Here is a 237,272-nt window from a genome sequence, read left to right on the forward strand (position 1 = left end):
TCATGTTTTTTAAAAAAGAAGATGTAGAAATGGTCTGCCAGCATGCTGGATTTTATTGGGGTGTGTGTGGGGGAGCTGCTCATGCAATGTCCTGCCCTGTGCTTTTTATTCCTCAAACATGTTTGTCGCACGGCCAGGGTTTCGTTTCTGTTGCTAGTTAACTAATGCCAAGTTTGACATAAAACTGAGTGAACTAAAGCAAAAAAATCTTGAAAAATGCTTCATTATGCTTGGAAGGAAAGAATCCTTTCTAAGGACGCTTGCTCACGTTTCCTGAGACCCCGTAAACTCTGTTTTACTCTGTTCACTGTTTTACTTCCATCGAACTCGCAGGCTTCTTTCCCCTCGCCTCTTCATCAAGTATCTCCACAAGGAGAAAAAAAAAAAAAAGGCTTACCCAAGGTAAATAGATGCTAACAAGGCTTGGGCGTAAATAATAGTAAAAATAAACACTTCATAAAGTAGTACAAGTTATTACAAAATAGGCCTATCAAAGTGGAATCCAGACCTGCAAACTACTTGGAGACACCAGGCGAAAGCACAAAAATTCATAAGCCTGGTTTGCCTTTAATACACAGTACCCAGAGCTGCTTAGCTGCTCCTCAAAACGATATATGGGGATGACTGAAGAAATGGCACCTTCCCCAGAGGCCGCGGCAAACTCCCAGCCTCAAGTTTATTGGGCCAGCTTTACAAACAGCATTAATCTTGGGTGTACAAGTTGAACGTCCAAAAGCCAAGTGAAAATGTAAGTTTTCAATCACACTCATCCTACTTGCTTGAATTAGAGTAAATGCATCTGTTTACTAAGTCCTAGGAATGCCTTGGGCACAGAAAATTTTAAACTATTGAATGTTGATATGTTGAGAAAAGGGAAACTAAACTGAAGTGCCCCGGGCCTTCTGAGGCTGGATGGCCAAAGGCTGAGCCGGGACACACGGCCCAGCGGCAGAGCAGGAAGTCGCCGGCTGCATTCCCATTAGGCAGATCTTGGGAGAAATCAGGAAAAAATAACTGTATGAGGCTGATACTATAAACATCCTGGTATAGCGAGAGCCTTCGTGTGACTTATTTTTCAAACATCTGACCTCAAGCTCCATGTGGCCCACAGGCACAGACCAAGTCTTTCTCCAGGAAACATATCCATCACAGCGCTCAGCAAAGTACATTTTCCCGGTTTCCATTTTAATAATCTGAGCACACCTTTTTATATCATTTACTTTGAATAATATGATCGCGAATTAGGAAAAGACTTTTAAAAAACCAACCTGAATAACATCCAATGGCATTACCTGAGTGCTATTATTTTCCTTGAATAAAGCAGAATTTGATTTCTGAATTTGCAACCAAATTATATGTAAATCCCTGCCAAGTCGAGAGGGGATTTTGAAAAAAAAGAGTATGTGTTCTCAACTATTGCTCTGACTCACCCAATTTCTTGTTTTACCAAATAAAAATTGGGAGGAGGAAAAGGGCATTAAATTAACTTATGACTGTGTGTGAGAGCAAGAAAAAAAAATCAGCTAATAAAAAGGTTAGCAAACGGTATGATTATACAATGATTTCAGGTGAAAATTAGAAAGCTAATATCCTGGCACTTAGTCGTAGACTTCAGTAATGATACAGTTGTCAAATTTGTATTTGTACCAATGGAACAAAAGTTGTAAGTAGCATAATGGGAGGTAATCTCTTTTGCTTTGTGGCTTTTTAAATTCAATGTTTTAATCCACCCATTTAATCACAAAACATATATCACGAGTTATAATATTTCTAGTGTTGAGGAAAGTGATTATACATAGATTACAGTGTGGTTGTTGGATGCAGAATGTGTGTGTGAGAACATGATCGCTAAGGGATGCAGCATCTCTAGTCTGCACTTGGAAACGGTTTTATGTGAGAATAGGAACCATATATTTATTGTCAAACTCTCCGTTCGGTCATTACCCAGCTTGCTCATTATTTTGGAAAAACAAGATTTGCTATTAAAAGGGCCAGGTACCTACAATGTTTAGATCTCTGCATTCAGCCCAGTCTCTAAAGCATTTTCGTTGTTCAGAAGTCCTCAAAGTTGCTAAACCACAAAATATCTTTAATCTATTTTTTAAAGTAGTTGAACCATACAGTCAAGTTAGGGGACAGGGGGACTTTATAACGGCAGTTAGTGGCTGGGTTCTTCCTTGGTATGGCTGGAGCAGGAGCGGGTGATAGAGGGATATGTGGCTTTCGGATCGCTCTGACATACTCATCTCACAGGAATGTGTTCTTACTCCACGCGTCCTAATCGGGGCCAGGGAACGGAATAGTGAAGAAAATGATAAAGAACTGGGCTAGACAAGAGAGACTGTCTTTCCCCACTGTTGTGAGTAGAACGTAGATATGGCATTCTCAAGTCTCAGGCTGCTGAGAGCCGTCCTTTTCTGAGGAAGGATCACAGAATTCCTGGGCTGTCAGCTCTGGACCCCTAGTCCTTGAAGCTGAGAGAGCCACCCTGGACCTTCCTCAGGGAGAGGGAAACCCAGCTCATTGCAAAATTAACCCTGCTTGGGGTGTCTCTACTGTTTGTCAGGAGCTATGCAAAGTGAAAGTTGGTGGGGATTTCAAGAGATTAACTCGAAAACATTTCTATTTCATTTTCTAAAGCTGAATTTTCTTAGGAAAAAAATGATATCCCTAGAAAGAAGAAGCTACAGTGAGATTCTAACACCCAGGGAAGCAATTTTGGAAGATTTCTTAATATAGCCTGGGTTTTTTCTCTCCCTCCGCCCAAAACTGTGTATATCATAGAGTGGTAGCACTGGTGTGTGTGTGTCCAACACAATTCAAGGCCAAGGTCACGAGGGTCTAGGCAGCAGATGCCCTGGCAGAGCTGCTCCAGCTGCCCCAGCCCAGCTTTGCCCCATGTGGCCAGCCCCCCATTCCTGGGCAGCCCAATCAATGTGGAATGGAGTTTCCTGGGAAGCAGGGCACACGAGGAACTTTTGAATTTACCAATGGCATAAAAAGTATATATATTTTTATGACAACGGGCAAATTTCAATTGGTTGACAGAAATGGCGAGATATGACGTCAAGGGACACTGGTTAGAATGCCAAGGCCAGCTGGGGGGGTGGGGGGAGACAGGCACAGAGAGACATTGGGATGGGGCCCAGGAGGCCTCCTTTCACTCGGGCACCCGTCGCGGGCGTCTGGGGACACCAGGCCCATCTGGTTGTGAGCGAGGGCATGCCCCAGCAGGGCGATGGGGTCTGGGCATAGTGACCCCGTGTCAGTGTCCTCTACAGCCAGAGGCCCAGGCAGGCTCCTCTGCGGGGAAACCACTCAGGCGCCCCTGCGGAGCCGGCAGGAAAAGCTGCTGCAGCCTCCTTGGCATTCTAACCGGTGTCCGGACCCTGGAGCCTGGCCTATTGCGACCCCCGGGTTGGGTGCGGAAAGGAACCGCGGGGCCCCGGGGACAGCAGTGTAGTCGTCAGGCTCCGAGATGGCAAAGCTGCGGCCTAGACCGTCTCCCCGCAGCGCCTGTGCCCTGGGCCCAGAGAGCAGGAAGTTGTTTCTGCGGGGAAGGAAGAGAGCGAGCTCAGAACTGGGCAGCGGCTCTGGGCACTGTACTCCCGCCCATCCCACGCCTCCCAGGGCACCGGGAGGACCCCCTCCACAAAGCACCTTGCACACTCTATCTCTGGGCACAGTGCGCTGCCCCTCCACTTCACCGGATCCCATGCACCCCGCCCCCTACCCCACGGGGCACTGCGCCCTTTGCTCCGCCCGGCCCGCGGTGTCCGGGAAGCCGCCGCGGGGTCGCCTTGGCACGCACTCTGCCCCTGGGGAACCTCCCTGCCACCGACGACCCCCAAGCTCTGTGCCGGAGCCTTGTCTACAGCTCCACAGCGCGCACTGGCCCCCCACAGGGACGAGCCCGGCGACCCTGACCGCCGTCCGCGGCGCACCCGAGGCTACGGTCAGGCCAAAGACCGTCGATCTGCCCGGAGTCCCCAAGCCCGGGCCGAGCGTGCGCGCGCGCGCCCCGCTGCCCGCAATCATGGCAGCCGGAGCCTTGGAGCGCAGCCGCCGAACACGCTCCGGCAGCAGCCCCGGTGCCAGGGCGGCCGGAGTGGGCCGGGCTGGGGCTCGTGCCTGCCGCCCCCCTCAAGCGCGCGGGTCCCAGGGCGCGAAGCAAAAAGCTACTGGGTACCCGCAGCGCCGTGCCCCTGCCCGGCGCGGGTAGGCGGGCGAGGCCGCGGGGCGGGGGCGCGCGGACGGGGAGCGCCCGGGGCGGCGTGCCTGCGGGGGCGCGCACGCGGGGCTGCGGGGCGAGGCGCGGGGCCCGGGCGGCGAATCCGCTGCTCGCGCCGCCCGCCCCGCCCGCGCGCGCCGGCCCCGGGAGGAGGGTGCGCGGCGAATGGGGGAGTCGGGGAGGGGCCGCGCCCTGTCCTCGCCCACTGCGGGCACGGCCGGGGGCCCTGGGAGGCCTCGTTGGTATTCCGGGCACAGCCGAAACCCTGCCCTCCCCGCGGAACAGAGGCGCCCGGCACGCGGGCACGACCGTCACCCCCGGGCGGTCTCGCTGGACTGCGGGGCCCGTAGGGGCCTTGCTTCCCCCATCATCCGTCCCCTCCTCTCCGGGTCCCCCGTACCCCCTCCCCCGCCCCGATCCGGCGGCGAAGGGGTGGGCAGGGAAACGCGCTCTCTGGGACAGGTGCCAACTCCGAGACAAAAGACATAAAATAGGCGGCAACGGGGGAAGCGCGGCCGGCGCGCTCGGGCGGGGACGGAGGAGCCGCGGGGGCAGCATCCTCGGTGCCGACCGGCGAAAGTTTGGGAAGTCGCCGCAGCGCCTTCGCAGCGGCGGGGGACGCGCAGGCCGGGCCGCCCTCCGCGCCGCGCTCACCCTCTCCGCGCCGCTGCTGAATAATTCATGGCGCGGCCGCCGGCCATTAGCATGCACCGGGCGCGCGGCGCGTCTGTGCCAAGCCGCCGCTGCCGCCGCATTCGGCGCCCGGGCCGCGCCAGACGAGCGGCAGCGCGGAGGCCGAGCCCGCGCTGTCCCCGTGCCGGCCCGTTGGCTCCCATTGTGCCCCGGGCCGCGCCACCGAGCCGCCCCCACCCTGTTCGCAACCCATAGCGCGCCCGACGGCCGGGCGCTGCAAGTTCGGGCCCGTGGCACTCGCCCAACCGCCCCGGGATGCACGTGAACTTGGAGAAAGTCGTGGGCGCGCCGGCCGGGACCTCCGCGGCAGGGCGTGGGCGCCCCCGGCCCGGCGCACTTTCGTTTTCGTCCAGGACAAAGGTCCCTCGCGTCGCTGGTCGCGGACGCGCCGACCTGGTCCTGCGGGCCACTCTTCGGCGAGGTCCAGTGGCTCACTACAGGGAAGCCGGAGCCGGGAGAAGAGGAGCGGCGCGGTCCGCGGCGCGGTGCGGGACCGGGGAAGTGGGGCCTGGCCGTGCACTTCGTCTGTATCGTCCCGGAGCCGAGCCGCCCTGAGAAGAGTTGCGGGAGAAGGCACCAATTTGCTCTCTGCCGTTTCGGCGCATAGGGAGGGAACCGTTTGGAGTCCAGGACTCAGACCGATGGCCAAGGGCCTGGGCGGCCGCAGGCACGATATCGCAGCGTTGGCTGCGTCCCGGCGCGTTCCTCTGGCAAGGGCACGGCCGCCGACCTGCGCGCCACGGGTCACCATCGGGTTAAAGGCGACTCCTGAGTACGGTAAGTGCATTTCTCACTTTCACTACTTAGTGAATATTTAAATATTAATGAAGAGATCTCTCAGAAGAGCCCTTCTGTAGGGCAGGCCTTCCACAGTCGAGGGGCGAGAAGGAGATTGCTCTTGAACATGAAGCCGCACCAGCATGCAACAACTCCACGGCCGTCATTAACATTCTGGAACTTGGAATTTGTGAAATACAGCTTCTAATCTCAGGTGTGCCGGCCTTTTGCCAGAGAGAATTTTGCTGAACACATAAAATAACGTTAGCAGGCATCTTAAACAGAAGGGAAAGAGAAAATGTGTTTTCAGGTTAGATGTGTTTGGAAAGGTTATTTGGGAGCTACAGTCCTTTCTTGAAAAATTGAAATCTTTTATTCACGTCCTAAACCAGCACTGCTTATTTTTTTCTGTTGGTCCAGCATTTATGGAGAGTTGATTTAGGGGGCCCTCGTCAAGCATTGGCAGCCATGGGGCTGGTTGAGTGAAAGGCCCTTGTGTGGAAGCTGTTGTTTATGGTGGCATAAAACGAAAAACAACTCATAACTTTGCGTAATAAATCCCCCTTTATAGGTGGCTCACACACAGGCCCAGCCGAGGCCCTGGGCAGTTTGTGGGGAGCAAGAAAGGGGTGAAGGAATGCGCGATTGCCGTAATTACAGGGTTTTAAGGTAATGCTGAAATTAATTTCTTTAAAGTTGGGTTTCAGAAGCCAAGGCAGTCTCTGCAGGCCAGCGCTATTTTCACTTTATTTTAGTTCATTGATTCTAGCTATTTGGGGTTTTAAAATGCGTGTTTGTACTTGTGTGTACTTATCCTGATAAAATGAAACCCATACCTGTGGGGGATTAAGCCCGCTTTTTAATATGGTCCCATCACAGGTGTGATTTCCCCTCCACTCTCCCCCACCTTATGATGTGGTTTGGATAACCTTGCTGGGTGCTTTGACCACAATATACTGGGGCGGGAGGGCCTGTTTCCATAACACCCCGGAGTTGTGAGCTGGCACTTGGTGGCCGTGTTTCCGGGAACGTGGACAGAGGCCTGAGTAGCCCAAACCGGCCTCACGCCTCCCTCTTCCCCAGGCCGCCTCGTTCCCCAGATCCCAGGGAAGAACCCGGAGGAAAAAGAAGAGCATTTCAGTAAGGTCTGGTCCACGCTGGCCTGGAGGCTGAAAGTTTGCTTGGGGATTGCAGACTAACCTGGCCAGCTGTTTTGCTAGGCCATTACACCCCTCTCCCATACCCCACCCCTCGTTTTGAATTTTTATTTATGACTTTATCAGAGGTGCTTAGCAGATGTGAAACCTGGGGTGGGATGCTCAGGACTGATCTCTGAAATGGGGGCACAGCTGCTGAAGGCGTACCGCTCCAGCCGGGAGCTGTGTTTGGCATGGCGTTGGCGGTGACGAGGTTAGTAATTATAAGAAGCTCAAGTTCCATCGGGGCCTCGCCTGCAAAATGTGGAAAATGTTTTCTCCGAGTCCACAGATGACCTATAATGTATTGTTAGATGGGTGGGAATGGTATAGCATTCTGCTGAGGCTGTTGGGCATCCCCCAGGCTTAAGACACCAAAACGTGGGGCAATCTGTTGCTCCTTCTCCGTGGGCCAGACGTGGGGAGCAGGGAAAGGCCTGAGCATCCAAGGATGCACCCCCAGGGCCACTTAGCAGGGGGTTGTTATTCGCCAAACCTCCAGAAGCCCATCTCCTGCCCCAAAGTGTGCTTCTGGCACACGGAATGTGATGGGGTAGAGAGCCTTTAGCAAATGGAGGGGCCGCCCACGACCCAAGGCCCTGCCTCGGCACTAGTGCTATCCTGCCCTGCCTTTGTCCTTGTTCCTTAGAGCCAGCCCAGTTGCAGTGGATGCTCAGGTCCTACCAGGGGCTTCTTACCGGGTTGGGACATCCCATCCAGGCAAAATTTATTTATGACGACACACACACAAAAGACGAGGTTCTGAAAATGAAACTGGTGCCTGTCTTTTTCTTTTTCTTTTTTTTTTTTTTTATTACTTCTGGATTTGATAGAAAGACTGTGCCAAGCAGGGACAGGGTCTCATGGACTGTAGTGGGCTGGTGGGAGGATGGCCCTGGCATTCTTGTTTTTGTTTTAAACCACGTCGGCCCCTTGCCTCCACTGGGACCTTGCTATGCCCAGCCTCTAGCCACCTGAGGCCCCAGATCCTGGGTGAGGGGTCTCCGGGGTGCTGGCTCTGCTCACTGGCAGTGTGTGGTGATGAGGTGTCCACCGTGGCCGGGTGTCAAGCATGCCTTGTGAACAGGTGCAGACAGCATTTGCTTTGCTCAGCGGGAACAGTGGGGAGCTTTGCAGCGGGCTTACTTTTGGGTCCGTGTTGTTTGCACCTGACCGGGTCCGACTCTGTGAACCCGTCTCAATTGCACCTCAGAAGGGCTCTGGGGCCTGTTGCATCCTGGCCTGGACTAGGCCTGATTCAAAGGTAGCCTGTGGGGCCAAGGGAGGGGCCACAGGGCTTTAGCCACCCTGGCGGGCTCCCTGCCTGCACAAGGCATTCCACAGTGTCCAGGGAAATCTCATGCAAGGCAGCGATGTTTTCCCAGTAAGGAACAGAATTCGGGAAGGGAGGGAAGCCCTTCAAAACCAGGTGGGAAAACATCTGAAAATCACTATGTTCGGTTGTTACTGGGCTTGGCGGGTATGTTATCACACTTGGGGTGAAGGGAGAATACTCTTGCAGAAATCCCTTTAGATGGGGGTGTCCTAGTTCACATCCAGGCAGCTCCAATCTGGCCCATACCCTGGCTCATTGTGTGACCCTGGACAAGTCCCAGCACCTCCCTGGGCCTGTACCCTGAGGTTTGGAGCAGGAATAATAATATTGACCTCAGAGGGGGTCCTTCAGAGGGTTCAGACGAGACATTTTCCCACAAAACACAGTTCTTGGCACGTGGCAGGGACGCCATAAATGGCTGCTGCTCTTGTAATTGTTATTGTAAATGGCAGTTTCCAATTTTATTGCTAGTTATTATATTTTTTGAGTTTCTAAGAAACAGAGCACAGTTTTGGTTTCACTAGAAAGGACACCTACGAGTGCCCTCCCCCTACCCCACCAGTGGTCATGAACCTTAAGGATCTTTTTAAGGCACACTGTCATAGCTTGCAAAGCCCAGGCTTTCCTGGTCACGGGGACGTAGCCTAGAGGCACTGAGTACACTAGAGGGGACCACGTCTCCTTGGGGTCCCAGGATGTGCTTGCAGGACAGGTACTATTTCCTTGGAGGACTCACCGGGGTGCTGGCCCCAGGGCCTGATATGTGCCCCTCCACCTCTTTGGGGTACGGGGAAAGAAAAAGGTACAGGGTGGCCACACCGGCCACCAACGTCCTTGCTGGCAAGGCGGGTGGCAGTCTGGTGGGAGGGTTTCACCACTCGGACGAGCTCATTGTTCTTTGGCCCGATCCGAGCGAACGCTCACCAAAGTGCTTGCTTCGGGAGGATTTTACCTCTTAGCTGATCGTTCAGGAAGACCCAGCGAGATTGCCCTTCCTCAGACCATCTTGTGGGAACAAGAGAGAACCCTGAAAGGCCTCGGCCATGCTTTCTGATGTTATGGAGCCAGGGAAAGAAAAAGAAACAATTGTCTCCGAGGGAAGACAATGGACCTTTTATATGAAATATTTATTTTCGGGGCGACCAGTGTCCCGTTGGCTGGGACAGTGGAGGAGGAGCTGTAGTGTCTGGGTATCACAGGCCTTGAGAACTCAGTCAGGGACGGAGATTTATAGAAAAGGAAGAAAAAAGGTCCCCGACCCGTGGTCCTTGGGAAGTTTCAGTGGGAATGTCTGGCTTTCTTTGTTGAGTGGAGTTTAAACTTTCACAAGTTTATTTTGTTTTCTTCTGCGGTTTCTTTTCTTCTGAAAGGCTGCAGGGGCACGTTCGTGAGCACTGGAAAGGTAGCCATGTTTCGGATCGTGGGCTAGATGGGGCCTCCCTCCACCCAGGCCCGGGTCGGCCTTTGTCTGCTGGGGGTGGGTTGCAGAATGGAAGTGAGAGACACAGGGACTGGAAGAGGAATGGTCCATCCTTGGGGGGGTGGGGGGGCATTGGGAGGAGACCATTGAGAAAGATTTTGGACAATATTTGTGATTCTCTGGTCTCCTTTATTTCTCCCCAAACCTGATAAACGTGGGAGCGGCCTGCAGGTTACCAGAGAGTCTGGCCTGGCCTGACTAGGTGAAGCCACACACAGGCCCAGCTGGGGAGGGTGTGCTTGTAACCCCTGACACACCCGGCCCGGAGTTAGCTCTGGATGGAAGTTTTCTAAGTGAGTAGAATGGGCAGAAGCCCCTCTGAGGCCTACCTCCTCTTCCTTTCTCGCCTGCTGGGGATGGTGCCGGGGCAGCTCTACCCGGTTCCTGCTAAATTTACAGCCTCAGCCCAGCCAGGAAGGCGCCCTGGGAAAGGAGGCTGGGACCCCAGGCTCACGTTAGGGACTCTGGGACTCTGGCAGGAATTGATCCTGATGGGGCTTGTAATGAGAGCATGTTCGGGGGAGTGGGGAGCTGGGGCGGGGGTTCTTGTTAGGAAGGCTGCAGGGGATACCGGGCCCTGAACCCTCGCCAGCTTAGGAGGTCCTCAGCCTGGAGGCCCCTGTGAGGTGGGCAGAGAGGACGGAAGGTGGAGTGGCCCCGAGACGATGGGGGATGAGACTCCCTGCCCTGCCAACCTTCCCTTTCACCCAAAAGACTTTGCTGGCAAATGATATTTGGCTTCAAAAACGAGGTTTTGATTTTTTTAAAACTGCTGGTGCATTTTTTATTTTTATTTTTTTAATCCTGGAATCTCTTAGCTGTGGTTTGTTTCACCTTCTGCATTGACCTGCCCCCCTCCCTTCCCCATACTATGAAGACAACTCTCTTTTGGGAGTGGCCAAAACAGCCTCTGAGACCAGGGGTAGAATTGGTAAAATTGAAATGGAAAAGACTGAAATCTCGTGACACGGGGCAGAAAAACCCTACAACACAAGCTTTTGTTCACTTTTTGGGGGGGGGGATTCAAAAGTAAAATGCTGTATAGTCGTCTTGAGAAATTTTGGATGGGAAACTTGCCTTGCCTTTCAAAACTGTCAGCTCAGAGACCCGCATGGATGGATGATGAATCGAGCAGCAGACTGCGGGCCCGCTGTTGAGTGGCTCAGAGGTTTTCTGAGCAGAGATGTGACCCGCAGAGGCAATGGTTATGATTGTCAAATGAGACTGGTAGTTGCGGCTAAAAAATGTGTGCATGGCAGGGACAAAGTAAAAAGGCCAATTTTTTTTTTTTTTTTTAAAGGAGTAATAGATTTTCCGTTAAGATTAAAAAAAGAATGTTCCTGATGCCGTTGGCTTCCAGTGCTGGGGCTGGGTTTCTCTGTGAACCGCCCTTCCTTATTTATTCCTGGGATTTCAGATGGCAGGAAGAGCATTTAGCTGACATATTTACCTGCTGATTTGGGGCTCTTAAATCTATGTGTTTAAGGCCGATATTTACATTTAAATCAGCCTTTTATAATTACATTTTAAATTATAATAAACTGATGGTGCCTGGGTTTCAGTCTTCAGTTTTAACAGTGAGAGAAGCTGCCGTAAATCGCATGTGAGTTGCTCATCACATCACCCAGACCTGCCTGGGCTGCGAGCCGGCACCGGACCTGCAGGTTCTGGCCTGCAGGTAAATGTGTGTCCCGAGCATGTCAGCGTCCATGCATGTCACCTGTGGAGCCCTCCCTGCCCTGCCAGGAGAAGGGCTTGTTGGTGGGGATTCTGGCCCCGGCACTGGAGTGCTGCTGCCAAAGCTCTCGGCTTGCAGTCTCATCTGAGAAGGACCTGATTTGGACCTGGCGGCTGTGTTGGGTTCTGAGCCCCACGCTGGCCTGTAGGCCTTGGGGCGGAGGCCATTATCTCCCAGGCAGCGACTTCTGGCTGTGGTGATGTGTGTGTGTCAGGGTGGGAGTGCCCACCTCCTCCTACAGCCGGAATCCAGGCTCTGCCTCCTCTCCCTGCTGGGCTGGCCCCAAAATGGCCACCTGGTTTTCAGTGGCTTCCCCATGGAGCATGGGAGAGACCCTCTCCTCCCGGGTCCAGGATGTTGGCAGCTGTGCCAAGCCGTTGCTGGAATGGAATTCCCAGCGTTCCTGGTTGGGCGTGTGGCATTGGAATCCTACCTGCTTTGTCTCTGGCATCAGCTGGCAAGCTGGTCACGTGGCCGTGTGCGTGACACCAGAGCGAGGACCAGAGGGCTCCTCCTGGGCACTTCCTCCTGGCTCACTCGCTTCCCCCACTTTCACGTTGGGCACGACTGGCTCTGAGCAGCCATAAAGCTGTATTAAAACATCCTGCTGGCAGGCTGAGGTGTCCCGGCCACCCCTACCTCCCTCCAGTCGTCCTGACAGGAAGGCCCGTGGGCCGGCGAGTCAGGCCCAGCCATGGTCACTCCACACTGTCCCCTCCACCGAGGCAAGAGTTGGCCCTGCCTGCCCCAGGAGCACCGTCCTTCACTGGCAGCCAGTGGCTCACCCTGCACAGGGCCAGCCGGCAGTCATCACCTCAACTCCTGGCCACATAAGGAGCACAGGAGAGACCTGGGCAAGCAGGTTGGCCACGCGGACGCGGCCCAGATGCCTGCAACAAAGGGCAGGGAAGTCTGATAAAAATAAGAGTGCCCATGTTAGAACTCAAGTTCACTGACGCGGGTCTGAGGGCCGGAGCACAGCACGGTCACCTTTCCCCTGAGGCGGCGGGGATTCGCTTTGGTGAAACAGGGATTTGCGATGGTCTGAGAGGCTGTGGTGACATGCGTGGACCCCGGACTCTGCCTGGCCACCTTGCGGCCCCGCTGGGCATGGCAACCGTCTGCTGAGTGCCAGTGGGGTGCCAGGCTCTGTGCTCAGCACTCGGCGTTTATTTTTCATTCTGTCATCACAGCAGCCCTCGCGGTCGGAGCCATTCTCCCTGGTCTTTGTACAGATGGGGAAACTGAGGCTGAGAGAGGTGGCATGGCTTGCCCAGGATTAGGCGGCCGGTCACTCACAAGGCCAGATTCAAACCTGTGGTCAGAGCTCTCCGCAGCGACGGCACAGCCTTTGGGGTATCGGTTAGGATGGGCTCCCTCAGAGGGCCCGGGGCTGTTGGGGTGGGGCTCTGGGCTTCACCCCCATGGAGCACAACTGGGGTGCTGGCCACTGCCAGCTCCTCTGCGGGGCCAAGCATGGGAACAATGTGGCCTCTATCCCCGAGCAGCCGGCGCCTGGACTCCCAGAGCAGCCCGGCCCAACCGGCTGCCCCAACATGGCGCCCGGGCCGCGCCGCCTGGCCACGGGGAGGGCTGGCGCCTGGCCGGGCCTGGGCCAGGCCGGGCTCCCGGCGTCCTCCTCGGCCGGCCGCTGAGTGGCCAGACGCTCCTGTCTCCTCCTCCTGCTCCCCCTCAGCCAGCCCCACCCCCGTCTGGTAGTGGGTTTGGGGGTCCAGCCCACCCGCCTCTGCCACGTCTGCCATCCTGCCGGCACCCATGAGCATCTTTCAAAAATTCCCGGTGGGCGGGGCTGAGCCGCAGCGGCCGCCTCTGGCCCCCCCTCCCCGGGCAGCCAGTGCCAGATGAGAGCAGGAGACAAAAGTAGCATTTTCCTCGTCCTCCTGGGCTGGCAGCCGGGCCTCCCCCAGCGCCACTTGGCTCCTGGCAGCCCTGCCTCCGGGTGCTGGGGTGGCCGAGGCCCAGGCTACGCTGGCCCGGACCAAGGGACCGATGGATGACGGTAGCTAGAGACGGGCTGGCACCTGGGGATGGCCTGCTGGCCAGCAGGACCTGCTCTCCACCGCCTGCCACTGTGACCAGCCCGGCAAGGGGACACCATTTCACCTCCTTGCTTTTGAGAAAGCTCCTCGACCTCCCGCACCTTGGGTAAGTCACCTTTTCCCTTCTCTTTTGCTGGAGACAAGCCGAGGGCTCTGCCATCTTGTGCTCGGTGCCTGTTACGTTTCCTTCCTCTAATTGGTTATCCGAAATTCAAAATTCTATTCCAAACCGACCCCCCCACCCCCCGCCCATGCGCGCGCGCGCGAACACACACACACACACACACACACACACACACACAGAGACACACACACACACACACACATATCTTCAGTGAAGTCAGCCCTTGCAAAAACTGCAGGGAAAATGCAGAAGCCAAGCCCATTTATTTTTAAGATCCAAAGCTACAGGCTTTAGAAATCACAGTAAAAATGAATGTTTGTTATTTCACAGTAGCTACATGTTCAATTATTTGAACGAATGTTTCAGGAGGTATTAATAGGCATGGCCTACTCTTTCGTGTCCGTTTGTTGTGGGGTCTCATTATTATTACTATTACTATCAATTATTAGCAGCGCCAGGAGTAGCTAAGGGAAAAATCAGAATCGTCCACACTACTTCCAGCAAAGTCTTCGGCAGGCAGAGCCAGGCTGGCACACGGAGGGTGGACTCTGCATCAAGGAACAGAGGCCCTTTTATTTTGTCCGGCATCTTCAATCCTGCCATGTCCACAGTTTAAGGATCTAGTTCTTTTTCCCCTTTCGTTTTATTTTTTGAAAAACAAGAAAGAGAGCTGTTTTTGACTCTCAGCTCAGTGTGGGGGAAATCTGTTAGGTTGTTTTGGGCTTTGTTTTCTAAGCTTTTTAAGTGCTAATGGTGCTATGCCCAACTCATAACCTCCCTGCCCACAAACGGCTCGTGGGGTGCACATGGGCCGGTCCACTGGACAGACCCTGGGGGGCCGTGAGCGGTCCCGGGCCTGTTGGGGCCTGCCTGGGCCTGCCTGTGGCCCGATCCCATCCTAGTTTCCCTCTGCAGAGCCGTGGGCCGAGAAACCCGGCTGCCCAGGGTCTGAATTTTGGCCACTGGGCGTGGGAGTTCCTTACAGACCTTTGTGTCCCCAGGCCACGCTGCGGGCATCCAGGAGCTGGACTCCGGGGCTCCCTGAGTTTTCTCTGTTAGTGCCTGACCCTTCAGAACTGCTGAACCTTTTCACTTAAAAAAGTGGGCTTTACAGAGTTCAGCTCCAAGATCACCTCCACCCTCTCTCTGGCAGGCTGACAAAAGCGCGGCCTGCAGACGCCGCCTGGCTTCCCCATGTTTCAGGGTAGCCAGAGTCTTGATTTATGGAAAATGGAAAATCAGGCCCAGAAAGTTGTATGTTGCAACTAAAAGGAAAAGTCCCATGTAAATACATCTTTGTTTTCCTAATTCAGAGGTGTTTGGGCCCTGTTGGTGCAGATCTGAGCAGCCGGCCCGAGCCGATACCACCAAATATTAAAACAGCTCAGCCCACACGAGGAATATCGGCAGCTTTTGTTCTGAGATTAGACAGCAGTTGATACTGGAGGACGTGGGGCTGCAGAGACAGGTGTATATAGCAGAGATAATTAAAACATTTCCATGATTATGACAGCCACATTCTGCTGCTGCAAGCTGCAGGATCTTTCCACCCAAATATTTAACAAGCACCAAATAAAACACTGGTGAGAAAATAAAAAGGACTAGAAAAAAACAGAGTGTAATAAATTTTAAAGGTAAAAGAGCCAAGAGTATAGAGATAAGCATCGGGGTGGGTGGGGTGGCTAATCATTTTATTTAAAGAATTTATACTTTTAATAGTTGTCTGCTCCTCATATTTTATTTTATTGTATTTTATTTTTTGGTATAATTAATGTAAGTGAAGTAGCCTTTTAATCTTAAATCCTGGAATGATAGATAGTCAGATATCCTGAGCATTAATTCGTCTTCTTTTTGGACAAGGTAGGGGCAAGTAGCATAAAATCAATTAAGTTCCATAAATGAGCTTCTCATTCTAAATTAATATTTTCCACTGAGATTATGTTCCTCTAAAGGTTTTAATGTATATGGATAACACATTTTCCAGTGTACGCCTTGCATAGCTGGATGCTTATATGGGATCAATTATCATCTTAGTTTTTTAGCTCGGATAATGACACTACCTTTTCCCCAAATCAGTAAAATTCCATAGAATCTTTTTAAAAAAAAAAAAAAAATCAAGCAAAATATCAGCATTCTCCATGGCACCCAGTACTTTTCAGCAGGGTTTTTTTTTTTTTAAGAAGTACCACGCATAGCAGTTTTCACATCATCGCTTCTATATAAATTCCACTATAGGCTGAAATTATACATTCTCGCAGCACAGATGGGCTGGTCTGTCATTACGACTGCCGGGCCCTTGTTGGAACACACAGCATATTTCAATTGTGGAGTCGACAATTTCAAAGAACTGAGGTCAAAATAAACAAGTGGCATTTTTGTATCAAAACAGTCTTATTAGATGATCTCATTCCCTGAAAAATTTGGTAGAGGAACACCCATCATCTTCATTAAATTTTAGTTTAAATTTTGGTCTCTATCTTTGCCTTTTAAGACTCCAAATGCCCCAGGTCAAAGGACCTTAAATGTATTAATTAATTACCAATTTTTACCTTGTTTTGCAGCACCAACCACATAACACTAGATTTAAATCCAAAATTGTGGTGTTTGGGATGTTTGATTTTAATATCTTCATAATCTCTGTAGGACAAACATTAAATCTCTAGGTGTTGTATGTAAAATTATCTTGAGACTTTTATGAAAAATTAGATGATAAATATTTTGCGTGGTCTAAAAGGTACATTTAAATCCAAACTTAAAAAAAAAAATAGTTCAACAGGTAAACTACAAAGAGTAGCCATAAACTTTAAAAAAAAATTATCTTACCAAGATAACAAAGTGCACAATTTATTGTTTCCTATCACCACCACCCGGGAGGGCAGAGCACTTTTACAGCCACAATAATTTGCAAATGAGGATAACTGTTTATTTTGTGAATTTGCTCACATGATGATGTAATAATCGGTCTGAGGGTTGTTTTCTCCCCCCTCCTTATTTTTAAGTGTTTTCTTCTGCATTTCTAAATTCTGGATTCGGAATTTGTCGAGCTGAGTAAGGGGAGGGCGCTTGTCTCTGCCGTACCCTGCAAGCTGCTGCCGCCCTGGCCAGTGGTTAACGCAAGTGTCTGGCTGTGGCTTGTTTATTTTAAGGAACGTACCTGTTGGCAGAGATGTTGGGGAATAATTGGGAAAGTGAAAAGTTGATGAAATTTGCCAGAGCCGTTTGGGAGCTGATTTCACAAGCGGCTCTGCTTTCAGATTTTTTAACCATTTCAGCCTCTCCAATTTTGGTCTTTTCGCCTGTTGACTCCCGTCTCAGCATCTGAAATGAATTTACTGTCAGTGCCACGAAGGTGGCCCTGGTCTGGGGGCCAAAGGTAGCAGCCCAGCATCTCTGAATCGGTCTCAGAGTGATGGCGGTCATCGCAGTGATGGTGGCGATCATACAGATAACCGCACTGTCCCGGGAGTCCTCACCACGCCCGGCGCCTTTCACATTTGGGAAAGCAGAGTGGAGGAGAGTACTGAGGCCAGGGTTCACGTGGAGTCATTTCTGTTTCCTGGCCATGCTGATCAGGGTGTTTTTACCTCTTTGTGCCTGTTTCCTCGTCTATACAGTGGGGACGTAAGTGTCCCTGCCTTGTGGTAACACATGTCAAGCGAGCTCTTAGCATACGCTTAGTTTATAGAACACACCACACAAATGCTGTTACTCCCTGATTTACTGCTGAGTCTCAGAAATGTCAGGACGAGGGGCTGTCCTCATGGACACCCCGCCAGGGGAGGCACTGAGCTCAGAGGCCGAGTGACCTCCCCATCTTCTGCCAGCTGATGAGGGTTGGGATGGGATTTGAACCTGGGTCTGCCGTCTTCCAAAGCCCAGCATTCATTATGTGTTAAACTGAGTGCAGACATGCGTGTCCACGCGGCAGCTGGATGTGAGTGGCGTGCCTGTGCACTGAATACATACACAGGTGCCCTGTACTCCCCTGGTGCATCGGTGGCTTCCAGAGGTGGACTGGTGTTTGGAGGTGACATGTCTGCCAGGGGCTGGCCCCCTTCATTGTTTCCCAGTGGGCCCTGCAGCCTGAGGGCCACCTTGGGGACTCCTAGACTGGGCACTCCACTGCCCCAATGTGATGCGTCGTTCTCCCCAGCCCAGGGCCACCAAAGCAGGCAATGGTGCCAGGCTCCTGGTAGGGGAAGGAAGGCTCCTTGTCCGGCTGGCTGCACTCTGGGCCCTGGCCAGGCATGGCCCTGTCTCCTCAGGGGACCGGCAGTTCCAGGCGCCGGCCATTTGCAGACTGAGAGGAATAGAAGTGAGCCTCCAGGCCCAGGAGAGGAAATGGCGGCTTGGGCAGGCCCAGAGCAGGATCCGGGCAGGCGGGCCGGAGGAAGGAGCGGCCGGAAGGCCCCGGGGTGGGCTGGCCAGCGTGCTGGCGGCCCTCCTCCAAGAAGCGGCCGGCAGGGCTGGCCTCCCGGGTAGGTCTGCGTGTGTGCACATGTGTACCTGCGTGCTGGGGCTCGGGCCACGGGGAGGGTAAGCAGTCCCCGTTTCCCATCAGGCACGTGGCAGAGCTGGGGGGGGAGTTGATGAGATGGCGTGAACACTCAGTACACCTTTGGAAAAAAGGCCTTGATAAGAATGATTCTCACTACAAGGCCTCCGTTCTCTTGAATTAAAATGGGGGTGACAGAATTGGCTTCGGGAAAGGGTCAGATGTGTGAAGTGAGAGCCTATCTGGGAAGCCCGTGGTTGGTTGGTTTTTCCCTCACTGTGGCCTCCTAGGAAGAGACCAGAGGCCTAGGCTCTCAGGTGAGCTACCTGTCCATCCCAGCCTCAATTCCCCACCTGTAAAGGGAGGGATAAATCTTCCCACAGGTTTCTCGTGGAATTAAATGTGGTGATAGTGCCTGGCACTCAGCCAGGAGCTCGGGTGGCCCTTGATGGGACAGTGGTGGGTGGGCCCTGGAGAAGGGTCCCAGCCTCTGGTCCCTGGGACTCGGGCCTCTCAGTGTGGGGTCTGGATGCGGGGGGAGGCCGGGCCTGCAAATCTCCAGGAGGCTTGCAGGGTGGGGGGAGTCAGGGCTGGCTGCAGCCTGTGATCAGGAACCTCTGGCCCAGTTTCCTGGGAGCCCAGCCCTGCCCCAGGATTCCTGCAGTGGGTGTGCCCACACTTCCGGCCCAGGCGTGGGTGGAGGGCTCCTGGAGGCAGGAGAGAAGTTCCCGCCCTCCCCACCCACGGGGGCCTCCAGCCTGTGCTGCTCCATTCAACTCTATGGGACGAGGAGTCCTACCTGAGCCCCATGCGAGGTCCAGGCGAGCGGCCCCTGCCCACTGGCTGGGCACAGGCACACGTGATGTGGCAGTGGAGGCCTCAACGGTGCGGAGAGCTGCCCTCCAGCTTGAGCCTGTTGTTCACAAATAGTAAGTTGTCCGATGCCAACACCGGTGGAGGCTCCCAGGCCCTGACGGGTGGGCCGCAAGGGTCTCAGGCCTCAGTCCTGGGTGCTCCCGCACCAAAGGTGAGTTCTGCCCCTGAGATGGAGTCATGCGCAAATGGCTAATCTGTGGGTCCCCCGGCTTGTGGGACCAACGCTGGAGGGTGTCCCGCGGAGGCAGCCTCCAGCTGGGCACTCCTGGGCCAGGCAGCATGGCAGACCGCCATGGCCCACACCGTGGGGGAAAGGTGTGGCCGTCACAGTCAGAGTCCAGCTTCCAGGGGAGCGGTGAGTGAGACTGGCTGGGGCAGGACCAGTGGGGGACCCAGAGAGGCAGAAATCCCCTGCCTTGGCCCAGAGTTGGGGCCACCTTGGCTTCCCCAAGGGATGGCCAGTACATGCCATATGTTGCAAACAGGACTCAGCTCCTTTGGGTTGAGGGGAAGCTGACCTTTGTTGACCTACTATGTGCCAGGGCCAGATATTTTAATCCATTTTTTTAAACATCCATTTTTTAATTTAATCTGCCAATTCCATTTTATTTCAATATCCAATCAGGGCCAGCATGTCCCAGTCTGTTTTGGTGCTGGATGAGGGTGCAAACAGGATGGCTGCAGGAGCCCTGCCGGGGTGAGGGCGCCAGGCTTTGTGGCTCTGAGTGCTGGCTGGGCCATGGAGAGCATGCAGTGTGAAGCAGGCCATGGGAAGGAGAGAGCCCGAGGGTCGTCCTTGCGCTCAGTGTTCCCATGGCCAAAGCGGGAACTATCTGAGGTGGCAGGCCCAAGTGATCTCAGAGCTCTGGGGACAGTTTGTCATTCACACACACTCGGAATAAAAACCTTTGGGAGATGCTGTAAAAACCAACCCGAAACAGGCAAGATGATTTTGCAATCCTTAGTGTTCTCAAGGCGGCCCTTCTGCGCTGGGCCAAATCCAGACCCTCCCATTGGGCTGGGAGCCTGCGGTGTGGACGAGGAGCCTGGGCTTTTGCAGGGTCTTCACGTCTTTGCTCATTGCAGACACCATTCAGCATCTGATGGACACTGACCCCTGTCCCGTGGAGACACTTATCTCAGGGACCTGTGGATGGGCCGGGAGCCGGGGTCCTCAATGCCTGCGGACAGCTGCTCCAAGGCGGGGGCCTCGGTGAGGGAGCTCCCTCAGATCAGGGCAAAACGGAGGTGCCGTGTCCGGCCAGGATAAGCTCATGTGAAACCAGCTCTCCTCAGGGTCGTGTCGGTCACCCGTGAGACCTCACTGGCACTCACATCCCTGATCCCACAGGTTCCGTTGTGTCAGGTCCATTCAGTGCTCACTAGATTCTCCAGGGCTCCTGTTGGAGAGATTGGGAGCCTGCACTCGGCAGGCCCTGGCTGGGGCACAGGAGGAGACTGGCTGCTCTGTCCAGTGACCTTGTCCAAGCAGACCTCCTTGAGGCTGGGTCTTCAGCTGGAGGGCCAGAGCTGTTACTGCTGGGTCTGTCCCGTGCTCACAGGCCGGGGGCCTCACTCAGCAAACACAGGCGCCCTCAAGGAGGCCCAGATCCGGCTGAGATCCTGCTGGGCCTGGGGCTGGGCCCAGCTGGATGGAGGGCAAAATGGTAGCCTGGTGCACCCAGTGCTAGCCCTAGGGCCCTGGGAATCCAGGGAACTTCCTGGAGGTGGTGGACCCCCCGAGCCACAGGCTTGTTCCAGCCTCAGGCCTGCCACGTCCCAGGCAGGGCCCCGCTGCCAGGCGCACCGCCGTCCCCCTCGCCAGCCCTGCACAGGCCACATCTGCTGCTGCAGCCACGCCATAGCACCGCCTCCCAGCTCCGTCCCCATGGAAACCATGGGGGGGGGGTCCCTCCTGCTGCATTTGGCCGCTGACTGGTTTCCATTAGAGCCAGCCTGCTTTCCTTGAGCCCATTCCCTGGAGTGTAAGGTTCCCCCAGGGGTTTCTTCCCGAGTTTACTGAGCACCAGCCTTCTATGCCAGGGGATCCAGTGGTCTGGGCCCTCCCACCCTTGGGCCCTCCCACCCTGGTTGACATTCCTTAGTGAAAGTGCCTGAGGGGCTTGCAGTCCCCTGCTCAGGTCCCCCAGGCCTGTGACTACTCTGGGCCTTGGCGGGCCACAGGCTCAGACCCCGTCCTTTCCCACACAGGACCAGCAGCTGCTGAGGATGGAACGCTGGACCCGAGTCAGGGGCCCCGGTTTGCTGTACTGGCTGGGCCTTAGAGTCACGGCGGGCACTGAGTAAGCCCCTTCCTCTCTCTGGGCCTCAGTTTATCCATCTGTAAAATGAGACGATTGAACTGTTTCTCCACTTCCTTGCAATGACAGAAAGAGAAAGACAGGGAAAATGAAGCTGCAGCGACGCCAGCTCTTCTGGATTCTCAGTTTTGGGATTTTTCCTCATTTTCAAAGAGGATTTTTTTTTGTTGGTTTTTTTTGTTTTGTTTTGGCTTGGGTTTTTTTGGTAAGGGAAAGAGTCATGGAATTTGACCGGAGATGGTTGTTTGTGAGGCCGAGAACCAGTTGGAGTCCACAGACCCACCCGGCATGGGAAGGGCCGGCTCGGCTTTGGGCAGCCAGAAGCCTGGGCAGCTGTGCCTGCCAGGCTCCGCTTGGCATCTGTTAGGTGCCCAGTGACCTGGCTGTGAATGTGGTGAGCAGAGGCATGAAACGTGCCCGTGAAGGAATCCAGAGGGCTCTGGAAAACTACCCGAGAGGTTTCCGGAGGTCAGACATGTGGGCAGAAAATGAGATCTAGCTTTTAAAAAACCCAGCTGGCGCATCCCCCGGGGAGACGGGGGCTGGTGAGAGGCCTGGGAGAGCAGCGCTGCCCTGCTAACTTTGAAAAGCTCACACAGGGCTGGTCCGTGGCAGCAAGGCAGCCCCCAGACCCTGCCTGACGTCCTGGGGAGGTGTCAGCTCTCCTTCCTCCTCTTGGGAGGTGGTGAGCAAGCTTCACAGGAGTGATGGGTGACAACGCTGGTCCTTGGGGACTTTTTGCCCAACCTGCCAAATGGATGGTTTGACTCCTCCCATGAAAACTCAGCTCCCACTTGCTTATTGTGAAATGTCACAGATATCATGATGCTGGCCTCTCCTGGGCTCCTGCCAGTGTACGGGGGACACTTCAGCTTACAGACAAAGAGCACAATGTCGGAGGTAGCCGGCGTTCACAGCAGCTGGGGGTGGCTCACATGGTGGTTTGTGCAGGTACCTTTCCTTCTGGGGACTCAGTAGCCTCATCTAAAAAGTGGGCTTAGTAACTGAAATGAGTGTGGGAACTAGATGAGAGGTGGGGGCAGGGCTGGATAAGTGGTAGGTGGTGGCATCAGAGCTGCGCCGACCCCACTTCCCTCATCATGAATGGAGCAAGCTGCACCCCCAAGATTGCCAAAGACCCACGGTGGGGCTGACACTCATCCCAGCAGACCCCAGGGGAATTGGGGGTAGCTTGACGTTTCTCAAGGTTACCTGGAACTGCTGCTGGAAGGCCCTGGGTAGCCAGCACGGTGGTTCCCCTTTTCCTTGGCGGTGTTCCTTCTTCATTGTCTGGGCCAAGGGACCAAGTCCATCCCCCACTCAATGTTGAGCCTGCCACCCTGCTCCAGGCCCCCTGGGTTTGCTGACAGATCCCAGGGGCTAAAGAAGCAGCTGAACAATCTGGGGACAGCGTCACTGCATTTCAAAGGATGGGTGAGATGGCATTTTCAGTTTTGCGTCCTGGGCAGGAGTGAAACTTGGGTTTGAACAATCACATCCTGGTAGCCACCTCCTCCCCACACCCCAGCCCGCCCTCCCCAGTGAAGTCAGCGGAGGGAGTTAGCTCTGAGGAGCGGGCAGCAGCAGCAGAGGTTGATTTAGACACGCGGGGAGACTGGGATAATGTAGGAAATGAAGGAAATTTCCCCAGGGAAAGGGGGAAGAGAAGAAAGAGGAGCTTAAGTGCCCAGATAATTATACAGCCTGGCGCGGTGATTTATGGCAGGCAGGCGGGCTCCTCTGGCCAGCTCCACTGCCCCTCCCGTCCCAGTCCCCTGCACCCTGGAGACCCGCTGGTAGGGGAAGGCAGGGAGGCTGGCCACACCCAGACCGTCCCCATGTCCTGCCCGCTCTGCTGCCTGTTAGCACGTCCCAACATCTCTGCCCTCTGCCCTGCCCTGGCTCATTCCCACCCAGGGATGTGTGGCTGCAATGCAAGCCCCTGCCCCGTCTCCCAACCTGCAGGAGCTATCCAGCTCCGGCTAAAGTCGTCTCCCCTTCCTGGGACTCGCAAGGCCCCCGACAACCTGTCCTGCCCCCTCCACGCACCGTCCCCCAGCTCTTCAGGCTATGGAGCAGCTTCACCTCCTCCTGGAAGCCCTCCCTACTCTTCACCCAACCCGTGTCCTGCAGGCCTGCAGCCCCTGAGCTGTGGCAATGAGTTCACGCAGGTATCTGGCCCGGGAGACTGAGCGCCTCAGGCAGAACAGGCCAAAGTCGCCAGCCTGGCACAGGGCAGGCTCTTGGGGAACGTTTCATGAATGAACGAAACAGAATCCAGCAACTGAAACAGGAGACGATAAGGCTGAGAAGGGCCTCCCTGCGCTCAGTGCGGTGGCAGAAGCCGCCAAAGTCGCCACATCACCGTGAATCAAGACACTCCGGGAAACAAGCGGACAGTTTATTTTCCCGCCTCCACCAAATACAGTCCCTGTTAGAACTAATCTGAGTGGCTGTGAGAGCACACTTCATCACATACGGTGTGATGGCGCCCAGTGGACGACCCGAGCCCTGACCACCTGCGGCCATGGAGGGAGGACATCCATCGGCAGCGGGGTAACGCCGGGCTTGGGAAAGCCACACTGGGATTTCAGTCAGGAAGACCAGCTGTTAGAGGTGACCGTCGAAGGCTGTGGGGCCTTTTCTTCTCAGGTCGCTGGGTGTGAAAGGAAGGCATGGGGACCCACTGGCCCATCCTGTTAATTTAGGTCAGGTATTTCCAATTCACAAATTTCCCATACATCGTGGCTTGTGGGAGTCCGCCCCGACTGCAGGGCCCTCGTCCCCTTCCCTGGCAGTGGTCTTCGCCTGCCCAGCCCCTCCTTGGGACTCATTACACCCCTCGTCTGCCCATCGTCCACCTTCGCGGGTCTGTGATGAACAAGGTCGGCGGTGCGCAGCACCCTTCTGAGGGCCTGACATATTTGTCCTGCTGAGCTGGGTCTGGGCAGCTTCCATTAGGCCTTTGAAACAGTGTGTCTTGGGGAGGTCACCCCTGACGAGCGGGCAGGGGCCCCACTCTGTCATCGGCCTGCTGCGAGATCTAGGGCCAGCCTCTGTCCTGCTCTGAGCCTCAGTTTCCCCACCTGTCCCATAATCTCTTTGACCTCCACCGCTGACATGTGGTGGGTCTCTGGAAAGTTCTGAGGGGCAGGCTTGGAGTGGCCTCCTCACGATGTGAAGGCACTCCTGGGACCCCATTCTGGGGGTCTTGTGGGGGAAAGATTCGTGTATAAATAAAGATAGAGATGTTTATCCTAATGACGCCTGTTACAAACATGACGAACTGGGAGCAGCCAACCCTTCTGGGGCCAAGCAGTTGTGACAGTTACCCCTTGGGGTGACACAGGTTTATGACCGCACGGGCAGCTTGCAGGACAGACTGAGGTGGTGCCTGGGAGGGCAGTCGGCTGCATGCTGGCTCAGCTCAGGAGATTAAAAGTGAGTGCCGCCTTTCTCCTTTTCTCTGTTTTCCAAAACCTTGTTTAATGAGGATCTGTTCCTTTTGCAACGGGGGGAAAATTGTTTAAATCACAAAACCAACCGTGTGGCCAGAGGGAAACTGACTCACCCAAATTATCACTGTGTGTTCTCCCCCTAAACACAGACGTTTACGAGGGGTGCAGGAGGTCATGGTGGGGCGGGGCCGTACCATCAACAGGGTACATTTTGGTTATTTAAAAGGAGCATGGGTAACCTTCAGGGAGGCGGGGGACACTCTGGCATTGAATCGCAGGGAGAGGCTGGCACAGCCCGTGATGGTGGCAGCATGGCTTTGGGGCAGAGCCCTTCCTGAAGCCTCCATGCACGTTAAGTCTGATGTCTGGTAATGACACCTGTAAAGAAAACAGGACTCAGTTTTGTTGTCGCGGTAGAACCAGGACCCGTTGTTTTGCTGACATTGTTTGTGACAAACCCGACTTAGCTGAGCCCAAGGTGGGTGTGCAGACAGACGTGCGTCTGGCAGTGGCTTGCTTTTCTGGAACCGCCTCGGTAATTAGTGTGGGGCTGGCGGCTGCCTTGTGTGAACCTACTGTGTGTTCTGGCCAAGCCGCTGGGAATCTCACGTTCGTTCATTATCTCCGACGTCAGCTTTGTACAGTGGGTGTAAATGGCTCCTTTTAAAGATACAAAACGGGCTCCTAGAGACCAGGTTCCTGAAGGCCACGCAGGCTGGCGGAGTCTATGTGACCTGCTTGGCTCTGGAACCCAGGCTCCTCCCTGGGTCTGGAAGCTCTGCCACTAGATACCATGTCCTTGGGGACTTGAGCTCACCTGCACCTGACCACACCGACCCCCGTGGCAGCTGTCGCTTCCCCAAGTCCCTCCTGGAGCCATTTTGGCCCAAGTGAAGTGGCAGAGATGGGGACACACCCCTGGTTTGTGTGTCTGGCAAACTCAGGCCAGAGGATGTGGCCGCCCACACGCCCACCAGCGGACTCCTGAGCCCTCCTGACCTTGGGTGTCCGGCCTGGCACGACCCAGGGCCAGGTCTCAGTCCTTCCCACGCCATTTCCCCACACGACTCGGGGGTGTACTCGGTGCACGGCTCATCAGCACTGGCTCCTGCTGGGAGGATGTTTCTCCTACAGATGACCTTGGAAAGGGGCCACGTCTGATGCTGAAGACAAGTGTGGCCAAGGCGGGGCTGAGCCTTCTGGGGTCTGTGTGTCCTGCAGCTTGGTCCACATCCGGGTTCCTGCGGGGGCTCAGAGTCTCCTGCCCCGCAGCCTGCTCTCAGCTGTGTCCACCCAGGCCCCAGGCCCGGGCGAGTTGGTCAGTTGTAAGACGAGAGGCTGGGACGGAGTTCCTCCACGTATCAGGGCCCAGAGTACGTTCTCACATGTCCTCAGAGTGCTCTGGGGGTGTCTGTGGTGGGTGCTGCCGTCCACTGAGCCCCACAGGCACGGGTGTGCATCGTCCTAATCTTCATGTAAATCTGAGGAGGTGGCATCACTGTTTCTATGTCACAGGTGTGGAGACTGAGGCCCAGACAGGTGAGGGGGCTTGTCAGTGGTCACAGGGGCAGAGCTGACATGGGAACCCAGCAGCCCTGGGCCACCGTGCAGGTGGACACAGCAATGTCCTAGAATGCAGGGATACTTGTGGGCAGGAGCGAGGCGGTCTGGCAGCCCCCTCCCCCAAACCTGCCTTGTGGCTTCTGGAACTTGGGGGTGCTAGTGCCCCTGAGGGACGCCAGTTTGGAGTTCACTAGTGACCCTGAGACCCCAGGGGCCCTGGCCACCCCCCCCCCACGCCGTTCAGGAAGGAGGACAGCTTCAGGAGGCTCCGGCAGCCTGGAGGGGTCCCCAGGGCAAGTGACACAATGTTTGTCGCACTCAGAACACCGACGGGAATGAGGCAGTGAGGACGGCAGGCCGCGGGAGCTGGGGTTGCCTGGACGCCTCTGTGCGCTACGTCCCAGTCAGGGCCTCCCCTGCGAGACCCCGCAGTCACTTGACCTTGTTTCTCCGTGGGCATCACTGGGAGAGTAGGTGAAAGGATGTGGGAGCAACTGAGTGTCCTGAAGGGAGGACATTCTGCACACGCTGCTGTGAAGTTGGAGGGGTGCCTGGCCCCAGAACGGCTGTCCTAGTGAGTTTTCCAGCTGTGGCCACGTGTGTCTCCCGTGTCTCTTGGGGATTGAGCCAAGGCCCCAGAGCCACGCCTGCCCCTGCAGCTGGAGCTCCAGTCACCTGTCAGGATAGAAATTCCACATCCCTTGTGTGTCCAGAACGGGCGTGGGATGGCCTGCGGAGCTGCTCGGTGTCTCCTGTTTTTTCACTGCTGACACGTGCGTGGCCATGTCCTGTCCCAGCTCCCCCAGCTCCCGTAGCCTGGAAGCCCGTACTGTCACACTAACATCAGCGAGAGTTACATTGAATTGGGCCATTCGCAGAAAGCTTAGCTACTGAGCCGGTGGGCACGGTGATGTGCTGCCCATGGCAGTGCCCTCTGTGCCTGAGCCGAGCCGTGCTTGTGGTCCACAGGGAAGACTGGGTGTGTGCTCCGTTGGCTCCCCATGCTGTTTCCGGGTGCCCCAGTCTGTGGTCCTTTCTTGGGTCAACCCCAGGTGAGGGCATTGGAGAATCTCAGCCCAGGTGTGGCTGGTGAGGGTGTAGCAAGCAGGCGGGATTTCCTAACCAGGCCACAGGGTGGGGGCATCTTGTGGCCTTTAGGCAGGTGGGCCCAGGCGTGTTCATCTAGCACCAGTGCACCCCTGGGCCCCAAGGAGGAAGTATTTGGACAATCTCACAGGTAGGAGAGGCGGGGAGGGTGTCCTGGCAGTCCAGGCGAGAGCTGTGCGGCTCAGGGCAGTCCCTCCTTGGGGTGCTCCCTTCTAATAAACAGGACAGTGACATGCTCAAGGCCCTGTACAACAACTGGGGAAACAGAGGCTTCGAGAGCTGCCCGGCAGCGAGTGAGCGGAGAGGTAGGAATAGAGCCCAGAGCTGCACGACGAGGGGTCCTGAGCCCACGCTGCGTGCAGACAGGGCACCTTGGGCTCCCAGGTTCCCGGCTCCATCTTCAAGGGGATTGCTGCAGGCTCGACCTGCACATCCTTGGGGAGCCACCGGCAGGCCCCCTCCGGCCTCTGGGCCATACGAGTCCCAGGAAGCTCAGTATCAGGGTCGGAGACAGTGAGGAGAGGAGTTGTGGGCTAATGTGGTGACTGGGTGACTCCGTGCTCTGGTGGGTGGCGCTAACAGGTCTCGGCCTGTCCATCTAAGGGGAGCATGACCCTTGGTCCTAGGTGACAGGGACTAGGGATGGTTGCACTTCTGAGAGGACGGGGACAGCTGAGCTCTTGCTTCGGAGGGTCTGTGGGAGACATACGCCTTTATCTGGGCATGCTTGGGAATGTGGGTGGGCACGTAGGGCGTGGGTAGGAGGGCATGGAAGGGACCAGGACCTGGGCACATGGTGCCCGGCGCCTGCCTCCCTCCTGGTCACCCTACTCACTCAGCCTGGGCAGAGGTTCGATTAAGGACTGGGCCTGGATTCCACATCCCACCTGAGATTCTGGCCACAGCCCAGCAGAATTCCTAGCTGTGGTGAGTTGGACCTTGGTTGGGACTTGCAGCGTGTTGTCACAATGAAGCGTTACTGCTCTGGGCGTCTGTACAACCTGGGGGCCAGCCTGAGCCCGAACTCAGCGGTAGTGGGGAAGCCTAGCCTAGGAGTTACCCTGGGCCGAATGCTGGCTCCTGAGCCTTTGCTCAGTTGGTCCTGGGGTATCTCCTCTCTGGCTTATTTGGGGAAGACCCAAAGTCATGTCTGCGCCTTCTACATCCCAGATAGTGGCTTTGTTCCAAGAGTGAGTAGGGGGGCACTTCCTGTTATCCTGGATGCCGGGTACCCTGCCAGGCTGAGGGACACATAGTTACATAAGAGATGGCCCCTGCCACAGAGCTGCCAGCCTTGGGGGCCATGGGCAGTGCAGTCATCTGTGAGCTGATTTCAAGGGACCCCCGCCCCTGCCAGCCTGCTGCTAAAGCTGGGGAGATCCCTGACCCAGGAGGCCTCCCTGAAGGAGGTAACCTAAAAGATGGGCCCGAAATAGGCCTTTGGTGGCAGGAGAACATTTCAGTCCGGGTGCCAAGGCAGGTCTGAGCGAAAGGTATAGGGGCACTGTGAAGGGGTAACCTCACTCTGCCAGGAGCAGGCGCCATGAGCCCTGTCAGCCCCCTTCCTCTGCGGACACTAGAGCTGTGCACAGCTGGAGTATGAGGGAGCCAGCAGTTGGGGTTTGTTTGGGGGTGTGAGAGTCTAGCACCAGGCGTGGGAGTGGGGCAGTCAGACGAGGCTTTCCTGACCCCTTCACCTCCACGTAAAGTTCTTAACCTCTGGGCACTTCGGTGCCTCCAGGCAGCGGTGGGCTGGGCCCACATATAGGTGGTTGTCGGGTAAATGAGAGGCTGGGGGAGGGACCCCATTGAGCCCCTTCACCATTCCTGGGGCTGTGTGCCACCAGGCCTGCTCAGCTGACTTCGTGGTCACCTTGTGTTTTGCAGAATGCGGCTCCTCCCATAGCACCCCTGAGAAAATGGGACCCACCGTGTCCTTTGGAAGAGGCTCCAGGACTGCACGGACCAGGTATGATGGTCTTTGGCCTGGGCCGAGGCACAGAGGCAGCCTGGGAGTTGGGTGGCCGGGCCGGGAGGGGAATGTGGAGACCCCAGCACCAGCCCCACTCTCTCGAGCCCCAGTCTGCCCAGAGTCCCCAGGGACCCAGCCTGACCCCTGGCAGTGGCAGAGACCCCACTCCAGGACTATGAGCCAGGACAAAGAGCGGAGGATGCCCTGGCCTGCTGTGTGCCCCCTCCCGTTCCTCCCGGGTCCCCCTGCCCGTTCTATGGCCCGATTATGCTCACTTGCCTCCTGGAAGCACGGAGGGTCGGGATGGCTGGGTCGTTGGCTTGGAGACCCTCCTGAGCAAGCTCTGAGCCATTGCCACCTGCAGCCATGCCAGGCGATGGGCACGCACAGCCCCCAGCCCACCTTCTATGAGCCATCCCACTCAACGAGCTCCTTTGGTACCCTGAGCCTCAGTTTACCTGTCCATAGGATTAGAGTGGGAATTCCTCCCCATGGAGTTTTGGGGAAGCACAGTGAACCCCAGAATGCCTGTGGCTTCAGTGAGAGGGCCCAGTGGGCAGGACACAGTAGGCACCCAAGAAGGGGCAGAGGTTTATAATTCACCAGAAGATAGAAAACTGGCCTGGTGTGTGTCCCACTCTGGCATTCTCCTGGCTTCCTCTCGCTTGGCTGGAGCTCAGCAGGTCCAGTTCCGTCTGTCCGTATGTGTGCTGGGTGCTGAGCGAGACGAGATGGTGGGTGGAGACAGAGCTGGTCCTGCCCATGCAGCTTGGGGGCTTGTGGGCAGCCTCAGCTCCGAGCGGCCAGGCCGTTTGTTGGCGGCGTCTCTGAAGCAGCCAGGAGGGTCTCAGTGCCCCAGGAGCCTAGGCCTGCTTTGGCCATGTGGCTTCAGATCAACCTCACGGCCTTGGTGGTGTTGATGGCAGGGCAGGGGGGGACATGGCCTGGCCAGCAAGGACAGTGCTGGAGGCGGCCGAGAGGCGAGAGGTGATATCTGAGGCCTCCAGGTCTGAGCAGCTCCCCACGGTGGTCCTGGGTCTGTTTGCACATCAATGGGACAGGGGGCTCACCTGCCCACGGTAGGTGCTGTGTGGGGCCTGCCAGAGGCCTGGCCTGGCATATTCTAGAAGCTTGAGGTTGTCTTCCTCTGGCACAGAGCCTTGATACCCAGGCTCGGCCTGGGGGCCGCCACTGCCAGCCCTGAGGGCTCATGGCAGTGGCCACACCACAGCACATGGATCGAACCCCGGCTCCCAGCTCCGGGCTCCTCGGGCCATCACTCTGTAGCCTTGGGGAAGCCACAGCCCCTCCCTGGGATTCTGTTTTCTCATTTGCAAAAGGGGCATCTGAACCTCCTCCTGCCTCCCTCCCAAGCACCAATAGGAGTAGAAGAGGGAGCCTAAACTGGCCAAGAAGTGGGGGCCTGGCCTGGGATCGGTCACCCACCCCTTGCAAAGTTGAAGTCTGTATACATGGCTTTCACTGATCACGGGGCAGAAGGGGAACCTGGGTGTTATGTATTGTTTGTTTATGTCCTGCCACGTTAAGAAAAACACATGTTAAGAAAAACACATGTACGTGTATATACATATGTATGTATGTATATATGTATCCATATGTATATATGTAGCAGTTTAGAGCAATATGGGTGATGCAGAAGGAGAAAAATAAGCAGCTGAAAAAATTGGGGCATAGGGAAAATCCAAGGGAGGCCTAGAAAAAGCAGTGTCATGTAGAAGCCTCCCAGTTGCTGATGGGGACTTGTAAATTCAGCTCTGAGCTTCCTAGCAGCCAAAGCAAAGAGGGAAAGACTATCCCTTACAGGAAGTGATGTTTAGGGAGTCCTGCCTTCAGCACTGATGCTGAGAGAGCTGCCTGACACGCCAGGATGTGTCAAAGCCCCTGATGAGGCCAGGGAGAAGGAGACGGAGGGAGCTCCCTCAGCACAGCTGCGTTCCTCTTATCATCCTGAACAACTCACACATTGTTTCATTTGGTGCTCCCAACCCTAAAAACCTAGGCTGAGAAAGGGGCAGTGAGGACCCCCAGGCAACCATCAGGCCTTGCTGAGCCTGATTCTGAACTTGCATCCCACTGACCCCCAAATCCACATCCTTGCAGCCACACCTGCTGCCAGCTGCTGCCCCTTTGAGAGGGGTGACCCCAGAAAATAGGGCTGTTTCAGCCCCAGTGTTTTGGGCACACAGTCGCATAGACCCAGTGGCTTTCTGGCCCCTGGGGTCTCCTGAGAGTCCCTGGGTGGCCCCTGAGCTGTGCCCAGCCTCACAGGCAGGGTGGGCCAGAGCTGACAATACACCTGTGGGATGTGCACCCCACACACACCCGGGGCTCCTTCCGAAGACTTAACCAGCATCTGTCTTTCCTTTCAGGTGTCAACCCTTCTTCCCAGCCACCTCGTTCCACAGGTGAAGCCTGAAGTTTAGGTGACTATGCCACCCTCAGGTCAGTGCAGTGTTTTGAATGTTGAAAGTCGGGATTTCCCACCCCCTCCCTCCAGCTACCACCCCGGGCTGGGCACGGCTGAAATGGGGTATGTACACATGGGTAACACTCACTGTGCACACACATGCACATACCCCCACGGCCTCTGGAGGACCGAGGAGCAGGCAGGCCCTTCTCGCACATTTGCATGGGCTCAGCAGGTCCACTCTGGCCTCCTGCCCACCTCTTTCTGTAGCCCAGGGACCAGGGTCCGCATGCAGTCAGGGGCTTGGCCAGGTCTCACCCCAGGAAGCTAGAATCTTTCCGGCTCCTTTCTGCACGTAAGTTGAGTGAAGCTCCCTTTGCAAGGAGCCAGCCACCGCGGCATGTCCGTCGGGGGAGGGCCTGGGCCAAGTGCTGATGTGGGTAAGCTCTGGCCCTTCACGGCGTCTGTGGACTTGAGCAGAAAGGAGCGGCTCAGCAGGTGAGAAGGTCCTGGCCTGCCAGTCCCTGTCATGGCTGCCTTGCGGTTCTCAGAGCCCCCTCCCCACACCTCGCTGTCTGCCCCTGCCAGGAGCCAGCCCCCCAAGCAGGCTGTCGGGCCCACTTGACTGATTCAAGCCTCCTGGGGAGTCTGGGGCCAGACAGACGTCAGCCCCATCGCCCGTGTTGCCATGGCCAGGGGCAGGCCTGCCTCCCAGGTCTGTGGACAGGCCCCCAGGCTGCTGCGTCTGGGCCCAGGATCCCTCTGCCATCTGGGCCTGGCGTGTTCAGAGGTCCAGCTTGTGGGCCAGACTCGGCAAACACTGCCATGGGGCTTTTGTGTCTGACACAGGGCCTGCACCAGCCGGTGCCTGAGGGTGGGGTGGGACCCCGGTGGGGAGGAGAGGCCACTGGGGACATCAGGGCCGGGGAAATGGGGATGTTGAAGGGGGCAGCGATAATGGAGAAAGGGGAAGAGCAGAGTGGAGGCTGAGCAAAAGTGAGGCGGGGCCCCGGGGAGAGAGTCCAGCAGGGCCACCAGGAAACTGCCTGGGCTGTGGCTGAGGAGACAGAGCCTGCGCGTGCCGCTGTCCCAGGCGTCCCACGGGGCCTGCTGGGCTCTGCCCAAGGCCAGCTAGTCCAGCTGCTTTCCTGGACACCCACTGAAATCCCCCCATTATAGCAAGGGCAGCCTCCAAGGTCCAAATGAAACCCAGGCCCTGAAAGATGTGTCCCTCACACAGGCTGTCACCAGAATGTATACGTGAGTCCTGATCTGCAAACCCTGACAGACATGCCGGAGGCCACCAAGGCGTGTCCCCAGGCGGAGGAGGACCCAGGGGAGGCAGGCTCCCTGGCCACAGTGATGGGGGCCATGCACAGTGGCTGAGGATGGGCAGGATTTGCAGGGAGGGCCACCCCTTCTTCGTGTGTCACAGCCTCATGCAGCCCCAGGACCACCAGCAAGGTGGGGCTGTCATCTCACTCTGTTCATCCAGAAATGGAGGCTGGAGCGGGAGTAGCCCAGTTCCAGCCTCGCGTCTGGCCCGGGAGGGTCATTGCGTCAGTTGGAGGCTCTTCAGGGTGCCAGCTTGGTCTGGGGGCACGTCGAAGGTTTAGGGGGCACAGTGACTTGATCGGTGGGGTTTGTTTTTGATTGAAATTGCTTTCCTTGAAGTCTGTGCTGTCTTCAGACTCGGCCCAGGATGGTGGAGGTCTCGCCCTGGGCGGCTCCATCAGCTGGCCTCCTCCCAGTCCCTGGGGCCTCAGCCTTACTCGGGGCAGACAGGAACCCCATGGCCCCTCTCAAGACCCAGTGCCAGCTGGTCTCTAGGGGCATCATCCCGTCCTCCCCGGCACCTTGGGTTCCTGTGTGGAGCGGCAGCCCCATTCCGCAGGAGTTGGCACAGATGTGGGGTCACAGGAAACCGAGGCTTGGGGCATTGGGACTGGCACCCCACAGCTGAGCCACATTGAGAAGCCACGTCTGCCAGCTCCAAAGCTGACCCGTATCTGGTGCCCACAGCCAAGGAGGGGCAGAAATTTGTTCTAATACCAAATATCCAGATACCCTCTGTTTACCCAGACAGAAAAAAAGTTAAGGCCTTAAAACTACTTTGTTTTGGATCTTTTGGTCCCAGTAAAAATATTGACAAACTACAGAACCACGGGTTTCATCCAGCGCTTAGCTGTTGGCTCTGAGTAGCGCCGTGGCGGGGAGAGATTAACTCTGAAACGTGAAAAGGGATGTGACAAGCAGATCCTTTGAGGACAGGGTGCGAGGATGGCCTACCCTGCAAGCGTCACCCGGAGGAAGTGACTTTTCCGTTCAGTTCACTCTTGTTAAGCACTTCCTGTTACTGTGCCAGGCCCTGAGCTGGATGCCATTGTTCTTCATGGCAGCCCTGCTGGGTGGGTGTCTTTCAGTGCTGCACCCCTACAGGGGCTGAGGCTCAGAGAGGCCAAGGGGCCAGCCTCAGGCCACCAAGCTGGCCAGCAGTAGAGCAGGGGCCTGGCCCCAACCTGCCCAGAAGTAGAAACACCTCGGTTCCAGGAGCATATGGTCTCCCCGAGGTGCCAGGATCTCCACAAGAAGACTTCCTGGGAGGCAGGTGGGAGCGGGGTCTGTGAAGGGGTGGGGACAGGGCCTGCAGCTCAGGCCTTCTTTAGAATTGTGTCCAGGGTGGGCTGGAGGGTTGGTAAGGAGTCTTCCTGCTGGACTAAAGCCAAGAGGCCCCCAGACCCAGTGTCTCTGGGGTGCCTGGGGCTTCTGCCTCTGCTGCCAAGGGTTCCCTGCCTTGGGCTCAGCCGGACACTTGGCCTCTGACATTTCCCCAGTTGGAGGTCTTATTTCCCAGATATTACTGAGCTGAAAGCTCAGCCATGTCCAGCTCTGGGCAGAGAGAGAGCGGCTCCCGCTCTGCCCAGTGGCCTGACGTCCCTGCTCCAGCAGGCTCAGGTCTGAGCTGCCCTGCTCCAAGAACACTGTGCCCACCCAGCCTGGCCAGCCCTGGGGAATTGGGGAGACAGAAGGCCCTTGCTGCTCACTGGGAAGGGAAAGAGAGTATCTCAGGTGTGGGGTTTGCTGAGGTCTCCCAGTACAGAGGGGTCTGGCCCTTCCTAGTGGCTGTGTGACCTCACGGATAAACCAAGACATCTCTCAGTTTCTGTACCCTCATCCCCCAAACACTAGGGAGAATGAGGATGCCTACCCTAGCTGTGTGACTGTAGGGAAGTAACTTAGCCTGTCTGTGCTTGCTCCTTCCCTCTAGATCAGGTTGTAATAGGGACCGACTGAGCCACCTGGTGAGATGGGCTCAGGTCAGGGCCTGGCAGATCACAGGCGCAGGGTGTCTGCACATGCCATTTCTGATGGGAATCGCGTGCCCAGGGTGTGGTACGCATGCTCACAGCACTATTGAGTAAACGGGGATTCGAACCCAGGGCCCTGCAGCTGGGAGGCTTGCTCTTCTCCAGTGAGCCCCCTATGGGAGGCTCCCAAGGAGAAGCTGCTTCTAGGAGGGGTCCTTGGTGAGGACTGTTTGTTCACGCCTGGGGAGTTGTCAGGACAACTGTGGTGACACAAGTGACGGAGACAGTGGCACCTGCTTTCCATGCCATGCTGTCACCATGGCAGCCCCCACCTGCCGAAAAAGCATGAGGCTTCCCTCCTATTTCCACTCTTGGTTCTTGACACAGGCCCTGGATGGACTTGTCCCTGTCAGAGCACAAGGCCCAGGTGGTACCCCAGGTGACCCAGTGCCACAACCAGGGCTGGTGCACGGTGACCCCTGGGCCTCAGCCTACCTGTCTGTAAAGTGGGTTTGGGCTCGGCACCAGTTAGGACGGGTGGCTGGCGGTGACCCACAGCCCCCAGAGCAGTCCTGCTCGTCCCGGCCTTACATTACTTTGTCAATAAGATTTGTTAGACGTGTGGAGATGGCAGGCAGGGCACAGTCAGGAAGACCCAGGCTCTCACTGTATGCCCTCTGTCTGCCAGGCTCCGCTCCGCAGAGGCTTCCGGTCCAGTGGGTGTTTTCTGGGGCAGCAGGGGCTGTGCCTCTTGTCCAAAGGAGGTGGGAGAGGGCTCCCCAGAGGGAACACGAGCAAAGGGTGGATGGTCACCAAATAGGATAGGAGCCACGAGTTTCAAGAAATGGCTGGTGCTGGTGTGGCCAGCCTGTGGGGCTGGAGCCACAGGAGGTCAAGAGGGTGTGGCTGAGCATCCTGCAGTGGGTCCTCGTATCCCCTTGGCAGCCACCCCGTGCCCGCTGGCATCGGGCAGGAAGGAGCTACCTGGTCCCGACCAACTTGGACCACGGCGGTAGCCTGTGCTGGGCCATATCTGGAATGAAGGTCAGCCTCTCAGGCCACCTGGCTGGAGGCTGCCCCAACCTCAGGCCAATGAGGGCCGCCTTCTGTGGGTCTGGGGCAGAGCGGGACTTGCATCCAGAAGGAACCGAGGCTCCCCCGCCCCCCACCGCAGTCAATGCCCAGAGTTGGGCCACCGCCCACGTGAGGTGGGAAAGCGTCGGTGCCACTGCCCTGGGCAGAGAAGGTGCCAGTACCACCCAGAGCCCCTCGAAGGGGGTGACGGGGGCCTTTGGCACCCAGGGCACTGGGAGCTTGGGCCGGAGGAAGGTTCCAGAAAACGCCCTGCTGGCCCCCGCTCTCCGGCCAGCGCCTCCCAGAATTCAGCGCAGGGCAGGAGCCCGCGCTTCCCCAGGGCAGTTCCGTGCTGCCGCTTTGGGACGCATCCCCGCTCCGCCTGCCGCCTGCCTTTGTCCACCATCTGCCTTTGTCCACGAGGGCTGCACAAAATGGCCGCCACAGCCCTCCGCCATTTTGTGCCGGAGGCGGGCGGGGGCCGTGGGGGAGGGAGGCCGGCGGGGACCCCTGCGCCCGCCTGCCCGGCGTGGCCTGGCCGGAGCCCAGCGCCGCCCCGCCCGCGCCCGGCCTTGGCACCAGCCGACATCCTGGCAGGGCGGCCGGCCCCTCGCCCAGCCCCGCCCGGCTCCCGCGCCAGGCGGCCGGGGACGCTGCAGACCAGAGCCCAGAGGAGCGGTAATTAAAGCCATGCTCCTTGGCAGCCTCGGGCCAGCGCGGACAGTGCTAGAAAAGACGCTAGCCCGACCGGGGGTGGGCTGCTGGACTCCGTGCACAGGGCCAGGTCGGTCTCGGGCCGCCCCGGGCACAAGGCAGCAGCCTCCGCCCTCCACTCGGCCCCTCAGCTGCCCTGGACCTGCCCGAGGAGCTCCCGGCTCCTGGTGTGGGCGCGGGTACCACGTGTCTTCAGGAAGCAGGGGCAGGGGGCTTCCTGGAGGAGGTGGGCTGCCCCGGGGCCAGCTGAGGTCCTGCTCCTGCTCGGCTTCCGGGGCAGCCTCCGCAGCCAGGGTCGGCCTTGTGGAGAGGCAGTGGCCATGCTAGAAGCAGGCTGCACCTGGACGTCCCTGATGTCTTGGCAGCTGGGGCCTGGAAAGCGTGCTCAGGGGACACAGTGGTGTTCACTGCAGGACAGTGACCTCTGCCAGCCTCAGCTGGGTAGACGGGTGTGGCGTGCCTGCCGGCAGCACCCTGCTGGAAGGTCCTCAAAGGGCAGCTTCTGGAAGAAGTTCACAGCAACCTCCACATGAAGAAGTAGGGACTGGCGCTGGAGAAAAGTGGGTGCATTTGAAAGGAATGACACCATGTCCCTGGCAGTGTGGGTTGGCGCCAGGCTGACGGGAGCAGCTGCACCCTGCTCTCTGTGTGCCTGGGAGAGGCCATGGGTAGAAAGCTCACATGTGGCAGGGCGCACAGTAGGGCTGCGGGAGCCGGGCTGCCTTCCCCAGACACCTGTGGCCCAGCCAAGCCCTCCAGACTGGGAAGGTTGCTGGTTGTGGCCCCAGCCCCCTCCATCTTGTGGTTCCTGGAGAGAACATTCCGTGGCTATGAAGTGAGGTTTGCTCAGGCTCTCCTCTCCCTCTAAAGACCATGGAATGTACAGACCAGTGCCTGGTGTCCCACATGCCAGGCCAAGCCCAGAGCCTCCTGGGGGCAAGGAGCACCCGGCTTTCAGGGCAGAAAGTCCGTCCCCAGAGGGAGCTGTGCCTGGGTGGAGCTGTGGGACGGGGTTTCACGCAGCACTTTTAATGATAATGTCCCCTTCCCCCCTTGCCTTGTGACCGAGACTGCAGCTTGAATTGAGAATATTTTCGGCTAAATACACGCCTTTGAGGTTAAAACTATTGCCTAACGGGTAAAGGCCAGCCGGAGACGCCCACAGGATCAGAAAGGGCTCTGCATTCTTGCTTTTTCCTCTGGACTCCAAGCAAACCGTGAACTTAGCCCTGGGGTGTGAAGAAGCGCTCCCCCGGCCGATGCTCCTCCCTGGGCACAGACGGCACTTCTCACGTCCTCCCTGACAGCCCTGGCCCGACTTTGCAGAGCAGGCAGCTGAGGCCAAGGGGCTGAATAACTTGCCCAAGGCCCATTATTGCTGGTTGGCCAGAGCAGGGATCAGAAGCATGGCCTGGCAGCCCCCAGAGCCAGTACCCCCCTTTCGCTCCCCTCCCATGTCCATGTTCCCCACGGATGAAGTTGTGTCTTCAGAGCAGGGCGGATCTCACAGCCATGGACTGCCAGGGCCCGCAGCTTCTCTCAGATGCTACTCTTGGGAGCGTCCAGAGTCTCGCCCCTGAGGGCAGTGATGCCAGCTTCCGCTGGGTACCTGGCCCTGCTCTGGCGGAGCGGCATCTGGCCGAAGCACGACAGGCCAGGCCTCTCCCGTGGGGAGCAGACATTCCCCACTCCTGCCACCTTCCACCCAAGAGCTTGGAGGTCTCTGAGAATGGGAAAGCAGGGAGCCAGGATGAGGCACAGACTCCCAACAACGGGAGACCCCAACTTGGAGTACGTGGGCGTCCGTCTCGGGGAAGCTACACAGGCAGGTGCCAACCAGAGATCACCTTGGGGCCCTGAGAAGGAAGGAGGGCCTGGGTCTGTTCCTGACCCACAGGGTTGGGCCCTGGGAAGGGGCTGGGGGCTCCTGTCTGGAGGCTCTAACTATAATACTTCCTCACCTTTGTGGCCTGGAGGTGTGCAGGGCCCTGCGAAGAACCTGGGGTCAGAGAAATCCAGATTCTAGTTCTGGCTTTGCTCCTGTGTTCCTAAGTTGTGGTCTTGGGGGGCGGTGAGGCCGCTGGGTCCTGCTCTCCGCCGACTGTTGGAGCTGAAAAGAAAAATCAGGAGCCCTGATCCATCCTGTCTTGAAGTTTGATGTTTTTATATCAGGAACCTTTCACGTTGGTTTATTTTCTTAATCTCACACACTAAAAGACCTGTCTTGATGCTGAGTTTTGGCACCCCATAAATTGAGTGCCTGTCTGGCCTCCCTGCATACTGGCCCTGCCCTGCGCTCAGTGGGAGCACAGCCCTGTCCTGACCCATGGGTCGCACACTGCCCAGTGTGCACATCTTGTTAACTTCATAGCTGTGTTTGTGGGGAGACCCGCCCCCCCGGATGCCACCCCCACGTCTTTTTCCCAGACTCCATTGTTGGCACGGCTTGCTGAGCAGAAACACTGGCTGCTTTATGGGGAGAAACCTAATCGGAGCGATGGGGGGGCAGCTGTGGGGGGGACCCAGCTCCCGGTGGCCCCAAGCCAAGCCTGAGGTGACTTCGGGGTGACACCGTCTGTCTGCCTTGTTCGCTCCAGACATCCGCCTGGCTCTGAAAGGGCCTCCTGCCCACTAAGGCCTCCCACACACCTGTCCCCTTGGGACTGGCTCCTCCTACCCTGGCCTGCCCAGTGTCCTGCCCACGGGCAGACACTGTAGGACTGGGGCAGGACCGGCAGTGGCAGCTGGCAGATGGCAGGGCGACTGCTGACTGCTCACTCCTGGCAGCACTGCTGGGAGCCCCCTTCATGCTGCATGCCCGATCTTGCCACCAGCTCGCCTCCAGGCTGGCAGGGATTGGGGGGGGGGGTCCCTTTTATCTGTCTCAGGACCCCTGCCATTCTTCCAGAAGAGGGGAGGTCTTTGCTGGCCCTCCCAAGGCCTGAGGCCCTTGGTCACTCCTAGGACTATAGGGCAGGTGGGCCCAGCAGATAATCCACCCCGACAGAATTGGGGCCCTTTCTCCCATGAATTGGTCACAGACACAGAAATGTCAATCCTACCCCCCCAACCCCCAAATCCCAGGTTGTTGGCTAAAGAGAGCACCAGGTTCTATGCGAGCCCTCCCTTGGTGGGAGCAAAGTCCGAGTAGGGACCCTGCTGGGGGGTCACGATGTCTGTTCCTGGTCACCTGGAGAGACCGGAAGTGGGCTGTGAGTGTGTGGTGGAGAGAGGAATGCTGCCACTGTCGTGGGCACCGCTCAGACCAGCCACACCGCTTGCTGCAGGCCTGGGAGTTCCAGACATGAGGCCTGGTCCCCAGGAGGGCAAGGCTGGTCCCCAAGCCGGGCAAGTGTTCACCTTGGGGCCCCCCAATGGACAGCAGAGAGGTGCACCTGCGGGGATGCAGGGCCCTCGTGGGTAAGGAGCCAGAACCAGTGGGCAGGTGCCCCTGACAGGACAGGCAGGACAGAGGCCTGGTGGCAGGGAGGGCTGGCACACCTGGCGAGGCGCCGGAAAGTCAGGGAGGCCTGTCTGGGGTGTTTTTCTGCTCTGGGAGGCTGGAGCGGGGAGCCAGGGCCAGTGGGGGCACAGGGGTTGGCACAAGGCAGGGCTGGACAGACCTGAGTGGTCTGGCTCCAAGTCGTAACATCTGGGGCTTAGCCTCAGTGGCCCTCCAGCTGGTCAGCAGTCCGGCTGTGTCCTTGGCTTACACCTGCATCCCTTCCCTTGGGGACTGGCCCTGCTGGCTTTCCCTCATGTCATCCCAGGAGGAATGGGCCAGAGCTGATGGGATTGCAGTCGATGGAGCCAGCCTGACCGAGGCCTTGGCCAGTCCCGGAGTGAGCCCCTTCCTGCGTTTCTGTCCTTGGGAGGACACAGGCCTCAGTCACGACGGTCCCAGGCTCCCTCTGGAGCCCCCTCTGTGAAGTGGGTCTTCAGCGCCGCCCTCCAGGTCATGCTAACTGCCAGGTGCACAGGAGGGCAGCACCTGTCCCTCCTCCCCTGGATTCTCCAGGCCCCAGAGCATTGGTACGAACCTGACACGGTGCTGGCACCAGCATGGACATGCCAGGGGCCCTGCGCATTCAAGGGCAAGGCCTGGGTCTTGGTCACCTCTGACCTGGCATCTCCAGCACAGGGTGGCCACAGAGGCCATTCCTTCCAGGCCCTTGGATGGGGTGTGTCCCCAGGCACAAGGCCTTGATAAGAGGCTGGGCTGAAATGCAGGATCCGTGGCAGGTGGCAGGGTGGGTACAGGGAGGGGGCACAGAGCAGAGAGCTCAGGCGTGGCTGCTTTCTTCCAAACCTGATGTTTGTTACTTTTTTCTGAAACCCAAACAGATCAGGAAGCTGCGCTGAGATGGGAGGTCCTGTCTGAAGTAGCCTTCCTCACGGTGAGCTGGGCGTCAGGGCGGGCCCCTGGGCTGAGGCAGTCCCCTCCCTGCAGGAGTCCGTGCCCTCGGTCACTCTGCAGAAGACAGGCTGGCCAGTCCCCTGCCTCTGGTCTCTGTGGGTGCACACCCACTCCCACTGAATGCCCAGGTGACTCACAGGATGGCACGTGTGACGTCTGGCACCACTGCACACCCCTCCCACCAGCCTTGCTCTGGGAAGTAGGGAGCCACGGAAGATCTTATGATGGGGAGGGGTGTGGTCAGAGCTGTGTCCCGCCAGCTCCAGGCCCTGCCGTCAGGCATGGAAGTCCATCGATGGGACCTAACAGTCCCACGGCCAAACCTTTGCCCAAGCTGCGTCCTCCAGATAAAGCTGTCTTTCCTCGTCCTCCCGCCACTCTTTAGCACCTGACCCCAGCTGACACACCTCATCTACCCATGATGCACTGGTGATTTTGTAATCTTTGACCTGCTGGTCTCTGAAGGTTCTCTGTGGCCTCCCCCATCAGACTGGACGTGGCTTGAAGGAGTCCTGGTTCCTTACAGAGTGGATGGAAGAGGAGCACACAGCCCCCCCCCGCCACCCCAGAGCTCAGCCAGGTGCGCCTGAGGTTGTCCCCTCTCTCCACCCAGCCATGAGCCAGACCTCGAGTGCCACCATGATACACCCAGGCTGCTTGCCACCAACCTGAGTGAGATGCCACACGGGTGAGTCTGGCCTGGAACAAGAAGAAAAGCCAAATGAGAGAAACTGTGTCGCATCTGTTTCTCCTGAGCTGGTCTGGGAGCCTGGGGAGGGGGCTTGTGGAGGTGGCCAGGGTGGACCAGCGGGGTGTGTCTCTGTCTCCCCCTTTCGCTTCACCCTATGGAGCCCAGCCCAGGGAGTGGCCTGTTGTGCAGTCAGTGGCTCCCAGCTGGGGCCTGGGCCCTCCTGGGGTTGAAGCAGGGCCCAGGGGAGGGCTGGTGGTGCAGGCCGGGGGAGGGGGGGTTGTTGGAGTCCGCGGGGTGGCCTGACCGCTGCTCCGATCCCCTGGGGGGGCTGCATCCACCCCACATCTCAGTGAAGAAATCAAGGCCCGTGAGGAAATGAGATTGGCCCAGAGAAGCACAGTGAGGAGAGAGCTGGTGTCACAGCCAGCTCCACCTGCTGGCTGGCCTGTCCCATGCCACTCAGCCTGCTGGGGCCAGCGTTCAGACCAGGTGCTCCGTGCAGTGTGAGGGCCTTGGGATCTCGGGAGCTAAGTCAGGAGCCCAGAGGGTGCATTCACGGTGGCCCCCTGGAGTCCCTGAGACACTCAGGTGAGCCCCGGGCGGCTCCTTGGCCTCAGTTTCTAACAGTAGCCAGTCACCCCCAGGGCCGCTGGGCAGTGCTGGACGCCCCTCAACAAACGAGCCAGAATCTTCCTGCCTGGACCGCTCACACCATTGTGGGGGGTCAAAGGAAGAGCCCTGGCCACTCTCCCTTCCGCCCCCACCCTGGATGCTGGCAGGCTTTGCCTGGAGAGTCCCGTTGGCCAGCCAAGGAGTCCAGGTGGAGGGAGGCAGACAGGAACCCCAGGACCCTCTCGTGCAGATTTCCTTCTGAGGCCTGGAGGTGACATGGAGTGCCCTTGAGCACAGGCCAGGCAGATCCTGGGCAGGGGGCTGGGCTGCTTTGGGGCATTCCTCCCCCCACCCCAGGTGACTCAGAGCACCTGAGTTTACTGCTCTGAGCTGACAGTGCAGGCGGGGGCCCTGATGCTGTCATTGCTGCCTGAGGGTTCCAGGACTTACTTTGTCCTCTCAAGGGAAGGAGGGCACAGCGCCTGGCACCCAGGGGTCATTCAGGGAGCAGCAGCGGCCCTGCTTATTGGGACTGGGCACGAGACCTCTCTCTGCGGCAGTGGGCAAGGCCAATCCTGGGGGAGCCCAAGAGTCACTCCTGCCCCCATCCCTACATGAGACCAGGGACCCCACCTATCTGAGCCTGTTTTCTCACTGCAAAATGGGATCAGTGATCGGAGCTTCATCGGGCTTGTAAGGATTAAATGACAGTCAAGCCTGGTGCCTGCCTGGAGGAGGTGGCCTGCTAGGAAGGGATATGGAAGAGGCTTGGGGTTTCAGAGAGCTCAGAGCTCGCATCATTTCACTAGGAAGAAAGCGGAATGTTCTAGTCTCTGCTCGGCCACCCATCAGCTGTGTGCCCTCGTGAAGGTTGTGTTACCCTGGGCCTTAGTTTTCTTATCTTTAAGGTAGTTTGCAGTAGCACTTGCCTCCCCAGCTTTTCTCAGGGTTCCCCAGGAAGGTAGTGGCCATGGTGGTGACCGTGCACTCAGGCGCTGAGTGCAGGGCCCTCGGAGGTGTGAGACTGCCCCAAGGACAGGCACTGGGCCCTGTGTCCCTCGAGGGTCTATAGTTCTGGCCCAGCTGCCCTCCCCTGGGGAGCCAGGTTCCCTTTGGGCAGCAAAACAACATCCTGTGGCCCCTCCCAAAGTGGGGACAGCTCAGGTCACCATGGATGGCAGGCGCAGACCAACCAGAGCTCTTGGGGAAGGAGGCCGCCTGTCCTGTGGGTGGAGGGAGCAGGCCTGAGTTCACAGGAGCATCTCGTCTTGGGGCAGCAGGGAGCCAGGCGGCCAGGCGCACACTCAGTATGTCGTCTTTCTGACATACTGGCCTCCAACGAGTGACAGCCTTCCTCCCAGTGTCACCAGTGCAGAAGGGGACATTATGGCCACTCCTGTCCAGAGGGGGGTGATCCAGTCACCTGAATCAGTTTCCCAGAAGCCACACTGCACGCCCCCGTCCTCCTCCCCTTCCCTCCGCCCTCCTTTCTTTCTCCCTCTGGTTGGTGGTTTTCTCCTGGGGTCTCCTTTACTGTGGGGCCACTCTGGGGGGCTGACCCACCTGCCAGAATCCTGGTGCCCTCAGCACCCGTGGGCCTTCCCCCGCCCCCGTGCCCCTGCAGCTCTCCTCCTCCCCCTCCAGGAGGTACCTCCCGAGGCTACGAGTGCATCTTGGTGCCAAGACTGACGGCCCTTTGGGGTGAGGTAGTAGGTTGTATAGTTTGGGGCTCTGCCCTGCTATGGGATAACTATACAATCTACTGTCTTTCCTGAAGTGGCTGTAATAGCGACGGTGGACAGCGTCCAGGACCCTGGCCCAGAAGGGGCGCGGGGAGCAGCCTTGGTGGGGTGGGGCACAGTGGCTGCCATGTAATAAGTCTGAAAGGCCTAGGTTCCACTTGCTGTGTGATCCCTGGACCTCTCTGGGCTTCAGTTTCCTCACCTGTAAAATGGGGCCAAATGAGGATTGGAGATACTGGGGGAAGTGTCCAGAGCAGGCTAAGGCTCAGAGTTGACCTTCCCTCTCCCCACACTGCAGTGAGAGCCAATGGACCGTGGGACAGTTTGTGCAGCCTGCCCCCCCTCCGTGCCCCCTGTGTCAGGCCCAGGGAGGGGCTGGCCCCAAGTCTAGTACGCCCTCAGCTGCATCGCTGTGGCTGGCACTGGGCACCAGGAGGAGGAGCCGTGGGCCTGAGGAGGACAGGGGCAGCTGAGACTTGGCTGGGGTTGCAGGGCGCACCCCAGGGAGACCCACGGGGCCTGCATCGGTCAGCACAACCCCCAACATCTGCCCCGCATGCCCAGCCCAGCATCAGGCGTCTGGTCAGCGGCAGTACCTCTGCCCACCTCGGAGGGAGGGAAGCCAAGGCTTCATTCCTGGTTGCTGGCCTTTCCCAAACAGGACGACAGGGGCATCCTCTGAGCACAGCCTGGCTCCTCGGGCACAAGCTCGCACCCCCCCCCCCATCAACTGCAGGTAGATGATGGTGTGGGCTGCACTGTACATGGAGAAACTGAGGTTCTGCCTGCATGTCCGTCCTGCCCTGCGCCTGCCCAGCCCTCCAGCTCGGCTCTGGTGGCCACGGGCTACTGGGCAGAGGCCAGGGCTGGCGTGGGGCAGTGGCGTGGACGGCAGGCCCTTCCATACCCAGGGTGCCGACGGGGTGAGGTAGTAGGTTGTGTGGTTTCAGGGCAGTGATGTTGCCCCCTCAGAAGATAACTATACAACCTACTGCCTTCCCTGAGGAGCCCAGCGACACGTCCCCACGGAGGGCCCGCCCCACGCTCGGCAGGTGGGAGGCTGCAGTGTGCACCCCTTGACTTCAATAAAAGCTGTTCTGACGTAAATCTGGAATTGGCCCTGTTCATTCTAGAAGCCCAGGGGCTGGGGTGGAGGGCTTGCACTTGTTCTCAGTGCTTGGGGCACATCTGCTGTGGGGGAGCATGTGTGTGGCCTGACCAGGGAGCTGTGTCAGGCTCTTGGGGTCACCGAGCTTGCCTGTCTCTGCTCCTGGCCCACCCACCCCAGCAGCCTCCAAGACCTTCAGGGGGTTCAGTCTTGGACCCCAGCCTATCGTCTACCCCACTCACGCCCCCTTTGAGCACAGGGCTGGCGGCCCCAGGTCCCAGAGGCATCCCTCAGCCCCCAGCCTAGTGGAGAGGCCCCCACAGGGCAGCCCCCTAGCAGGTGACGTGGGCCCCAGTCAGCAGCAGCGAGCACCATCCGGGGCCTGGCCCCTGAGGCCACCTCAGCCCTGAGGCCATCCCGGAGACCAGCAGTCGCCGTCTTCTCGTGCCTTGTCCCCTTAGTTTCGGGTAGCCCTTATTTGGGCTGTCCATCCTTGGGCTGACTGCCATCCAGATGTTCACCCACGTTTCTCCTGGAGGCCTTGGGCGCTCATGCTGGTGACTGCGGCAGGCCTGGCCCCATGACCTTAGCCTGGTGTTAACCCATCCATGCCTGAGCCTGTACCCAGGAGCACCCCTCGCGTCCATCCCCTGCCCCGGTGCCTGTGGGGCCTTGCACAGACCCTGATAAGGCACCACCTTCTCCAGCGGGGCCATCCCCTGTGAAAGACTACTGGAGGCTGGCTCTTGACACACTCATGGGCACACAGAACTGGACACCACCACAGTCCCCAAGTGCTCCCAGCCTGACAGGAGAACAGGAGACACGGACAGCCCTCTGACGGATCTGGGACAGGACACCAAAGGACAGCCTTCACCCAGCGAGGGGTCTGGAGGGGCCCCATGAGGCGGGGCCCGCTGAGCTGGGCACCTCGGCCACGTGCACAGGAGCCTGAGGCCTTGGCTGAGCCCTCCTCCCATTGCCCTGGCCCCTCCCACCGTGGTGAATGTCCCCAAGCCCCATCCCGAGCCTCCTGGCCTCACGCCCACAGCTCCCTACACATCCGTACCTGTTCTCAGCACTGGCCTTCCTGCCTTTGGGGTGCAGCTACTACGCTGGTGCTCAAGGGTTGTGGGAGCCCAGAACAGGGCCCCAAGAGGCAGGAACGGCTTCCCTATCAAGGGCCATCTGAGCTGGATCTTGATGGCTGTACAGGAGTTTGCAGCTGGAGACACAGAGGAAAGGCCTTCCCAGTGGAGCACCCATCGTCACCTCACCCATTGTCCTCTGGGGCTAGGGTGGGGACAAGCTTGGGCCCTAGCCACCTCCCCTTCCTCACCCTGTGGTCAGTGGCAGTCTGTCCACTTCTGTCTCCTGTACACTTCATTCCGTTCCCTCTCTCCATCCCAGCTCCCACCACCAGGCCTCAGGGCCTCTCGGAGTAGCCCCTCTGCCCTGCTGGGCACTCGGCCCCCCTGTACAGGCAGCCCTGCCATCACACCAGTGCACACCCTCACCTGGACCCCTCCCTGCCCCTTCCCACTTGTCATGGCTCTGACACACAGCCCCGTCCTCTGAATGCCCACAGCCAACTGTGACCTGAGGAGTTGGTCCAGCCTTTCCTCCTGGCACCTCCGCTGTGCCCGGCCTTGCAGTCAGAGCAGGCCCTGAGCTGCAGAGCTCATGGCCGGGTGGAGAGCAGCCGGAGACACACAGCAGCCACCTGTGTGGTTAGCACCATGGCATGGACAGCCCAGGGGCTGGGAGAGCCTTTGAAGAGCCCTGGGCCCAGCCCTGCAGTCAGGGGCAGCTTCCGGGAGGAGGTGACATCTGGTCAACCCTGTGTCTCACTACCTTCCAGCCAATCAACTTCCAGCCTCTCCTCTGCCGACTGGCCACCTCTAGAGATGGGGGTGTTGAAATCCACTCAAGAGGTGGGCCTGAGAGGTGTGGGGTGGGGCAGGGGCCACCCACTGTCTGGTCATCAGCAACCTGTGGAAGCAGTTGAGTCCTAAAAGAAACTGGACGGAGATGTCAATATAGGCAAAGCAGCTAGTTTGTTTTTGCCCCTCACTCAGCGCTGGGAGGCCCCGGAGGGTAGTGGGAAGGACCCCAGCTTCTAGGGCAAAAACCTCAATTTCCCTGTTTGGTAGGGTGCCCGTGAGGCTGTCAGGAGATGGTAGAGAGCTTAGCTCAGGGTGGGGCGCAGGATGGAAACCTGAGAATGGCTGGACAGCCGGTGGGCCGGACCTGAGCCCTGATCCACAGCTGGGCGCCTGGCGCCACCTGCTGCCGGGTACGGGGACTGGCTCCTGGCGCGGGCTGGGGAGGCTGGGAGGAGCGCAGGCTGGGCCCCACCCCCAGGAGTCAGCTCCTCCAGACCGAGCTCCCTCGCAGGAGACTACTGTCAGAGATGCGGGTGAGTAACACCTCAGCTCACCTCCGTGAGGGAGAGCCAGGGAGGGACCAGGACCATGGAGGTGGCCCCTGTGTCCCCAGGCATGCAGGATCCGGGCCTTCAAGGACACCTCCCAGCCAACGTGCACTATCTGCGGGAGAGAGGCCTACATGTCCCTGTCTCTCCTGGGAGGTGACTCATTAGAAACTCAAAAGGCTTCTCGGGTGTCCAGGGTGGGCCCTTTGAGAGGCCCAAGGGCCCTAAGGTCCACGGGGCCACCTCTGACCTTGGAACCCTCAGGAGGGATGGCCAAGCCAGTCCAGCCTTTAGACTCCACAGCCCAAGAGCTGAGCCAGGGCCACGTGGCACCAAGGGACAGGGCTGTCACCCAGAACCAGGGCTAGGGTGAGGTGGCAAAGGCCAGTATCTCGGGGCCCTCACTGTCGGGGCATGTGACAGGGCTGGCCTGTCCATTAGCACGGTGGGCACAAAGCTGGGGCCCACATATTGTCAGGGGCCCATGAAGCACTTTCAATTCCTTTGAAAATCCAGATGAATGTAATATTGAATATACATAGTAATGAATATATATGTAATATACTACATACAGTGAATTATATAGTAACACATAGTCTGGAATACATGACATCTGTAATAATGAACCCAGCCTGGATTATATTTGTCTTTTTCGCACCCAAGCCTAAAATACGTTGTGTAATCTGTTTTATGGAAGGACCCAAGGGGTCGGCTTGGGCCCCACCTGCAAGTACGGCCACCTTCCGGCTGCCCCAGAAGGTGTGCCCCTCCTCAGTTTGGGCCCGGCTCTGCGGTCGTCCCCCACAGTCCCCACTTTCCTGCCAGCTAGAGGGAGGCCTGGGCCATAGCCTTCTGGGTGCCCTGCCATCGGACTGTGCATTTCTCGACAGCGACACCATGTGGCAGCAGGAGGTGGTGGCACCCAGCCCTGCCCACACCTCTCCACTGGCCAGGGCAGGGGAGGCTGTGGAAGGGGATGACCCCTCCTGCGCTGGAAGCCTTGGTGTAAACAGTGGTGAGTCAGCCCCCACTGGTGATACCATCTGCCAGAACGGGGTCTCCTGCCCTCAGCACAATCCCAGAGGGACTGCTGTTCTGAGCCCATTTGATGGATGTGGACACCAGGGCTCAAAGAGATGCAATGACTTTCCCAAGGCCACACAGCAGGCCGGGGCAGCGCTGGGCTGGCATCCGGGTCTGTCCACCCCAGGGCCTTTAGCTGCCCTGCCTCCCCTGGCTGTCCGGGGTAGGGGAGGGGGATGGTCGTGCTGAGGGACGGGTGGAACTCGGATTCCTTCCCTGTGGCTGAGGACGTGGGCCAGGCCCAGGGCCCTCCCAGGTGCCCTGGCCGCCTGCTTTGCACCAGAGGGTCCACCTTAGCAGGAGAAAAGCTGCTGCTTGCACACCACATATCTGCCACCCAGACGCAGTGACTTGACCTGGGCTCAAAGGTGGAGGAGCCTGGTGAATCCTACACCTTCACCCTTCTCAAGTCCCAGCAGCCAGGCAGTGCCGTCCGGAGGGGCTGACCCCCTGTCCTCTCGGGCCTCAAACAGGAGAGGCCCTGTGCTGGAGAAGGCCCTTCTGGCCCTCCGCTCCCCCACAGCATGGGGCCGCACTGGACCTCCCCTTCAGTCTCCCCTGTCCTTCTATTTCCTGGGTCAACCCGAAGAAGTCCAGGGCACCTGGCACCCGAGTAAACCTGACCTGTCCCAGGGCATGCGACAGGGAGGCTGGAGCAGCTGGCCTGGGGCTGTGAGCTCAGGGCCCAGGCAGCAACTGGCCTGCAGGCAGTGAGGGCCTGGGGTGGGGAGGTGGGCAAGGAAGAGAGAGGAGGGAAGGAGAACCTGGGAGGAGAGGGGAGGAGCAGGGAAAGCCACTGCAGTGAGGGGGCCCTTTCTAGAAGGTGAGAAAATGGAGAGGGAGAGGGCAGGGGGAGCCAGTGGAGACACTTCCTCCAAGAGGTGCAATGAGGGGAAGGAAGGCCCATGGCGCTGCTGCTGGTGCTGGTCAGGTGGGGGTTCTCATGGGAGGAGGAGGCCCCCGCAGGAGGGTGCCCTGCGGCGCAGCCCTCGGGATGAGGTAGACAGCTGATGGAGCCCCCTGCCCAGCCACTTAGCTGTGCTCAGAGTGGTGTGGGGAGCAAAGCAGGTGGGGGCGCCAGTCCCAGGAGTGAGGAAGCCCATGTGTGGAGGTCATCAAGGGCCCAGCCACAGGGCCCACCACCCTGCCTAGCCAGAGGGGGCTGAGGCTTTGGGTAGCATCCTGCAGGCCCCCAGTGAGGCAGGGGAGTGGGGGAGGCATCCTGCAGGTGGCCTGTGGTCACCCCCAGATGGAGGCACCGCCCCCCCAGGGGCCCATGTGACACCAGGGAGGCCAGCCATCAGCTAGGCCCTCTGGCCCATAGATATTCACCCTAGCAGCCCCTGGAATGCCATGCAGGGGCCTGGGGTGTGGCAGAAGGAGCACAGGATCAGGAGACCACCCGACAGAAAGGGCCCAGCTCAGCCACATACCGGCTGTGTGACTGAGGGCAGGCCCCTGACCCTCTCTGAGGTGAGCCCGTCTCCTCACCCAGGCAGAGGACAAGACTGGCCCTCAGAGGGACTGTGGGCCCGTGGACAGCAGGCACAGGCTTGGCAAACTCTGGCCAGGGTGGGCAGAGCAGGCAGAGGTGGAAGACTGGGGAGACGAAACCCCAGCCAGCTGCTGCCCACCAACTGCCCACAGAACTGGGACTGTCACAGCGGCCTGTAGCCCAGCCTGGCCTGGCAGCTCAGCATTTGCCCAAGGTCTCTCCTCACATCCTGCCCCTGTGGGAGCCAGGCCTAGCTGGAGAGCAGCAGCGGGAGCAACAGCAGCGGGAACAACAGCAGGGTACCCAAGGGCCCAGGCCCGGCGGGGTCCCAGGACAGGGCGTAGAGCTGGGCAGTGAGCCATGTGCTCGGAGAAGGCCCCGAGGCAGGCTCAGGGATGATACGCAGTTCCTGGTGTTTCTGTTCCCAGGCACGGCTCTTGTCCTGGTGGTAGCCCGGCGGCCACTTTTCTGTCCCTCAGGTGCAGGGCAGGTGGTCAAGCAAGCGGGGCCTCAGGACTGGGCAGAGCCTGGGTCTGGTGTGAAGCCCAGACCTGGTCCCATGTACTCACGGTCGGGAGTGAGGGGGTGTCTCCTGATAGGGTCTCAGCCCGCAGCAGACTCTGCAAAGTGTGCTAGGGACAGCAGGGCAGGGCTTCGGCTTTGACGGGGTACACAGCCCCAGTGGCAGGGGACTGCTCAAGTCCATCTGTGACTTGAGTCCCTGCATGGCTGTACGGGGGTCCCCACATACCCTAAGCCATTTCAGCTGGGCTACCCGGCCAGGGCTCTGAGCACAAGAGAGAAAATGGGCACTGGCCTGGCCTCTGTCCCTGGTCTAGGCCTTGCCTCTCTGAGGGACCCGGAGAGTTCCTGACCTCTCTGTGGGCCTCAGTTTCTCTATGTGCACAATGAGGAGTCCAAACTTGAGGGACCACCTTCAGCTGCTTGCTCAGGATGAACCCCCTTAGGTCCAGACTCTGCTGCGAGGCCCAGGATGACCACCAGGTGGCGCCGGGAGCTCAAGGAAACAAGCAGCGAGGGCTGGGGGAGGGTGGCCATGTGGGCTCTGTCCTGCTTCCCAGCAGCCTGCTGGCTCCAGAGCACTGAGATGGGGGTATGCAAGTGTGCACCACCGCGGGATGCAGGGCCCTTCTCCCTCACGATGTCCCCTGGGTGGCTCTAGTGGCCGTGGAGGAGGGGCATAGGGGGACGTGGGACATCACACATTCCACGGGAGGACCACAGCCCTTTCCTCTCCCATGTACTGGACAGGGGTCTGACTACTGGGCTAGGGTCCAGCGCCAGTTTATCTGCCCTCACCCCCACTGTGTCATTGGGTCACATTACCTCTGCCTCTCAGCCTCAGTTTCCCCATCTGTAAAACAGAAAATAACCCTGCCCATTCCCTGGCTGGGTGAGGCTGGCCACCCCCTGCATGCAGCACTGTCCCCCTCTGCCCCCAGCCAACCCCATTGTGTGTCAACTCCTGCAGCCAGTGGGGCGGGGGTATCCCTAGCAGGGTCACCTTGCAAAGTGGAGAGTGCTGCCTAAACCAGATTGCGGAAGGCTGTGTAGCCTGAGGTCACACCAGCAGAGGCTGAGATGGCAGGAGAAGGGCAGAAGGCCCAGGATGAAAGCCCCGGTGTCCACCGCTTGCCAGGGGGCAGGAGGTCTGGGTGGGGGCCCCCCAGTGGTCTTATTTGATCCCAGAACAGATTTCCCATCCCCGTGCTCCAGATAGTGACACAGGCCCAGTGAGGTCAGGCTGTGTCCAGGGTCACACAGTGGTGTCCCTCGGGACAGCGACCTCCTTCACTCCCCTCTATGTCCTTTGAGCCAGACCATGGGAGTGGTGGCAGTAAACACTAATGGTTGTTACCAGCATGGTCACTGCTCAGTGGCCCTTGGTGGTCACCACTGTCCTTCAGCCTCAGGGAGCCCCACCCCCAAGGGAGTCCTGGGGGTATCACTCAGCAACAAGGAGTTTCCCCCCACAAAGCTCTGGGCTTACAAGGACAGACTAGTGGCAGGATGGGCAGGGAGCATAGAAATGGCGTGGGCAGGTGGACAGGTGCCATCTCTGGCAGGCGATGGGAGCCAGGCACACTCAGATGTGGGAGCCACAGTTTCTTCCCACCTGGCTGACCCTTGCCCCAGTGAGAAGCAAGCAGCGGGCAGTTGAGATTGCCCCATTGGCAGTGGGTTGGGGCAGCTGCCAGGCTGGCTCCAAGGGAAGACGGTGGGCGTGGGGAGAGCAGGATGGGAGCCGGGTGGGGAAGAGTTCATGGAAAGCTTCCTGAAACAGTTAAGTCCTGAGCTGGGTTTTGTAGGATGAGTAGGAGTTTGCCAGATGCAGAGTAGGAAAAGGAATGAAGCACCCACACTAACATTCTGTGACTATACATGTGTGTGTTGTGGGGGTAGTGGGGTTGCTACTGAAGGGGTGGGAGGGCGAGGGACTCTGTATGGGGGGCACCATGGACCATTCATGCCCAAAAAGGCAGCTCAGTTCTAGAGTCAGTCTCAGAATTAATAAGGGAGCTTTAGTTACAGGTGACAGAAACCCAAGCCCAACCACCTTAGGCCCAGAAGGGAATTTATTGGCTTATGTAACACACAAAGCAAAACAAAACAAGAAATCCAGGAATTAGACTTGCATCAGGCATGGTTGGATCGAAGGGTGTCCTTGGGACTCTGCCTCCCCATTTCTGCTGACTGTTGCCCTCCTTGTGACCCTCCCCCTGACCTGGCAGAAATGGGCATGCCTCCTCTCACCCCACGTCCCGCAGAAAGCTCTCCCCTTCCCCATGAGTCCTGAAAGAAGTTGTCGAGTTACCTGTGATTGGCTGTAGTTGGGACAAATGCTGTCCTGAACCTCTGTCTGTGGGTGCTCCCTGGCCCGGCTGGGGCTGGGTGGGGCTGCTGTAGGGAGAGGGGGGCAGATGGAAGAGGCAGCAGTTCCCCCGGCAGAGCCAGCTGCCGCTCCTGACCAGCACTGAGAGCAGTGGGGTTGAGCCCAGGTGCACAGGCTCTTGGCAGCCACCTTGAGCTGTGGAGGACTGAGGTGGCCCATGGCTGAGTCTGCTGGGACTTCTTCCCGTCTGTCCCCCTGAGCCAGTCTGAGTGCTCAGCTCTGTGTGGCTCCCTGTGTCCACCCTGGCCAGATGACTGGAAGGGGAGCAGCACCCTTCTAGGCCAAGCCAATGTGGACCTGGCAGTGACCTCGGGGGCAGACAGGGAGAGGGCATTAGCACTGGCCATCCTGCTACATTCCAGCCATGTGTGGCTCCGCGTGCCCCCCCGCCCCCAGGAGAGCTTCCAGCAGCCACCGGGGTGGCATGGTTAGTGTTTGCCCCATTCTGTAAACCAGAAGCCAGCGCACAGGGAGTTCTGTGACCCAGCCACAGGGAGCTTGGGGGCAGTGAGTTTGGACTGGCCAGCAGGACTAAGCTGCTGGGGTCTGAGCTGGGACCAGGCCCTGTGCTCATTCCTGTCCCTGCCCCTCGCCTCAGCCCCTCCTGGACAGGGCTAGCGGCCTACTGTAGATGGACACCTTCGCCAAGAGCCCACCCCCAGGAGCCAAAGGGCAGCATGGCACAGCCACCTTCCTCCCTATGCCGTCTGTGTCTGGAAGCAGACGGCGCGGCCCACCCCACCCAGGCTGAGTGCCCTGTCTGGGAAGGGCCAGGGCAGGTGGCAGCTGGCTCAAGCCCAGGAGGAGCCAACAGAATGTTCAACCTTGTTGACACTCACAGCAGGCGGGGGCAGAGGCCCCACAGTGTCAACCCAGACACCTCCCAGCGAGGCTCTCTCTGCTGCCCCAGCATCCATCCTGCATGGGGGGCCGCTCTCCCTGAGTCAGCTCAGGGTGTGGTGTCACCCATATTCTCTGCTCTGAGCCCCCAACTGGCAGGGGTCACAGTGCAGGGGTCTGAGTCAAACGTGGCGCCCCACCCAGCCCAACAGGCGACAAGAGGAAGTCTGTGCCTCAAGGGTTCAGAACACCCTGGGCCACCACCCCAGGAGAAAGGTCACGAGGTGCCCAGAGCCTGGCACAGGGCTCCCTCCCTGCTCAGGTGCTCCTCCCCACATCCCATGGCTCCTCCCCCTACCTTCAAATGTGACACCTCAGTGCCGCCATGCTGAGCGACATAACCAGTGAGTCTCAGAAGAGTTCCTTCCAGACAGTGAGACCCACATATACACAGATGAGAATCGCCACGGCAACAACGTGAGCTCCATGCTGCAGGTAGGAGGTGCCAGCTGTGGCACCTAGGCTGGAACCCTGTTCCTTTGTTCCCTGTGCCCAGCACAGAGTTGGTACTCAGTGAGCATCTATCAGACAGACAGACAAATGAGGTAACGTTTGAGTTGGGCTTTGAAGGATGAATAGGAGTTCATCAAGGGGAAGAAGAGAGACACATCCCAAGTGCAGGACACAGCATGAGCAAAGTCCCAGAGGCGGGCTAAACCTCTCTGTGTTCTGCTGCTGCGGAAAATGTTGAGGCCCCTCCGTGAGAAGCAAGAACTGGGGTCCTGGTCCACCAGGAGGCAGTGTCCACTGCTCCCTGCCCATGGCCTTGCTGGTGCTTCTAGCGCTCTGGCTGGCGCTGTGGCACAGACCCTGAGCCTCCCTCAGCCCCTGACATCCACACCTCACATCTCCCCTTCTTTCCCAGCACCAGTCCCCTCCTCAAGGAGGCGTCCCCGCCTCTGTCCACCCCAAGTACTGGCTGTTGGGGTTTCCTGCCCATGCTGCCATCCTGCCCCCCACGCCCCACCCTGGCCAGCCCATGTGACCCCCACTACAGACTTGACAGCACCCACTGGACAGATGACACCGCGACCAGGAAGGGTGCCAGGGTGACCCAAAGTGACACCTCCTTTGGGAGTGGGTCAAGTTGGGGTCCCCTGCCCCAAACCTGAGGCAACTCTGAGAGCAAGTTGCAGAGCCCCTTCAGGCTGGAGGCTGCACAGGGGCTGGACTGGGTTCCTCCATTGTTACAGGAAGAGGGGAGGAGGTGCCCCCTCCACGTTTATACGGCTGCAGTTCTGGTGCTAAATGCAGAAACGTGGCTTGGCCGAGTGCCGCGTTCAGCCTGGGCCAGCTCCCAGGCACAGCCGAGCTGCCCTGCCATGCCCCAGGGCCTAGGAATGCAGGTGGGACCTGGTCCTGTTGTGGGGCCTTGGAGGAGTGGTCAGCTCAGGAAGTTGGTGACCTTCCCAAGGGCAGACTGCCAGACTGTCTGCTGCCCTGTCCTCCCCTTCCTCCCCCAGGTCCCCTCCTTGGGCCAGCCTCTTGTCTCACAGGCTCGGGGCTCCCTGGGAGCTCAGCTCCCTGGGCCCCTCCTGTAGGCCTGGCTCAAATGGCACCTGCCCCATATCATCCTGCTTAATCTCAGGTTCTAGGTACTTCTGCTGTCCCCATTTCATAACCAGGAGATAGATGCCAGGCAAGGTCAACCCAAGGTCACAGAGTGGTGAGTGACAGAGCTGGGATTGGAAGTATCTGCCAGACCCTACCTATATGCTCACCCACCACACCCGACAGCTGCGCCGTGGGGACAGCTCCCATTTCACAGATGAGGAAACTGAGGCCTAGGAGGAGAAGAGGTCCCGAAGGTCACACACTGATTGGGAAGAGGACTCAATCTGTGGACTCAGAGTCAGCACTCCCTGCCCGCACACCCCACCCTCGGTGTCCGGTTTGTCTATCTGGCGTGAGTCAGGAGCATACAATCTTGTAGGGGAGACAGGCACCCAAATCGACAACATCATGGGATGGTAGCAGTTCATAGAGCACACGAGAGCTGTGGATTGTGCGCCTTACCTGATAGGGGGTCGGGAAAGCTTCCTGGGGGAGGGAAGTGTGTGGAGTCCACAAGAGATGGAGCACCTGGAGGGAGCAGGGCCTGGAAGCAAGAGATGGGTAGGTAGGCCGCGAAGGGCCTTGGGCACCCTTGGGTCCTTGAGGGCCACAGGGAGCCATTGGAGGGTTTAGTGGGTGAGTGACAAGATCAGGTTATGAAAGTTCATTCTGGCTTTCGTGTGGGTTCTGGATTGGAGGGTGTCAGAGCTGGAGTGGGGTGGGGGTGGGGTTTTCACCTGCTAGGTGCCCAGGAAGAAGGCGGGGGCAGGGCTGCACTCAGCCATATCCTGCACCCGCCATCCCTCCCTCGTCCTCAATCCCAGGGCTGGTAATGTGGGGGCCTCCAGGCCCACCCCCATTCCCACTGCTCTCCTGGGTCCAACCCCACAAGGCATTAGAGCTGGGGGCAGACTTGACTGTGAGGGAGTGGGCTCTCCCAGCCCACACCCCAGATGACCAGACACAAGAGCAGCCAGCAGCGTCCCGCTCCTGAGGGTGCTGGCAGCTTTCAGGGACCGACATTTCACTGGGAGGGCACAGGACAGGGTCACTTCTGCTAGGGCATGGAACACAGTCCCGAGGGCAGGCTTCTCGGAAGCTTGGGCAGAGGGAGGTGGGTACAGCAGGCAGGGGAGTGAGCGGGCGTGTTTGAGGTTCCAGAGCACCAGGTGCTGTGCTCAGTGTGGACCATGGAAGGAGGGCAAGTGTCAGGCAGGGCGGCCTGGGAGGTGGTGCTGCGGCTCAGGAGAGGCTGGAGGCTGTGGGAGCGGCTGAGGGAACAGGATGGAGACATCTGCGGGCCACGGAGGTGAGGGGGTCGTGTGGGGAGGAGTAACCCAGAACCACACCTGCCATCACGGGACATCCCCTGAGCCCGCCCTGCGGCCCCCAGGCCTATTTCAGGAGCTAGGTACACAGTGCTGGGTGACACCAGAAGGCATGGCAGGGAAGTCCCTAAGCTCATGGAAAAGCAGATGAGAGGGAGTCAGGGGCACGTGGTTTGAGGGCCCAGAGGCTTCTAGAAGTAGGGAGCCACAGGAGTGCGGTTTTTGGGGCCAGGCCGAGATTTGGGAGGCACTGTGGCAGGAGCTGAAGGTGTGAAGTAGCCGGGTGGCTGGGGTGGCCCTGGTTCACAACAGGCTGGGAAGGTGAGTCGGGGGCTCCGCCAGCATCTGGACAGGGGGTGTGGGGACAGAGTCCCAGAGAGCAGTTTCCAGGCTCTCAGCCTCACACAGAAAGGTGCTCGCTTGGGTAGTAGATGGCCATCAGCTGTGACTAATTGGCCATTAGCTGTAACCAGTTAGCCATTAGGCACTGATAAAACTGCCGTGGCTATGTTGGTTGGTTGGTTGGCAGAGAAGCAGACAGCGGGTTGCGGATCGTGTGGCTCCTGCTTCCTGTGTCTCCAACCCAGCCGCCAGCGAGACTATAGTGGTATGACTCCCCTATCTATGGCTCTGTGGGTGTTCCTTTTTGGCCTCACCATATCCTGCAATCTCGTGCGGGGAGCGGGAGCTGAGACCCCGCATGACACCCTGCATGACAGGGGTGTCTGGCACTTGAGACCCCAGGTCTCAAGTAGGATCCAGACCCCTGGGCAGCTGGGTGGCCCACAGCTACCCCCACTGGACAGCGAGGTTTGCACGTCCTCAGCTCTGGCCTCAGCCGCGGTCACCTGTGAAGCTGCTTACAGAGACCCAGGGCTCCGCACGGCTCAGAGGGGGCTCAGCCCCAACCTGGAATCTCATCTGGCAGTGCAACTGTCTGCACTACTGGCCAGTGCCACGGGCAGTAGTCGTTTATCTGACCACAACTGGGATGGACTCCTGGAGACACTCAGGGTCAGAGGAACAGCGAGCTGGGGAGGTGATAGGGGCAGGTCGTCACGGTCACTGCCATCCCCTGGAGCTTCCAGGTCAGAGGGCCTCACTCAGTGGCTGTGTGACGTGGCCCCGAGAGTCCGAAGGCCAGGCTAAGGTCACACCACAGTCGGGAGCAGCCAGGACCTGAAGCCACTCTTTATTCCCACACTGAGCCCTCTCCCCTGCAGCAGGCTGGGTGTCCAGGACCAGGTCGGCCTGAGGCTGATTCTCTGTGGTTCAGTAAAAGCAGCTCCCCGGGGGGGGGGGGGGGGGTTGGGCAGATGGAGGGGCAGGTGGCCAGTGTGCTGAGGGCTCCCCCACCTCCGTCTAGCAGACAGACCATGAGCTCTGGTTCCCCTGAGAGGCAGCTGCCTGGCAGGGTGGCTCCTGGCAGATTGGGGTGTCTGAGCACTGGTCCCCAGGGGAAGGTGTGACTTCAGCTCACCCTCATAGGCCTCCTGCCCCACAGAGAGTACTGCCACCTCAGTCCACTGGGCAGCACCCCCAGCCTGGCTTCTGGGTCATAGGTCTCAATGGGCCCTGAGGGCTGATGTCAACCCATCCTTGGGGCCCCACTACTCCCAGGGAGGTTTCAGGTGAGCTCACAGAGGTGAGACCCCCAGCAACAGCTCAGCTCCTCCCTCCCACCTCCCACTCTTCACCCTTGACTTGCTCCTCCCCCCTCCTTCCAGGGCAAAGGGCCTGGCACCCTCTAGATGTCATGTTGCCCTCGCCCCATGGCCCTGTCCTTCTAACACCCCTCTCAGAGCCACAAGCGCCTCCTCCCAGCCCAGCCCTGCATGGTGTATAGGCTGAGACTGGTCCCTGAGCCCCTGCCCCTGCCTCCCTCCCACCTCCTGAGGGGCAGGGCTGCACAGTGCTTGGGCGCCTGGACTTGGTACCTGCATCCCTGGTTCAAATCCCAGCTCAACCCGTGCTAATTCTGTGGCATCTCTCTGCCTCAGTTTCCTCACCTGGAGAGTGGGGATCACTGGTACCATCTGTAGGGCCAGGTAAGGATTGAATGAGTTGGTTCTTATAAAGCCTGCTTGGGGCTCTCCTCAGACCCTCCCCCTCCATCCCCCAGGCCTTTGCTGGTTGTACTCTGCCTAGAGCACCCCTTGTCCCCGGCTTCTCGGTGGCCCCATTCCCCTACAGTCTTCACCTAGGTCCCATAAAACCAAAAGTTGGCATGGCATGCCAACTCCCTTCACAGCTGTCCCCGCCCCCCCCCCAGGCCCCCAGGCCTCTGCTCCTGTGGCCCACAGAATGACCTCTTCTACACCCCAGCCCCTGACCGCCCAGGCAAGGCCTCAGTGCACTCACTCATGGGGTCAGGGCCAAGGTCGGGCTCACCTCCCTCCTCCCCCCTCCTCCCTGTGTCCTCCCTCCCCCACTCCTCCCTGCATGCTCGGTGCCCCTACAATGCCCCTGCCAGGAGGCCTCGGAGACACCTTAGAATAGGAGACGCTCCTACAGCAACAGGAAGACTCAGGGACTTTTTGACAGCACAGCAATAGGATCAGAGGTGCTTTTAGAGGAGGGGTTTGAGGGACAGGGGAGCGCAGCTGGGGGCTGTTTGGAGAGCAGGTGGTGGCTCTGTGCTGAGGGCGAGAGAGGTGGAGGTGGTGAGAGATGCTGGAGCTGGTGATGGGTGTGGAGGGACAGAGGGGTGTGGGGTGTCAAGGCCACCTCCCAATGTCCATCTGGCTTAGACAGAACTGGCTGGCAGATGGCACCGTTGGCCAAGCTGGGGAGCACTGGAAAGCATCAGCTTCAGGGCAATTTGGGGGGCTCCTGTGAGGCACCTCTGATGGCAGCTCGGGAAGGAGACAGATCTGGGCTGCAGACAGAGCAGGAGGCACTGCCTCCTGGGGGTTCCTGGAGCCAGACAGGGGCTGGGGGTTACCAGAAGGAAAAGGGCCACCCAGGCAGAACTGGGAGCAACAGGGGACAGCACTTAGGGCCTGAGCAGAGACCAAGACACCTAGTGACAAGTCTGGAGGAGGAGGCCAGAGAGGCCAGTGTCCAGAGTGAGGAGGGAGAGGCCAAGTGCATCCCAAACATGCATGTGGGACAATCGCAGTATCGTGGGACAGAACGGACACCCCCTGAGGCACTTCTGAGACAGCAGGAGCCCAGGCGGGCTCTGGCCGGCAGGCCACCCACACCGCCTGCCCCAGCCTTCTCCCAGAAGCTGCTTCCAAATTCCCAGGCAGCCCATGGGCCTGGTGACAGGGCTCAGACCAGGGAAGGAAAAAGATCAATTCTCTGTGTCCCACACACTGCTGCCCCTTTCCCACAACTTGTAACAATTCTACCTTTGTTCCTGGTAAAGCAAATGGTAGAGGAACCGATGCTATTCGAATTACGGTCAAGCCTCAAAAAGAAGTCCCAGAGCCCCGGGGAGGGTGCCAGGCAGCAAGCTCAGTGGTGATGGAGGCAAATCAGCAGGACAGCCCCCCCGACACACACACACACACACACACACACACACACACACACACACAGGCTGGCCTGGAGCAGGCTGGCCGGCACCCTCAGTGTGGGGACATGTCCACGTACAGCGGGAGGATGGCACTCCCCCAAGGACAGTGCTGCCTCTGGCTTTAGGTCAGGCTTGGAACCAAACACACGGCAAGATGCCCTCAAGTGAGAAAGGTTGGGAAATGAGCAATGGAGTCAGTCAAAAGTGCTGGCAGCAGTGTCCTGGGAAGTGTCCTACCCTGCTGACCTTGACTTTGCTGAGTGCAAGGAGCCAAAGCTTCCCCGGTCTGAGCAGACTGGGTGGGTAGAGGGCAGGCCCAGGCCCAGGCCGGCAGCTTTCACTAGGCCTGTCTTTGCATCCACCTCTCCTGCCACCTCGAATCTCCACGGCCCTCTGGATTGACCGAGGGAGTAAACAAAAAACTCACATGTGTGTGCGTACACACAGACAAGAACACACACACACAGGCTCACACACACAGATGTGCATGTCCACTGTATACAGGCATGTGCACACACACAAATGCATATGCACACACACACGTGTGTACATGCATGCACACATGCATGGAGGCGTGCGACCACAGCTGTGCACACAGATGCACATGTGCACACACATGCACAGGTATTAGCACACAGGCGTGCGTCCACATACTCACTTGGTGACACACAAATGCACACATGTGCGTACACAGTCACATGCGTGCACGTGCACACACATGCATACCTGCTCGTGCACATATGCATACACAAGCATATGCATACGTACACATTCTCGCACACATATACCAGCCCTGAGCTGAGAGTTGGGGAACATCGCCTCCACTCCCCATGTGACTGGCCTGTGTGGAGTCCGGGGCTCTCCCAACCTCATCTTTGCCTTCTGCTGGATGCGGAAATAGAGCCGTAGTCTTGGAGGGCTCCTGGCTCTCTCCCGTGGGCAGCAAACGCTCAGTCGAAGGCCAGGCACGCAGCCGAGGGACTAGCTGGCTCTGGTGCAGTCCCAAGGGCAGCTCCCGGAGAGGGGCGCAGGTTGAGCCCTGGCAGTGGCCACCTCCCACCCTGGGGGTTGGCTGTGCCCCCTGCACAAATGGGAATAATTTGCTCAAGGTCACAGCCTGCTGAGGCCAATGTTCTTTTGTTTTGCTTTTTTTGTTTTGAAATAACCCTTACATCGTATATGTGAACAGAGAAAAATGGAGGCTTTGAGGCAGCCAGAGAAGAGAAATTCTGATGCTGTCTCTTCTCCACCCCCCACCCACCACTCCCAGTTGGGGGATGACTCATTATCCAACAAGGGTACATTCAGCATCTGTGACTCCCCAGTGACGTGGGAGGAGACAACACTGAAGGAAACGCAAGTCTGCCTGCTTGTAAACCAGTTAAATCCAAGGAAAAGCCTTTTGTGGCCACAGCGGCCTAGGTCACCTCCATGCCTTCCCATCACCCCCTCCCAGGCTGTGCCCAGCACTCTCTGAGTGTGGATGTAACACACACTGCACTCAGGAAGGTGTGACAGACCGATGGGTGGGTGTCCTGCCCACTGATCTAAGTGGTCAGCCCCCCCCTCAGCTACATGGGCCATGGTCAGGGGAGGTTCCAGAAACATTGCTCTTGCCCACATCACTTGGCTGTGGCCAGAGGTGTGGAAACAGCAGTGAACCAGGAGGCAGCAGCCTGGCAGCAGCTGGACCACCCTGGCGGGCTGTCCTTCTCTGGGCCTCCATCTCGTGCCCACAGTGGGCATCTCCCTGGGGCTTGCTGCTGCCCTGCCACCCCGGAGCCTTCCCAGGTCCTCAGGAAGCTCCTCGGGTCAAGGTAGGAGGGGGTGGCCAGGTCCACGGGCTTGGGGCACAGGCTGGCCGTCCCGACCCAGCTGCACGTTAACCGTTCAGATCAGCCCCAGGCAGGGTGTTGAGGACGCTGCCCGGTGACCTGTCAAGACGGCTGCAAAGGCCAAAGTGCCCTTTAAGAGCGTGAATTTTATCACATGTGAATATACTGCAGTAAAGCTGTTATATTAAAAAGGAAAAGAAACACCCACCTGTTGAATGTTGGTTCAGTATCAAAGAATATCCACAACTACCCGAAACCACCATTAAATGCTCCTTCCCTCTCCCACTTACTGTTTGTGGGAGGCTAGGTTTTCTTCACAGATGTCGGCAAAAACGACATTTTGCAGCCGAGTGATCCCAGAAGCAGACATGAGAATCCAGGGACGATCTTTTAAACCAGACACTGTAGAGATTTACAAAAAAGTTTTTAAAGATTGGGGGGGGGGGCTTTGAATCCTATAATCATTTTCACAAATGTGTTAAATATGTTAACATGTGAAGGACTTGCTATTGTTATTTTTACATGAATTCATAACCAAAGTTTTTGTTTTAAGTTTTAATTTCTAATACTGGAAATGTTGACAGGTGTAGCCCACGTAAAACATTTTGGGGTTCTCACTAGCTTTTAAGAGCATAAAGGAGTCACGAAACCGGAGTATTGGAGCATCACTGTTTTCCACAACCATAGCATAATGGTTAAAATCAGGGCGTTAACAGAGACGTGACAGTAAACAGTAAACTACAGATTGCGTTCTGATTTCACCAAATTTTCCCCAAATCTCTTTTCTAGCAACTTAAAATCCTGAAGGTGAAGTGGAAAAGTTAGTGTTTAGCGAGGACTGCATTTCACTCTGAAAAGATGAAAGAGATTCTGTCGACGGACGGCAGTGACGGTGACACAACAATGTGAGTGTACGTTATGCCACTGAAACGTATACTGAAAATGGTAAAGTGATGTTAAGTATATTTTACCCCTGTAAAACATTACTAGGTTAAAAAATAAAGTTTAATTAAACATAGTGAATAACGTATGTATCATAATAAAAACAAGCAAAATTACAGGGTGCATATGTAATATATTTCATTATAAAATAATATTGCAGTATAAACAAAGCAATCACTAGAGAAAGTCTTCCACACAAAATAGCTGGGCATTATTAAACCTGAACGTGTAGGAGGTAAAAAAGCAAAAAAAATTGTAATTAAAAAAAAAAATTCATCATTTCTGTGGTTGTTATTGTTATTATCTCAGATAAGATCCTCATCCTCAAGAAGCTTCTGGTCTAGTGAGGGAGATGGGCTAGTAAACAGACAAACATAACCCAAGGGAATCAGCAGAGGCACCGGGGCTGCGGGAGCACGAAAGAGGAACACAGCCTGGAGAGAAGAGATCAGGGAGGTCTTCCTGGAGGAGGTGGTGCCTGCAGTAGTCCTTAAAGGAAAAACAGAAGTGAGATGCTTTGCAGAAGGAAAACCAAGTGTGATACAGTGGATTACAAGTGGAGAGGCTGGAGAGAGAGGTGGAGCTGTAACCCTGGCCACCCCAGCTATCAGGTCCAGGGGCTCTGCCCAAATCTAGCAGTGCAGAGATGTGGCGAGAGGGTAGGCTGTGCAGGTGGGCCAGACCCTGGTGGCTGGTGGATAAGGGAAGTGAGACATGAGGGCCCAGCCAAAGGGGTGTGGTGGGTGGAGTGGGGGCAGAGTCAGGGCCTGTAGCCTCTTGACTGGGCCACGTTGACTTTTGTTACCTCTGACCCTGACAGTGAGCCTCCAAGGGTGGCTTTAGTTCTCCCGAGGAGGAAGCTGAGAAGCTGAGAGGTGAGATGATTAGCCAACTTCACCCAGCAGAGCAGGATTAGAGCTGACTCAGCTTGACTTTGCTCTGAACGGGGACAGGGAGCCTCTCTCAGGGGTGAGCCCTGTGTGTCACCCACATCTTCCTGAGTCTTCATTTCAGGGCCTGTGCCTGGCTCCAGGGACCCAGCGAGGATTCCATTGGGTCTTGCCCTTAAGAAACCTCCCAGTCCAGAAATTTCCAGTTGGACCTCAGGTCCCACCGAGAGGCCCCTCCCCAGCCAATGTCTCGGGCTCCCTTCCAAAGGGGGCAGAAGCAACTATGCCAGGAGGCCCAGGGCCCGCTGGGAACTGGCCGTCTGTTTCCCTAGCATCCTGGTGAATGTGTGGAGGACGCCTAGGGCAGCCGGCCCTGGCTTCCCTCTGTCCTGTGAATTTACCAAAGCATTTCCACCTTGTACGTCTTCCTCTTATCCGATGATCTATCACCTCTGCTGGTTTCCAGCAGGAAGCCAGAGAACATTTTTAGCCCAAAGCAGCAGGGGGGACTAGGAGAGTCACTGGGAGAGCAAGCAGTGGGTGGGAAGGCACAGAGTGTCCCCTCCCCCAGGTGGTGTTGGGATGGGACACCGAGTGGTCCGTCTACTGTTTTTTCCGAAGGCAGAGGTGGGTGACTTTCAGCTGACCTGCCTTGGCCTGGGAGGTCCCGGCAGAGAAAGGGAGCTGAATTCCACAGGGCCAGGAGTTTGGAGGCCGATCCCAGGCCTGAATGAATTTCCAAAGCACAGAGCACGAGACACTGATCGTAATTCACTACAAGTGCTCAGCTGGGATAGTCATGTGTCTGCTTCCCCCAGCGAGGAAGGAAAACAAAATGCTTCCCTCGTGGGCACTGGCAGCTGGCTTCTGGGGCATGTCACAGTCACACCCCCAAGCACAACTCAGAAACCAAGCTGGCAGGGGACATTTGAGATCAGCCAGCCCAGACTCTCAGTTTACAGTCGGAAAGGACGCAGGGCGGTCGTGACTGTCCAAGGTCACTGAGCCCGGGAGGGGAGTGGTGGGCACAGTGGAAAAAGTGAGGACACGTGAGTTAGGCCGTCAGGCACCAGGCCGGCCCAGGCCTGCAGCAGTAATATGCAACTCAGAGCGATGGCCAGCCTCTAGCCTCAGTTTCCACAACTGGGAGCAGAGGGAGGACCAGCTGCCTGCAGGGCTGCTCCAGGCTGAGTGGCGCTGAGTACCAAGTGCCCGGTGCACAGTGGGCAGCCAGGCCAGGAGGAGTTCCAGGAAAAGGAGCAGTGACCCACTTTCCTCTCCCTTAAGGGATGGAAAACATCCCTGAGTAGTGACCACCTTCCGCCCCCCACCCCCCACCCCATGCCAGGCGAGGTGGGGACACTCAGAACATAAGGGACAGGCCAAGTCTTTGAGCTGCTTAGCATCTGAACCTGACTATAAGAAAGCAAGTGGAACATAAATATCATCGATGACTGAAGTATTGAATTAAGCTTCTATGCCCAGTCATGGCAGGCTAGGTTATTTGGACCGACTCTCTTTGGAAACAAGTAAAAATTTTGAATTAAAAAATCACTTTAAAAAATCATATTAAAAGCCGCAAAGAGTAGCCAGAAGAGTGGAGAACCTATGGGCCTGGTTCGTTTGGGGAGAGCAGGAATCTGGAGTTGGCACTGCAGCCATGTTTGCCCTGAGGGTCCTTGTCAATCTGGAGAGGTTGAGCCTTGACCTTGGAGGGGAGGGGATGTGAGGACAGAAGTCAAGGTATGAGGCGTCTGAAAGGAGACTTCCCTCAGATTAGGTCAGAGGCCCAAAAGGCCACCCCAGGGAGCTGGGAAAAGGGGGTGTGACTGTGCAGAAGCCCAGAGCTCAAGCTTGCCGTCCTGGAGGGAGTTGGCGCTGGGGTGGCTGGGTGGTGAAACGGGAGTCACTCTTGGAAAGTGCCAGCTCAGTCCTTGGCACCTACTTAGCCATCACTTGATTTTTTTTTTTTTGGCGGGGGGTTGTTTTAAAATTAAATTCAGCCCTAGGACTTGCCAAGATGTGTTGATTTAATTTCGTGCTTCCACCTGGAGAAAATGAAGTGACACGTTTACAGTCCCCAGTCTGTCTTTCCCACAAGCCATCCAAGAACCGTGTTTTCCAGGGTGCCGGCTCCTTGTCCATCTGCCCCATGCCACCTTCACCTTCTAGAGAATGTTCCAGTGTCCTGTTCCAATGTCAACTGCCTTCCCACTCCGCGGAATTCAGTTTTGTTCCTGCCTCTAGCCAGCTCCCTCCCCTGCACACCTCGGGCTCCCAGGCAGAGGGAACCTCTTCCCCTGGCCGGCCTGTGTGCCAGGAGGCAGCCTGTCGCCTCCAGGGAGCCAGGACCCCGAGTGGGCAGCACCCCTGCCAGCTCCCGAGGCAGCCGCCCACACCCTGCTCCCTCGCTTGTCAAAGATCAAGATTAGGTCCCCAGTCACGCAGGACTTTCTATGTCATGCTGCAGGTCCCAACAAGAGCTGAAGTGTTGACTTGAAAGTCAATATCGTAAGTAAATCTGGAGGACAGCTGAAATGGAAAGATTGGGAAACTGTCAGGAGGCCTTTGCAACGTGCTCTGTGCTCCTCAGCCAACAGCTCATCTGGGCCAGCGGGTCCTGGACTTTGAGCTGTAGAAACAAACATTTTAAACAGCTTTGGGGACCAACATGGGGGCTGCCGACCCCTATCAACTATGATTAACACTTCATCTAAGGCATTTTTATTAAGAAAGGGCATGTTCAACAGCAAAAGAATGAGAAGGACACACTCTCAGGGAGAAAGAGGGCATTTCTTTACATGGACGAGAGGAAGCTTCGCAGAAACCTTGCCACAAAGTCCCTGCTTCTTTCCCTTGTTTTGCCGCAGACCAGGGACATTTTGTTAAACATGGCCTGTCCTTTCGAGGGACTGGGGAGCACAGTCAAAGCCCTCATTTTAGTGAAAGTCAAGGCCTGGAGATGGTGAGAGAACACCTCGTCCATTCACTTGCACGTTGACGGAGCCTATTCCAGATGCGGGGACAGAGCTGGATGAAGCTGCCCCACTGTTACAGAGCTGCCAGCCGGGCCGGGGCCTGCAGGCTGCTCAGGCTTAAGTTCGGCTCTCTCGACTGGCTGGCGGGACTCTTCTGTAAAAGGCAGATACCAGAGTCAACCTGAGGCCCATGTGAGGAAGTACAAAACAGGCACCTAGCCTGGTGTCGAGGCAGTTCCAGAGCTCAACCAGAGGCGAGCCAGGCAGGGGAATGGCCAGTGTAAAGACAGTGCTGAACTAGACAAACGCTGAAATGGAGGTGGTGGCAAGACGGTGGCTTTGCGGTGGAATGGAGGCCAAGCAGGCTTCCTGGAGGAGGTGACCCATGGCAGAGCCCTTGGTCATGTCTCAAATATGACCCACCTATCAGATCCTGTTCCTGCACTTCTTCTATGCTCCCCCCTATTTCTCACCCCTATGGAGGTAAGTAGCATTGCTGCCCCATTTGACAGATGAGGAAGTTGAGGTAGGAGGTCAACTCATTTGTCCAAGGTCATAGCATGAATAAGAGGGAAGGCAAGGTTTTCAAGCCAGATCTGTTTGATTTTAAACCCCAGGCTGTCACTAATTTCAGGAAGGAATTGGGGGGAGGGTGTCCGAGGCAGAGGCAGTAATATGTGTGTACACCTGCATTTACTATGCATTTGTGGGTCAATACACCATGTTGTATCTCTGCATCCTCCCCAAGACCTTGCCCACCCACACAGGGCCGTTCATGGTGGGGACCCTGGACTGTGTCATGTCATTGTGAACCACACCTCCGCGCAGAGCTGAATGTCCCTTATTGACCAAACTCACTATCCAACACTTTACAGTGGGACTGTCACCTACCAGGTCGCACAGCTCCTAATGGTCCAAGCCTGTGCTCTGAACTGGACAAAATACAAGCTGACCCAGCCCCTGTCCGCCTGTCCTTAAGCCAACTGAGGATGGGATAGCGTGTGCTGACGAGGAGGGTCTGACTCTTGAGAGGGACAGGGGACAGGGGGCGGTATGGCTGCGTGTGGCTTCCCTTGGGTATCTCAAGAGTGACAGAGACAGCTGTCAGAGCCAGAGGTCCATGTCAAGGTGAAGCCTACAGCAAACCCAGTCTATAAACTCTGGCCAGGGACAGGTTAACTGCCGAAGGGGTTGAGTGTCCATCACAGCAACAGTCGCTGGGTCTGTAGGTTCCAGGTCTTGCAGACCTGGAGTTAGTGCATAGCTTTTCTCACCACCTCTGCTTCAGTAGTAAGGAATGCTTAATGTGTGTCACTTACTATTTGTTACTAATCTGATGGAATCAAGCTATACTCCCCACCAGGGCACAAGTTGCTGCTGCCTGGCGGGGGCCCTGCCGACCTCTACGCACCTTGTGCCACTTCCACTCTCTTACCCCTTGTGCATGGGCCTCTCTCTGACCAAGGCTGATCCTTAACACCCTGTTCCTGGGTCTGCCAGAGATGACTAGGGTACCAGGCCAGGAGAGCATGTGCTTCTGGACCAGACAACTACCCCTGGGCGTGCCTGGGGCAGGTGGGGATGGCAGTGTGGGGTTGGACTCTAGGAGTCCAGTTCTTGCTCCCTCTTGGAGACCTCGACCAAGTGATGTCGTTCCTGGCCCGCAGTTTCCTCATCTGTAAAATAAGGATGAACCCAGCTGCTTTGTGGGATCATTTTTAAGTTCCATGTAAAGTAACAAGACTTCAGTACCGTGAGGTTTTGCCACCATTACTAGGATGGCAGCCGTGCACATGCTCATGGTGGGCAGAGGCCCAGCCGTGGGCCAGGGAGCAGCTCTGTACTCACCGACAGTGAACTCTCCCTTTCTCAGTCTGTGTCCCTTGACCTTGCTGACTTCTACCACCTGACCTGGGGGCACACTTCCAGGAGATCAGAGGCCACTGCCCTGGCTGATGACACCCTGGAAGCACATGGAGGCTTTGCAGATCAGCAAAGGGCAAACAGTGACCATCGGAGGCCTTGGACGTTTCCTGGAAAGGGCTTACCTAAGTGCAGAGCAAACAGACAGCCATCCACCTGACTCCAGACCCATGGGATACGCTTCCCTCCCCCGACCCCCAACAGCACCAGGGGTCAGGGTCAGCAGTCAGCTCTCACATTCTCTCTGACACAGAAGGCTGACATTACCTGCTTACAGGTTCAGGGTCTAACCTGCTGCCTGGTCTCGAGTGGCAGCCTTCTACCACTTCTGGTCACCTCCCCTACCCCCTTCCCTTCCTCTGAATGTCTCAGCTTCCTGATTCTCCCCTGAGGGAGGGGGCAAGAGAGAGCCTTGGCTGCTCTAGTGGCATTGGGCAGGTCAGTATGTCCAGGGGTGGCTCAGAGCGGGCAGGGTCTCCACAGACCTGCCTCCTCTCCTGGGCCCTGCAACTGTGGCCTTGTGACCTGCTGCAGCAGGGGGTCTCTCTGTACCTCAGTCTCCCTATTATCATGTGGGCATAATAATAATTATCTGCCTGATCTTCAAGATTAGAAAACATGAAATGTGACCTCAAACAGCTTTAGGACTAAGGTACATGTGCCCCAAACGCTCCCAGTACTTAGGGAGCCTCCAAAGAGGAACTTAGGTGGTGCTCAGACATTTTCAAAAGCACTGTTTGTCCCTAAAGTTACAGGGAACATTCTGCTCAGTCTTTGCACTGGAGTCCATCTCTGTTCTGTTGTGTTGCCTACACTCCATCAACGGTGAAGGAGGTAAAGAGGGAGGAAGGGAGGGAGAAACTTCCAGGACCTGGGGGTGGGGCAGGGGGTGTCCTTTGTGCCAGTTTCTCCTATGAAGGCTGTGTGACAAGGTCTTCATGGCAAACAGGAACTCACAGTCCCTCAAGGGTAGCATGTATGGAGCCATTTTTGGACAGAATTCTCCCAGGAGAAAGTCCTGCACTTGCTTCCACTTTCTCCAGGCAGGTGAGGGGCTGGCTGAGAGAATTTGCTCCACAGTGAATAATTTCAACACAAGCATGAAAAACAAGTTTTGTCTCCCTAATACCTTGGGAGCCCCAAGAACCCAAGAATATCATTTCTTTCTGTCTGCTGGGTGCATGCACTATTCTGTTGAACTGCATACTGCTTCCTTGGTCCTCATTCAAAACAATTTTTACCAGGTCTGTCCAAATGCCTGGTTGCACTGGGTTTAAGACAGACAATCATGGTGCATCTGGGAAAAGATGCCAACACCCCTGCATTTGGACTCTTGGTCCTTAACAGCTTGGGATCTGGAGTATGTCAGGATGTCAGGTGATGTCTTTGAACTGGATGTCCTCATGGCCAGCTTCCTTCACTGCTATATTCACAATGCCCAGCACAGTGTGGCCTCTAGATGCATGAGTAAATAATACTGTTGCCTGCGAGATATCCAGGATATAATGGATACAGATCACTGTAAACCCTGAAACATAATACAAACACTGGCAAGTGCAATAAAAGTTGAGTTTGTCAGTTATGTGAGTGTCTGCAGGGTGGGGCAAAGTTCCCCACAGGTATGGAGCTAATCAACAAAGGTGAGTTTAAAACACACCTGGGAAAGGGCCAGGTGGGCCTGCTCTCCAGGGTCTCTTCCTAATGCAGGATTTGTTTGGAGCTGGTTTCCTGCCCTGAGTAGGTCCTCCTGGGCGCTCCGCTACAAATAGAACAGCGCTGGAGCAGGGGCGGGGGCAGGGAGGAGGGCTGGCATAGCACACATTTTGTTCCCAAAGAAGGGGTGTCCTGATGCGCTGGCACCGGGGGCTTTGTGCATTCCCCGCAGGGAGCTCGGGCGTCGTCGCGCAAACAAAGCCGCGTTGCAGCTCTCCCCTCTTCTCACCAGAGGCGGCCCGGCCGCGACCTCCCCCTCCGCTGGCAGAGGCCCAGACCCTTGGCCCAGCACAGTCAGCCCCTCACCCCGACGCACCGCGGGAGCCTGCGCGGCTCTCCGGCATCCTCTGCTGGGGTGGGGGCTGGTGGTGGGAGTTGACAGTGCGTCCCAGCGCGTGTCCGGGTTGCCCTTCACCCATCTCGGTCCCCCGCCCGCCGCCCTCGCCCGGGAACTATCACAAGCTGTTTACGCGTCCTCCCAGCTCGCGTTCCCTTTCTCGTACTTTTGCATCCTGAGGTGCTAGGGACCACACCGCCCCGATCCGCCCCGCACCCCGCGCACCCCGGAACTCCAGGGCACAGCGCCTCTGCGGGGTCTAGATCAGTTTATCGTACAGACCGGCAGAGCCCAGCTCCCCGACGAGGGGCATAGCCAGCGTAGCCTGGGCGCCCAGCGGGAACCGCCACCCGTCCCTCAGCCCGGCGCCCAACCCCGCCTGGACTTCAGCCCCTCAGAGTGCGCGGGGCTGGACGCGCGCCGATGCCCAGCCGCATACGGTGTCCCGTCGCGACGCCGTACCCGCCCATCCGGTGACCTTGGCAGTCCCTCCGCCTCCCCCGCCTCAGTTTCCCCAACAGTGCAGCGGCCGCGGGCCACAAGGAGGGAGGAGCCGAGAGCGGCCCCGCCCCCGGCCCATGGGCAGCCAATGGGATGCCGCCACTCGGGGGTGTGTCCCGCCCGGGCCGCGGCTGGGGGCTCGGGGGCGGGTCCAGAGGTTTGGAGTAGGGGCGGAGTCGGGGTCGAAGTGGGGGCCCCGGGGCGGGGCTTCCGGGCGGGCCACCCGCGCCACCCGCCGGCGCTGCCCGGCCAGGCTGGGAGACCGAGGGGCGGCGCGTGCCGCGGGGGTGCGGCTGGCACGGGCGAGGCAGGCGGCGCCGGGCATGGGCAGGGGACGCGGTGGCCCCACGGCGGGGGCAGCGAGCGGCGGGGGCGGAGGCGGCCGCTAGCGCCCGGCCGGGTGCCGCCTCCCTCGGCGCGTTCGCCCGACGGACCGGCAGGCGGCGGACCCGGCCCCAGGTGCCCGGGTGCGGGTGGGCGCGCGCGAGGTTCTACGGTCCGGGCCTCCGCACCCAGGGACCCAGAGCGGCCGCGGACGGGGGGAGGGGCCAGGGCCGGCGGCGCATGCGCGGGACCGGGGGCGCGGGCCGAGGGCGCTCGCTGTGGCTGGTGCGGAGGAACCTCGGGCCCAGGGGCCGCCCCCTGCTCCGCCTCCCTCCTAGCACGGGGGCCTGCCCGGAGCCCCGGCCTTCGCGGCTGTCGCTGGGGGCTGTGTGGAGGTCGAGGCCGGGACCTCAGAGACACTGGTCCTCTGGTTGTTTCGCGGGAGGGAAGGCCCCCCCAGGCGGGACGTGGGGCGCGCCCTCCCCACAGCGCGGTCGAGTTGGGGCGTCACCGACCGGGAGCGTTTCTCGAGATTCCCGGGGTTCCCCGAGGCTAGGTATCCCGAGGCCCCAACAGACTGACCCTCAGGGCCGCGCGCCCGGCGGCTGCGGTCCGGCGGGAGAAGCTCACTGGCGGGTTAGTTGACAGCCGTGGGACACCTTTGAGGAACTGCCTCACTTTGCGCCCGAACGCGGGCTGGAGACCCAAATGGGCCGGGCGAGGCGAGCAAAGGGCCGGCTCCGCCGCGCGACGCCCACCCGAGTCCTGGGCCCCGCGGGTCAGGCACGGGGTGTCGGCCCCCAGGTCTCCCCGGGGTCCCGGCCGCGCGGCCCCAGGGGTGCGAGGTGGTGCTGGCGAAAGTCCGGAGGGTCGGTTCTGCCCCACGCCCACCCAAGACTAACAGGGGACAGCTACACGCCCGTGTTCACCTCGCCTCTTTGAGTTGAAAGGAGTGACGGCGTGCCCCAAATGTCAAGGTTCTTGCTGAGAAAAGCCCATGGTTGTATAATGTCTTGGGTTTCGCGGGGCGCTCTGGGACCTTCGGGGCTGCGCGCCCACCCCAACCCCAGCCACTCCCCCCCAAACCAGAGGGTACTAGGAGGGGCCCAGGGATTTCCTGGTAGCGACCCTGCCACACCATTCCCTTTGAAGAAGTGGGGTCACGGTGACTTTCCTCTTCCAAGGTGGTGGAGAGCTGGGGAGAATCCAGAGGACACATCGTAATCATTTCCTCCTTTACCTTCTCACTGCCAAGGCCGCAGTTAAAGGCCCTGCCTCCTCCGTGAAGTAACAGTTTGTGGCAAGACAAGCTCAGAACCAAGACGCTGTCATTACAGGTAAATAGAAGGTTTGATTTACTCGTGTTTCCAGACCGAAATGGTTAAGTGTTGACTTCCGTTGCCCTACAGACTAGCCATTTGAGGGTTAATTATTACTTTGTGATGCAACGTTGGATATATTTTTGGTGCTTTGAAAGTAAGATAAATGTGGGTAGATTCCCTTTTAAGTTCTGAAAACTTGCTCCTGTCAGTTTCTCTAGGAACTTCATTTCTTTATGGCAGGCTGGTTCCACGTAGTTGAAAACTAGGTAATACAACTGAGAAATGTTAGTACTTAACAGACACTGAAGTCACAGACACGGCCAGGAGCAGCATGCCAGCTTTAGCTGCTTTTATTCGAATTTGAATATCAAGCAGATGGCTTGCTGAGATAGTGGTAGCTCAGGTCTAGACCTGCCATCAGCTAGGACAGGGATGCCTGGAGAAGTGGCGGATGGTACAGATTTCGTGGTCACTGCGCATGAGGGGCCAGACAGAGAGCCTGACAAAATTCTGTACTACTTTGAAGCAAAAGCAAATTAATTGATGGTAGGAAAAATGACTTTCTCTCTTTGTTTGTATCTTAGACATATAAGAATCATTCCATAATCATAAAATAGTTGTTTTTACTAGCTCATGTTTGTCAAACTTGTAAACTGCTTTTTAAACATGGTATGTGTGGGTGAGAATGACAGAAGAGAGAAAAAACGTGTTTTTTCTATATAAGCTGTTTTGTAATCTGCTTTATTAACTATTAGGTTATGACAAATCTTTTCCTGTGTGTAAATTTGTGTTTGATTATTTTCAGTGTCGATATAATATTCCATTGTGTTTAGATACCATAAGTTATCTAGCCAATCCATATATAAATATATATGGATATAGAAATATATACCATATTTTGCTGTGTATAATGCGCACTCACGTTTTTGGCCCAAACTTTTAGGGAAAAAATCGTTTTAATTTTTTAATTCAAATTTTTATTTGTTTACATTTAGGTACTTGTTTTTTGTATTATAAAGGAATTTTAGCATTTATTTTTTAACATACTGTGGTACAAGAAATTTTATGTAACAAATAATTACAAAACACAAGAACAGATATAACGTACAAGAAATTTTATGTACAGGTAACAAATTTACGATATTTATGCATCACAGAAGGCCAAGAACTCTTCGTTGTTGCAAGTTCGTCATAAGTTCAACAAAATCGTATTCCAGGGTATTATTTTGCATATGGATATCGTAATTTATTTCTAGAATTACACTTTCAGCTTATAAGCATAAATGAAAGAATTAAAAATGTATAGATAGGGAATTAGTACTACCCATGTATAATACACATCCTTATTTTTCCCTTACAAATTTGGGCAAAAAAATATGCATTATGCATGGCAAAATGCGGTCTGTATTTAATTCATTCACTCTGTAAATATTTATGGAGTAGCTGCTTTGGGCTGTTGTGTTCAGTATTGACTGAATACGACAACCATGGATCGCTCGTGAAGCTGATTTTAATACCAGAATATAAAAAAGACACTTATAGATTGTCCTTACCGTCTTAAAAGATAAAACTGGGGTGTCGAGGGGGAAATTGCTTTTGCCATAACATCTTACTATTTAAATATTCTTTTTCTGGCATGCTGTCTGTGAGCATGTATGTTTTGATAATAAATATTCTGTAATCTTTTTGAAAAATTTTAATGAAAATGTTTCTTTGCTGAGTGTACACAGATTTTAAACACGCCAAATCCTCTTCTCTCTTTTTTCCCTCTCTCACAGCCTCTGCATGTGAGGATATATTCTTAGTGGCAAATGGAACAGGGGTCTTAACTTGCAGGTGGCCATCGTCTTCGTGTTGGACGTTTGCACTGATTTGTTGTCTTGCAGTTTGAGGATGTGACCTGGATAATTCCTGCTTTCTTGGAATTTGAGGGCCGCTGTTTATATTTTTGTTTTTGGCAGCTTGGTGTAGAGTCAGGCTTTTAAATGTTTCATAGATATTTCAAATAAAGGCAGTTTCTGTCTGTAGGCGAGACATTTGCTGTCTGTTATTTCTGCCTTATTAATTACACAGAACAAGCTAGTTCGCCTCTAAGGCCATGTGGTCACGGAAAATTAGGCAAATAATTTTTATTTCCAACTTGGTGTTAAGATAGTTTTAAGGTAAGAACTTAACAGGAAAAGCCCTAGATGTCCAGTGGACTGTATTTAAAAGAACTTGTTTCTTCTTCCAAGTATTTCTGTCCCTTGCAGGCACTGTGAGTCTTATGGAAAGAACAACTTGCATGTGAATTTTCCAGCCTGTTCTATGGATAACAGACATAATCCGATTTGCTCTGGAGGTGTGTTCGTTCTTTACTTCTAGAGTACTTAATTACTTAGCGTTGTGTAGGAGTGATTTCGTGGTGTCTGGAAGAGTTTATGCACTTCAAAAAGTAAAGAATTTACTCCTTACTCTGTCAGACCTTGTATAGTTATTTTTGTGGTTGAGCCGCATCTGGTTTGAGGTCAGCATACACTACGAGAAAAAGTGTTTGGAAATTTTGGTTTGTATCAGAGAGGTAGCTTGGTATGGTAGACAGGGGGTATAGGTCATTCACCATGAGACTGGGATTCCCATCCCGTAGCTGCTGCCTGCTAGGCTGGGAGGTAGGGGGGGACCTTTGTCTGCCTCTCTAAACTGCTGTTCTCATCAGAAAACCCTCTCTGAAGGGTTGGGAGGCTCAAAAGTCATGCTTTATGTGTACATTCTTTGTACATTTACGTGAACATTCCTTGTACAATGTGCAGAACCTGGGTCAGCCCAGGAGGTGTCTTAAAGACGAAGAAGCCACACCCTAAGTGTCTGCCTCTCTCAGCCCCGTAAGACACCTTTGTTACTTTTGCCCTGATCACTTTATAACTTCTCAAAGGCTTTCAGAAAGGAACACACCTTGACCCAGACACACAACTTTTTTTTTTCATTTTTGGCTCGGTAAACAAGAAAGCTATAGCAGGAAGAACAAAACGGTCATGAGTGGTGTGTGTTTTGGTGGTGATACATTTGGCATGAGTCCTTCCTTGGGTGTCTCTCGTATCGCTGGGCCTGCAGAGGATTGTTCATCATCCTTGGAGGGTCTGCAGACACAGGCGCGGTCAGGTCGTCTGGACTTGGACACGACTTCGTTGGGCCCATCCCAGGTGCCGCCGGCATCACGGTCCCTTGTTGGTCGAATTGTCTCCACCGAGTCAAACTCGCTGAGAGCAGAGCACATCTTATTCCTTTCTGCCCCGCTGGCCTACAGGCTGAGTAGGTACTTAGAAATGTTCATTGAACAAATAAGTGAGGAACAGAACTCAATTCAACCAGTATTTGTTGATAGGCCTCCGTTTTCTACAGCTCTCAAATGGGGGGTGGCAGCAGGTGGTTGGGGGGTACCTAGAAATACAGACGCAATAGGATGCCCCCTTGGCCTTTTGTAGTTTCCTCATCCCTCAGATAGCGAGAGTGCGTTCCTCCATCAGGGGGCGCTATGCCAGCCGTCCCTATGCAGTCCCCAGTGCATCGGTGGTGTACAGGTGGTGGTTGCAGTGACACGATTCCATTCGTAATTATCACTAATACTGCATTAAATAGACATTTGATGAGATGGCTTGAGAAGCTAATGAAATAAAATGTTCTTTCTTTCTGCAAACTCACAGATTCAAATTGCCAACACCGGACTCAGTAGGAAAGGGGTATATTTTAGCCCCTGTGAGTTGGGAAGTGCTTCTATTTAACAGACCGAGGGTCCTGCTGACAGTCCAGCTGTGGAGATAAGATATACACAGAGAAATTAAAACGCATTGATTAAATCGCTCTGTGTTCTAGTCACTCATCTGACTGCTTTTATTTTACTCTGTTTTAAGAGATTTGCAAATAGAGTATATGGCGGTTTCTATTCCAATTGTTTTACACTTTTTGCTGAGACCACAAGTAAACCTCTGAAAAAGCATCACTTTGAAAAAGTTAGGAAGGCAAATTCAGAGTGACTACTTGTCTCAAAGGATATGAAGCTTCCAATGAATGATTTGAAATTATAGTTAAGTAAACGGTATCTCGTAGTTCCCTTTTTTTTTTTTTTCCATTTTTAAGAGTGAGTGTCACCCATTGCAGCCATTTGTAACTGAATACTTCTGTGGTTATGTGATAACCACACCGAGGTGACAAGTTGCCAAGCTCTAGTGAAAGAGACCAGGTTATTTAGAGGTTGACATGTGGATATGTCTGTCCCTCTCTGAAATACTCCAAGTAGTTGTCAGCCTTGCATGAGTATTGAAATGCATATTTGCAGTTAAGCAATAGGCTTATAAAAACAGAGTTGCAGAATCAAGTGACAGTCAAATCTTGATTATCTGAGAGCAAGTTTTTTTTTATTACCTATATGTTAAATGGGATGGTGTATTTTTTACCAGAATTTTTAGAAGCATTTTCAGGCAGCTTTCTTTTTTGGAAAAGTTGACATTTAGTAGGCTGCCAACACAATGAGCATATTTCCCTCTATCTAAGTTTATGAGTAAATTTGATCAATTGGAGACTGCAATCTCATTTAAGTTCATTTTATGGGACAGCTTATTAACTGGGTTAGTGTCTTAGGAAGTGTCCACTTACTTTCTATTTCTGTCTTTCTGTCTTTGCATTGGACATGGGATTCATGTGAATGATGTTTAAAAGGGAAATTGTTCTGAGAAATTTGAAATCTGTTTTAAATTGAATCATCCCTCGGTGTGTGGAAGTTATTTACAGTAGAAACAAACGGCAGTATTTGATGTGTTTACATCCTAGGATTTTAGGATTGCGAGGGGAGGGTTTGCTTGAGTATTCTGATCGCCTTTCTTTCCACTTTGACAAACATGAGAGTCTGTCGCCAGGTCGAGGCAGGGGAGTTTCGGATCCCACCCTGTCCCTGCAGAGAAGTTGGGCCACAGCAGGCAGGCCAGGGTACAGAGAAGTTCAGAAAGCTACCTCCGTTTGCTCTGTTCCTTGGAAAAACTCGCTCGTGGAGAGCATTTTCCAGAAAGGAAGATAGTCTGTTGCTGTAGTTCTCAAATCATAAAAATAAACCTAGTCCATTATATTCAGCAAGGAGTCCTGGAAGAGACAGCAGATTTTTTTTTTTTTAGTTCAGTTGTGCGACTATGTTGACAGTGAAAGCTTAGTGGGAGTGAGAGCCTAAGAGGAAGGTTGTGACAAGGAAGAGGCGTGAAGAAGAGAAAGCTCTCAGAGGCTTATAGAAGCATTCAAAGCTGCTTTTCCTTGAGAGAAAAGACCAGCACAAACAGGTTAAAAGAACTTGTGTGACAAGTGATAACAAGAGAAGTGGGGGTGGAAATGTTTATGCCTAGAGTGGAGAAAGAAGGTTCTAGAACTGGCAAGAAGGTAGGGCAAAGGTATGCACACTCACCAGTGGGGGCAGGAGTTCTGAAAGAGACGGAGAGTCCATGGGTGGTGGGTCAAGGGCTGTCCATCCACCGCTGGAGCAGCTGGAACACCCGAGACTGTCCCTGCCAACCATGTCTGCTGTGTTGAAGCAAAAGAGGAAGGTTAGCACCCCTGGCTGAGGATGACAGAAGATGGTGACCAAGCGGTAGGTGGAAAGCGGGAGTAATTCTTTCAAAGTCCTGGGCTTTTTGTGGGAATTTAGAGTGCAGGATATCAATATAAGATGAGAAAAACATGGTATTTTTCTTTCACTCTGGAAACTGAAAATTATTGACTTTTGTCCTGCTCTATTCTCTTTACTTAGATGAATCTAACAAAGTTAGCGTTTAGTGTGTAGGTCAGAAGTCTAAGTGAAGGTGAATATTTAACCACATTCAAGGACGGCCGGTAATCTTTAATACGAATAGAAGCACAAGACTTAAGAGAAAGAAGAATCTAGAAGGGAAATAAAAGCAGCTATGTCCATGGACTGACAAAGGCGCACAATACCTAGGAAGCACTTAGTTACTCTGTTTGGAACGAATGGATTTAAATGTAGGCTTCCTGAGTAGGATAAACCATTTCCTTGATAGGCGTTTCAGAAAGATACATGCCCAATTACAACTGGCACAGTCTCTGAGGATGAAACCTCTGCAAGAGGAGAGCAAGCAATTAAACGGAGAACTCAGAAAAGCAATTCATTTTATGAGCTGAAAGGATGAAATTCCAGTCTAAGGCACGAACACACCCATCCATCTCACATTCTAAGTCAGCTGCCATCGTCATGTCCACACACGTGAAGTGAAATTGCCCAGGGACCGCTTTCTGATGGTGCGTGCACCTTCCCCAGGGCCCGGCGGGCTTTCCCTCTCCCTGTGCCTGCCTGAAATCTCTACGGCGGCCTGGACCCTGCCACCCTTGCCCCCTCCCTAGAGGCCCCTGCCCTTGGTCACTGTTGTCATGACCTCAGGCCCTCTATCCACCAGTCTTTCTGATGTCACCCCAACCCTCTCGGACACTCAGACTCAGAAGGTTTGGTTTTGAGTCGCCCTGTCTTCCTCCCTGTCCAGGAAGTGGCCTCCGCTGGGGCCACAGAAACAGGACAAGTGCCGGGTCCTGCCCGCTGCTTAGCAGCTCAGCTTGGGATGGGCCGCTCATCTGGCCTGTGCCTCAGTTTCCTCATCTGCAAGTGGGAAGCATGCTAGTGCTTTCCATGGGTGGTTGTGCCTGGCACACAGGACTCTATAGCTGTTCCTTTGCTTATTGTTCACGCTCAGCTTTAACACAGACTCATCCACCCTCACTGGCCGGCATCTGTGGTGCGTGGGAAGGCACGGCCCTGACTCTTGGGGGCCGCCATCCTTTCTACACTGGCCATTTCCAGTTCCTGTCGCACACCTAGGACACTCCCTGACCCTCAGCCACCTCCCCACCCCCATGAGATCTCTACCTTTGAGATCGCAGCCTAAAATTACTTTCTCAGGGAAATCTTCCTGACCTTCCTGCCCAGGCCGACCTCTGATGCGAACACTTACAACCCTCGGTGCTTTTCCTCCAAAATACGCATGTATGATGTGTTCATTTGCATGGCAGCTGGATGAAGGTCCCTCTCTCCATGAGTCGCAGACCCCTGGGGGTCGGAGATCAGAGGTTGGAAGCCATAGCTGCCATATTCACCATTGTCTGTGACTGTGCAGCCAGCAGGAGCTACAGGAGTGGCTTCGTGAGCCTGTGGCTCCCCCTGGCCCCCCTCTGAGATTCCTTCGAGGCTTAATCAAATGCCACCTCCTTCGTGAAGCCTTCCTTGATTCTCCCCCAAACTAGACGCAGGAATTTTGTCCTTCAGAGAACCCTCTGGCAGTTTGACTCTCTCTGATTGGACACAGTCTGCCTTTACTGTGGCAGTTGTCATTGAATATTTCAGTCATTTCTTCTGGAGCTCATTCATTAGTCAACAGATCTTTACTGAGTACCTACTGTGTGCCAGGCAGTGTTCTGGGTGCTGCGGAAAGCAGCAGGTGCAGTCACCTGCTTGGGGAAAGCTCTGTACTACACAAGGTGTGTGGCTCTGACCTGAGGAAAGATAATAGTGTCGCCATGTGGGGCAGGAGCCAACTTAGAGAGCAGGGGGGTGGGGGCCGGGGAGGCAGGTGGGCAGAGGTCAGGGGGCTCTTCTCCCTGCAGCACCGAGCGGCACGGAGGACTGAGCAGCGTTCTAACAGTGATCTGAGTGCGTGGCTCAATTCATACTTGTCTTTAAATTCAGAATTTCCCTTCACTAAAAGGACTAAGTTGGTAGACGGGAAAGAATGAATACAAGTGATCCAGGAAATTTCAGAACCCAGTTTAGTTCTGATGATTATCTTAAGGGCATTAAATGCTCAAGTGAAATCCTTTTGACCCACTTAGGTCAGCAGCATTGAGTCATAGGTGAAGGTGAACTGTAATCACGTATCCAGTGAGCTGCCTTCGGGAAGCAGGGTCCACGTACGAGAAGTGAGCGCGTGTGCCTTCTCTTTGTGTGGTGGTTCCAGCATTGAAAGCAGATAGGCCCTCCAAGTAGTGCGTCTGCCCTGGTCATAGAAGCACGACAATTGCTGCCGGAAAGGCCAGCTTGAAGGGACAGGAGCTGCTCCTGTGCGCCCCTGGCTTGACACTTTGCTTTGATACAAGTGAAAGGTAAATTCTAACCCGGCCAAAGGCAAGCCCCTTTCCTAAGGTAATAGACAACGAGTGGTGTCAGGGCCCTCGAGGGCAGGCTTGCTTTGTGGCCGGGCTGTGGGGAGGGAGGCAGCTGTGTCCCACGGGGCCCTCGAGCCAGTCCCCCGCTGCCCCCCTCTGTGGGCGTGGTGATGTGTTGGGCCGCCTTCCAACGCCGGACTCGCCTCCCTCCATTAGTCTGCCTAAAAAGCAGGCAATGGGGATGGGTTTGAGTTGTTTATTTAAGTCAAGTTTATTGAGGGATAATTTACATACAGTAAAAGTCATCCTTTTTTAGATGTACAATTCTGTGAGTTTTGAACACCATCTGTGGTCCCTGTTTCCTTGCCGGTTGTCAGCCGGAGGTGCCACGTCCCTTTGCTCGTGGCCTCTTGGTCGTCAAACCAGCAATGTGGGCAGAGTCGTTCCCTCGCTCTGAATCTCCCTGACCGACCTCTGCCTCATTGCAGCCAGAGAAAGTTCTCGCTTTTAAGGGCTCAATTGATTCGATTGGGCCCACCTGGCTAATCCAGGCTAGTCTCCCCTTCCAGGGTCTTCACCCGTGTCAGTCTCCTGGGGCAGCTGTAACAATGCCCCACGACTTGGGCTTTAAACAATAGAAATGTATCCTTTGGCCTTCTGGAGGCCGGAGTCTGAAGTCAAGGTGTCGGCAGGGCCGCACTCCCTCTGAGTCTGGGTGGGACCCTTGCCTACCTCCTCTTAACTTCTGCTGGTGGCTGTCAACCCTTGGCATGCTTTGGCTTGTAGAAGCATCACTCCAGTCCCCTGCCTCTGTCATCACGTGGTTCTCCGTGCGTGTCTGTGTGTGTGTCCGTGTCCGAATTTCCCCTTCTTATAAGGACACCAGTCATATTGGATTTGGACCCCCCCTACTCCAGTATGACCTCCTCCTCACTAATTACATCTGCAAAGATTCTATTTCAATAGATCCCATTCCAAACTCTTGGAGGGTAGGACGTGGATGTATCTTCCGGGGGCGGGAGGGGACCCTAACCACACCTGCAGAGCCCCTTTGCCGTGCCAGGTCACATGTCCATGGGCTCCTGGAGAGGAGCGTGGACCATTATTTGGCCCCACCCCATGGTCCTGCCCTCATGGAATTCACAGTCCCCTGGCAGCTAACACCTGCTCCAGAAGTTGGGGGCACTGAGGCCACAGTATGTCGTGTCTGTACTGGAGTGTGGGTGACCTGTTAGGGCACATCTGTAGTATCAGAGCTAAGAGCTGTGACCAGAGTTGCCTGGTGCATTGGGCAGCTAAGGGACGGCTGCTAACCAAAACCTCGCACGGGCGGGGAGAATTTTAGGGGAGTGACGTGCGAAACAGCCCAGTAAGAGCAGAGCCTGGCAGCACCTTCCTCCCCTCCATGAGGCTGGTCGGTGCCAAGGAGAAACACTCGCGTTGTGGCTGGTGAGGGTGCGAGCCATGGAGAGGGCTGGGGTACAGGGAGGTCGTGGGGCCCCGTGGGATCCTCCCAGCTTCAAGTCTCCACTTATACGGAGGAAGGATATCATAAGTGCTCATTCCCTCCATGCGGAGGCCTTCTCTGCCCCCTTATAACGGCAGCCCTCCCCCATCCCTGTCTCCAGCTAACACAGTGTGTGCTACAATTGTTGGTTCTTTTCTGTCTCCCTCCCTAGGACGGCAGATCCAGGGGTTGGGAGAGAAGGGTATTTGTGTTTTCTTCACTCCTGGACCCAAAGTGGCCACAACCTAGCCTAGCTTAGAAAATCTGTCGAATGGACGAGCCTTCCTTTCCACTTACTGATCTGTGTCTTTGCACGTGTTGAAAAGAGGACGGTTTTTCTGTTCTGACTGTTGTTGGCGTTGTATTAGAAAGTTGTGATTTGAGTATTAGGTATTGCCCGGATATGAGGAGAACCTTAAAGGACAGTCATGAAAACCTTAAGAAAATGCAGTTGCTTTCCTGTATTTCAGTCTGTGGATCTATTGAAAAGTGCAGAAATGCTTCTTTGGAGGGAGTAAAAAATAAGGAGAAGCATAACCATTTCAAACTGCAGAGCTCATAAATATTCATGACTATTCATGCTTTAAACACGTTAAGATAGGGAGCCCCATTTCTGGTAACGGCTCAGTAGTTTGGAAGTGAACTTGAAAAGGTTGGAAAGCATTTTCGAACGTACGTATGCCCAGTCCCTGGAGAGCTCACCAGATAGTGAACAGTCTCCAGGCTGAGGTCTCCAGAAGTGGAAATACGACATTTGGGGCCATTTTGTCCCTGGGTGTTGGCCAATGTATGGACAAAGTAGTTAAGAACCTAAGTAGCACTCTGTGAGTCTAGGAGTCAAGATTTGGGATATAAAGCCTCTAAGAAAGGGAACACCCTGGTAAACATTTCAAACTTTGGGTTGGAGCCCCAAAAAGCTGCCCCCTAGGAACATAGGTGACTAGGAATGGATCAGTTGCTCAAGGATTGAAGCCCATTTCTAACGTCTCCGACCTTGAGGTTGGAATAACGTGACCCCAGATTGCTGGGACTGCCAGTGCCGGGCAGAAACAAATGCATTTCTTTGGAGGAACAGAGCATCACTTTATTTCTAAGAACAATTTTTCAGATACAGGCAGTCCTCACTTTGCTCCATTCTATTATCCACAAATTTGAATTACCAAATTTGAATTACCAAATTTGAGTTAAATAATAAAACCAGTCCCCAACAACGTGGCTCACATTTTAGTTACTGTGGCACATTAACTGTGAGGGGTTGCAGAAAGTACCGTCTGCACTGCCAACAGTCCAGTCCACAAATCACGACATAGATAACAGATGTGTATAAGTACCAGTGACCAATCCTGTCACTCCTTTCAGAGTTGGTCTGTGATTGGTCCCTGTGCATGTCATTCACTTCACACACAGCAAAGTGTGCAGTGTTACCTCTGTCTCGCATTGAAAAACCCATGTGATAGTTCAGAAGAATAGATAAGTGAAAGAGGAATTGGCTAACAGATGAAAGTGTGGCAAGTAAGTGACAAATGATAACGATGGAAGTAAAATTAGAATCAAACATAAATGGAGTCATAGAAAAAATTGCTGCCATTTGGAAAACTCAAGACAGGCAGCTAGAGGAACTGAGTAAAGGCAACTTATCAACAAAAACGAGGAAAGTGATTGCGATGGAAAAGATGAAGGTGTCCTAGAGGAAGTGATCTCAGTGAAACACTGCACAGTAAAGGAATGCGCTAAGGTATTTCATGACAGTGAAAGTGCAAAGGACAAAATGCTGGAAGCTAATCCAGCATACTCCTGACTTAGACAGGAGTATGACAGTTTGCTAACGCATAGAAAAGGGATTCACTCTGTATGGTAAGTTATTCGATGAGAAGAAGGCAAGGACGGTTCCAACTGCTCTTGAAAAGTTTCTTAGGAGAAAAGAAAGCACTTTAATTTTCAGTGTTTCTAATGTTTTAATTACAGCTCACTAAATAGATACTAGTTTTTTATTATTTTTTATTATTTTCTTTTTATTTACAACAACAATGAGTTTTTAATGTTTTGACAAAAATTTTTAAAGGTCATGAATAGTTATGATTTAGCCATTGATTAGTAAAATCATTTTGCATGATTTCTGCTTTGCACGATACTTTTTATGGTTTGGTACTTCCATGCACATCAAGACTGTACAGTAATGGCACACAACAAAACCAACCAACCATACGAGAAGAGGAGACCTCATGAACCAGTAGAAATAATAGATGATAGATACAGACCCCCAGGACTCTTAAGTATGAGACTTGTAAAACACAAACTTTAAAATAAGCTTGCTTACTATATTTAAGAAGATGAAAGATAAGATTGGGAATTGTGGTAGAGCACTAGAAATTATATTTTTAAAAAGGACATTGATTTGAAAACTCCAGTAGCAATGATAAAACTGAAAAATACAAGAACCAAAATTACATATTCTGTAGATGGATATCACTGCAGAGTAGATACAACTCATGAGTGAATTGATGAATTATAACAGGTCAGGAGATAATATCTAAAATGGTGCACAGAGACAATGGAGTGGAATGCAAATACAGAGCATATAGTGAAGAATTCTACGTGTGATTGGAATCCTAGGAGGATGGGCCGGGGGGGCGGGCAGAAGCAATATATGAAGAGACAGCGGCTGGAGTTTTTCCAACACAGGCAAAATATATCAAATCACTAATTCAAGAATCCTAAAGAACTACTAGCAGAATTAAAAACAAACAAAAAATTATATGTGGACACACTATAGTAAAACTGGTGAAAAAAGCAAAGACCAAGAGATAGTCTTTAAAGAAGCTCAAGGTGAAAACCCAAACAAAAAAAGCCATTACTTGCAAAGGAGCAACAATTCAGAGAGAATTTCTCAACTGAAACAATGGAAGACAGAAGACGAGGCCAGGACATCGTCAGTGTGCAGAAAGTTGGGTTTCTTCTGGGAATGCAAGGTTAGTTTAACTTTTAAAAAGTAACGAAGCATCAAAAAAATAGAAATGCTTAGGGATAAAATGCATGAGACCTGTACAGTGAAATCTGTGAAACGTTGCTGAGAGACGATTTAAAAGACCCAAAAAAATGGCAAGTTTACCATGCTCTTGAATCAGAAGACTCGGTATCATTAAGATGGCAATTCTTCACAAAATGGTTTACAAAACAAGCAGTCAAGATCGAATCTGAGCATGCTTATTTGTAGAATATGACGAGCTGGCTCTAAAATTATATGGAACTGCGGAGGAACGTGCGTGGCTAAACAACTCTGAAAAAGAACACGGTCAGAGTGCTTGGACTCCCTGACTTCAAGAATTGTTATAGAAGTACAGTACTCAAGATAGTATAGTTCTGGCATGAAAACACACAGGTGACTGGGGTAGAAGAGCAAGCCTAGAAGTAGACTCACTGTATATGGTCAGTTGCTTTTCAACAAAGTGAGAAGTCATTTCAGTGGGAAAAGATAATCTTTTCAACAAATAGTATAGTCATATGCAAAACAACAAACTGCAACCCTCTTCTCACACCATATTAAAAGAAAATAATAAAAGAACTTGAAATGGGTCATAGACCTAATGGTAAGAGTTAAAAACTATAAAACTTCCAGAAGAAAACATAGAAGAAATCAGTGATTTGGGGTTTGGCAAAGATTTCTTATAAGTGATTCAAAAGGCATAAACTATACAAGAAAATAAATTGGACTTCATCCAAATTATAAACTTTTGCTCATCAAAAGACACTTAAGAAGTGAAAAGGCAGGCCACAGGCTTGAAGGAAATATTTGCAAACATATGTCTGACAAAGGACTTGTATCTGGAATATGTAAAGAACTCTTACAATTCAATAAGGAGACTACCAAGTTAAGAATTAAAGCAAAAATGGGCAAAAGATTTGAATAAACTCTTCAACAAAGGGCATTGGAAGACAAGTAAGCACATGCAAAGATGTTCAACATCATTAGTCATTAGGAAAATGCAAATGAGTAGTAGAAGATATCACTGTTTGGGAGAGATCGCTGCGTAGCAACCAGAATGGCTACAACTTAAAACTTAAAAGGCTGAAGATGTGGAAAAGGAGCAACTCTCGCCCACCAATGACGGGAACATAAAACTTTGGAAAACATTTTGGTAAATGATATCACTGACATTATTATCAAAAGTATCATGTACCTGAAAGAAACCAAACTGAAAAGTCTACACACTCACTGTATGATTCCAATTCTATCACATTCTGGAAAAGACAAAACTTTAGAGACAGTAAAAAGATCAGTGGCTGTCAGGGGTTGGGGGAGGGATGAACAAGCAGAACGCAGAGGGTTTTTAGGGCAGTGACAATACTCTGTGTGACACTGTACTAGGGATACATATCATTATGCGTTTGTCCAAACCCACAGAATGTCCAACACCAAGAGGGAGCACTAATGTAAACTATGGACTTTGATTAATATGTTGGTACTGGCTCATCAGTTGTAACAAATGTATCATACTAATTAATGTAAGATGTCACCAATAAGGAAACTATGGAGGGGAAGTTGGGGGGGTACATAGGAACTCTTTGTATTTACTACTAAATTTTTATGTAAACCTAAAACTAATAGTCTAGTAATTAGAAGATAAATTTTAAATATATATATTGTGTACCTCAGAATAAATCTAAAACAGGTATGCAAGACTTCTACTGAAAAAACTGATTACGGGGCCGGCCCGGGGGATCAGGCAGTTGGAGCGCCGCACTCCTAATGCCTAAAGCCACTGGTTCGATTCCCACTTGGGCCAGTGAGCTGCGCCCTCTACAGCTAAGATTGTGAACAACAGTTCTCCCTGGAGCTGGGCTGCTGGTAAGCAGCCGGAGGTTGGCATGAGCGCGGTGACCTGCCGTGGGCTGCCGTGTGCTGCCGCAGGCTGCTGTGTACTGCCGTGGGCTACCGTGTGCCACCATGAGTGGCCAGCGGCCAGTGTGAGTGGCTGGTAGCCATTGTGAGTGGCTGGCAGCCGGGAGAGTTGCCATGAGCTGCTCTGAGCAGCCAACTGATGACTGGCGACTGACTGCCTCAGCCGGGGGAGCACAAGGCTCATAACACCAGCATGGGCCAGGGAGCTGTGTCCTACACAACTAGACTGAGAAACAACGGCTTGAACCGGAGTTGGGGGGAGGCAAAAGAAAGGGAGGGGGGAAGAAAACTGATTACATTATTGAGAGAAATTAAATATGGCCCAAATAAATAGATGTCTATACCATGTTCATGGAAGAGACAAGTCTATATTGGACAGGTGTCAGCTCTCTTCAGAAAGGCCATTCGAGGGACACTGACATCTAACACAAGTATGTGTTTAAGTGAATGGCGTGGACTCTCAGAACCGATTTCAGTGTCAATGGCCCTAAAACTCTTAAATGCACCCACTTCCAGGATGTCTTAGGATGTACTGGAACTTTACAGTAACAATTTCCTTTTAGTCTTAGATTGTTTGTTCCCTCAGCATTCTTGTCACTTTAAGTTGCATTCATCCTTGTTTCTTTAGAAAAGCCTTTGTTCTACACCCAGCATTTGCCCTTTAAATACTGGTGGTAACTTCTGCATAGGTTCTTTTCGTAGGTTTGTTACTTTAAATATTACGAGTTTTTTTTTCCTTTTTTGTAAGGAAGGAAACAATATCCAGAATGTAGGAGGGTGTTGGGTTCATTCAGTCAATATTTGCTGAACACCTGCCTTGTATTTGAGAGGAAGGTGGCAAATGTGAATTCTCTTTAAGGGCAGAAAAGGCATCTGTGGAGACCTGTGATGTGCGCAGTGGGGACGCACAGGATGGACAGGGTCCTTCCACTTGGGTGGATCTGTGAGGGCTTTTGGGAGGAAGTGGTACTTGAGCTTCCCCTAAAATGTGCAGGAATGAGAGACAGTCCAGGCACAGGAACAGGATAATGTACCGAGGCTGGAAAGGTGTGTTTGGCACACACTGACTCATTGACTTTGGCCAGAATACAGGGTTTACAGGGGGAGATGAAGAGAAGATTGATTCATTCACCATCAGACTTCATCAAATATTTAAGCTTCTCAGTGCCAGGCATCACCCGAAGCCCTTGGGGGTCCATAAGCGGGGAAAACCCCCACCAAATCCCTCTGTCACAGAGCTGGCGCTCTGGCAGGGAGAGACGGATGAGAAGTGTAGTGACCAGTACGTGGCTTGGTGTGTTAGAAGAGGCTGGGTGCAGGGGGAAGGCATGCGTAGTAGGGCCGATGAGCCGGTCAGGGAGGGTGAGGGAGCTGCAAGGATGGCCTCGGGTGAGGAAGGACTGGAAGGTGAGAGTGGCTAAGCAGACACAGGATGCAGAGCGTCCTGGCAGAGCGGGCAGCCAGGCCAGGCTCATGGGAGGAACACGAGGAAGTGTGACTGTGGAGGAATGTCCCGGAGAAGAGGAGGGTATGAGGGCCCAGAGGCGGCAGCAGGTCACTGAGGAGGGCCTTGGGGACATTGCAAGGGCTCTGGTTGTACTGTGAAAGCAGCCCTGGGGATGGAGGGTTCTCAGTGGGGATGTGACACACTTTGATTTAGATGTGAAAGACTCCCTCTGGCTGTTGTCAGGGGCCAGGGACAGAAGCTGCAGTCTGGTCACGAGGCCAGTGGGGCTTTTACAGCCAGAAGTGTGTGGCTCGGGCAGGCCAGCGGGTGTGATGGGAGAACACTGTACTGCATGGAGGGCGGGGGACTCACTTGGGGTCCGGTCTGGGTTTGAGTAGCCACGTGGCCTTGGATGATGCTTATCCTTGGTCTGTTTCCCTTCCTGCTAATCTGGGAATTTGGAACTGATGCTCTTCAGAAGTCCCCAAGCAGGGGTGGTATGATCGGGGCTGTATTTCAGGGTACACCTGGCAGCAACCCGTGACACCCTTGGCGATGGAGAGAGCTGGCGAGGGGGCCATCAGTTAGGAGGCTGTTACAGGAAGCCAGGTGGGAGGGAGTGATGCCGGGCGCTGGGGTGGTGACGGGATGGACGCAAGTGATTTAGGAAGAAAGCAGTCTTTCAAAATAAACAACAAACAAACCAGACTGTCCAAAGGACCCTATCTCGTAACTTCGTGCAGACGTGAAAGACCAAGGTCACATGAGGGCGTGTTGGATACAAGGCATGTTGACAGCTGTTTCCTGCCTCAGATGTGCTCCCTTCCTAGCAGGGTGGCTGTGCGGGGCCTTCTGCATATAGAGCATGGGGCTTTGACAGGTTCCTCGTGCGCTCCCACATTTTGCCCAGTGGAAGCACGTAATTATCCCAGACACATGACTGCTTCCTTCAATCCCCAGCACTGGGTCTTAGGAATAAACCCTTAGTAGGTTTCTCGTTTCTTATTTTTATGCAGAGCTTTATAGCAGAAAATTCCAATTCTTTTTCATAAGCACAGCGCTTCTGTTCCCTTCGTGTTATGTCACATTCACCCTTGTTCCTTTGGAAGAGGAGTTGTGGCACAAGCAGAACAGCCACTGCAGAAGGCACTTGGGGCGCTGTTCCGAACGTGCCCTGGGTGTCTGAGTGCTGTCGAGCTGCTTAAGTCAGTGCCAGGGAGGTTTGGTTTCTGTGCTTTTACTCTCTTTTTGTGGAATTTACAGAATAACTCCGTTTCCAGTGTTCTTTGATTTGTCTTGGTGAATAGGAATTGAAGCTGTGTGGCTCTGGGAACCTCCAGTGCCAAGTAGGAGCGCTGCGTAAGCCTTTCCAGCTGGCACCCCGACAAAAGTGAGGGCGTGAAAGTTCTGGGAGAGCCTGGGAGCCTGCAGAAGAACCCGGGACCTAGGATACTTCTAGTTAGGGTTCTTACTAGGTGTTGATCCTTCCCTGCAGATACCTGCTAAGATCCGGGTTACTACAGGTAGGAATTCAGGCCGTTCCTACATCCTGTTTAAAATGGGAGGAGAGGTGGAAATGGTAGTTCTTAAAACTCTCTGTATTGTAAAACACAAAGAAAAGCTGTGGCATTGGTTCTGATTAAGAGAAATGAGAACAAAAGGCAGGACCTGACCCTTCACTGGCTCCTGTACTGGAGGAAAAAAGTACTATCAAGGACGTGGTTGGGGCAACTGACAGAATTTGACTTTGAATCATAGATCATTGTTTGTATTAAATTTAGTGAAACTGATAAGGGTGCTGTGGTGTGGAAGAGAATGTCCTTTGTCAGAGCACACACGTCCTTGAATAAATACTGAGGGAGATAGGGCCACGCTTCACACACACACACACACACACACACACACACACACACATGGCTACCTACCTATAAAAAAAGCAAATGATAAAACAAATGGGTAGAATGTTGATCATCAGTGAATATGGGTAACGGGTTTATGGTATTCTTTGTGCTGTTTGTGTGTGTGTGTGTGTGTATGCACGCGCACAACTTTTCTGTGAGTGAAATTACATCCAAATAAAAAGTTCAAAAGCAAGCGAAAAAGGCAGTGTCTACCTGGTGTATCCTAGCCACATTTATTGCTATGTTTGGATTCTAAAACCTGCAGATCGGAAAGTATGAGTGAGTAACAGGTCACCGATTCGTAAAGTATCACTCCTAACTTACCTCCCTTTTAGTACTTTTCTTAAATTTTTAAAAAATTGGAGATAATTGTAGATTCATATGCAGTTGTAAGAAATAAAAAGGGGAGACCCCAGTCCTCTTTCCCCAGATGCCCCCAATGGTAACATCCTGAGAACAATAGTACAACATCACAAATGGGATATGGACATCGGTGCCGTCAAGATAGAGAACACTTTTATCACCCAGAGACCCCTCATGTCGGCCTTTCACAGCCACATGGATCCCTGACACCCCCACCCTTCCCTATCCCTGGCAATCTGCTCTTCATTCCGATCATTTTGTCACTTTCAAGAACGTTACGTGATGAATCGTGCAGTGTGGGACCTGTTGGGATTGGCTTTTTTCACTCAGCGTAATTGCTATAAGATACACCCACGTTGTTGGGTGTGTCAGTACGCCTTCCTCTTTGTGGCTGTGTAGTACTCCCCAGATGGATGTACCACATCTGCTCCACCATTCACCCGTCAGAGGACGTCGAGGTCGTGTCTAGTTCAGGGTTATGAATCAAGCTGCTGTGGACATTTTTGTACAGGTTTTTTGGTTTCGTTTGAAGTAGCTCCATTGCGATGTGGTTGACATACAGTACTCATTTAAAGGGCACAGTTCCATGGTTTTTATTATACTTACAGGGCTGTGCAGCCATTACCACAATCTAATTCTAGAACATTTTGGTCACCCCTGAAAGAAACCTCATGCCCGTTCCCTCTACCCTCATGCCCGTTCCCTGTACCCTCCTGCCCCAGCCCTAGGCAACTGCTAATCTCCATTCTGTCTCTATGATTTGCCAATCTTAGACATTTCATATAAACGGATTCACACGACATGTGGTCTTTCGCTCAGGGTCATCCATGTTGTAGCATGAATCAGTACATTTCTCTTTATCATCAAAAATATCGTATAAATATAGTATATTTTATTTTCTCATTTATCAGTTGGTGGACATTTAGGTAGTTTCTACTTTTTTGCTATGATGAATAAGGCTGCTGTGAACATTCACGTATAAGGTTTTGTGTAGACGTATATTTTCATTGCTCTGGAGTTGGAATGGCTGTGTCCTATAGTAAGTGTATATTAACTTTTTTGAGGAACTGCTAGACTTTTTTCCAAATGGCTACATCCTCACTAGCAACGTATCAGAGTTCCGTTTTCCCCACATCTTCGCCAGCACTTGTTATGGTCTGTCTTTTTGATTCTAGCATCCTAGTGGGTGTGAAGTGACATCTCATTGTGGTTTTGATTAGCAGGTCCCTGATGACTAATGACATCAGGGAGAGCGTGTTTTCATGTGCCTGTTGGCCGTTTGTATATCTTCCTTGGAGAAATGTCTGTTTAAATCCTTTCCCTGTTTTTTAATTGGGATATTTGTCTTTTTGTTGTTGACTTGGAAGTGTTCTTTATGGGTTCTGAATACAAGTCTCTTATCAGTTACATGATTAACCAATATTTTCTCCCACTTGATGAGTTGACTTTCTTGATGGCAGTGTTTATAACACAAAACTTTAAGATTTTGATGTCTCCTTTTTTTTCTTTTGTCACTTGTGCTTTCGGTGTGTGTACAGATTTTTGTGTGAATGTAAGTTTTCATTTCACTGGGATAAATGCTAAAGAGTGCAATTGTGGGTCATATGGTAGTTGTATGTTTAGTTTTATAAGAAACTGCACAACTGTTTTCCAGAGTGGGTGCACCAGTTTACATTCCCACCAGCAATGTCTGAATGATCCCGTTTGTCCACATCCTCACCAGCATTTGGTGGTGGTGGTATTTTTTTTATTTTAGCCATTCTGATAGGTGTGCAGTGATATTTTGTTGTGGTTTTTGTCTGCAGAGGCCCAGTGGGAAATGATGTGGAAACCTTTTCAGGTGCCTATTTTGTCATCGATATATCCTCTTCGGTAAAATGTCTCTTCATGTTTTCTACCTATTTTCTAACTGGAATTTTGGTTTTTCATTGTTCGGTTTTGAAATTTCCTTATATATTCAAGATATGTGTCCTTTGTCAGATATTTGCTTTGCAAATATTTTCAAACAAACTGTACTTGTCTTTTTATCCTCTTCATAGGGTCTTTTGCAGACCAGACATTTTTAATTTTGATGAGGTCCAACTTACCAATTGTTCCTTTTAGGGATCATGCTCCTTTCTGGTAGCAAGTCTAAGACCTTTTTACTTAGCCGTAGATCCTGAAGGGTTTCTTCTATGTTTTTCTAAAAGTTTTATGGTTTTACATTCTACCTTTTAGTCCATGATCCATTTTGAGTTAATTCTTGTATAAGATGTGAGACCTAAGCTGAAGTTCATTTTTCTTTTACCGCGTTTCCCCGAAAATAAGACCAAGCTAGACAGTCAGCTCTGATGCGGCTTTTGGAGCAAAAATTAATATAAGACTTGGTCTTATTTTACTATAATATAAGACTGGGTCTTATATAATGTAAGACCGAGTATAATATAATATAATATAATATAATATAATATAATATAATATAATAGCCGGTCTTATATTAATTTTTGCTCCAAAAGATGCATTAGAGCTGATTGTCTGGCTAGGTCTTATTTTCAGGGAAACACCGTATTATGAATGTCCGCTTGCTCGAGCAACATTTGTTGAAAAGGCTGTCTTTGCTCCATTGCTTTTTCATTTTTGTCGAAAATCAATGGGGCATATCTGTGTGGGTCTGTTTCAGGGTTTCCTGGTCTGTACCGTTCATCTGTGTATCTGTCCCCTCACCAGTACACACGGTCTTGATGTCGGCATGAGTCTTTGTTAGGTAGTCATTCCTCCCACCTGATACTTCTTTTCACAACTGTTTTAGCCCTTCTCAGGCATGTGCCTTTCCATATACATTTGAGAGCAAACCTATTTATGTCCACAAATATCTGCTTCGGATTTTGATATAATTATATTAAACCTGTAATTTGGGGAGAATGATCATGTTTATTGTGTAGAGTCTTCCTATCCATGACCCAGTGTGTTTCTACTTCTTTTTTTATTTTTAAATTATAGTTGACATACAATTATGTTTCTTTATTTAAGTCTTTGATTTTTTTTAATCAGCATTTTGTTATTTTCAGTACACGGATCCTGTATATTTTTTGTTAAGCTTATGCCTAAGTATTTCATTTTCGTTGGAATGACTGTAAATCGCATTGTTTTTAATTTTCATTCCTGCATGTTTATTGTTAGTAAATAGAAATGTAATTTATTTGTATATGTTGATCTTGCAACCTTGCTGAACTTACTAGTTCCAAGAGGTTTTTCGTAGATTCCTGGGGGTTTTCTACCTAGACAACTATGTCATCTGCAAATAAGGACTGTTTTGTGTCTTCCTGTTGTTCTGTGTGCCTTTCATTGTCTTGCTAATTACAGTGGCTGGAACTTCCAGCACCGTGTTGAACAAGCACGGTGAAAATCGACATCCTTGCCTTGTGCTAGCCTTAAGGGGAAGGCATTCCGTCCTCCACCAGTAAGTAAGATGTAGGTGTCCTTTGTCAAGCTGAGAGAAATCTTCTCTGTTCTGAACTCACTGACGGTTTTTATTGTGAGTGGGTATTAGATTTTCTAAAATGCTTTTTTCTGCATTAATTAATATGACCATACGATTTTTCTTCAGTCTGTTGAAATGGAGGAGTCCAATGATTGATTTTCAAATGTTAAACGAGTCTTGCACACCTGGTTTAACATTTGAAAATCAATCATAAATTGAATAAATCCCACTTTGTCATTGTGTGTAATTCTTTTTGCACATTTTTTAAATTTGATTTGCTAAATTTTATTGAGGATTTTGATGTCTAAGCTCACAAACAATATTGGTCTGCAGTTTTCTTTTTCTTTCTTTCTTTCTTTCTTTCTTTCTTTCTTTCTTTCTTTCTTTCTTTCTTTCTTTCTTTGTACTGGCTTTGTCTGGTTTTGATATCAGAGTAATACTAGCTTCATGAAAATGAATTAGGAAGTATTTCCTCCTCTTCCATTTTTTGGGAAGAACTTGTATAAAATTGATGTGATGTTAATTTTTCTTTAAGTATTTGTTAGAATTTTCTAGTGAAGCCAGCTGGGCCTGGAAATTTCTTTATCTAGAGATTTTTAATCACAAATTCAGTTTTTAAGGGGTTATAGAGCTATTGAGATTGTCTATTTTGGTTAAGTTTTTGGTAGTTTATAGCTTTCAAGGCATTGAAAGTTGTCAAATTTATGAGCCTAAAATTGTTTATAGCCATTTGTTTTTCTTTTTTTTTAATTTTATTGGGGAATATTGGGGAACGGTGTGTTTCTCCAGGGCCCATCAGCTCCAAGTTATTGTCCTCCAGTCTAGTTGTGGAGGGCGCAGCTCAGATCCAAGTTCAGTTGCTGTTTTCCATCTTCAGTTGCAGGGGGCACAGCCCACCATCCCATGCGGAAATTGAACCGGTAACCTTGTTGTTGAGAGCTCGCGCTCTAACCAACTGAGCCACCCCTGTAGCCAATTCTTACTAACTTTTAGTGGTTGCAGGATCTGTAGTGATAGCCCATTTCATTCCTGATATTGGTGATTTGTGTCTTGTTTTCTTAGTTTTTGTCAATCTTTCTAGAAGTGTATCAATTTTATTATTTTTTTTCAAAGAACCAGTTTTTTGCTTCACTGGTTTTCTCTGCTTTTTTCCTGATTTCAGTTTCACTGATTGCTGCTCTTGTCTATGTTATTTCCTTCCTTCTGCTTGCGTTGGGTTTATTTTGCTATTATTTTGCCAGGTTCTTGAGGCAGGAATGTAGATTATTGATTTGAGATCTCTCAGCTTTTCTATTATAAACATTTAATGCTATAACTCCCTGTAAGCACTGCTTTTCCTTGATTCCACATATTTGATATGTTGTATTTTTATTTTCATTGAGTTCTATGTATTTTTTAATTTTCCTCTTGGCTTATGGATAATTTACATGTACGTTGATTGATTTTCAAATATTTATAGGTATTTTCCTGTTGTCGTTCTTTTATTAGTTTCTAGTTTGATTTCATTGTGATTAGAAAATCCACACTGTAAGGTTTCTGTTCTTTTAAATTTGTTGAAGTCTGTGCAGTGGCCCAGGATATGATCTGTCTTGGAGAATGTTCTGTGGGCGCTTGACAAAAAAGGTACATTCTGCTGTTGTTGAATGGGGTGTTCTTTTTATGTCAGTTAAATCTATTGGTTAAGTATGTCATTCAAGCCTCTGTAACCTTACTGATTTTCTGTCTAGTGGTTCTGTTTGTTGTTATGAGGGAGGTTGAAGTCCCAGCTGTGATGGTGGGTGGGTCTGTGTCTTCTTTCAGCGCTGTCAGTTTTTGCTTCATGCACTTTGTTTGCTGCGTGTTTAGGGTCATCATGTCCTCCTAACGGACGGATCCTCTTGTTATTTGTGGTCCCTTTAGTACTTTAAAAAGTAATGTGTTAATAGCCTATTAGTGTTTTCTCATTTTCCTGTTTTATTCAGCATTTAATTCTAACATTATGTCAGAACTAACAATGATACTTTATGTAAAAAATTGGTAGTTATCGTGCCTTCCAAGATTTAAAATGGACTCTGAACAGTTTTCTGCATTCTTGATAAACATGGATTTTTGGATGGACCTCAGGTGTTGAGTTTAAGCAGGTATTTGAGTTTGTGTGAGGAGCAGGACATACTCAGACTGTCGGGCACACACAGGAGCTGTGTCAGGGTCTCAGGAGTGTGTCCAAGGGGGCTGAGCAGGCTCTCTGAAGAGAGGGCGGACTTAAAAAGTATTGTTCGTTTACTTTGAAATTTAGAACAATGTTAAAGGAGAATATGAGATATGTTTATTTATCAAAAGGGGACATGGGTTTAAAAAGATTAAGAGATACTGGATGTGGCCTTGTAAACAAGGAGCCAATTGATCCTCCTGCATGAGCAACCGAAAATTCAGACAAATATACGAAACAGTGTTTTTCAAGAACGGGACATCAGGCAATGAATGGCACTGATGGTTGTTAAGAAAAAACAAATCATGTGAGAGGTGTTACATGAGAGTTTCCAGGCAATGGTGCCGTGGTGGGGGTAAGGAATCCGGGCAGAGCTCGGCAGACTCTCATGGTTGAAGAGATGAAGCTGAGAGTCTGGAGAGACCATGGTGCCTAGTGTTCCCATGCAGAGAACCAGATGAGAAAGCCGTACATAGAGAGAACTCTGGAGGTCTGCTGAAGTACTTTCTGATGCACGTATATAAGGAAAACCACTTGAGGCCAGGAAAAGAACCATCTGAGAGAATTAGAGGGGAACAGTGGCCAGCACGCATACTGGGCCAGAAATAGTGTCTGGTGCTCACATGGGGCTGGGAAGAGTGCCTGCTTCACCTGCCAGTCTGGAAAACCTCATACTTCAGGGGGAATTGGATGGAGTACTCAGAAGGATTGTGCCCCAGTGGTGAGGAACAATTACACTAGACTACGTACTGCTAGGGTACTGCCTAACAAATATTAACAAAAGGAAACAAAAAGATTGGGCTTTTTCCAAGCAATATAACTACATCCCAGAACAAAGTTCAAGAATAGTTATAGGAATACAAAACTATTCAGAACTGAACAAAGTAGAATCACAATATCTGGCATCTAATCAAATTAGTAGGCATGCTAGGAAAAGAGGACCCATAATGGGGAGAAAAATCAATGAATTGAAACCACCCAGAACTGACATAGATATTAGATTTAGCAGAGAAGTGCATTAAAATAGTTGTTATGACTGTATTTCAGAAGTTCAAAAAGTTAAGTAGATATAACAAAAGACACAAATTGAACTTATACACTGACAATTATAATCAGAGTAAAAATACACTGGATAGGATTAATAACAGATTAGACATTGCAAAAGAAAAGATTAGTGAAGTTGAAAGCACAGCAATAGAAACTATCTAAAATAACACACAGAGAAAAAGAATTTTTAAAAATGAAAACAGCATTAGTAAACTGTGGAACAACTTTAATCATCCTAATATATGTATAATTGGAGACCTTAGGGAAAAAAGTGGGGGGTCAGAAAAAAATATTTGAAGAAACAATGGCATCAATTAATTGGGAAGATTTAACAGGTCTAAATATTTATGCATCTGATAACAAGGCTTTAAAATGCATGAAGCAAAAACTGATAGAACTTCAAGGAGAAACAGACAAATACATGATTATAGTCAGAGATAATTCATAAACAAATATGAAAACTATGAGCAAGGATATAAAAGATTTTAAAAATACTGCCAACCAACTTGATCTAAGTGACATTTACATGTAAAATCCTCCATCCAACAACAGAATATACATCATTTGTAAGTGCATACAGAACATTTACTAAGATAGACCATATTCTGGGCCATAAAACAAGTCTCAATAAATTTTCAAAAAGATTCAAATCATACAAAGTAGATTCTGTGACCATATGGAATTAAATTAGAAATCAATAATATAAACACGATTTGAAAATTACAAAATATTTGGAAACTAATGATGTACTTCCAAATAACCCTTAAGTTAATAAAGAAATCAAAACAGATACTAGAAAGTATTTTGGACTGAGTGAAAATAAAAACAACATACTGAAATTTATGGGATGCTGCTATAGCAGTACTTAATGGAAATTTATGGTACTAAACACCTACATTAGAAAAGAAAGGACTCAAATCAGTAACCTTAGGAAACTAGGAAAAGAATAGCAAATTAAACTGAATGTAAGCAACAACAAAAATAAAGAACAATGTATGGATAAACACATGAACTTAATAAAGATCAGAGTGGAAATCACTGAATAGAAAACTGAAACACAATGGAGGAAAATCAGTGAAACACAAAGCTGGTTCTTTGAGAAGATGAATAAAATTGATAAACCTCTAGCCTGGCTGATCCAGAAAAAGAGGAAAAAATACAAATTACCAATATCTGGAATGAGAGAGACACTATAATTACAGATTCTACAGCTATCAAAGGGATAACAAGAGACTATTATAAACAACTTTATGCCAACAAATTTGACAACTCAGATTAAAAGAACAAACTACTTGAAATACACAGACTTTCAAAATTGAATTCAAGAAGAAATAGACCACATGGCTAGCCGTACATCTATTAAATAGACTTTGTAGTTAAAAACCTTCCCATAAAGAAACCCCAGGTTCAGATGGCTTCACTGGCAAGTTCTACCAAATATCTGAATAAATGATACCAATTCTATACAAAATCTTCCAAAAAATTGAAGAGGTGAGAGTACTTCGCAATTCATTCAATGAGACCAGCATTATCTGATACCAAAAGTAGACAAATGCATTACAAGTAAAGAAAAACAAAGGCCAATATCCTTTACCAACATAGATGCAAAGATTCTAAGCAAAAGTTTAGGACGTTGAGTTCAACAATATATAAAAAGAACATTACATCATAGCCAAGTGAGGGTTAGCCCAGGAATGCAAGGATAGTTTAACAATGAAAATTAATGTAATTCACCATATTAACAGAATGAAAAAGAAAAACTATATGATTATTTTAATAGGTAAGGAGAAAGCATTTGAAAAAATTCCGTATTTGTTATTAATAAAAACCACTGATTTTTTTTTTTTACAAAGGTTCAAAGGCAATTCTGTAGGGAAAGGACAATCTTTTCAACAGTTCCTGCACAGTTGGCTATCATATGCCCCAAATGAACTTTGATCCATACCTCATGCCACATACAAAAATTAACTCAAAATAGATCATAGATCCAATTGTACAATCTAAAACTATAAAACTTCTAGAAACTCCTTTCTAGGAGAAAAATCTTTGTGACGTTGGGTTAGGAAGATTATATAGCTATGACACCAAAAGCACAATCCATAAAAGAAAAAAAAATGATAAATTGGACTTCATCAAAATGAAAACTTTTGCTATTCACAAGACAGTTTAAGGAGGATGAAAACGTAAAGTACAGACTGAGAAGAAATCTTTGCAAAGCATAAACCTGATAAAGAACTTACAAGGTTGGACAATTAAGTTCACAAACTCTTCCTAGAAAAAGTGCTACATGCCTCATTGCTGAATATCACTATAGTCACCTTTGAAACTCTCTCCCTGAGAAGCTATGCACTGACACCAGCACCTAGTTCACCCCTCAAAGTAATTTTGGAATTCTTTTTCTGGAATGGCAATCAGAGCTGTCATCATATTACCCTTGATGTCCTGAATGTCATCAAAATGTCTTCCTTTCAATATTTCCTTTATCTTCAGGTAAAGAAAGAAGTCATTGGGGTCCAGATCAGGTGAGTAGGGAGGGTGTTCCAATACATTTATTTGTTTACTGGCTAAAACCTCCCTCACAGACAGAGCCCTGTGAGTTGGTGCATTGTCGTGATGCAAGAGCCATGAATTGTTGGTGAAAAGTTCAGGTCGTCTAACTTTTTCATGCAGCCTTTTCAGTACTTCCAAATAGTAAACTTGGTTAATTGTCCAGTTGGTACAAATTCATAATAAATAATCCTTGTGATACCAAAAAAAGTTAGCAACATCGTTGCAACAAGTTCGTGAACTTAATTGTCAGACCTCATATACTCAAAATACAGGAAAAAACTCTGAAAATTCACTTATCAGAAAATAAACAACCCAGTTTTTAAAAATAGGAAAGAGATTAGAACAGATACTTCACCAAAGTAGATACATATGGATAGCCAATAAGCGTGTGAAAAATGCGCACCATCATTAGTCATCAGGGCACTGAAAATTCAACCTACAGTCCCCATGCAAATGTTTCACAACTTCCACAATGGTTGTGTGATACCACTACTTACCCATTAGAAAGAAATTTAAAAAACTGACCATTCCAAATGTTGGCCATGATGTGGTGGAACTGGAACGCTCACCACTGCTGGTGGGAATGTAAAGTGATACAAACACTTTGGAAAACAGGTTAACATTTCTTAAAATGTTGAACACCTGCCTTATGATTCAACAACCACATGCTTAGGTATTTAGACAAGAGAAAAGAACATATGTGTCCATACAGAGACTGGAACATACCTGCTGTTTATAGCTACTTTATTTGTACCAGTCAAAACTCGAGGGAGCCACTTGCCGTGAGCATACATGAGATTCATATGGAACATTGTATAAATCTGACTGAGGAGGCTGTAGAGGCTGTCCTTACTAGCAGACACGTACGCTACTGTTCCATGGAGGCCCCGATAACAGATCATTCACGAGAAGTCTTGGAGCGATTAGTAGGCCAAACAAATTAAAGCAAATGACATGGACTTGCTTTATTGATGCTTATCGAAGCTGTGATCTTCTTACTACCAGGAAATGATGGTCTTGGAGATTGGTTTTCCAATACGTAATATGGTTTGTGCTTTAACCAGACTCTTAAACACTTTAACAGTGTTGTTGTTCTATGTTTGTTTGATGAGTCAGTTTTTGAAACGGTAGTTTTAGTGTACCGTCTGATGGATTTGGGGTGGGGGTGGGGGGTGGTACTGTGTTTGTTTCTTAAATAACAGTTTTAAAATTAAACAGAAAACAAAAAAACTTGAGAGCAATTTATAGCTCCAGCAACAGGTAACTGGATGAAACTGCCATTATCTGTACGTGGGAATATTACTTTGCAGTAAAAAGGAATGAATTCCTGATACGCATGACAACGGTGCATCTCAATATACAGTTGACTCTGAACAGTGCATGTTTGAACTGCATAGTCCACTTACACGTGGATTGTTTTCAGTTGACCCATGCAGTTTGATTGATCCATGCACTTCCCACCCACATTATTCAAGGGTCACCTGGTGGTTGGAAGTTCAACCTGGTGGAGGGACAATTTTAAGTTGCATGCGGATTTTTGACTGCACAGGTGGCCTGCACCCCTAACCCTTGCGTTGTTCAACTGTACTTATGCTAAGTGAAAGACGCCAGCCAAAATGAGTGTCTACTGATGATTCTCCTAATATAGAACTCTAGAAAGTGCAAACTGATGTGTAGTGACAGAAAGCAAGTCGGTGGGGGGTGGGGACATGGAGGGGCAAGGAGAGATTACAGATGGGCACGAGGAACTTTTAGGGTGATGGCTGTGTTGACTATCTTGATTGTGATGGTGGTTTCACGAGTGTACACATGTCAAAACTTACGAAATTGCATACTTTAAACAAGTAGAGATTATTGTATGCCAATCATATGTCAATAAAGTCAGCTTTATAAAACAAAACGATTGGCTCATCATCGGTGCTGGGACAGTAACCTTGGCTCTGAGGTCTTCATCTAAGACTCAAGGGCCCAACGTGAGGACACTTACAAAATTGACTCCATTGGCGGAACGAGTAGACAATTCTTCACTAAATATGCAAACATTTAGTGGCATGAGGACTGGGAATTCCAGTAAGTCCTTCACATTTCGTCTTGCCATTACTTTAAACCTCCAGTGTTGACTTGAAAAACAAATTAGAACAAGACTGTTGTTTTTTTCTCATCTCTAAACTTTAGATTCTGGCAAAGAATCAAATTCATGCAATGGAGCATCTACTTTTAACGTACTGTGTTTCCTTGAAAATAAGACCTAGCCGGACCATCAGCTCTAATGCGTCTTTTGGAGCAAAAATTAATACAAGACCGGGTCTTACATTATATAAGACCCGGTCCTATATTATAGTAAAATAAAACCGGGTCTTATATTAATTTTTCCTCCAAAAGACACATTAGAGCTGATGGTCCGGGTAGGTCTTATTTTCGGAAAAACGGTAAAGAAACAGAAGGAACAACCACTAGCAGGTGATTCAGAAACAAGATCGGTAAGTCTCTAAATTGTTGATTGTTGGGTTGAAAGCTGTGAAATGTTGACCCTGGGAGAACATTACGCAGTAGGTTATCCAGAGGATTATAGCGTGGTAGGTGGGAACGGAAGCTCGAAGCTTGCTGGCTGGGTTCAAACTCCAGCGCCCCTGATTCTGAGACCCTGAGCACCTACTGTAACCTGTCTGTCCTCCAGTTTCCTTGTATGTAAACGAAACATCTTACTAGTGCCTCCCTCGGGGTTGTTGTAAGGGTGAAATGAGTTAATACATGCTCGGCACATGATAAGGACTGTTGGCCGCCACCATCGTCACCAGAAGTTTACGTAATAGCAATACTGTGGGTCATGCAGGGTCCCATGCGGGGTCTCTGGTCCCACTCCCCACATAAAAACTCAGGACATGGTGAGGCCAAAAAGGAACACCCACGGAGCCATAGGTAGGGGAGTCACACCACTGTAGTCTCACTGGCGGCTGGGTTGGATACACAGGAAGCAGGAGCCACACTATCTGCAACCTGCTGTCCACTTCTCTCTGCCAACCAACCCCACTTGCTACCTGCAATCCGCCGTGCTAACTGCAATCTGCTCTTGCTAGCTCAGCCACCATCTTCTTGCTAGCCCCCATTTGCTGCTAGTGTGGCTACAGCAGTTATATTAGTGGCCAATGGCTCACTGGTTACAGCTGACGGCCAACTAGCCACAGCTGATGGCCATCCAATCACAGTTGATGGCCATTTACTATCTGAGCCAGCACCTTTGCACGTGAGGCCGAGAGCCTGGAAACTGCACTCCTGGCTCTGTCCCCACACTGTGTTTGAATGCTGGTTGATGATGACAGGGTCCTAACATTGACCCACAGAGGTCTATAAAATTGTAATAACATGATGCAAATGAAGTACAAGCAACTTTGAAAACTTCACTGCAAGTTCAATGTCTAGACAAGGTGCTGTGAGTTACATGCCATAACTCCGTAAAAAACTGTGTTCACCAACCATTTCTCCCAGAACGAGGGAAATACCAAGTATTACAGGAGGGAGAGATTCTAGAGTCTCAGAGAGAGACAGTCACCACACTACAGAAATAAATAGGCACGGCTCTACCTTCCCACCTGACGGATGATTTATCTGACTATAGAGTTGGGAGTAATTTTTCTTCTGCGTGTTAAAGGTGGTCTTTTGACTCCTGGTGAGAAATCTAAGAGTGTTCTGATATTTAATCTTTTGCATGTGATATGTCCCCCACCCCCACCCCAAAAGCTTGTAGGAACGTGTGGGACCTTCTCTTTGGCCCCATGTGCTCTGAAATTTCCCAGTCATCTGCCTTGATGGGTCTGTACTCATCCATTCTGTTGGGAACCTATGGCCTCTTCCAAGCTGGAAACCCATGACCTTCATTTCTGAGAAGTGTCGTTGAATTCATTTGCTGATGGTCACCTCACTGCCCTCGCTCTGGGAGCTCTTCACGGGGGTGGGGTTCACCTCCTGGACTGGTCCTCTCACTTTCTTCTCTTTCTTCTCCCATTTTCCATGTCTTTCCGCCTTTCTTTGTGGAAGATTATGGCCTTTCTCCTCCGACCCTTCTGTTAAGTTTGTGGTCATGTGTTTAATTCCCAGGAGAGGTTTTTGTTCTTTGAAGGTTCCTGTTTTCTCACAAGTGCAGTATCTTATCTTTCCAAGGATATTAATGCTTCCTCTGGTTTTGTAGTTTTCTTCCTCTTGTGTATTATTTCCTCCAAGTGGTTTTTTCCTGTATCTGTTGGCTGTGTCTCTTTCATGTTAGAGGCCTTCCTCAGAAGTCTGGTACTTTTTGGTTTTCTACTTGTATGTACAAGTGAGGAACTACAAAGCTGAGTGAGGCCGCGGGCAGAAGGGTGGGGGTGACCGTTCTGGCTTCCTGTGGGGATCAGGCTGGGAGGGGAGAGAGAGGCTCCTGACAGCTGACGGCTGGTGTCTAGCTCTTCCTTCTCAAGTGGAAGCTATTCCCAGATAAGATGGTGGGGGACAGGTGGAGAGAGGAAGAGGAGACGCAGGCTGGGCATTCCAACGCATCCACTCGCTGAGTCCCCCTTGCGTTGTGGTACCTTGCCTCCCCTCCCGGGTCTGCTGACCGATGTACAGCCATGGACACTGAGGGCCTAGCGTTCCAGTGACACACAGCCCTGCCCTCCCGAGGATGAGCCGCGCGTCCTCCCCACACGCTGCTGCTGCTAAGAACCCTGTGAGGTGAAAACTGGTAGCTGCATCGTACCTTCCCTGAGGAGCTGAGGCCCACAGGCCAGCCTGTGTGATCCTCAGACGCCCCCCACACTAGTTTACCACTGGACTCGTCATCTTCCACCTCCCACAACTCTCTCTTCCCCCGAAGACCCGCCAAGCCGAGCCCAGCCCAAATGGCTGACACGGAATTGTGAGCAGATAAAGTGGTAGTAGTGGTGTTAAGCCACTAAGTTGGGGGGTTTGTTACGCAGTAACACGTAACTGAGCTCTCAACGTGGGTGGTGCAGCCATTCTCAGCTACTGATTCAATGCTGTTTTGGGTCAGATATGCACGTGGCCTTACCCTTTTCGTAGAAACGCCCTTTACCCTCTTTTCTGCCTCATTTCTTTCTAGTCACCATTTAGGATTCAGCTTGGGTGTCCCTCCTTTATGGAGCCCTCCCGGTCCCTCCAGGACTCCCCGTGCTCCAGCCCTCCTCACATTTCCTCTGCGAGGGTCTGTTTCCTCGTGTCCCCCACCTACGAGCTGGGCAAGTTACCTGCCTTTCTGATCCTCTGTTTTCTCCCTGCAAATGGGCCCGGTACTGCCTACCCTGCCCCGGTATCGGGCAGATGAAAGACAATACAGTGGTACCTCGGTTTTCGAACATCTCCGTTGATGAATATTTCGGTTTACGAACGCCGTAAACCCGGAAGTAAACGCTTCGGTTTTCGAGCATCCCTCGGAAGTCGAACATGTCATGCGGCTTCCGCTGAGTGCAAGGTCCTGAGGCTGAGCTGTCAGCTGTTTTCCAGCGTTTCAGAACTCGAACGTCTTCCGGAAGGATTACGTTCAAAACCGAGGTTCCCCTGTACACGGAACTGTTCTTGCGGGCCTGGCCCACGGGTGCTGTCAGTGTCTCTTGTCTTCCTCTCTGCCCTCCCTCCCATTGCTCACACCCACCGCCAGGGCTGTCGGCCCCTCCAAGGCTGACGTACTATGGGGACAGAGCCCCAGAAAGTAGTTTCCAGGCTCTCGGCCTCACGTGGAGGAGTGCTGGCTCGGGTAGTAGATGGCCGTCAGCTGTAGCCAGTTAGCCAGTTAGCCGCTAATATAACTGCTGTGGCTACGGAGGAGAGTGAAAGAGAGTCGTCGGTGGGTTGCATACAAAAGGGACAGCAGGTCGCACGTCCAGTGAACCCAGCCTCCAGTGAGACCGTAGTGGTATGACCCCTGCCTATGGCTCCGTGGGTGTTCCTTTTTGGCCTCACCATGTCCTGTGTTATGTGGGGAGCAGGACCAGAGACCCTGCAGGCCTCCCCGCACGACACGTACCTCGTCAGGTGTGTTCTCTGGTGTCAGGCACGGTCGTTGCTCAGGTGTGTGCCTGTCTGTTGCATGAAGTTTATAACCACGGTTGCCTGTCCCAAAGGTGATCTGAAAATGAAGGCTCAGCCTATCCCATGTCTGCTCTCTTCCTGCCGAAGCCCATTAGGCCTTTCCTGTCAGGAATGTCATTCAGTTTTGTCACTGGCCAGGCCCCGGCCCTCCGTTGCTCCTCTGTCGACTGGCTGGTACATACATGAGCGTCGCCCCATCGCTGCTGATTCCATCTGTACTGGGTCAGAGTTTTCACATGTTAAATATGAATTTCATTTCTGTTGACTTTTTATTCTTGTGAGAAGCTTCTCGGCTCACATTTCACTGCAGCGGGCACGTTGGTGTCCAGAGTTGCAGGTTTCCTTTAATTATTCTGGTGTCACCACCCACAGAGGTAAGGTTACTGTATTGAAAACCAATGACTGCATTTTTAAGAAAATAAGGCGAGTGTTGGGTTTGGAGTGGAAGTAATACATACTGTCATACAGCGTGAACCTTGTGTAAAATGGGCAGTTGCCCGTGGAAGTGGTGGAGAACACTCTTTTCACACATTTAGATAAATGGACAGAGGCCCTCCTCAGCCCTCTTCTGTGCTACGTGGGCTTGTCACCCATTTTCACATGCTAGATTCTTTTGATTACAAAATTCCGATGCCTGGGGCATTGTTGGGAAAGATCTAGATACCGCTGGTGAAACCTACGTGGTGTGCAAAGTACTCATAATGTGTGTGATTTACTTCACTAAAATACGCAGTCCCGCGTTTCTTTACCATTGCTGTACTCCGGTTCTTCTCTCTTCTGTTTTCAGCGTGTCTCGTAGGCTTTTTCTTTACTCTGTTAGCGTGTTAGTCATTATGCAAGTGGTAATGATGAATCTATTTTGGTGAATTCCTGGTGCCAGGTGAAGGTGCAGAGAGCTTGTTAGCACTCTTTTGTTTGCTTTGAAATGTTGTCTTAAATCCTAGCCCAACAAATCAAGCGCAAAGCCTTCTAAGTATTAGATCTAATATCTAGAAAGTATACAGAAAAAGTGTAAAGAATCTGATTAGATAGTGTATTGGAATTGGAGAAAAATTCATTGTTTAAGAGATGTCTTGTCTGCTACATAAAAGGTACTCCTTTGACAAAAATTCCATCTTTTATCTTTAAATCACTCAGTGAAGTCTTATCAGGCTTAATTTAGCAAAAGAAAATGCAAATAGATTTCTATAAGATAGCATTACTAGGCATATTAAGTGACAATCTGAGAGGGTTTTACAATACAGTATATTAGGATTGGTTACAGAAAGATAACTAGTAGCAAAGGGAAGTCTAATGTTTGCAACTATTTATCTGGATCCTCTTGCGTTAAATGTAAGTTCCTCATGTGAAAACTCATGTCCAGCTGTATTTGTTCTTTTTCTTGACTATCTGATCCCAAGCACAGAAGAATATTTTGATAGTTGGGACAGTGTTTAGCAGTTATTAAATATTTAATTTCAGAAAATATTTACAATGAGCGTTGTGAGTCCACGGAACTCCATTAATCATGCAAGGAGGAAAGATGGCTGGACGCAGTGACGCCCTTGGGAGCCAACAACGGAGGGATTTGCCCTCCATCATCTTTTATTCCAGTCGGACAGAGCACCTCACTCATTCATCACAGAACGTTTCCCAAGTTCTCTACCTGCCGCTTCTAAGGTAGAGAGTCAGATGGAGCTCGTGCCCCTCCCCAGCAGGCTGTACTGAGTGCCTGCTGTGTGCCAGCCGGTGCCCAGGCTGTGGGCACAGTCCTCTCCCTGGGCAGAAAGTTGTTGGTCAGCATCACCTCTGCTCCCATATCCCTGCCAACTTGGGACTTCCTTTGCTGTTATGCTTAGATTATTTTCCCTCTTGCGTGCTTTAAGTCCCCACGATGATTATAATTCACGCTGCAAATTTCTGATCCCTTTCCCAAGGTAGAACCACTCTGACTTCTGTTCCAGATACCCTTATGTTTTGTTGTCTTTGGAACGCTGACAGCATGCCATTTTGCAATCGAGGTGCTAATGCTGAGCCGAGGTGAGTTCTCATAGACCTTCACCTAGTTACTTTCTGGGGGAGTGCGTCCTTCCTGAGCATGCCTCAGTGCCAGGCGTAGCTGAGCGTCAGAAATAGAAATCCATCATCTGCTGTACAGTAGGGACTGGACTAGAAGTCAGGATAGGAAGATGAGCAAGGCACAAATCCTACCTTCAAGAAACACACAGTACACGGTCTAGTGGGAGAAGTAGAAAGTGCCTAACTGCATACACTTAGGGCTGTCTCCGAATTGGGCCCAGAATCTGGGTGCTGGGCGAACCCAGGGGAGAGTGCATCCAGCCGTCCTTGGCTTCCCAAATAAGAGCTCATTACGCCAATAACAACTCATTTTAGCCTGCTCTCCCGAAATGGAAAATGCCTTAGTGTTAGAGGTTGTCAAGTGATGTGAAAATTCTCGCAGGGTTTTCACCTGCCTTGTGTTTAGGTAACATAAACCAGTAATGTAATCCTATCTTCCTTCCTCCCTCCACTCTCCTTTCTTCTTCCTTCCTTCCTTTCGTATTTCTTTAAAAAAAAAAAATGTTCTCCACCCTGCTTCATAGGTCACAAAGGGATATTTTGATAGATAAATGTTCAATTACTAAGACCTACACATAGAATTTCAGTAGTTCAAATGTGAGTTTCTGAAATGCAGCAGGCAGCTCCAACATTTAAGTTGGATGGGAACGAAAAAAAAGCATCACAAACCCGAGGGTGTGGGGTTAGGGAAAGACTGATAGGACGGCACAGACCATCACTGGCCGGAACTAGGGACGGAAGCTCTGCCTTTTCTCAGCGCTCCCTTTGCTCTGCGTGCTAGGAAACAGAGGACCTATTTGAGTTCCCTTTGCATTCTCTGGTTATTTCTCAAGCCATCCGGTCTTGCCTCTTGGGCCAGACTAGGAGCTGCCGAGAAAAGAGATTGTTTGTCACACCTCTTGTCCCTCCAAAGCACTTGGGCATGGGACATGGTAACTGGTGCCTCGTTTGCTTTTCTCCTTGAACTGGGGGCAGTGGCATGTCCTGTGGGTATTAGATAAGACGTGGGGACTTCCTGTGATACTTCTGCTCCCCGAGCAGAAGTGACAGTGATGGGGGAGAGCTGGGTGCTGGGGCATGCCTGGGGCCGCAGGCCAAGCCGGTGGGCGTGTGCCCTGCTCTCTGCCTCGGGGACTCGTTCAAAGGGAACGTCTCTTATCTGCATCAGCTGGAAGCGAGAAGGGGCCAGTGTGTTCAGTGATCTGTGGGAAAGCTGGTCCTCGGGCCAGAGTTCAGGCCGGTATTGCCTCACTCTGTGGAGGGATGTCATCTTGTTTGGCTCTTTATTCCCAGGAGGACCGCTGTTCCTCTAACGAAATCCAAGGTGTGCTTTAAAACCACCTGCAAAGTGAAATGATAAGGTCTCCAAGCATCGTAACTGTGAATGCGATGGCAAGGAAACTAACTCGTTCCATTAGTCAAAGGTCACTTTCTCCTGGCTGGACGAGAGAACATTCGCAGGACAGAAGGCGCTGTTCCCGTGCGTCCCCCACTGCTGCGCTGAGGAGACTGGCGTGGACGAGGAGGTGGCCACAGCCCCCGACGACACAGCGTCAGCCGCCTGTGTGCTGGTCACTCGGCCGGACTTCTTGGAAGTCAGTCAGTGACTGCGGTTTGGAACCTTGTGTTCGTGGTGGAAAATACTTGAAGTCATGCTCTCCCATGGTGTTTAAGTCATGCTCACCCATGGTGTTTCTTGCCTTCCTTCAGATACAATGCAGAATGAAATATGACAGAAAAAACGCACAGATTCACAGCCTGATTTACACTCATACATTGGAGAGAAGGAAACTTCAAAATCCTTTGGGAGGCTAATGGTTCTCTTTGATTTTTCCTTGTATGGTACTGTCAACTGGGATCATTCATGTCAGAAATCCAAGCATGGGGTGTGAATTTCACAAAAATGTGTGAATTGCACCCGGTTTTCATTTCTAAAGGCAGCCTTCATCTTGGCACTCGAGGCTGCTGTTTGCTCTGCCGGAGGCTGAGCTGTGACCCTGAGCTATGACCTTGTGCCCACATAGGCGCGGTGAGGGGCTCGCTTTGGGGGGTGTCCTCACTCGGCAGAGGGGCCCCGCGTTCCCTGGCAGCGATGTGATGGGAGCCGCTGGCCCCACGGTCTGGTCCTCTCCGTGATGTGAGCGTCTCAAATGGAAACCAGTCTGGAAGCTATGTCACCCGCCAGCCTCGCTGGTCGCTGGGCTCTGGGTGGACGTGGTGAAGGCCCAGAGATGGAGCAGTGCAGGTGAGGTCTGGACCCGGCCAGGCCTGTGCCTCTGTTCCCGGGGGCACGGGGGACGGGGGGACAGTGACGAAGGTGCAGTCAGGTGGGAGACAGTCACACAGGCGCAGATGTGCTGAGGAGACTGGGCGTTAGTCTGCAGGTCACAGGAGGTGGCTTCAGCATGTGATTAAGAGCGTGACACCGACCAGCCTGGGAAGAGCTACTGTTTGACTTTGCGCCTGTGCCTGTTTGCTCGGCCACCATGACAAAGCACCACAGAGTGGGGCTTAAACAGCAGACATTTGTGTCCTCCCAGCCCTGGAGGCTGGAAGTCCGAGACCCAGGTGTCAGCAGGGCTGGTTCTCCAGAGGCCTCTTTCCTTGGCTTGCGGTGGCACTGTCTTCGCCTCCTGTCCTCACATGGTGGTCCCTCTGTCCTCACACGTCGCTGGTGTCTCTTTCTGTGTGCCAGTTTCCTCTTATTATAAGGACACCGGTCAGACTGGATTAGGGTCCCCCCAGTGCCTCATTGGCTGTGATCGTCTCTTTTTTATCTCCAGATACAGTCACATTCTGAGGTGCTGGGGTTAGGACTCCGGCACATGAACTCGGGGGGGAGGAGTCACGGTTCAGCCGTCACAGTACCCACATGGAGAGTATTCTTTCACTTGCGAGTTGAAGCAGTCTAGCTTTGATGCGGACTCACCTATTTAGAATTTTTAAAACTACGATATGTTTGTTACTGTGCAGTCATTTTCTAGGACTACGTCCATGAGTTATCACCAGCCAAGGGTACACGGAGAACGTGGAACATTGTGCCCAGGGCACGTGCTGACTGCCCCTCAGCCTGAGCCACACTGGCTCACTCATTCCTAGAAGTTACCGACTGGCCTGCCTCTATCCTGGGGCCTTTGTACTTGCTGTCTGATTTGCTGGAACATTCTCCCCCCTCCCCCCTGACATCTGCACAGCTCACTCCCTTGTTCCTTCAGCTCTTACTGTCCTCATCAGCGAGGCCTTCCCTGCCCTGCCTGCACAGAGCAGTGTCTGTTTCCCACATACTCTTGCTGTGTTATCGAATCGCCATCAGACATGCCATCTGTGTACTTGTCTATTTGTTCACGGTCTGTGTCCCCACCGGAAGGGCGTTTCGGGAGATCACCTCTGTTTTGTCCATCCCAGGAACAATGGATTGAGCTCAGCACACAGTGTGTGCTCAGTGACGAGTGACCGATCCCCGGCCTGGTCAGGGTTGACACCTTAAACGTTCTGTGTGTGCTTATCAAGACTCAAGCCTAGGAAAGATGGTCAACAGTGTTACTTTTTATATGTCTTCATTGACAAGTGCTGTTTTCATTAACGGAAAACCAATGTTCTTGTACGTATGTCAGTTTCAGCGATTACTTCTCTCTCCGCCCAGTAGGTGGTGCTCCATCCTGGGACCCACACCATTAAATCAAGATGGTGGACACAGAAAGCCCGATTTGCCCCCTCTCCCCCCTCGAGGCTGATGATCTGGAAAGCCCTTTATCTGACGAATTTCTACAAGAAATGGGAACCATCCAAGAGATCTCTCAGTCCATTGGTGAGGACAGTTCCGGAAGCTTTAGTTTTACAGAATACCAGTATTTAGGAAGTGGCCCAGGATCTGATGGGTCCGTCATTACAGGTAAGTGGGCTGTTTCCTAGAAAGCTTCATTTGGAAATGTTTTCTTCTGCACAGAAAAACGTCCTCTTTAGCTGGAAAAGAGTCCCATCTTCCTGCAATGAGACCTTTAGATATGCTAAAGCATAACATCCACTGCCAGGGGCCTTAAGCTTTCAGGTGTGTCTCGCATCTCATAGTATGCCTTCTTTTAAAACCTATCCACAGATCAGTTAATGTTTGAAATTCAGTTAAGGAAGTCAGATGCATTTTTTTTAAATGCTGTGAGTTTATATTTCTTCAAAGCAGAGACTCCTCTTAAATCTGGGAATGTATGTGAACCACCTCCCCAATTCTTGCATTAAGAACGATGAGACAGATAGAAATAAAGCATGGGGTGTACTCAGGGAACCTGTGGCATCATTGGGAAATCAGACATCGTGAAACAGTTCATCCTTCTGGGCAGCACTTAAGCCCACCCAGGAGGATGTGGTATAAACTGCAGCTGAAATTGAAGGAGGCTCCGTCTGTGGTGGCCTTGACCCCACAGGGCCCTCTGGCAGAGGTGGGGCTTGGGTCGGGATAAAGACGTTGGGTTTGAGACCTGTGGTTGGGAACGAGGTGCGTGTGTGGTTTTCGACAGGGGCTCTTGGGGAATGGAGAGAAGGTTCTCCTGCAGTATTTGGTGAGAGGCCTCAGGTTCTTTCCTCTCACGGTTCCCCTTGTGTCAAGTTCTTGGCCTGGAGCACATGTCCCCCGACTGTCTTCTCGCGCATTCCCACCTTCAGGAAGACAGTTTTTGTGACAGTGCGCCAGCCAACCCTGGTGATTGTACGACAGGGAGCATTTACACCACTGGCAGTGGTGCACACGGACGTAACCTGTGTGCAGAGAGTAGCCGGAAGTGCGTGTGCTCTGAAACCCAGCAAGCTCACTGGGGACAGACATTGTTTACAGGAGGTGTGTACAAGAGTCTGAGTGTAACCATATTTGTGGTAGCAAAGAACAGGGAACGGGGGACATGGAACATCTTTTCGTACACTTATTTGCAGTATACCTTCTTCAGTGACGTCTCTGTGCAAATCTTTGGCCCATTTTTAAATTGAGCTGTTTTCTTACTATTGACTGTTGAGTTATTTATTCTGAATATAAGTACTTTATTACCTGCAAGATGTATAAATTTTTTCTCCCAGTTAGTGGTTTGTCTTTTCTTCCCCTTAGCAGTGTCTTTCAAAAAGCATAAGTCCTTAATTTTTATGAAGTCTAATATCAGTGTTTTCTTCTTTCACGGAGTGTGCTTTTCTGTGTAACACCTAAGAAATCTTTGCCTGACCCCAAGTCACTTTTAGAAGTTTTATATTTTAGCTTTTACATTGATGTCTAAAATTCATAGAGTTAATTTTTATGTATGGATCAAAATTCATTTCTTTTCTCTCCATTTTCTTTGCATTGTAATTGTTCTAGCACAGTTTATTTAAAAATCTGCTGTCTCCACAAATTGCCTTTGTACCTTTGTCAAGAATCAACTGACCATAAATGTAGGAGTCTATTTCTGGACTCTCTACTTAGTTCCGTTGATGTATTTGTCTCACTTGACACGAATACCACAGATCCCGGATTACTATGGCTTTATAATAAGGCCTGAAGGCAAGTAACACAGGCTTGCCAATTTTATTCTTCTTTTCTGAAGACATTTTGAGTATTCCTGGTCCTTTTCATTTCCATATTAATATTAGAATCAGTTCGTCAATTTATACCAAAGGAACCTGCTGAGATTTGGGTTGGGGCTGTGTTGAATCCAGAGCTCGATGTGGGGAGAGCTGACATCTTAACAATATGGAGTCTTGAACCATGAACTTATTTCTCCATTTACTTTAGGTCTTCTTTAATTTCTCTCAGCAATGTTTTGTAACTTTTAGTGTACAGGCTTTCACATTTTTTATCAGATTTACTGTTAAGTGTTTCATATTTTTGATGCTATTATAAATGGTATTTTTAAAATTTCAACTTCTGATCATTTGTTGCTATTTAGAAAAATACAATTGATTTGTGAATATTTATCTTGCATCCTGAATCTTTGCTAAACTGATTAATTCTAGTAGTTTTTATAGATTCTTTAAGATTTTCTACACAGATAATGATGTCATCTGTACATAAAGACAGTTTTACTTCTTCCTTTTCAAGCTGGGTGCCCCTTATTTCTTTTTCTTGCCTTATTACACTGGTTAGAACCTCCAGTACAACAGTGAATAGACGTGGTGAAACATCTTGCCTTGTTCCTGATCTTCCGGGGAAAGTATTCAGTGTTGCACCACTAAGGATGATGTTAGCTATAGTTTTTCATAGATGTCCTTTGTCAGGTTGAGGAAGATTCCTTCTAATCCTCGTTTTTATCAAAAATTGATGTTGGATTTTTGTCAGATACTTTTCCTGCATCTAGTAAACTAATCGAATGGTTTTTCTTTTTTAGTTCGTTAACGTAGTGAATTACATTGTTTGATTTTAAAAGGTTAAGACCACCTTGCATTCCCAGGATGAATCCTACTTGGTTATCATGTGTTACCCTCTTTATGTAGTGTTGGGTTTAGCTTGCTAACATTTTGTTAAGAATTTTTATGTCCATGTCCATGAGGTATATTGGTTCTAGTTTTCTTCTCTTGTAAAGTCTTTGTCTGGTTTTGGTATCAGATTAATGGTGGACTGCTGGATGAGTTAGGAAGTATTTCCTCCTCTTTGATTTCCTGGAAGTATTTCTGTAGAATTGGATTTTTTCCTTAAATGCTTGGTCAATTTCACAGATGAAGCTATGTGGGGTTTTTTTTGGGGGGGCGGGGGGTTATTTCTCTGTGTTTCATTTTGGATAGTTTATTTTGCTGTGTCTTCAAGTTTACAAATCTTTTTTCTGCATTGTCTTACCCACTCCTATTTCTATTCAGTGTGTTTTTCACATCAGATATAGTTTTCATCACTGAAGGCATAATTTGGTTCTTTTTTCACCCCCTGCCTTCACCTAACATTTTCAGTCTTTCATCTAGCTTCTTGAACATTTAGAATACAGTCATAATAACTTTTTAAAATGTCTTGTCCACGAGTTATATCGTTTGTTTCATTTCTGGGTTAGTTCTGTTTCTTTGTGTGTTTTGTAATTTCTTTATTGGATATCATACATTGTGAACTGTGTTGTTGATGGATGTTTTTGTATTTCTATAAGTATTCTTGAGCTTTGTTCTAGGATGTAGTTAAGTTACTTAGAAACTATGTTTTATCCTTTCAGGTCTTGTTTATAAGCTTTGTTAGATGTGACTATAGCAGTGTTGATTCTAGAGGTAATTTTTCCTAAGTACTGAGGCAAAGCCCTTTCAAGTACTTTATCAAATGCCCTGTGAATTCTGAGGCTCTCCACTGTGACCGGTGGGACCAGGACTATCTCTAGGTCTGTGTGAGCCCTGGATATTGTCCCCTCCAGTGATTTCTGGTTGCTGCTGCAGTGTCTTTGCTTTAGGCTCTCTCAGCTGACAGAGCAAAGACATATGTGCATATACTGTTAGGTTGGTGCAAAAGTAATTGCGGTTTAAAAGGTTAAAAATAATTGCAAAAACTGCAATTGCTTTTGCACCAACCTAATAAATCATGTTAATACACATATCTATACATTTTCCATATGTAGCCGTCTGCATCTATATTAAGGTACACATGAGTTTATACTGGTGTCTGCAGCTCTAATCCATCGTGGATCATTCTAGCCTGTTCCTTTTGTTTATCTGTACCCTCCCACTTCAATAGTGAGTAACCTGGCTCCCACCATCCACTATTCATATAATTAATTGTTATTTTTCAGTGTCCATGTTTAGCAGTTTCAGAATTGTTAACCCATACCCCTGTTAGCTACTTTATCAGCTAACATACGGTGCCTTTTGCCTTTAGTCTCAGATTCCACTCATTTCCAAGTTTCCTTAGGTCAACACCGTCTCCCCACCTTTTTTAGGGGACTTGGTTCATACATTTGTAATATAGTCACATTCTTGTGTTGCATTCAGCATTCCATCTTGGTCTCCCCGACCTCCTGAATTATTTTTGTTTTATTTGTAACATTAAGGTTCACTCTATTCTGTAAAGTTCTGTGGATTTTGACAAATGCATAGTATCGTGTATCCACAATTACATTTTCATATGAATAGTTTCACGACCTCCCAAGAACCCCTGTGCTTCACCTCTTCAACCCTGCCTGCCGCACCCCCACCCCAGTAGCTGATCTTTTTATCATTGCTGTAGTTCTACCTTTCCTAGAATGTCAATTATTCAGAAATCACATAGTATGTAGCCTTTTCAGACTGGCTTTTTGTGTATCCACTTGCCTATTAAAGGGCATCTAGGTTGCTTCTGATTTGGACAATTATCAATAAAGCTACTGTAAATGAATAAAGCTGTGTAGATTTTTGTGTAGATATAAGTTTTCAAATCACTTGGGTAAATATCTAGGAATGTAACTCCTGTAAGACATTTTTCTTCGTAAGAAACTTCCAAACTCCAAACTGTCCTCCCAAGTAGCTGCACCACTTTTCCTTCCCACCATCAATGAATGCGAGTTCCCGTGGCTCCACATCCTTGCCAGCAGTTGGTGGTGTCAGTTTTTTGGATTTTAGCCATTCTAATAGGTGTATAGTGATGCCTCACTATTGTTTTAATTCACAATTTCCTAATGACCAGTGATGTGGACCATCTTTTCATATGCTTACTTGCAATCTGTATATCTTCTTTAATTGAGGTGTCTATTCAGATCTTTTGCCCATTTTTTAATTGAGTTGTTTGTTTTATTGTTGAGTTTTAAAACTTCCTTGTATGTTTTGATTACAAGTCTTTTATCAGATGTGTGTTTTGCAAATATTTTCTCCCAGTCTGTGGCTTGTCTTTTCATTTTCTTAACAGTATCTTTTGCAGAGCAAAAAGTTTAATTTTAAGAAAGTGCAACTTATTTTGTTTCTTTCATGGGTTATGCTTTTGGTGTGGCCCACATGGATTTTTATACTGTATTCTGATGCAATTTACTGAGTTAAAAATTGCAGAAAATCTGGAAGGAAGTAGACAAACTAATGAGTTCTGTAGGATATGTCAAGTGTGGGGGCCTTGGGAGCCCCATGGCGGGGAGGTACCTGTGAGGCAGCTGGATCTGCGTGTCCAGATGCAGGGACAGCTCAGCAGGCACTTTGGAGATGCCAGCATGATGGCAGTCCCAGGAACACAGAAGAGGGTAGGACGGCTCAGGACGGGCCGACTCAGGATGGGAGCTCCTCCCGACTCGCTGATGCCTGCCCACCAGATACGTCACATGTGAAATCATCTCCTTATGAACCTGATTTAGGCATGGATGCCTGGAAAATTAATCAGCCTTTCCTGTCTGTTCTCAGACACCCTTTCACCCGCTTCAAGTCCCTCATCGGTCACTTATCCTGTGGTTCCTGGTAGTGCCGACGAGTCTTCCAGTGCAGCGTTGAACATTGAATGCAGGATCTGTGGGGACAAAGCCTCAGGCTACCATTACGGGGTTCACGCGTGTGAAGGCTGCAAGGTACGGAGGGCCCTGGAGGCAGACAAAGGTGGTTCCTTATATTTTATACATAAGTGTTTGTCATAACAAAAATGGATCTGCAGGGGCTGGCCCGGTGGCTCAGGCGGTTGGAGCTCCGTGCTCTTAACTCTGAAGACTGCCGGTTCGATTCCCACATGGGCCAGTGGGCTCTCAACCACAAGGTTGCCGGTTCGACTCCCGCAAGGGATGGTGGGCTCCGCCCCCTGCAACTAAGAATGAACATGGCACCTTGAGCTGAGCTGCCTCCCGGATGGCTCAGTTGGTTGGAGCACGTCCTCTCAACCACAAGGTTGCCAGTTCAATTCCTTGAGACCCGCAAGGGATGGTGGGTTCTGCCCCCTGCAACTAAGATTGAACACGGCACCTTGAGCTGAGCTGCCTCCCGGATGGCTCAGTTGGTTGGAATGCGTCCTCCCAACCACAAGGTTGCCAGTTCGACTCCCGCAAGGGATGGTGGGCTGTGCCCCCTGCAACTAGCAATGGCAACTGGACCTGGAGCTGAGCTGCGCCCTCCACAACTAAGATTGAAAGGACGACAACTTGACTTGGAAAAAAGTCCTGGAAGTACACACTGTTCCCCAATAAAGTCCTGTTCCCCTTCCCCAATTAAAAAAAAAAAAATGGATCTGCAGAAAGCCACAGACAAGAATCTGACCCAGGTGACAGATTCATTCCTCTCTTCAGAGGCTTTGACAGGTTGCTGGACTGCACTTTGTAAATAACGTAGAGATTTGTGTTCTTTAAAGGAAAACAAACCACATGGAGAGTGATCCCTCCATTTGGACACGAGGTCAGAGAGCTTTTTTTCACTCTCTCGATCCTCACCGGGACATCCGGGAGGGCAGTGGTTCTGACGATCAGAGACGTGCAGCGTCTTGCTGAGCATCCCACAGCACACGCCAGGCAATGGCCACACCCAGTGCTCTTTGCTCCCCAGCTGCTCCTGACCTCCCAGCAGGCCTTTCCTGCACGCCGGGGCGTCTCTGCACCCAATTCACGAGCATCTTCGTGCATGCCCTCATTCCCGTGCTAGCTCAGCCAGACCGCTACGCATAACATGACCCAGGGCCAGCAGCACAGGAGGTCAGCCATGTCCTTCAGTGTTCAGCCTGCCGGGTCACCGGCCCTCCCGTGACTTTCCAGCCTGAGGGCAGAAGGACCACGTTCTGTGGTTCCCTGAAGCCTCCCTGCACCGTCGCATACGCGTAGAACTATATGTGTATTCTCAGGTTGGGCATTTCATGTACATGATACATGGGACAGCCAGTCTTCTGAATGTCTGGTTAACATCAGAAATCGCCTTTCCTTGCGCACGCTGGACATGTTTACTAACTCCTGGAAAATGCCACAGCCGTTAATGGTCTGCTTTCTTGACAGACCGACATCCTGCCCCGAGCAGGTGAGGTGCACAAGTAGGATGGGCCACGTGAGCCAGGGTATCTCTGCCTCCTGACATTTAAATTCTCTCTCCTCACCCTCCCTCATAATCTCATACATTGTTTGGCCATCCTACTTTACAAACTAGATAACTGCTCAAGTAAAAATATCAACCTTCCTCTTACGTTTCCCAAGAAATTGCCATTCCCTCTCATGGGGGCCAGTCAGGCCTACCACACAAAAATGTGGAAGAATGACTGGAAAGCAAAGAGGAAAGAACCTAGTGCACATATAAACTCCTTCACAAGTTTTCTAACCACATACCTTTGAAAAACCAACTTGTAAAGTAGCCTTTTCTGCATGGTTAAGTTACTTGAGTTTTGTTTTTTATCAACTGAATAATAATGTTTCTTACTGGGTAAAGTTTAAGGTGCTTTTATAAAGCGAGAAAATTGTTTGCATAGAGCTGACTTCCTTTTATTGTATTATAATTTTTGTCTTTTAGGGAGTTAATATTCTCAAAAAATTTCTAGAAAGTTTTTAGTCACAAATATGGATATGTCACATGACAGAAAAAAGTTACGTTTGTGTAAATCTTAACAGGATTAAATAACTCTTTGGGAGACTAACAAACCAGATAAGGACATTTAGGAATTATTTAGAATTTTGCCTCATTTTGTTGTTGTTTAGTTCTACATATAATGAAATTAAAATTTTTCCATTTGTCCCAATTATTTTTAGAACTATTTCTCTAAATTTAGTTTATTTTTCAAGAGACAGTAATTAAACAACAAGAAACGTGAATAAAGCAATGACATTTACTTAATAAATTGTATATTAATATCACAGGGTTTCTTCCGGAGAACTATTCGACTAAAGCTGGTCTATGACAAATGTGACCGTAGCTGCAAGATTCAGAAAAAGAATCGAAATAAGTGCCAATATTGTCGTTTTCACAAGTGCCTTTCTGTTGGGATGTCCCATAACGGTAGGTAAGGTTGTCTATTGCGTTTTCCCAGTCCATGCCTCAGTTTACCTTCCTTGTTCAGTTGGAAGGGACTGTATTTGGAATGAATGTGCCGTAGCATTTAATACCCGGATAACTTTGTAACCATTATAACCTAAGAAAATAAAAGTCTTAGATAACTGAGATTCAGCAGAGCACTTGGAGTTACGGTTAGAAACTTCAAACAATAAGCCTTTGATACAAGAGCTTACAACCAATTGGAAATCAGTGGAAAGTCTTAATGTTCATAGCATACATATAAAGCAAGTGTCATCAAACATTTTACCCTTTTATGAATTTAATTATATTCAGTCATACTCTAATTTTAGAACATGCCAATTATGAGAAGGTAAATTTAAAATAATGAGTTCATGCAAGTTGCATGTCTACATTCTGAAAAAAAAGAAGACGGTCTCATGAACTCACTCAAAGGCTGACTTCCATCTCCTTAGCCTAAAGGACCAACGATGGATGAGCGACAGTAACCAACCTTAAGCCCGTCCTCTAATGCAATGAGGAATGCTGTCGCTTTTTATTTTAACCTTTTAAAAAAGGTCCAGGATTTATGGAGTTTGAGTTTTATTTTCACCTCTCCAAAGTAGAAAGTTGAGTAGTATTGAGAGATGGATTTCACCTTGCCTATGCATTCTCACTCATAGTTTTAATTCTTGGCGTGAACTTTCCATGCAACCCGCTGTCATTGTCACTGCTGCGTTGTTCATGTCTGTCTGTTCCACGTTATTCCGTCTCTCCCCCTGCCCCCAGCAATTCGTTTTGGACGAATGCCAAGATCTGAAAAAGCAAAACTGAAAGCAGAAATCCTTACGTGTGAACATGACGTGGAAGATTCTGAAACCGCGGATCTCAAATCTCTCGCCAAAAGAATATACGAGGCCTACTTGAAGAATTTCAACATGAACAAGGTCAAGGCTCGGGTCATCCTGGCGGGAAAAGCCAACAACAATCCAGTAGGTGTCTTTGCCGTGTTTGCTGTTGATTCTGAAGTGTCCCCTCGGCACCCTGTCACTAGCGTTGTAGAGCAGGATTGAGGAAACGAGGATTAAATGTTGGGAAAAAAACATTGATCCCCAAGGCAACGCAACAGAAACGGAACATTTTCATTCAGAGACTCTGACCTGTGGCTTAACAACAGTTCCTGTCTCCTGGGTCAGAGTCACCCCACAGCTCCTAGCAACCAAGTTATTATAATGACTATGTAATTAATACAGAAAAAAAAAATTTTTTAAATCTAGTGAATAGCTTGCCATATTCTAGGGTTGTTTCTGAAGTACATTTTTTTTTAATACCTATTTTAATGCCAGGAAATGAAACCATTCATATCTCATTCCAAATGTGTTCTTGTACCCTTTCTCCTAAAACTGCTCCCTGCTCTCTGACCGCCCCCCACGCACACACATCTTGCTTTCCTTCAAGGACAAGGCAGTGACATCTCAGGGCTTGGAAAGGGTCATTTGTTTGCAAAAACCTTACTGTCTTTTTGGACAGTTCTGGGCCTTTTCAGGAGCGTCTGAGAGTGCGACACTTCATCACCTGCCCAGCCGAGCGCCATCGTACCTTCCCCCCACAGTTAATTAGTCTTTATCTCCATTACAGAACCAATCTCAGAGAGGGGTTCTGCCCAAGGCTGGCAAATAAGGATATTTCGCCTGTTCCTTTGAGCATGGTGACACAGATTTCATTTGTACTAATGAACAGCTTGAAGCAATCCTCATTGGGAATTACAAGCTGGAATTTTTAGTCACAGGAAAATAAAGTATTTCACAAGCTGTTTACTTTCACAAACAAACTAAACCTCTTTTTTACTAAGTCTTTAAATTCTTCAGTCACTTCTCCAGTTACATAGGCTGAGCCATTTAGAAGGGTTCAAGCAAACGCTCTTAAATCAGTGAAGATACGCACCTTGGACAGCCCAAGGCTCATACAGATCCAACCCTTTCTGGATCACAAAGGTGAAAGCAGAGTAACCTTTTGACTTTGAATTTGTATCCTAGAAATGATTAGTATAGCCCCAAATTAGAGTAACCAAAAATTTTGACCTCTTTGAGATCTTTCTGAGATCTTCTGTGTCTCCCTTGCATTGTCAGAAATTAAAGCAAACTTACAGGTCATCTTTCCTCTTACCAAACACTGTTGTTTAACATGAATTTGCTTCTACATATCCCACTGAGATCTTAGAAGGACCCGGCCCCCCCCTCGGCCAGAGCCCGTGCAATCTGGGCAGCTAAAGACTCTCTCACACACGCTTCCTCTCTGACAGAATCTGTATTTTAGGTTTAAGGAGATAAGTAATAGCCCAAACATCTAGGATTGGGTTTCACTGTATCAGAAACACAGAATTTGGTGTCCAGCCAGGAGAACTGCCAACCAGAGCACCCCAGGCTCCATTTTGAAAGGAAATGTCCGGGGTCACCCACTGCATTCGAGTGCACTGTTGGCTCCAAGCCAGGCTCACTTCCTTCGCCATGGCCTCTGTCTGTCTGAGGATGGCCCAGCTCCAGTCTCCCACCTGCCCGATGCGCCTCAGACCTGGGAGACTCCAGTGCGGCACAGCCTCTGTGCTCCCTCCGTCTGGAGGCAGAGCCGACGGGCGGGACGCCCACTGCCACCGCCCGAATGTGCCCAGAACCCTGGTTTTGTCACCACAGTGGACATTGGACACTGCAGCCTGCCTCTCTTGCACTAGGTTTACAAAGCACTGCAGTCTATTGGTGGGAAATGTATTGGGAAGACCAAGCTTAGGCCTTGACCTACTCACCTTGACCTGTGCTCAGTGGCCCAGTACTCAGTAACCTTCTCACGAAGGTTCCAACCTGGGGTGATATCACAGCCCTCATCAGTGCTCCGTGACAAGGGAAGGGATGGACCAGGGAGGCGAAGTCTGTCTCCCAAACATCCGAATCTGTGGGCTGGGGGTGTGGGGAGCACGTGTGTAATGTTAACAGGAATGCAGGGGCGCCAGGCTGCCAGGGTGTGTGTTGTTGGGGGCGGGGGATCATTCATTTGTCCAGGCCATAAACAGATTTAGTCACGCACCCATGACAAACCTGAACTTGTGTCGGGGACAGGCATTGACCCCAGAGCAAGATGGAGCCCCTGCCATCAGCCAGGACTGGGCTCGCTTCCTCACCGGCCCAGGAGAAGGTCCCCTGCAGGGCCTTACAGGCAAGGGCACCGAGCTCCCAAACGGTCACCCAGATTTGGCCCTGAGATGTGTGAGGCCTGATGGAGACAGATGGGCGATGGGCAGATGTTCAGTCTGAAAGCAGGGCTCTGGTTTGCTAGGAGTCAGGAGCTGGGTTTATCCTTGCAGACCATTCCTTTGTTCTGTGACCACCACTTCTGTGGCCTGCAGAGCAGAGGAAGCAAAGACCCCAGCTGCCCTGGAACCTACCAGGATGCTCGGGGGACCAGGAGGGGGAGAGGGCCTCTGGAGGAGGAGGGGAGCTGCGCAGAAGCCCCGTAGGGTCAGGCACTTTGGGGAAAGATGGGTTTCAGTTGAGAGAGTCAGGTGATGGATGGAAAGCAAACGTCTGTTTCCATCTGGACACAGGCTGGTTTGAGGCCCTGAGAGTTCAGAATGGTGGGCCAGAAAATGAGCTGGGCCCTTTGTTGTGAGGTCAGAGCTCTTCAGGACACTCGCTGCCCCTCGATTTGGGGGTGACAGGGACAGAAGCAGAGCTGAGGAACTGGGGGAATAGTAGTCCCCTCTGAACATGGCTTCCAAAAGAGGTGCTTTCAACAGCACCTTGAAAAGGTAATGAGTCTATCTGTGAGCTGTTAGGAATGTTCCAGAATGACTTTCAAGCGAGCAACATGCAAATGAGTGTGAGGAGCTTTGAAGTCAGCGCCTTTTCTGTGATGTTTGCTTCTCGGCAACCAAGGACTTGGGCCCCAGCAAACAGGCACTCATGCGCACACACGTGCACACTCACGCACACTCACGCACACTCAGACTTCAGGCCTCTGGTTTTGGAAGCTAGCTGCACCTCTGAAAACTGGGTACGGGTGCCTAGTTAAAAACAAAACAAAACAACAAAAAACAAACAGTCTAGCACTGACTGTTTGGACTTAAGCAATTTAAAGTGTAAGGCGACAATTAAGTAGTCCTACTTTTTAAATCTGACAAACACCTCAGACCTTTATTCAGTTCAAATGAAGGGGACAGCGTATGTTTATTTCATAGACTCCCGTATTGCTCAAAATGGTCAAGAATTGTCTTTAGAGTCTTTGAATATCTTTAGTAATGGGAAATTTTTACCCTCTGAGAAAATAATTGAATTTGAGACAAAACCACGAGTCAGTTGCAGCCAGCCTGGTTTGCACACTGGGATTAAATAGAATAAAGTGTCTTGTTTGAAAAATAAATAAATAAATAAATAAATAAATAAATAAATAAATGAAGCAAGAAAGCTAATTTTTGATATGTGGCTGAGAATGGGTTCTAAAACTAGTGTCGAAAGAGGAATTCCAACATTATTGTCAACCTTTCGGGACCTCTGGGACAGGGGCTTCCCACGCGCTCCTGGAGTAGCACTGTCCCTTCGGCAGATGCTGCCTGACACCACGTCAAGCGGTTTTCCTCCCGTGTTAGGTCGAAATATTATACATTCTACATAAGTTGTGTTTAGATTGAAAACATGCCTAATATTTTATACCATTTCTAGAAATGCAAAACCTAACCAAAGGCTTATTAAGTAACTCCATCCAAAGCAATTCTACCCGTAATTCACAAATGCTTCCTAACGGATCATGCTGCCTAATGTTTGATAGAAAATGCTGTTTCAATGTGTTTTGGACATGAATTTTTTTTTTTTTTAACGTTTTAAAAGTTTGTTTGAGCAAACATTGATTCCAATCTGTCAGTGCCAAAACAGAAGGGGTTAGGAGCGAGGGGAGTGACTTTTATAGAGAAAGTGTGGACACAAGTAAAGGAAATTATTTGATTGGCTATAGCTTAAAGCCTAGTTGGCTGTTTGTGATCTATTGTCCTTCGCATTTTGATTTTGTAACCTCGAGACACTTACAGGCTGATTTTGAGGACATGAATTCTTGTAAGTAGTAGGACACACATATAACAGCGTCAGGTGTGGGCTGGGGGAACTGTCCGTTGGGAGCTGTTGGTCATGGCGTGCAGTGATTTGAGGGGAAGCTCCACTTCTGCCTCATGCTGTTTAAAATCTTTACAGCATGCTTTACTCATCTGAAACGACCGCCTGTGATGTCAGATATCGTCGTATTCCAACGGGGCTATAAAAGGCGCGTTCCAAAGTCACTATCAGTGGCACGGCTGTGATAAGTAGTCTGAGGAAGACTATCAGTAAAGTTGGGCAGATTTTCAACTGTGTGAGTCTACAGTTTCTAGCTTTCATTAGGATTCACAGGGTTTCTAATTTTGCCTGTTGCTGGAGCCTGCCTTCTAAAATCCAAGTGAGGATTTTTAAAAAATGTATTTGTTACCATTGAAGCCGCCATTTGTGAGAGTGTGTTGCACATAGAGCCGGTCCAGTGCATGTGTCCTGTTTCACAGGGCCCCCTACTTAGGCTTACACTGTGGACAAAAAACACATCTGTAATCAAACACTTCTGGAACCGTGCTTGCCCTGCCCTGTTCTGGAAAAGTCACAGCACACACTCATTACGTGACAGACCCTGGGAGACCGTGGGTTCCTTTAACTCAGCATTTCTCAAATTGTTTGACCATGGATGGAACTCTTTTTTCCCCCCCTGCTGAATGTACTTTTTAAAAGCCTGTGATTTGAATAAAATCAGAGTGGCCTAATGGTATATTTTCTGGAATTAAGAGAAGTCTGCCATCTATCCGTTAAAAGCATTTCTCTAATCCATCCTAGACACATGCCTTAAATCTGAGCTCCAATTTCTGTGAAGCAGAACTGCCCCAAAACTTTCTTAAAAACCATGGTAATCTTGCTGCTTTGAAGGTCTTTGGAGAGAGAGAGTGTTCATCTTCCTTTGTCACACTTGAGATATTCAGGAATTTGGCTCTGAATTTTGTATTCAGAATGTTACTCATTCATAGTAATTTTAAAAATATCCCTTTCCTCAGATGTGGAACCAGATTATTTTTGTCCAAGACTATATTGCAAATTCTAATTCTATTTGGACATTTTGAAGGCAATCCATCGGATTGTTCCAACACAGCACCCTGCTTCTGTGCCAGATACCACCCACAGGTGCCCTGAGGGGTTCTGTGCTGATTTCTCCAGATGTGCTTCTGCGCCCAGAAACAGGGAGACGTCATGCCACAGGTCCGGGCGCGGTCGCCGCGGCCGACCTTACAGCTGGAGTGGCTCCTAAAGCCACCGGCTGCTTGTGCCCTGTGCATGTGCCCCAGCAAACCGTGTTGGCCCACTCCGCGGCTGCTCTGGGCACACGTTGGCCAGAGTGGTGCTTGTGCCATTCTCGTGAGCCCTACCAGATACGTAATCCTTCCTGGGCATGTTGGCTGTAAATTATACAGCCAGCCGTCTCTTCTTTCCTCCACTAATGCAGGACCAGTGGGTTTAGGAGCCAGTGGCATGGCGACAGGCAGGCTGCTGCCATGGGCATTTGGGGACTTGTTCCAGAACGTGGAGCTCTGAAGGTTTCAGTCTTATGCACAGGGAAGCAAGCCTTCTCTGAGGCTTTTCCAGTTTATTCCCAAAGAACAGGGGTTTAACAATGCTGCCTGCTGATTTCTACACAAATGCCGCCTTTCTGAGTTGTATGTATTTACATGCCAAATTCATTCATTCAACAGCCGGCGTTTAATAATGATGGTTATCTCTAAAGTTCGTAGAATGGTAAAGTCAAGGACTATCGTAATTACGGCTGCTGCAGGAGTTCAGAGAATATTACAAAATATTCAAAGTGCTTTCCTAATGTTCTCTCATTAACTTTATTGCCAAAATCAGTGCTTCCCTCTCTTAGCAGTGAAACCCGCCCCCCCCATTGTCAGGCACCGACCATTATTACCGGTTTTGATTGTTAGTTCTCGGTTAAGGTCTGCTTGTCCCCGACTAATTTTGCGATGGTTTAAGTACGAGGACTGTGTGCTGCACGTATTCTGGTTCTCGCCAGGTGGTTTGGATGCAGCGTATTGATCATTAGGCCGACAGCTTGTCACCAATTTCCTGACTTATTCCAGTGTCTTTCTTTGCAGCCTTTTGTCATACATGACATGGAGACATTGTGTATGGCTGAGAAGACACTAGTGGCCAAGTTAGTGGCCAATGGCATTCAGAACAAGGAGGCAGAAGTCCGCATCTTCCACTGCTGCCAGTGCACATCTGTAGAGACTGTCACAGAGCTCACGGAATTCGCCAAGTCCATCCCCGGCTTTGCAAACTTGGACTTGAATGATCAAGTCACTTTGCTGAAATACGGCGTTTATGAGGCCATCTTTGCAATGCTGTCGTCTGTGATGAACAAGGACGGAATGCTGGTGGCGTATGGAAATGGTTTTATAACTCGTGAATTCCTGAAAAGCCTGAGAAAACCGTTTTGTGATATCATGGAGCCTAAATTTGATTTCGCAATGAAGTTCAATGCCCTGGAACTGGACGACAGTGATATTTCCCTTTTTGTGGCTGCTATAATTTGCTGTGGAGGTAAGTTATGGGTTTAATCTGCTGGTGCCATGTCACACATTCCTATCTTAAAGAATTTGACAGTGGTAAATCCACTCTGAGCTGGAGATGGGCTGCAGTGGAGTCAGCACTGGTGGGTGGGAGGGTGTCTGAGTCGCAACATCACCACTGACTAGAATTAAGTGAGAATTATATCCATATCGTATCATATTATAGCATATATTATGTATAAATACATATGCCTTTTATATATGTTCTATTTATAATTATATATAAATATATATTCTATTTATAATTATAACATAATATCAACTAAATCAGGTATGGTTAATAATTAGAATGTAATATTATGGTGTATAATATTATTATGATACAATTAAATGTCACATAACATCGTTTTGGTCAACAGCGGACCGCATACCTTGGGTCCCATAGATTTTAATGGAACTGAAAAACTGTCGCCTAATGAGGTCGCAGTAACGTAGCACAACGCATGACTCACGTGTGTGACGTTGGTGTCAACACACCCCCTGGCACTGCCGGTCGTTTAAAAGCATAGCTCATCAGTTATGTACGGGACATAACACTTGGTCATAAACGACTGTTACTGGTTTGTGTATTGACTACACTAGACTTTTACGGTTACTGTAGAGTGCACCCTTTCTCCTCATAAACAAGTTTGCTGTAACACAGTCGCCGTGTTATCCGGCAGCAGCCTCATCCATCTCATGTTTACGTGTCTCGTGAGGGCACCATTTCCTTTTGATCCCGTCTTGTGTTGTTTTGTGCAGCAACGAGCCGTACAGGCTGCTAGCCCGGGCACTAGGCGTGCGGCAGGCAGGGCCACCTAGGTGCGTGTAGGTGTACTACGTAATGTTCTCACAATGACGAAATCGCCTAACGACGTATTTCTCAGAACGTATCCCCATTGTTAAGCGGCGCGTGACTGTATATTATATGATTATAAAGTTATATCTGTATTACAGACAGTTCTTTATAAAGTGCCATACAGATGTTGGTACAGTCGTGGTCACTACTGGTATATTTATGCTATTTCATAATGAAAATAATTAGGAGTGAACCAGCAGCAATTGCAGTTTGCTTTGCTAGAGGAAATGGATCCCAGTGAAGGGAAATGCAGGCCTCTGCGGGAGCTGGCTCTGCAGCCCCCAGATTTTTGGCTCAGTGTCACGTTCCTTTAAATAGTACTGTCTGGGTCTACAAAGGTCATTCCTCTACTGTAAAATTGGTTTATCATACCTGGCCTTGGGGGACACCGACGGGGCGCCTGCTCCCACAAAGTACTGGCAGCTATATTGTCCCCCGGGATTGACACTTACAGAATTGAGGCTGCCACAACCACCCAGACTCTGTAAGGAGCGCGGGGTGAGGGCAGTCCAGCCCCACCCCATGAGGTGTGTCCCCGTTGCACGCAGCGGGGCCCAGTCTGGTGGAGGGAGTCCTTAGGCTCTGGCAAAAGTGTAAAATGGCAAAGCAGTTGGCACACGATCTGCCACTGTCCTTTGTACACTCAAGATGTGTGTGGTGGGTAAAGAGCAATAGCAGAACTATTTATATGTAGTGTGATCAGTTGTATGAAAGAAATTATAATCATATATTCACCCTACATATAGAAATATGTCTGGTGAGATATACATGAACCTGTGATGGGATTAAAATTATGGGGGGGTCACTTTATTTTTTTTAATCTCTGTTGAAAAACTTAATTACAGTTGTCCCTTGAACAACGTGGGTTTGATCTGCTCAGGTCCACTTATACTCAGATTTTTTTCAATATACAGTCACCCTTCTGTGTCCCCAGTTTTTGCATCCACGGATTCAGCCAACTATGGATCGAAAGCAGTATTTTAGATCCGCAGTTGGGAATCTGCAGATGAGAAGGGCCAACTGGGCATTGTCCTTACGCCATTTTATATAAGGGACTTGAGCATTCACGGATTTTGGTGTCTGCAAGGATTCCCTGAACCAATCCCCTGCAGATACCCAGGGATGACTATAGATGAGTTTTGGGGAAGTTATTTGTGTATTTTTGACCACATGGGGGTCAGCACCCCAACCTCCACATTGTTCCAGGGTGAACTATATGTTTTACAACCAAAACAACAACAACAATGAAAAATCTACATCATTGGCAACACTTTTGAAAATCCTAGGAGTGGGGCTTTAAAGAGAGCGCTACCTATTGAATATGGATTGGGGGCTTATTTTCTGTACCAAGGGCAGACTTCCTGGTCTGACAGTGTCCCAGGAAGTCTGGTACCCAGGGCTGAGCTCCTCCAGGGTCGTCACCTGCTGTGACCATTGGCCCTTCCTGCACCAGACCTCCCGCCCCGGGTCTCCTGGGCATCCTCTCCAGCCAGTATCCATCCTCCATTCAGATCTCGCTCCACTTTCTTTCAGCTGATTCACATTAGAAGATACCTGTTACAGTGCTTTGTACTGCAAAACCCAGGTAGCGCATTATCACACTCCTTAAATATTGGTCAAAAACTTGAAACCAAATATCTACTTTTGACTAAAGAAGAATTTCATATTCCATATAATACAAAATTGGTCGTAATCATCATTAGAAGGTATAGTTACTCCTCGCGTTCTGGGGTTTCCCCGACAGGCGGTAATCAGGTAAATCCAAAATGAAAGGGCCATGCTGTGAGGTCTAGTCGATTTAAGGGAATATAAATATTTAGAAATGAGCATTTGTATCGCTTCTCGACCTTTTGGCCGAGATCAAGTGTAGGAATGAGCATTTGTCCTGTCTGCCCCTATTAGGCCCAGTGACTTTGGAAAAAATCTAGTCAAGTTGACAATATCTGAAGGCCGTGAAGCTTTTGGTAAGAAAGGCCCCGTTAAAATACGGACATGTGGTTTCTCAAAGTGATCACATATTGGGCGTTACCATGGTGATCGTCACACTCAATCGTCTCCTCTTTCTTTTGAGGACAGATCGTCCCGGCCTTCTGAACGTCGGACACATTGAAAAAATGCAGGAGGGGATCGTGCACGTGCTCAAACTTCACCTGCAGAGTAACCACCCGGACGACGCCTTTCTCTTCCCCAAGCTTCTTCAGAAAATGGCAGACCTCCGGCAGCTCGTCACCGAGCACGCGCAGCTGGTGCAGATCATCAAAAAGACCGAGTCGGACGCCGCCCTGCACCCGCTGCTGCAAGAAATCTACAGGGATATGTACTGATTGATGGTAACTGAGCAAGAGAGGAGGGACATCTCAGGAGTTTTAAAGTGACAGCACTACACACGAGCAGGCTGCTTTGCACAGACGCGCCGCTGTAACCTTCGAGATGGTAAGTGTAAGCCCCAGGTGGCAACCGGAACCCTGTTCCACACGTACTTCCTTTGTAACCTGTGCTTCTAAGAGCGTGCAAAGTACGGAAATGCTGGCGATGCGAGGCTGAGAGTCAGGACTTGGAAAATAAAGAGAACGCTATTCAGAGGCCTGATTTGAACCTACCCGGGGGTTAATCAGTGCAGATTTCTATAAATCACGTAATTCACCACTGAATAAACTGGTGACCTCAGAACACGTGGTCTGTCTTCCCTTGGTGCCACCGGTGACTGTTGTGCTCCTTTATAATTTTGAAAACTAATCAGCACTTTTTAACTTTTATAATCCTATAAACCTAGATGTATCCAAAGGTTAGGTATTTAAAAAGCAGCAAAATATTTATTTGGAAAACTTCAGTTCTGTTTCCTGAATTTGAAGAAAGACAACATGCTGTTTTTAATCATAGGATTTAGAATTTCAAAGAATTATAATATTTGATAAGCTATCAAAATGCAGCCATTGTTTTGTTTTCAGTTCACAGTTTTCTTGGTTGTGGCTAATATGTGGGGTAAAGCCTGTTTCCAGGTTTGTGTAGGAGGTTCCAGAAAACTGCTTCTCAGGACCCACTCTGGACTGGATCACAGGCCTGTGTGAAGCTGACGTCCGTGGTGAGCAGGATCATGACGAACTGTGAAAGGACCTTGGCATCCCAGTCCTCTCACCTCCGTTTCCTCTCAAATTTGAACCAACCCAGTCAGGCCATGGTAGTTTTCAGGGGCAACTGACAAATTATTTGTAAATGTGCCTCTGGTCCTGTGTGTCAAGGCAGCTCCTTGGTCTTTCCCTGTGTTGCTTTTTAAAATATGCGGTTTTGTTCTTGTGACTCTTGGTGGGAGTAGCTGCTACCTGGAGTGGAGAAGACCAGGCAAATGTGACTTTCTAGAGGGGGTAGGGGTGAGGGATCAGCTTGAAAAGCACTGGAGTGGGGAGAGGACTGCAAAGGTGGTTTCACTTAGTCTCAGGATTCACACCAGGCTGGTGGGTTTTACAAAGATTGAGAGAGTTAAGTGCCCTTTTCCAACCACATGTGTAAGGTGGTCTTTCCAATAGCTACAATATTTGTTCGAGCCTTGAAGATCAACTTCTGAACCTCAGTCTGCCTGTGAAAGCAATGTTGATTATGGTTTTCGTCTAGAGCTTGTGCACCCGGAAGCGCTCTCTCTTTCTGTGCAGCAGAGGAGATCCATTGTTCAGTCAGAGATTTTCAGCAGCCCCTCCCACCCATCCAGACTGGGCTGCGCTGGTCAGTGCCAGCACAGTGGGGGGTGGGGGGTCACTGGATACCTCACACACACAGCATCTGTGAGGTTGTATCCTTGACAACCACCCCCCATCTTTAGAAAATCTGGCTCTATAAGATCATTATTATTTGCTGTTAAGGAAGGATTAGGATTGATATTGATAAAGTTCCCAAGATCAGCATTAAGAAAATGCAACAGTAGAAGAACAATAAAACCGTGAGACTACAATTTTAAAAAAGCAAAAGTTACAATTAGAACATCCTTTTAAAAATTCCATGATCAGTGGTTTCTTAAGATCTAATCAAAGGATCTGTTGGAAGCAAAAGTATTTCCAAATACGAGCAGCACCAAACAAGAGGTCTTCCTAAGTCAGAAAGGAGCTAAGCTTTGAGTCACGTGGAGCATCCATTTCAACATTCGTTCCTAGAATGAGAACCCCGGACTGATAAGTATGCAGGTCCTGGGGTCCAAGGTCCTGGGGCTGGATTCCAACATCAGGTCTGTGCTGCCCCCTTCGACCACTGGCCTCTTACTCAGATGCCTTGAGACCCGAGCTTTCAGAAAAGTCTTTCATTGTTTAGATTTTCCTAAAACCGATCTAAAACAGATTTCACACTTTCAGCCTTAACAGTCAGGCCGACTGAAGGCACAGGTTGTATATTAGTAGCTTTAGTGAGTGTTGGATCTCTGGGGGCCTGGCCAGACTACACGGCAATGTCCCTGATGAAGCCACAGAAGAGGCCGCAAGTGACCTCAGCTTGAAAGTCACTTGCATTGTTCACTTATTATAGGAAGAAAATCACATGATCCCGTTCATTTTAAATAACAGAATCACTGTAAGTGCCACTCAGAATGTTTTGTGTCATCTAATCAGATTTCTCAGCTCATCCATAGTCAAATAGACGAGTTCATCACCAGTTCAGTGCAGTGTAGGATTTCAAACAGGGACTAGTGAGAGTGCATGTATTGCTTGCTAGGTTTCAGTAGACATTGGCACAGAGTACAATGGAAACGTCATCATAACAGGTTCTAGAAGCTTCCAGCTGCGAGCTGCGAGCGTGGAGTCACCTGGCGTGAATGCCACCTTGACTCCACTTTAGCAAGTCACTGCTTAAACCTGCTTCTTCATGTTCTTGACTTATAAATAGCAAAAAGTGCCAAACTCCTCTGAGACCACAAAATACCAAGCAGCCTTGGTCTTGGTCTCAGGTGCTGATGACAGTGACAATGAAGGGGCAGCTGGGACTCATCTGAGACACACCTCCTCACCGTGTGGCCAGCCGCGGGCTCAGATCCAGCCTGGTCCTGTCTACCCGCTCCTACGGCGTGTCCCTGCCTTCTGCATCCAGGCATTTCCCTGAAGCCTGAGGGCCGCACTGCAGGAAGCTATTTCGGGGATGTCCAGTATCATCAAAAGCAGGATACTCCCACATGCCCCAGCGAGAGCGGGATTCAGGAGCAGTTTGAATATTGTTGGAGCACCAGACGGCTGCCTGAGACCTTTCTACAACTCTGATGAGATGGATTCAGGGCCGCTTCCTAAGGTGGATGTATGCAGACAACAAATAATGAAGGTGAAGTGGAGGACAGACAACCTTGGTGCTCAGAACATTCATTCGCGAATGCCTGCGAGAGCTGTCCCTGTTTTAAGGGGATTCTTGCTTTTCATAGAACATAGCCTTCTGCTTGTACCGATGCGTGTCTTACCCAGGGCTGTCTAAAACGTTTGGGCAGCAGATGGCCTCAAGGTTTGTGTGGCCGGCCCAGGGACAGCACAGCATCTGAAGACCTGAGCAGAAGCTCGAGGCCTAAGTCAGATCCTGTGTTATATGATGATAAGTTAACGATTAACTTAGCAAGTACTGTTTCCCCAAACCTCCCCAGCATAACAGCTACCTCAATAGAGATATCAAAAGGCACTGGTAAAATTAAGGTACTGAAACCACCGCGGCCTGTTTGCTGCATCTTTGGTCAGACCATCTGTGATAAGAGCTGAGGCTGCACGCTTACCTCCTGTCCGCACTGAGAAGTGGAAGCTTAGCTGACTTTTTAAAGGAACTTTTATTGTTTAAAGGGAGCCTCAGAGATACGCATGTGCAAAAGTTGCTGCCTTGTTTAGTGAGACAGTTTGAGTGTGACCGGGTTTAGAAGTGGCGGTGGGCAGGCCTGCAGTGACCCACCGCCAGAGGCCTCCCCTCTTCAGCTATGCCTGCTGGCTGCGCATAAGCCTTTTTGTGGGGAAATCCTGCCGGAGGAGGATGGAAAGAGGTGCCTCCCTGCCAGCCTTGGTCAGACCTTGACTTCCCAAGGTCTTTCCCGTTAGTCGCACCTGTGCCTCTGTGCTCGACTCCAGACGTTTCCTGCCTCGTGCTCCCTTTTCAAACCATGGTGACACTGAGCACATTAGATCTTAGTGCCTGGATGCCTGATGGTTTTTTGGTCTTGATCCAATGGTCACACCTGTCATTGGAATGTCTTAGGAACTCCCGTCTAAATGTGGGTCCATTGTTTCAACCAATGACATTTCCAGCTAAAACTGACTTGACCACTGGCCTGGTCTTTGGGACTTCCAGGGACCCAGGGAAAGCCAGCCACCTTCACAGTACCTCTTCAACCCATGTGGCCTTTCAAAACGCAGATCCCGCTAGGAAGGCATGTCAGGTGCTCCCCTCCTACGCCATGGGTCTTTACTGCTTTCAAAGCAGGAGCACTTGACGTGTCTCCTCTGATGCTCAGCCGTTTGCAGTGGGGGATGGAATCACCCCCCATCTCAAAGTGGAAACAGCCCTGCTCCAATGACGGGCTGCCTGGCGTGGCAGGTCTGTGGCCCTTTCGAGCTCCTGCCAGCCTTCACAACAGGCAGTGCGGCCGCCCCACCCGCCCGTGCTCTGTGGGTTAGGCTTCGGCCTGCAAGGGTTACTTGCTTCAACGTTCAATTCGGGAGAGGCAAGGAAATTATACTGTCTATAGAAGTTGAAAACTCAGATCGATGCCACCAGCTGAAGGCTTACTGATTATTAAAATGTGTCCACGGCAGACCTTTACCACACACCCAACTTTTACACCGTTGGCACTGCCAGGCACTGGGCGGTTCCAAAGCCTGGCTCTGTCTTTGTTCTCGGTTTAAAACGGCCCAGCTTCTCTTCACTATTGGGCCAGCTGACTTACAGGGCTCCCCGCAGGTTAATGATTCTTACCCAGCAAGCCTTTGCATTGAGCTGTCAGTTCAGGGGCCTCTTGCCTTCCTGACAAGTGACCTTCAGACGGCACAGGCGGAAGTGAAGGGCCCCTGAACACCCACAGCAGAAAGGCTCTGAGGACAGCGCAGTGTGCCCTAGTGGGAGGAGCACATGAAGGTTGTGACAAATAAATGCTGACTCATCCTGCACTGTGGTGACAGCACCACCCCAACCAAGGGGCTCTTTGAAGCCATAAAGTTGCCAGGTGGCTGTCCTCTTGCTAAGTCCAGGGACTTTGCCCAGGTCACAGGCCCCTCTGAGGGACCTACCCAGAAAGATCTGAGATTAGGCTCCAAAGGTTGAGGTCTAAGTTTTTGCTCAGATTTTCGTATTTTTTAGGTGCCATTTTAATAGAATTCAGGAAAATGGTCATTGACCCCCCCCCCCCCCGGCCTGTGAAACAGTAGAATAAGAATAAAGGCAGTACATCTGGACTGACTCACAATGTAGGAGACCCAACATATTGTACTTGTCTGGGAGCTACAATATAAAAACGAAAATGTGATATTGGAAGTCTCGTAACAAAAAGACGAGTCTTTATGCTCTAGTTTAAATAATTACATAATGCTTTCCATTATGCTGCTTTTTGTGGAATGCAGCAGATTCTCAAATTTTATTTCAGCAGTGGGCTGCAGGCTTACTAAAACAGAAAGCTGCAGTGTGGCCTGCTTGTTAGAGCAGAAGTGGGGCCACCGCCCAGGCTGCTGTCCACACTGCCTTTTCCCAGCTCCAGGCGCCTTCTCAGACCTGCCGTGGGGCTATCGACTGACCACTTGCTTCTCAAAATTTCAATTTGAGACACGAGAAATATAACCATTTACTTCCCGCTCCCCGAGAAGGGGAGGCCGTGTAACGTGGTCCAGCTGAAGTACAGCCACACCCTTGTGGAACCCTTTGCCAAATGGGACAGACCCAACTGCATCCGTGTGCAATGTCACATGCTGATTGAGGCAACTGATAACATCCAGGACGTCAGTGGCCCCATCACTGTTAAATGCATTCGTTGCCAAAATAAACAAACAAACATCCAGTTTTTACATCATAGATAGCAAATTAAGACCTAGGTCTGTTGTTTTGTTTTTTTTCACTTAAAATGTTTGCTATTTGGGTCAAATGTGAAAAACTTCCCTATTTTTCTCCAAGGCAGGGAATACAGCAGCCTCCTCCTCTCCTGCCCTCTCCCCGCCCCCACCAGCCCACCAGCATCTAAAGTCTGTTAACAAGGTGAGCTGCAGTACCATGCAGGCCGAAGGCTGGTGCAGACAAGCCCCCACGTGGAGCCGGGCCTCCTGGGACAGGGGTGAGCTGGGGGCGGGCCATGTGCCACCAAGTCTAGGCAGGGCGGTCAAGCTTCAGGCCCTGAAGACAAGTGAGTGACCAAGCTTTGCAAAGTAAAATCATTCACTTTGGGGAAATGTCTTCTCTTTTCAAAAGCACAGTCGGTCTGTTCCTTTTTTCAGGCCTAAAAAAATAAATGTACCTCACAAAAGATGAATGCCACTCAGTACTCTTTTTTGGTAAGATTACAGTATTTGTGTTTGAGTATCACTATTTTTTTCTACATTGTATAAAAAGAACCATGTTAATAGCTGTATCTTAAATACTGTGATTTGAGTTTTTAAAAAAAATCCTAATATAAATATTTTACTAACTTACAACCATGTACCTAATAACAAGCATTTGGATTCTTGGAAATCAGTGTTAACTGACATATACTCTTAATCGCCTGCTCTTGGAAACAGCAAGGAAGCTGGAACATCACAACTGAAATACAGCCGCTCACTCGCCGCCGTTTTCCTGTCTGCTGAGCCACGTAGACTGTCTCTGCGGAAATCTGTTCTCTTTGCCACACTTCATGTGCAGGAAGCACAGCGAGTCTGTCTTTATCATTTTTGCCACCTTAAACCCAGGTGAGAAGTCACTGACCTCACACAGCAGTGTCTCGCTAAAGACCACGAACTACTCTTGTGTAGTAAGTCGCTGTCTGCTCTGCCGGGAATTATTACCTGTGGGTTATTATTACCAAAGAACTTTGCAATTTGAAATATTCTGATGGAATATTCACACGGGCTGGTTCTCTGGCAGCCTCCAGATGGCTCAACCCGAAGCATAAAACGGAAACCACATATGTTTCCCATATGTTGTTTTCTGTATCGTGGTAAAATTTCCTCTTGATGTATACCTGTCCCGCCTCCCAGGACCCACAGGGCCCAAGGGGACGACACACACCAGCACGGTGCAGACTTCCAAAGCAAGGCCTGACCTTGGTTTCCCGGCATGTGTATCGTTCCTCTTGATGGGTGCCTTATACTCAAAGTATTTAGGGGAAGACAGACCCCTTGTTTTTACCTAAACAGGAGCAGTTGCAATGCAGATTTTTTGAGCAGGCTCCAGCACCCTCTCCAACTCAGACGCCCTCTCTGAGTTTGGGCGGGGCCCCGGGCCTCCGGAGGCGGGTGTGCAGATGGGCAAACGGCGCTGGGATCTTCCCACTCACGCTAACCGATCGTGGTTCCAGGCAATTAGAAAATGGCTGTAAAATAACTTTTACAAAATCTTGGGTCTTATTCATTTTGCCATTAGGAGATTGAACTGATCAATATACATATTGATTTATATCCTGAATTTATGGGAACTTATATGTTTGGAATGTCCTACTGTAAGACTGATGAATGTAAAGAGTTAATTTCAGGGTACAGTTTTGCCTTAATGGTTTTAAAAAATAAACTATTTTTAAAGATTACTTGGTGAATTTTGAGTGATGCTATGAGGATGAAACCAATCCCCAGACCTTAGGAACGTCTGCCCTCGGCCAGAGCCGTCCCCCGCCCCACTCACCTGACGTGGTCTTCATTTGTACAGAATGCGCCTGGGACAGTGTGGCCGGAACACAATGTCCATTTGTCTGCAGTAACATGAGGCACGGAGAGCTTTTAAAAGTGTGGACATCTGAAAATAAAGCCCAGCCCGCGGCTCGGTCCGTAAAAGCTCTTTATTCATTCTCTCATCGAACAGTTTCTATCACCACCCACGCAGTGTAAGGGGGCCTGGCAGCCATTACACAGTAAGAGAGCAGCACCCACCTTCCTTCTAAGAACCAGCAGACACAGGGGAGCTCATAATCCAGTGTGTCACCATGCTACGGGGGAGCCACGAGGACAGGGGTGTCGGGAGGCGTGCCAGAGGAGGGGCACCATGGTAGAGGGGTTCCAGGTAGAGGAGTGCCAGGAGAGGGGTGCCATGGCAGAGGGGTACCAGGGGGAAGGGGTGTCAGGTGCAGGGGGGCCAGGGGAGGGGCACTATGGTGGAGGGGCGCCATGATGGAGGGGTGCCATGGCAGAGGGGTGCCATGACAGAAGCACCACAGGACATCGGTAGACTGTAGGGGTGGACCTCACGGGCACGAAGAGTTGAGCCCGCTATGGGGAAGCAGCAGGCAAGCAACCGACTGGCTCTGAGGTGCGGCCCTGAGGGAAGGAAGCCGAGGGTATCCCTCTACCTGGGAAGAGAGTTAGGCCTGGAGCCAGACGTGGAAGGAACAGAAGACGATGGAAGCACCAACCCTCAACCACCCGATTCACTGACAGTCCGGAGCGCTGGCGTGACCACACAGGGTCTCCCCACGCTGGACCCACAACCCTGAGACAGCGGGATTTGGTCCCTGTGCTGCTAAGTCCACAGGGCCCGGCAGAGCAACGTGGGAACAGCTCCTGGATCTGATCAGTTGTACGAAGGGCACATCGGCCCCTCCAAGCCCGACTGGGGGTGAGCAGGACACGAGCCAGGGGATGACGCTGCAGGAGGGCCCAGCACCCAGCCTCGGCAGAAAGAGACGGCCAGCAGGCCCAGACTCGGCGTCCCTCTGCTCCTGCCCTGCGGTCCACCCCAGCGCCGGGGCACAGGCTGTCTGCCTGAGGTCTGCCTTGTGGGGGCCTCCTCTGCATGGCTCCCGGCCCTGTTGCTGCTTCAGGCCAGGCTCTAACTCCCCTGAGCCAAGAAACAAGGCCCGGACAGCGGCTTCCAGCTCAGCGCCGTCCCAGCCCCAGGCCACAGAGGCCAGCTGGCCTGGGAGCCCGTGCAGGACTGCAGGGCACTGCTGTGGGCCTGGCAGCCAGCTGCACTCATGTCCGAGCAGTGGGCCGGCTGGCGGGCCTCTTTGATGGAAGTTTCCTTTTCTCTACATCTTGCCGAATTTCCTGAGGGAAGGCATCAATGTGCTCCAGGACACAAGGGAGGCAAAATCTCTTGGAGTAGAATAAGCTGCAGTCCTGAAAGAAGGGGAGGGGGCTGAGTACCACCAGGGAGCAAAGTGCCGCCTCTCCCAGAGGCCAGCCCTTCACCCCATGCTGGGCAGGGGGCTGGGCAGGGTCCCCAAGGATACACGGCAGCTGAGCGGAGGTGGGAAGAGTATAGTCCAAGCCAGAACAGTAAGAGGGAGGCCAGGGCCCGGGGCCTGGCCGGCCACCTCAACGAATGCGGTCTTCACCATGGAGAAAAGACGTGCGGGAGGGGTGGCGGCAAAGAGCCAGGCTCAGACCCGGAGGGCTCTGGGCTGCGGGAGTCATTCATCATTCCGGAGCCTACACTGAGCCTTCCTCCTTTCCGCCTGGGATGGACAGAGGCCAACTCTAAACGCGGCCCATGACACAGCTCCCTTCTTCACACTTCACCCTCAGGCAGAATGCTCGGGGACCTCTCGGAGGGTCCCTCAGATCACAGGGGCCACACTCCTTGGCCACCCACCACATCGCCATCCATCCTTGGGTCTTCTAACAATAGGCTCAGCTGTGCCTGTGACCGGGCCGCCAGCCTTTCCAAACCTCAGTTTCCTTACCTATGAAATGGGTATGATACCTCTTTGCCTGGTTTGGGGCAGGATGGAAAGGAGCCTCACTGGTAAAGCAGGTCCCAAGCACAGGGCCTGGCACACAACAAATGCTCAAGAGAGCACGAGTCCTTCCTCTGGAAGGTCCCCCAAGAACAATGAGAAAGGTCAGCACCCCATGGAGGGAAGCAGCACAGCGGCCATCTGCATAGTTGGTGGGAGGGGGAAGAACTACTGGGGGTCACTGGGGTGGTGCAGACCCTCCAAGAATCCATTTCCATTCCTCAACCCCCCAAGGAGGCCTTCTGCCCCCACTCTTCCCCTTGGCCTGTCCCCTACCCTCTGCTGGCTGCGGGGACCATCCACAATGAGGCGGACTAGCTGGCCTCTAAGAACCACCCGGCCCCCTCACCTAGTGACTGAGGGATGCTAGGTCACCATGGCAAGGAAGGGCTGAGGCTCACACTGTCCTCGCATGTCACCTCTCCCACAATCATGCGTGTGGGGTGCCAGCCACGGAGGGGGAGGGGGAGACAGCCCCAGCCGACGTGGCTTACCCACCGGGCCCACACACACCAGCCTGCTGCACACGCTGCACCTCGAGCCGAGGATCAGGAACTTGTCCTTGTCCGAGGTGAAGGGGTCCTTCATGACGTAGCTCTCCTCCAGAAGGCTGCGGGGCAGGAAGTGATGCCAGTGTTGGAACTTCTGCTGATGGAAGCTTGGAAACAGCAACATGGGCCTCCCTGGGGCCGGCACCCTGTGCGGCTCATTGGGGGAGGAGCTGGCCCCCTGCTCTGAAACGGCCCCGGTGGAGACAAGCATTACTCAGCCGAAGGAAGGGCTGCTGCGGCTCGAGCCCCCAGACCTCAGCCTGATTGCACCGGGGTGGGGGTGGGAGGAACGAGGCCTCCATCCAAGCCCTCCCCCACCCCACCCCAAGCATGGTGACACCCACTCCCGAACTGCCTGCTGCCACACTGGGACAACCAGGGCACATTACACCTGTGTAAGGTGCTGGCCTTACACCGCACATCAGAAAGGAGACCCACGGGGTCCGGAGACAACACCCCCAGTTCCTGGTCAGCAGAGGAACCCGACCAGAAGAAAGAAGCCTTATCCCCTGCCACTTGTCCCATGTGAGTAACATGTTGGTCAACTTTCCTATAATGAGGCATTTGATGAAGGACAAGTTGAAGGTCAAGAGTCAAGCCCGGGGACCCCCTGGCTCTCCTTCACGCCTTCTCTGGGCAGATTATAGGAAGCTGGCCCTTAGGACTCACTCCCACTAGTGCAAGAGCCACAGGCAGGCAGGCTTTCCGCTGGGAAGCAGCAGGCATGGCCACGAGGCCCAGCCCCCCATGAGGAGGCCTCCTTGGCTCCTTTCACTCCCAGCTGCTGGGCTGTTCCAGCCTGAGTCAGTGCTTCTAACCCCAGCTGGAGGAGGTGCTGGACTCTGGGCTGAGCCAGGAGGAAGGGGCTTGCAGGTTCTGGAAGAAAGAGCTGGATGGACCCTGCCCTTGCCCGTGCCTCCTCAGGTCAAACTGAAACATCCAGAGCTGGGCAGGGTGGGCCTGAAGCCAACACCCAAGCCACGTGTCGGAGTCACGCCAACCAGCTCTGGGCCGGGCTTCCTGGGCCACTGGCCACTGGTACTTACATGACAGACTGGCTGTCGGGGGGCTTCTGCCCCACATAGCTGTACGGAGCTGTCAAGGCACAGAGTTGGCACTCAAATACACCCAGGGGATGGCGCTCTGCCTCACACGCCATCTGCAAGATCAAGATACAAGGCACTGCACCTTCAGAACCAAAAGTTACCCATGTGTCAAAGCCTCTCACTGCATGTGTCTTACCCAGAAGATGCAGGGCACCCCTACAGACAAGGAACCTCAAGTTTAGGGCAAGCGCAAGACCTCAAAAAGACCTACTCAAGGTCACACATTATTTTCAAGTGCATGTGAGATATTCACCAAGAGAGATTCTATGCTGGACCATAAAATGAGCCAATTATCAAAAGTGGCTCAAAAAGAAATAGAAAACCTGAATAGCTCTATATCAATGAAGAAAACTGGACTAATAATTTAAATTTTTCCTAAAAAATGAAATAAAACAACACACACAAAAAAATGCCTACATGGTTTTACCAGCAAATTGTCAAGCATTTAAGGAAGAAGTAATACCAACATATAGAAACCGTTTCAGAATATAAACACGTACCCAGTGATTTGATGAGGCCAGTATTACAGGGACACCAAAACTGCCAGGATTGCCCTCATACTGTTAACCAGACAAAGCAAGTACAGGAAAACTACAGACCAATATCCTTCATGAACACAGCTACAAAAATCTTTAGCAAAATATAATGGTACCTCGGTTTTCGAACGTAATCCGTTGGAGTTCTGAAACGTTGGAAAACAGCCGACAGCTGGGCCTCAGGATCTTGCACTCAGCGGAAGCCACGTGACATGTTCGACTTCTGAGGCGTGTTCGAAAACCGAAGCGTTTAATTCTGGCTTTACGGCATTTGTAAACCAAAATGTTCATCAACCGAGACGTTCGAAAACCAAGCTACTACTGTATTAGCAAATTGAATACAAGAATATAAGAAGCCTAATGCATCACGGCTGAGTGGATCCAATTCCAGGAATACAAGGTTGGTTTAACATTTGGAAACCCATGAAAGCAACTTACGACAGTAACAGAATAAAGGAAAAAAGCCACATTATCATTTCAATGTACATAACAAGCATAACAAAATCAGCAGAATGTTACAGAATCCACGGCCCTGAGTGGAGCTTCAAAGCTAAGGGGCTCCCGGACCGACTGCACAATAAACTCCCTTCCTTGGCATTTGGCGCCTGTTTGGTGGGGGTATTACCTTTCCCAGTTACTCCCCCCCCACACACACACACACCCCGGGGTCACTTACTAACCTTCAGAGAGTCCCTGTATTTTCTGACCCCCTTCCCTCTGCCCTTGCTATTCCTCCCACTTGCAAGTCTTCCCCCCACATCTCTGCTGTAGAATTTCCCTCTGGCTTGCCTTTAAGATTTTCCCTTTATCTTTGGCTTTCAGCAGTTTGAAACCTATTTAACTTTTTTTAAAAAATATTATTTATCCTGCTTGCGCTTCTTTAAGCAAGCTTTCACCTGTGGCTTGATCTCTCATTATTTTTGGAAAATTCTTAACCATTATTGCCCGTCTTTCTCCTCTGCTGAGATTGCAGCTGCAAATATGTCAGGCTGTTTGGTGTGTCCCACAGTTCTTGGACCTTCTGTTCTGGGTTTGTTTTTACGCTCTTTTCTGTCTGTGTTGCAGTTTGGGGAGTTTCTACTGACCCGTCTTCAACCAAGTTCCCTGATTGTTTCCTTGGCTCCATCAAGTCATCTGAAGGCGTGCGTCACCTCTGCTGCTTCTCAGCTCTAACCTTTACATCTGACTCTTCCTCGTAGTTTCCTGAAACGCCCCTCCCGAGTCCTGCACGTGCAGGCCCGACCCCGGGATCAGAAGCCCGCGGGCAGCGCAGCCCTCCGTCACCCGACGGCCTCTCCCGCGTCCTCCATCCCGTTCCCAACACCTCAAGCAGCCGTTCCGACCGCTGGCGCTCGGAACCCCGCAGACCCCCACAGAGGCGCCGAGGCCAGGATGCGAGCAGCGGGCGCCTGTAGGGACCGCACCGGCCTCTGGCTCCCATACCTGCCCCAAGCCCCACGCCACTCCACTCACCTCCGCTCTCCGCGCGCAGCCTGCGCCGTCCCTGCCCAACGCGCGTGCGCAGCCCCGCCCCGGCCCCGCCCCCGACGGTCCCGGCGCCCGGTGCGTGTGCGGCCCTTGCCCCCGCCCCGCTGCCCTAGGCGCAGGCGCGGGGCGGGGCTTTGTGGCTGACTTCCGCCTCCGCTGTGTCCGCCGGCTCCCGGGGGTTTGGGGGCTGCAACACCTGGGGAGGACCTAGGCCCGTGCGACCGGAGCTCGCCGACTTGGCCTGCTTTCTGGCAGCTCCAAGGTTCTCGGCTTCTTTCTGGGGTTTCCACCCGGCTCTGCAGAGTCGCGGCTGCTGCCGCGCGGCCCGCACATAACCTGACTGCACGGAGCTTGACACCCATCGTCGTCACTCTTGGTCTCGCGCTTCACGCTCTTCGGACTGAAATACTCAGGTTTTGTTTAGTTCGCTCGCTTGGTACCTGCCGCCCAGTAGGACAGGAGCCCCCTGCATCTGGGCTGCAGACGAGCGACTGTGCCCCTGAGGCATCAGACAAGGTGGGTTCCGCGCAGCCCTTTGGTTTCCTGGGACCTTTATAAGGCTGTGTGCACGTGGGGTGATGTATCACTGTGCTCCGCCAAAGCCCTGACGTGGGGCTGCGACGCCGTCGTGATCTGGGCCCCGCCGTCCTTCGACCTCCCAGGCCTTGCCCGGGTGCACACGGCTGGCACAGTTTCTCCTGCCGCCCAAACTCCCCCTCCCCGAGTCTCTGACAGGCTGTCCCTCGACCTGCAGTGGCCGCCACACCCACCTCGCTCCTGGCCTCCACTGTGTGTACCTGAGTCACCGTTCTGTGTGGCTGGGGGGCCTATTCGAGCCTGCAGGCCTGGCATCTCAGACTTTTTCCTTCTTGGGGAATTGAGAAATAAGGACTATACAAGGCATTTTAGTAATGCTAGGAACAAACTGCTCTTGGATCTGACCTGAGCAAGAGGGGCCCCTGCCCGGGCCCAGAAATTAGCAAGCACTTTGTTTCGTTACTAGAGAATACGCCCGCAGCTGTGCTTATGGCAATGACATTTTCTGGATCAATTCAAAGCATAGAGGAGTGAAAATACTCTATGATACTCTAATGGTGGATAGATGTCATTATATATTTATCCAAACCCGTAGGATGTACGCGATCAAGAGTGAACCCTAGTATAAACTATGGACTCAGCGATGTTGACATGTCACTGTAGGTTCATTAGTTGTAACTAATGTCCCAATCTGCTGGGGATGTTGATGGTGGGGGAGTTTGTGGGGGCGGGGGGAGGAGAGATATGGGAAATCTTATCTTCCCCTTAATTTTGATGTGGACCTAAAACTGCTCTTAAAAAAAACAACAAAAAACTGAAATGACAGTCAAATACAACGTGGGGAACTTAGAACTAGGAAACAGAAGCATTTGCTGGAGTCTGAAGATTCTTGTACAAATAATCCTGAAACTAATTTCTGTAGAGACTATTTTCTGGCCTTTGTGGATCAAAGCATAGTCTCTACTAAAGAGAGATTGGAACAAAGTGAGCAACCTACTGCAGTTTTCAGGTTTTTTTTTCTAATATCCTAACACTAAAAAATGTGAAAAGAGAAAAACTTAATACTGTATGGATCTAAATATGTTGTAAGAAATGGTGATAATAGTGAAATAACGTTTATATCATGACATGGAAATATCTTGTAATATTTTGTGCAATAACGATAATTTGTCACGTGTACCCTCCTTACAATATTTAAACATGATATCAGTATTCCTGGTTCAATTCTAAATCTAAAGCTTTGAGACTTTTATTGACAGTTCCAGTTGCCGTTCCCTCAGCAGAGTGAAGTTTCCCCCAGCTGAAATAATTAAAAACTATTTACAAACTACAATAACTCAAGCACTGTTGTCAATACCACACAATTATGTGAAAGTCTTCATTATTATCAACACGATGACTTCTGAAATGAAGGCAAGAAAAGGAAATCTTACGGAATACAGACATAATAGTTCATGGGTTACATATATCTTTTTACCCACCCAAGCAGTGGCCCATTAACAGAATACCCAGAGGTACACCATAATTCAGTTATGTTTTTGCCAATTTCCAGCTACGTGAAAACCGTAGCTTTACATATAATTTTTTTTATTTTGTCCTTATGAAAGTGTATTTGTCAAGTAGGTGGATAGAAGATTTTATGTATAGTTTGTAAGCTTGTTTTATAACCTTTAAATATTTACACGTAGAGATATTTTCATCCTGCACTGGGCTCCCACAATGTTAGGGGTGGACTTGCTGGGGAAAAGAATTGCCTATATGTTGTGGCAATATTTAACAAAATGTTGCATAAATAGGGTCTTAAGAGAATTGCTTATAAGCTTTTTAAAAATTGCATTACTAAATGAGTATTGTACATCGTGTATTTAAGTGAAGACTGAGAAAGGAAATCTGGAAATCGAGAAATAGGAATTGAGTGCAGATTAGAATTTAAAGCAAAGTATTGCTAATAGCAACAAAAGGGGGGCACAGTGGAAGATTAATTCCTTATGCACCTCATCTCACAGGTAAGTGCCATCCTGTTCATCCCTTTCTCCATTTCTGCCAGAAAAATGAACGTCCAGAGGCTTGCATTTTGCTTTCAGTGCTAATGAAATTCCAGAAGAAGGCCTTCTTTTTTAAAGTAAACTCTTCAAAGTATAACATACATACAGAAAAGTACATACTTCTTAAGTGTACAGCAGGATGAATTTTCACAGTGTGGCCAGCACCCAGATAACGTCCTCCAGAACACAGGCCCCTGGAGGTTTTTTCTGATCAAGGGAAGTTGGCCTCCGTGGAGTGGTGGGGGGAGGCTGCATTTAGAGGCTTGCAAGTAAGTCCTCACTTAATGGAGTCATGGGTTCTTGGAAACTGCGAGTAAGGGAAAATATATATAAGGAACCCATGTGACCAGAGGCTAATGAATATAAACAGAAGTTAAGCTCCTATGGCATATTTCTGATCACAAGAATATCACCAAACTTCTAACTAAAGACCCAAAATGCTTATATGAAACACTAAAGTAAATGTGAGCTATAGATACATTTAAGAAAGACGAATAAAAACAAAGATCGTTATTTTCCAACCCGCTGCTTCTAGTTCAGGGTTGCCGGTGGCTGGAGCCTCCGGCAGCTCAGGGCCCAGGTGGGCACCCATCTTGGACAGAACAGCCATCGCAGGACACGATCACACACCCACACTCTGACTGGGACAATTTAGAGTTTATTTCTCATGCACATCTTTGGGACGTGGGGGGAAACCAGAGTCCCTGGAGAAAACCCACGCAGACATAGAGAGGACGTGCGCTCCGACAGTGGCCCCACCGGGAATCAGTTTTTTTCTCATCAATGTCATAACAAAATGACATTGAACAAAACAACGTTATTCAAGGACTTGCTGTATTTGTTTCCAGTGGACAAAAAGCCTTCAATGTTGTGTTGTTTTTTAAGTAAATAATAGCATAACATAGAAGCAGACCTTAAAAATGTAAGTCTTCATAATTAAAAGTTTGAGTAGATGGACACATTTCTCCTATTGCTACAGAGACATCTCTTTGCATATAAAACTTGTTCATCTAATCTGAGTTAATAAGGGGCTAAACTGAGAACATTCGTCTTTTTTCCAGTGCAATACAGACGTGAAGGTATTCATAACTGCTGCCAACTTGTTCTGGAATATACCTACCCTAGTCCTGGAAATACGATGAGAAAAAAAGGAGTGTTAAAAGACTCTGATATTATTGCCATATCCTGTGAAAATATCCTTCAAAGAAATTTGAATTTTTATTTGTCTCACTTGTTATTTTGTTTTCCCGATAATGTTATCATTCGCATTTCTCTAAACTATATAAATCCTTGCCATTGCTGTGCCAGGTTAGAAGGCCCCTGCTGCGCTCTTCTTTCCCAGGCTGTGGGAGAAGTCCTGTGATTGCTAAACTTCTCGTTGTAACCACAAGTTGAGAGTCTTGTCTTCTCTGCAGGACCTGCAGCTGCCGTCCTGGTCCTCACTCAGGCCGCCTCCGTCCTGGTACGGGCCCCCCCTTCCTGGACCCCTGAGGCCACTCCGGCAGGGACTGCCCACTTGGGCCCTGCGTTTATGACCCTGTAACTCACTCTCCAGCTGCACAGCTCCCAATCATAAGATGCTATGTTGACGTGGGGCGGGGGCCTCTTCTCGCCCCTGGAGCTGTCTTCCTGGGAAGGGAGGCCAACTAGGGTGACCCTGAGCCTTCCGGGCGCCAGGAGAGGGACAAGTCTTTAGCTGATTGGTCCATTTGGGAAGGAAGTCTGGGCACACCCACCCACAGAGCCATGAGTCAGCCACGCCTGCCACCAGTCTCCAAAATCTCTTGCCCCGCTGCCTGCAGCTGAGGCATAAACTCTCACTCTGGGGTTCAGTGGGCAAGTGCATCTGACAGATGGCAGCTGGCCTCCGTCGGCAAAGAGGAGTCATCTGCCCCCACCTCATGTTTACTCTCTCAACCTGTTCAGAAGTCAGGTTGTAAAGAGGGGCTGACTGCAAATGTGCGCTCCAGTCAGACCAGTGGGCCAATGTGGACAGGGCCACACCTGTGACCTCTGCGCAGGACACTTGGAAAATCCAGATCTGACCTTGTGACCCTAACTGAGGGGCCTTGCGTGGGTCACTAAACCTCTTGTTCTCACCGGGGAGAGAAGACGGTGCTCAGACATCCCCAGGAAGAACCGATGGAAGCTGGCACGTGTGCCTGCCAGGGTCACAGGGACGGTGGTGAGCAACCAACCCCTGGTACAAAGCGGTCAGCGGCTGACTGTGTTGTCCCACTTTTCCAGCCCTGACTTTCAGGACAGGGCCCCACGTGTAGGTGCCCCTCTTGCAGAAATCACGACTCACATTTAATTCTGATACAGCATCCTCACGAATGAAGACACTTCTGAGTAAAAATACAACAGCTGCCAGCCCATGTTTCTCTTAAACAATAAACCACATGTTCTTTATTATTCAATAACAATCCACCAGGCTATAAATAATCAAAAGCCCAAGTCCTGGATGTATGTATTTCCAGATCTAGTATATAGAACATTTACTATCTTCCAGTGTGAACCCACACGCACACATACCTTTTTGTTTTTTAACAACAATTTTGTCTCATGGCCAGAAAATGTTACTACATTTTACATCCTTAACTTGAAGGAGCCTTAGGGAATAGATGGGGAGTGTCACACTTCTGCCCCATTCCCACCCCTATAGTCCCAAACTCTATGGCAAGTCCTGGAACTCCCCACAGGCCCTCAGGCACTGACCCAGCTGGAATGTGGGGGTGGAGAAGGGGGTCGAGGAAGCTCTGATCCGCGAAAGGAAGCCCCAGCGAGGTGTGCTGGGGGCTCTGTAGCTCCCTCCCCCAAACCTGGGTCTCCAACCTGTAAACTGCTGAGGGCTTCAAAGACATCTAACTCCCTCTAAAGGAGCTCGTCCCAGAACTCACCTGCTGTCACCTCCTCTCTCCCCAGGTCACGTGCCCAAGTGTAGAGGCCAAGAGGGTATATTTCCAAATGTAGGGGTGTGCCTTATGAATGATGTGGTAGAAAGCATGACTGAGACACCAAACATTTCTTAATTCCACAAACTGAGCATTTCAGGGAGACCCTTGTCTGTGGCCCTGGAAACCATCATGGATCACACAACGAGATAAACCATTTTCCTCCCGTTAATGCTTCTGGTCTTCAGCCCCAGATAGCGGCGGCTATTCTTCTCTGGCTGCCCGTACAGCATGTCCACAAAGAACTCGGGTTCGTCTTTGGCCTTGGATTGGAAGGACAGAAAGCCAAACACAGTTCTGAGCTTGCCGTACAGATAGGCCACTGCTTCCACTTCGTCTGAAGGGTCCTCATACACGGGCTGCTTCATGTCCTTACAGGCCGACAAAATCACTGCCTGAAACAAGTTGATCAATACGCAGATCATCACCAGCATAAATGATGACAGGAACAGGACCCCAATGACCTTGTTATGGAAAAATTCAGTGTTCTGAAAGGCTGACACGCAGTAGGAGAAGATTGTCTGAGTGGCATGGCTCAAGTTACTGTAGTTCCACTCGTGCTGACCGAATACCAGGTAGCCGAAAGCCATGTACATGAAGAAATACACGGACACAACGAGTGCCATGTGGCAGATGGCAGGCAGGGCGGTCTGGATGGCCCTCTGAGCCAGGCGCACATCATAGAGGAATCTGGAATACCAGAGGGTCTTCAAAAGTGTCAGAAAGAGCAGGAAACCCAAAATGATCCTCATGCTGTGATCCACTCCAGAAACTGTGTGAAAGGGAATGAAATCCACAGAGTTAGACGAGTAAAACCGAATTATGCCGGTGGCCAAGAAGTGTTTCCTGACAAAGAGCACAATTAGCACAGCAAACGTGCACTTCAGAGCGAAGTTGAGCAAATTGTACATGCTTCTCACGTAGGAGGCCCTCTCTTGCATGATGGTGTAGCCCTCATCGACGATGTAGGCCCAAAAAAAAATGAGGATGGCCACGTACAGGTAGACTTCTGCTGACGTTTTCCTGTTGAAATCAGCAAGTGAGAAAGAGTGCACAGATACGCTCGTGTGCACGACTCCTAACTGCGAAACCTCAAACATGACCGAAATGCTGCAGAACAGATTTACATCTGGATTAAAAGTTGTTAGATCCAGAATCACAGCCCATGTCTTCTCATCCAGCCAGTTGCTGCTTTGTAGTTCTTTGAGCCTCCATGTGGAATTAGATTCCTGCTGATCTGGAAAAAAATGGAAAGCATACCCACCTGACCCATAGGTGTGTAGAAGTCCATGGGAATAATATACCCATCTCTTTTCTGGAGGCTTATAAGTAAACCCTTTGGTATTCTTGTCGGTCACCTGCTTATCAACTTTATTCCAAAAGCTAGTGTAGCTTTTTGTGTCTTCTCGGTCGGTGTCATATTTGGGATGACAGTGAATTTCTCCTTTGATGCTATTTAGCGCAAAGCTTTTGGCAGGCAGACATGCTTTCTCACCAGGCTTTGCCCTTACTTGCCTCATCAGAGGAAGGCCGAGGATTTTGGACGAGCTGTCGGGAAGAAACGTTGGATTCAGGGAGTTGTGGAGCAAAGGCAACAGCACGCCATTGAGCCACCCGTAGATGTCCTCCAGCTTGGTCACCGTAGCAAGATCCACAGAGAACTGATCGCGAATGAACTGATTATAGTGGAAGCTGTCTGTGTGGCATAGCAGAGGGACAAGTGTCACCAGAAGGGCTAGAAAGATCAAGTGAGTTAGAATGTAACTCAGGAACAGGACGGCTCTTCTCTTGATCCTCTTCTTTCTTTTGAATATTCTGATTTCGTCTTCTGTGAGGGGCTGGTACATCCTGGTGCCTCGGATATAGGTGATGTACTTATGTCGCTTGAGCATCTCCTCTGGATGCAGCTGTGTGTTCTGCAGCATGACCTCGGTGTAACGATGCCTGCTCCCCCACGAGAGGTTTTTACAGTACTTGAGCTTTCCCGCCCTGATGCTTGACACAAGCATAATTTTAGAGGGCTGCACCAGAAAAACGGACTGACAGAACGAACAAAACGATGCAAAGAGCCATTCTACTGACGTTTCATAGCCATAAGTTAGTCCGTAAAATACAATAAAGAATGAGGATATACCAGAAGTGGTAAAAACCAAGAACCAGGCTACATAAACACACCACCAAGGCAGAACAACCCTGGGCTTGGTGAGGGGCTCAGAAGGGGGCTCTGCAGAATAAACACCTTGGTTGTCTGTCACATTTTCATTGTTGGCATTTGTATTAATATTTGTCCTGGGGGTGTGTGAGACCTTGCTTTTGGCTTTCTTATCCTGGCGCCCTTTCTTCAAGTTCGCCTTAACAGGAGACTTATGGAGTCCAGGACTTTTCCTAGAAGGAAGCCCTTCAGCCTCTCCTGAGGGGGCCTCCTCAGTCTCGTGAGCATGCCACTTCTCCAAGCGTTCCTCCCAGTGTCCACTCGCCGCCAAAACCCAGGGCTGCTTCTGAGGGGACACCTCTTCTAGAGTCGCCAGAGGTTTCCTCTGGGAATAGATGAACAACGAAGTGATCATTACTTGCACAGGAATCGTGATTAAGACACTTTGCAATCCTATCGTCATCGATCTGATATATCGGCTCCCTTCTGACGCAGTTTCTTTTTGTTTACTTAGATTAAAGAACATAATATTACACACGAGGGAGGACAGCAACATTGCTAAACAACAAGACAGTCTCTGGAGCCTATTGAACGGTTTGTCAACGACGCCAGCAAACACAGAGAACCACATGTGCTTTGTCCCCAGCTCATCCGTCATATGTATAAGGAAGAAGTCCTCTCTCTTGAGAGGCTTGTCTGGGTCAGTCACATGAAACGTCCTGTCCAAAGAGGTGTCAACAGAAAGCCACTTCCGACACATGAACAGCCAGATGTGTCTGCTAAACAGATTTTCCACTTTGATTCTACTTAGATACCAGCTGGGGGCTCTGCCCTGGTTGTTGTGCCACACGCGAATGGAATGAATGTCCCCCAAGTCACTTTTTGTTGTTAGGAGGAAAGTGTGGATGCTTCCTCGGTAGAGAGTTACAAAGTCTGGGTAGCTTAAACAGTGTACATCGCTAGTGCTTTCTGTCCCTCTAAGTTGGACAAAGACACTGGCCCTGGTCCCAGCCCCACAACGGCTTCCTGTAAAAATAGTGACTAGGTAACATATGTTATCATAAGGATCGTTATCAGGCAGAACTATGACATGTTCCCGAAGGTACTGGTCGGTTTCATCCCTGTGCAAGGCCCAGAAAGCTAGGACTATGTACATGAGCATGAGGAAGAGGACAGTGAAGACAGTCACAGGGTTTTGGGTAATGTTCTTGATGACCTCTAACCGCAGATCTACAGGATTAGGGGCCACAATCACCTTGGCCGTCAAATAGCGGGCGTGCAGGCGAATGTTGGCTAATCCCATTGCATTCAGCTGCCGCCTGACCCTCCCTGCGTGCTTACAGATACAGTGCACTCTGTCCCAGGTGGTCTTGTCTCCAAGGACACAGGTATCTTCTCTCCAGTCACTCTGGATCCCATACATTTCCAAGCATTGAACGCTGAAAACAGCAATTCTCACTAGCTTGTCACTGAGCTTCATGACAAAACGAGGAGCCTGCAGAACCACGGTGACGGCGTACTCAGATGAGTGGCTTCGCTGAGCTATGACTTGCAGGAGGGACAGCGGAAGGCACAGCACGCGGGCCACCTTAACTGTACAGGCTGCATCAAACAGGCCACTCTGGTTGGCAATTGGAGGGATGTCATGGGGCACGAGGAAGGTGGCAACCAACGCACTGGGGCTGATCTGACTGCCAGTGTACACCAAGGCCGTGAACAGCACGGTCACTTCCGTCACAATGTGAACCAACACCTCCTTCCCTGCTCCGCTGTCCACTTCAAAGCGAAACGCCCCTGTTGTCTTTCTCAAGGACTCAGCAACATTATTAGGTTCATTGTCAGGCCCCACTGTGAGATTAAAAGCTGCAAAGCTCAGGTTTTTTCTGCGGAGGTACACTTCCGCTACATCAGGTGTGATCTCTATCACATCTCCTTTAGCTGTGGTTCCTGTCATTCTGAATCCAACCACATCTGCTGAAATGTTTTCCTGATAATTTAACCAAGGAAAGGGGTCACCTGCAAACTCACAAAACATCATAGAAATTGGAGCATTTTCAGACAAAGCAGGGACACTGCTCACATTTAGTACTGGATGAAAACAATTTAGACAGTGTTTCTCATTGCCTAAGATGCTGTTAACAACCCACTTTTCCGTTTTCTTGACATACATGTTAAAGCTCGAAGACCTCATTACAGTGGTTTCATTCCCCGGCACTTTACCAGTCAATATAGGGTCTGCTAGAGATTCTAATACATAGAAAGGGGCATCAACAACTTCGTGACGAGCAATCATCTGAAAGATATTGGATAAACTTGTTAATATTCCAGTGCTCACGATTTCTATTTGTTCAGAGCGCAAGTGTTTATCTTTTTGCCGATGCTGTTGTAGGGCTTGATTTGCTTGCCAAATCCTCAGGGTGGCAAGATTCTGAGCAACTCGAGTGAATTCAGAGACTCTCTGGGTTAATTCAGCAATAGCCATGGCTACCTGGCTAATTTCCACCAAATTGCTTACAGGGAGAATGAAAGACTGATTGACGAGGTGTTCGCGCAGCATGGATTTGTCCTCTTGCAGAGCTGATTCGGGTTTTATGCTATTCAAAACGGAGGCTGCTATGTACATTAAGTAGCCCGCAGGTAAAAAATCCTGCTTTTGAAGCAAAGTGGATATCTCTGAGTTCGGTCCTATGGTGAAATTGAATAACTGATGCAGCACAGTCTTTGATGAGTTTTTGTCAGTAGGAGCTTGTACAGTGGCGTACAAAGTCACCTGAGAGAAAGCTCCTAGAGAGTCATACACCTGGACATAGATCTTCACAGCGTAATGATTGACCAGCGCACCGACAGGGAGAAAGGAAGGGGGTGATACGGGCCCATTGCCCATATACAGGGTGGACCCCAATGTGTTCTCTTTTAAAGAACTGATTTCACCAAAACCATGCAAATTAGAAACTATCATTCTATATGTAAGAGGGGTGTTCAGATCCTTAAAATTACTGCACTGGATAACAAACTTAGTAAAAAATGCAATTCCGTTAGCTGGATTAATTTTGCATTCTCCGATTTCAGGGACATGGTTAACAATAAAGGGATGCCTGAGAACCAAGTTCACTCCACTCCAAGTTGCTAGAGCTACAGAAATCCAAAACTTAGCTTCAAAAAATTGCCTAAAAGCAAACGCTTTTATAGATAAGTAATCACTATTCCTCCCTGTTGCAGTTTGCCCCATCCAATCAAATCCCATCTCATTCCCCGAAGGCGACAGAATCGACCACTTATAGACATCATGGCTTATGGCACAATTTGTGCAATTAAGAAACAAAGAAAATCTATCGGATATAACCAAAATTGTATCACAATTTTCAATACATGAAATATGTGCTCTAGGTGTTGGTCCTTGGAGCACTTGTACCCTTTTATCAGCAAATGCTGTTCTGCCACTCTTTTGTATCACCATTCTGAAAAAATACTCATGGTTGCCTTTAAGTGTTTCTGGCAAAAGTGTGAGGGCCGGGCCCGAGGCCCATGTCCACTTGAGATCAGCCTGTGCTGGAAGACAAACATCCTTGCTCATCACTGTTATTTTATCTCCCTCATAGTTTCTTGGATTTGTGGTACAGTACCAAAGAAAATGGAGTCCCTCTAAAGGGTTGTCTGCATCTGGATCAGAGGACATCGATCCATTCAGAACCAGCCCATCTGTGAAATTAATTGTTATGTTGGGATCCCCAAGAATAACCGCCTTCAGGGGACTTCTAACAATAGCGACATAGATGTGATCGGAGGCTTTCACCACATTCGGTTTTAGAGTCGCCGTGGCCACCACCACTAAGAGTCTGAACACATACACCCCCCAAGATAAAGACTCCTTGGGGATGTGCACAACTGTTGGATCACTCGGGAACTGGAGTTGTGTGACACTCAAAGGTTTAGTCCAGTCCGGCACATCAGATACTGAAGGCACAGAAAAGACATTCCAACGATGAACAGAGGTCTTGGGGAATGGGCAGTCATACTCGACGGTGGCATTGAGGGAAGCTTCCATCTTCCTGGTCAACACCAGGGGAGACCCGTCTTTGTCCCTGTTGATCTTTACCTTTGTGATAACACAAACATCCTGTGTTGATAACTGACAGGACACTGAAGACGCCGTGACTTGGGAACTGTCCGCGTTGACAGCTTCTAAAACAACAGGCGTGGGCCCATCTGTAGGACACTTGGTTTGTGCCACGTAGCCCCAGTGGGGTTGAGGGCCGCTGGGCACAACGGAGCGGGGCAACATGTGGACAGCGGAGGAGGCTTCCCGGGGCCTGGCCAGCCCGAGGTGAAAGGTCCATTCCAGAGGCCCAAGCGAGCGCTGCAGGGGGGTGAACCACTGTAGGGAGAGCTGGCCTCGCGGCGCTGAGAGGTGCAGGTCCACGTGGCTGGGCTCCGCGCGGCGGGCACGGCGGGAGCGTTGGGCGCCGAGCAGTACACGCACGTGGAGGCAGTGCTGGCGCGGCCCGCGGGAGGAGCAGAGGCCACGGCCACCGCTCAGCACCACGCCGCCTCCCGGGAACGCGCGGGGCCACAGGCTGAGGCGGACGCAGCCGCGGAGCAGCCCCAGACCCGGGGCGCCCCTTACCGAGCGCGGTGTGGCCGCCAAGCCCGGCGCCGAGACGCAGACCCGGGCCTTGGACGGGGGTCCGTGGGTTGCGGCGGGCGCCCCCGGGACCGGGACGGTGGCCGGGGCCTCGCGAGGAGCGAGGGGCGGAGGGAAGCGGCTGCAGCCCCAGTCTAGGCCCAGGCCCAGGCCCAGGAGAAGGAGCGCGGGCCCTGGCCCCATGGAGCCTGCCTGGGGAAAGCTGGGAGGCGCCGCCGAGTCCGCAGGGGTGGGCCAACGGCCGAGGGGGCGCGGGCCACGGGGGTCATGGGGCAGCAGGGTCACGGGGTGGCGTGGTTGCTGAGGTTCCCCGAGCAGTGAGTTGGGCCCAGGCTGCGGGCGCCTGGACCCCTTCCCACGCCTGTGTTGACTTCACATCAGGGCCTGCTTGTGGGATTAATTCGGCCCAGTTTCCTGACCCACTGGGAAGGCCCCTTAGAAGGAATCCCACTCCCCTGGAAAAATAGGAAACGGTGGCAATCAAGAGGGACTGGAAGCCCCCCGAATGCTCAGGGAGGTCTGACTTTGGGTTTCTTACTTTCCTTTTCTTTTTCTGCTTTCTTAAGGTGAAACCCTGAGTCATGGATTTTAAATTTTTCTTCTTTTGTAAAGAAGCATCTACCGTGTTTCCCCAAAAATAAGACCTAGCTGGACAATCAGCTCTAAAGCGTCTTTTGGAGCAAAAATTAATACGAGACCCGGTCTTATTTTACTGTAATTTAAGACCAGCTCTTATATAATATAATGTAAGACCGGGTCTCATATTAATTTTTGCTCCTAAAGACTCATTAGAGCTGATTGTCTGGCTAGGTCTTATTTTCAGGGAAACACAGTAATGTAACTTTCCCGCCAAACACCACTTAACTGCAGCCAGCATCTTTGTTGTATTTTTATCATTCAATTAAAAGTATTTTTAATTTCCCCTATTTGGGTTTTGACCTGTGAATTAAAAGTGTGTTCTTTAATTTCCAGACATTTGGAGTTTCCATGAAAATCTTATGGTTACTGATTTCTAATTTAATTCTGTAGTGGTTAGAGGATATATTTATTCTGTGTGATTTCTATCCCTTTAAATTCATGGAGACTTGTTTGAAAGCCCATGGTCTGGTCTGTCTGGCTGTATGTTCCACGTGCACTTAAAAATGTGTATTCCACTGTTTGGGGGTAGCGTTCCATAAATGTCAATTAGATCAAGCTGGCTGTAGTTTTTCTTATCTTTTCTGAAATTTTGTCTAGTTATTCTATCTAATTGCTGAGAGAGGGTATTAATTTCTCCTACAATGACTGTGGAATTATCTTTCATTTTATAATTCTGTCAGTTTTGGCTTTGTGTATTTTGGGGCTCTATTTGTTAGGTGCATACACATTTGTGGTTATGTCTTCTTGACGAATTGCTCCTTTTATCATTATGAAATGTCTCTGTTTATCTCTGATAATAATCTTTGTTTTGAGGTCTATTTTACCTGACATTAAAGTAGCCACACTATATGTCAATTATGTCTCAATAAAACTAGGGGGACAATTAAATAAAATAGCCACACTAGCCTTCTTCTCCTTACTGTCTCTATGTCATATCTTTTTTTTCATTAGTTTACTTTCAACTTACTTATGTCTTCATATTTAAAATGGTCTTTTGTAGGCAATATTTAATAGGGTTTTATTTTTTTTATCCTGGGTGCGAAGTGGCATTTCCTTGTGGTTTTGATTTGCATTTCCTTGATGACTAAAGATGTTGAGCATCTTTTTAAGTGTCTATTGGCCATTTGTATATTTTAGTCAGAGAAATGTTTAATCACATCTTTTGCTCAAGTTTGAACTGGGCTGTTTGTCATTTGCTGTTGAGTTGTAAGAAGTCTTTATGTATTCTGAATCCTAGACTCTTATCCAATATATGATTTGCAAATATTTCTCCCATTCCAGTTTGTCGTTTCGCTTTCTTGATAATGTCCTTTGATGCAGAAAAGTTGTTAATTTTTATGAAATCCAGTTTTTCATTTTCTTTGGTTGCTTGTCCTTTTGGTGTCATTGCTGAAAAAATAACTATTGCGCAATCCAATATCACAAAGATTTAGACCCAGGGTTTTTTCTAAGAGTTTTATAGTTTCATCTCTTACATAAGACAAGTAATATTTTAATGCAATATTTTTGAAAATCAAAATTAATGCAAAAAATTCATGAACAAAATGTCACCATTTTAAATAAGGACAGGATCTGACCCTGCACTTGAACTACTACTTGGCTCCTGCATCCTTGGGGAAGGTGGGAAGAGGTTAGATTAAATTGGGAGAGAGCAGTGGAGGCTAGAGGTTTGTAGCTGCTGGCAGAGCTCAGGCGGAGAAGCTGATACTGCGGTGATACTACCGCCGCAAGTCCTTGAGAGGGAGAGGGGATGGGACGCGGACACCGGTTGGATAACACAGCAGAGCCAGTCGCATGGGATTTGGCCAAAAATGACCTCTATGAATGTGTGCGTGCAGGCGCGCAGGTTCCAGGTGGGACTGCAAAGACTTTGAAAACGACCGCTGTCCTAGGACTCCCCTGCCTCCCAAGGGGCACTGCAGGCTCCTGCCCAAAAGGGTTCCCAGTAGGGAGGAGGCTCCTGGTGTGTGTGGGGAACGAGAGGAGTTGGGGAGCAAAACCGGGCTGGAGGACGGTGAACGCATCCCTCCGCCGCGCGTTAGGCCCTCCCGCCCCAGGCGATGGGGTAGGCAGGCGCGTACACCCAGGCGCACAGCAAAGCGTGCCCCGCTCCAGGAGGCCGGGTGGCCGGAGCCCCGGAGGCGGAGCCCGCGGACCGCCGCGGGCGGACTGGCCACAGCGCGGCGTCGTCTCTGGGCCCGGTGTTCTCCGGGACCGCCGAGGTGACCTGGCCTCTCGGGAGGGTGGGTCCGAAGCCGACCAGTGAGCGAGCCGGAGGGCGCGCCCGCCCCCGCCCCGCCCCGCCCCCGCCCCTCGCGCGCCGCCCCCCTCGGCGCGCCCGCCCCGCCCCCGCCCCCAACCGGAAGGCCGCGGCGGCGCGGTGAACTGGGACCCCGACACCCAGCGCGTACTATGGCTGCTCCCGTCCCGCTGCGCGACTGCCAGGTATGCGGAGGCCCTGTGCCCAGCGGCCCGTGCCCAGAGACCCCGGGACCTCCAAAAAGGCATGAACCCCGGCCTGGCACAGCAGGGACGCTGGGCGTTAGTGAGGGTCCCCGCCAGGGCCGGGAGCCTGGCTTATTTTGCAGATGAGGGAGGTGCAGTTCAGAGGGGCAGGGGACTTGCCCACAGCCACGCGACACTCAACCCGAGGGGCGGCCGCAGAGCTGGCGGGGAGTGGAGGACGTTTCCCTGCCCTGGGGAGTCGCCGGTCAGTCGGCGCACCCCACGCAGGACTCGGAGGCAGCAGTTATAGTGAACAGTTCTGATAGTCTCGAGATGTTTCCACTGACCTGAAGGTCCGAATAGTCCTATAAAGTGGAGCGATGAAAGGAGTTGCTTCAGGGGTTGACCGTGTACATACACCTTGCCAACCAGTTGGAAAGACCACTCTCCCCAGCCTGGCACTCGAGCACTCGATCCCTGGTCTGCCCTCGCAGACTTCCCCGCAGCCTGATCAGGGACTCCCACTTACTGAGTGTCTGCTCCCCGGGGAAACTTCACAGTCCGCCCGGATGCATCCTCTAGCCTCATTCACAAAGGGTCTGAGGGAGGACCTTGCCTGAGGACACAGCTAAAGGCCACTGGGATCTGCTTGGGGACCTGTCCCCCTGCGCTCAGCTCTCTCTTGCTCAGCACCATCTATGAAATCTGGGAGTTCGGGGCCACCCCACATGGCTGATACTTGGCATTCAGAGATCTTCTGTGCTTGGGGGTTGGGGTTCGTGTGTGTTTATGTTTGGAGGGCAACGTGGCGTAAGGCACTGATATGCTCTCTCACTGTGTGTAGGCGTGGAAGGATGCTGGGCTCCCGCTCTCAACCCCAAGCAACGAGGCCTGCAAGCTGTTTGATGCCACCCTGACCCAGGTATGCCTGCACAGGGAAGCCGGGCCCCTTCTGTAAAGGTCCACGGTGAGGTTTCTTAAGTTGGTGAATGCTCTTAATTAGTTTTTCATTTTTAAATTTTGGGTGCATCTCACGAAGTGAAGGGTACTTACACAAGTGTACAGGGACGCCGTCCTCCCACCTAACCAATTGCTTAAATGGACATCCCGACTGACGTTTCATCTGCTCTGCTCTCATGGGGAGTCAAGCTGGGAACGATGGCTGTGAGCAGTGCAGGACTCGAAGTGTTCAGAGCTTTACATCTTTATCAGCACTTCTGATTTCATAAATAATGAAGGCCATCGACCCATTCCTACCAAGTCTCCTGGGAAACTTAGGTAGAGTGAGGCTTCATGGGAACCATTCTTTTTTTTGGGGGGGGATATTGGGGAATAGTGTGTTTTTCCAGGGCCCATCAGCTCCAAGTCATTGTCCTTCAATCTAGTTGTAGAGGGAGCAGCTCAGCTCCAAGTCCAGTTGCCGTTTTCAATCTTTAGTTGCGGGGGGCGCAGCCCACCATCCCATGTGGGAGTTGAACCGGCAATCTTGTTGAGAGCTTGCGCTCTAACCAACTGAGCCATCCGACTGCCCCAGACATTCTTTATAATGCTTTGGTCAAACAAAGCCCCACAGCCAGTGGCTCAGAAGGTGGAGGATACTTTTTAAATTGCATGGTGACTTTAGCGGTCTCCTGCGATGGAATCTGTGTCCTCTGTACCCCAGGACTGGGCACATAGAAACATCTCTGCCAGTGCCAGGCATGGCTGAGAGGTCCCCGTAGAGGCGGGAGGTGGGAGGACAGCAGCAGGCTCTTTGTTAGGGATGGTCTGTGAGGGTGCTGAGCCCTGCACAGGGGGCCATGAAGGGGGGGGGGGTTTGGCAGGGAGGGGAGGTGGCCAGCTGAGGGTTGTATGTGGGGCTGCTCCTTTCAGGGTGTGAGACCCTGTCCTGGGGCTAATCTGTGAATCTACTGCTCTCAGCTATGGCTGTTCTAGGACCTTCCACCATATTGCCAGTCATTTCTAACACCAATGAAGGAGCCGACAGTTTTAGGACTAGAGGGTCTCAGAAGTAAGGTCCAACTACTTTGTGTGACAGATGGGGAAGCTGAGGCCCAGAGAGCTGACTTGTGCACAGTGAGCTAGAGGTGGAGTAGAATGTGCCTGGGTCACATACACGGATAGGAAACTAGAGCTGGTCTTTAGCAGGAGCTGTGAGACAGACCGCTGCCTACTGACTCCATCCATGCAGCACAAAGACCAAGGAAGCTTCTAGAAACATGAGGGCCATACAAGACACAACTGGTGAAGTGCGGTTAGCGTGCCAAGGAGCTCCACTGGGTGCATTTGAGCTCTATTTGTGCCCTTCCCACACCTTTTGCCCTCTGGGACCACCTAACTGCTTATACCGCATGTTCCTCAGTGTGGTACCAGCCCACCCACCCCCTGCCTGTGCACAGTCTGTCTTGCGTATCGGCCTCTCTGTGCCATCCTGTGTTAGAGCATGGGTTCTTTGAGTCTCCGCATCAATTCCCCAGGGTCTTGTTAAAATATACGTGCTAATTCTGTGTAGATGTAGGCTGGACATCTGACAGGACACGTTCTCAAATCCAATGCATTATTATGGTCTTAGGATTTTTAAAAATAGGCATTTTTGTTTTGTTTTGTTTTTTAAAAAAGGACTAGAAACAAATACACCAAATTGTTAAAAAGGTGATGAGATGACTTTAAGGGTAAGTTTTTATCTTACAGCTTTCAAGGCTCCACCTGACTTTCGATAATGAATGTTTACTGCTGTCCTTTTTCAAAGGAATGAAGAAGAAGTGCCCAATGTCAAGGCCCTTCTCAGGGCTGAAGCAGCTGACGTTGTGGGCAGGCCACCTGTCAGGCAGAGCCATCCTTTAGATGTTTCATTTTTGGAAATGGCAGCCTCACCAGCCCTAGAAAATGTGCTTTGAGTTGTGTGAATTCAGTCTTTTCATCTGAGATCAACCCAGTTATGGTTTCTTTGAGTTAGAGTCCAGAAAACACTCAATATTCTAGAAAGAAACACAAATCCTGATTTAGATACATGCCTTCAGTAACGTGGCGAAAGCCTCACTGGGACAGCTTGGTCTTACCTTCTGTATTGCAGTATGTGAAATGGACCAATGACAGGAGTCTCGGAGGCATTGAGGGCTGCCTGTCCAAGCTGAAAGCAGCAGACCCGACCTTCGGTGAGTGACGCTGTCCTGGTTGAGGGGCCCCTTGTCACCCGTCAGCCCTACTCTGGTTCCCTGACTGAGGGACTCAGCTGGGTTGGGGAGGACACGCCAGGTGACAGTGACCAGGCTGGCATTTCCATGGAGGGAGGAAGGGAAGATGATGGCCAGTGTTGTGCTTGGAATAACAACTGCTCCCATGGAGATGCCAGGTTCTAGAGAAGGCATCTTTCCAATTTTTTCCCTAATTGTACATCAATTCTGCAAGGAAGACACTGATCCCACTTCTCAGATGCGGACAGTGAGGCTCAGAGAGAGTCAGAAAGGTATGCAAAGCCACCAGCTGGTAGTGGACGAGCTGGGTTCAGACAAGGCTGTCTGAATCCAGAGCCAAACCCGCCCCTGGAATACAGGAGGAGGCTCCTGCAGCCTTTCCGGGGGCTAGGGAAGCCTCACCCAGCGCGCTGGGGCCGGGAGGGCCCCCGCAGTGACCCACGTATACAGCAGACATGGGGAGTTCAGCCCAGTGCATTCCAGAACTGCAGGAGCATGGCCCCAGTGTGGGGTGAGGTCCCTGGCCTGGGAGAAGGGCTAAGGAGGGGAGGGAGGGCATCAGGGACCTCCCCCTTCCCACTCCATTGTGGCCAGGTCCCTCTGAGGGCAGGGGCACAAAACGGGGAGGAAGAAAGAAGCTGAACCCAGCCTGTGGGGGGAGCCAGGGTCTCTGAGCAGACCAGGGCCCCAGTCAGAAGCAGGGGCCACATAGAGAGTCCCAGCGCTTTGCTTAGTTCCCAGGTCCCCAGCCTGGGCCAACAGCTGAATTCCAAATGCTACTGGACATCCTGCCTCTGTCAGGATGGGGCCTAGAAGCCCAGGTAGGGCCTGGGGACCTGTATACCTGCCAGCAAGCCTGTTACAAGGGCCTCAAGGCCCACCCCCACCCCCACGCTCTCAGTGCGTGAGAGCAGCCAAGATGGAATCGTGGCTTCTGTGCTTCTGGGACCAGCCGCCGACAGCATCTACTGCGTGTCCCCTGGAGGCCCTGTACTGGTTGCAGTGATAAACCAGCTGATGAGTGCAGCAAGGGGGACGCCACGGGAGCCTGCAGGCGTTCCCTAAGCAGTGTAGCCAGTGATTAGGTGCTCCAGACATTGGCTCTCACCAGGATGCCCTCGTTAGACAGATGTTTGTCACGTTGCAGGATGCTTTTAGGGTTGCCGCTCCTCCACGTGCATGGTGAGGGCCCAGGCGGAGTTCTGTACTGTTGGTGGGGGACATAGCGCACAGCCTACCCGCTGCCTGGCTTGTCCCTCCTGGGACGTGGGGTGTTTATGTCACACTCGGGGCTGGGCTGGGCTGGGCTGGGCCATCTGACTCACTAGCTGCTCTCCGACCTCTCACCAGCGATGGGCCACGCCATTTCTAATGGCCTCGTGCTGATTGGCACTGGAAGCTCCGTGAGGCTGGACAAAGAACTGGATCTGGCTGTGAAGAACATGGTGGAGATTTCCAAAACCCAGCCACTGACGCAGCGGGAGAGGCTGCACGTGTCTGCCGTAGAGACCTTCGCCAAGGGGTGAGGGGCCTCCCTGGGCCAGGGCGCTGGCGCCACGAGGCTGTGCTGGGTGGTGCCACAGGTTGCCCAGCGCTCCTGGAAAGGGGTCCTTGGGGTGTCCTGCCTCCTGAGCCCATCTGATTGAAAATCACATCCTGCCTGCTGCCGTGTCCTCAGCTGATGACCAAATGAGGACACAGTTGGCGAGAATTTTCAATACAGCATTCAAAGCCACGTATTTTCTTTCATTAAATATATTGGTTATTATTTTTGTTATAAAAAAATAGGACCACATTACAGAAATGTATAAAAGATAGGAGAGAAAACCCTCCCCCGTACGCTCCATGTCCTGACATGCCCTTGTGAGCCTCTGCTCATAGCCCCCCAGCTTGTCCCCAGCCTCTGCTGTTCCTGCCACTGCCCCCCCTTGGGCATTCCGATCCGGGAGGCTGTCTCTGAGACAGCTTCTGTGTCTGCTCAGGCTGGGGCGACACCCTGCAGAGCTAGGCGACCTGAGCTGTGGTGTGGGGCCGGGGGACTTCCTGCAGCTCGTTCACGGTCTTCGGTAGAATTGTCTTCAGCAGTGTGTTAAACCAGTTTTTTGGCTTTTTGTTTGTTTTTGGTTTTGATTGAATTTGAGAGTAAAGTTTCCCATTGATTTATCAGTTTTCTGAGTCATGAACTAACAGACACTTTTATACAATACAGTTAAGTCCTCAATGTCAGTGATAGGTTCTGTGACTTGAAGCGAAACTACATGCAACAAAACCAATTTTACTACAGGCTATTGGTATAAATAAGAGGTAACATCCTGCAGCGTCTCATCAACTTTATAACGAAAAGATGTTGACTGAAATGACATTATTCGAGGACCGTGTGTGTGTGTGTGTGTGTGTGTGTGTGTGTGTGTGTGTGTTAACCAATTCAGGGCAGAATGTGATGCTGGCAAGAAACAATGCCTTTTCTCCCCCCTGTATGTGTGACTTACGTGTTCAGTGTTGCTGAGGAACTTCTTTGGGCTTCCAGGAACTTTCCCAAAGCCTGTGAACTATGGGAACAGATTCTCCGGGACCACCCGACAGATATGTTGGCCTTGAAATTTTCCCACGATGCCTATTTTTACCTGGGCTACCAGGAGCAGATGCGAGATTCTGTGGCTCGAATTTACCCTTTCTGGACACCTGCCATCCCCCTTAGCAGGTATGTGCCAGTTGGAAATCACATCATTTCTATTCTTAGTCTCTCTCCTCTGCCCTGAAAACATGGCAACACTCCTGGCCTTGCCCTAGGAAGAGTGAGACTGCTGTTGCTATTCTCCCAGCTGTTTAAAGTAGAAAGGCTTCATTTTGTTATTTGATCTCCATCGCATCCTGGGATGAGGTAGGACCATTGTGTGTCAGTCAGCACGTGGGAGTAACAAGCATACTGTAGATCTGATTCTCCAAGGTGTATTACAACAAAGGCTTATTTCACATACATACCACATGTCCATCACAGGACGGCTGAGGCTCTGTGCCCATGCCGTTGTCTCCTTCTGGAATCCCAGCTGATGAAGCAACCACTCTCTGGCTTCACCAGTCACCCCTGAGTGAAAGGGATACCCTGTCATCCCCAAGTCATTGGCCAGAGCTGACCACCCAGCCACAGGAGGCCAGGAAGTGCATTTGTACTGTGTGCTTGGGGGAGAGGGGCCCTGGAACAGCCCTAGTGGCCACTGCACATGGTCACCTTCATTGCATCTCAATCATAGGATTGTTGTGAAGGTCAAACAGGTTAATAGATTGGAGAGCTGTATTAGTGGGGGTTCTCTAGGGAAAGAACCCATAGGATGTGTATGCCTACATTTATGTTATATGTGTGTGTGTGTGTATATATATATATATATATATATATATATATATATATATATATATATATCATACATATATATGTAAATGTCTATATATTTATATTCATATATCGATATATAGCTGAGAGATTAATTTTAAAGAGGTGTCTCAGGCTACTATGGGGACTGGCAGGTCCAAAATCCATAGGACAGGTACAGTCTGAAAAGTCAGGGAGAGTGTCTGTGTCACATCTGTAGACGGATTTCCTTCCTCTTCTGGGGAGGTCAGTCTTTTCTCTTAAACCTCCAACTGATTGGGTGAGGCCCACCCACCTTCTGGAGAATAATCTGCTTTACTCCAAGTCTACTGTTTTAAATGTCAATCACATCTAAAAACTATCTTCACAGAAACATTCAGACAGTGTCTTACCAAATAACTGGGTACCATGGCCCAGCCAAGGTGACACATCAAAAATAACCGTCACAAGAGCCTGACAGTACTTGGCATATCACACGCATTGAATACATGTTTAAATGTTGAGGCTTCAGTGACCCCAGGAAGAGCTCGGTAAATATTTCAAAGCGAAGTCTGGAAGCCAGTGCTCCAGAACTTTGTTCTATGAATAATAAAAGCGAGAGTTTGTTTCTGTGCACCATAGTAAAGATGACATCTGAGTCTCACATAGGAACTCCCTCGCTCTATCTTGTTTTCACATAATCTCACAAAAGCACAGGAAAGAACGCCTCTTTCACATGTGATGGCCCTGGGTGCTCAGGTGCCAGGGGTCACAGATGAGGAATGGAGGTATGTATTCAGTCAGCAAAGTGTCTTAAAGCTTATCCTTGGCTGGTCTGAGTGAGTCGGACAGGCGGGGTTCCAGCCTCCGGCAGCTGGAGTCTGGGGCACAGTGCTGCCGAGCAGAGAGGCCCTTGATTGCCCACGGTCCCCACGGCTTCCTGGGAAGCTCCCTGGGCCGTTCCTCCGGATGGGCATCACCACAGGCAGGAGGGAGAAGACCCTGGTCATCCCCAGTGGTGACGGTATGTTGACGTCTTAGGAGGTGGGGTGTGAATTGCAGAGGGGTCTGCTCTGGAGACAGGGCAGTGGCCAGTGGAGCTTGGCTTCCTGGGCTCACAGCTACACCGCTTCAGTCTCTGCCTCTGTCCTCATGGAGCTGTCTGTCCCTGTGTCCAAATTTCCCTCTCCTTTCTCTTACAAGGCATCGGATGTAGGGTCCGCCCTGTTCTAATATGACCTCATCTGAACTTGATTACATCTGCAGTTACCCTCAGTCTAAATTAGAACATATGTTCAAACGTATCATTTTGGGGGAACGCAATGTAGCCCGCACTGGTTGTTTTGAGGGTTGAATGATCCCAGTCCACTTTTCTTTTTTGTTTAAGATTATTGCTCTCTGTTTTTAGCTATGTGAAAGGCATCTATTCTTTCGGATTGATGGAAACCAATTTCTACGATCAGGCGGAAAAACTTGCCAAAGAGGTGAGTGGGTCCTTCAAGGTGCCAACCCTCAGGGAGAGGTATCAGGTGGGGCAGAGCACTTAGGCCACTGCTCATGGGTGATGCCGGCAAGGCTCCTCACCCTGGCTCCTGTGCCTGGCGTAGTGCTGGTTTTTTCTCTACACCCACTCTAGTCTGCTCAACCCATCTGCATCAAGGTGTTAATCTCCTCATCGGCCTGATGAGGGGCAAGGCTCAGAGAGGCCAAGGCCAGAGCTCACACAAAGCCACACAGCTCAGGGGAGGCCAATTCTCACCAGGCCCCCTGACCGGGCCACCTGGAGGCGCCCACACTCTGACCCCAATGCCAGCACACCACAGGCGATCCTGGGCAAGGCCAGGCTGTGACAGTGACGAGCAGCATGTTAGGAGAGCAGGGTGTGCTGCACCAGACAGGAGTCTGGAGAGAGCCCAAGGTGGTGACGCTTCAGCCATGTGTCTGCAAGCCGAGCCCCAGGGGCGGGAAGAGCAAAGGGCGCTGAGGCTTGGGGCGGAGGTGGTGGGGGCGGGTGCTGGGAGCAAAGGCCGGGCCATAGGCAGGGCCCGATCTGCTGTGCCTTGTAGACCCGGAAGGAAGTTTGGACTTTGTCCCAGGAAAGCTTAGGAGGAAGCTGGTCAGGAACCCCTCAGAGCAGGTGGGGCCTTAACCCCCCCGGGGCGGTGAGCACACCTCGTGGGTCCCTTCACTGGGCTCCAGCACCCCAGTCTGCTCAGCTGTGCTCCTGCTGTCTGCGGAAGTGTCCTGGTCCTGCTGGGCTCTGCCACTCGTGCCACCGCCCTTATAGTGTCCCCACAGGGGCTGGGCTGGGCCCATGCGAGCAGGGGACAGGAGCATAGATGCAGGGCGGCAGGACTTGCTGGGGATGACCTGTCAGTGGAAAGCCGGCAACAGGTGCCAGGCCAAGGGCACAGGTGCCCGGGCCTTCGTGACTCCGTCTCTGTGAAAGGCGTGGGGGACTGAGGCAGCAGGGCAGGAGACCTGGGCTCGTGTGGATCGTCCACAGGACCACTTTGAGCTTCAGCTTACGGCTTCATGCCTGGCGCTTAGTAGGCGCTCAGTAAACATAAGCTGAACACGCAAGTGAAAGAACAATGGCTCTGTGTGGTGAAGGTCACAACCCTTGTTTCCTGCCTGCCCTGCTGGTCATTGTGAGGCTCACCGGTCATGTGAGTGGCTATTCATAGTAACAACGTCTGAACAAGCCCAGGAAGCCATCTTTGTGGTCATCACATGTGTGTTGGCCGCTGAGAGCCCTGGAGCACTTGGCAGTCTCCACAGTGTTGGCACATAGTGTCCACTTCATCTCCATGGCAGCCCGAGAGGAAGGCAGCGTTACTTCTCACCAGGGGCAAAACAGGCCCAGAGAGGCTGGTTGGCGTTTTGCAGGTGACTCAGCTGTATGCAGGAGGCTGTGGGTCCAGGACATGAGCCCTGGCTTTGGAAAGACCCCGTCGTGTGGTCCTGGGCAAGTCGCTGACCCTCCCTCCTCCAACTCGGTTTCCTCCTCCGTGAAAGGGGCAGTGATACCCTGGTGGGCAGCATCCTGCAGGTGGTCAGGGGCTGGGCTTTGGGGTCGCTGTTTTGAGGCAGAGCCCAGTCACGCTGGCCCAGCCCCGACACGCGGCCGTCCAGCTCAGGCCCCTTGTGCATAACTTGGAGACGCCTGTTGCCTGGCAACCTCACTAATGCACGTTATCTGGACTCGTTTCCACGCCACCCCATCAGGCTTTATCGGTTAACCCGACGGATGCGTGGTCAGTGCACACCATTGCCCACATTCACGAGATGAAAGCGGAGATCAGGGACGGCCTGGAATTCATGCAGCGCTCGGAAACCCACTGGAAGGTATGGCTCTTGTCCATGGGTCACCTGCCTGGAAAATTCCATCCATCCCCTCGAGTTAAGCCGAGGCTTTCTGGACAGAAGTTATAGGGTGCAGCTTCGTTCTGGGGAAACTCCTGTTCTGGGAGGTGTTTCTGTCAAGCCACAGTGTCCCCAGGGGGCCACACACCTCCCAACACCTGCCAGTGTTTTGCAGGTGATTCTACGGTTGGTCTTGGCCTGAAGCATTTGATGCAAAAGGGATAGATCAGAAAATTACCAGGGAGACTAGCGGATGGCTCGGGTGAGAACCATAAGGGCCCTGAGCTGCCCCTGCTGCCACCACTGGCCGGTGGGCTCAGCATGGAACCCAAAGAGTGCGTTCAGGGAGCCGATGGGGGTGATGACGGTGTGTGTCTGCAGGCTGCCATGTGGGGGTCGGGGCTCTTGTGGGACCGGGATGCTGGACCTCACTGCTCCCACTCCTGGCGCCCCAAGCTGTGGTGGTCCCCCCGCCCCCCGTGCTCCTCTTGTCCTGGGCTTGCCTCTGGCACACAGCCTGGCCACCTGTCCAGGTGTGGTCTGCTGCCCTGCCCTTCTCTGTGCCGTGGTGGGTTTCCTAGGAGAGCAAATCTCTGCCAGGGCCTGGACTGAGCAGCGGATGGTCAGTAACTGAGCAAACCAAGGAGAGACCAGGATCTGGGCAGGAGCAGGGGACTGACTTAGTCACCTTGTCCCTCAGCAGCTCCCTGGCCTAGGACCTGCCACTGAGAAATGCAGACGGTCCCTGACTGACGATGGTTCAACTTATGATGGGGCGAAGTGATACACGTAATAAATTACACAAGATAGTCAACATTTTATTATAAAACAGGCTTGTGTTAGATGATTCTACGCAACTACAGACTAACATAAGTGTCTGAGCACGTTTACGGCGGACTAGGCGAGGAGGTTCTTCAGTAGGTTAGGTGTCTTAAATGCATTTCGACGTACGCTATTTTCAACTGGGGTGTAACCCCATTGTCAGTGAAAGAGCATCTGTCAGTTACAAGAAGGCAGATTCCTGGCTTCTTCAGGAGGGGTGTCAGGTGGAGCAGGCAAACAGGTGTGAGACAGCCCCATGCAGTTACACTCAGACCTTCCCAAGGATCCCCAAGCCCTGTGGATGGGAGAGCCTGGGGAGCTCAGGGAGGGGCGCTGCCTTGGGCTCCCCCAAGCAGATACTGCTAGTTGCTGTGGGAGCACTGAGTCTGGGCGGAGGGAGCAGCGTGTGGCCGCATCTTCCCAGCAGAGGCCAGGCCCTTGTCCAGGCAGAGCCGAGGGAGGCAGGAGAGGCCTGGCCGGGATCTTCCAGCTCATTCCATTTGCATCCCTCCCCCAGACTCTGATTTTGCTAACCCTGGGTGTTGGAGGCCTGGTTCTACCCTGGGGCAACAATGCGACGCCTCTGAGTCTTGGTTTCCCCAGCTGTATACCTGCTATTGTGACAACTATGAAGCCCTTGGCCCCAAACAACGTCAAACGAGGCAGCGCAGCCTGGCTGGGATCAGTCCCAATGGGTCTTGTCACCTGATACCTGCGTCTGTCCTCCACTGTGACTTCTGACAGCCTCTGGTCAGGCAGGACAGCCCTGGGGTGGATGGTGTGACCTGGGGCTCCCTTTCCTCCTCCTACACCTGCACCATGCGTTTGGCTGTCGGCATGGAGCTTTATCAAAGCTCCAGTCTGCCCCAAGCTGTGCCCTGCCCTGGGGACCCCCCTGGAAGTCCAACCCAGACGTCCCCGTCCTGAAAGGGCCTGGTCAAGTGGAATGAGCAACCTCCCAGCAGCACACGAGCCACACCACGACAGAGCACTGGTGGGCAGGTAGAAACCCAGAGGAGGCATCCAGCCCAATCGGGCCTGTCAGGGAAGTGGTCAGGGAAGGCTTCCTGGAGAAGGCAACCTCTGAGCTGAGTAATGAAGGATGAGTAGAAGTTTGCCAGATGAAGGATGGACACATGGCAGGTACCCCAGCCAAGGACCAACTTGAGCAAAGGCACCAAGGCCCATGATGGCTTGTGAGCGAGAGGGGAGCCAGGCTTGAGAAGCTGAATGACCTCCTCTGCATGGACTCTGGTTCTCCCGCTGTCTATCTCGGGGGCTGACAAGTTGCCAGCCTCCCCTAGCCTCAGTTTCCTCAGTAAATTCAGGCATGTACACACCGTCCCTCAGAGCTGAAGGAGGTGACATGGAAACACCTGGCACAGACCAGCCTCAGAGTGGTCAGGGAAATGTTTCCCACACTGACAGGTGTGAGGTTCTGCATGGGCACGAAACAACATCCGTTCTTTTTTTCCCCGCAGTCTGTCAGAGTTTTCTCTAATTCTCTCATTCTTTCCCCAGGACTCTGATATGCTTGCTTGTCATAATTATTGGCACTGGGCTTTGTATCTGATTGAAAAGGTAAGATGACCACTGTCTTATCCTAAAAACATGTCCAGAGAAATATTTTTCTACCCTTCGCTCTACTTTCTATTCTGTGGAGTAGTATTTTGTGTTTGCACATTTAAATGGTGTCCTCATACAAGAGAGCATTAGTGTTTCACGTAGCTTTTCAGGCTTAAACTACTTTACGTATTTTCCACTGTCTGGACTTGGAAATCACGTATATTGTGTGCGATTGGTGGAGACAATTGAGACCCAGTGTGTCTTTGCTGCCAGAGTGAATTGTTAAGCCCCCGCCTCACAGATTTTACCTGTAGAAGCCATGAGACCCTCCGAACGCTCTTTCCCAGGGGAGCAAGGTATAGGGAATACCCTGGTCCCCAATGATTCAGCCACTGGGTCCCATTTATAAGGGTGCTCCTGGCAGTGCTGTTATCATACAGAAAACCTAGAAGCTCCCTAAATGTCCAAAGAGAAATGCTTGGAAGAGGAGGACCCTGTGATGACATGAGAATACAGTGGTACCTCAGTTTTCGAACGTCTCTGTTGATGAACATTTCGGTTTACGAACACTGTAAATTTTATGTATCTATAGTATCATTTGATGGTAAAATTCATGCTAAATTTGCAGTTTTAGGGGTTGATTCTAAAGGTCTGGGATGGATTAATCCATTTTGCATTACTTTTTATGGGGAAAACGTGCCTCAGTTTTCAATCGTTTCAGAACTCGAATGGTCTTCCGGAACGGATTACGTTAGAAAACTGAGGTACCACTGTACACTGATACAATGTCTAGAAGAAAGCAGTGAACCCAACCGAATGTACAGTAAGGGAAATAGAGAAGAAAAGACTAGAAGAAACACAGGAAAGAGCTCGTAGCGTTGGACAAATACTTCATAGGAGAAGTAAAGCTTTGAAGCTTTGATAAGCTGTCCCCGTGGTGGCACACGCTGCTTCCGTGTCTTGTACATGGGGGGGGGGGGCGGGGGAGGTGCTCAGGGCAGAGTGGGCTCCACAGCTCCCATTTCTGGGTCGGCACCCCCGCACTGCCCATTCCCCTCTGTAACGTGCTGGGGGCCTCGGAGCCCCCATTTTTGGTTCATTTCTCAGTATTAGATCTCACCTTCTCCAGGTATTAATCGTGGGCACTTCATTTTTGCAGGGTGACTATGAGGCTGCCCTGACCATTTACGATGAGCACGTAAGTCCACGTTTGCATTCAACTCAGCTTCCTGGGGCGGTTTGGCTTTTAGTCTCGGACAGAACTCTGAGCCCATCAGTGTCGTCCCAGCCAAAAACATCAGCTGGAGGGGGAACACACTGCTTGTGTAAGACCTCGTGGGGTGAATGTTTGCCAGAGTGGTGGTGTACACAGAATGGAGTGAGGACATTCAGGGTTCTGTTCACCCCGTGGGCGTGGGTGGAATTATGCGTCCACGTTGTAGATCTCACACTTTTCTCCATTTTCTGGAGATCATCCATCTTCCCATAGGAACTTTTCATTGTAGTAAAAGATACATAACAAAAAATTGACCATTTTTAGGTGTATACTTCTGTGGCCTTACACACACTCGTGTTGCTGTGCAGCCATCCCCACCAGCCATCTAAGAACTTTTTCAGCTTCGCCAACAAAAGCTCTGTACCCACCAAACACTAACACTCCCACCCGCTAGATATGCTTTTAAGAGAAAAAAAAAAAAGCTTAATCAGAGCTCCCGGGGACCCCAGGGTGGACTTAATGACAGAAGCCTGGGGTCACAAAAATGTTTGTGATTTGGAGACCTAAACACCCGAAAAGGACACGCAGCGATGTTTTCTTGCGGTCGTCCTTTTGAGCTGTTAGGATTTTGAGGTGTGAGGTGTAGACCAGCTAACAATCTAGAACCATGAACAGGAGAGACAGGTCTCCTGTGAGTGTGCTGCAAGCCTGGGGGGTGGGAGGTGACAGGTGCCAGGGCCAAATGTACACTCCCCCAGGTAAGCTCTTTCTTCAGGTTTACACCCGGAGTCGTCTGAGCCTATGGCCCCAATAGTTGAGGCGGAGGGGACAATGGTAGTGACTTTTGCTGGCTGCAGGCCGGCTGTGTGCAGGCCCGCTGTGTGCAGGCCCACTATGTGCAGGCCCGCTGTGTGCAGGCTGGCTTTGTGCAGGCCCACTATGTGCAGGCCAGCTGTGTGCAGGCCCACTATGTGCAGGCCGGCTGTGTGCAGGCCCCACGCGTGACCCAGACAGGCCCCCTCAGGCCCCACCTTCCTGTTTTCCAGATTCTCCCCAGTTTGCGGGCCAGCGGTGCCATGCTGGATGTGGTGGACAGTTGCTCCATGCTCTACCGACTGCAGATGGAAGGTAGCCAGCCCTCTGCTGTCCCCTTGGCTCCTGTCCCCTGTCCCCTCCCACACAATGAGGGGTTGGTACCATGGCCTGGGCCTAGGGCTGGGCAGGAACTCATTAGCGAGGCCCTCCGGGTCCCGCTGCAGGACGTGGGACGGTGTACCCAGCTGCAGCCCTGAGTGCCAGCTCTGTGGCTGCCTTCCAGCCGGCCTGAAGGCTGCCACTGCCCTTTCTTCCAGTTCCCACCACCTCTTGGTGTGCACGCCTCAGTCTCCATGCCCATGGTGGCACTTGCCGTTCCCACAGTCTGCCCACCAGGCTGCGGGGCACAGGTGGCACCTAGCCCCCTGTCTCTGGATGCTGCCTCCTTTTCTAGAACAAGGCGGGGGAGAGTTTCTCAACTCCCTGGGATTTCAGAGAGGTTTCTCAACATCGTCACGCCGTGCTCTGCAGGTAGCCAGCTCTGGGGGCTGTGGAGGGCTTCCAGCCAACTGCTGGTGTGCTGGTTGGTTCTCCCCCAGGCTCAGCAGAGCTAAACCTGTACCACTCTAGGCCCTGGGTCAGCAGGACAATGTGGGGGTGAGGCCTGGGCAGGGCGAGCCGTTTCCAGAGGGTTCCTGGAAGGCTTCCTAGTAGAAGTGACATGTGAACCATGGGAGGTGCTCAGGGGTTTGCTGGGCAGAGCTGGAAAAGAATGTTGCGTGCAGAGACCCTGTTATGGGGACAGGTGACCGGAGGGTAGAGTCCGTGTGGTCAGACGGAGCACAGGAGGCTGCAAGGTGGGGGGAGCCAGGAGCCCACGGGAAGAGCAGGTTGAGGAGTCTGGATTTTATCCGGGTCCTTGAGGAGCCTGCGAGAGCAGGGAAGGGCAGGCTCGGACCTGCCTCTGAGAAAGGTCCTCTGAGCGTGGGGCCTGAGCCAGGGCGGCTGAGGCTGGAGGAACAGTAAGGCCAAGGGGATGGTGAGGGGGCCGGAGGTCAGCAAGGAGGCTGAGAGAAGAGCAAGGAAGTCAGGTACCCTGAAGGAGCCCTGGGGACCCGGGAGGGGGCCAAGGGATCGGGGAGGAGGCAGGGGTCCGTGAGGAAGCTGCTGCACTTTCTAGGCTGGCTCCTGGACGTCCAGGTGGCAAGACAGGGACACTGAAACCTGGGCTGGCAGTAGGCCTGTCCGTTGACCAGCCCGAACTGCCCTGAACTGGTAGGGGCTGGAGGGAGGGCAACTCAGAGGCTGGGAAGTGAGGTGGGGGTGCCAGGGGCAGGTGGAGGAAAGAGAAAGGCCACTCACTCCCTCACTATACAGATTGGAGACTCGAGAGCCATGTCCATTGCTGACTGGCTGAGAAATGAGGGTCCAGGGCAACACCTGTGGTTATGGAGGTGCCCACGGGAGAAGTAGGGAGAATCCAGTCACTTCCAGGAATTGGGAAGACGAGGTGGGAGGTGGTGTTGGAGAGTGGAGCAAAAGTGGGGACTGTCTAGAGTTGAGAAATCTAGACACAAAGGTAGAAGGAGGCCATTTACTAATTTGGCAGATTTTTATCAAGCCCCTATTAATGTATCAGGTGCCGTACCAATAATGACACTGGAAGAATTTAAAAAGTGGTTTTGGGGTTTGTCAAGGGGCCAGAGACTTCGCTTAATACCCTTCAATAGTTTTTTTTTTAAATTGCTTTCTACCTTATGCATCTGTTCCTTTTATAAGGAAACAAAATTAACATAAACTTGGCCCAAAGGCCTCAGCCTGGAGCCAGACACTGCTTGCCAGCGCTGCTCACCTGCCCGGCCTTCTTGCCTGGAAAGGATCACCAGCGCCTCCCTGCACTCAGGAGCCTCACGCCAGGCCTGTGGTGTCCTTCCCATGTCCTTAGGGGTGTCTGTAGGTGAGCGGTGGCTGGATGTCCTGCCCGTGACCCAGAAGCACAGCCGCGACCACATCCTGCTGTTCAACGACGTGCACTTCCTGATGGCCTCCCTGGGAGCGCGGGACTCCGGAACCACACAGGAGCTGCTGACCACCCTGCAGGAGGCCAGCGAGTATGCCGCGGGGTCAGGCCCCTGGGAGTTCCTGCTGCCCTCACGGCTGGGGTTGGGGCCCCGTGGGGGGGCACAGCCTGGGGAATGGCCACGGAAGGCTGCTCGCAGATGTGTGCCCCCAGGTGTGTGTCCTCAAGGTGTGTGCCCCCAGGTGTGCGCTCCCTGGGTGGGCGTACCCTGCAAGGAAGCCGTGGTTTCCCCCAGGACACACAGCTGCCTCTCCATCCCCAAGGTGGGTGTGAGAGCCTCAGTGTCACGTGGGCAGCTCCCACGGAGACACAGTGGGGTCCTGAAACCAGAGAGACCTGCTGCTGACAGCATCTCAGATCCTGGATAAGCACTTCTCTGCTCTGAGGCTCAGTTTCCTCGTGTGCAAATCGGGGGCACTGCCTGCTGAGGCAGGCTGGGAGGAGAGTGATGTGCGGTGACTCGCCTCCCTGGCGTGCTTCCTGGCACTGGTGGGAGCCATTTCCTATCATAGTGAGGCCAGACGGACCCCGGGGGTGGGGTCCTCCGCAGCCCATGTCCACCAGAGAGGCAGCCACCTGCTTCTGCCTGAAGGGCTAGAGCTGTGGGAACCGTGACCCTTGCAGTTGGTCCTGGGGTCTGGTGACCATTGCCACAGCTTGAGCTGGGCACCACCACCGCTGCTTGACCTGGCCCTCCTCACGGGCAAGGTGTGCAGTGTTAGAGAGCTACCGTTTCACCATAGGGAAGGGCCAAGGAGTCAAGAAGCACTGAGTATTTGATCCTTGCTTTTAAGATAGGCTTGGAACTGGCTGCTCCCTCCAGGCCTCCAGTGCTCATGGCCCACATCAGCCGGAACCTGAGGCCAGTGGGGAGACACGGGCTACCACAGCCATTCGCTCCCAGTGTTGGTGCCAACTCCAGTGCCAGGCTGTTACCTATTTTGCCTGTAATCCTCCTGACAGCCTGCGACTGTCACTCCCACTTTACAGATGAGCAAACTGAGGCCAGAAGTGGGTGTCCAGCACAAGGCCAGGTCCCCAGTAAACTTGAGATCTGTCCAGTTGAACTGAATTTACAGCCCTGTTCTCCCCTCTCTCCGGCTGCTTCTCTTCTGTCAGCTCACCTGATCAAGGTGCCTACTGTGTGCTGGGCACAGTGCCAGACGCCAGGCTGAGAACGTGACAGCCCTTCCCTCAGCAGCCTGAGCCAGGCAGGGAGACAGGCGTGCAGTGATGGGGCAGCACCGGCGCCCTGCAGGCTGCTGAGGGCACCTTCTCGGGCTGGCAGGTCCCCGGAGGAGAACTGTCAGCACCTCCTGGCCCGTGACGTGGGGCTGCCCCTGTGCCAGGCCCTGGTGGAGGCCGAGAACGGGAACCCCGACCGCGTCGTGGAACTGCTCCTGCCCATCCGCTACCGGGTCGTCCAGATTGGAGGCAGCAATGCCCAGGTGAGCCTCTGGCCTCGAGCCGTGCTCGGAGCCGGAGCACGCGGGCTGCGTCCAGGCGTCCCCCTGCCCGGCAGCCCCAGCCTCGCCGCGGTATTGTGCCCCCAGCGTGGGGGTGTCCTTGCCTTTCACACCCCCAGTAAGTGTGTCGCTGAGAACAGGCTGGCCCGCAGTGGGGTGGGGTTCCCATGCCTCCTCCCACATCACAGGAGCCTAACTTGCCCAGTTGACCTTTCAGAGAGACGTCTTCAACCAGTTACTGATTCACGCGGCCTTAAACTGCACGTCCGGCATCCACAAGAACGTGGCCCGGTGAGTTCCTCGCGCACATCTCAAACCTGGGCTCGGGGCGTTTTCCGGGCATAGCTGCCTCTCTCACATGGGAGTCTCCCCGTGGGCTTCCCGCGTGCCCAGAGGCTCCTACCTCCCTTGGCCAGAGGTGGTTCCCGCCTTTGAGGCTGTGAAGATGAAGGTTACAGGCGTGCTTAACTCGGCCACAGGAGACCAGCCACCCCCCACCCCGAGGCCCCCTCCCCAGCCCACTCCCCATTGTCGCCATGCTGAGCTAGTTACCCAGACACGCCCTGCTCTCTCAGGCCCATGGTCTGTGCACGTGCTGTGCCCTCTGCCTTGAATACGCTCTCCTTTTTCGCTTGGTTGACGTCTACTGGTCCTTCAGGCCTCAGCTCACGTTCCCCTGCCTGACTCTGCTGGGTGCTGGGGGGTGGTGAGCAGGCAGACCCAGGCCCTGGCTGCAGAGCTTACCTCTTACATGGTAACTGACAAATACACGTAAAACTGCCGCGAGGGCGGGGCTTATTGCTCCGAGACGCTGTCAGGGAGGCACTGAGCAGGCAGGTGCCCCACGGAAGCAACTGTTGAGGGGAGGCCTGAAACCAAGCCAATTTAACGAGGCCAGGGGTGTTCTGGTTAGCAGGAGGGGCTGGAGGGGTATGGCTGGGGGGTTGAGGGTATCAGGGTGGGGGCGCCCCAAGAAGAAAGCGCTGAGAAGCCCAGCCATTATCTGCAGCCTTGGTGCTCCCACACCCGGCTCACCTTGCCCCACATGGGGTGGCCGAATTCTTTGCTGGCTTCTGCACCCGCCCTGTGCCCGCTCCTTGCCCAAGTCCCTGTGCCTGCTGGAACTCCATGGGGAAGAGGGAAGAGAGGACCTGCTGGGTACACGGTGGGCAGGACAGCTGTCAGGAGACCCAGCGAAGCTGCAGGCCCTTGACCGGGCCTTGAGTTCAGGTGCAAAGCACCAGGGTGTAAGCGCAGGCTCGGGCGGCCCGTGGTAGGGGAGACCCAGCTGCCCCGACAGCAGTTCCAAACCCAGCCACACAGGTGTTCATGGCGCTGATGAAACAGGTGTGGACGCACTGGAATTGGTTCAGCTCAGAGTGTCTTGGACACATGCTCACATTCTTCACCCATCCACGGTCGTATGTAAAAGCCACATGCATTTCTTTAGCGGTGGAGCCCCTTAGAGAGCTCCAGGCCCTGGTGTGGGTGAGACTGGTGCCTCTGGTGGCAGCTGGGCGGGAAGGCGGAGCTGTTAGGGCTGAGAGGAGAACTGAGGGCCTCAGCAGGGGAGCTGGGGCGGGGTGAGGGATGGGGGCGCCCCACAGAAGGGCATCTGCCCCTGGGAGTGCTGGGGGCAAACAAGTCCCATGGGCAGCCTGGAGCAGACGCTGACCGTGGAGGGGGAGCCCGCTGTATCAGGGTGACAAATGCGCCCCCTCCAAGGGCCCCCGGTCATCATCACGTAACACCTGTGGGGCCGGCTGTCAGCTCAGCTCCCATCCCCTCGAAGTTGGGAAAGGCTCAGCCCCTGTCCTGGTGCCCTCACCCTGAGTGCCAGGCCCAGCCCGTCAACCCCACCCTCACCCACAGAATCACTGTTGTCAGTTGACATCTTCCCCTTAAACGGTTCCGATGCTTGCTTTCTGTAAATTGGGGGTTTTCTGCCCCCTTTTCTTCTGCCACTCACTTTTCTCAGTCTCCACTGTGGTTCCCACACCCCGCCCCCACAGATGCGCTCTCCTCTCTTGTCCATGAGTTCCTGAGCAGACAAGGCCACAGGGACGTGCTTACCCGGGAATTTGAGTCACTGGACGTGTCACGGGGACAGTGTGAAAACCCTGATCCTCACACCTCCCCTTGCCCAGCACACACCTTGTCTTTGGGCCCCGCCAGTTCAGGCCTCCTGCCTCCCGGCCTCTATCCACCCTGTCCCCTCTGCCATGGTGCTTTTCCCTCTCCAGCAGCCTGGGAAGAGGAGTGCGTCCTGCATACCCCAGCCCAAGCTGCCTGTGTCCTACCATCGGCCCCCACATCCTTCCAGCAGGTTCCACCGCAGACTGTATGTATCTGTTTCTGCAGGAGCCTCCTGATGGAGCGTGATGCCTTGAAGCCCAACTCGCCCCTGACTGAGCGGCTCATCCGAAAGGCAGCCGCTGTCCACCTCCTGCAGTGAGCTGGGCCTGCTTCCTCCCAGCCCTCAGATGCGGAGGCTTAGGAGACACGCCTGTTTGTTAGGCCTGTTAGGGGTCTGCGCAAAGCCCGGTACCAGCAGCGTTCCAGGAAGAGGGGACACAAACCAATCGTAAATGTGATTCAGAACCTTCTAATCCTTGTTAAGAGCCAAGGGGCAGGTCTACACAGTCAGAGGCAATGTGGGTGCTGCTGTCACCTCTGCCTCGCAAATTGTATTTTCTCAGGGGACTCTTACCCTGGTCTTTCAAGGCTTGGGAGCAGGGATGGGGTGGGGGTGGCTCAGCTGGGGGAGGAGAGTCTTCACTGCCCCTGGGGGCTCCCCCCACGCCAGGCTGCCCCTGAGGGAAAGCCGTTCTTCTGATCCTATTCTGGACAGGTTCTGTTGTCCCTTTTGGGGTGAGGATACCGAGGGGGGCAGTGACTTGCCCAGGGTCACAGTTAGTGGAAGCCCTGCTGAGATTCTCTTCACGCCCCTGTTCTTCCTGGAACAGGGGACCCCATCTCTCAGCCTGTGGCCTCAGCCCCAGCTGCTGCACCCAGGCCCTCCTCACAGAAGCACAAGCCCATGGTGTCTGGAGAGAAGTCAGCCAGCTTTGGGGCCGTGGGTGGCACCGACCGGGCTTTTCTAAATTGCACATTGTAAAGGGGGCTCGGTACATGGTTCCCTTTGTGAACTGTGACGTGAATCACAGATGCAGCGCACTGAGCTGGAACGCTTTCTGGGGGGTGAAGGTTGAGGTCAGGGGTTGCCCTGTTGTGGCAAAACCCAAAGCACTGTGACATGTGACTTCAACAAGATCTGAGCCAGTTTTGTAAGTGCTGCCTTGGCTCCTGCTTCCCCACGTCCCTCCTGAGCAAGCCACTCGGTGCTGCGTGAGGGGGATCCCAGCCCAAGCTGTTTCTCAGGTGCCTTTGGTGGGAACTGAAGTTAGGGAGGAACTCACCAGGGCAGGGACACGCAGGTCTCCTGGGGGGCAGCGAGGGCTCTAAATTCCTGGGGTTAAAATAAAGTCGTTAACTGGCTCCTTTGGCTGGTGCTGAGCAGGCCCCTTCAAGCCTCTCCCAGGTGCCAGGCCTGGCTGGGGCCTGGGGAGACAGGCTTCTCCTTGAACTTGTGGTGGGGTGGGGCAGTGGGTTAAGAAAATGGGTAATTAGGATTTCGAGGCAGGGACCCTCTGTACCCAGGACGTAGGGACACATCCCGCGGGGGAGCCTGCCCTCCCATCCTGAGCTGTCCCCTCCTGCTAGTTCCCCTGATGAGCCGGCTTGCACCCCATCTGCCCTCTCCTCTCCTGGTTCCAAGCAAGACACAACTTGGCCAGAGAAGTAGGAACCCTGGCCCCTCCTCCGGGAAGCCCTGGGCTCCCCACTGCAGGCGGGTGAGGGTGCCTCTGCTGTGCCCCACAGCCCTGGGCACTGCCCTTGTTATTGCACCTTCTCCCCAGCCGTGATCTCCTCAAGTCGGGCGGCATCTGTGTCCCAGTGTCACCCAGCACGTGGCCTGCACTGAGTACCTGTCAGTGGTGAATGAATCCATGATGAATGTATAAATGAATGGAGCAGAATCCTGCTGGCAAAGGGAGAAATGAAGCGACAATGGACAGGCTGATGATAACAGGAGGCCAAGAGATGGATGGAGTGAAGACATAGTTTGGAGTTAGCAACAAGTTAGTAACTGGTGCTGTTTACCGAGTACCTACTATGTGCTGACATGATACAGGGAGAGGAGCATTGGGAATGGGTGTTGGGGACCCTCACCCCCAGCAGGGCTGTGGGGCTCTGACACCTGGGCCAAGAGGCCCCGAGTCTAGGACCCTTTGGGCTCTTGCCACAGCCTTGGGACTGTGGCTTGAGCACAGCAGTACAAATGAACTGCTGTCTTCAGGAGGCCCTGGCAGGTGGAGGGAAGCCTGGAGCTCCCTGGCTGGTGGGCCTGACAAAGCAGCCTGTCCGAGGGTGAGCAGGACCCTGGAGAGACGGCTGGGAGATGACCTGCCCTAGTACCCTCCATCGACGCCCTCTCTATCCAGGCCGGAAGTCAGGGCCACTCCTGGACTTCCCTGTTCCTTGAGCCAATCGATTCTCTTTCTAAGGCCAGGTTGAAGCTGGTTTTCTGTCACTTGCACCCAAAGCCTCTTGACCAATACCTGCAGCTGGGATTTGCACCTGGGTCTCCTCCAGTAAACAGGATCCTAAGCAAAGATGATGGGACTCAGAAAGGATCAGAGATTCAGGTGGGAAAATCGGGGTCCAGAAGACCCAGCACAGCAGGACAAAGTGGGGAGTGAAGAGGGAGGCTGAGGCTGCAGAGGGAGCCCCTAGATAGAAAAGAGGTGTTGGGGATGCCAGGACAAGCCAAAGGGGAGGCAGAGTGCAGGCCAGGCCCCTTCCAAGCTGCCAGACGCCCTCTCACCCCACCTCACCCAGTTCTCACTCAGCTCCTGCTGGTGCCCAGCGCTGGGCTGGGTGAGGCTGGAGGGCAGTGATGATGGAGACCCTCCCCACCTTCCAGGAGCTCAGTCTCATGGGGAACTGGACTTGGAAGCAGAAGTGAAGAGGGACCATGACAACACGGGATGAAGGGTGTGGATGGTGTGAGAGCGGGACATTGGAGTTCAGCGGTGGCCCCAGTCAGGCTGGAAGGCTTCTCGGAGGTCCTGGGGCCAGAATGGCTGCCCCCCGGACAGCTCTTCACCCAACGCGCCTGAAAATGGTGCTGTCCTCCCAGGGCAGACCCTGTGATTTGTCCCAGTCTCCTCCTTCCTGCCCAATCCATCCTTCAGTCTCTATTAATTAGAGCAACAGCTTCATGACACTGCCCTGGGTGGAGCCCCTTATCTGACCCTCAAACCCATGAGGTGGGTTTTACTTAGACCTGGTTCACAGTCCAAGGCTCAGGTGAGGTCGTTCTGAGCTGCTGCTACGTAATTGACCCGTGGCTCAGATCAGAGTGCTCCTATTTGTTCCATCGTGTACACTCCCCCACGCAGATTCCATCACCTGACCACCGGGCCCTGCCTCAAGGGGCACCCCTCCATATACACCCCCCCCAGGCTTTAAAGCCCAGGGCAGGCTTCTGCCACACCCTGACCGTGCACAGACCCTCATCACTGCCCACCCCCCTCCCGCCCCGCTCTGCCGTCAGACAGCTTCTCCTGGTCCAGGGGCAAAATCCAGCGTGTCTGGTCACCCAGACCCACCTGCGTGCTCCTCGGAGCAGGGACCCGGTCTTCTTACTGTATTAGGAACTGACAGGTACCGCTCTACAAAGCAGGTAGATGCACCTATTTCGTTTGGCGTTCACATCAACACCCTATGGTAGGAATTTAGTTTTCTCCATTTACACGTGAAGAGCTGGGGTCAGAACCATGCCCCTTGCCACACGCAGCTACCAGGTGCTAACCTTGCAGGTACGCACAGCGCGTGCTCTAAGGAACCACCATCCGGCGCTGCGAGCCCACGGCAGGCAAGGGGCGCACCTCGGGCATGCGCAGCCCACCCGCGAGTGGAGGCCGAGCACGGGCGCCACGGCCTTTCTCCCGAGCGCTCCGACTACAACCCCCAGGATGCACCGCACACGGCGACCTTGCAGAGCCCTTTTCAAACCGGCCAATCGCAGCCCGCGCCGCGCCCGCCGCGCCCCGTTTAAATTTGGGGCAGACGCTCGCAGGCTGGGCCGTCGTAACCGCTAGGGGTGAGGGTCCTGTTTGGGCTCGGGCCGGGGGGCGGGGGCGGGGGGCGGGGGGCGCGCTCCGTCCGGGCTGCAGCGAGGACCTGGCCGCCTTGGGCGCAAACCGAAGCCCGCACAGTCCGGTCCGAGAGCCGGGAATTCCGTTGTCCGCGTCCGGGGCGTCCGGGCCTGGCTCGGACCCGCGCCGCCCCGGGAGCTCCAGGCCTGGACGCGCGCGGCCTCTGTGGGTGCGTCGCGGAGGGTCTCGGGCTGCATCAGGTGGCCTCGGGCCGCCCTTCCCCCTGACCTGGCCGAAGCCGCCAGCGCCCTCTGGCCCGTCCGCGCTGCGGCGGGGGCGTCACTGGGGGCGGAGGCGCCGGGGTCTGGGCTCTGCGACCTGCTCACTCCGGGCCCCTCCTCCCTCCCCGCAGTGACTTCCTGACAGCTCTCGGCATGGAAGGAGGGGACGCCAGCGACGGCAGCCAGGCCGGCGAAGCGGAGACGAATGTTCCCAAGAAGGAGGGTACGTCCTCGTCGCGGTAGCGCCGTTGCTCAGGGAGCTCAGGGGAGATGGAGGATGACGTGATCCTTCTGTGAGAACTGAGTGCATTTATTCAGTGCTCACTGTGTGCTCTGTGCCCACGGGACTCATCGTGCCTGTCTCCCAGGGGTTTGCGTCCGTCTAATTTATTTATTTTTCTGTTTTCTGCATCCCCTTCACCCCCAGCTTTAAGTCCCATCCTAAAGGGGATTCTTACCGCTTTTATTTGCTATGCCCAGTGCCCAGACCACCGGGCACCTTCGTTGACGCTCAGATATGCGTGGGATTGAATTTGATGTTTTCTCTTTTTGTTTGTTGCTGGTTTCCGTTTGCTGACGCTTGTGTAGGACCTTGCGACCGCGCTAGGCATGGAGCGTGGTGGTGCTGTTGCTGCCTTGTCCTGTCCCTGTCTGGCTTGCATGTCCAGGTGACAGTACAGCCTCCCAAGATGAGTTACCGGCCCTGCCCGCTTTTTCTATTCAAGCGTGCTGACATCCTTTTATCCTTTGTTCCTCACCTCACCCCGGTGACGCGGGTAGACTGGCCACACCTCCCTTCTGCAGAAACCGTCCTAGAGCCTTGGCCAGTCGTCTCGGATTCTTCATTGCCTATGGAAGGGTATCCCTCTCCTTCCTGTTGTTTCCTCCTTCTCAACCGTCAGGCCCTTTCCGAATCCCCGTTGCGTCTCTCGAGGACTTCAGCCCTGAGTCACCCTCTCTTCGCAGCCTTACTTTTGCCTGTCCTTCGGCTCACACTCATGGTTGACATAACAAGTACACTCTGCTATCTCACTTGGCCCCAACTCCCCTCCATTGCAGGGAGCCTCCTTCAGAGCCAGACTTCAAGAACGTTCTCTATTTGTTGTGCTATTTTTTCACATCCCTTAATGAAACCAACCCCTCCTGCCCTCACCCTTCCACTCAAGCTGCTTTCATCCGTCTCTGATGACATCTTTGGTGCCACATTTATTGTCACTTTTCTGCCCTTGTTTAATCAACCTCAATAACGTGACTTTCTCTCGTTCTGGAAACTTTCCTTGCTTGGCTTCCAAGGCATCTTGGTTTTCCTCCTATTACCTGGCTGGTGTATCTCCCTCTCTTTGCAGAGTTGTCTTCCTCTACCATCTTCTGAAGCGGATCTTCCCCAGGACCTGGTCTGGGGTGTCTCTGTACTTCCCCCCCACACCAGGGGTTCTGATATATTTCTATGGCTTTAAACCCCATGGCTTTCTGGGGGTGCCCATGTTTGGTCTTGAGCCCAGCTCTCCTCTGAGCTCTGGACTGGCACGTTCACCTGTCTATTTGGCACCTCAAACTCCACATGGCTCTCCTCCCACCCTATCTGTTCTTAGACTGTTCTTTGTCTTTCACATGCAAGTAAGTGGCCCATCCATTCACCCAGCTGTTCAAGTTTTGAAGCTGCCACATTCGTTCAATCATCAGTTACTGTCATTTCCACCTTCAGAATATATTTTGGATCCATCTACTTCTTTCTCATTCCACTCAGATGTCACCACCTTGGTCTCAGCCACATGAACTCTTTACTTCCTACTTGTATCTTTTGCATTTTGGTCAGTGTTTGCATTTGTAATTTCAGTAAATCCTGCCTGCTTCCTTCATGATACACTCTACACAGCAGCCAGAGTAACCTTTTAAAAACACGAGTTAGATCACTCTTCCGCTTAGAACCCTTCAGTAGCTTCCGATTGCACTTTGGAGAAAATAAAGGCTCCTTGCCATGGTTTACAAACCCTCTGGGACCTGACCCTACTATGTTGCTCTCTCCTCCAGCCACTTTGGCCCCTGACCAGTTCCTTAAAGACGTTTTATTTCCTCAGAGGTGTGCCCACCTCCACGTTGGCCTGCCACTATGCTGCCTTTCACTCAGTGTCCCCACTAGACAATGCACTTCTGAGGGCAGCACTGTTTATACCCCGTGTCTGCGTGGCGCCTGCTGGAGAACGTGACACATGTTTGCAGAATGAAAGAGTCAGCCAGCCCAAGGTCACTCGGAGCCAGTTGCAGAGCCCGCAGTAGAAGACTTTTTCCCTGATTCCTGGTCCAGGATGCCTTTTTCCAGTTGGAAGTTTCTAGAAGCAACCTACACAATTGACTTCCTAGGTTCAGACATGTAAAAAGTGAAATGTCTAATTTTTGTCCCTCAGCCACCCAGTTGCCCCCTTCAAAGCCCGTTGATGTCATCAGTGCCTTGGGTCTCCTTCCAGACATAATCTGTGGGAGTACAAGCCAGTATGTCCAAGCCAGTACAAGGTCAGCCATTTCCCTGCTCTTTATGGAGCTTCCCCTCTTTACAGCATATACAACCCTGGCCTGCATCTCATTTTCTTGTGCCTAATTTATCTTAGTGGTCTTGTATATCAACATATGAAGAATGTTATTATTATTTTTTGTGCCTAAATATTACTCCATTGGGGGTTTTGCTGTAATTTATCTCATCTATGTGGGTGAACATTTATTTTGTGTGCTGCTGTTGCAATAAATAACATCGTGAATGTCTGTAGTTTACATTCACAGTAGACGTGCTGGGCCAAACGGTATGTGCGTTTATCTTGGTAGGTTCTGCCAGGTCAGCTTCCGTAGAGCTGTGGCGACTGACACCTTCACCGGCCGCGTAGGAATCGTCTCTCCCCACAACCTTGCCTACAGTTTAGCTAACTATCTGATTTTGAACAATCTGTTAAGTGAAAAGTGGAATCTCACACTGTTTAGTTTTCATTGCTGTTACTTTTGAGTGAGGCTGAACTTGTCATAGTTTTAAGAACATTTCATTTTATATTCCGTGAATTTTATCTGTTCATACCCTTTGTTTGTTCTCCCATTATCTGGTTAATTGTTTTCTTAGCAATTTGTAGGCACCACTCATGAGTTAACCTTTGCAATGTGAGCTGCAAATAGCTTTTCAGTGTTGATTGTTTCTTTCAACTTTGCTCATGGTGAGTTTTGCCAAGCTGAGATTTAAAACATTTTTTACATGTTAGACTCTCAACCTTTTGTTTCATGGCTTCCAGTTTGGTGTCATAGACCGCCGCACTCCAGATTATAAAATAATTTCCCCATGGTTTATTATTGTTCTTTTAGGGTTTTATCTTTTTTTTTTTTTAATTTTAACTACTTCTTTGACTTATTTGGAATTTGTCCTGGTAGGGTATGAGGTATGGTTCAAAATATATATTTTCCACAAAACATCATCTAGTTTCTTTCAATACCATGTCCTGAATAATCCATTTTTCCCTTGGATTTGCTGTTACTTTGATGATGTACTTAATTTTCTTTGTATTCATCTTGCATATTTCTTGTTAGGTTTGTTCATAGGTATTTTGCGTTTTTTTGCTGCTACTGTAAATGAGGCCTTTTGTCCCATTATGTCTTCTGTTCTTTGTAGATCTGAAAGCTATTGATTGCGGGGTAATAATTTTGTCCTTAGCCCGGTGCTTTTATCCTTTTACTAAATTTATAATAGTTTTCAGTTGATTTTCTTGTGTCTATAATCAGAGCGTCTATGCACAAAGAATTCTACCTCCAAATTCTTTCCTTTGTCTGATTGTGTTGGTTAACACATAATAGAACAATGTTAAGAATTGTGGTGACGGTAGACGTCATTGCCATGTGCCTGGCTTTAGTGGAATTTCTTCTTTAGTTTTCCATTAAGCCTGAGTCTGGCTTGGGGTTAATTTACACGTGGGTGGTAGTCCCTGGTGCTGTTCTTCAGTATTTCTGTTTTTCTTTTTTTTTTCTCCCGGGTGCATGCTAGAGTTGTACTTCCCTGCCCACTTGAAGTTGGATTTGGCTTGAAAAGTGGCCAAAAGGTGGCCAGTGGATGTTGAGATAAGTGTCTCCTCTGGGTCTTTAAGAGTCAGTGTGGAACTTGCTCTCTCCCCTTCTGGCACCGTGCCGGAGGCTCCATCAGTAGGTTCTGGAGTGTGGAGGACAGGGAACCGGCCCCAGCCTACCCTCCGCAGACACAGCGTGTGAGTGAGAAATGCAGCTTTGTTGTTAGAAGCCTCTGGGACTCGGGGTGGTCTGTTACTTCAGCATAGGTCAGTCTGTCTGCTCTGATAAAACGTATGTGCCCCTGGCTTTAGAAGGAATGCTTCTGATGGTACCCCATTAAACCTAATTTTGGCTTTGGGGTTGGGCTGGATACTCCCCTATATGATAAAACTATATCTGTTACTTTTTATGAAGAGCTTTCGAAGTCACCAATGTATGTTTGCATTTTAGGGTATGCCTTGTCAGCACGCATGGAGACAATCGTCTGGGTTTGCCTTTAGATCTAGTAATATAAGGAGCATATCACTAGATGGTGTGAAATGAAACCATTTCGTAGTCCTAAAGTCCTGGGCAAACCTCACTTGGTTGTGATAGATTCTCCTTCTTTTAATGTATTGCTGGATTCTGTTCGCTAATCTTCCTATTTAGGATTTTTATGTTGAGACTGGCCTGTAGCTTTCCTGATGGAGAAAACTTTATGGGATCTTGGTGTGGTTACGTATGCATGCTTATGGAAGTATAATAAGTTGGAAGGATTCTTTCTTCTGTCCTTTGGAGCAATACAAATAGTTTTGGAATTATATGTTCTTTAAAGATTTGGTAGAATTATCCTGCAAAACTATCTGGGACTTGTGCTTTTTGGCAGAGAATAACTCTTTTGTAAATTTGTCCAGTTAGTTTACAATAATTGAACTATTAAGATTTTTTCCTATCTTCTGGAGTCAGTTCTATAAATAAATCAATTTAAATAATTTAAATACAAAAAATAAATTCTGTTGTCTAGAAAATTACCCATTTCGGCCAAGTCCTTAGGTTTACGTGCATGGAGTTGAGCAAACTAGCTTATGAATCTTTTTTCTTTCTCTCTGCTTATTTCTATTTATTTCTTTTGTGCATTTGTGCTTTCTCCCTTTCCGTTGATTAGGTAATTAGGGCTAATTGATTTGACTAATTAGGACATAATTAGGATATAAGTATATTTTTAAATTTTATGGTTTTGCTAATAAGCATGCTGTATTTTTTTATTAGGACACGTAAGATGTGATTCGTGAAAATCTGTATAAACTTATTGAAGTATCAGTTCAGTGCATTTTGATAAGTATGTGCTAAGTGTCTGGCCCTTAGCTGGATGCGGGGAGTATGGGAGAGTGTTAATTCGTTGTCTTGGCGGAGCTTATAGTCTAGTTGGGACCACAGAAGGGTGAGGAGACATTTACAGACTAGGGAGGCTAGTACATGATCGAGGTGAAGTCCAGGTGCTACAGGAGCCCTGGGGAGGGGCAGGGTGGAGTAGAAGAGAGAGCCCCCAGCAGAGGGACCCCCTAACCCAGAGCCTGTGTTCTGTTCGAGGGAGTCAGGCTTACAAACAGACAGGACTGGTGAAGGCGCTGTGGTGGGAATATGGATGGGGTACAAAACACAATTTTATCTGGGGGTTCAGGATGGGCTCCAAGAAGAGACGATAGCTGTTACCGAATGGCTGATGCTATTTTAAAAAGAAAGCTATAGAGACTGGCAATGTTTTTCTCTTCATCAGCCCCAGCCCTAAAATAACGGCAGACTTTTCCTCCCCCAGACGTTGTTCTTCTGGCCGAAGAAAAATTTGACTTCGATCTTTCATTGTCTTCTTTAAGGTAAACAAACATATTTTCTTCAATTGCCTGAGGCATAACCACGTTCGGTAAAATCTCCTATTTAAATGCCAGTGTTATTAATAATCCTTTTCTTCTAAAATAGTGCAAACGAAGATGATGAAGTCTTTTTTGGACCCGTTGGGCATAAAGAACGATGCATTGCTACCAGCTTAGAATTAAACAATCAGGTTCCTGCAGAACCTCTGTTGCCAGCCTCAGAGTGTCGCTTCCGTTGGAGCCCTCTCACTGGGGAGAAGTTTGTGGAAGTTTATAAAGAAGCTCACTTGCTGGCCTTACAGATACAAGGCAACAGCAGAAACAAGGAGGCCCAAGCTGCCGGGTCTCAAGGCGCTCGGAGCCCGGGCGTGGAGAGATTCATACAGGAATCAAGATTAAAAATGAACCTGTTTGAGAAAGAGAATGAAATGAAGAAAAGCCCCAGGTCACTTAAAAGGGAGACATTCTGCCTGTCGGACAGCCCCTTGGGACCGCCGCCCTCGGAAATCCAGCCCGCCCTGGGCATGGGCCTGCAGGGCGCTCCTGCCCAGGCCAGCCGCCCCGAGACGCAGAGGCCTCCGCTCTCGTCTTCGTCTTTGCCGGGGGAACCAAGTTCTGCTCACCTTCCAGGCCAGCCGGTGACTCAGAAAAAGGTCATCAGCAAGTTGCTGCCCCCGCGAGCTTCGTCGGTTGGAGGGAAAAGCATGCGGTTGGCGGTGGACAAGGTAGAGAGAACCACGGACCAGAACGTTTATCTGGGGGCGAGATGCACTTTTGGTTTAGCGCTATAATGGCGACCTTAACGGGGAGACACGGAGCTGTGGCTGCTCCGAGGGTACATAGGTGTGGAAGGGCAGTGTCACTGGGGGGCGTGGGCAGGCCTGCCTTGCTAAGGTGATGACTTTCTTGTAAAAGCATGTCCTCCTAACTTCTCTCTGAAATGTTTCCTTTGGTTTTGTTACAACACTGGCATTCCACCAGTCAGGGATTTCATTTGCATTAATAAGCAACTTCCGGAAATCCCCCTCCTGGAATAGCCACGCGTCACCCTCCTTCACTGTGACTTTCTTTAGATTGCTGCCCTTGCTGGCATTAAGCAATGAGCTGTCCTGGGAAGTGGTGGTGGCCAGGTATGCCTTTGGGGTGCAGTCACCAGCTCTGGGAAGCTGGGGGCCCTGGCAGCTTGTGGGAGAGGGCGCTAGGGTAGGGGAAGGTAGGTGTCAGATGACAGCCTTTGCCTGATGTGGCTGCGTGCTCCGGGGAGGGAGGAAGCCCCTCCTTTGGAGGAGACGCAGAGAGAGGCCGGCGCCTTTCCCGGCTCTGCTCCTGCCCTGGGCGCAGGCCTCAGCTGAGCCAGCCCCACAGGCGTGATGCTGTGAGGGCTTGTTCGTGGTCCAGGTCAATGCAGAGCGCCCAGCAAGGGCTAGAAGCTTCTTGTCCTCTACACGCACAGGTCCTCTGCATCACGGACCCCCTCCTGTCCGGCCCCAGAACTGAACCAGCTAAGGGCACCCGCTGGGCAGAGCTGGACAGAGGAGGCCTGCTGGCCAGCGCTTTCCCTGCGTAGCTGGGGCCCTTCCCTCCACCATGCCTTCCTTTTTCTGGAGACTGTTTGGATGTGAATTTCTAAAGTGATGTTTCTAGACTGAGGTTGTCCTGAGCGTTATATGTACCACGTGGAACCAGGCAGCGATTTGTGTGTGTCACATGTGGCCTCAGGGCAGAGAGGTTATGGCATCATCCTGGGGCCTGTTATTCTCCTAGTTGTGACCTGGTGCCCGAGAGCAGTGTTTGCTCAGCGAGGGGTGAGCTGTATAGCTGAGCTGCACTTGGAGCTCACTTAGGACCCGCCACCACTTCCCACGTTTCTGTGGGGAAAGCCATTCACTTCTGCGTGACTCGGGCACACTTGCATTCGTGTGAGGGCTGCCTCTAGAAACAACTGGGCCACTTGACTGCACTGTTTAGAAATGTGCTTTCACAACAACTGTTAGGATGGCTGTAGTAACAGGACAAACCGGGGCATGCACAGGAATTGGCACCATCACGCGCTGCTGCTGGGAATGAATACGAAACGGCACAGCCACTGTGGGAAGCAGCCTGGCTGTTCCTGGAACAGTTACACGTACAGTGACCATGTGACCCAGCAGTTTCACTTTGATATATACCCAAGAGGAATGAAAGCATCTGACCACACACAAACCCGTGCACCAGTGTCCACAGCAGCATTACACAATAACCAGAAAGCAGAAACAACCCAGGCGCCTATCCACTGATGGACGGATAAAGAAAATGTGGTCTATCCTCACAATGGAATGTTTCTGGCAATGAAGAAATGCAGTGCTAACCATTTTTAATTATATTACAATTATTAAAAATTAAAAAAAGAAGAAATGCAGCACTGATCCAGGTTATAACACGGGTGACCCTTGAAAACATGGGTCAGTGAAAGAAGCCAGACACAAAAGAAAGGCCACATACTGTATGATCCCATTTACATGAAGGGACAATAACGGAGTAGACTCGTGCTTGCCTGGGTTGGAGAGTGACTGCTAATGGTTATGAGTTTCTTTCAGGGGCGGCACAAACGTTCTACAATGAGATCGTGATGATTGCACGACGTGAATATACCACTAGAGTATACGCTTTAAAGTGAACTTTGTGCTGTGGGAGGTACACCTCCATTTTTAAAATGACGTGAGGGAGAAAGGAAGTTACCGCTTCATCTTCATGACTTTATGAGCGTCTTGTTAACTCGGTTATAAGGGGTTATTTATATAAGTATGGCTGAGTCCCAAGCTTGCCCTCGGACCTAAATGTCAGGAATTTATGACTTGTCGACTGTGGGCCAAAGGAAAATGGCCCTCACGACTAGACCGGGAAGATTTATGGCAGCTGAGCTGCTTCTCTGGGAGAGGGCATGGCCAGTTAATGAATGGTTCTTTCTGAGCAGCGTTTTAAAATCTGGGTAACTAGAACGTTTCCTCATTACCATCCTTAAATAAAAATCCCGACGGAGAAGAAGCTCTAGAGGCTCCCTCTCCTATTAATGAGCTCTCTGTCTTGCTGTTATTTTACCCGGTTTTTAATGAGGAAGCACGTTCCATCATCATTCTGTCCATGGTAATTTGGTGGAGGAAGTGAACTGCTCTGTTCCCCTCAATGGAGCTGATGAATGAAGGGACATGGATAGCCCTGGGAAGATAGATGGCGCCTGCGGTTGCTCTAAATGGAAGCCTTAGTGTGTCTGCACTCTGTTAAAGACTAGACAGTTCTCACATTTCAATTTAAAATTTTTCAGCCTACGAAAGAGATACCAGCTAGTCCTTCCAGGGTGAAAATCCTAAATGAAAAGGAATTCCACAGGGACATGGCCCCTGACAAGCCCAGCGCTGCCCGGGATGTCACCCGCTTGCCAGCCAGTGGCAGCCACTTGGTCCAAGGCAAGAGATCGCTTCCTGTTCCAAACAAGGTGGGTTGGCCGGGCTGCAGGGGGGCTGTGGCTTGTGAGCGAAGGGAGTAAGGCGGCAGCTGTGTGTACATAGCATGTGTCTCTTGATGCAAGTCAAGGTTAGGAAGGTTGAAAACGTGGTCCAGGAGAGACAGCTTGGTGAAATGCGAAGGTCAGACCTGGCGCGTCCTGGGGGCTGGCCTCTGCCCCTGGGAGCCGTGCGGGTGACAAGTCCTTGGAGATGGTCCCTGCGGCCCTTGCCGGGACCTGGTGTGGGTGAGATGGCATGTTGATGCTTTCAAACTGCAGCTCCTCAGACCTGGAGACTCCCCGTCCACGTCTCTGCCGTTTATTTCCCAGCATTGGTGGCCAAACAGCTGTGTAACGTGTGAGAACTGCTGAAAGCTGGGCCCCACAGCTACTCAGTCAGGGCGCCTGGGTGGGGGCCCAGAAATCTGCATTTCAGCAGGCTGCCCAGGTGTTTCTCAGGCAGGACTTGGAGAAGTACTGCTTGACCTTTTTTTCTTTACACTGAAATGACAATTACTAAGAATTATTTGAATAACGTACTTTTGTAGAAATAAGTAATGGGTAGATGATGGAATCTGATGAGTTTATTCTTTACCTTTTGTTTCAGTTGGGGCTGAAGAAAACCCTGCTAAAACCCCCGGGCTGTGCTGGCGGCCTTGCGAGGAAGTCCTCTTCCTGGGGGTCGGTTTCCGGCGCGACCTCCGGGGTGTCTGCTTCTCCAGCAGCCGCAGGCAGAGGTAAGGCCGGCATCTCTGCTCAGACCCACAGCTAGCCAGGCGAGGCCTTGACTGTCGTCTGTCGCTCTAAGACTGTTGTCACAGAACCACGTAGGTTCAGCCGCAGAAAGTTCTGGAAGGCTTGCTGTGGTGTGTCGGGGACGCTGCCCTCACCGTGCCTCTCCTCCTCTGAGAAGCGGTGCTCGCAGATGGGCGGTTTTGGTTTAGGGGCTACGAGCAGCCCCAGCGCGGGCGTGTGCTCTGGGTGCCTGAGATCGCAGAGGACGTGGAGTCCAGCCTCACCGGACATGTAATCAGACTCGCGCTTTTAAAATAGGACGGTGCCAGGGCGTTTAGTGCACATGACCCTTGTAACTCCTACGTGTTGATTTAAATCCCCACTCGCAACCCAGTTTCAAGTCAGGTTACCTTTTACTCTTACCAAGCCTAGGGCGCCACCTAGTGGCAAAAGGCAGAAACCCTGGAGCCGCAGGGAAGGCCCCCTGCAAATGATCTTGCTGTGCTGCCTCTGAGGCTGGTCCGCCAAGTGTGAGAAGCAGGAGCCTGGAGTCAGACCTATCTGAGTAGGAGAACTGAAGTGTTTCCGTATCTTTACAGACGGGGGGGGGGGTGGGGGGGGGTGGGGGGGGTGCAATGCCTCCCTTGCAGTGTTCTTGTGGGCGTGGGAAGAGCTACGTGAAGTGGCAGCCCTGTCTCTGGCACGTGGCACACGTTCAGGGAGAGAAGTTCTGTCACATTAGGTGTTGTGACATCTCTCTTGTGGTGTCGGTTCAGGGCACCAGCACCATTTTTGTTTATGATTTCTGCATTCCTGACTCTGGTGAAGGTTGAGACAAGTTGAGTGGGGCTTCTGGTGCGTATAGATGTCTTGTTGTCCGTAGCAGGATCGTTGGGGTCAGACACGACAGCGTGTGGGGAGGAATATAACCATGACACACTATGACATGAGCTGGCATTAGTTGTTAGTCACGCTCTTAAAGTTTTCCCAGAGCAGCCGAAGCAAGATGGCCCAAGTCAGAGTGGTGGTCGTGGTTCTAGAGGTGGCAGGAAGGATGACAGGGACAAGAAAAAGAAATGGGAACCTCCTGTATCACCTGGATGGGGAAAAGAAGAAAACAAAGGGACCTGCCGCTGCCAGCAAACTGCCGCTAGGACACCTCACACTCGGGGCCACCCGAGATCACTACCGTTAGAATGAAAGGCTCTTCTCGTGGAGAAGAAGTCATTAGAAGTCAGGAACAAATGAAGGCTTTAGAAGGAAGTAAGGAAGGAAGATCAAAGGTGTCCCAATGTCAGCAGGCATTGGAAGAGGTCACTGCTGACAGTCATACCACCGCAGCTGTGGGCTCAGCTCTGTGTCCGCACCCTTGCATTCACGGACAGGTGTCTGCTGGAACCGGGCTGCTCGGTCCTGCTCAGCCCCAGGTGCGTGCTGCGGTCAGGGTGCTGGCGGGTACAGGAGGCGTGGTCTCAGTGAGGAAGTGGCCCCAGGAGACATGCGCTGGGGGTGGTGGCTGAACAACCAAATCCAGGACAGTAAGGATCCGAGGAGCTTCCTCTTGCCCATCCTGACTATTACGACGAGATGGTGTAAAGTCCCCGAAAGGGTCATTGTCCGTGGTCCACCTGGCACAGGGAAACCTGACTAGCAAAGCAGTAGCAAACCAGGCCTCGCCACTTTCTGCAGAGTGGTTGATTCTGACTTACTCAGAAGTTCCTTCAGGAATTATTTTGAGTTGCTGGAGAACACACACCACCCATCGTGTTTACTGATGACATGGATGCCACTGGGACAAAAAGGTCAGACTCAGATTCCAGGGTCAGGAGCGAAATTGCGTGGACGACATGGGAACTGTTGAACCAGTTGGATGGGTTTGATTCAAGGGGAGACGTGAAAGTTATGATGGCCACAAACCGAATTGAAACTTAGCATCCAGCACTTTTCAGACAACGCTGTATTGAGGGAGCTCGAGTTCTGCCCTTTGAGATCCACAGAGGCAGGGTGACACTGGCGACGATGTAACCCCGGACTAACCATGACCTCTCTGGTGCCAACACCAAGGCAGTCTGTGCAGAAGCTGGTCTGCAGAATGAAAAGAACAAATGAAGACTTCAAGACTCTGAAGAAAATGTTCATCAAGAACAGGGAGGCACGCCTGAGGGGCTCCATCTCTAGCGAAGCCCAGTTGCCTGCAAGGAAATGGGGGGGAGTGTCCCAACCCCTCGGAGGGATGAGGCTGGGGAAGTTGCCCCGAGGACCCCACGTTCCAGGCAGTCTGAGCACAACACCGTGGGCACCATCTAGAGCATGGCACACAGGGTACCCATCGGCTGCCTTTGTCTGCTGGTCACGTGCAGTGCTCTCTTCCCGCTAGACAAGCTGTTTCGCGAACAGTTAAAAAAAACCTTCTACCAGATTGACCTGTATGTTGGGTGTATTGGCAGCTGAGTATTTCTGCCCTGGTTTATCTGCTTTCTCTTTTAAATAGTGTTCATGATTGATGTGACCCAGCCTCCTTGTAATTTAAAGGAACGGACTGTAATAATTGCCTCTTCTCTCCCTGTTGCCTTCCCCACCTTCCTGCCAGAACAGGTGGGGCATTGAGTTGGGGGGGCCTGCAGCTGGTGTATTACACTTACATGCAGGTTACGACCTGATGAATGAGGGGCACAAGCTCCCTCAGCATCTGAGCTCCCACTTTGGGGAAGTGAAAAACCTGGGCTGCTTCTGATTGAAGGCACAGTTTCAATACAGCCACACAGGGCAAGTAAAGTCACATGTTTATTACTCTAGATCCCAGAAATGGGGGTGGGGATGCAGTGAGCCCGGGGAAGGGCAGCCCGCCCTCAGCTCTCTAGCGAGCAGGAGATAGAGAGCAGGGTCGCAGGTACTTAGTACTTAGAAGGTGGTTGGGCGGAGGTCACCAACTTTTCAATGGCTCAGCTCTAGGTGGTTATTTTAAAAGGCGCCCCGGGAAAAGCAAAGTGGGAACCAGGGACGGGAATGCTAAGCTCAGGTCCGTATCCAAACATCTGGGCTCTGGGTGTGAGCGGGTTGTCACACCGTGAAATGCCCGAGCAGTGACAGCTGTTTTCATCACAGGCATGGGACTAGACCCTCCACTTCCATCCATTCTACTAGGGTAGGTGTCTGCTGTTGACATAATCGAGGAAGACAGGAGAGCCTGCGTTTCCGTACACTTACGTACATCCTGGTATTGGGTCCAGAATCAGCCCCTTAGAACCCACTCAGCTAAGCCACAAGCAGCCTGGGCTGTCCTGTGTTGGAGGATACCGCATGATGGACATACAGAATGTTGTTCAGATTGCCACGTTTTTCTTGTACGGAAATCATCGTGACAGAAATAAATAATTTTCTTCACTTGAAAACATTTTAATATAGATATGCTAAAGATAGCATATCTTATGTGTGTTTGGTAAATAACTTCATAATTGAAAACTAACATAAGCTTGAGTGATAACCAGATTTTGTGTGTCTCCTCTTTCAGCTAAATCAGGTGAACGTCTGAGCATTCCTGCAGATGGTTCCCAGCCTCTGTCGAACACCAGCCAGTCGGGCAGAATGAGACCCGCCATGCTACGGCCGGCTCCACACACCGGCCCTGCGGCTGTGTGCGGGCAGGATCAGAGGGCGGGGCCTGCTGAGCTGACCACGGAGCGACCCACAGCGGCCTGCACCTCGGCCCTGCCCCAACCCCAGACTCCAGAACGGGGAGGCCTGAGGGTGAACCCTCAACTGAATACAACTGGGAGTTCAAGAAGGCGAGATTCTTCTCTGAATTCCAAGACAAAGGTTATGCCCACCCCTACAACTCAGTTTAAAATTCCTAAGTTTGCTACTGGTAAGTAATAGATATATTTTAATGTGTTTTTAAAATATTGAACAAGTTAAAGTTAAAAAAATTAGTTTTGGCGATGCTGGTTTCTTCGCCTCCTGTTTCCTGAGCACACTTGAAATGTGTCTCCTGGCTTGTGTTGGAGGAGAAGCCAGCGGGTTTCTTATCTTACATTCCCTCCCCTCAGTGTAACATGTCACTGCTCTTTTGCTGCTCTTAAGATTTTCTCTGGTTGTTTTCAGCATTCTGATTATTATTTTGATGTGGCTTTCTTTGTATTTATTACGTTCAGGGATTCTTGAGCTCCTTTGCTCTGTAGGTTGATATTATAATCAAATCTGGAAAAAATGTGGCCATTATTTCTTCAAATATTTTTCCTTGCTTCCCCTCATTTCCTGGACTCTAAGCACATGTGTTACAGAACTCTCGGTGTTGTCTTGTAGGTCATGGAAGCCTGTTCTTTTTTTCTCCAGCCTCTTTTCTTGTGCTTCAGTTTGCATAGTTTCTATTGTCTTCAAGTTCACATATCTCCTTCTGCAGTGTGTCTGATCTGCTGTTAAACCCATCCAGTTAATTTTTTATTTCTGACATTATAGTTTCCCCATTTGGCCCCATGGTGTTTATTTTCCTTTAAATTCTTGAACATATTTATGATTGTTTTAAAGTCTGTTTCTTCTAATCCCGTCTTCCCTGTCATTTTGGAGTTTGTTTCTATTGATTGATTGATTTTTTTTCCCCCCCTGGTTATAGTCACATTTTTCCGGCTTCTTCACATGTTTAACAATTTTTTATTGCCTGCTGGACATTGTAAATTTTACATTTTTGCATGTTTGGATTTTGTTGTTTTTCTTTGAGGAGTTGAATTTGCTTTGGCAGGCAGTAAAAATTCGAGGCTTCTTTTTGACCTTTGATGGGCAAGTCTCAAATTGCCTTTATTCTTGGCATAGGTCAGCCCTGCTACCAACGTGTGGCCTTCCTGTGTCTGCTGCAGTGCTGTGCGTCCCCAGGCTCTGCAGTCTGGCTGCGTGGCTGTGAGCGTGTTTCAGCCCCGTGTGAACAGTGGCAATCGTTCCCAGTAGTTCTTGTCTCGGCCTTTTGGAGTCTCGCCGGCACGTATCTGGCTGCTTACTGTGCAGCAGAGACTTGGGGTCCCTCTCAGATGCCTAGAGCCCTTTTTCTCTGTAGCTCCCTCCTCTCTAGCACTTCCCCTCAGTCCCAGCCTCGTCAGCCTCCTGGAACCCTGACCACTGTCTCCTCAAATCAGTGAGACTTCCGAGCTTGCTGGGGCTCCCCTCCTGCACCCGCGTTCTGATGGGGCCACCAGGCAGAAAGCCCAGCGCTGTGTCCGGCAGGAGTAGGTGTGTGTTTGGTCACAGTCGCTTAACCTAATGAGTTTATCGAACACAGAAAGTTATACAGAGCTGGTTTAAGGGAGAGGCTAGTTCTGGCCCCCTCTCTCAGGTAGATGCTTTCCAGGTAGCTCGTGTGTTCGCACGTTACTGGCGCTGCTGGAGAGTGCAGGCGGCGTTTAAGGCCCGAAGACCTCATTTCCAGTTTCTGCTCGTCTAAGAACGAGCAGTTCTACCGAGCGTCTTCTAGCGCTAGGCGCTCCTTTAGGTACAAGGTGTGTAGTGGTAAGTCAGATCCTACTGTCGTGGAATCACATTTCCATAGTAAAAGATAAGAGATGGCATCAAATGAGTATACTTACAGATGGTAAGTATAATGCAGCAAATGTCACCACCTTGTGACCAGATGACGTCATCCATGCGGAAACCGCACTCTCATCAAGCACAAGACTGCACGTCAATAAAGTGACGTCTTAGGATGCCCTGGCCATGTCCTGGTTCAGGGAAATGAGGGCATTGAGGGCTTTGTGGGGCTACCCTGGAGCCTGGCCACGCTAGTCCTGGTTCCGCGAACCAGCGTCTGGTGGACGCAGGTCTCGGTCACGCCGAGCGCTGCCTCGTCTTTGTCACTCTCCATGTCACGCTCCTTTCCTGCCCGGGGGGAGGAGCCAGGCTGAGGGCACAGGTGCTGACAAGGGCCCCTCCCCTTTGGCATCCAGTGTCGACCCTTAAAGCCCTGCCTGGGCTGGTTCCCTGGGGCGGGAGGACGTGTCCCCTCCCGACACGGCCCCAGTTGTCTTCCCTGTGGCTTGCCTGAGCGTTGTCTCCTTTTTGTAGCATCTTCGCTGCCACTTGGGGAAATGGAGGTAGCAGAGAATTGCCCGTTGGGTGAAGAACCCCAAATGGTGACTCACCACTTGATCTGGGTTTGGCTGACTGCACGCTTCCTCTCTCAGGTGAACCCCCAGGCAGCTCGACACCCAGGTTCTCTCGGGCGCAGAGGCTGCAGTCCTGCACGTCAGTGGAGAGGTAATGAGTCGGTCTGCTTCCTTTTGTCACTGTAAGAACAAGTTAATGCACCTGCTGGCTTCTCAGAGTGCCTTCTCAAACGCGTGGTGACCCCACAGCCCACCACACACGTCGGGCCTCAGCCCCTGTCTCTCAGACGCCACCTTTACCTCCACGGCAGTTTAGCATAGACACAGACTTTCCTCCTGCAGCGTAGACGCGGACTCTCGGCCCTGACCTAGGGCGGTTCTCCAGCTGGGCCGCATGGCGGAACCGCCTTCGGAGCTGTTGCGAGTGCCCACCCACCCCCTCCCCAGAAGTCCTGATTCAGCAGGTCTGGGGTGCAGCCCAGCCTCTGCGGGTCCTCGGAGGTGCCTGAGCTGGGCCGCGGGGGAGACCGCTGGTGGGTGCGCTTATTCAGACTTGGTTGGAGGCCCAGCTTTGCCACTTCCTGACCGAGACTTAGTGCGAGTTACACGTTCCCGGCCCTGCCTGTGAAGCACAGTCACATCTGCCCGGAACCTGTGAGGAGAGAGGCGGGGCCTTGCCCGGGGAGGAGCCGGAGCCCCCGCCGGGTACCGCTGGTTGGCAGCAGCCCCTCGCTGTGGCCCTCCTCAGAGAACAGCTCAAACAGCTTCGCTGGCGTGACTCTTTCATGGTGAACCCATAGGCTTTTCCACTGTATTGGCACACGGGCTGAACAGACTGTGTTTAAGGTCCTCTGTGCTTACGACCGGCTCCTCTTTCCAGGGCTGCCGTCCACAGCACCCCTGCTCGCCGCTCCTCGGGGCCGGCCTCACAGAGCCTTTTCGGTGCTGCCAGGATGTCGGCCTTGCCCACACCTGCTGGCCGCCGGCTCTCTGGTCTTCCTCTGATGACCCCGAAAACCGTGCCCAGGGCTCTGGCTTCTCCCCTGTGTGTGTCTGCTCGGCAACTGTCTTCTGAGCCCCGGAGAAAATCTGCAGTGAGGTAAGAGATGAAGCTGGCAATAAGTTCATCTCAAATTCATAAAAAGCCTCCAGCGAACGCTGTGCTGGAAAGGCTGCCTTGCTGGGCACCTGTCAGGAGCCAACGGGACAGTGACAGTGACAGGAGCCTCTCCCACGCTCTCCTGCTGGTTCTCTGAAGGGAAGGGAGGGCACCTGCTTGTTCCTTCAGGTCACTCACCCAGGTCCGGGCTGGTGGCCTGGGCAAGCAGGGAGACCTGACCCTGATCACACCAGACGGATGGACAGACGGACAGACGGACAGACAGGTGTGGGCCCCGCACTGGAGGAGCCCTTAGGGCAAAGCTGCACAGTAAGAAGCGTTTGCATTCGGAGCTCTGGGATCTAGTGCCGCCCTTGCCACTGGGTCCCACAGAGTCCCGCAGCCTTGCCCTCGAGGGTCTCGGTCACAGTGACGGTGATGACACCCAGGCTTCCTGAGCAGCAGCCTGAGTTTGTCGAAGCTCCTGCTGCACCCGCCTCTCACACCTCATCTCCCATTCCCTCTGTCACTCCGCTCCAGCCAGGTTGCCTCTTTTCCGTGTCACAGACAGGCCTGTCCTTGTCCTCCCCCTGGTCCTGGCAGAGCTGCCCCCGCCCAGGACTGAAGTCCCTGTTCAGAGGCCAGACTTGGGCCTTTCTGGAGAACCGCACCTCCCACCCGTCACGCTGGTCCGTCTTCCTGCTGGGGCTGTTGAGAGCGCGCCTCCCCTCTGGCTGCCTGAGCATAGAGGGATGTGCGTCCCTGTCCCCTTGACAGCTGTCTGACGTTCCACTAGCGGAAGCTCCCTGAAAGCTGGGACCTTCTGTCAGGCTTGTGTCCCCAGAGCTAAGCACAAGCTCTGGAACATACTAGGTGCTCAGGAGACATTTACGGGAAGAAACACCCGAGGAGAATATGTTGGTGACCAGCTCCTTGACTAGAAGTTTTGTCTGAAGGAGACGTCATGGGCCGAGCATAGGTGTCAGGCTTTCTTTCTCACTGCGTCACAGCAGAGCTTGGGGAAATGCTGGGGATTCTGGGACGGTGGAGACCTTAAATTGACCCCTCTTTTTCACGTCTAATTCCAATTCTGGTCTGACACTCCTGAGCCAGCTTTTGAGGCTCCAGGACTGAGGTGAGCACAGGCGGGCACTGCCCATGGGGGGAGGGTGTCAAGGCCAGCATTGGGAGCCCCTCAAGCCACAGGGTCTGGAAAGAGTGCCCACAGATCTGTGGGTCCCGAGTTGGGGGTGGAAGGTTAGGACAGCCTCATCTCCCCAGGCCCAAGAGGCCACTTAAATTCTAGTGAATTGAGATTTAAATAAAATTCAAATTTCAGCTCTTTGCTTGCACCAGCCACATTTCCAGTGCTCACCAGCCACCTGGGGCCCATGGCTACCATCCTGGACGGTGGACATTTCTGCCTCACCCGGCAGGGCCTGCTGCCCCCAGAGGCCACCGCACTCCACTCCTGTCAGTGGTGGCACTGCTGCTGATGGGCTGTCTCATAACCGGCCTGAGTCCCAGAGGCTTGACCTTGCCGTGTCTGCCCCGAGCCCCAAATGGCGTGGGGAGAAGTCGGCATAGTAGATAAGACTGCAGTGAGCAAGTAGACACAGGGGACAGATTCAGGGCTTTCTAAGGAAATACTGCCTGTGACTCCAGCAGCCATTTGAAAACCTAATGAAATGATTTCCTAAAACATATGTTATCTAAATTAACCCAAGGAAAGGGGAACATGAAGTAAGCCACAGTCAGAGCTTAGAAAGGTGATTAAAGATTGAAAAGGGTGGCTGGCTCATGATGTCACAGCTGAGTCATAAGTTACCTTTAAAAATCTAAGTTTTAAAGTTAACTATTTCAGATGGAAAGTTACTTGGTTCATTTTAATAGCTAAACCTGGTAGCTAATGATAATGCTTAAAAAAGGAAACTGTAGACTGATTTCACTTATGGATAGAAATAGTTTTTAAAAACAAACAATAGATTGTCATCTACCTGGAAGAAAATTATTTGGACCCATCTTATGTCAAGGAGAAATAAATCTCAGATGAATTAGAGACCTAAATATAAAAAAGGAAGAGAGAAAATTTTAGAAGAAAAAAGAGGAGACTGAACCAGAGCCCTGATCACAGCTGGAAACCCAGGAGAGATGAAGAAAACGCAGCTGTGTGTAACGGAGTAAAAGCTAAAACCGCTCTATTTATGGCTAAAGTGACCATATGGGAAATCAGTAGACAAATGGTTGGGTGCAGGACAACAGGAAGCCATCTGAATAAATTCACGGTCAACGGTCAACGTGTGAGAAGACTCCCACATGCATTGCGATCAGGGAAATACTAATTAGAAACTAGGAGACTGGTGGGGATTGCTGAGGGTGGGGGGCGATTCCGGACCTGCTGCTGCCGCTGGCAGTGCGAGTTGCAGTGGTGTGTTTGGGAAGCTACTTGTCAACATCTGTTAAAAGCCAATCACACACACCTCTGACCCAGCGGTCCTGTCCCAGGAGTGACAGCACCGGGCAGATGCACTGAGATGCCCATGGTGGCAGGGTTCTCAGGTTGAAGACTGGAAAGAAGCCACCACTGAGGTAGCTAGTAAGAGGCCTGAGTCAGCATTCTAGCAGCTGGGATTTCCAGAAGGAACCCTTGAGAGAAGGGATGCCGAAGAGGGGTGGGCTGTGAACCCAGTTCTGTAGAGCAATGGCTGAGAAAAAGTTCTACGTGTGTAAATACTATCCACCCACAGCAGGTGCTGTGTGCATCCTATGTGTCTACATGTATCCATTTAGTTCTGTGAGAACAGAGAAGACGGGGAGAAAAATGCTAGGACGTGTCATGTAGGGGAGAGGGAAGATCAGACGGAGAGGAAAGACAGAGGCTGCACTGAAACGCGAATGAGACCCAGCACGTCAACAGTCACAGTGACCTGCTCTTGTATGCTGTATGTCTGTGATTGTGAATACAGAAAAAAAGGCCATTTTTATCAGGTTGTTAGAAAGCCTTTAAAGTATTAAAAAGAAAATACAGTGCTGACCACCCTGGTGCTCAGGAGTGTCTGTCAGGTGGGGTGCTATGGGGTGTGGGGGGTTGGCCCTGCTGGGGACCGTGTCCCCAGCAGGTTCCCACATGTCCAAGCGCCTGGCCAGGCCTCAGCAGCAGCAGCAGGCGGGACAGCCTGTGGGTTCCCCCAGGCCCTGGGAGGAGCCCAGGGCTGCAGCTCTCCTGTGTGAGGTCCTCGGCCTCCCCTCCTGGTTCACAACCTGAGGGAAAGGGGTGAAATGGGCTCTGCTGGCAGCAGACTGGGAAGTTTTATTCTGTTGGGCACCTCAGCAATCCCAGTCCTGAAAGGTAGAACTGGCGCCAGGACGCTCCCCACGGTGTGGCACGTCTCCAAACACTAAAGCACGGCCAAGCTACGAGCGTTTTACAGACATTTCCTTGTACGGTTTTCCTTTCTGTCCTCCCGCAGAACTGCGCCCGTGACCGGGAGCAACAGCAAGGCCGCTTCTAGACGTTCGGACTTGTCAGACGGGGGTTTTTCTCCTCCACCTGCTGTGCCGCAGGCTCTCAACTTTTCTCCAGAAAAGAGTGACTTTACTGTTTCAAAAAGTATCGCCACAGAAGTAGCACTGGACGACGCACAGCCCCCCGAAGACACGTCCCCTAGCGAGGTAAAAGGATCAGCTGGAGTCTGCTTGTGTCATCCGGGATCAACGGAACCTGCCTGGAAGGCCGGTGGTCACTCAGCACCGTGGCCCAGATTCGCCTCTGCAGGATTTCATCCTGTGACCCCGGGGCCTCCACTGCCAGCTGTGCCAGAGAGGGAGTGAGGAGCGCCAGCCTCTAGAGGAGAAAAAAGCCACATCCCTCCTCTGTATTGGACCAGAGAGGGCTGGGGTTCCATGGACGGGGAGGCAAAGCGGGGCAGTAGTGAGGGGTTGGTGGGAGCTCCAGGGTTGGCCGCTGGCAAGAGGGAGGTGGACGGGGCTGCAGGGTGGCCGGAGACGAGAGAACTCGGTCGGTACATGCACACCCCACCAAGGGCCCATCCGGCCCTCCTTCCTTGGTTTTCCAAACTGTTAGCCACCTGAGACATAGCAAAGCCTGTGTTTTCCCAGGACAGTTGACAAAAAGATGCTAGAATTGCCTTTAGATCCTGTGTTGTTGTCTAGGCTATCCTTGTGGATCTCACACTGGACCAGCTCACCGTTGCTCCGAAAGCTGGAAGCACACCCGTCGTGGACCCGCCTCTCATTGACCTTGGCAGTACTCCGGAAGCACACCTGGCCTGGGGACCTCACAGCAGGCCTCTGATCGACCTCCTGATCAACACCCCTGACGCGGACAGAAACACTGCATCCAAGCCTCTGCACGAGGTGGGACAGGTGAGGCACGGCAGGAGGGCACCTGGCGCTTCGGCCGTGTGTGGTCTCAGTTATGGGTTTGTTCCTTGACTCACATACGTCACGGTGACCCTGGAGAGGGGCCACTGAGGCTTCTAAGGACAACATGTCTCAGGGCACACCTCATCTGTGGTGGCGACAGCTCCAAGTCCACGTCCCGCTGAGGAATCCGGGGGGGGCCTGGGGACCTGAGGGCAGGGGTCACGTCCGTTCCGCTGTGGGGCCCGGGTGCCTGATGTGTGACGAGGGAGCATAGTGCTTGAGGAGCCCCGAGTGCCTCTGTACGGCATCTTCTCCCAACTTCTTAGCGTGGCCGAGGAGATGTCAGGGTGCCCGAGCCAGGTCTACTGCCTGGTCCTGGCCCCGGGCTACCCTGGGCGCCGTCTTCAGTGAGCAAGTCCTGCGGTGTCGACGGGCTGGGGAGGGTCAACAGGGACGCTCTGTTCAGCTCCTGTCGCTTCTCTTGCAGCTGATAGACTTGTGTTCTCCTCTGATCCAGCTGAGTCCGGAGGCCGACAAAGAAAACGTGGACTCACCACTTCTCAGGTTCTGAATAGAATGAAATCTTTCCATTTTACTCTTTAAGAACAGTCAGTCCTAAAGTAGTTTCAAGTCTTAGAAATAAACTTCAGGAGAAATTGTATTGGGGGAAAAAAGTGTTTTAAACCTAAAGGAAATTGCTGTGCCCGGAGGGGGGCTGTGGGCTTGGGGCGTTTGTGCCCACCTGCGATGCCCGCTGGCCTCACTGCCCACACTGCACTGGCGATCGGAAGGCCTCCAACTGAAGACTTGATTTTGATGTTTGTGTGTGTAAAATAGCAAGTGACCATTTTAAAAACTGAGTTTGTACGAAAAGTGTTCTAGATTTATGTTGAATTAAAATAAGTGAAAATAGATAAAGTGTATCTTGGTTTTTAAAATTATCTTCTCAAATATACGTAGCTATTTTTATCACTAATCAGGATGCAAGATTTGTATTATCCAGACTTCAGGACTTAGTGTGAATATTGATTAAGTGAAATAAGTCAGACTGAGAAAGAGAAATATAATATGATCTCCCTTATATGTGGAATCTTTTTTTTTTTTTTTCAAAAAAAGAACTTACAGAGAACAGATTGGTGGTTGCCAGAGGTGGATGGGAGGTGGATGAAATGGGTGAAGGTGGTCAAAAGGTACAAACTTCCAGTTATTGAAAAAATAAGCCATGGAAATGCAATGGGAAAAAAATTAGCGTGGATAAAAATTGGTTTAAATGCAGACCCCAGGTCTGGGGCGGCCGGGGAATCTGCACTTTGAGCGGGTGTCCAGGTGGTCCAGCTGCGAGGGACCACAGACCTCCTGAGAGGAGGCTGCTCTAGGTAGCGGGGTGCAGAATGGAGGAGGCCGGTTCGAATACCGGGGGCGGGCCCCGGGCCTGTGCTGGAAGCAGGCACCGCCTGTGGAGGGCAGTCCCGGGCCTGTGCTGGAAGCAGGCACCGCCTGTGGAGGGCAGTAGGGAGCTGGGAGCTGAGGGCAGCTGGTCAGTATATTCCCTGCTGGGAGCCATTCTGAGTATTTTTAAAACCTAGCTGGCCTGAAAGCCACGAATCTACAGATCTCTCCTTGTTTTATGAGGAAATTTCTCAGTTTTAGCTCAGTGGCCTCACAGCAGACAGGAGAAGAGCAGCTAATTGGACTCTGGGCTGCCATCAGTGTTCCCTGCAGGAGACCAGGGAGCCTGGGTCCCCAATGGCTGAGAGAAGAGGCTGGGTGGCCCAAGCTTTGGACTTGATGTGGCTTATGTGAGTAAATCACCACTGGGAATGGTGACTCCCGTGCTACCAGGAACAGGAAAATGAAGCGAGTATCGTGGATGCCATTGCTAGGCCTGGAGAGAAAGCTTCCAATTTAAGGAGGGACGCTCGTAAGTATGAGTTCTTAACCGGAGTTGTCCTGAATAAGCCAGCAGACGTCAAACAAGGCACGCCAGGCCCCCGGGAGCAGAGAGGCTGCCAGAACCACAGCAGTCTGCCCCTCTTCCCTGCTTCCTCTATTCCCGTGGGCAGTAGAGAATTCTAGAATCCAGTATTAGTACCACACACGTCATCAGGTATCTGGTCTGGCTTCTCATTTCATGGGAAAAAAAACAAAATCTGGAACCGAATTAATTTGTTCAACAAATATTTATGGAGACTATTACGGACAGGCTGAATTTCTGCCGGGGATACAGTGGGGTGCAAAGCTCATGCACCCCTGCCTTTGGGGGCTTAATGTTTGGTGGAAGAGGGAGCATCTGGGGCTGTGGCCGCTGTGCCCACACCGTGGGAGTGGGTGGGGCCTGGCCTTGGGCCTGCTGCTCTCCGGCTCTTCTCTGATGCCTGCCCTCAGGCGGCCTTGGGAGCAGCCAGCATCTTCTTGGGGCCCAGGTGCACTGTCCAACTGGCAAGTGTCCACAGGCAGGATGGAAGGAACCGGATTTTAATTCTCCCCAAACATGGGAGAACGCCCGCAAGAGCATGTTACATAAAGCAGCACCTCCCACCTCAGGTGCGGCATCCCCGCTCCTCCGGATCCGGTCTCTCCTTCTGGCTTTGCTCCTTTCCTCTTCCGGCTCCCGGGCTCTAGCCCACCAGTCAGGGTGAGAAATCACACAGCCACTGGATACAGGCTTCTGGAGCTCCCGGGGGCGGCCACCTTCTCTGTACAACAGTGTGAGTTCCCTTAGCTGCCACTAGAGGGCCACCTCCTGGACTTCACCAACATCACGTGATTTTTACCATAGTTCATTAATTTCCTGGCACAATGTCTTCAGGGTTTCATCTCTGAAATCCATATACCTTACATCGCTGTTGGCAGGTGGCACTGGGAAGTCACTGTTTTTGCCAGGACTGGTCCATTTAGCGACGCCCACCCTCCCCCTTATACAAGGTAAAGACTTGGAGCAACAAAGTTACTAAAGTTCCACCTATTTAACTGAAAAGTAGCAGAAAATATGTGGCCAATGTATGTTTCCCCGCTTTGCCTTTGGCTTGACGCACACCTAAACCCAAAACCCTTTGCTTGGGCAGGAAAACCGGAGGTCTGCCCTAAACCGGACATCTGCCCTAATCTTGTATCTAACTGCCATACTAGGAAGGCTATGAAACGTCCCAACCTGTGGAGAATTTTTATGAGTTTGAGTCAAACAGGACACACCTGGAAGTTAAGATCTCAACAGACAGACAAAACTGCTTCCAACAACAGCAGTTTGCAGCTTCTGTCACGCACTTGGAATTCGGGAGGGAGCTAAGGAAGAGCACAGCAGAGAACGCAGGGCGGGGCTCGGCTTACAGGAGGTGAAGGCGACTCTGTGCTTTCTTGAGGGTGGTCACCCTTTAGAAGGAAGGCTCTGAAGGAGGCATTGGGAAGGGGCTTTAGCCTCGATGCACAGACACAATGGACGGGGCTTGCGTAAGGCAAACACAAGCCTTTTACTAAAGAATTTAGACGCGTGAGGCGAGACGACCAGCCATGACCTGCCCAGTTAGGAACTATGATCAGATCACCGTGTGAGGTCACTTTTCCTGGAACCCCTTTTTTCGTCCACAGCCTCTAGACTGGGCCCAAACAATCCAGTGACGCCAGCATGACCACAGCAGACTCGACTGATGGTTCACTCCTCAATCTGCTGAAGGCCAGGTGTCCAGATACTGGGTTTACTCACTTCTCCTGGGAAATGCAAGATGAAATTGTTCCCCTTGTTGGATCTTTCCCTGATATCTTACTCAGAAAAAGTGGTCATTCTTTTGTTCCCCACAGGGGCCCTGCCCCCTGCCCTCCTACCGGGGAGCTCCCTCTGTGCCTGCTCTTGGCACCGTGGCCATGACTCTCCAGTTGGCAGCTCCTGCCTCTCTTTTTAGAAATGGGGATTTGGGGCATTCCTCATTTCACTCTAGACCCTTAAAACTATCCATATTCTCAAGAAAACGGCTCGTCTTAGTCATCATCCACGTTAAGACTCTTACGTTCGCTGGTGACCTTTTAGACTGGTAAGGAATTAACATGATTTTAATGCCAAACTTTGGTGTGGGCCTGATTTCAAAACCATCTGCTTTTGGGGTGGCATTTCCTCCCTGCATTTTTCAAACCGTGATTCAAATCCTACCTGAAATCAAGTTAGTGGACTGCGCCAGCAGTTTTTAAAAATGAAAAAGAACAAAACGAAAAATAAGATTATATGGCACATTGCAAGAATAAGAGCTTTCAGATGTGTTCTTTTTTTATATTTCTGTGTGTAGGTAGGTGTGCGCTGAGCCGCCCTGTAGAAGGTGACACTGTGGGTTGAAGTCAAAAAAAAAAAAAAGTCTCTGACTTAAAGAATGCCTGTGTTTTGCACACGAAGGCTGTAGCTTCTGGTGTCAACCCAGAGCTCACGGTGCTGAGCCGGCGGTGTTCCTGGTCTGCGCTGTGTCGCGCCCGCCCTGGCCCACGCTGACCGCCACTGCCCACTCCTCGCTGTCCCAGCGTCTGTCACTCGGCCTCCAGCCCACTCTGCTCTGCCCAGGTCTCCTATCAGGCCTTTTCCTTTGCTTTCACTGGCCCTCCTGCTTCTCACACTCTTTTAGGCCCAGCAAGTGTATGCAGGCTGTGCGGTTTCTATCATCCGACTCCCACCTGTGACCGGCCAGGCGCCCCACGCGCACCTGTGACCGGCCAGGCCCCCCACGCGCACCTGTGACCGGCCAGGCCCCCCACGCGCACCTGTGACCGGCCAGGCCCCCCACGCGCACCTGTGACCGGCCAGGCCCCCCACGCGCACCTGTGACCGGCCAGGCGCCCCACGCGCACCTGTGACCGGCCAGGCCCCCCACGCGCACCTGTGACCGGCCAGGCCCCCCACGCGCACCTGTGACCGGCCAGGCCCCCCACGCGTGCACCTGTGACCGGCCAGGCGCCCCACGCGCACCTGTGACCGGCCAGGCCCCCACGCGCACTCAGCCCCATCTCCAGTGCGATGGCCCCGAGGCCCCGCAAACACTGCACCTACCCTGGCAGGCCGCTTCCTGCCGAGAGGAGCCCACGAGACAGAATCACCAAGTCCTCCGCCCTTCTCAGCCCCACATCTGTTCGTTCCACCAGCAGGGGCTCTAGGTTTCACCTCCAAACCCGTCTCTTTCTGGTGCCACCACCTCTGCCAGTAGTCGGCCCTGTCGCAGCCTCCTAACCAGGCTCCCGGCTCCCTCCCCACAGGGCACGAAAAGCTTTCTTAAAATGTAAAGGTGGCCATTTCGCTCCCCGGCTTGAAACTTCCAGCGCTTCCCGTTGCCCCAGCCCCGTGCGGCCCCAACCCCCCAACCCACGGCCCAGGCCCGCGGCCTCTCGCAGCAGAACCCAGCTCGGTATCACTCGGCTTTTTGTAAAGAGCCCGCCTGAGCCGCACACTCCTGTGAGTGCTGGGAACGGCACACGCCCGTCCGCGTACAGCTCACACACACACTATAAAAGTCAGCACTGAGTCAGGCAGCGCTGCGCGTCCGGGAAGGAGGACAGCGGGCATGGCCTCGGGCGAACGTGGAAGCTCCGGGCGGGGCTGGCCCGGCGGAACGCTGCGCGCCGGGCACACGCTTCCAGCCGGGCCACGTCCGCGGGGCGTCGCGGCGGGGGCGGGACTTCCGGCGCGGCACGGAAGTGGCCACGGCAGTTAGAGAAGTCGGTGGCGTGCGGATGCTGGCGGCGCGGCACGTCGTGTGCGCCCTGTCCGGCGGCGTGGACAGCGCCGTGGCCGCGCTGCTGCTGAGGCGGAGAGGTGAGGCGGCCCCGTCTCGAGAGTCCCGCCCCTGCCCTGCGTGGCCTTGAGCGTCGCCCCCTCTCCGGGCGTCAGCTGTCGCGCGGGCGCGGTGGGACGGTGTCTTCTCGCGTGGCGCCGCGCTGTTCACCTCCTGCCTGAGGGTGGGAGTGTGCGCGGCCGCAGTCCACGCTGCGTGGGAGCAGTAAGGCCCCGCCACCCGGTTACCACGCCGTGGATCGCGACTCCGGCTTTCCTTGGCTCCCCGGCCCGACGTCCTCACTTAACCTTGGGAGGCGACGCGCTCGGGAGGGCACTTGGCTTCTGTGGGCACAGCCCGCTCCGTACAGGTCCTCGTCCTTGCGAGTCCCGCGACAGCCGTCAGGCGGCGTGTGCGGCCAGATCCCCGGGGCGGCGGCGCGGTGAACCGTCTGTGCTCCCTTCGGTCGGTGACACTGTCCGCGAGCGCCAGCATGTCCGCCGGGTAGCGACGGGCGCCCGGGACCAGGGGCCGAGGTTACTGCCCATCTGAGTGCCCGTCCGTGTGGCCCTCTCCTGTGCGGCCTCGTGCTCGCAGGGACGCGTGGGCCCCGCTGTGGGCCGCCCTCGGCGCCGGGCACGCGGAGTGCAGAGGGAGGCCCCGGGCCTTGGGCCGGTGAGTTAAGCTCCCCCCGTGTGAAATGGGGCGACACCTGCCTCCCGGGGGGACTGGAAGGATTCAGTGACAGTGCGCACAAAGGGTTTACCCGTGTCCAGCACAGACTAGGCGCTCAGAAAACGTTAGTGGTTATTAGTACATAGCGTGTTTCCCGAAAATAAGACCCAGCCGGACCATCAGCTCTAATGCGTCTTTTGGAGCAAAAATTAATATAAGACGTGGTATATTATATTGTGTTGTACCGGGTATTATATAAGACCCAGTCTTATATTAAAATAAGACTGGGCCTTATGTTAATTTTTGCTCCAAAAGAAGCATTAGAACTGATGGTCCAACTAGGTCTTATTTTCGGGGAAACAGTATTAATAAGTAGCCATTATGAGAGAGAGAATAAAAAATGCTAAATAGAATTTACAGTTGTGAGAAAGGGGGAATCAAAGCGTCAGAGGTGGTGGTATCTGAGCTGAGATTCCAGGAACAGCAGGATTTCACTAAGCAAAGAATGGGACAGATGAGGTGGGAAGAAGGGCCTTCCGGCAACAGTGCGGAGCAGTGCTGGCCAGAGCTCGAAGCTCGGAGGCAGGACAGTGCTGGCCGGGTCTGGCCAGGAGGGAGGAGGAGGAGGAGGTGGAGAGGAGGACGTTGAACCCTGATTGTGGAAGGTGTTCTATTAGCAGTTTTATGTATTTTGCCGTGTATAATGCGCGCCCGTGTATAATGTTCACCCATGTGTTTGGCCCAAACTTTCAGGGAAGAAAATGTTTCATTTTAATTTTTTAATTAAAATTTTTGTTTACAGTTAGGTACTTGTTTTTTACATTACAAAGGAATTTTAGCATTTATTTTTTAACATGGTACAAGAAATTTTATGTAATAAATAATTATAAAACAAGAACAGATACAAGGTACAAGATATTCTAGAGGTACCGGTAACTAATTTACGATATTTACGCACCATACAAGGCCAAGAACTCTTCCTCGTTGCAAGTTCGTTGTAAGTTCAACAACCGATTATCGTATTCAAGGGTATTATTTTCCAGACGGATATTGTTATTGATTTCTAGAATTACACTTTTAACTCATAAGCATAAATTAAAGAATTAAAAATGTTTATATAGATACGAATTAAGTACTACCCATGTATAATACGCATCCTTATTTTTCCCTCACAAATTGGGCAAAAAAGTGCGCATTATACATGGCAAAATGTGATAGGTTATGTTGGGTAGACAATGCAGAGCCCTTGAAAGTTCCTGACAAGGCGTGTGACACGTTTCGGGAGATGTGGAAGACTGGCCATGGGGAGACCAGGTATATCATTTACTCTTCAGGAAGATAAGCTCTCCTTCCTCCCCAGCATCCAGGCTGCACAACTTCATACTCCAGCCTTCCTGGGGGGAAGCTGATGGATGTAGCCAAGAAAAAGCATGGTCCTCTCCTCTTGGCCTGGAGGGCTTTCCCAGTCTTAGGAGGTACACATCCTGTCACGTGCCCCTGGAAAGTGAAGGGTAGACTAGGCACTGAGGTCCCATCTTCGAGTGCCTGAGCCTGTGCCCGTGTAAGTGGGTCATATCTCCATGAAAATGGTCAGGCAGATGAGGCTATAGAAGATGCTTAAAGCTCTGTGTGGCTGTCTATTCATTCGACAAGCACTATTGAAGTCCCTGTGCTGTGCCGGGCATTGCTAGGTGCTGGGGACGCGGGGTTGTATGAGACACAGCTCCTGCCCTTTGAGGCGCTCTATGCTTCAGTGGGTTGTGGGGAGCCAGGCCTAGAACAACCGGAGCCCCACGTGGCATGCGCTGTAAGAGAAGCAGAAGCGGGCTTTGGGGAGCAGAGCAGGGAGGGCCTGATGACCTGCTGGGGTGGGAGTGGTCTTGCCAGTGTGGCCTTTTAGTTTTGTCATTACCCTGAGGCTGCCCAAAATAACCCGGTTTCTTACACGGGCAGGCGCCTGCCTGCGTGTTCACTAAGACACTCCATCTTAGGCTACAGCTGCTCTCCAATGTTTGGTTGGGTAGTTGTCGCACCAGAAAAGGGAAAAACTAGATCATAAAACGTATAGGTATTACAGCCCTTAGAACAAAATAGCCAAAGTTTAGTTGTCGTTTTTGTCTGAGGACTTAGACTCTCAGCCTTAGGTGATAATTGGAAATAACTTGAAATGAGTTCACGTGTCTGATAACTGGTGCTTTTTATTTGTTTTGAAAAATCTTGTTGAATTTCTGCTCCTTATTTGCACATTTACTAAGTAAGCCTCTGTATGTGTTAGGCATTGTGCTGACACGGGGGGTGGGGTCATGAAGATGAAAAAAATACCACCTTGCCCATGTCCTGGAGTCCTGCGAACACTTTCAGTCCAACGATGTGTTGTGATGATGGGAGCCTTTGCAGAGTGCTGCCGGAGTGCCGCCAAGTCGGCCGGGGACAGTCAGCCGGCGCGCTCTAAGGTGTGACTCAGAGCCCTGGAGGCCGTGTGGCAGAGGAGGGACTGCCAGGGACAGCAGCGCACAGGCGCGGGAGCATGGCATGCCAGGGCACTGCTAGGATCTCAGCAACCGCTGCCCTTTTCGCCCAAGGTTGACTTCATGTGCCTGCCTTTGTCACAGGTTACCAGGTGACGGGGGTGTTTATGAAGAACTGGGACTCCCTGGACGAACATGGCGTCTGCGCTGCCGACAGAGACTGTGAGGACGCCTACCGAGTTTGCCAAGTCTTGGACATCCCTTTCCGCCAGGTGTCCTACGTGAAGGAGTATTGGAACGATGTGTTCAGGTGCGTGCAGTTCACAGATGCAGAAAGCGTCCTGATGTGCTGTGGCCCTGGCCCAGGGAAGGGGCGCCGGAGTCAGCCAGACTGCGTCATGGCCCACCGCTCGTTAGCACCACTGCCAAAGACCGGGGGCGGGAGGCCTTAGCCGCCCTCAGGAGCCCTGTGTTAGAGGCCAGGCCTGGATTCCAAAGACCCCTGGCTCTTCTGTTATTTTGCCACCTTCCAGAAGTCTCTTTGCTGCCTCTTGAACCTTGAGATGTTTCTGCTGCTTAGTGTAGGGGAGCTAAGGCAGAGGCCCCCCGGGAAGGTGTCACGAGGTGAGTGCCCATGCCATGCTGGCCAGTGATTGAGGGGTTCTGAGGAAAGACTTAGGTGAGCCACTCCTCGGTGCCTTTTGAAAACAACAAAAAACAAACACAAAAACTTTAAAAATCAAATATAATCCTAACAGTTATGAAGTGCTTACTCTGTACTGGGCACTGTGCTACATTTGGGAACAAAAAGATATAAACCATGGTTCCGTTCTGTAGGAATTTGCAGGCTAGTTGGGGGAAGGGCATTATTTTCAAGAGAGGTAATGGTGGTGAGTGGCATGTAGGAGGTACCAGAGTCTATGAAGACTGCAGGCTCAGAGGACGGAGAACTGTGTCGTGTGGAGTGGGCGGGAAGGCTTCACGAAAGAGGGGAGGTTGGACCTGCCCTTGAAAATCACAGAGGAGTAGGGAAGACACTCCAAATGGGTAGCAAGAGCAGTGGTGACGAGGAGGAGAGGTGCCCGTCATTTCTTTTGTGACTATCGAAAAATTTGGCTGGACCCTTGTTGCTGCAGAGGAAGGATGCTGAGGGCTGCAGAGCTGAGCCCTGACGAGGCTGCGTGTCTTGGGTGGCCGGTGAAGGGTCCGAGGTGGCAGGGGTATGCCCAGGGGTGGCTTAGGGTTAGGGACAGAAAATCCATGGGTTCGGTCCTGGTTCTGCCACTTACTGCGTGACCCTGGGCAATTTACGTGACTTTCCTAAGCCTCGTTTTCTAATCCTCAGTAGGCAATAAATGTAGCTTTTGTTGTTTTCATTGTTAAAAAGACAAATCTGGCAGCCAAGTGTAGGGTGAGTTATGGAGACGACTGAAGGCAGAGAGTCTAAGGAAATGCTGCTGCTGGAGATTTGGATAACGTGGGAGTGTGGATGGGAGGTGAAGGCGGCCTGTGACAGGTCCCCAGGGGACACATGCCCTGGGCAGTCGATGTGAGGCTAAAGAATCACCTGGGCCAGGTCTGGGCTCGCCCCGGAACCCGCACTGTCACAGGCACTTCAGGTGATGCTGATGGCGGGGTCCTTTGGGTCTCACTTTGGGGGACAATGTGATGGGCCTTGGAGCCTGAGTGGAGGGCAAGAGAAAGAGGGGAGGAGCCAGTGGTGGCGCCAAGGTCAAGTTTGGAGCGGTGGGGAGAGCTGGTTTGAGGGATTCCTCTGAGCACTGCAGGGTTTGAGGTGATAGCAAGAAATCCAGGTAAGTGTAAACTTCACCGTTCGTTGCTAAGTTTTGAAAGTGTGTGAGTGAATGTGATTTTTTGGTCACATTCTACCAGGCAGGTAGAATGACTCGTCCCAAGTTCTGCGGGAGGTGGGAGGCAGACGTTGGCTTAGAGCCCAGGTTCCCAGCCAGTATTCCCAGTGCTTTCCTCTTACTGTCCCTGCACCGAGCCTCAGGGTGAAGGGAGAGCCCATTAGAGTATTACGTCACCTCTGCCCGCCGTCACCGGGCTCTGAGCAGTCTGCCCTCTGACCTGCCCCATCCCGCAGCCTGGGGGCGCAGTTACAATTGTGCTCACTGGCGTCTGCTCTGAACGTCCACTGCTCATAGTGCCCTCTAGCTCGGCAGCTTGGAACCCTTTCGTTCCAGACCACTTGGCCGTCTAAGGTCAGAGTCCACGTGGTCTTTCCATCTCCCGCACAAAGTGCAGCGCCGCTCCTGCTCCACCAAACAGGCTGTGCCCCATTGTTTTTGCTAATGGCAGCTGACGCGTGTTCCGTTATGCTCTTGAGGAAATCATTCACAGCATACGCTTTTCATACACGGCTTTGAATGGGCAACCTTTTCATTTAGTACTTGTTATATAGAAAAAGTCTGGGGAGCTGTGGGCATTCAGAGAGTCAAACATGGATTCATCCTTAAGTCGTTCACAGTTTAATGGACCTCTTGACAACTTTCTAACATTAAAAAAAAAAGAAAATAGTATAATAATCTCCAGTGTTGAAAATATGGAGCAGCACGAGTTTTATGCACTCCTGGGAGGCATGAACAGCGATAGGGACCAGTGTCACTGCCTGCTAAAGCCCAAGGTGCTCGTGACCTGTGACCCTCTGCAGTCTTCGTGTGTCTCCTCAATGCGACCCTCTTGAGCAGCATTTTTTTTTAACCCTTATTAATCAATGGAGAGCTTTAGGGTAAATGAGAAAATGATCACGTATACCAGAAATACACCCACTTTTAAACTCCTGAAATGGGCGTCGATCCCCTCTTGCTGTGAGTACTCCGAGACCATGAGATTCTTGCTCAGTGACCTTTCTCCCATGTCCAGCCAGTCCAGTAGAGCAGAAGGCGCTCAGGTAGGGCGCCTGGTCCTCTGTAAGCAGCAGGCCGTTGCGAGTCCTCAGGGGTGCGTGTGGTCACATGAGAAAAGTGTTTTATGGCACATCTGCCCAGTGACCTGGGTTCCCAGGCTGAGATTGTGGGCTGGTTGCTGGAGCCTCGAATTGTAACTCCGGGTTACTTTGTTCCCACTTGGTGGGAGGCATCAGAGGAAGCAGGCTTTCGTGAGTGTGCACACACACACACACACACACACACACGCCCTGTGGGCCTTTGGGAGGCAGAGTGGCCACTGAGCCATAGCAACAGGTGATATTAGGTTGGGGTAAAAGTAATTGCGATTTAAAAGTTAAAAACAATTGGGTCCGGCCCGGTGGCTCAGGCGGTTGGAGCTCCATGCTCCTAACTCCGAAGGCTGCTGGTTCGTTTCCCACGTGGGCCAGTGGGCTCTCAACCACATGGTTGCCAGTTCAACTCTTTGAGTCCCGCAAGGGATGGTGGGCTCTGCCCCATGCAACTAAGATTGAACACGGCAGCTTGAGCTGAGCTGCCGCTGAGCTCCTGGATGGCTCAGTTGGTTAGAGTGCGTCCTCTCAACCACAAGGTTGCCGGTTTGAATCCTGCAAGGGATGGTGGGCTGCGCCCCCTGCAACTAGAAACGGCAACTGGGCCTGGAGCTGAGCTGCGCCCTCCACAACTAAGATTGAAAGGACAACAACTTGACTTGGAAAAAAGGCCTGGAAGTACACACTGTTCCCCAATAAATTCCTGTTTCCCTTCCCCAATAAAATCTTAAAAAAATAAAAATACAAAAAAAAATAAAAAGTTAAAAACAATTGCAAAAACCGCAATTACTTTTGCACCAACCTACTAGATAATCCTTTATTTTTTTATCCAGGCTTATTAACTGTGTTTCCCCGAAAATAAAACCTAGCTGGACCATCAGCTCTGATATGTCTTTTGGAGCAAAAATTAATATAAGATCTGGTGTTGATATAAGGCCAGGTCTTATGTAATATATAATGTAATAGTAATATAACATAACATATAAGATCAAGTGTAATATAATAAAATAAAATAATATAATATATAATATAATATATAATATAATACTGGATCTTATATTAATTTTTGCTCCAAAAGATGCATTAGAGCTGATGGTCCGGCTAGGTCTTATTTTCGGGGAAACATGGTAGTTATCATAGATGCAGGTGGAGAGTGCAGCTGGGTTTAAACAAATGTTTGATGAAAAAACTGAAAACAGCTGTGAGCCAAAGTGCTCGTGCTTTGCAGAAAACTGTAGTTTAGGTAAGACAAGGAGAAACTCTAAACAAGTGATGTATCTGATTTATTTTTTGAAGAATATTTCACACTTAGAAATGAAAACGTTCTTTTTCCTTTTATTCCAGTGATTTTTTAAATGAATATGAAAAAGGAAGGACTCCCAACCCTGACATCGTCTGCAACAAGCATATCAAATTCAATTGTTTTTTTCATTATGCTGTGGATAATCTTGGTAAGTAATTTGCATTGTTTTCATTTGTTTTTTAAAAAGTTCACAAGATTTTCAGAGATAGCCAGAAGCCAAAACCTTGTAAACAATGTCATCTTTCAGAAAGAAAGGAAGCAATGAAATGATAGTGTTTTGTTTTTTACTGAGTAAGAAGAACTTTCTGGTAGGCTCACTGGGAGGAGAGATGCCTCTTCATCATGAACCGCTCAAGTACAAGGACAGGCCCAGTGGATTTCGGGAGCGCCCGCTTCCGGATTTCACAGAGCCCTGAGGAGAGAAGTGCTGGATCACGGGCCAGAGAGTTGAGAGCTGGGGCCCCTGGGCCCTGCCTGCCGGTTCAGCCTTGCGGGAGCCGCTCAGTCCCAGACATGCTGAGATTCAGGAGCCCTGACTCAGGGCTCAGGAAACTTGGTGTTGAGTTCATTGTTACTTAATCCTTTTCACTAGTCCTACTCCGACTTCTGCTTGCAGAAGCGGGTTTCCGCTCTAACCGAGAGCAGCCTGTGTCCATGCCTGATTCTGCATCCTGGGTCTCTATTCTGTTGCTCTGATTCGAATCTGTGTCTTAGTGGCCCGTTCTGAAAGCCCATCCTGTGGCCAAGGCCCCGCTGCCCCCGGCAGCCGCCCCCAGATTTTGTCGGTCCCTAAATTTCTGCTTTCTCATTCCCGTCTGCCCACCGGCACCTCCCCATTCCTGCATGGAACCTTCCCGCCTCTGCCGTGCTTGTTCAGACTGTCCCTTATCACCTGCTGCTGTGCTGTGTGTGTGCTGGGTTCTTTTTCCATCCCTTGCTTTTGGGGTCACTATAAGAGCTTCTGAAGTTCCGGTACTGGCCTTTCAGTTCGTTCTGTCCCATCTCAGCTCACCCTGCTGTGTCTGGCCATGTGCCCAGGCACATACTTGTGTGTCAGGGACCCAGTGGTGTCACAGGTCTGTTGGCAGCTCTGTCCTGCCAGCACTTCCATTATGACTGAGAGGGGGACAAAGTAGGCATGCAGATCTGATGTACAAGTGACCGGCAGCTGAGATGACAAAGACGAAAAGTTGGTTCATGGAGTGAGGTAGTGAAAAAATGCCTACAAAAACAAAAAAGTCTTAACAAATTTGAGCCCTGGACTAACACCGAAAATGTGAAATTGAATGCAGATAAATGCCAAGTTTGCTACCTATGCTCAGTAATTAATTCTCCCAGTACAAGATGGGAAAGATCTGGTGCCACTAGCTGCCCCGAGCTGCCTGTGAGCCTGCAGTCTGGTGTCTGGCGTCAAACCCAGTGCCCCGGAGCTTGCCCTGCAGTCAGAGAGTGTCTGTGGAAGGGAGAGGGCTCTGCTCTGGCCTGCCCTAGGGAGGCCACCTCTGTGGGGCTACATTGAGTTCAGTTTCTCAGGAAAAAGAGTGACAGTCACATGGAGTGTGAATTGAGTTTGATTGTGGGTGTGTCTGGAAATATGCCACATGATGACCTGTGTGATTCCTTCAGGGCCATCACAGCAGCACTCAAGCATCTGAGTTAGGATTACAGTGTTGGAGTGTTCCAGCATGTGACACGAGAGGGCAGATGTGCAGTGTGCAGGGTTCCCTGCAGGGCACAGAGGGCTCTTCGGAGGGGAATGCGTTCCTGGGAGAGTGCGGAGCTCCCTGTATCCTTGGCTTTTCAGGGAGCCCCGAGGGGGCCATCTATAGGGCAGCTTTGGAAGGAATTTTTGTGCTGAATGTTTCCAAGTCCGAGCTTACTGCGTGAACCACGCAGCACAGACTAAAACTCACGGAACCTGAACTTCTGCGATCTCGGCATTCCTCCCAGAGGAATCGGGTGCCACCTGCACACCCGTGGTGGTTCTACAAGGACATAGACTTAAGCGGCTTTTTTGTCTCTATTAGGAAATCACCCAGGATGAGCTCATGTTCCTCAGCGTCCTTCTTCAGGGGGTCACATGCAGCAGGTTGTTCTTGCTGTGTCTTCCGTTTTATGCTGAGCTAGTTCAGTTGGTTAAGTACTGAGTCGGTTTTGCTGCACCTTCCAGAAAAATCTTGCAATACTGAGTATCTGACATTTGCACACAGGGAGAGGTTATGGACTAATATGTGCCTTGGGAGGTTCTTTCACTTTTTTCATTATGTGCAAAGAAAAAATTGAATATGCTGGATGGTCCTTCACTGTGATAAAACTAATACGTATTTATGAAAGAAAGTTTAAAAGTACAGAACAGTAAAACCAGGAGAGAAAAATGTCATCTGTAGTTTCACTTCCCAGAATCAAACGAATAGACTTTTGGATTATATATATATATATTTTTTTTTATTTTATTTTTTTTTCCCGCCTAAGTCATAAGCATTTTCCCATGTCATTAAAATTTCTTTGTAAGTGGCACTGTTATTATCATGATGGCATTTTCATTTACTTCATATTCTAACGTTAAACATTTTGGTTGGTTTTAGTTTTCCCTTAGCATAAGAAACACTGAAATGAGCTTTTGGTACTTAAATCTCTGTGTGCATATCTGACTCTTTCCTTAAGCTAGAAGGGATGAATGGATAGTCACTTTTGAAAGGCATGTAAAGATTCAGTAAAACCTTGTAGCAAGTTTCTCTCATTTTAAATGAGGAGTAAGGGCCACTTAGGTACCAGAGCTTGAGGTGTGCCCCTTGCGAGTGGGCGGGTCCCTCAGGGTGAGACTCGGGTGTGTGCTTCTTTAAGCACCTGAGCTGGCGCCGGCCAAGACCATCCAACACAAGCCTGAAGTCTGCTCCCCCTGTGTTTTTACAAACCTCACAGGAGCCGATGCAGTTGCCACCGGTCACTATGCAAGAACTTCGCTGGAAGACGAAGAAGTCTTTCAGCAGAAGCACATCAAGAGGCCAGAAGGGCTTTTCAGAAACCGATTTGAAGTTAGAAATGGTAAGTCGACGTGCCCAGGTCAGAGCTTATGATTCTGAACAAAGTGAAGTATTTTGAAGAATGACGGTGGGTCAGTGTTTGAGCGTAGCTGCCAGACCTCCGTGTGTTCCAAGCCAGCTTGTTTCCTTTGGTTTCCTCTTTGAAAAGGCACAGTCACCGGAGGGTCCTTTCCCCCAAGGCCTGTGATTGGGCCAAAGGAGAAGTCCCACTCGGGGGCCAGGCAAAGGCTGGTGGGAAATTGAATCCAAAATGTATGGCCCAGTTGTAGACACTGCGTGTTGGTGGCTTGCTGGTTCCCACAATGCTTGAGGAACTACTTGACAGTCGTTGCAGTGCTGTAGGCCCTGTTACTTAGCAGTCCGTTTCCGAGGGCTTGAGATGAAGGTATACTTAGTGTGACACGAGTACTGGGATCTGGTGTTCACAGCCCAGGCCCAGTGGCCAGGCTTAGAGCTATGTTTACAAAGATTATGTTTACAAATTAGTGTATCAGTGTCAAAGGCAGCAAAGTGTTGCTTTCCTAGAAAAACATACATGCCAAACAGCCACTAGGAAGCTGCTGGCTCGTCCTGATGCACATCTGTGTGTAGAAAAGAGGAATCACCTCGCTGTGAAGTGAAAGAAACATGGGCTCAGAGCCACGTTTCTGCAAGGAATCTCTGTATTGTAGGAACCTGGAAAGATGAGCGTTTCTCCTTGTGGCCAGCCCGCCTCTCGGCCCCCTGCCGCTCCCCCCAGCCCAGGGCTTTCTGTGCACTTGTATCATTTCCCTCCTCTTAGCAGGGTCAGGAGGTGTATACACCCATCCCATTTCACAGGTGAGGAAACTGATGCTTGGAGAAGTCGTTTTACTTGGGTACCTTCGGTGGGAGAGCTGGATCTCAGCCCAGTTCTGCCCAGCTCCATAACGCATGTCCTTTCTGCTGTCCCAGGCCCCACCTGAGTTCTGACCTCTGTCACCGAGCCCACTCGGAAGGCTGCAGCCCTTATGCAGTAGTGCACTTTGTCACGGGAGTCCTGAGTGTGGTGGCAGTTGCTTGGCTGCCCCTGTTTTCCTTCCCTCCATATCAGGAAGACACGGCTTTGAACTCACCCAATAAACATGGATTTCAGGGACCTGAGTAGACGAAGGGACCTTGAGTAGACGTGCCTGCTCACCTCCTAAATAATGTTCTGCCTCACTCACAGAGCTGCCCGGACTCTCTGATGGGCCACGGGCACTCTGAGACTTCTCTGCCCTCGGTGGCACACTTTCTGTTGAGGAGGTTTGACGTGGTTACTTTAATAATACCACCGTGTCTATTTGCAGTGTGTCTTTTTTGAACACTAAAGCTTTTTAGTTTATTACAGTTGCCCTGGAGACCTGGAACAGGGCCTCCTGGCCTGGGCCTGGGCCCTTGGGGAGCGGGCACAGGGGACAGCAGAGAGCCTGGTCCCGGGGTTAGTCGGCCCTGAAGCTGGGGCTCTTGGTAGATCTCCTGTCCTGTACAAGGTGGCGAGTGGCACCACTGGCCTGGACCTGTGACCATGGGGCCTGAAGGAGCGAAGGGGAAGGTGCGAGAGTAAAGCTCCCGGCACAGCAGGCCCTCAGCAGGTGTTACTTCCTTTCTAGGGTTTAGGATAGCCAGCTTTCTTTGTAAAAATAATAGATTTTGAGTTGTTTTCAAATAACTCAGAGCTACGAGAAAATGCAAATTGTTCCCAGTATTCTGAGGCTTTGATACACACACTGTTTGACTGAATTTATTTTTGAAACAAAAAGCAGCACTTGGCAAGTGAGTCTGCCTGATGATTGGTCGAGTGAACTCTGTTTTTCATTTTTCAACTGGTTTTGTTGTTTTGCACATAAAAAGCGATGGAATAGAAACTCAGGTGGTTGGGCTCAGCTTGCAGCTCTCCTGTTCGTGCTGGCACCATTTTGGGCCCGTCACTCTCATTGCCCGAGCTTCAGTTTCCTTGTCTGTGAAGTAGGGGTAATTCTACCTCCCACAACAAATGTGAGAACAAATCTGGGGTCACGGGTGGGAAACATTAACTACACAGCAAGCGTATTACACATGTGCAGCCGCTCTGAGTGCAGCTTATTGAGGCTTCTCTTAGCAGAGATACGAAAAATGGTGAAAGAATCCATAATACCGGTACTAAGTTAGTTGTTTCCATTGGTTATTAAACTTCAAAGTGGGAAACTCAGCAGCTACAATCACAGAAACTCTCACACACCAGGCAGGCCTGCCCTGGCCCAGAGCTGGGGCCGGGCCTTCTTTGTGAATCAGTGTCGTGTCACTCCTCCGCACTGCTGCCCTCAAGCTGGAAACGGTTCCTCATAGTAAAATAGAGCCGATCAGAGAAATCGCAGAGGGGCAGCTAACAAATGTTAGCTTGGACTCGACACAAAAAGCATTTTTACCAACGAAGAAAATGCACTTAGAAGTAGAGAGCTGCCTCAGGCGGACAGTCCTTCCCCAGCAGTGGGACCTGGAAGCCGAGGGGCCTTGAACACAGCCCCACGTCAGCACGTCGCTGATTGTTAGGGGAGAGCACAGCCGACAGCACGTCGGCGGGGTCTGCTGCAAGTTGTCTCGTCCAGTTTTCCCACATGGGCTGCATTTATTCGAAACTTGTTGTTGTTTTTTTGCGGGATGTTTCAGCTTTGAAAATAGTATCATCTAAAGTGTGAACTGGAATAAATTTCCGTATCATGTAAAGTCTACCTTCCCTGTATTGTTTTCAATGGTAGATGAATTGGGAGTGAGACTTTTTCTGGCATGAACCACAGAGGTTCTTTTTTCAGCAGTCTGCTGTTGAGTACAGGGCTTTGTTCCTGCCCCACCAGGGTGATTGAGGTCGGTGACCAGGAAGATGTTATGAAGAGAAAGCACGGGTATTCTGTTCCTGCAACCTCTCTTGTTCTTTACTCTTGGCAGCGGTAAAGCTTCTCCAAGCAGCTGACAGCTTTAAAGACCAGACCTTCTTTCTCAGCCAGGTTCCCCAGGATGCCCTGAGGAGAACCCTCTTCCCTCTGGGGGGGTTAACAAAAGAGTTTGTAAAGAAAATAGCTGCTGAGAACAGACTTCATCATGTGCTTCAGAAGAAGGAGGTAGGACTGAGGGGGGTGTGTGCGCATGTCCGGCGGGAGCAGGGGCCTGTGGTCGCTACACCCGGAGAAGCTGGTTATGTGCATAGCAGGAGGCTCCGCTGACATTCAGAAAGCAGCTTGGAAGTGACTGCTCCCTCCTGCCCCTGCCCGGCCCCTCTGGGATGGACGGCTTTCCTGGCAGCCCTGGTAGCTCCTTGGGTACTGTTGGCCCAGCCGCCAGGAGAGAGCAGGGCAGGAAGGACCAGGCACCGTGGCTCCGGTTTCATCACTCATCCAGCACCCTCGTCGAGTGCCTTCTTTGTGCCTCCGAGGATTCATGGGGAGCACGCAGATTGATTGATCCCTGCCTTCATGGAGCTGACGGTCAAAGCGGCAGACACACAGGCACATACCACTGTAAACGCAGAAAAGGTCTGGGAGAGAGGAAGCACCGTGGGCCCAGATTTAGATGGAGGGATAGAGACACCAAGAAAGGCCTCTGAGAATTTAGTGTCACGTAGACAGTTAGCGAAAAACAGTCCAGGAAGTGGGCAGCGCATGTGCAAAGGCCCTGAGGCCAAAAAGAGCCTCGTACTGTGACGGGCGGAAGGTAAAGCCAGTGTGTTGGGGGCTGGTGCTTGAGGGTGGGGAGCGATGGGACGATCCCAGAGAGCTCCGCTGAGCCCTGGTCGGCTCGGTGCACTCCGGCCATTCAGGTGGGGCAGCTTTAGCTGTAGCCGCCACTTCCTGTCTGTCTTCCTGGGAATGGGCGTGGCGGTGCCTTCTGTCAGCAAGTCACTGTCTCCCCCCGATTCCTCTACCCATCCACTCTGTTCTTCTCTACCTGTTCCATTTCCAAGTGACTGGTAGGAGCCGAGGGAGCCACCCTCATAGGACCCACAGTCCAGAGACAGAAAGCAAAGGATAAGTGATAAGGCCATCTGGTGATCATGGCAGGGAGAGCGTGTCCCGCTCAGTCTCCTGGCGCTAGGACCTGCCACGTGAGGAAGGGGACGCTCTGTGGATGCTTCAGCTTCTGGCCTGGCCGTTCCACTTCCTGTTCCTGCTGCTGTCCCTTTCTCTCCCCTGAGACTCATGCACAGTGAAGGGCTGACGCAGCTTTAGTTTTCTTTCCTGGGGCAGCTGGTCTGACGGTCGGCAACGCGGGGCCAGACCCTGCTGGGTATGGAAGTGGTGTGGCTTTGCTTACTGAGCTGGCGAGGGCCAGGCTTCAGGACCATCAATAAACCCCGAGAGGCTGGCATTCTGGAAGCCCCCCGAGCTGTTTGTGGGTTGTGACTGGTGTCTGGGTGCTGGAGGAGGAAAGCCAGCCCTGGGCCTGGAAGTGTGGTGAGGCCCCAGGCAGGAGGTGCGGCCCCTGGACGCCTGAGCGGAGGAGATGCAGGCCCGTCTGAGGGCAGACGCCTGCCTGCCCCCATCTCATGTCGGCTTCCTTCATTTCAGAGCATGGGCATCTGCTTCGTTGGTAAAAGAAATTTTGAAAATTTCATCCTTCAGGTGAGTGTTCTTAGATGCGAAAGGATGGAGCCATGTTTCTGCCCCAGACCTGGTCTCGTAGTAATGAAGTGTTTGTTTTCCAGTATTTACAGCCTCGGCCTGGTAAATTTATTTCTATAGAAGACAATAAAGTTCTGGGGACACATCAAGGTGAGCCGCACCTCTGGCTGCTTTTCATTGTGAACTCCTTGAGTTGTGGAGCCTGCCCTGGGGAGGAGGTGTGGGCCCTGGGGAGGAGGTGTGGGCCACGGGCCGCCATAGCAGTTTTGACAGGGATGTTTGTGTTTCCCAATGTGGTCTCCTTCTAAGTGTGGCAGCTAATAAAAAAGGATGCCATCTGATTCAAAGACTTTGCTCTCTGAGTTATGCAATAAGCCCCTGTAAATAGAATTACAGAATTACTTTTTCACTATATAAAGGAAATAGACTACAGAAAAATTCCACCCTGATGAAAGCAGTTAGGTTGACTTCAAAGCATGCGCTTCATGCTTTAGGACAGTGTGGAGAGATGGCCTCGGAAGGTGTCCTGCATGTATGTGGTGGGGGTGCTGCTCACTCATGGGCAGGCATGGGGGGCGGGGCACCGTGGGCCTGCACTGCATGGCGGGGGGCACACCGGGACGAGCACGTCCGGCAGAGGTCCCTGCCCAGGGCGGGAGGGCGGAAGTTGGGTCAGTGAGTGGGGGGGCTGTGCCCTTGGCGGCCTGATGACCACATGAGTGCTGACCTGGTGTGGGTGCGACCTGCGGGAAGGACGAGGGTGGCCGCTCAGACATGGACACGCTCACAAATGGGTCATTCTTTGGAGATCCCCCACCGCGCTTTGGGCAGATGGCTTCCCCTTCTGTAGGGGGAGCGGGGCTTACATGTCACAGGCTCCTGAGCGTTTCTGAGATGGCAGGAGGTGACAGCCCTGCTGGGGACACAATTGCAGGGTGCTCCCAACCTGTCTCCAGCAGGAGGCTCAGAGGACTCATGGCCCAGAGGCCTGCGGTTCAGTTGTCGGCTTTCATGAAGTTGGGCGCCGTGACTCCCTCATTTGTCTCTGCCGCACGTGTGTCATTCTGGGGCAGGGATGGATGGCCATTTGGCCTTGTGATATTTGTTGTGGGGATGGGGTGCACAGAGGTAGTCAGGAGGGATCAGGCACAGAAATCGGGGCAGCAGCTGGTGCCTGGGTGGGGGCACACCTGTGACACCCACAGATACATCAGGGGCTCAGCAAGAGGGTGCTCGTGCCTTCAAATGAGCACTCGGCCCACATTCTAAGGAGTGGTCCTCCTCGTGGGTCAGGCGGTCGCAGGGTGCGAGGGACAGCCCAACCCAGGCGGCCATGCAGATGGGACGAGCTCGGGTGCTCCACCGGGGCTGACACTGGTGGTTGGAGAACCTCGGCCTCTCACAGAACCCGCCTGCTGCCCGCCCGCCCTCCTCCCGTCACAAGGGGTGTGGTGTTTGAGGCTCGTCGCCACCTCACTGAGAAACTGTTCCCATAGGTTGGTTCCTGTACACTTTGGGCCAGAGAGCCAAGATCGGCGGCTTACGCGAGCCTTGGTATGTGGTGGAGAAGGACAGCATCAAGGGCGACGTGTTTGTGGTGAGTCGGGCTGGCCTTTCAGGTGGTGCCGGGGGCCACCGTGTGGGCGCCACCAGGCAGGGCTGGCGCAGCCCCGCGGAGCAGCAGTGGCTGCTGAGCCTCTGGCCTCTGGCTCTGGGGGTTGGCCTGAGGTGCCAGGAGGATTTCGCGTAACGTACTTATTAGGCCCTTTCTATATGCTGGTAACTCCATGAATCACCACATTAGTCCCTAGAGGTAGATACTGTTCCAAGGGTTTTACCAAAGGGCAAGACTCAGAGGTCAGGAGGTCCTGTGGAGAGGAGGTCGCTCAGGACCTGGGATTGGGTCTGCACACAGAACATTCCAGCAAGTGATTGTTGAACGATGTCAGTGGCAGAGCCAGGACCAAACCAGGCTGTCTGCCACGGGGGGCCCTGCGCCACTGTGCCCCTGGATTCCTTCCTTGAGCTCTAGAGCAGGGCTTCCCAGAGGGGCGAGCTTGACTTCCCTGTGCCCCTCGGGACATTTGGCAATGTGTGGGACATTTTGGGTTGTCACAACACAGGGGAGGGTGGCGGGAATAGGCAGCACTGGTGTCTAGTGGGTGGAGGCCAAGGAGCCCTCGCCTGTAACAATGATCCAGCCCAAACCTCAGTGGTGTTGAGGTTGAGAAGCCCTGCTCTGAGCGAGCTGGGTGCCATCTTGTGCTTGGTCACAAAGCTGGGGGACATTCTCTTAGACACAGGCAGAGAGGCCAGCAGCCACCGCCTGCCAGTTCTGGGGCATCTCCTTTCAAGAAGAGCTGTGGGTGTAAAAGCCTGGACAGCGATTCCGGCCAAGCGTGAATTAAAGTGATTTTAGTGTAAAATGCAGTGGTCTCTTTTACTTTCAGAAAAAACAGAAGCGTCATCTACTGACACTTGTCTCTGTATGGTCTCCCTGCCGCCTTCTTAGAGCCCGAAACCCCAGGACGTAGCACCTTTGGTCTGCCTCAGGGGCAGGCTAGCTAGACTCTGGAAGGCCAGGAGCGCTTGGGGGTCGGGGACAGGGTCCTCAGAAGCAGACAGCCTCAGCTGGCCCCGGTGAGCCAGCACTTGGGGTTTGGTGGGATTCCTGCAGTGGCTGGCCCGTGTCCCTGGCGCTGGCCCCAGGCGGGTTGTGGTGGCAGAGTGAAACTTGAACTTGAAGGAGGACTGCTGAGTACAGTCATGAGGTCAGATTGCATGCACTCTGTTGCTTGCCAAGTGTGACCATGACAAGTGACTTTCCATCCTGGGCCTTAGTTCCCTCTTCTGCAAAATGGGGTCAAAAGGCTCCTGAGAGAATCATGAATTTCCATGTCAGACACTTCAATTTTCATGCGTGTTTGCTGTCAGTATTGTTGTTAGTGAAGGACAGTGAGGTGGCCATGGGGCAGGGGGCCCCCGCGGCCAAGGGTTCCCGGGCGTCACGACCTTCGCATCCTGCTCCTCAGGCCCCGCGCACCGACCACCCGGCCTTGTACAGGGACCTGCTGCGGACCAACCGCGTGCACTGGATCGCGGAGGAGCCGCCCGCAGCCCTGGTCCGCGACAAGATGATGGAGTGCCAGTTCCGGTTCCGCCACCAGATGGCGCTAGGTGACTGAGCGGCTGCGATCGCTGGGAGAGGCCAGATTTACGTTGGCCTTAGCATTAGACCCCCGGCAGCAGAGCCCCTGTTGTGAAGATTATATACCATGTTCAAACGCCCCTTTCCCTCTGCCCACGTGGGGGACAGGCCTGGGAGGCGCGGGGGCCCAGCTCAGCTTCCTTTGTCCGGGATGCGGGGAGGGTTCCCGGAGGTCAGCGCTGAGCTGAGGGTCCTGGTAGTGTGTGTGCTTCCTGAGGGCCCAGGCGGGCTGCACGGTCCTCCCTCCCACCCCGGACCCCGCCTCCGCCCGCCTGGCGCTCCTTCCTTCCCGGGGCCTGAGACCTGGGGCAGACCACATACGGCCAGGCCAGGCCGTGTCCCTCCAAGGGCCCCTCTCTTCACCCAGTGCCCTGTGTCTTGACCCTCAACCAAGATGGCACCGTGTGGGTGACGGCTGTGAAGGCTGTGCGGGCCCTCACCCTGGGACAGGTGAGTGGGTGCCCAGCCCAGCTGAGCTCCGGAGGGGGGAGGGGACACCCGGCAGGAAGGCCACATGTGGTGCAGGCCCGCCCTGGAGTGGAGATGGGCTTTAGCACTTGCTTGGTGGCCCCCAGCGGGGCCCACACTGGTGAGTGGCTTGTGGCCGATGGGTTTCAGGCTTCTCCCCACCAGAGCACCTGAGTCCCAGGGAGGGGCTGTGGGTGCTCAGGTCACACGACCAGTGAACGTGGGGGCCGCTGGCCTTGCCCTGCCTCCAGGCGGGTGGGCCCCAGGGACTGGGACAGATAAAAGAGGCGGAGAGCATTGTCCCCCCTCCCGCCCCAGACCAGCAGGCCCGGCTCCTGGCTGCTGTGCACACATCCCTGGTGCCCAGGGTGCCGAGTCCCGCTGCGGCTGACACGGCCTCTCTCCTCTGCAGTTTGCCGTGTTCTACAAAGGGGGTGAGTGCCTGGGCAGTGGGAAGATCCTGCGTCTGGGGCCGTCTGCCTACACACTCCAGAAAGGCAAGAGCAAATCCACAGTGGCCACCGACGGCTCCGGCGACAGTCCAGGCTCGGGTCCCGCGCTCTAAGTGCTGGCAGCAGATGTGATGGAGCAGAGCCCAGGGTGGCCAGCCAGGGTCTACCCGGGTTGATGCCGCTGAACCGGGGAGCCTGGCCCGGGAGAGCCCAGGAAGGCCCGTCCTGTCTTCTCCAAGTTGGAGCTCTGGCCAGGAGGACTTGCCTGCTGGTGGCTCTGTCCCAGGCGCCCGTTACAGAGTCCCTTTCCTACCCAGGGAAGGTTTCCACCAGGAGCACACGGAGGGCACCTGTGCAGGGGCTGCAGGGACAGCGTTGAATAAAACTTCTGTCCAGGACGTGGATTCTGACGGTGGCCTCCGTGGGTGGAGGACCAGGTGGGCTGTCGGAGGGCTCCACAGCACGCCCCCGGCGTGTGGGAAGGCAGGTGGACAGCACAGAGAAGCGATGGAAGCCCCGCCCTCCTCTCCCTGTGATCCTGGCCTCACCTAAGGCTGAGGCACGTGACGGGCCTTGAGCTGAGTCCCAGCAGCTCAGGGTCTGGGAAGGATGAGACCTTGGGGCCACCCTATCCCTGCAGGGTGCCCAGCACCCTGGCTGGTGTGTCATGTTGAAAACTGCAGGGGTCTTCGTCCCAGCGAGGGGTTCCCGTGAGGTGGAAAGTTGGCTGGGGTGCACGTGTGCGTGTCTTCGGGCTACCAGAAGGGAAGGCCTCTGGCTGGTACGCAGCAGACGCGGATGCTCACAGGTCTGGAGGCGGGTCAGCATGGTCGGGTGAGGGCCCCGGTGGGTCCCAGGGCCATCTCCTCTGTCCTCACACAGGAGAAGGGCCCTGGTCCCATCCTGGGGCTCCACCCTCCTGCCCTAAGCACCTCCTGAAGGCCCCCGGCCCAGCGCCGTCACATCGGGTGTTAGGGTTTTTACCTGTGAATTTCAGGGACACACGCAGACCACAGCAGTGCGTGTGTGTGCGTGCATGTGCTGTGTGCCCGGCTGGGAGCTGCTTGGAGATGAGAATAAAGAACTTCAGAGCTGGGTGTGCTGAGTGGAGACACGCTTTGGCCTCGTGCATTTTCGTCACCACTGAGTCCTGGTGTGACTGTCACCTTCCTGTCTGTTGAAAGGGGCTGGGCACTGGCCTGGGACTCAGAGGCCGGAAGTTTAGAGATGCACAGATCTGGTTCCGCCACTTTCCCTCGTGGCCGCTGTGCCGCTGAGAGGGGTTGTCTGCTGGGTCGGGCAGGACACACAGCCTCCAACTTCCCTGTGCCAGGGTGGGGGGTGGGCAGGGGCAGCGCCCTGTGGGCCCCAGGTGCTCTGTCCCCAGGGCTCAGCTACCTGTCCTGGGCTCCCTCTCACTGGCCTCAGACCCACAACTTTCTCGATGCTTTAAGGCAGGCTCCTGTGGGAACTAGAAGTGTGGTTCCCTGTCTCCATGCATGGAAGGTTCCAGACCAGAGGCAGCACAGTCCTCAGTGCTGTGGCCCCTGCCCTGCAGGCTTCAGAACCCCTAGTGTTGAGTGAGCAGGCTGCTGGCCGTAGGACCGGCCGTGGGTCAGGGTGCAGTGACCCCCAGGCAGGTGATGGCCCCAACGGGGTGACAGGCACCTTGGCCCCAGAGCGCCAGTGAGGAGTGGGCTTCCTTCTGGACGGGAGGGGAGGGCTTTGAGCAGACGATCCCTCTGGCCCCTGAGGTACAGATGGGGGGGGGGGACATAAAGGGACCAAGTGGGCTGTGGAAGGTGGGGCGAAGTGGCAGGCAGGGACCAGGGTTGGATTTGAGAAGTTAGCCATAGTGGGTCAGAGAGCGAGGAACGGCCCACTAGGCCCTCCGTCCTGACCACCGGTGCCTGGCAGCGTTTCTGCAGCGTGGCCTGCAAAGCCGGGCCTCACCCCGACGGAGACAGGGCTCCAGGTGCCGTTGGTTCTGTCCATTGTGGAGCGGTCGCCCTGCTGCACAGCAGGCCTGCCACCCGGTGAGGACCACACACCTCACTTGGGACTTGCGTGGGGGCTGCAGCCTGCTGGGCAAACCAGCCTTAAGCCTGGCACCATGCCCCCTCCAGCCTGGGGCAAAGGGCGTAGGTGCAATGGCCCCATGACCCCACAGCCAGCTTAGTGTGACCCTTAGCGTCAGGGTGACAGGCCTTGGTATGGGGGAACTTCAAGACCAAGCCACTGAGGGGCTGAGAGCTAAGTGCCAGCCCCCCCTACCTCTAGGGGCTGGACGGAAGCCACCCACCTCAGCGGTGCCCGCTCTACAGTGAGGGCCCGGGAATTCAGCCTGGACCCTGTCCTGTGAAGTGGGCAAACCCCACACGAGAACACATCTCAGTAGGGCTAAGAAGACCCCGGCCCCCCACCCTCACCTCCAAGAGTCCCCCACGGGCCCGGGCTTGTGACAGGCAGAGCAGTTAGACAGTGGCAGCTGATCTAAGAGCAGGCACAGTGCTCAGAGAGCTGCATCTTCTGATTAGGGAAGCAGTGCCGTCGAAAAAGCTGAAGCCCCCCCCCCCAGGTCAGTCCCCAGGCCCCTGCCCTCTACTTCTGCCCTGGGGCCTCACCCAGTGGGGGCTCCCCAGGGAGGGGAGTGGGCCAGAGCAGCAGCCATGTGACTTCTGAGGCTGGTCCCCTGTTCCTCATGAAGAAACAGGCCGAGAGGCAGAGGGCTTGGCCTGGTGGCCAGCGCGGGACAGGACCCGGCGAGCAGCTGCCCCCAGTGCCACCTCCACCTGCTCACTGCAGCCGGGCTGGACCAGGGAGGCCCTGCTCTGCCCTGGCCAGGGGGCTGAGCACGGCTTTCCATGATGTGCTGGGCCGTGGGGATTGGGCAGCCCAACAGGGGCCCCGTGGTCCCTGGGGATCCTCGCCCAGCGTGGAGGCCGGGGCTGAAACGCCGCCTTTGTTCCGCCTGCTCAAAGGGCAGCGTGGAGCCTCCCTGCGCTCAGGTTTCCCCAATTCACTGCCTTGGGAACGGAGGGCTGTGATGTGGCCCGTCTGGGGAGCCCCCACGGTGCCCGCCCTGCTCTGTGCTTGGCGGACTCTCCAAGTGGCAGGAACATCAGTGGGAAGGAGGAAGGGCGGCTGAGGGGGGCTACCCTTCCAGCCTTGCGACGGCTCGGCCCGGCCTGTCCTGCCAGCCCGATACCAGCCCTCCAGCCTGCCAGGCCAGCCAGTGGAGGGAGCGCAGCTCACCCAGGCCTCAGCCGGGCTGGTGCCTATGGCGGCCTCCTGGCCAGCAGTGCTACCATTTCTCTGGTGAGCACAGCCTGCCTCCAGTGTGCCCTCAAGGCCACTGGCAACTCTGGAAGGCCCCTGGGCAAGCTTCAGAGAGATTGAGCAGCTGCTGTTGGCCAGGGGGCGCCATTGGGTCAAGATGGCGGCTGGGACCCTGGCCTCTTCCCCAGCCCTGCCCAAGCACCTGGGGCCCACCGACTCCAGGGTTGTACCCCCAGGTGACCTTCAGAAGACCCTAGGCAGGCCAGGGGGCTGGGCTGAGAAGTAGGACATGTGCCCTACCCCCACAGGGTTACCCCAGGCGCCAGGCCCGTCACTGATGAGAGACGGGAAAGGCAATGAGAAAACTTTCTGGGCTTAGACCCTATATAAACGAAAGTGTTGTCCCCCCGACCCCTCATCCCCCATCCCCTCACCCCCCATCCTCCCAACCCCGCTGGTTTCCAGAGTATTCTCAGTGAGACAGATCTGAGAACTCTGCTCACTTCACACTTGGGCCCTGAGTCAGTTTCAACCCCCTCAGCCTGTCTGCCCCACGTCCATGCCCTGGGAAGCCTCCCCGAGCCTCTGCTCGCCTCCACCTTCGGGCGTCTTTTTTTTTTTTTTTTTTTAAGATTTTATTGGGGAAAGGGAACAGGACTTTTATTGGGGAACAGTGCTGTCACGTGGGGTAGCAGGCGGGGTCCCATCTGGGGTCTCTAGTCCCGCTCCCCGCATAAGAACACAGGACATGGTGAGGCCAAAAAGGAACACCCACGGAGCCATAGGTAGGGGAGTCATACCACTATAGTCTTGCTGGCGGCTGGGTTGGAGACGCAGGAAGCAGGAGCCACACGATCCGCAACTCGCCGTCCACTTGTCTCTGCCACACCAATCTCACTTGCTAACTGCAATCCGCCTCTCTGCAATCCGCAATCCACACTGTGCCATGCCACGCCACACCAGCACACCACACACCACACCACCTTGCTAGCTTAGCCACGGCAGTTATATCAGTGGCCAATGGCTAACCAGTAACAGTCAATGGCCAACTACTCACAGCTGACGGCCATCTACTACCTGAGCCAGCACCTTTCCATGTGAGGCTGACAGCCTGGAAACTTCTCTCTGGGGCTCTGTTTCCACAAGTGTGTACTTCCAGGACTTTTTCCAAGTCAAATTGTTGTTCTTTCTTAGTTGTGGAGGGCGCAGCTCAGCTCCAGGTCCAGTTGCCAGTTGTTAGTTGCAGGGGGCGGAGCCCACCATCCCTTGCGGGAGTCAAGGAGTCCAACAGGCAACCTTGTGGTTGAGAGCCCACTGGCCCATGTGGGAATCGATCGCAGCCTTTGGTGTTAGAAGCACGGAGCTCCAACCGCCTGAGCCACCTGGTTGCGCCCCTCCCCCCCAGCCTTGGGCTTCTTGATAAACCTTGTCTGCAGGGAGGGAGGCCTGGAGCGAGGCCACAGCTGTGATTGGTGCGGCAGCGGGCACTCCTGTAGCTGAAACAGGAGGTTTGGACGTTTCCATAGCCTGAACGATGTTCAGATGTTCACGTCTGTGTTCACACGTGATTATGGAGGGGCTTGTTTTTGTCTTGTTCCCTCTTGGTCCCAGAGTCGCCTTGTCTGAGACTGGTGTTCTGTGTGACACATCCGTGGGAGGACACTCAGGCCCGGCCGATGCACCAGGCCTGCTCCCCTCCGTCAGGGGTTGCTTTCTCTTCCTCCAAAGCTTCTGTGCTTGCCCATTCAGCTTGGCTTTGGGTTGAGACGGGTAATTGGGTCATGTTCACTACTGAGCACTTTGACAAGTGACTGGGAAGAAAAACTTGAAGAATGACCTTTGGGGGGTGGGGATGTTTGGGGGTGGCTTTCTTCTTTCTTTCCTCCCAGATTTGACCCAAGCGTGACTCGTCTCTGGAGCTGTGCAGCCAGCACTGGTACAAGGCCTCCAAGAGAGGCCTGGGAAAGGGGGAGCGCCATGTGGGCTGAAGACTGGGGGGGAATCTGTTATTTTTTCCCCTCTCTTTCGGCCTCACTAATGTTCCCCGAGGGTGGCCCCAGTTGGGTGGAAGTGTGAGACAGTGCAGGTGGCTACAACTCTGGAAGAAACCCATCCTTCTAGACAGAGGAACCAAGAAAGGGGCCCCAAGAGTTAGAGCATGTGAGGCAAATCCCAGAGAGGAGCAAGCTGGAGAAGTGGACCCCTAGTTTTTCATGGATATTGACACGGGTGCTGGCTCACCCCTGAGTTGAGGGTGGAGGGAGCAGACTCAAAACAGCATGGCTTTGAGGACAGAACTAGGACCAAAACTACCAGCCCCGTCCCAGACTGAGTGGCAGATATGCAGGGCAGACCCACCCCGGGCAGTACAGCCACGGCCCTGACCACTAACCTGACACTGGAACTCACTGATCATAGAAGGTGACATAGAACTCGTGCTCCTAAGCCAACTGGCTGCTTGCCTG

At 52.1% G+C, this 237,272-nt stretch overlaps 7 protein-coding genes and 5 long non-coding RNA genes across 32 annotated transcripts; 9 read left to right on the top strand and 3 right to left on the bottom strand.

Annotated features, from left to right (window-relative positions):
* The first annotated feature begins 4,396 nt into the window (after window positions 1-4,396).
* On the top strand, window positions 4,397-45,527 carry LOC109451199 (uncharacterized). Its single transcript, XR_012493774.1, has 6 exons — window positions 4,397-4,663; window positions 4,936-5,701; window positions 29,343-29,424; window positions 31,818-31,890; window positions 41,296-41,348; window positions 41,858-45,527. It is a non-coding gene; the product is annotated as an uncharacterized LOC109451199 (long non-coding RNA).
* LOC141570208 (uncharacterized) lies at window positions 13,630-24,588 on the top strand. The gene is made up of 2 exons (XR_012494193.1): window positions 13,630-19,157; window positions 21,218-24,588. It is a non-coding gene; the product is annotated as an uncharacterized LOC141570208 (long non-coding RNA).
* On the top strand, window positions 31,901-41,289 carry LOC141570203 (uncharacterized). The gene is made up of 2 exons (XM_074326565.1): window positions 31,901-35,428; window positions 35,603-41,289. The coding sequence occupies exon 2, from the start codon at window positions 36,202-36,204 to the stop codon at window positions 37,276-37,278; it is 1,077 nt and encodes a 358-aa protein (XP_074182666.1). The 5' UTR covers window positions 31,901-35,428; window positions 35,603-36,201; the 3' UTR covers window positions 37,279-41,289.
* Window positions 45,528-52,912: 7,385 nt separating the features above from the next.
* Window positions 52,913-56,922, bottom strand: LOC141570207 (uncharacterized). Its single transcript, XR_012494192.1, has 3 exons — window positions 56,364-56,922; window positions 54,646-54,868; window positions 52,913-53,455 (listed from the first exon to the last, which is right to left on the bottom strand). It is a non-coding gene; the product is annotated as an uncharacterized LOC141570207 (long non-coding RNA).
* On the top strand, window positions 54,674-63,647 carry LOC141570205 (uncharacterized). The gene is made up of 2 exons (XR_012494189.1): window positions 54,674-54,782; window positions 63,377-63,647. It is a non-coding gene; the product is annotated as an uncharacterized LOC141570205 (long non-coding RNA).
* An 8,544-nt stretch (window positions 63,648-72,191) lies between these two features.
* On the top strand, window positions 72,192-139,167 carry PPARA (peroxisome proliferator activated receptor alpha). 11 transcript variants are annotated; one of them, XM_074326573.1, is made up of 8 exons: window positions 72,192-72,330; window positions 73,451-73,532; window positions 112,781-113,029; window positions 118,411-118,571; window positions 120,819-120,957; window positions 121,741-121,943; window positions 128,156-128,603; window positions 131,547-139,167. In XM_074326573.1, exons 3-8 carry the CDS (start codon window positions 112,822-112,824, stop codon window positions 131,792-131,794), a joined length of 1,407 nt encoding a protein of 468 aa, XP_074182674.1. In that variant the 5' UTR covers window positions 72,192-72,330; window positions 73,451-73,532; window positions 112,781-112,821; the 3' UTR covers window positions 131,795-139,167. The 11 variants fall into 11 exon arrangements, with proteins under 11 accessions (XP_074182674.1, XP_074182671.1, XP_074182669.1 ...); XM_074326570.1 differs by having other exon boundaries at window positions 112,784-113,029; XM_074326568.1 differs by having other exon boundaries at window positions 72,195-72,330; window positions 73,380-73,532.
* A 231-nt stretch (window positions 139,168-139,398) lies between these two features.
* Window positions 139,399-145,052, bottom strand: CDPF1 (cysteine rich DPF motif domain containing 1). 6 transcript variants are annotated; one of them, XM_074326577.1, is made up of 5 exons: window positions 144,979-145,020; window positions 143,622-143,765; window positions 142,910-143,022; window positions 141,811-141,922; window positions 139,399-140,692 (listed from the first exon to the last, which is right to left on the bottom strand). In XM_074326577.1, exons 3-5 carry the CDS (start codon window positions 143,020-143,022, stop codon window positions 140,546-140,548), a joined length of 372 nt encoding a protein of 123 aa, XP_074182678.1. In that variant the 5' UTR covers window positions 143,622-143,765; window positions 144,979-145,020; the 3' UTR covers window positions 139,399-140,545. The 6 variants fall into 6 exon arrangements, with proteins under 6 accessions (XP_074182678.1, XP_074182679.1, XP_074182677.1 ...); XM_074326578.1 differs by having other exon boundaries at window positions 143,622-143,728; window positions 144,979-145,013; XM_074326576.1 differs by having other exon boundaries at window positions 143,622-144,729; window positions 144,979-144,994.
* A 139-nt stretch (window positions 145,053-145,191) lies between these two features.
* LOC141570209 (uncharacterized) lies at window positions 145,192-148,796 on the top strand. Its single transcript, XR_012494194.1, has 2 exons — window positions 145,192-145,509; window positions 148,637-148,796. It is a non-coding gene; the product is annotated as an uncharacterized LOC141570209 (long non-coding RNA).
* Window positions 148,797-150,666: 1,870 nt separating this feature from the next.
* PKDREJ (polycystin family receptor for egg jelly) lies at window positions 150,667-157,506 on the bottom strand. The gene has a single exon (XM_019739210.2). The coding sequence runs from the start codon at window positions 157,504-157,506 to the stop codon at window positions 150,667-150,669; it is 6,840 nt and encodes a 2,279-aa protein (XP_019594769.2).
* Window positions 157,507-160,310: 2,804 nt separating this feature from the next.
* Window positions 160,311-181,996, top strand: TTC38 (tetratricopeptide repeat domain 38). Its single transcript, XM_019739226.2, has 14 exons — window positions 160,311-160,407; window positions 161,252-161,329; window positions 163,481-163,562; window positions 164,952-165,123; window positions 166,129-166,302; window positions 168,356-168,431; window positions 170,176-170,295; window positions 172,657-172,716; window positions 173,861-173,899; window positions 174,964-175,045; window positions 176,898-177,063; window positions 178,321-178,480; window positions 178,716-178,789; window positions 180,860-181,996. Exons 1-14 carry the CDS (start codon window positions 160,375-160,377, stop codon window positions 180,951-180,953), a joined length of 1,410 nt encoding a protein of 469 aa, XP_019594785.1. The 5' UTR covers window positions 160,311-160,374; the 3' UTR covers window positions 180,954-181,996.
* A 2,548-nt stretch (window positions 181,997-184,544) lies between these two features.
* On the top strand, window positions 184,545-207,524 carry GTSE1 (G2 and S-phase expressed 1). 2 transcript variants are annotated; one of them, XM_074326583.1, is made up of 12 exons: window positions 184,545-184,667; window positions 185,075-185,166; window positions 190,771-190,828; window positions 190,932-191,550; window positions 194,127-194,297; window positions 194,914-195,043; window positions 198,553-198,906; window positions 201,206-201,278; window positions 202,008-202,226; window positions 205,697-205,898; window positions 206,400-206,612; window positions 207,100-207,524. In XM_074326583.1, exons 2-12 carry the CDS (start codon window positions 185,097-185,099, stop codon window positions 207,181-207,183), a joined length of 2,193 nt encoding a protein of 730 aa, XP_074182684.1. In that variant the 5' UTR covers window positions 184,545-184,667; window positions 185,075-185,096; the 3' UTR covers window positions 207,184-207,524. The 2 variants fall into 2 exon arrangements, with proteins under 2 accessions (XP_074182684.1, XP_074182685.1); XM_074326584.1 differs by lacking the exon at window positions 184,545-184,667 and adding an exon at window positions 184,781-184,891 and having other exon boundaries at window positions 207,100-207,321.
* Window positions 207,525-212,242: 4,718 nt separating this feature from the next.
* On the top strand, window positions 212,243-232,638 carry TRMU (tRNA mitochondrial 2-thiouridylase). Of its 5 annotated transcripts, XR_012494195.1 has the most exons (12): window positions 212,243-212,394; window positions 215,641-215,806; window positions 219,803-219,909; window positions 222,684-222,806; window positions 225,731-225,903; window positions 227,347-227,400; window positions 227,484-227,550; window positions 228,897-228,997; window positions 229,913-230,040; window positions 230,433-230,577; window positions 230,976-231,058; window positions 231,489-232,638. XR_012494195.1 is itself a non-coding variant. In XM_074326585.1 (11 exons), exons 1-11 carry the CDS (start codon window positions 212,313-212,315, stop codon window positions 231,639-231,641), a joined length of 1,254 nt encoding a protein of 417 aa, XP_074182686.1. In that variant the 5' UTR covers window positions 212,243-212,312; the 3' UTR covers window positions 231,642-232,638. The 5 variants fall into 5 exon arrangements, 4 of the variants coding, with proteins under 4 accessions (XP_074182686.1, XP_074182690.1, XP_074182688.1 ...); XM_074326585.1 differs by lacking the exon at window positions 229,913-230,040; XM_074326589.1 differs by lacking the exon at window positions 229,913-230,040 and having other exon boundaries at window positions 212,288-212,394; window positions 225,790-225,903.
* The last annotated feature ends 4,634 nt before the right edge of the window (window positions 232,639-237,272 follow it).

This window comes from Rhinolophus sinicus, linkage group LG02 (assembly GCF_036562045.2).
Source record: "Rhinolophus sinicus isolate RSC01 linkage group LG02, ASM3656204v1, whole genome shotgun sequence".
NCBI lineage: Eukaryota > Metazoa > Chordata > Mammalia > Chiroptera > Rhinolophidae > Rhinolophus > Rhinolophus sinicus.

Excerpts from the sequence above, each read along its gene's own strand:
- GTSE1 (XM_074326583.1), top strand. The coding sequence starts at position 185,097 with ATGGAAGGAGGGGACGCCAGCGACGGCAGCCAGGCCGGCGAAGCGGAG. Across the intron at positions 185,167-190,770 it reads GAATGTTCCCAAGAAGGAGG|ACGTTGTTCTTCTGGCCGAA; the intron begins GTACGTCCTCGT and ends TTCCTCCCCCAG. Across the intron at positions 201,279-202,007 it reads TCCTGCACGTCAGTGGAGAG|GGCTGCCGTCCACAGCACCC; the intron begins GTAATGAGTCGG and ends TCCTCTTTCCAG.
- CDPF1 (XM_019739220.2), bottom strand. The coding sequence starts at position 143,022 with ATGGCGTGTGAGGCAGAGCGCCATCCCCTGGGTGTATTTGAGTGCCAA. Across the intron at positions 141,923-142,909 it reads CCCGACAGCCAGTCTGTCAT|CCTTCTGGAGGAGAGCTACG; the intron begins GTAAGTACCAGT and ends CCTGCCCCGCAG. Across the intron at positions 140,693-141,810 it reads GGCTGGTGTGTGTGGGCCCG|GACTGCAGCTTATTCTACTC; the intron begins GTGGGTAAGCCA and ends CCCTTCTTTCAG.
- PPARA (XM_074326573.1), top strand. The coding sequence starts at position 112,822 with ATGGTGGACACAGAAAGCCCGATTTGCCCCCTCTCCCCCCTCGAGGCT. Across the intron at positions 118,572-120,818 it reads ACGCGTGTGAAGGCTGCAAG|GGTTTCTTCCGGAGAACTAT; the intron begins GTACGGAGGGCC and ends TTAATATCACAG. Across the intron at positions 121,944-128,155 it reads GAAAAGCCAACAACAATCCA|CCTTTTGTCATACATGACAT; the intron begins GTAGGTGTCTTT and ends CTTTCTTTGCAG.
- TRMU (XM_074326585.1), top strand. The coding sequence starts at position 212,313 with ATGCTGGCGGCGCGGCACGTCGTGTGCGCCCTGTCCGGCGGCGTGGAC. Across the intron at positions 212,395-215,640 it reads GCTGCTGCTGAGGCGGAGAG|GTTACCAGGTGACGGGGGTG; the intron begins GTGAGGCGGCCC and ends CCTTTGTCACAG. Across the intron at positions 230,578-230,975 it reads CCGCCACCAGATGGCGCTAG|TGCCCTGTGTCTTGACCCTC; the intron begins GTGACTGAGCGG and ends CTCTTCACCCAG.
- LOC141570203 (XM_074326565.1), top strand. The coding sequence starts at position 36,202 with ATGAAGGTCAGCCTCTCAGGCCACCTGGCTGGAGGCTGCCCCAACCTC.
- TTC38 (XM_019739226.2), top strand. The coding sequence starts at position 160,375 with ATGGCTGCTCCCGTCCCGCTGCGCGACTGCCAG. Across the intron at positions 175,046-176,897 it reads CTACCGACTGCAGATGGAAG|GGGTGTCTGTAGGTGAGCGG; the intron begins GTAGCCAGCCCT and ends CCATGTCCTTAG. Across the intron at positions 178,790-180,859 it reads ATCCACAAGAACGTGGCCCG|GAGCCTCCTGATGGAGCGTG; the intron begins GTGAGTTCCTCG and ends CTGTTTCTGCAG.
- PKDREJ (XM_019739210.2), bottom strand. The coding sequence starts at position 157,506 with ATGGGGCCAGGGCCCGCGCTCCTTCTCCTGGGCCTGGGCCTGGGCCTA.